The 230,111-nt window shown below is 42.5% G+C and overlaps 9 protein-coding genes across 44 annotated transcripts in view; 6 read left to right on the top strand and 3 right to left on the bottom strand.

Moving 5' to 3' along the window:
- Window positions 1-1,032: 1,032 nt before the first annotated feature.
- LOC113023581 (protein AF-17) lies at window positions 1,033-34,094 on the bottom strand. 2 transcript variants are annotated; one of them, XM_026169735.1, is made up of 20 exons: window positions 33,579-34,093; window positions 32,478-32,557; window positions 31,127-31,181; window positions 30,897-31,006; window positions 24,078-24,181; window positions 22,818-22,911; window positions 22,413-22,523; window positions 19,089-19,178; window positions 18,853-19,000; window positions 15,659-16,468; window positions 15,040-15,236; window positions 14,010-14,127; window positions 13,746-13,812; window positions 13,244-13,392; window positions 8,984-9,184; window positions 8,671-8,747; window positions 8,138-8,508; window positions 7,444-7,531; window positions 5,042-5,254; window positions 1,033-3,807 (listed from the first exon to the last, which is right to left on the bottom strand). In XM_026169735.1, exons 1-20 carry the CDS (start codon window positions 33,685-33,687, stop codon window positions 3,772-3,774), a joined length of 3,228 nt encoding a protein of 1,075 aa, XP_026025520.1. In that variant the 5' UTR covers window positions 33,688-34,093; the 3' UTR covers window positions 1,033-3,771. The 2 variants fall into 2 exon arrangements, with proteins under 2 accessions (XP_026025520.1, XP_026025521.1); XM_026169736.1 differs by lacking the exon at window positions 22,413-22,523 and having other exon boundaries at window positions 33,579-34,094.
- A 3,877-nt stretch (window positions 34,095-37,971) lies between these two features.
- On the bottom strand, window positions 37,972-120,618 carry LOC113023585 (zinc finger protein Aiolos-like). 3 transcript variants are annotated; one of them, XM_026169740.1, is made up of 9 exons: window positions 119,641-120,618; window positions 49,299-49,412; window positions 48,434-48,579; window positions 48,030-48,128; window positions 44,037-44,456; window positions 42,215-42,382; window positions 41,727-41,843; window positions 40,787-40,897; window positions 37,972-39,716 (listed from the first exon to the last, which is right to left on the bottom strand). In XM_026169740.1, exons 3-9 carry the CDS (start codon window positions 48,483-48,485, stop codon window positions 39,082-39,084), a joined length of 1,602 nt encoding a protein of 533 aa, XP_026025525.1. In that variant the 5' UTR covers window positions 48,486-48,579; window positions 49,299-49,412; window positions 119,641-120,618; the 3' UTR covers window positions 37,972-39,081. The 3 variants fall into 3 exon arrangements, with proteins under 3 accessions (XP_026025525.1, XP_026025526.1, XP_026025527.1); XM_026169741.1 differs by having other exon boundaries at window positions 49,299-49,373; XM_026169742.1 differs by lacking the exon at window positions 119,641-120,618 and having other exon boundaries at window positions 48,434-48,501; window positions 49,299-50,178.
- Window positions 53,119-69,501, top strand: LOC113023588 (insulin-like growth factor-binding protein 4). Its single transcript, XM_026169748.1, has 4 exons — window positions 53,119-54,515; window positions 62,608-62,771; window positions 64,226-64,351; window positions 65,517-69,501. The coding sequence occupies exons 1-4, from the start codon at window positions 54,158-54,160 to the stop codon at window positions 65,649-65,651; spliced, it is 783 nt and encodes a 260-aa protein (XP_026025533.1). The 5' UTR covers window positions 53,119-54,157; the 3' UTR covers window positions 65,652-69,501.
- On the top strand, window positions 74,192-88,150 carry LOC113023586 (SWI/SNF-related matrix-associated actin-dependent regulator of chromatin subfamily E member 1). 3 transcript variants are annotated; one of them, XM_026169745.1, is made up of 11 exons: window positions 74,198-74,557; window positions 75,230-75,280; window positions 75,469-75,512; window positions 77,404-77,502; window positions 78,285-78,365; window positions 78,684-78,815; window positions 79,020-79,191; window positions 83,562-83,734; window positions 83,832-83,933; window positions 85,736-85,997; window positions 86,955-88,150. In XM_026169745.1, the coding sequence occupies exons 2-11, from the start codon at window positions 75,274-75,276 to the stop codon at window positions 87,158-87,160; spliced, it is 1,278 nt and encodes a 425-aa protein (XP_026025530.1). In that variant the 5' UTR covers window positions 74,198-74,557; window positions 75,230-75,273; the 3' UTR covers window positions 87,161-88,150. The 3 variants fall into 3 exon arrangements, with proteins under 3 accessions (XP_026025531.1, XP_026025530.1, XP_026025529.1); XM_026169744.1 differs by having other exon boundaries at window positions 77,404-77,508; XM_026169746.1 differs by lacking the exon at window positions 78,684-78,815 and having other exon boundaries at window positions 74,192-74,557; window positions 77,404-77,508.
- On the top strand, window positions 91,054-94,915 carry ccr7 (chemokine (C-C motif) receptor 7). Its single transcript, XM_026169747.1, has 3 exons — window positions 91,054-91,285; window positions 92,935-92,984; window positions 93,211-94,915. The coding sequence occupies exons 1-3, from the start codon at window positions 91,132-91,134 to the stop codon at window positions 94,273-94,275; spliced, it is 1,269 nt and encodes a 422-aa protein (XP_026025532.1). The 5' UTR covers window positions 91,054-91,131; the 3' UTR covers window positions 94,276-94,915.
- Window positions 106,551-122,299, top strand: LOC113023582 (tensin-4). The gene is made up of 12 exons (XM_026169737.1): window positions 106,551-106,622; window positions 108,783-109,036; window positions 111,222-111,558; window positions 113,666-114,063; window positions 114,390-114,521; window positions 116,402-116,494; window positions 116,978-117,055; window positions 118,891-118,953; window positions 120,625-120,796; window positions 120,904-120,972; window positions 121,084-121,113; window positions 121,492-122,299. The coding sequence occupies exons 2-12, from the start codon at window positions 108,814-108,816 to the stop codon at window positions 121,622-121,624; spliced, it is 1,728 nt and encodes a 575-aa protein (XP_026025522.1). The 5' UTR covers window positions 106,551-106,622; window positions 108,783-108,813; the 3' UTR covers window positions 121,625-122,299.
- A 1,293-nt stretch (window positions 122,300-123,592) lies between these two features.
- krt222 (keratin 222) lies at window positions 123,593-152,750 on the bottom strand. Of its 2 annotated transcripts, XM_026169738.1 has the most exons (10): window positions 151,478-152,750; window positions 151,052-151,255; window positions 144,957-145,039; window positions 140,176-140,329; window positions 138,734-139,030; window positions 134,955-135,080; window positions 133,045-133,265; window positions 130,065-130,285; window positions 129,007-129,109; window positions 123,593-125,239 (listed from the first exon to the last, which is right to left on the bottom strand). In XM_026169738.1, exons 2-10 carry the CDS (start codon window positions 151,253-151,255, stop codon window positions 125,026-125,028), a joined length of 1,623 nt encoding a protein of 540 aa, XP_026025523.1. In that variant the 5' UTR covers window positions 151,478-152,750; the 3' UTR covers window positions 123,593-125,025. The 2 variants fall into 2 exon arrangements, with proteins under 2 accessions (XP_026025523.1, XP_026025524.1); XM_026169739.1 differs by lacking the exons at window positions 151,052-151,255; window positions 151,478-152,750 and adding an exon at window positions 145,943-146,060.
- Window positions 152,751-165,897: 13,147 nt separating this feature from the next.
- On the top strand, window positions 165,898-170,838 carry LOC113023580 (keratin, type I cytoskeletal 19-like). The gene is made up of 8 exons (XM_026169734.1): window positions 165,898-166,545; window positions 167,226-167,308; window positions 167,563-167,719; window positions 168,281-168,445; window positions 168,567-168,692; window positions 168,885-169,105; window positions 170,071-170,105; window positions 170,205-170,838. The coding sequence occupies exons 1-8, from the start codon at window positions 165,913-165,915 to the stop codon at window positions 170,309-170,311; spliced, it is 1,527 nt and encodes a 508-aa protein (XP_026025519.1). The 5' UTR covers window positions 165,898-165,912; the 3' UTR covers window positions 170,312-170,838.
- Window positions 170,839-175,672: 4,834 nt separating this feature from the next.
- Window positions 175,673-230,111, top strand: part of rims1b (regulating synaptic membrane exocytosis 1b) — an 83,450-nt gene continuing 29,011 nt past the window's right edge. For 8 of the 30 annotated variants that reach the window (XM_026169725.1, XM_026169726.1, XM_026169722.1 and 5 more), the window contains exons 1-19: window positions 175,674-176,095; window positions 199,110-199,323; window positions 202,138-202,149; window positions 202,607-202,627; window positions 212,917-213,218; window positions 213,669-214,585; window positions 219,196-219,236; window positions 219,404-219,514; window positions 219,629-219,728; window positions 221,193-221,316; window positions 221,416-221,472; window positions 221,727-221,773; window positions 221,860-221,984; window positions 222,071-222,201; window positions 222,346-222,517; window positions 224,125-224,278; window positions 224,455-224,511; window positions 226,996-227,149; window positions 229,744-229,860. In XM_026169725.1, the coding sequence (XP_026025510.1) occupies window positions 175,929-176,095; window positions 199,110-199,323; window positions 202,138-202,149; window positions 202,607-202,627; window positions 212,917-213,218; window positions 213,669-214,585; window positions 219,196-219,236; window positions 219,404-219,514; window positions 219,629-219,728; window positions 221,193-221,316; window positions 221,416-221,472; window positions 221,727-221,773; window positions 221,860-221,984; window positions 222,071-222,201; window positions 222,346-222,517; window positions 224,125-224,278; window positions 224,455-224,511; window positions 226,996-227,149; window positions 229,744-229,860 (3,023 nt within the window). In that variant the 5' untranslated portion in view covers window positions 175,674-175,928. Of the gene's footprint in view, window positions 176,096-199,109; window positions 199,324-202,137; window positions 202,150-202,606; window positions 202,628-209,985; window positions 211,857-212,916; window positions 213,219-213,668; window positions 214,586-219,195; window positions 219,237-219,403; window positions 219,515-219,628; window positions 219,729-221,192; window positions 221,317-221,415; window positions 221,473-221,726; window positions 221,774-221,859; window positions 221,985-222,070; window positions 222,202-222,345; window positions 222,518-224,124; window positions 224,279-224,454; window positions 224,512-226,995; window positions 227,150-229,743; window positions 229,861-230,111 lie in introns of those variants that run through there. The other 22 variants (XM_026169712.1, XM_026169713.1, XM_026169701.1 and 19 more) reach the window with 16 other exon arrangements.

The raw sequence follows: 230,111 nt of genomic DNA, 5'->3' as shown, positions 1-230,111 counted from the left end.
TAACTTTATATAATTGTTTTCACGGTCTGATAATAGCATCATGATGATGCAGTGCTTATGTTGGTGTGTATGTGCATGTTCTCCCTATAAATATGATACGTATTATGAGATTAATAAAGGATGAATCCTCACATAGACCCAATGAAAGGGGAAACATTTTCAGACTAAGAGTAATAAATAAATAAAATAAAAAAGTTTTAAAAGCCACGCAGAGGTCACCAGACTTACTTTCCAAACGTTGCCTGAGGTGAAAAAAAATTCAATATTTTTGAACAACGTAAACGTCATTAAATTGGAGCCTAAAATCACGTGGTGCTGATGAAACCACGCAAGGTTCGATTTCCGATCCCTTTTTATTTCTTGTTTGCTTTTCTGGTAAAACTTTACAGACTCGGTGTCCTTTCACAACGCCGACGATAAACAAACCTTCCCGTGAGGTCCGGTAGAGTCTCAGTGATGCTGGACATCACGACTGGTTCAGAAAGCAACAGCTTGGAGTCTTACTGGTTCAACAGATGACACCACATAAACCTGGGCCCTCATTTTACCACTGGTATTAATCAAATGGCCAACTGGGTGTAACCCCAAACTTCATACCAGGACTGCTGACCCCTTAAGAGTCAAACCCACATCCTTAGATCCTCATGCAGGGCCCTTCTGACTGCAAGCTTAGTCTAATTTTGCCATCAGGACTCATCGAACTGAGGACATGAGGCTCGCAGAAACCCTAAAATCCTTTAAAGCACGTCTTGAAAGTCATTTTAATTGTCTTCCCATTTTAACATGAATAAATCAGTTCATTTCTAATAAACCTCCAAAAAAGGTGAACTTTTCATAAACTTTACAGCACGTAAGATAGAAAGCATTTTTCTTCACTTTCTGTATTTCTCATAGTGGTGTAAAGTCAATGTGTTCACTTTACCTGAAGTCGATTCCTTTACGGTGAGTAAAATACACCCACAGTTACATCACTCGACATCCAAGAGAAAATGTCAAAGAACTCAGTAAAATACATTTATTGACAAAAAAAAGTTGTCTTAATCTGTCCTTTTAATTTTACACACAAAAATATCAAAATACTTTACAGGGATTTTAATCTGAATATCGTCAAATTTGCTTCAATCGATTCTCTCAAACAAATACACTGTACAATGACAACGTGCTTGTCCTTTTAAATTCAGTGCTCATTTCATTTCCTTTTTTTTTCTCTTCAGGGAACAATGCATTTAAAATTATGCATAGCTATTACTTGGTATTTAGCGATACATTTGAGAGACATCACTGCATTTCATGCAATTCATATCCCGATAGTTAACTTTGCCGTCCATCAGACGTCACTCGGAGCCAGGTGCTTAAATGTTGCAATACATAAAAGATACACAGTACGACATTCATAACATGAATTATCTTTACCCAAACTTCAAAGCTTAAAAGAATGAATGTGTTTTTACACAAACATATTAAAGTATACAACTCGGATCTCAAAAAAACAAACAAACAAACAAAAAAAACATTTTACAATTGGGCCAAAGCGCCCCAGTGCAACATGAGAAAGAAACTGTTTCAGAAATCCCTCGCGCCGCTCTGCAGGCGATCGTGTGGTCGCGCTGGTCATACTTGGTAAATTGCAGACCTCCCAGCAGGAGTCACGTTGGCTCATGTCTTTGTCAACATTCTCCTTCTGTCATTGCTACAGTATTTATCACCAACCATTGAGCTGCGTGAAGCTTCTGATGTCTACATGAGCTGCTAACAACATAAAATAAAATAAAATAAAAATAGATATCACATGTATGGGAGTTCATGTTCAAGACTCCAAACAGAGTGACAAATGAAGGAAGGAGGAAATTAAATAATCCCTTCATTTGAGGGCGAAAAAGGTGAAATGGTGACGAGCCTTTGTTAGTAAAACGTGTCCAAATTGTTGCCTTTTGTCTATTTTAATGCTGCGCAGAAAGAGGAAACGCAGATCGTTCAGTCATGCTACATTAGAGCATCATTTTGACACAGAAGGAATGAAAGCTAGAAGATGAAGTTTTAAAAGTCTTCTCAAAAAACATATCAAACGTCTAGTTTCTGCTCGTCTACACCACAGACGATAAACTGGTGCAGTTTTAATTGAAACTGCAACATATGTCATGTTTTTGATGCAACTATTTTGTGAGTTGTGAAAGAAAATGTAAAAAACCCAAAATGCCACAGCTGCCCCCGGTCGCCCTGCAGCCTCCCTGTTTCCTACATCGATTCTGTTTCTGCAGCACTTTCATTACGAGCAGTTCAAACTGCTGTGCAGATTCTCTACAAGTCCTTTTTCTCAGGTCTCTGAAGCACAAACAACTCAAAAACATTCCAACACAAAACGCACAATAGAAAATGCTTTGACACTTTAGTCACCACTATACGCTTCACACGTTTTTCCACTGTTGAAATTATCAGTCAGCTATCAAAAGTATATAAATGGGCTTAGGAAGAGTGCTTTCGTCGGACAACGCGACCCTCCGTGTACCCGCAATAAAAAAAAACACGTTATCAAAGAAAGACGAGAAGAGAGTGAGCCTTTGGGCTCGTGGTTTCCTCTGTAAATCTAACATCATTAAGGCATTATCTATCCAGTATTGCTAAAAGAACAGCTAGTTGGTGGACATGAAAGGAATATCTATGTATGACAGTAAAAGACCGACACTTCAGGACAGGAGTGCAAAATACTCAGAAAAATCAAAAACCTGTTAGTCCCTACCGACCTATGAAGTACCGAGCATCCTTTAGAAGGTACTGTGTTGATGGCTAATTTGCTCTGTTAGCTACTAACATGCAAAGTGCACACTTGTTTAGGAAAAAACTATTAATTTCTTACTTACAATTTCCAAATGTTTGGTTTCGTCCGCTTAATCTCGACAGCAACTAGAAGGATATAAAAGTCTTGAGAAACTCTGGTGGTGGTCTGGAACAAAACCCGGCGCTCGCCCGCAGACGATGGCGGCTTTCTGGACACGCAGGTGCTGTGTCATTTTTACATTTACATGAGTTAATACCTTAGAGCAAACACCAAGATATCTTTTTGGTGGGCATTTTATATCCAGTGAAGGCTATTGTGGTAATGAGTCTGCACAAAAGTCAACAATGAAAAATACAAAGTCTGAGGTAATAACTAGCTTAATGTCGAAATGCCACTAACCACACATCAAAAATGATTGTATGTTGATCCTTTACATAATAAGTGCCCGTGAGAGGCTTCACATATAGAAGATCTGGATGAAATTGAGTGGGGTGAACACAAAGGGAAGACACAATATCGAGGAAGACAGTTGAGGTTGCAGGAAGTGGCAGAAGTCCGCTTTTTTTTTTTTTTCTTGCTTTTTTTCCTCGCTGACGCACTGAATGGAAACTCTGGAGGGAATTCATGAACAGTCAGTGCTTGGGAGGTCAGAGAAGAGAGACTCAGACCTTCGGTTCATGAACTCTGCCTTCATCAGCAGCCCCATTGGTCTAGCTAACAAATTAGTGCAATTTAAGAAGAGACCACTGTATTCATGCTCTCTGAAAGCTGCCTACACACAAAAAAAACCCTATGAGAAGAACCTCTGATATCAAGAATTTCAAAACACGAAAAACTTCACCTTGACATTAAAGTCCATCCTGTTGTACATTCATAAAAGAGGGCTTAAGATAAAGACGACAGAGAAGGAGAAAGTCCTGGAAATTTGACCTCTTCAAGGCGGCACGTCATGCCTGATGTTTTCATCGGAGCTGCTCGCGTGTTGTGGAGAAACATCAGCCATTCTTGTCTCCACCTTTCTCTCCAGTAGCCTGAAAACACAGAGAGCAGAGGGTTTCCAGCACATCTTCACCTTCATCTGAAGTATAACAGGACGTCCAGATATGGGCGAAATAAATGTGGACTTGAGGCCACTACACCCCGAGCGCGTAGCTACATGAAATTCAGAGTTTTTCAGATGCGAGCTTGTTGCGTAAGCGCCTTCACACACTGAAAAGTCTGTATGAGGTTTCGTGGTTTGATCCAGGAGCTGAATCTGTATCACGGCTGCTTTCATATGTATTTCATGATGTCAGCGGGTCAGTTCGAGTTGGGATCACGTCTGAGGAGGCAGAGAAATGATTTCAGAGAGCCGACTGACCGGAGCAGCATGGAGCTGTGTGTTAAACTGTACTATTTAACCACACGTAGTAAAGTATATACAGCACCAGTGCACGTTTTGAGCTGCACTGCTAAATGGAGTGCTTTGATTGGTCAGATCTTTTTATTCACATATGAAAAATCGAGCTTTGATATGAATGCAGAAAATTTGTGAGTGTGAATGTAGGGTAGGAATAGGACAAATATTTGTAAAGACATAAAATATTCGCATGGATTTTAAGCGGATTTTAAGGACTTGTGGGACGTGTTACCGAGGTGGGTGGAACATTTTAGATTTCAGCTTCTCTTCATTAGCTCCAGAGCTGGATCTAAACGGCTCCATCTTATCTTAAAGACCTCGTGGTATCGTATCACCCCAACAGAGCACTTTGCCCTCAGACTGCAGCTTACGTGTAGCTCTTTCTAAAAGGAGGATCTGAGGTAGAGCCTTCAGCTTTCAGGCACTCTTCTGAGGAACCAGCTACCAGTTTCCTATGAAGCTTGAAAAGGAAAGCGACTGGACTTCTTCAAGTTCTGCTCCGTAAATTACCTAGATGACTGAGAACCTACACAGACACAGCTCCCAGTTTGGATTTAGGAGACAGGCACCCTGTCTACTTTTAAGACCAGGCTTGAACCTTTTTGATAAAGCAGATCGTTAGAGCTGCATCAGGTGACCCTGAACCTTCCCTTAGATATGCTACAATACGCTAAGGCTGCTGGAGGACTTTCCCACGATGCACTGAGTGTTTCTCCTCTTCTGCCCATGTGTTTATATGGCACTACTTCATGTCATTAACTTTTATCTACTCTCTTGCCAATGATTGATAAAAACTCTTGGAAGTGAGCTGTTGAGTTTCTTGGTTCCTGGAGTTTTTCAGGAGGACAATCACGAGTATTACTCACTCCGGGTTTGTGAAGCGTGTTCTCCTGCAGCCCGAAGAGCCCGCCTCCTTGGCCTCCCTGCAGGGGGGAGGCTGTAGCTGAGGACAGCAGGTTGGGTGACTGGGCAATCATGGGTGAGTTGGGGGTGGAGGCGAGAGCTCCTGTCAGCGTGAGGCGCTGCAGCTCCCGCTGACACTGCTGCTGCAACATCTGGCACACCAAGGCCTGCTGCTCCTGGAGGAAGATGAGAGGAGAGCGGCTTTAAGGGACGAGCAGAGAAAAGGCGCTGATGGGGGTTTGTGTGGGGGCTGACAGTGCTGGGAGTCTGTAAACGCCGAGCAGAAGCGGCAGACCGTCACCAGGGGGCAGTGTTGGACACAATGCTACTCTTGTTCACCTGTGTATTTGCCGGTCATGTAGCTCCTGCTGGGAATGACAGTGTGGACAAAGAGCGTCTCTATGTTCAAACTGACTGTTAAAAACAATGAAAACTGTCCCCTGGAGCCACTGCGTGTTTGTGATCTTTGATGGGGTTTTGCATCTTCTCCTCAATGACCTCCGCTGTTACTCCCTTTCCTGTTTGAGCCATCTGGCCTTCATCACCCTTGAGTTACATGCTTTTAGGCCTTGTAGAGGAGAGCCTCACAAGTGTTTTTCCTTTGAACTGCATTCAAGGATTTCCAGGAAATGCCAGTTTCTGTTTAAGTTTGGGGATATTTGTATAAAACAATCGTACTTTGAACAATCACGCTGCCATAACTGAGCAGCACTCCTCTGTCAGGTTTCCTGGCACCCTCATCTGCTCTGGGTTCTTTAAAGCAGCTTCCATCAAAAATAGCAGAACAGAGCACCCCGACACTTAGAAGAAGTGAAATGCTGAGGCATGTCTGGAAGAGTCCAGCTCAGGTGTCTGGGCGAGGATGCACCTGCGCTTGTCGAATTCAGGGTCAAGTAGTCTAAGCTAACTTAAGAGCAGTGGAGAGCACCCGGGGACAGGAGTGGCAGCGAGTGATTTTTACAGGGTTCCTGCCAGAAGGACAAACAGCTACAGAGGCGAGTGCACTGCCTCGCTCTGCTGTTACTGGATTGGCGTTAGTAACAGACTGATAACTGATAACACACCTTATCTCAGGGAAACCTGGAGCAGTTCACATTGACCGTACTTCATGTGTGTGAGTGGGAACTCTCACAAGTACGTTTATTTTCAAACTGCACGTGTTTTATTTTATTTTTTAAAAATTGGACGTAAAAACTGTAAACAAATGTTCAGTCGTTCTGTTTCACTGTCGCCTCGTCTAACAGAAAAGTGAAAGTATCCAGTTCCCCGCTGTCTTTAGTCTATTATATCAAAGTACTTATAGTTTACAGTCAAACAGGAAACCCACTGGTTCCTATATTTACAGTGCCTGACTGGTTTGCACCCCACCAAGCTTTCCTCACTTTGCATGTCAAATAAGGGCGGCTGGTTCACTTCGACACAAAACATTATTGTTGGTACAATCTCTTTCTTAACTAACATAATTGAATCGGTTAGTATCTCTATATGAGGTCTTGCTAATGGTTAATACCACAGTATTAATCTCCCAACTTCAAAATGTGTTACAGCAAGTTCCTGAGTTACAGACAGTAATAAATTCTTTGTAAAAAGTTAGTTTTTACTGAACAGGATTTCTGAATGAGTCTAAAAATAACGCGTGAGATTGCCCCTGATGTTAGCGCTTATTCAAATAGCCCTGATTTGCTCGGTGTTCCCGTCACGACCAAACATCAGAGAGCTGCTCCGTTTCTGAGGCGTGAGCGAGAAAATATTCTGTTCCTTTTCTGATCCTAAATCAATTTAAGCCCTCGGTTAAAAGCTTTTGCAGCACAGATTTTATCGCTGTGATGGTTCAGTGAGCTAATGAAAGTGTTTATTAATGAGTCGAACCAAGCAGCAAACACTGGAAAAACTGCAGTTCCTCTAATGGCCACTTGATTTCAGCTTACACTCCCAAGTAAATATGACCGACTTTACAGCATGCGAGTTTTTATTTAAGCATAAAGTTTGCATCTTTAGGGGAATGGCTGCTTTGACTGACAAATTGATGCAATTGGATGAAGCTGCAATAATCAGGCAAATAATATATCTTACTATGTGCTTATACGTACAAACAGACCATCCAAGAAATCTGTGGTTCAGTTTTCACCAGACGAATTCTAGCTTTACTTTGACATTTCTTTATACGTGCCATTTAATTATCAGGTACACGGGTCTGTGCCACGCGCCTCGCTAAACAAGCTTTAGCTGATATGCTTGTTTATCTGTTTCATGACATCATCACACCACGAGTCAGAAACATGTGGATAGAGAAAAATGTCAGAGAAGCTGTGAGAAAATGTAAAAATCAGAGAGAACGACAGAGCGACGAGGCGAGTGTCCTTACAGGTGTGAAGTTCTGCGAGGTGAGGAACTGCTGCAGCTGCTGCTGCTCGAGAAGAAGCTGCTTCTGCTGCTCTGACAGGAACGGCGACCTGAAACAGATGTTGACATGTGGAAGCACACCTGTCAGAGAGCGCCACCGAGTTTAAATGTTTCTCACAGATTTAGATTTTGGGGTCAGTGGGCAGGCACACATGTTCTCGCTAATCTATTAATAAACAGTGTTTATAATCTCCGACGGAGCAAAGACGTGATCATAAATAACTGACGAAACAAATATAGTGGGTCTTTCTTCCTGCCAATCAACTTCAGCTGGCGGTGGTTCTGCTGCAGCCTCGTCACGCTCGCTGTGGCGGCACATGAACCTGCTCCTCTCCACCTGCTGCAAACCTGGGGGTGGAGTGGTCGTCCATCTCACCACAGCTCCTCAGAGCAGGAGAAGAACCACCGACAGCTGCAGTCCATGACAGTCCGCTACGTCCTACTATGGGGAAGACAAGAACGTGGCCAGCTGGTGGCAGAAACACTAAAATTTAAAAATAGGAGTGAGGGGATTCTGCGCTTCAAAAGGATAGAAAAAGAAAAGAAAAAGAAATCACTGAATGCTAAAAAAATCTGAAACAACCAAAGTTAGTTAATTCATTTAGAGGCTCTTGTTTTCTTCTTCTGTGGTTTTTACAGACAGATTTTTTACGTACGGACTCGCACTCTTGGGAAGCTGAAAGCCTTGAGCCAGCGCCAGGGGGTTGAGGGGTGGAGGTTGGGGTCGCAGGGCCGGGAGCGCGGGCTGAGGAGCGTTCTGCACAGGCGACTGGATCACTCCGTTCAGACTGCCGAGCACGCCGTTCACGGCCAGCTGAGGACTTCCCGCGATAGACGCCATGAGTCCGCCCACCACGGGCAGTGCGGAGCCGCCGGCCTGAGCGATCGCCCCCAAACCGTCGTTCAACCCTCGATTCAAGCCGTTCAGCAGCGGCTGCCCGAAGGAGGCGGGGCTCTGCTGAGGAGGGGGGGTGCTCTGGAAGGAAAGAGACGAGCTGCTTCGGGACGGACTACCGGAGTGCAGCTCCTGGAACAAACACAAGAGAGCAAGCGAGCAGCTTTTTACTGAGTTTACCGTAAAATTGAGAAAATCTACAAAGAGGCTTAAAAAAGACAAATATACTTGCTAATGGTGCCTGACGGGATTGCACGGTGATTTTGAGACACGAAAGGAACTAAAGTTTCTCACCTCAGACGAGGTAACAAAGGAGGTGTCATTCAGGAAGCAGCTTTTGGGCAGGGGACTCTTATTGGTGCTCAGGGGGTCTAAGGAATGAGAGCCACAATCACAGGGTGAAAACTACCAGGTTTGCACTGAACACCATTTTCTGTACTATCAAAACTGTTCCTACGGTTAATTAACATCAATAAATCATCCGCGTGAGCGGGTGGGGCTGCAAAGGGAGGATGAAGGAATGCAGCTTAAAAAAATAAAAGAAGGCGATGGGATTTATGTGCCCTGAAGTTCGCTTATGAAAGTGGACAGAGGAGCTTAATCTGACCTTGGGTGGATGACAGGAAGTTGATCTGGGCGGACGTGTGCATGGAGCCCTGGGTGGAGTGAAGCTGTGGAGGGAAAGGCACGGCCAGCTCCGTGTTGAGCAGCTGCAGTCGCTCCTTCTTGGCCGTCAGGCTGAGGATCTGGTCCTGGAGCCGCTGGTTCTCCTGCTGCAGGGAGTGCAGCGACTGGAGCATCTCCATAACTGAGGGGACAAGAGGACACGCCACACTTCAGTCCAGTGTTTCCCACCATCTTCAAAGAGGCACACACTATTTTAAATTAATTATTAAATAATGGAGCTGGTGATGCTAGTCTGCATTCTGCGCTGCAGCCTCTGTGAGCTCAGTGCAGAATTTGGTTACGGTGGTCTTCCTGCTCAAAGATCTGCACAGTAAAAGAGGGACGACTGCCCTCAACAGGCACATTTTAAACTGAGAGTTTCTGGAGAGGCAGCTGAAACATATCAGACCCTCCCTGGCCTCTGTGATCACCTCCACTGATTCTCTCACTCTGTGGAAGATTTCTCTCTCTGCCATCTGGGGCTCCAGCAGGTGATCGCGCTCTTTTTTCTATTCAGCTATAATGCACCACGTGGGAAACGGCACCACAATACCACAACGCCCCAGCAGCGCATTTCACTATCAGAGTTCAGTATCGCCTCAACATAGCATCAATGTATGACTCACAAATGTCGTCAGATTCCCGGAGAGATGGCTGAAATTATCGGTCCGGATGTGAAAAACAATTGAGCAGGGACCAAGGACGCAAAAAAAGTCCCAGCACTTTATTTTATTTTTTTATTTACAATATAGTAACTCAGGCATAATGCAGCACACACTTACGTAGGTCAGATTGTGGGCGCTACAAAGGTTCCCCGCGCGAGTCTAAATCAGGCATCGCTCGTTTTCAACAGTCCAGCCTGAGGCTGAGCCTTCAGCTTCCAGGCCCCTCTCCTGAGGAACCAGCTCCCAGTTTGGGCTCTGGAGAATGACTCCCTCTCAACTTCAAACTTTTAGTTTTGATAGTTAGAGCTGCATCCAGTGAACCTGAACCATCCCTCAGTCGTGCTATTTTAGGCTCAGACTGCTGGAAGACTTCCCATGATGCACTGGGACTCCCACTTCTCTCTTTCGCTCGCTATTGCATGTCAGTGGGTTTTGAGTTCTCTCGCTTCCTGACCCCATTTTGTAAGTATTTCTGGGTTAGGAACTCCAGCTGTCATCATTACTGTAAGCATTATTACGATTACTGCCTGAGAAGTTTTAGGATTGGCTCGGGTTGGTTGTTTTATCATTTTTAGCGGGCGATGGGTGGATCGGCACGAAAGGGATCCAGGAATATCAGTTAAAATTGGACCTTTCACATCACAAACACAGATGAACACTGGAGGAGTTCTGCTCTCGGTATTATTATCATAATTATTGTATTTACTGTAACAACCAGCTGGTGGTGCTCAAACAAAAAATAAGTACTAGCATTGGATGTTTCCTGCCTCTCTGCTCTCCTCTCACCCCAGCCGGTGGGGGCAGATGGCCGCCCACCCAGAGACCGTTTCTGTCAGCAAGCGCTTGATCAGATTAAACTCGCTTTGCTGGAAGAGCTGCTCAATACAATCAAGGGCACAGAGCAGTTGATGGGCGTACAGTTTTCATGTATTGCGAACAGTTAAACTTGCACATCGACCCAAAGCAAACCTTCTGTTTTTGTGTAGTTAAACATCAACACGCCGATTTACTGGACGTACTGGGATAAACTAGTCACGGCTAAACGATCGGAGATATGTTTGACAAGAGTGGACCCAGCAACCTGCACTGTGCTTTTTTTTAAAGTCCTGCACTGTCTCACAGGTGTTTCCAATTATTCTGGCAGTTCGGGCCCCCGCTTGGGTTGAAGTCGGGCAGAGTTATGCTGGAAAATATTAGAGGTCACAAAACAAAGGCTGGGTCCTGAAACATGCCACATTTTGAGCCTTTTGCACTCAAGTTAAGTCACTTATTTTTATACAACACTTTGCTGTTTAAGTAGAAATGAGTGTGTTTATTTTGAGAGTATGTCACAAGTTACTAGTTAGGCTCAAAAAAAGAAACGCACACAGAAAAATCTGCAAAATAAATGTTACGCTTTCTCATGCAGATAAATATAATTAAGGTGAGGACTGTGGGGGTATTTCCTTTTAGAGAAATACACCTAGCTGAGCGCGATGAGACCAAAAAGAGAAGAGCAGCAACCATGGAAATAAAAAGCCGTGTGCATGCAAGCGTGAGCCAAAAGCACTGACAGTGCTGGGTGTAGGAAGAAAAAAAATGAGCAAATAATAGATTTGAAAGCAAGTGTCAGCTGATGATGTCCCTGGAGAAAAAGTGAGTCAGAGCAAAAGGCGGTGAGCAATCTGGTTCAGCGGAGAGACGAGCAGAAATACAACGGCAGAAACAAAGCAGCTGCTGGAGCAGCTTTCAGAACCGAGAGCACATCTGATCTCTTGCTGAGCTTTTTTTTGTCCTCACACAGGTACATTCATCATCTGACGACAGCACGAGGCACACACAGAGGCCGGCAGCGTCTACGTGTAAGGTTCCCAACATTTCTGGCTTAAAATGAAGTGAAAGGTTCAAGCAAAGAGTCCTTTCTGTTTCTCAGATCTGTTTTTGAAGGATTCTGAGAGGCTCAAAGATCTTAGCACTGAGCAAAGTAGTACTAAAACAACCCTGCAGTTCCTCTGATGGCCACTTGAGGCTCCTGTGTTAAAATGCCCAGTTTACATCTCACTGCAGGAAATGGTCTGTAGACATGGTCCATAACAGCTTCATGCTGGAAGAAACATTTTCTTAAGTCACCTGGTTTGATTTTTTTTAATTGATAAAGTTGGTGGCGTGGCTACTCTGACTGGCCAACAACCGATTCTTACAAATAATACGACTGGCCGTGCGGCTAACTGTACAGCACGCCACACGCCATGTTAACAGACCACTCAAAGAAGCACACGCCTCACAAGTCTGTGCTCCAGCCTGCTGAGTAAAGTTCGAATATTTTACGCACTCCTGCAGTTTATGAGGCAACTTGTACATATCACTCTGTTTATGTCCGTCCTTTATGCACAGAATACACTTGCTGGCCACTTCATTAGGTACACCAGTTCAGCAACTCGATGCATTAAGGTCAAGGCGAGCAGCTGAGGTTCAACCTGAGCATCAGCATGGGGAAGAAATGTGATTAAGGTGACTTTGTTGATACCAGGCAGGCTGGCCTGAGTATTTCAGACTGCTGATCTTCCCTCATAAGCATCTCCAGGGTTCACAAAGACTGATAAAGAAAAGGAAAATATCTGTCCAGCAGCTCCCTGGGAGAAAATGCTTTGTTTACACCAGAGGTCAAAGGAGAACGACCAGACTGCTTTGAGTTGACAGGAAGGCAACAGTAACTCAAATAACTCCTGGTTACAACCAAAGCATGCAGAAGAGCACCTCGGTTGCTCTTCTGCACCTCAGAAAATTAGAAAAACGATTCCTGCTCTGATGAGTCTCGATATTTGCTGTGAATTCAGACGGTAGTCTCAGACTTTGGCGTGAACAACATGAAAATAGGGATCTATCCATGGTTCAGTAACTGAGAACTGTTCTTGACCATGTCCATCCTTTTATGAGCACAGCGATCCCGGTACCGGTCCGTGAGTTGTTTCGTACCGCGCCGCGAGAGTTGAGGCTCGGGTGTGAAATTTACGGTTTTCGGGGTTTTTATCGTTAACTTGGTTTCCCCGGGTCTTTTCCCGTGTTGTAGTTGTGTGTCTTATTTTGAAAGAAATATTTACGTGTTACCATAGCGACCAGAGAGCATTAAGGGGCAGAGAGGAGGATGTTACTCTCAGTGTTGTTGGCGCATTTCAGGAGGACGCTGCTCATAAAGTTACACAGTGAATTCGTGTTTATTATTAGTTTTTTAGTATTTTTTATTTTGTTGTATTTCTCCGCGACACCTTAAAGGCCGGTCCGTGAAAATATTGTTGGACATTAAACCTTTGGGATGTGGTGGAAAGGCTGATTCTCATCATGGATGTGCAGCAACTGCATGAAGTTATCCTGTGAATATGGACCAAAATCTCTGTTTGCATGGCACCTCGCTGAATCTTTGCTACGAAACAAGTTCTGAAGGCAAAAAGGGGTCGAACACAGTACCAGCACAGTAACTGCAGGTCCATCAAGTATATTTGCCATTTCATTCATCTTATAAACACTTTTCAATATCTAGTCCCACTGGCCTTACTTACTGTTGACTCCCATCTCTCCGTTGCTGTGTTTCTCCAGCAGCAGATCAATGTGAGAGCTGGCTGGAGGGACGTTCTCAGGACGGGCTCTGACTCCGGCGCCCAGCCCGTCCCTCTGGTCGAACAGAAGAGGAAGACAGCTCATCGGAGACCTGGGCGTGGAAGAGGATAAAGTCAACAGGAAGTCAGAAGCGACACGTCACAGCTTCTGCAGCCAAGCTGGGAAACTACCAATCATCCTCTGTGGCTGTGGTTTGTGTTTTTATCCACATAGACGCTTTGATTGTTAACCAGCTGGTATTTTCCTGTTGCTGGTAATAAAAATGACAAAGGGAAAAATCAACCAAGTGATGATTTGAACAGATGAATGATGCGTCACCAGTGGTTTGTGCATCTCTACTTGCTGACTCATTTCAGTCAGTAAATCTGAAGTGTAAGAATGATGTATTGTTTTCAGGATTTGACACTAAAAAATAACAATAAAGACAAAAAAGCAAAGACTCACTGCGAGGAAAGACTCTCTCTCGGTGAGTTCCCCTGACATGGGAAGCGACAGTCATCGAGGTCAGACTCTGAGAAAAGGAACAGACATTAATTTCATGTGCGCTCACATTTACTGAAAGGCAGCGTCATCAAAGCGCCGTGTTTACTGCGCAACAACAGCACGTTTAATGTTGGATTTCTGAAAGAGGATTTGAGCCAGAGCAAGGTTTTTTTGTGAAGCTTATCTAAAGCCAACATTCGTTTCTCAAGAAGTGCTTCCTGTCACCTGGCAGTGAGGTCTGGGCTTGGCTCAGTAGTGGCGGCAGTGTCAGGGCTGTGGAGAGACAGCTGGTGAAAGGCTGAGTGGAGGTCAGGCTGTAGGAGGCGCTGGAACCTGGATTCACCTATAAGACAGCGAACGTCAACATCTGGCTGACAAAGAAAGCATGGAGATAATCACGAAAGGATTTTAGTTTAAAAAAAACAACTCAAAACTGATCTTATTGTGAAGAAAACATCCATCTACTGGAAACGTAACACACATCTATCAAAAATAACTCGAGAATGAATTGTGCTTCCAGATTCTTCATGACTTCCACATCTGTCCGCTCATGATTGTTTATGAACACACTCACTTTCTTTCAGCTTGTCCCAGCCGTCATAGGCTACAGGGTACCTGCACAGGTCAACCAGACACACTCGCATTCACACATACGTGCACATTAGAACCCAACATGCATGTCTCTGGACGCGAGGTGAAAGTATCCGCACCGCTGTGCATGATTACGCTGCTGCACTCAGTTTTGGTACAACACTCCACTTCTTTTCTTATAAAGCAGACACACCCTGTTCCACCCTGAACTGTGTATTTCAGTTCGAGCCAAGACAACTAAAAGAGAGACTTTGATGACAACTAAGGGAGTACAAGTGAAGACGTGTGGAAGGACTTTGGTGTCTGTCTGCAGCTGCTTTTGTCTCAGGATCATTCGGGGGCTCTTGCGGTCGGCTTTTGGTGCCGGGTGTCAGCTTTGACTCTGCAGCACCACCTCTCTTTACCCCAGTTGCACCCAGTGACTGTAATGAGTCATTGACCTGCACCCACAGAGATGCTGCAGTGGAGGCAGGCTGGCACCAGCTCTACAAGTAAAAACACCTGCTAGTCAGAGGCTAACTCCTCCGTTGCTGCTTACTGTAAATCGTGATTATGAATTTTCCTATAATCCTCAGGCCTGAAACTTCATGTGTCATTTAATTTTGTTGAAATGTTGTTTGCTGACACAGACGCAAACAGCACACGTCCTCTCTTTGTGACGTACCTGTGTGTTTGACACAGCGTTGACTGGTGGAAGAGACAGCGAGGAGTGGGATGGAAGGAGTCCTGAGGAGAGAGGGGTGCTACACATGCCCCCTCCCAGGGACAAGGAGGTGCTACACACCCCTCCACCCAGGGAAAGGGGGGTACTGCAGACACCCCCGCCCAGTGTGAGAGGGTCCTTGAGACTGGAGTAGATGCCTGAGAGACATAAAAGAAAGAAAGGAATAAGGTGTTTGTCGTTTTCATCTTAGAAGTCGTATGACTGCAGAAAGAGGAACACGTGAGCCAATCAAATGGAAAGTAGGGCAGGAAATGCACTACAGACACGTGCGGCGCACACAAAAACACCATGTAGGACAATATCACTGCCTCGCACAGATTACACAAACGTTCTGAAAGAGATTTAACAAATATTTTAAAAGTGGTGCCAAGAAACAGTCGACTTATTCCGTTCATTCTTAATTCCAGGAGTTTTTTTCGCTGCGCTTCTGATACAGAGATAAGCTGCTGCGTGCAATGGAAACGCACCAAAGTGCAAAGAGATAGCGCTTCAGTTTTTTTCCTTCACCACACACAGGAAGCTAGAGGGCTACCGCACACGCCCACTCGCTCAGACTCACCAGAGCCGAGCAGCGAGTTGCCGCGGCCTGTAGAAAAACTACCAGTGGAGGACGAGGAGGAGGAGAAAGAAGAGGAAGTGGAAGAGGTGGCGGTGGGAGGCAGCGTCGAGGAGAAGGTGGGGTGGGGGATGGAGGACGGGCTCGGATAGAGCGACGAGGTTAAGGCTAGGGGAGGCGGCGCTGTGTGGTGATGGTGGTGGTGGTGCTCCTCCTCCCCCCTCCTCTCTCGGTTCTTGCTCCCCCGTGGGCGCCCCGGGCCGTGGCGGCTCTTCTTGTTGCCACGGTGCCTCCTCTCTCGAGGCAGCGGCGGTGGAAGCGTGACTTTGTCCTCCGGGTCGGCCTCCTCCAGGATGGGCGGCGTGCTCAGCTGGGATGGCTTGCAGAGGGATTTGGAGGGTTTGTAGTCGCTCGACGAGGAGATCTTTCGGATCTTGCTGCTGCTGCCGAGCCCCGACGACGACGTGATGCGCATGATGGACCCGAAGGTGGAGATGGTGACTTTGTTCTCGAAAGGGCTGGAGTTGCCTTCTGGCCTGTCGTGACCTTGCGACCCTGCTAGCGGGCCCTCAGCGGGGGTCAGTGCTGGTGGCTTGTGGTATTTACAGTCCTCCTCCTCCTCTTCCTCCTCCTCGTCTTTTTCCTCTTCCTTTACATCCTCCTCCTCCTCCTCCTCCGCCTGGACTGCCGGTCTCCTGTGACGCTCCTTGCGCTCCTCTCCGCTGTGGTCGTCACCTCCTCGGTCATGTTCACGCTCCAGGCGGGAAGAAGATAAGAACTGATGAAACTCCTGAGCAGACGACAGGGAACCACCTGAAGGAGAAAAACAAAGAGTTAAAGTCAGACACAAACGGCCACACGACCTCCCTCCGTCTCCAGGGTTCAACAGAACCCAGTAAGAGAGGAGAAGCTAACTGGTCATGCACAGGGCAATGACGGTGCTGCCACCAATCCCAGTTAGAAGTTTACCTGTGAAACAAACTGGCTTAAGTGAAAGCTTCACTAATGACAGTGTTTTTTAGTACGAGGCCACTGAAAGAAAACCAACTGGTGCAGGACTCTACAGAGCGAGCGTTTCTCTCATATTCGAGACAGAAATGGATCCGTGCTGAACGTAAATTGAATTTAGGGGCATGTGTGTGGATGAAAAACCCAGCGAGCTTCTGTTTTTCTCAACAACACAACAGCAGCCAAGATGATGCAATCACCCCTGTTACAGTGGGGCAAAAAAGTATTTAGTCAGCCACCGATTGTGCAAGTTCCCCCACTTAAAATGATGACAGAGGTCAGTAATTTGCACCAGAGGTACACTTCAACTGTGAGAGACAGAATGTGAAAAAAAAATCCATGAATCCACATGGTAGGATTTGTAAAGAATTTATTCGTAAATCAGGGTGGAAAATAAGTATTTGGTCACCTCAAACAAGGAAAATCTCTGACTCTCACAGACCTGTAACGTCTTCTGTAAGAAGCTTTTCTGTCCCCCACTCGTTACCTGTATGAATGGCACCTGTTTGAACTCATCATCTGTATAAAAGACACCTGTCCACAGCCTCAAACAGTCAGACTCCAAACTCCGCCATGGCCAAGACCAAAGAGCTTTCGAAGGACACCAGGAAAAGTATTGTAGACCTGCACCAGACTGGGAAGAGTGAATCTACAATAGGCAAGCAGCTTGGTGTGAAAAAATCAACTGTGGGAGCAATCATCAGAAAATGGAAGACATACAAGACCACTGATAATCTCCCTCGATCTGGGGCTCCACGCAAGATCTCATCCCGTGGGGTCAAAATGATCATGAGAACGGTGAGCAAAGATCCCAGAACCACACGGGGGGACCTGGTGAATGACCTGCAGAGAGCTGGGACCAAAGTAACAAAGGTCACCATCAGTAACACACTACAACGGCAGGGAATCAAATCCCGCAGTGCCAGACGTGTTCCGCTGCTGAAGCCAGTGCATGTCCAGGCCCGTCTGAAGTTTGCCAGAGAGCACATGGATGATACAGCAGAGGATTGGGAGAATGTCATGTGGTCAGATGAAACCAAAGTAGAACTTTTTGGTATAAACTCAACTCGTCGTGTTTGGAGGAAGAAGAATACTGAGTTGCATCCCAAGAACACCATACCTACTGTGAAGCATGGGGGTGGAAACATCATGCTATGGGGCTGTTTTTCTGCCAAGGGGACAGGACGACTGATCCGTGTTAAGGACAGAATGAATGGGGCCATGTATCGTGAGATTTTGAGCCAAAACCTCCTTCCATCAGTGAGAACTTTGAAGATGAAACGAGGCTGGGTCTTCCAACATGACAATGATCCAAAACACACCGCCCGGGCAACAAAGGAGTGGCTCCGTAAGAAGCATTTGAAAGTCCTGGAGTGGCCTAGCCAGTCTCCAGACCTCAACCCCATAGAAAATCTGTGGCGGGAGTTGAAAGTCCGTGTTGCTCGGCGACAGCCCCAAAACATCACTGCTCTCGAGAAGATCTGCATGGAGGAATGGGTCAAAATACCAGCTACTGTGTGTGCAAACCTGGTAAAGACCTATAGTAAACGTTTGACCTCTGTTATTGCCAACAAAGGTTATGTTACAAAGTATTGAGTTGTATTTTTGTTATTGACCAAATACTTATTTTCCACCCTGATTTACCAATAAATTCTTTACAAATCCTACCATGTGGATTCATGGATTTTTCTTTCACATTCTGTCTCTCACAGTTGAAGTGTACCTCTGGTGCAAATTACTGACCTCTGTCATCATTTTAGGTGGGGGAACTTGCACAATCGGTGGCTGACTAAATACTTTTTTGCCCCACTGTACATCTTAAAGTGGAGCAGCAGCCTCTCCTCCCACAGAGGCAGCCAGCAGAAGTCCTGCATAACTCCACCTCATCCACAAGTTCCCAGCCGCTCTGTTCGTCCTACAGAACCACAGCACGGCTGGATGAAGATCAAACTAAAACTCTATTTGCTTTACGTTTGTTGGTCTGTATTTGCCGGGGACGATGTAGAGCAGGCAGGAAGACGACGTGGGGCACACTCAAACTTTTACTACAAATGATACTGTAATTATAAAATATCATTCGGCTAGTGTATACAAATAATTCAAACTGTGCTGTCGATGTACCGGGCTGCATGGGCATCGATCACATCTGAACTCGAGAAGAAATCGAGCGCTGACCCTTCATGTGGTACCTGTGTTGAATGGACTGGAGGAGCAGGACGATGAGGAGCAGCTCTTGCCGGTGCTTCCGGTCTTCTTGCTCCGATGACTGTGACCGTGCGAGCTCAGCTTCTTGGACTTTCCCTCGCCGTCCTTGCTGCTGTGGTGACTTGAGGAAATCTGTCCCAACACAGACGGGTCAAAACCATTAAAGCACTGACTGAGACATCGCAGCGTCTCTCAATCACTGTGTGGTGTCCTCGGATACCTTTTCTATGCCGCTGGATGTCACAGCGGAGCTCAGGTTGTCGCTCGACTTTTTGTGGCGCTCCTTTTGCCGAATCTTGTCTTTATGACTCTGAAAAAAACAACAACACACACATACAAATACACAAGCTTGAGCCTAGAATCAAGGCTGCAGAGTCAACACTGGCACATTACACAAACGCAGCGAGTGGAATATAAGCGAATCACATTTGCTACAGTCAACCAGCTTCAACAACAATGTCTGCAGGGATACGCTAACAGCACAGTCAAATCCGTTTGTGCATCACTGTAACTGCATTTGATGAAGATTATTCTGAATAAAAGCGTCTGGCTTTCTGTCACAGCAAAAACTACTGATTTATTTTTTTATATCAGAATATCCCAGACAGCCTTTTTTATCATATCAGACTAAAATCAATGATTACAAGCGAGCCTGCGATCAGTATGACTCAGTGCCACTAGCTAAATGATAAGAAATACTGGTCTCTTCTATCTGCTACTGGCTTAAAAGCAGGGTGTTAGATTCAGTTTCACAGTGGGTTATACTGAAAATGGCATCATGTAGCGCCAGACGTTGACTGAAAATATATGCTTCACACAGCCGTCTCACACGCGCTACTGTGTCAGTCTAAAACCTACAACCGAAAAAGTGCAAACAAGTGTATTCCTGCAAAATTCTGTTCATAGCAACAAGACAACCGCACAGCCAACTTTTAACAGCCTGAATCCGCCAGCTGCCGCCAACATCTACGCGACACTAGATCATATATTTAACCAGTCCAAGGTTGCCATAAAACTGAGCTTTCTGCAACAAAACCTGCTTTTACAGCTCAGCTGAGATTTGACTGGAAGAAACACGCTTTTCTTCTTCATCTCTTTTTCAGTTCAACAACTGCGTGAAGCGTCCGCTCCCTGACTGTGGAGCCATATCTCTGCCAGAACATCAAAACGATAACAACGATGACATTCTTTGAAGACCGGAATTGTCTGGTGGCGAAAAAATATGCGGGTCTCTTTTTACACTTGACAAAGAGCTGCTCAGCTGGAACCGTGTGCCGTCAGCACTATCTTTCCTGTCTGCTGAATTCTCTGCTAGCTAGTCTGTTAGCTTGCAGGGGCTTTGAAGGTGCACCTGTCTGCTTAGTTTTGCATGCGTGTGATGGGGTCACGTGCACGTGAGCACCGCACCTTCACAGAGTTAACTCGGCCCAGAGAGATCATGATGTTATTTCATGATATGTATTTTATAATATGGTTTTTTATGTCTTTATGACCAGAGGCAGGGTACGCCTAAATGCGTTAGCTTTTGTTTAGCCAGGCTGTACCTCCAGGTATCTCTCTGAGCTCATAGTTTGTATTCAGATTAGAGTTTGACGTCAAGGGGTCGAGCTTATCACTGCCTGAAATGATGACACCCGGAAATCGGGAGTGATGACTGAACGTTCCCCAGGAGCCAACAGATGGAAGCTGTGAGGTTGAAAGCGTAGGACAACTGGTGTGTCTGGTGTATGTCTGTGTGAGGCGTGCTTACACAGTGTAGCTCAGCTTGCTCACGCCCATGCAATAAAATCTAAATTAGCTCTCTGCTTATTTGATGATTTTATCAGGAAGAAAATGCATTAAAATTCATCCTTTTCTTCTTTGCCAATTCTGCTGTTATTCAATCGTTTCAAAATAAAAGAGTCTGTGTGCCAAGCTGGTCTGGATCAGACTGGCTGGTCTTATTAATCTGACGATGAATAGACAAAGTCTATTTTTAACTCTTACTTTTGGTTTTGTAGTGTACAGTTATCCACTAATATTAGCAAGCTGCAGACACAAACTGCGCAAATACATCCTGTTAATCCTGTTAATTAGTGCTACAAAATTATTAAATCCTAGCATTTCCCAGTTCCAAACAGTAAAACCTTATTATTTGTCTGATAATTCAATAAAATGCTCCAAAATGATTTCTTTCTAATCACAATCACAACAACATGTCACCTAAAGTCACTTCATATTGTAAAAAGACCCTATAGTAATACAGGGAATACCACAGCAATAGATGACCCCCTATGAGCAAGCACTTGGCAATAGTGGGGAGGAAAAACGCCCTTTCAACAGGAAGGAACATCTGGGTGACGTAAGCTCGGGGAAGGGCAGCCATCGACCAAACGATGCCAACAGAACAAAAATAGTCAGCAGGTGTCTAGTTAGCGGCTCTAGTTAGCTGAGGTGAGGCCTAGCTTGCAGCCAGCGCCTACATGGCGCCTGACTGGTTGTGCCACAATTTTCTCCAGCTAAACAAAAACAAAACTGAGGTAATAGTCTTTGGCGCCAAAGAAAAACGATTACAGGTCACCAGAGAACTTCAATCTATACATCTAAAAACCACAAACCAGGCGAGAAATTTGGGTGTAGTGACGGATGCAGACCTAAACTTAGAAAAACACATTAAGACAATAACAAAGTCAGCTTACTATCACCTCAAGAATATATCAAGGATAAAAGATCTGATGTCTCAACAGGACCTGGAAAAACTAGTCCATGCATTCATCTTTAGTAGGCTTGATTACTGTAACAGCATCTTTACAGGTCTGCCTAAAAAATCTGTCAGACATCTGCTGCTCGAGTCCTCACTAAGACCAAAAAAGTGGACCACATCAGTCCAGCTCTGAGGTCTTTACACTGGCTGCCTGTCCGTCAGAGGATAGACTTTAAAGTTCTGATGCTGGTCTATAAAGCTCTGAATGGTTTAGGACCAAAATACATCAATGACCTCCTGACCCAGTATGAACCATCCAGATCCCTCAGGTCATCTGGATCCGGTCTTTTATCAGTTCCCAGAGTCAGAACCAGACACGGAGAAGCAGCATTCAGCTTTTATGCTCCTTATATCTGGAACAAACTCCCAGAAAGCCTCAGATCAGCTGAAACACTCAGTTTATTTAAATCCAGGTTGAAGACTCACCTGTTCTCAGCTGCATTTGAGCTTAAATTTCAAAACTTACATTTAACTACTGATTTTATCTACTGTTCTGGTTTTATCTGTTTTGATTTTATATACTGTTGTTTGTTTGTTTGTTAATTAGTTAGTTTGTTTATTTGCTTGTTTTATTCAATTTTAAATCATGCTTTTTATTTGTTCTTGTTTCTAATGTCTCTGTAAAGCACTTTGAATCACCTTGTTGTTGAATTGTGCTATACAAATAAACTTGCCTTGCCTTGCCTTACATCTGACTGAGTCCCTTTTTTAACAGCCTCAAGTGGACATTAGAGGAACTGCAGCTTTTGGTAGTTTTCAGCTCTGGAGACTGCCTTCTGATCTGACCACAGCTGTGCTTACCTTCCTCTGTCTGTGGTGGTGGTGCTGTTTTTCCTGTGACGGAGAGCTGGAGCGCCCCCTGGAATGACTGAAGGAGCTACTTGTATTTTCACTAGAACGCAACTTCTTCTGCTGTAAAGTCCAAAAGAAGGAACAGCAAACAAAAAGTTAACAGCTGCTAATTTCAAAGCAACAGTTTGACATTTAAAAGGTTCTCTACAAGCACTTCCAATGACTTAACAGGAGGTTTATCTCCTGAATTATTTATTTTGGTTGGGCGTATTCCAAGAATCATTTAGCTGCCTTGAGCTGAGTTAGAGGAAAAAAACAGCCGGGCACAGAAGCCCTTATCAATCATGTTAGCTGTTAACTGTGCAGTGCAGTAAGAAAGGCTTTTCTGGGGTACAATGTCATTGTGTTCTTTACCATTTTGTTGTAGTGATGCTTGCAGTAGCCACAATACTTCACGTTATCAGCTTCTGGTCCTTCCTCCTCACACAGCAGACCAGCCATCTGAGCACTACAGCGCAGGGTGTCGGAGGGTCGGAAAGGAGATGAAACACGAGAGCCAAGTTAGCACACGTGCACGGACTGAGACGGCAACACCTGGCCGAGTCACCTGAGAGCTTCAGTCACCGATCGTCGCCAGATTGATCGAATGTCACATTAAAATCTGAGCCTGTCAGTGTCTCGGGATTTACTTCTAAATAAATCATCTTTCTCTTGTAGTAGGAAACAAAATAAAGGCAAAAAGCAAGATGAGCAGCATGAAAGGTAAAAGACTGTAAATGAAGAAAAACCAACTGTAGCCCAGAATGTCTGTGTGAGTAAACTAAGGCTGTAGCCAAATACACATAACATATGAGCACGTATTCAATCTTGGCAATTGGAGACGGAATTTCTTTTCTATTCTTGGCCTTATTTTCAAAAATGATATGACACAGGAAACAAGACAAACGTTAACCTGCTTCGATTAGCACACAAAGTAATCACCATTCATGATATCCAAGTTAGGGTGTGAGGCGGGGTCCCTGCGAACGGGTTGCTAACGCAGACAGACGACCATTCACACTCACGTCATTCCTATGGCCAATTTAGCGTCACCAGCTAATATGCATCTCTCTGGACTGTGGAAAGAAGCTTGAGTGCCCAAAAAGGCTAGGACCTCCTTGGTGTTTGCCAACCATCACAGTCCTGCCCACAATATTAATCATATGCTGAGCAAAAAAAAGTGCCACCAGTGGAGATGTGCCCTAAACTTGCATTCTTTCTAACGGGCAGCAGGGGGCGACCCTTCAGCCTGCAAAAAAAGAGTCCAGTGGTGCAAAGTCTATGAAGAGATTACTCGGTGGATCGCCTGATCTGTGACTTCAATAAAGACTTTACTGATGACTTTATGGTCTCACCTGATAGTTTTAGGTCGTATTGAAAATAACACAGTGCTGTTTTTTATGATTTCTTTTTTAAACTTCGTCATAGTTTTTTCAGGTTGTTTCTTTTCCAGGTTTAAACATGGTTAACGGGAACAGTCGGCTAACTAAAAATAACCCTTAATAAAAGTTTTTGCCCTTGAACTGCTTCTTATCACACTCGGTCCTCACGCACTGTTCATTCATGTTGATGTCCCCACACTTTCACATAGGCGCACACACACACACACACACACACACACAATTTAACACTGACCAGGTGACGTGGAACGCTTGTCTGCAGCCCTGTCTGTTGCAGGTCATGCAAGCGCCGCAGGCGGCCTTGCTCTCCCTCCCGTGGTCCTCGCAGATATAACAAGTCTGTTGAAAGAGCACAAACGGAGAGTACAGGAGATGCAGGGACTCAAACACATCAGTCATCATTATTATTATCAACAACAGGTGCCGGGATTGCTTTTCCATCTGTCGCACGAGCAAAGCAAGCCGTCCCGTCTGACGGCCATTAAAATGAACTATTGTGATTGCGGCGCAGCAGAGATGAAACACTCCTCGACTCGAGTCCAGCTGCAGCTGCAGTGCAGATGATTAGGAAGTTTTTCTTGTCAAGACAACAGATGAGGTTTTCAAACAGAGCACAGCTTCTACAGAGAAACTGTTGACCAGATGTTTGGGGATGTTGTAAAGAAAGTTGACACAGATCGGCCTGCAAACTGCTCTGAATCTGCTTCGAAACAGACGCTACGCTTGGAGTTTTCAGCCTCCCGTTAATCTTTTTCTTTGCACCAAAGTGAGGTGGTTTCTAACGAACTTCAGGGTGCCACGGAGCATACGCTGACACGACAAAAGACTCATATCAGCCCGTCTCCAAAAGACATGTAAGCATACACACTCGAGCCCCCGAAAGCAAACAATCGCATGCACGAACACACACGCCGCTTTTGTACTTCTTGTTCAGCTTTCCTCAGCGAGCAGGCCCGACTGGTGGGGGGTAGAAGAGGCCTAGCAACAGGTGCGGGACAAAGGAACAGCAGGCTCTTTACCTTTTCACTTCGGCCCTCTCTGTTTCACCTTTTTCTCTCCCTTTCTCCTTCTCTCCATATCCTACTCAGCTCTCTGTTTCCCTTCAGAGGATGTCTGCTGTGCAATGAAAGGCCGGAGACATAACTGCACCGGGCATGTAAAAGGAAGAGTGGCTTCTCGAGTTTTCAGTGTCCATTGTAACGTTGTCTAGGAATGCGGGCAGCAAAGTCTGAATGAATGGCCCTGACGGGGGAAGGCTGCATGCAATTTACTGTAGCTGACACAGTAATATGAAACCGGGCCCTCAAACACTCACACATGTACATTTATATGCAGGCATGCACACACACACACACAGAGCATCTAAACGACGCACAATGCAAGATGCTCAGTCCATGAATCAAATATTGATTTCTTTGTAATGTGCTTTGCTTTGAAAGGCTTGCTCTGCTGCACACACTGCAGATGTCTTCTGAACAGTTTTTGTAACTTTGAAAACAACTGCAGTGTTGTGCAATCAAACAACCAAGATGTGATACAAGTTCAGACTTTCATCTTTAATTCAAGGAAGTTAACAAAAGTATTGCATAAGCTCTTGAGGAATTGCATACATTTTTATTGACATTCATCAATTTTCAGAGGATCAAAATTAATTGGACAAATGACAAATTTACAAGTGTTGCAGCTGTTCATTGATCCAGCGAAACGTGGCTGCAAGTAAAGGAGGCCCTGAAAAATAAACCTATCTAAGAGGTAGCAAAAGCTTTAGGAGTGGTCAAAGCAACAATCTGGTGCTTTCTTATTAAAACAGGAATGCAATGGCCAGCTCAGCAACACCAAACAGCCTGAAAGACCACAGAAGACTAAAGTGGACAAGAAAAACTTCAGACCAAGTCAAGAGCAGGAAGGCCAGATTAAATTTCCCAGGAAACATCTGAAAGAGCCGGCACAGTTCTGGAAAAGTTCTTTGGACACATGAAACCAAGAAGAACTTGTACCAGAACGATGGGAGGAGAAAAGAACTCAGAAAGAGAGAAACAGCTCATGATCTGAAGCATATCACATCATCTGTCAAACACGATGGCGGCAGTGTTATGACACTGGCACGTACGGCTGCCAGTGGAACCGGGTCACGGGTGTTTATTAATGACGTGACTGCTGATAGAAGCAGCAGGGTGACGTGAAGCGTACAGGGCTGCACTCTCTGCTCAGAAAGCACTTTGCAAAGAAAGCAAAATGCAAAAGCAACTCAAGAAATGGGTCATTCTTTGATGGCCAAGTCAGCCACCTGATCTTAACCCAGCAGAGCAGCTTTCCATTTACTGAAGGTAAAACTGAAGCAGAGAGACCCACAAGCAAGCAGCAAGTGAAGGTGGCTGCAGTAAAGGCCTAGCAGAATACCTCAAGGATGTCCACGGATTACACACTTTCATCCAAGTGTAAAAAATTATGCAAAATATTTGCAACAGCCCTTAATGTGAAGATGAAGGTCTGCACTTTAATCACATACACCACTGTGGTGGTGCACAGGGCCAAAGATCCCTTCACTTTTACTTTTGTCTCAATTTTCCATTTGAAAATATAATTTAACTTCAAAGGCAAGTTTATTCTTTTTAATGAATCCACAAAGCCAGTGAGTAACTGGCTTCCTGTAATCCTGTAATATTCCTGTAATCCTCAATACGGACCAAAAGACCCGATTATGGTTTCTGCCAGTATCGGGAAGCCCTAATAAGAGAGTAAAGTTACCAGAGAGCTGATGCATGTTGAAGCTGTACACGCCTGAAACTAGTCTGTGGTTAAACTGTTTGTGTGCAAAGTAAAAAAGAAAGAAAAACATCATTAGCAGAAAATTTCAAAAGCTAGCGTGAGTCTATGTGTGACACGTCCTCTTATCTTTGAATCTTAACAGCCGATCTGCAGCATTCATTAATTATACATGAAGAACACAGAAAACAAACCTGAGCCGAGTAAAGCAAAACTACCATCACTCTTTCTGTGGTAAGAGATATTTAACAATATAAAACGATGCAAAAAGAAAACACTTTAAACATCCATCTTCATTCAACAAAGGATGAAGATGTCAAAAAGCACCACTGACACCAGGCTCCACCCTCCCTGCACTTTCTGTTCCCTTTTAGACTCATCTTCACTACCTTGCAGCTTCAGCGTTACACCCGCCCCCCTCTCAGTCACACACACTATCTTTAATTCCTCTCCTCTCCACTGCACACCTCCAACAGCTCCCTACAGTCATTACAGGTCACAGTGTCATCTGCAAACATTGTAGTTCACAGAGACAACACTCCTACAACAGACGACTGTTTGGGCTATTAATGTATCACTACTGAAACACTGTAACAACTGTGAGGCATGAAACAGCAGTGCAGAGTGACATCAGCACACAATCACAGTTTACATCTTTCACATACCGCAAAGAGCGATTTAACCCATTCATTAACTAATCAGCGGACAAACAGGCACAGATATCAGCTAAACAGGTACAACTACTTTGTATATAAATAAAACTGCTACTTTGTAACAGCCTGATTGTTTCTTTTTTACCTTTTTTAACTTCTAAATACTGAAAACAACTTCTAAGTATGTTTTCAAGCTTTTTTTAATGTGTGAAACAGTCAGCTAATAAGACTGATCAGATAAAGAAGCTCCTTTCACGAGCTTGTAATAAGCAGAGGAAACGTTTTGCCTTCAAAAGTATAAGACAAACTTTTATGTTTTCACTTTATATTTACTCTGCTATAATCTTGGAGTACTTAGTTGACTTAGATGCCAAAAGTATGAATGAAATGAAATGAAAATGTGCTGTCAGAATTAAAAATGGTGGCCTCACATTCAAAATGACCTTTCTGTGTGACTCAGCATCCGGCGCTGTCGCTGCTCGTCGTCTCTCAAACCCGGGCTTTAAATTTTAAATCTGTAAATGATTCGACTGCATTCTGTTTGTCTTTGCGTAACAGTTTTGAAAACAGGAGAGCGGCTCGGCAATCTAACACGTTTTTCATTTTCTATTTAAAATTATTAAATGTATTTTTTTTTTTTAAATCCTTGAATTAAAGCTTATTGAAGAATATTTTTTAATTATTCACATTTTTTTAATTGGTAAAAGTTCAAACCATGAGAAGCTTTTCGTGTTCTTTTTCTATCATCAGTCAAAACTCCAAGAGGAATAAATACTTTTTGATGTGAAAACCAGAAAAACTTTACTTTCACAAATCACTTCAGGGTATTTTTGAATCTTTGCACTTATGGTAAATGTGCTTTGCTGTTTACTAAACATGCCACATCTACTACAGCTCGAAATCTCCCACATTTCCCAGAAAGGCTTTCAGCAGCCTCCAGAGAACAGGCGTGACCTTGCCACGCTGAGCTCCGGGTTAGTACAGGACGTGTAGGTGGAGAGAAGAACGGGGATGTGAAGCAAAACTGGTTTTCCCGTTAAGGAGGAAAGCAGTCGTGCAGTCTCCCACGTGTCGTCTGCTGCATTGCATCATGACTCGTCGAACTTGGTGCTGAGGACGGAGATGACACTTTTTCTCTTTTCCCTCTGTGTGACTGCTCATTCTGAAAGTACTCTCTATGTTTTTGATGACTGCTGACACACCGTGTGACACATGTTGCATAACCTGTTTAGCAGCGTTTCATATATGTAAACACGGATGCAGCTTTCTGTGTATTTATACATTTTACTGTTGAGGATTTTCAGTATTACTGATTACTGGTGCTGACTTCTTCTACCTGTTTAAAGTGTTTGTTTATCAAACGCAGGTTTGTGGGGTCACCTTGTGCCAGTTTCAGGGGTGCGGTGCAGGTGTGCAGCTTTACACGTTATCATAGGTAAGAGGATGTGTTTACATTTTTCTCTGTGATCGGATGAGAAGCTGGAGACCCTAAATCAAACTGTATCAGAAAACCTTTTAAATCTTATTTTGGGTTATTGACAAACTTTTGTTTGTTTGTTTTAATTAAAATTTGCCTGGTGATACAGGTTTTAGATCCTGGTAACAATGGAAATTATTAGTTATTCTCTCCATTAATTTAGATTGGAGCTTTGGGGATTACAAATTACTTCATATGCAGAGGTAAAAAAAACCTCGTTTAAATCTTTAAATCAGCAAACACTTGCTGATGGGGCTCTGGGATTGCTTTGTATTAACCTCCTAAGACCTGAACTCTTTCATGGCATGCATTTGTAATTTCTCTTTGCTATTTGGGCTGATTGGGACCTGATTGATGTAAAAACAAAGAATTATCTTTTTACCTGATTTTACCCTACAAGAGCCTCATATCCACGTATGAGGACATTCGTTTTAAATTTTGTTAGAACAATGGCAGGAATAGCTCAGTAGGTAGGGTGGTTGCCCCATGATCGGAAGGTTGGGGGTTCGACTTCACTCAACGGCTACCCTGAGATACCCCTGAGCAAGGTATCGTCCCTACACACTGCTCCCCGGGCGCTGCACTGGTGGCTGCCCACTGCTTCACTGGGTGAATGGGTTAAATGCAGAGGAACTATTTCCCTATGGGGACTAACATGCACACTTTACTTTACACTTTTTTTTTTGGCAGTATAATGTCCTCGTAAGTGGATATCAGGCCTTTGTAGAGCAACATTTAGCATTGTGGTCTGGACAACCCAAAATGTGATGTCCACACACGTGGATGCCAGGTCCTAGGAGGTTAATGTTATGCATTTAACTATGACGTCTGGCCCTTTAGTTGCTTCCCCCGAGAGAAGCCCACCTTCACTGAGCAGCATCTTTTAGCCCCACTGTCATCTGCAGTCTTATTAACTGCTCATCTCGATCTAATCTGGATTAAAGTGGCTTGGATGTTTAAGTTGGACCCATATTTAAATGTGCCTTTCAGTCTCAGACTGAACCTGAAGCTGCGCTTGGTAAGACCCGGTTTTACTGGCAGGATCGGAAAGAAATGGGAGTGGCCCCCCCGGATGACCTTTTCTGTGACGTCTTCTACACCATTTTGGAAACCTTGGATCTGTCGTCTTCTATCAGGGCTGTTCAGACCCAATACAGAAGCTCCTACAGTTTCTAAGCATTTAGATAGTTTTGAACGCTGGGAAAGGTCATGAAGTGTTATTCTCTGCTGATCAAGAACTTGGCTCAGGAAGGTTTTCCAGATCTCAGGAAGAACATGGGAGATGATTTAAGCCTGACATGAGACAAGAGATTGTTAATATAAATATTATTAGCAAAATGAAAATGATCAAGGGATGGATGATGAGACTTTGTTGTTATTCTTAGCTTCTTAGATATTCTTATTTATACTTGGATAAAAAGATATACTGAACTGCTGGTGAACTATAAGAAGGAGAAATTCACTCTATGCCTCAAAGTCAGGTAATAAAATTATCGAGTTTTATTACCTGAAGAGTTCTGGACTAGATTATGTGAAATTAAGATATGCTAAGGATTCATAGGCAGTCCAAGACTATTTGTTTTAGGCGATGAGACAGACTTAGTGGGAGATGACAGAGAGATTAAGCATCTGGTCCAGACTAGCATCGTGGAAGTAGTAGAGGTGGCCAGAGCTGAAGCATTGGAAAAGATGTCAGAGAGGACTTAAAGATGAATAATTATTTTAGAAATGGAACGAATATATTGTTTCCTTTGGAGGACACTTGGTTTGGGGTCGTATGGTGTGAAGAGTTCTTTGTTACCTGTTTAGCTGCAGGTACAAACAACGTAAAAATCCGTGTGCTGAATGTGTTCGCAGCCATTTTTGAGTTATGAACAAGGAAACGATTTTACCGAAGGATTGAAATGTCACCACTTTATAAGAGCACAACAACAACAACACACCCTCACAAACAAACTAACAAACAAACAAACAAACAAATAAATAAACTCCAAAGTAAACCCTTAGTTCTACTTTCAGATTAGGCTTCAAACTTTCCTGTTTGATGAAGCTTATCTTTGGGGCTGGATCTGATCTCTCTGTGCTCCTCTTTTCTCTCGCGCCTCTAACTTCCTGTAGACTAGTCCAACTTTCCCGCTCAAACAGCGTGCATCCCTACCTTGTTGTATCTCTCGTGTGGGACATACTGCAGGATGATAGGCTCCATGGTGAGGACGTTGGCGAACTGCACCTCGGGGATGTAGAGTGCGCACACGACGTGGGCCCAGCCTGATTGGAGGAGAGATTGGCAGCGGATCAACGATATGACAAGACTCGGAATGACTCGAGTGGAAATGCGCACTCGGTTATGCCCTCGGGAAGAGTGAGCGGGAACATGATGATATTTACCTCCGCTGTCTGTCCTCTTGAGGGCGCCATCTTTGTGGGGACACAGCTCACACCTCTGAGGAGACACGGGAGAGAGCGGAGCTTGTTGGAGTGGATATCTGTCTGACCATGACTCCAAACGTTAGGGCAGATACAGGAAACAGTGGGTCAGTCTATTCGATGCAGTTCTAAGCTAACATAATATAGAGGAAGTAACAGTTCAGAGGCTTTATTTTGCGCCTATGACATCAGCTTTTCTGTATATCTCTGCCTCAGTTTATGGCTTTTATTGCGCTTCTTGTAATAAAATGTGTTGTCATCAAGCTTTTTAATTTATAGTTCACTTCATCTGTCGCTACTCAGCTCCACTCTGCAGGCAGCGCATGTGCACGTGAGCTGTAACCACCTCCACACACAGGAGGAGGACAGCTGATAGGTGGGCTCAAGGCTTTATTGTTGGGTCTTTACCTTTGAGTACTGAGCACCTTGAGGCGACCGCTGTTGTGATTTGCGCCATATAAATAAAACTGAATTGAATTGAAAAATTAAGAGTAACATGTTGTCGTGTCCTATGATTTTGCTCACTTTTTTAACAAGCCCTGCCCTTATTTGGTGTCTATATATATGTAAAGAAGGAATCAAACAGCTCTTGCTGTCCACAGACTGTAAAAAGGAGAATCAGGAGAATCCAGAGTCAGCTGATAATTGTGACACATCAAAGTTAAAATCCGTTTTAACTCTTGCAGATGCAAAGACAGTTTCTATTTTATCCTCTACGATCTTCTTCTTTCTCCCCTCGCCAGCCCATCTGGTCATGGCAGATGGCCCCGCCCCTCCCTGAGCCTGGTTCTGTTGGAGGTCTGTTCCTGTCAAAAGGGAGTTCTTCCTTCCCACCGTCGCCAAATGCTGCTCGTACGGGATCATCTGTTAGCTGTGGGGTTTTCGCTCTTATATTATACGGTTGTTACCGTGTAGTATAAAGAACCTTGCTGTGGGAAGTCTTGTGAGTTGATGTTATATGAAAAAAAATGAATTGAAATGAATAGACTAAAATCAGACTAGTCCAAAAAAACCATGAAGGGAGAAAAAGTCCTCACTGAAAGTTATTATTTAATAATAAACACAGTTTCAGTTAATGTGTACATTTCTTTTATGTTCGATTTTACTTAAGAAAGGTAGGAAAGCAATGTTTAAATCACGCCTGAGGCTGCTTCACACATAAACACAGAGGAATCCAGCTTATTCGTTTAACTCAGCTTTAGGGCATCAGTATGGGACAAGCTGGCTCAGTACACCTGAGGCAGACTGCTTGTAGGTGAAGGTGAAGCAGGAATGAATGAATAAATTGTGTCATTCGTGTTGGCGTACTCACCACACGTGCCGCCCGCTCCTGTGACTCACACTTCCGACAGAACCACGGGCCAGTTGGCACCTGCACGATGCCGTAGCATGCTGCGACAAACACACAAGCACGGGAGTGTCAAACTGGACCGGCACGACCCACGGTAACACACCTGTCTTTTAATGTAAACTACAGGTACAAATGAAAACATGCACATTTAATGAGTCATTCATTCATTCACAGGACAGATGTTGAACAGCCCGAGGGTCAACAATTTGTACCTTTAACAGTGTTTAAAAGTTTCACGTTTTCTGGAAATAATATTTCACTTTTTATGATTGAAACGACTTGCCAAGCTCTATAAATACTTTAATAAATACTAGTAAAGCTGGCAGTACCTGTCCAAGAATACTACTCAAGATAATACTGACTTGACACTTGGCACAGCCATCCTGCTTTAACAGATGAATAGAAAATGATTTCAAGCTGATTTTATGTTTTAACTTTTCTCTTTCTAAGTTTAACATCTCTCCCTGTCAGTGGTGAGAGGTGCTGCTGTCATCCTGATCGGATTAACCTTATAATCCTATTTCATTCCACTTTGACATAAAGCTTTAATTTGACTGGGACAGCCCTGAAATCAGCCTCCTGCATCAGCACCTCTCTGGATCAGAATCTTCTGCACTTTTTCAGTTTGGGCACAAATTTCTTTTTGTCTTTTTGGCACATTTGTGCACCAACACCGTCACAGCATCACTGAGATCAGAGGGCTGATCCTCACTCAGAGTAGCCATCCTGCGTGAGGTCCCACTTCAAATCGCTCGAATGCAACAAAGCAAGTGGACACGCGCTGCTGTCCGAACGAACACGGCCTCGCGAACGCGTCGCAGCGTGCCGCACGGTCCGCGACGCACGGACCTCGAGGCGCCATCCGGGCTCGGTGTCACGCCGCTCGGCCCTGCGCGATCAATCAAGTGTGCGGAGAGGAAGCAACAACAGCACGCTTACCTACCCGCCCCTCCCGCACGAACACAGAACACGCACGTAGGCAGGGAGGACCAACGCCTCCGGCCGCAAGCTAGAGCCGCTCCGGCTGCCCGGGAATCACACGCTAACAGCAGCTAATGTTACCTTGGTGAACGGCGACGCTGCAGCCGTGTCCATCACAGTACACCAGCGGATTCTCAGCCCAGCCTCGCTCGTCGGAACACACGCAGCAACCACCGACCATTTCCCGCATGCTGCTCCCATATGAAGAAATAGATTTCCCCTCCCGGCAACGGCTCAGACCCAGGCCAGGCCTGTCAGGCGGTCGTCCCGCATCTTAACGCCGCTCTAGGCATGGTCACGGGCCGCCCACGTCGTGCAGTTTTAGTGCAGCGGAGAGCCGAAATCTCTGCGTTTGTGGTGCTTCTAGTAGATTTTCCGTGATGTCCTCCCCGTCCCATACATAAGTGCGCATGCTCAGATCTTCGCCGGAGTAAAAGTCACAGCAAAGGTAGCAAGTTATTGTTGAGCAGGAAGCGCCTTTTCAGCGCGTGTTTTCAGGCAGTGACGACTCGATTTCCACGAACCCGGGGAGCAGACGCCCGCACGGCCTCCTGCCCCGGTCCACTGTGTTCTTTACACGAACCCCGCGCATCACGTCGGCCCAAACCGCTGTATGCGCCCGGCATCAACCGCGTCTCAACAGCGCCATCTGCAGGACATCTTGGGGGTGGCTAACAGCAGGAATTACAAGCTATTTCACCATCCGGCGTCCGGACCTAAAATAAATAATGAAACATTAATAATAAGATAACAAAAGATGCGAGATTCCCGTGTGACAGCGGCCAAAACAGGTCAACACAATATCATAAAATATTAAAAGACAAAAATGGTCATAATGGGAAAAAACACGCAAAAGAAAGGAGCTCAATTAAATAGAATAAAATATAAACTTTCATTAAAAAAAGGGGAGCTCAATAAGCGCAAACCTACATATAACAAAACAGAAGACAAAGTAAAAAGTCAAGTATAATACAAACAGGAGCTCAGTAAATAAATGTACCATTTGAAATTCATAATGTAATGACAACGTTTTATTTTTGCTCATTTGCTTTTTTAAAAATTATTATTTACTAAAAATGAGTACCAAAATAAATACATAAATAAATAATAACAATAATGGATAATGACAGTAATGACAATTTAATTACTAAATAAACCTGATTACATAGAAATAAAATAAAAAAAGACAGAGAGAGAAACACAAACCCAAATGTTTCATAAACAACGCTAATCACATCTCAGTTTGTAGCTCATCACAACTATTACACAAGTTTAACACTTTGACAGATAAGCATCTACTTTCTGTTATTGGTACCGACCCTGCTTTTCATACGTTCTCTCTCTGACTTCAAACAGCTTCTTTCAAATATTTTTCCATTTCTTTGTTCATTATCAGTTTAGTGCATCGACGAAATCATAAAGATTTAAAAACAGGCAGCATACAAACGGGATTTGCACAAACCTCACCTTCAAACCACCAGTGTGAACCATCAGCGATGTGTGAGGGCTAACACCCTCATTTCCAAGGTTTTACATATCAACACATAAAAAACCCCTCAGATGAACAGCAGCACAGCATATTATTACATGGTATTATTACACACAGCTCTCTGAATTTTAGTTATAAATTGAATTATGTAGACTGGGAAGACTGGCAGGTGTCATCTGCGAATAATGTTTCTCACTCTAGAACGATGGATTTCAATTTATTTGGAGATGGTCTTCGAACTCTTCCCAGACTGATGGATCATTGCTGATGTTTGTCCTCTTTGGCACTGAATTAACACACGGCTGAATGATCTAAAACATCTGCTTTAACACAGGTGTTCATACAAGCACCTGGGTGCTATTCTTAGTTTCCACAGAAATGTCATGTGTTGTTCTTTATCAGAAATGATATTTATCTAATTTTAAGACATGCTAAGGATGAGATTAGTTTTACGTCCTGATATGTAGGATTGGAGCTGAAAGAAGAAGAGGAGGCGTATTTGAAACTTTTACAAGCTCTAACTGGGCTGTTTATGAGTGTGACACCCTGGATTCAGAAAAAATAGTTTGAATCACAAAGACATAAAACACTTTTTCCTTCGGCGGAGCTCATTAGAGGTCACCATATATATCATCTATTCCCAGCATCCTCTTCTGTCATACCAACCCTTCACATGTCCTACATACATCTTCTCTGAGGTCTTTTTTTCCTCCTGCCTGACAGCTTCTACTTCAACATCCTTCATCCAATATATTCATCTCAGCCTTGCTTCCCTAACTTTATTTTCTATTTAAGAAATCTCTATGTGTTTTCCGGGTTTCCCTTAGAGATCCATCGATATCAGTGAATTGAAAATGGCAGCAGTCTCACCATTTGTGGAAAAACTGAAGAGTGTAGCTGAAATCACATTTTTTAAAGATTCGTGCTGTGTGTTCATAATGCTGTTGTGAATGGATGACTCAGGAGACTTTATTCAAAGAAAGAATAAAGACGGGTGGGTTTTTTCCATGCAGGTTGTTATGTAATAGCTTTTGCGGTCTAACCCAGTTGAGATCAAATTGGGCTGTTTTGTGGTCCATGAGCTAAAACGAGACGCATGACGCCCCCGATCTATGGGAGCAAAACTGAAAAGTACTAAACATGTGAAATTTAAATTTGAATCCAGTTTGTCCATCTGAAGCGCCCTGAGGTTTAATGACTCAAACTTTACTGGCTGTCTTTCCACTTACACTAACTCCTGTAATTCAGTCAGCAGATGTCACCAAAAACATCTCATTTTGACTGGTCTTGCGTCATGGATGCTTTATGACTCCTATCTCGTCTGGTTGAGTAATTCTGTCTTTAAGGTGAAAAGGGGACCTCACACACACACACACACACACACACACACACACACACACACACACACACGGGTAGAAGCTATCTCGACTTAAGCCCTATTCCCGTTTTCCCACGTTTCATTTTAGCTCAGACATGATTTTTCAGAAAACATTCATATCTTCCTAGATTGCCATAATCTGACATGTCTTTCAGCCACAATCTTACTCAACACCATCAAACAACTCGGAAGACATATGCTGTTAACTCAGTGTCTTATAATAGGAAAAAGAGAACCAGCGCAGTTGTACTTTTGAAATGGATGACTGGGCTTTTTATACTGACATATGGACACAAAGCTGTGATGACAGTTTGTCTCACAAGTGTCATTTCTCTTCAAACCCAAAGAGAGAAAAGGGAACTGGCGCTGATGGAGAGGACAGATAGCGAGGTGGCAGCTGGATGAAGCTAACACCCTCTGCTGATCTGAAGGCAGCAAGGCGTAGCCGAGTTCCTGCAGTAACATGTGGGGGCGAAGTGCATCCACATTTGCGCGCGCGCACACAGACACACACACAGCCCCTCCTGCACTCATATATTAAGTTAGCTAGTCAGAACTCATTTTGTGTGCTCACCAAAACTTCCCCAATACAAACAGGAAAGACAGATTTAGCTGTCAGAGGAGGCTCCTGAAGTTTGTCACAAAGAAATTCCCACAAATTTCACATACATTTGTTGCACCTTTGAGATCCCATATCAGGGAGCTTTACTGGCACACGTAATTGATTTCTCTCCTTGCTGTGGGTGAAGTGAAATATAAGTGGGAAGTGGGATTTTTTTTAAAATTTGCATATTCTCTCATTCTTTTCTGGCCCAAAAAATGTAAAATTAAACTATTGTTCACTTTGCTTGAAATCCCCTTCACCCTCTGTCCAACAAAACCACTTTCACATAGAAGCTACACGCACAGAAGACCACGTATGACACATTCGCCACATAGACGACATATATGTGAAGAGACATGTGACTCGTTTTTGTATTTTCTCAAGATGGAGTCAGATTAAATCCTGCGATGATCCCGTTACAAACACCACCATCTCCCCTCCATCCATGGATGGAGGGCCAAAACTGCCAAAATCAAAGATAATTAACAAAATAATTACAAACGGCGTCAAAACTTCAGTTAGAGGAGACGAGCAAAAGGGCGGCTTTGATGCATTTGTAGGTGTTTTTTTTTAAGCGAACATCTACATTTGCTTAAAAGTCCTGATGTCATGTTTGCTTCTTTACGCTATGTTTTGATCGTGGCTGATTCTGCATCAATGCACCAGAATCTCTTTAATACATTTAGTGAAATGAGCAAAGGGTTTACTTCCCAAATGATCCTAAACAATACAAGGAGCTGGATTAGCTCAGACCGTCAGTTCTCTAGCTGTTCCTAACTGCAGACTCTGGTGTAGCTCTGGCATCCATCGTGAAAGAAAATATAGAAATAAATGAGGACATAAACAGGAAGGCGAAAGAAAATATACAGAAATACTTTTAGAAATTATATTAAAAAAAACATTCAGAAGCAAATTAAAATAGAAATATTGGGTTGTGTTGTGCAGTCCCCAAAATAAGAAAGGCCTACATTTATTTTCAACACATTCACCACATTAATTGAGCCATTTACTTACATATGTATTTATTTTAACTTTGGCAGCTTCAGCCAGCCATACATTTCATCATTTTCAGAATCTGTCAACACGTACTGCATGGAACAAAGTGATCAGTCTCTTTTTCCCTCCTGATTTAATGGAACCTAGAAGATTTCATCTGCTGCCATACGCATTTTGAGGCCTTTAGCTTGACTTTATACTGAATTTTTATCCACCTTGTTCGATCTCCTTTACCTCTGTCCTCCATACATGTAGTGCAGTTTTGTACTTTCAAGGGTTAAATGTAATGATGGAACCTCTGTCTCACTGTACGGCCTTTTCTGCACAGTGTGAAGGGAACCGGTGCTGTATAAATCAAACAGAAGTGAGAAATGTAATTGAACACTGTGTGTTTTGTGTGACTAAAAGTCTTGTGAAAAACTGTGAAGCAACTTGTGGGGAGCGCTAAATGAGTACAATATCTGGAGTGAGAAGCAGAGTGATGTGTCCTTTGAAGCCGTGAACTACACTCAGAAAACCACAGCTGAGAAAAAAAGAGACATGTGACCTTCGAGATAATAGGATTTTTTTTTCTGCAGTCTTGAATTGCCAAGTGTTTGTCAGAGAAGCTAAAAGTCTTTCGGCGTGGTGCAGCTTGTGTGTGACGAAGGAAGAGCTGTCTTTTATTACTTACATCTTTACACTGATAAAAAACAAAAGCATTTACACAATAAATGTAATAAGTGCTCATATTTTTGGAACATTTGAATTAACATATGGAACTGAGGATTAGGATATACACAGCGGCTACAGCAGGGACCATTGAGTACAAATATATGCATGAAAAAGGAGGTAGAAGTGCTCCTGCATTAACATTTTACAGGCCATCTTTTCAGATGACTACAGTATGACTAAAAACACCCTGAAACCCGTTACACTCGTATAACGTCTCCCTCTCCAACACACACACCCACACACACACACACACACACACACACACACACACACACACACACACACACACACACACACACACACAGGCAGAAAGTGATAGCTACTTCATGAATTCATTTCTGACACTACTTATATGAGTTAATCTGCTGTTTTTCTCATGCAGTGCTGGTGTTGTGCCTGCAGTCTACTTCAACTCTAGGCGGTGCTCGCCACGGGCTATGTGGGAAGAAAACTCGTAACGGTCCCGACTGCGGTGGCCACACACGTTACACTCGAGCGGATCGCGGAAGCCGTGGCACCCCATGTGGATGGTGAACATGACATAGTCCAGGAAGATCACCCTGCAGTGGCCACAGGGGTACACGGCCCCGGGCACGGTCTCCCCGTCAGCTCGCATCACTCGCAAAGCCTCAAGAGGCGACAGGGGGATGGGCTGGGCGTGTGGGTGAGGCATGCCGTTCTGGGAATTCAGCCCCCCAAGCAGGTGGCCTAAGCTGTACATGACAGGCTGGGATATCTGGGTGTTGTCATTGTGGTAAGAGTCCATGCCAAGGGGAGGCTGGGAGGCGTGAGGGATTCCCAGGAGCGGCATGGCCATCTTGTGGCCATTGGTGAGGCCCATGGGAGTGATGTCGCCACGGGCTAACGAGATGGGGTAGGGCCTGTGGGAAGGCGGTTGGTCACCATTGGGGCCTGGGTGGATCGGTTGTTGCTGGTGATGGGCGTCTGGCCCCGGGGAGTCCGACGGAGGATCCTTGACATCAGTTCGGTGGACCAGATCCCTGTTAAAGCTCAGGTCCAGGCACACGCCGTTGTCGCCTAGACGACAAGAAAGAGCTCAGCACGAGGAGACTTTGCAAACCTCATCCAGCAGCACGGGCAGAGAAACAACACAGGAAGCAAGAAGCAGTTAAAACAGATGGAAAAGATTTAGACCCTTGCTGGGTTTCTCACTCCGCCGTGCAGTCCGAGGGCGGGAAAAAGCAAAAACCTGGAAAGCGCCAGGTCGACGGGACTAAAGCAGCTTTAAAGCCTGGCAGCATCCCGAGGCAGCAGTTAGGGACAGGGAGGAAGCATACGACGCAGATGAAGGCCTCTGTAGTGCAGCTGGTGTAATGACAGAGAGACACCTGCTCACGTTTCTCGCCTCGCGCCTTGTTTGCTCTCTGTGGTTACTTCTCTTTTTCCTCCTGTGGTTGTCATATTGAAAGATCTCACTTCATTTGTAAACCTGATGGAGATGTAGGAGGGTTTTTTTTTTTAATTGCCAAAACACTCATGCTTTTTGCGAGCAGCTCGAAGCTCGATTGCGAAACTACAACTCAGTGTTAGTCTTAACCAGAAAGGTGAGAGCAAGCTATTGAAAATCATTGTGCATGTGTGTGTATATATACGCCCATAAAGTTTGGGAAATCACTGTGGCAAGTCAGCCATTTACCGAAACTGATACTTCTGATAATTACCAGCTCAAATTATCTCAGATCGAATCAAAACACAAGCGGTTAGTAATGGAACTCAGAGGTTTCATGTGCATGACACTATTTTATTAACCGTGCAATAATTACCAATACCCACCGATGACACAATTCCTGCAGAGAATTTGGAGCAGTGGGGACCACTCTGTGGTGTGTGCAGGTATGAGGCAGGTGGTCTGCCCTGAAACCCCCTTTGGCGACAGATGAAGGCCAGCATAGACAGACAGACAAACAAGTAGCTCAGACAGACAACTTCAAATTCTGCATTGTGCAGCATAAAAGCGCAGCAAAAGGCAAAATGACAAACGATACGTATAAAAGCTGGAGCCACTAAATATTCCTTAAAGATATAAAAGCACATTTTTAAAGAGAAATCTGAGCGCTTTCATCGGCCTGAGGTGTTTATACCCTTACCTGTAAACTTCTGTGGCATTGAACTCTTCCGCTTGGCTACGTTGCTGGCGAGCCTGTCGAGCAGCAGCGCACGCTCAGTACCCATCTGAGTCCTGGATGTGTGACTGTCCTCTGCTTGGCAGCAGAAGAGCACAGAGAGAGAAAGAGAGAGAGATAAGGAAATGAAGACTCTCTTTTTGATCAGGCAGTGTCATGAGTGCACAGCTGTCCATCAGCCTTTGAAGTCACAGAGTTTTTTTTAAAAAAAGGAAGAAACTCAAAAAACACAGCAGCTGCGCAGAAGCGCAGTTACACCGGGAGGAACGAGATATTAATTTGAGAGCAGACGCTCCTTTGACCTCACTTCCTGGTTGCTTTTTTACTTCACCAGCACAGGAGAGGAGACCACAGGATGAGGATGTACTTCCTCACCACTACGGCACTATCAGGCATAAACTTACGACATTTGGTGACCACAGAAACAGAGCATTGTCTGTGTGTTGCAACCATGCTGTTGTCCTCTGAGTACATAAAGGCTTTTCTGTTTTTTTATTTGGAGGGAAGGGGGAGGTAAGGTGGTGTGCGTTTGTGTTCCTGCTTGTGTCGGGTGGCTGGGCTGAAGCATTTGCCCTACATTATTTAGCTTCCCCTTTGATGGCAGAGAGATGAGAAGCGGTCTTCTGCACGCTGAGCCTGTACGCCACAGCAGCCATAACCCGTTTAGCTGTAAGTGCGGGGTAGTAGCCATAAGCTTGTTATTTTTAATGGGGCTATAAAAACAGGATCTGTTAAGTGTGCACCTGCACGAGCGTGTGCATTTCTGCACGAGCTGCAGAAATGCATGCGTTCTTCATAACTTTAACACCTATATGTGCATGTGTGAACCGAGTGTCCCTCGGAGACATGTTGGAGTCTTCTTACAAGCGTGGTGGTGAGACAGTGTGTGCGCACCGCTGCTCACCTCTCTCGGCGGGACCTTTGCTCTGAATGTACACATGGCACCTCTCTCGGTGCTCCTCCAGCGAGCTGCGCTGCTTGTAGCTGCGACTGCAATGGTTGCACTTGAAGGGCTTCTCTACTGCGAGGCAGAGGTTTCAGTTAAACACTCAAACACATCAATGGCATGAAGCAAGCATTACTTCGTTAAGTACGCGGTTTCGTACAAAACTGATGATGGTGTGCATATTGGAGGCCGTGCAGGAGAAACACGTGAACTGAAAGTGAATGAGTAAGTTTCCAGAGGTGAATGAGTAAGCTAATCATATGTGATGTGTGTAACCATATGAGAATGCATGGCAAGGTGTTACTGGAAAAGCCATGTAGCCTCAGCAGACCTCAGATTCAAAAGGAGTAAAAAACCAACCAGCATGGTACTGTACGCAGGTGCATACAGTATCAGAGCTTATCAGTGTGAGTGTGTGTGTGTGTGTGTGTGTGGCTGCCTGGTACCAGAGTGGGTGCGCAGGTGCCCGCTCAGAGCGTCACGTCGCCGGCAGGCGTAGCTGCACATCGGGCATTTGAAAGGCTTCTCCCCGGAGTGCAGTTTGATGTGGCGAAGCAGGTTTCCCTTCTGGGTGAAGGAGGCCCCACACTGAGTGCAGTGGAATGGCCTCTCGCCTGAAAAAACACAGCGTTTGAAACAATCCTGCACATTCTCACACGACACCGGCTTCTTTAATCACACAACTTATTCTGATTTCGACCACCTGCCGCGAGGCTCCTGTAAGCAAAATAAAAAACCCCACTGTGGTATTCTTATGTTCTTGTTGGGTGGAAATTTTGCAATAGCTCAGATATTTGTTGGCTTCCATTTTTTTTGACTTTAGTTGTTTTCTTGTTCCTACGATGAATTGCAAAAAAACACAGAATCATTCACCATCTTTAAAAGGGGAAGAAAGTAACGTCCAAACCTAGAAAAGACTGTTCTCACGGACAACTCAGACCGCACAATTGCCAAGCAGATTGTGCATGACTTCCCATGTCAGAAACAAAGCCTCACGGGTGCCAAACGAAGACTAGCACTGCTCGGCTCTACTCAGTGAAATGCAGCTCTAATGTTTGTATGTTTTACAACAAAAGTCGCGATTAAATGTCACAGAGACACACGAGCCTTTCAAGTAAGCGAGTACTGCATCAGACGGTGGATCATGGTTGTTACAGGGAGTATGGTCGCCTCAGCGTCTTCACTTCTTAACCATCAGATTTCCTCGCGTCTAGCGGATTTTCCTCAATTTCTCTCCTCAGCTCGCCCACTGAGATCTAACAACAACTTGAAATTACAGTTTGTTCCACGCCCCCGCCCAAGGACACGAGGTGATCGAGCTTTTCGAGGCCACAGCAGGCGACCTGTGGAACGCTCTGCTTCACCTCTGAGGTTTTCCGATTCTGTCATCTCTTTTAAAAGTCAGCTAAAGTCACTTGAGCATTTAAGTAACGTGCTTGCCCCAGCTAAGGACATTTGCGCCTTTGAATCCATGTACTGCTCTAGACTCTGTTTTATTGGGGCAGTTGTGTGTGTTCTTAATCTATCTTCTTTTATCTGTGGGTAAAAAGTGCCATATAAATAAGTATAGCTTGCTTTCATGTTTAAGTACCCTATCTACTCCATCATAACCGTAAACCCAACACTATTTTTTTTTGCTAGAATATTCTTCTGACTAAGATTTGAGAGTTTCAGAAGCCTAAAATCACATAATCTCACAGCACAGGATTATAATAATTGTCTGTGATGACTTAAAGCTAAACTCTGCTTTGTTAGTCAGACTGATGGAAGACGGGACAAAAATAATCTTCGTGACTCATTTTGAAGACATTTAAAATGTAGCAACATGAGAATTTCTGACCTTCTTTCACGTTTTTGATATTTTTTGTGCGCCGCCGATAACTCGATATATCAGTTCTATGGATAAGCTGACAGAGTAATCCCATGAGTGGGATGAGTATTATTTTCCATACTATAACTCGGCTCTGAGCACGCTGGTTAGGTCATCACTTCAGAAAATCTGTCATTCATTTCAGGATTTTAGGGCAGAACGATAACTGCAGCTGCAGTCTGATGTGCTGACCTATCTGCTGCTGCGATCAAATCACACAGTTAGTGCATGCGTGGAATATATGAACAACAATAGAGGCTATTTCACAATCTGTCAGTTAGCACACGATTGTGTGTTCCTAATCGCTTTGACAGAGTCAATAAAAGGAGACCTCAGGGCCATCAACAGCGCGGCGATTGCACAACTGCGATCTTTGAGGTCAGCGTCCTTCTGCTTACCCGTGTGGCTGCGCTTGTGCACCAGTAGTACGTTAATGCTGATGCAGGACAAGCCGCAGATGTCACAGCTGAGCTTGCCTGTCGGTTGGATGCGAGGCGGCCCGGCTCCAGGTGCATAAGCGCCTTCCGCGTTGGCGGCAGACGCCGCTGCGCTGGCGTCGGGGAGGGCCGCGCTGTCGTAACGCGAGTAGTCCACCAGCGACAGGTCCTGCGGCTCACTCAGGCCATCTCCCTCTTCATCCCCTTCCATGTCCCTCTCCTCATCATTCTCTTCCTCTGTCCTCTCCCCATCAAAACCTTCCTCCATCCCGTCCTCACTGCCTCCCTCTGCTTCCTCTTTAGGCACAATCTCTTGGTCTTTTTCAGCCTTGAGAAGCTGCTCGTTATCTTCCATCTCCTCAGCCTCGGACTTTATCACACCTGAGCAAAGTGGAAGGAGGGGACAACCAAAATATGCATTTGGAGAGACATTTCACAGGAATGTGTAGAGCATTTTCCAACAAAGGAGCTAGATAAGCTGTGAGCAGAATGTGGAACACAGTCACGTCTTTACTTCCACATTTGTATTTAAGGTCGATAGCAAGATATTAGTACTAGCACATCTCCAAAGTGTGGGTAGCCTAATTTGGGCCGATGCATAGTGTCACAGAGAGATTCAGAAGATGTGTGCTTGAGATAAGGCAAAGGCATTTCCTCTACACAGCGGCTAGAACCAGGGCAGGAGAGAGAGAGAGTGAGTGAGCCGGCGCCTCAGACAGACAACACTAATTCCTCATCTGCCTTTGAAGAGTCATTTCAGACTGACTGTTCATCACGTTGGTCACAAAGGCTTAAAAGCATCCAAATTTAAGGGTTAAAAGGTGTTAAAGTGCACCTAAAGTCCTCTCGGTGTCCCCTCAGCCAGCCGAGCACCAATTACATCACCTATACAAGCAAGATTTTCCCGCTTTTGGTTTTTTTTTTCTGGTTTCTCAACCACACGCTCAGCTCAAACTACTTCTCCATGCAGGATTTAGCAATTTCATTTATTAACACCACATCTGCCTACACGCAGAGTCCTAAGGCCCAATGTACAGGACCTCTCACCTAGCCTCTTGCAAGCGTTAACCAGCCCCCCAGCTTATTCAGTTCCATCCAAAAACCACACTGTGGTCTTGGCGGTGACTGATGATGAGCTGAAGAGCAGCGCCTTGTATTGTGGAAAGCGCTCAGAGGTGCTATGGAAACTTTGCACACACAGAGCTCCGAGAGGCCCGATATAGAGTCCAGTGTCTCAAAGCAGTGAACCGCAGGCTGCGCATTAGACGCAGAGCAGGGCTTTAGGAAGTGCACCCAGTGGGGTAGATAGATGGGTGGCAGTCAGAAATAAAGAGGAGAGCTGTCTGTAACACCATGTTCTTTTTTTTTTTAAGTGAGAAATTAGAGAGTTAGGGCTGAATGACAAAGTCAAAACAATTCAACATTAAAAATATCGTGTGAAACAGAGTTGTCACAGTTTCTGCCCGCTTGATGACAAGAAGAGAGCTTTTAAAATGCAGCTTTTATCACAGAAGCACGAACGTGCAGTGAGAACTAAAACCAGACCATGTCTACCACACGCTGGAGACAGCCTCTCATACCTACATACAGTGTGTGTTCAGTCAGTTTTAATCAAAGGGTCTCTACATGAAAGATTAAAACTAAATTTAATTCTGTATTATCTGTCATCGGGCTCCTAGTAGAAATTTACAAGAAGAACAAGGTTTGAGTAATGATGCAGAAACAGAAGGAGCTTTTCTGGTCACTCTGCTGTGACCAGAAAAAAGAAAGAGAGAAGAGACTGCAGAGTGTGGACACGACACTGGCTGAGAAAATGGAGACAGAGTCCCTGCTGGTTCTCATCAGTGTTCCTGTGACCAATGTTCACCATGTACAAGGAGTTAAAAAGGTCTGATTTTAGACGTCTCAGACTGAGTTTAATGACACCAAATGCTGGAGATGAGTACAGATTTAGGCTTCTGTGAAATGACTTCATCTACTTCCAGACTCAGAGTGCAAACCTTTGGTTTTTGGTGCAGCCCTCAAGTTTTCCTGTAACACTGTGATGCAGCAGGAACAGGACTCGGACCCAGGGACGTTTCTGTGCAGTTTCATCATATATGTTGTAGACATTATCGCAGACTAATAAGTCCTACCATGTCTAACACGCTGAGGTGTTGGTCTATATAACCGACTTTGCAGTGAATGTTGTTTTGATGTTACAGCTAAATAGACAAAGCAAAGGCTCGATGCCTCTCTTTCACAGGCGTTCTGCTGAATCTGTTTTTACTTCTTGCATCACTGCTTTGTTTGGGGTCTAAACCTGCCCAATAAAAACAGACCCAGTAGTCTCGTAAGAACAGGTCTGATGAGCCAGGCCAAGCTTTGGGTCAGCTATAACAGGAAGGGTCTCTGGAGGGCTCCTGTCATACTGGGCTGTCTGAACCATCCACACCACAGGCAGATTGAGCTTTTGCTCGAAGGTTTCATCATCTCTTTCTCTCCTTTTCTGCATTCTGACTGCATTTTAGGAAGAATCCAGGATGGATGTTTCCATTTCATCCAATTACTTCTCTGGTTGGTGTCATATTAACTGCTGCCCAATAGGAACAGAAAGACTTCGGACACTCATCAACACTCATTTATTGACCGGAGCTCTGGGAGAACACGCAAACTCCACATAGCTACAGCCTCACAAGTCTGAACCCACTGTTCTTGTGAGGTGATGGTGCTAACCACTGAGGCATCATGCACCCATATACCATTGGTGTCAAGAAATGTCACCTCACTAACTGGTGAAAAACAACGTTTCCGAACATAAACCACCATCCACTGATCAGATACAGTATGAATGCATATTTGCAGGCCCCGCTCTCTTACTTTCTATATTGGCACGCGGTCAATGAAACTTTAATCAGCTAGATGACCTATCAAATCAATCAAGCACCTCTTCGTCACGTGCAACCTTGATGTAGTTCATGTCAAACCCTGGAAAATGAGAGACATGCAAATACCAGACACAGCTTGTTGCCGAGCTCTTCTCACAATGATTTGGTCCACAGAAAGCCCTCAGCTAGTACACAACAATATTTATTTGGCTTTATAGTATTCAGATAAGCATTTATGCATAAATTTGACAGCTACCGGCACGAACACTAGCTAATTAAACCCAGAAACCTCTGATGTAAAAGCAAAATAACAAATCTGCTTTCTTTGTGCAAGTTTTTGCAGAGACGAGCGTCACAACTGAAAGGTCGCGTGGGAAGTTTCATTTAAAACACAGTTAAAGATCTTTGCTGTTTCACCTGTTACACACATTCCAGTCACCTGCCACGAAACTGGCTGCGCATAAAAATGAAACTCGTCTTCACGTTTCCATCATTTTACGAGCGGGTTTGATAAAACATTTTGCGCTTGCAGCTGCGCTCCTCTTGTGAGCTCAGCGAAGCAGCAGTTCCCTGTCTTTCACTCCAAATGCCTGCTGGTTTGCTGATTCAAACGACAAAATTAAGCTGCAAATTATGCCGTTTGTTGCTTTCGGCGATAGCTAGCCTGTTAGCTCGCAGGTGCAGTGGAGGTGCATGGCCACAGCTACAAATAGGTGGATAAAAAATGATCAGGAACATAAAATAAGATACGGCCTGATTAAGATTTGCAAAGGGCCGGATTTGGCTCGATTTGGCCAAATGCTCTGGTTACAGGTGACCTTTCACATTTTAATCCCCCTCCTCTACTTTTTCTGCCACTCTAAATGGTTTCCTGTATTTCCTGTCCTCAACCAGTATAATCTATTTCATTGTATGAAAGTATTGTAGCACCATTCCTCAATTTTTTTCCTGAAACAGGCAAAAAACCCAGCAAAAGACGTGTAAAGAACAGCTGTAGCACCAATGCCACACACACACACATATATATATATATATATATATATTTGTGTGTGTTTGAGAGTGTGAGTGTGTGTGTGGGTACACATACGTGGATCTGCGACACCTTCAGCGGACTGAATTCCATTTTCACTAAATGAGCTGTCCTCCTTCTCTTCTTCCTCCTCCTGCGACTTCACATCTGCAACATCTGAGAAAGTAACATGTTGAGTGGATGTGTTAAAACTGAGCGACGCTTTTCTTCTTAATTAAAAAAGTGTTTTCCGTAGCAACAAATGAACATTAAAACTCCAGATTAACAGTAAATATGCAGGAAGTCTTGCTCATGACCCCGACACTATGACCTGCTTTCAGCTGCAGCGTGCACAAATCTCTCCACGTACGTGGTGGAGTTTTTAGGCACGACTTCAGCCAGGATGGTGGCCGCTGTGGAGGAATGCGTGCATCCTCATCATCGAAAGTTTCACATTAAAGACAAGGAATGCCTATACTCACCCATCCCGTCTGCCTCTGAGGATGTGAATTCAGGATGCTTTTCTGTGCTCATGATGAAGGAAAACGTTCTGTGAGGGGGGGGATTTACAGTATTCGGTTAATGAGAGTCTAACCAGATTCTCCCCTTTGGCGCTTTAAAACCAGGTCTGCCAATAAAGATAGAGAAAAGGCGGGTTTGTTTCTTACATTCATTGTGTCACATTTTATCTGACCGTTTGTGAGACAATTTTAACTTTTTCAGATGCTCTCGATGCTAATAAAAGAGCCCCCCCAACCTCCCCTTTACTATTTCTACAAGGCCTGTGAAGAAATAGAAGCAAGACTTGCATCTCTTTGTTCCTGTTGGTTGGACAGTGTAAAAAAAAGAAGAGTGGGTAAAAAAGCCCACGGTTGATTGCTCGACCCTGTCTCTACATTTAGCCTTATGAGAAAGAGATGATGTTCACTGCTCATGTATTTCCTGCTGGGTTTGTACACAGGAGCAGGCGTAAAAGAGCACACACAGACACTCCAGCACAGTTTCAAAATTATTTAAGAAAAATCCAGACGTGCACTTTTTAAAGAAGCCCCCTGTCAGTTTCCACCGAGTTAACAAAGTATTTCATTATATTTTATATTGTTTCAACTATTTATTCGCATCAGCTCTAATAAATAATAAAACACCACACCGTTGATAGGGTTTTCATGATTAACTGAAGCTCTTGCGTTAAAATACATCAATAGGAAACTTTCTCACATGGTCAAAATGAAATTGAGAAGCACATGTCTACATTGCTGCTGTTAATTCCAGGAGACGTCTTTGGTTTTGTTTTTTGCTGGAAGTTAACAGTAAGTCTGAGGAGTAATGATGAGAATAAGATCTTACCTGCTTCTTGCTCAGCACCACAGAGGAGAAGTGCACTCACAGGAGGAGATTCCACACTCCGCCGCTGGACTTTCTCTGAATATGGAATATAAGCAACGTCACAGCCGTGAATTCCTTAAAGGAACAGGAACGCATTTTCAGCAAGGTGGAGCAACAAAGACCAGAGCGTGTGAATCCAGCAGAGCAGCACCGACGGCGAGACTCAGAACAAGTCTGATGATGTTTAAATCTTCAAACATTCCTTCTCTGAACCTAAACACGCACAGCCAACAACATTTATGAGCGAAACAAAGAACCGATTCGGGGTTTGATGTTACTTCAGGGCGTCCACATGGCTCCAGACTTGGCTTTTAAGGAGATCTAACTCCATCTTGTGGCCAGATGTGAAAGCTACTTCAAAGTCCAACTCGTCTGAAGCTGAAACTTCATTTACTTTTCTTCCTTTTAAGAATTCCCCTCATTTCAGGCGAATAAACAGCTGATATCTGCCCTTTATGGTCCGTACCTGCAGAAGTCAGACACTGGCTGTGGAAAATCTTACATCATGGCTCTGCATCTGTATGCTGCAGCTGCTGAGTGTCCCTCTCTTTATTCCCATCTCTGACGCAGAGTTGGAAGAGAATTAGGAAAAAAGCTTTTAAATACTTGTATCCCAATATTGTCTACAGATGAGCTTTAACAGTCGGGCTTGTTATTATAGGAGAGTTTAAGCAGTCTTAAAAGTGCATATGCAGTATCACTGAAATCAGTACCTATTTTATGATACAGCATATGATCTGAGCACAGCATTCACTTGTTTACAGTGAGTGAAGTTATATTTGTGTGATTTTTATGCCTATAGTTGCTAAATCATCTACCATCCCCCTCACGGGAAAAACAAGCGACTCTAACGCGTGTAAATAAAGGCAAATAAAAGCTCATGCTCTCTCCTGCTGATAAAAACAAGTTAAAAAATCCCTGAACACATGCGCAGCAGATCTCCAGGTGCATGTTTAGTTTGAATGCACTTGTTGCTTGAATGAGCAGCAGTTCTCTAAAACCGCCGTTCGAGTCATACTTAGGTTTTTCTTTAAAGGGGACGAGTGACGCAAACGGAGACAAAAACATGGGGGACAAAAGCGCGTGCGTGTGTGTTTATGTGTAAGAGAGGCGGGGGGGGGGGGGGCGATACTGACGTATTTTCAGTGTTACGTCAACATTTTCACCGGATCCAGCTTTGACCACAACCTGTGGAGTTACCACAGGTAACAAAGGTCTTGTGGTACAGGAGCATGAAGTGACCCTCAGATATTTGTATCAGATTTAGTTTTTGGTTTCACCTTTAAAATTTACAAAATTTCAAGTGTGAGGTGAAATTTTAAGGGGGGAACAAATAATTCAGCTGAAACACTTTAAAAACTGCCAAAAACTATTTAATATAATCAAAACTTTTATGTCTTGTGACATTTGAATGTTTTATGTTCATCCCTAAGGCGGGTCTGTTACAAAAGATTATCCACTATCTAACTCCACAGACGCCTAATTAGTAACACGCAGTAATGAAGGAGGTTGGAGCGACCATATGAGCAAAGCTGGTTTTCAGTGACGGGAGGACGTACCAGCATGTAGTGCCTTTAAAGATCCGAACGTAGTCTGAAAACTGAGGCAGAAAGAGGGTCACTGATGAAAATGTTTGTCTTTCACTGCTTCTAAAATTGCTGATGTATGCTCCTCACTTTATTTATATACTTCTTATTTATTTAAATATGATGCTTTTAATGCGTCAGATGTGCCACAATTGTACGTTTTACTATTATCTGTGCATAACGAAGGGTCTCCACACAGTTTTTCCACAGTGTGCTTCAAAATCACAGGACCTATCACAGCCTCAGTGTTCTGGAGAGAGAAAAACATCTTTCTCATTTTAGTGAGGAACAACTGTTTCTGATTTCTCTTAGATCACATATCCTAAAAGCACAGGGTTGGGCTAAGGACTTCTACACTCACAGGTTTAAATATTTGATTGCAAAGAGCTCTGCTGGCAAAGACAGTATGCTTCAAATCAACATTTAAACAGCTTTTAGCTTCCTGTGGTCGTCCCTCCTCTTTGTAAAACTTGTGGACATGACTCAAACCTAAAGCAGTTTAATGTAGGTGAGAGAAAACGCACAGTTCTCCTTCCAGTTCTGCTCGTTTTCAGCTCCTTTCTCTCATTCTCCTTTAATAAGACAGCTTATTGGTTTCATCCTGCACCTTTGTGCAGTAAATATTCACTTCACTGAATCAACTTTGACTGTTTAAGCTTCATATTAGCACCAGACAAACAGAAATACCATATATCCTTATTTCTTTCACTGAAAGCACATAATAAAGGAAAGGTCAGTTTTCTCCTTTTATTTCTCCTTATGTGGCTTTAAAGTTGTGAAGATCTGCCAGGTTGTTCCATTTCGTAATTAAATCTATACCTTTCAGCTTTTATAGCCAATACTTTTGGAATTTGAGTATTGCACATGGTCTCTTTTTGATATTGAAAATATTCCAGGTGGCAAAGATTCTGCTTTTTTTGGGGGAAATCTTATGACATCTATTAGAAGCTGTTTATGTGCTTTTCATTTGTGAACTTCAACAGATCACAGCTTATTGTTAGAATGAACAGCAAGATAAAAAAATGTGATTTCCGCGAGGATATAAACGTTAACTTTTTTGTTGGGGGGAGGCGGCTTTGTTGTTCTTCTGCTTTTGTCTGCACCGTTTCTTTCAGGTTGTTTCACACTGTTGAAAGATTCCCATCCATCGTTTCCCGTCTACGTCTGCCCTCCTTTTCCTGTCATCTCTGGCAAAATAATATTTGTTTAAAACGAGCCTAAAATACCGGAAGAAGAATTTACATGTTCCGCTTGTCTGCCGGTCTGTTGCACTGCTTTTCAAGTTACAACAAAAACACAGCTCACACACAACTCATTAGCTCAGCCAGCATCTACAAAATTGCGTCAATAACCACATTTAACCTTTGACTAACCACCCTGCACCCCCCAAAACACAAACACAGTCAAACACCTCATAACTGACACATAATAACGTTCCTATTCTTGCTGTGAGTTCAGAGACTGTTGAGCAATTCCAGAAACTGCAGCTTGATTTTTCCGTCTCTGTAAAAAAAGAACATAAAAGTAAGCGGGTGGCTCGTCTTTTAAATCGAGGCTCAGTAAAAATTTCTAACCTTACCACGGAGCCCTAAAGCAGACTTGTATTGGAGTGTGTTTAAAGTGCTTTGTGGACGTTTCAGATCAGTACCACCGATGTCTCGTAACTAACAACGCTCGCTGCAGCACCCACCTGAGCGGTGCACGGCCTTGAGAGGCTTGGCTGCTGCCCACGGCCTGCCGGTGGCAACCAGCCACCAGCGTGTAGAAAAAAGCTGAAAGAACGCACACTCACAAAGGCGTTACAATGCATGCTGGGTTTCCATGGCAAAATGGAGGCAAAGAAACACAGGGGGAGAAAAAAGAAAAGCAATAAAAGCCATGATTGAAAACCTTTTGGGCTGGGCGGAGGGCACACATGCACAGGCAAACAAGACGCAAGGAGCACGCTGATTTACAGAGTCTGATCAGAAACACACACGTGTGCAATAAACTGCAGCATTGGTAGAACATATCGTGCGATCCCACTGGTGGGAGGCGTTTTTAGGATTGGTGGGGGGAGGGCAGCAGCTGGGAATGGGCAGGGGGGGTCTGTGTTTGACTGTCCATTTGCCTTTTTATAGCTGCCCACTCTAGTTAGGAAAAAGGGAGAGAGAGAGATCTAGGAGCAGAGATAATGAGGAGGTGGGTGGGTGGGCGGGGGGGTTGACGGCACAGCCTGGACTGACCACTGGATGCAGGCACAAACACACGGCGAGACCCTGTTGAGGCTGCAGAGGTTGTTTTCTGCTGTGCATTTGGGGTTGATTAAAGCAGAGCAGCATTGACACGTTGCTTCTTTTTTCCTGGACGTAAATGGTTTTATCTTTTAAAAAAAAGGGAAAAAAAATAAATCAATATTTGAGAGTGGCTGAGATAAGGGTGGGCTGCAGGGAGAGAGAACAGAGTGATATTCTCTGTGTGAACAAGTGAAAAGGCGATTGGGCTCTTTTTTCCCTCTCCTCTCAGGGCACTCAGGATTGAGAGAGGACAAGTAAATGAGGGAGAGTGTATATAAGTTTGTGTGCCTGAGTGCGAGAGGGAGACAGAGGGAGAGAGCTTTAGTCTGGCTTTTCTCTGCTCTGCCTTTCAGCTCCTCTCTCACTGTAGAAAGAGGCGTGTCCATGGGCCAGTATAAAGTCCAAGGAGAGCCACTCGTGTTGAGCCATTCTCAGGAGCGAGTCCTTTGCACTGCACACCAGCAAGAGGAGGAAACTGCAGCTGTTACCAAAAACACGGCCTTTCGCTGACTGGCTTTGCATTTGGACACTTGTAGACCAGATTTTTTGGTGTTTCGGCAGAGCGCGGGCGAGCATCGGGACTCGGACTCGAAGAGCAAGCCTCACCTGAACGTGCCGGTGGATATCCTTCCCGCTCGTTCCACCTTAACAAAAAAGAAACCCCCCCAAAAACCCCAAAACTTGTTCTCATCACCCACGAGCTGAGCGCATCAAGAGCAGGCTCCAATTTCTGCGGTGTGAAATTGAATCAGAGCAACGGAGAAGCAGTACAGCAGAGGCATTGTGTGCCTGCATTTGAAACACTAACCAGCTGAAAATATCAAAGACCTTCCAGGACAAAGTGTTCCTCTCAAACCTCTTCTCAAAGTGATTATAAGCTGCACCACATTCAGAAGAGGAGGCGGCCAAAGTGACCATACACAAGGGCAAAGGATTGCGTGCAGGTGCCGGGACTGCCATGGTGCGTGGAGGTGGCGTGGCAGTAGCTCCGTCCTGCTGGGGCCTGTGGGTGTTTGGCGCCCTGTCGTTGGCGGCACTGTGCTTGTCAGACCAGGCCATTCGCTGCCCCGTTTGCTCAGAGGAGCGCCTGGCCAGCTGCCGTCTGCCTGAAGGCTGCGAGGAAACGGTGCGGGAGCCCGGCTGCGGCTGCTGCCCCACCTGTGCCCTGCCTAAAGGAGCCCACTGTGGCGTTTACTCACCCCGATGTGGCACGGGCCTCCGCTGCTACCCGCCGAGGGGCGTGGAGAGGCCGCTGCACTCACTGATGCATGGCCAGGGGATCTGCACTGATGAGAGGGAGGTGGAGGAGAACTCAGGTGAGAGTGAAACCGGGCTCTTCTTCTTCTTGTTTAGTTACGCTCAAAGCGGCAAAGGTCTTTCTCTCATTTGGTGCCAAAAGTGATCTGTCCCAAGCTGAAGCGGCGTCTCTGCAGACCAGAATGTTTTCTCTCTGTGCTCCCCGGACCTTTTTTACCTGATCCGGGCAGAGTTGGGGGGGTGACAATGTGCTGCTTGTTTACCCTAATCTCAGCTAAGCCCTGAAGCAGAGCATGCACACGCACCGGATCCTGATGGGAGAGCGCACACAGTCCCGCCGCTGTCCTGCGGCCGCTCGCTGTGAAAGGGAGCCCTGCTGAAAGATGCGGAGCACCAGGGTGTGCGTGTGCTGCACGCTGCACAAAGTTTACTGAAGGCATCCTGCAAATTTTCTTCTTGTCAGCAGAACTCGCGTATGCCATGTTTAAGTGAGGTCCTGCAGGTGAAGTGCAGGCAGTGAAATGGACTGTGGTGATGCTGGAAATGTGAGAGTCTCCGTGTGTGTGTGTCCCAGTGAATCTGTGTGTGTTTGTAATGGGAGGAGGTAATAAAAGCTGCTGTATGAAATGACTGTAATGGAGTGTGGCCAGTCTGGAGCTATTAGAGCTCTCTGCAATCAGTAATTTACGTGGTGCTCTTTCATGGATACCCCTGGTCCTCCTCCTCCTCCCGCTGCTGCTGCAAATCTCTAACTCTTCTTCTTCTGCTGCTGATGTCTCTATCACACTCTTCTGGCCCAGCTCTCCTTTTCTGTTATTGCATTCCTCTTCCAAAGTCTGTTTCCACTTTCACACAGTGGGATGTCTAATGCTGGATCTGCATATCCAGTTCCAGTTCACTGCACTAACATCAGCTTCTTCCTAACTAGACTAACTGCTTGTCTCCACAAAGGGAGTGGTGCTGATTTCCATTAAATCATTTAAGACAACTGTTATAAGGTGGCGGCTCTTTTATTTGTTCCAGATTATCTGCTGCACACATGCTCCCAGACATTTTCTGGTAATAGTAGTAGGATAGTCTTCCAAAGACCTGGACGGGCTTTAGTCGGTGTAAAACTCGCAGGACGCTCATTGTCATTGCAGCATCTGTTTCTCCTGGCCCTGGGAGCACCCCACCTCCTCTCTTGCCCGAACGAGCCCTCGAGCGCATCGCCCACCGTGTCCAGCTCCTTCGTGAGGATGAGCTCATCGGCACTGTTGCTGCCAGAGCTGAAATTAGAGCCTTCTGCTCTCTGCGCAGGGCCAGCATAGGTTAGCCCGGCACATAGCGTGACTGAACGGAATCAGAAAGAAGAGGAAAGCTGTGTTGAGCTTGATATAAAAGGAGAGCTGTTTGGGTCCACACCCGTTTATCTTGCAGAATGTTCTCCCTGAATCTCTCCGATGCTGCATTGTCCAGTTAGCTGAGCTGTAGCACACGGAGGGGACTTGGCGGGTTGGAACATTTTGGAAAAGTTTTGTTTTGGGGGTTTTCTGTAATCCGAGCGCTGGGTATCGTTTGCCTCGATGCTCTTTCTCACCCCCGAGGTCTGTCATAACAAAGCAGGGAAGCTCTGCCCGATAAATCTCACTGTAAATCAATTCTGCTGGCAGCAGCTCAGATCTACTGTATGAGAATGTTTAATGTAAACCGTGGCAGACGGGAGACGATCAGAGAGGCACCGGGGAGAGGCAAAAAAGCTCTAGATTTCCTTTGTGGTGCATTCACCGTACTTATGCATTATTAAACAAGGGGGTGCATCTCCTGAATACATGTCTGACACTGCCCCACTCCTAGCAACAGTGAACATGCCAGATAAAAATAGAAAGAGGGATTGTAAAAACCTAGAGAATTCGCAATAAAAGGACCCTGGGATGCAGGCACATCCTAACAGCGTACTGAAGTGAATTTAGGGTGTTCACGCTGGTAGTCACAGCCCTGCAGCTGCTGGCTGGTGCTGCCTCGTGTTTAGGAAAAGTAACATATTAAATCAGGCTGTGAAGAATTATGAGCTATCTGCCCGTTTCTCTCTTCCTGAACTGAATTTCCATAGCAACAACAGGCAGTATCCTGCGCCGCATGTCAAAGTCTAAGGCAGCTTTAGTGCTTCTTAATATTCCTTTCTCAGGATCCGTCTCAATCTTAATACTTAGAATAAATCATCAAGCGTGTGCTGGCATCTGTTCCCGCATTCCTGCTGGGTCTGCCCCGGTGTCGGGTATTCAGACGCTTCCCTCTCGCAGTGAAACGGATATTATTTACAAACTGATACAGATGTCAGATATGAAAAGTCTTACACCTACAGGCACAGAGGGAGTTGCATGAATGAAGCAGTCGGCGGAGCCAGACTCTGTTCGACTATGTCCAATTTACTGTGACGCACGTAGGCCTTTATGAAAGCAGCATGCTAACCTAGATTTTTTCTCCCAGCACAATTTGGGAGCTCCGAACTGGTTATTAAAGATGTGCTTTCTCAAAGTTGTCTCGGCAGATGTCATTTCATATTTGCTTTCTTTGGGTCGTGCGGTGCATTTGTACAGCTGGGGCTCTTGTGCAGCCGTAAATGCGATTAGCTAATTGCTGTTCTCTGTGGGGCAGGGACCCCCCTCCAGAGTTGGAGCCGAGAGATACACAAACAACCCAACTCTGTCCCGGCCACAACACATCCTTAATCTGAGGCGAGTGAATCCTCACGGGCTGGGATTTAAGTCTGAGCCAGAAGTTCAGTAAGAAAAATACTTTAGCTCCATCTCCCGAGAACAAATGGACATTTTACCTCCTTCAAGGAGGACATGTGACTGGCTTGGTTTGCCTGTTTGTTAGCAGAACTGCTCGAAGAGTTATGGATGGATCTGCATGAACATTTTTGCCCCAGGTGGGGCTTGGCCCAGGTTAAATGGAGTCCCTGGGAGTCGATCCAGATTTGGATCCAGGAATTTTTGGAAAGATTTTCACCACTTCAAGGTAGAACAAAATTGGACATTTGGTTTTATAGCTTCATGAAAAAAAACACATATCAAACTGACACTGGGAATTATTGTCTTAAAGTTCTCAAGACAATATTACACTCTAATCTGGGCCCAGATGTTCTTCGGAATCCAGGAATTCAATAAATACACTAAATAAATCTTTAAATTTTAAATTTCAGTTGGCCTTGGTGTAGGTATGCACCGTTTGACTACATTTTCACCTCTTAACTTCCACTAGGTCACTTAGGAAGCACTGAGTTTAGGATTAAGGGCCCACATCCTGACCTGTAGATGTGAATCAAACTAAACGCCTCACCGGCAACAGTCTTGATATTAAGAGATTTTTAAAAAGTGCGATTCCTCAGCTGTAATCACCAAATGTTTGATTTCATTTCCTGTCTTCGCACAGGGGAGCGAATCACTCTGAATGTAAGAATATTTAGCTTACAATCAATCTAATGGAGTAACCCAGAATAGTTTGACCTAGTTCACTATAGATGCAGGGTTCCCTCTATTCACCACAAAGCACCATTAATGCATAAACTCAGCAAGGATTACTGCTCTCTGTGACAGAATTTACTCACAAATCTGTAAGCAAATGAATCTGCAACACAAACAGCAACACGATCTGGCTCCAGAGATATCTTACTGACAGATCCACATCGGCTGAGTTTATATAACAGACATGAATTCAGATTCAGGTTCTGTCTTCATCTCGATTAAAAACAGAATTCCTTCCTGAAAACACGAGAAACTTAGAGGGGGGGGGGGTGTGCCCCTGTTTCTGAAAAACAAGCTTCATTTTCATCGCCGAACAATGCTTTGATCCAAAAGTTTGACACAGGTTCAAGGATAATGTTTATCCTGATGATGATCCATCTGGAAAAGGTTCAGCCCTATCCTTTACCCATGTTTTTCTCTCTGATCCACACCTTTGTGTGTGTGTGTGTTTGTGTTACATCTGGCTTATAAGAGGTTTAGGCTGTAGAGTATTGGGCTGAAGGGGACCTATTATACTTTTCCTTGTTTTCTGTCATGTCTATATTGTTATAACGGAGGATTCTCACACTAAACACGGTTAAAGTTTCAAATAATGAGGTCAGCGTGTGTAAATGCAAACCATGTGGGTCAAAGCTCAGGCTTCATACTGCTCTAAACGCTCAGTTGCAGACAGTTTTTCTCGGATCGGTTTGCCGTCAGAGAGAGGGGATATCCTTACAAGGTAATCTCAGACGCAAACCTCTGGCTGTGAGAACAGAAGCTTCACGCCCCGCAGTTCAAATCTGTTGTCTGTGAGGGTCAGCCGATCAAGACATCTGCCATTAGGAGCCTAATCAGTGTGTTTGAGCCAGAAGATGAACTGAGGGCTGCATAAGTATACGATTTTGAATCATGAAAAGCTGCTTTGAACCTGTAAAGGAGCCTTATAGTTATAGTTTCTGAGTTCTGTTTCTAATCATGCACTTTTTTCTGCTAGTTCCTAAAGAGCAGCCAGTATATAATCAAGCAGGTATTTTTAATTTTACAGATTTATTGCTCCTGATTGGTTTCTAGAGACTGGGATGTCTGTTTTGACATCCGCTGAGCAGCAGCAGGCCGTGCAGTAGCAGCAGGTTTCTGCTTTTGTGATTTAGTGTTGATTTAACTTTCTTTCAACCTTTCCTTTGACAAATTACCCTATAGCACGGTCCAACATTTTCATTGGCCCCGACAGCAGCACTGGTGCTGCGTTAGATTCGAGCTGTTGATTAACAGATTCAAAGAAATCTTCTGCCTGGAAACCGAGCGTCTGATACTGATACTCTGGCAGTGTCCAGTGTTGACCAAAAAGAGCAGTCAGTTGGTAGTAAGCCTAGATGAGTTCAGTTTGCTGCCAGAATCGCTTGCAGGGAAGGGGGGGGGGAAAGCACATAAAAGTGTCACCAAACATTTGGGAAAAGAAGACTCCCCGAAGACCATTTGTTTCAAAAGACATTAGCTGTTGTCAGCGCAATATAAGCTATTCTATCAGGTGTCATTTTAAGTTTTATGTTCAAATCAAACTAATCCTCAATGTTTGGACATAAATAAAACAATGTGTCAGAACAGGAAAGGCCTGAGCCTGATGAGCTGTGGCTCTCGCTGTAACTCAACAGAAGAGAAGAACTTCAAAAAGTTCATTTAAGGAGGGGATCACTGCTTTTCTGGATCAGAAGAAGCCAGTTGAGCAGGTTCGTGTGCCTCCTGGATGACTCTTAGGTGATTTGGTTTGGGCATGTCCAACTGGGAGGAGGTCCTGGGGCCGACCCAGAACATGTTGGAAAGATGATGTCTCTCAGCTGGCTTGGGAATGCCTCAGTATGACACCCACAAGCCTGCAAGAGCTGTTTGGGAAGAGGATGGTTTGTGCATGTCTGCTTAGACTGCTACTCCCATTAACCAGACTTGCCAGAAAAGTGTCAGAAATGGACAGATGCATTTAAGAGCATTGTTAAATACATTACTAGAATCATGAGAGCCGCTAACATGTCAATGGTGTTTCTGTACCATTCAATATAGAGAGTGATGTAGATCATTTGTGGCTAACTTAAGCATTTCTGTGATTAATTTCACACAGTTGAAAAATATATTGTCCAAGTACGGATCCAGTCAAAAGTTTGGACACAATGTTTTTTCCAAGAGCTTATTTTTTTTGCAATAATCCAATAAGCCTAAGTAAAAATCCCATTGGCTTTTTGTTTCAGCCACCAGCACAATGTGAACCTCTGGGTTGGCCTACAAAAGAACAGCAACCGTGTGGCACTCTATAAGTAGCAAATACATTTTATAGCTGCTCCTCTTCAGGGTGTGTCCACCAAAACATCTCATTTGTGAATATGCTGTCCTCCAAAGTGATCTCCATGCGCTTTCAGAAAAGTGCTTGATATGATGTTTTCAGCTTTTCAAACCTTTCTAGCCTCACCTTAAACATATTCACAGCATCTGTATCCAGTAGAGCACGAATGAATAATCTGTAAAAGGCTGCATGTCGTAATGGACGATCTGAGATCTGAGATCCAAGTTAGGAGAAGTATAAACCAGTGGGAAGCACTCTGAGCATAACCAAATATTTATTTGGGGAGAACATTTGTCTTTGGGCTTCACAGCCTCAGCCTTAAAAGCCACTAACAGTGGAATCTGTAATCTGATGACCCCTTCGTGTCACTGCTCTACAGTCTGCAGAGAGAAGGCAAATATATAAACAGACACATGTGGCCTGGACTTGTTATGATGTGGATTAAATAACGTACTGAGACGAACTTGTGTAAAGTGGGGTTTTTCTTTTCAAGCGATGAATGATGCCCCTCGGCACGTCACGCTCACTATGACGAAGACGTTGGCAGCAACGCGAAGACAAATATTTATGTAAAAGCTAGGTTGAGCAAGCAATGCAGTTTATTGTGTAAGAGCTTTTGAGTTTGTCTGCTAAATACTCCGAGTCAGAAGCTGCGTTATCGTTCTGCTAACTTATCACAATGACTAGTTGACGATGACCTAAATCTGCTGATTAACAAACAGGTGAGGGTGTCTGTTTGAACTGATTACAGTCTCAGCTTTGGTTAATTAAAATGTACCTGGTCCCTGATTCTGAGTGCGATTGTCTGCTCACTCCAGCACTTCCTTTATCTCTGCTGTGCACCTGTGACTAACAATGCGCCGCAAATGTGTCAGTGCAGGCCTGACAATGCCCTGAAGGAATGATATTTAGATGCCAAGAGCTGGCGATCCAAATCCGATGAAACCACACAGAGAAGTGGCGACTTCCTCCATGGAAAAACAGAAGTGGTAGCAAACAGGACATGCCACCCCTGACCCACTTTGGCTCGCTCTACGTGGAGTCGGAAAAAGTCTGAACCGGCAAAAGAGGAGAAAGAACAACTAGGAAACAGATGAAACCCCGATGGCTCTTGTGGAAGAAAGTGCTGATGAGCAAGGTTTAACAGCAAAGAGACTAAAAATATAAACAGCTGAGATATACTTCCACCCCAGACAAACAAAGCAACATGACCTTTCGTGAGGTTTAGAGAAACACGGTCACCGATCAAGTTGTAAAACCCTCTAATCATCCCCAGGAAGTGGCCCGGGATCCTTAAAGGGGCATTCCAGGACATGTTTAAGAGTCTGAACTACAAAGGAAAGGTTTCTGTATTTGAGCCTTTATGCACCTATGCTGCATGTTGCACAAGATTAAGGAGGATACAAACCCTTGTTTCACTGTCTATGCCAGGAGCAGTTAGCTGGATGCCTGCCAGTGATCAGTGATATTAACCAGAGCTCAGATATGGTTCAGTGATCAGAGAAAGACCAGTTTAAAAATTGTAAAACTACACTTTGAAGTCCTTTGATTCCAGTGCCAATTTGTAAGAAAGCCATGGATTATGAGCACAAAGTCCAAAGCGCTGCCAAGCCTTAAACGCCACAGGTGAAAGGCAAGATGCATGAGAACCGAGACTTCGCATTTTATTCTTTACTTCGCCCTTCTCGTGCCCCCAAAAGCTTGTGACAGTGCAAATACTCTCAAACAACCTCCATCTGGTGCGGACTGCGGTTGTTGTGGAGAGGTGGAGAATGACGAGGCAGGGGGGCATTTCCTCAGGAAGCAGCTGGTTGCCTGCTGGGCTCATACTGCAGGATGATGGAGATGCAAAGGTGGCACAGACTCCCCCCTTCATACAAACAGGCAGGAACAAGGCTGCGTGTCCTTGTAGTTAACCTGGCCTCGTTTTTAGCCTACATTCACCACACTGTTGGCTGACCGAGGAGGACTATTAGAACAAAACAGTTAGATGCTTCACTTCACACTTTTATCATTTAAATGACAAATTATTAGCTTTCACTGCCATTCCTGAAGTAAACTTTCACTAAAATACATTTTGGACTGTTGGTAAGACAAAATAAGGTATTTGAAGTCATCAAGGAACGCACTATTTAACTTTCTGGAGCTCCTTCTGTACAGTTAGGTTCATGCCCCCATAAAGGAACTGCCAGTAAATAAGAAGACTTCTAGAAAAGTATTTTATAAACCTGCTGTGAATAGCATTTTTTTTAAAACACATTTATTTCAAGGATTCATAAACCGCTTGTTTGAATTTGAAGATCTAAAGTTTTACTTCTTGTTGTTTAGCTATGGACAGGCAGGAAGAGATGACTCCCGAACACCCGAACAACAGCAATATCCGGTGCAGTCCACAGGACAAGCGGTGCATACAGAAGACCCTGGCCCGGCACCCTCCAAAATCCACAAACCTGAGAAGCAACAACGCCAGAGAAGACGCCAAAGCGATCCTGGTGAGAGAAATGATCCTCGGGCATTTCTTACGTTTCACAGAAAAAACAAGAAACCCAGACGATGTCCGCTGCAGCGAAATGCATGAATCCAGCAGGTGTTTTACATTACGGCTTTACAGTTCCAGAGTCACAAGCGTGTAACAGGCAGGTTATAAATTGAACAAATTAGTTATTTACAGGCTGGAACATTTGGTCTTGTGAATGAAAGTACACGTGCATATTTTCATTAGCGTGCCATTAGCTGTTCAAACCTGGATCCTAATCCGTCACAGGCACGTTATTCAGCGCATTCATTTCGCACAGACATGTGGAACATCGACGCACAGAAATAACACATTTAGAGCTCGAGTTCACATTTCTCAGGGTCAGATGCTGGGTACAAACACACCGGCTTACTTAAAAGCTGCTTTTTCATAATCAGTGTCTTCTGTGCACTCAGATATAACGCTGTGCGACTTCAACCGCAAAAAAAACGACAACATTTTAATCCTATCCCCTTCAAGGGTTTCTCCGTGAACACTTTAATCAGGTACCATCTTTAAATTGCTCCCTGTGAAAGCCTGCTCTGACGACTTCCTGCGCTGGACCCCAGCCATGTTTTCTTAGTTTTCATTTTATTCTGGGAAAAGAGGAGGAAGAGGCAGGGCAGCCAGATCTGTCAGCAGGGTGGGTGGTTAGACTGTGCTGGTGTGGTCATTGCCACAGTTCGGATGAATACTCGGCACTGACAGTCTGACCCTGGGGAACAAACCAATGGTGCTCAACCCTCTGAATATTTAAGAAACACGCAGGCGTGCTCCTGATGGACCACCTTTGTGTTGGGACACCACTATTTGGATAAGTAATAGGTGGAGACCCATGATAATCTTTAACATGGGATTATTGATGCAGAATGGTAAATGGCCTGTATTTATATAGCACTTTACTAGTCCCTAAGGACCCCAAAGCGCTTTACACATCCAGTCATCCACGCATTCACCCACACATTCACACACTGGTGATGGCAGCTACATTGTAGCCACAGCCGCCCTGGGGCGCACTGACAGAGGCCGATGTTCTACGAAGAACTCGCAAATGAGCACGTTTAAGAGGTCAGAACGGGACATCCACAGGTCGTTCAAAACGTAGGAGTCGACCTTAACAGGATAGCTGCCAAATCAGGGTTTTAGCTTTTTATGGGCTGAGTCACAAACTGCAGTTTGTGAGTAATCAAAATGTTTTTCACTGTGTTCTGAAATCGTGTTTTTGGCATTACTCATCACTTTTCATTACTGACTAGAATGGTAACTTAAGATGGGTGACGCTTTATAAAAGTAAATCTAAACTTGCTCGAGATTTTTCCATGATTTTAATGAGCAAAGAGAATAATTTTCTTCCATTGTTTTAGTGCCTGTTTATTTGTGTGGTTGACAGCTGGTCTTTAAACGTCAAATCAAATCTTATTGCTCCTACAGGCCCCGTGTCGTGCCGAGCTCCAGAGAGCGTTGGACAGATTGGCATCGAATACTCGCACACACGATGACCTCTTCACGATCCCCATACCCAACTGTGACAAAAATGGAGATTTCCACCCTAAACAGGTCTGTACTTTCCAGCTTTCACTCAGCAGACCGCAATCTGACCATGTCAACTGGTGAACTGTGAATCTCAATCATGAAGCCGTTACCAATAAAAATGCCTATCTTTATAGTTCAAAGAGTTCCTTTCAAACTACATAAGCAATCTTCTCGCCAAGACACAAAACATGCCTGCAGCTGATGACATACAGTCTAAATCAACACAAAAGTGTCTCCAAGCAGACTGTCACGGTCATGCCAAGATCGTTATTGTTCTAAGCTCACATGGAAAGTGATTTACTCTCAGAAATCAAGACTGTGTGTAAAGCGGTTTCCCCTAAACTGTTGGACAGTAATCACTTTGTTGTTGCGATGGATGCAATTAGTTCTTGGATGAAGTTACCTGCTTTTTTTGGGGGGTTAGTTTATTTTTTTTTGCCTTTGAGAGATTGGGCAAGCGTGCAGATAAGAGTGAGGGAGAATGAGAGGAGATAGGGCTGCTCTTGAGCTCTTGATAGAGCTGCACATGCAATCAAAGCAGCAGACGCAGAGTCAGTGATAAAAGGCGAGCTCTGCTAAGGCACCCGTCATCAAAAGTCTGAGCTGTGCAGATTGTGTAACACGGCTAAAGTATCTCTCTCTGCTCAGATTCGCAGGCATCTGTTTACTGTTTAACTAAAACTGCGCTGTGATAAAACGTATTGGGAAGTAAAGCACAGGTCATTGGGGACAACTGGGAATCATTTCATGGCAGGGTTGCTCTGAGATTGTTAACTCGTCTGTGTTGGTGATGGGAAAAGTGCAAACGCACACAATAAATTTAGTATTACAGTAACTGTTGAAAGCTCAAAAAAGGAATGCTTTAGCTAAATAATTCAACTGTTTTAAACACTTCTCACACTCTGTTTGGATCCACTGGGTATAATTTCTGCAATGTGTGATTGTGTTTTTAGCAAAGTAAGCAGCATTATCTCAATCTGGAGCTGCGATATTACATTTCGGTACAGTGGGAATGTCTTTAAATATCACAACGAAGGTCTTTTCATTGATGAGTCTTGTTACACTCCTAGCAAGACTTGTAGAGTCCAAAAACAAAAATATGCAGGAACAGTTAGTCCAGAAAAACTCACAGTTAGTCTAGAAAAACTGTTACAGAACTAGAATAACGCCTTTGTCTTTATGCTTGCAGTGCCACCCTGCACGTGACGGCCAGCGGGGAAAATGCTGGTGTGTGGATCAGAAGACGGGCCTGAGGCTGCCGGGGCCGCTGGAACTGCGAGGGGATCTAGACTGCCACCAGTTAATTGCTAGCCTGAGGGACTGAAGACCAAGGGGGAAGCAGTGGGGGTGCAGGACCAGCTGAATTCTACTGGTGCTTATTAGTAGAACTATATGACTAAAGGACTTCATTCTTAAGCCTCACTCTACCTGAGGCCAACGGTACTTGAGCTTGTGCAACAAAAAGGAAACCATTGAATTGAGTTCTTTTGCTATCTTGTTTCTGTGTGTGCGGGTATGTGATACGAGTCTTTTGAGCACTTGTTCTGTTTTCTTTGTATCACGTGAACTTTAGGCCAATAGTCCTCAGACACATGTGCTTTAAAGTACCAGATGGCAGAAGAAAGGCACACATACACTTCCAGAAAACAGTTGTGGTTGTGATCTTTGAGAAAGAGAGAATGCAGAGCGTGTCATTTTCTCTGGTTTAGTGTAGCATTCTGGGAAAAAAAGCAGTCACTCCACCCAACAATCAAACCTGAGATTAAACATTTGGTTCATTCTTTCTGGAGCACTTATTCACCTGAATTTCTGGACAATCCGGAAAGATTCTCAAAAGACTGTGCACCAGCTTCTTGTTTTTTAAGTAACTTGTGACTCTTAGTCTGCTATTCTTTCTTTTGTAAACCCCACTCATCTAATAAGCAAGTGAAATCAAACCATAAAATGCGTTTGCTTGCGTTTGATAAACACAAAGTTTACTTCAGCCACGGCATCAGAGTAGCAATAACAGATGGGACGAGAACGAGAGAAAGAAACAGGGAAGAAAAGGAATGCATCAACCCCTGTCTCGAATTACCAAAATGATAAGCCATAGCTTTTCACACCACAAAGACCAAAGTGAAAAGTGAGATTAGTCTGCAAATCTGTATCTCACAGAGCCCAGAATAGTTTTGCTTCATCACCCCGTGGTTAACTCTGCACCCCCTCCCTCTTTGAGCTCTCTCTAGCATAAAGGACTGGCAGCGTAGCTGGGTTAGAAACTCTGTGCACTGCTGATAGGATAATCTTGTTTCTCCAGCTGGTGCTAAGATGCCAGTAGGACTCGTGTTTGTATGAATATGCTCCGATGTAGGGGATTTATCTCCAAACAGACTGCATGGCAGAACTTTCGGTGGTGCTACATATTGATTGTGCCAAAATACAAAAGAAAGAAAAAAAAAAGGAAAATGTTTCTGCACTTTTTGGGTATTGTTTCAGATTGGAGTGACGAGGGGAGCAATTAGCATCAGCAAATGTGAGGATCACCTTTGTTTGAAAAAGGCTTTTCCTGCAGGTTTTCAGTGTTATTGTCAAATGATAAAAAAAAAGAAAATCCCACGTTAGCTTTGCACTATCACTGCAGCTGCCTGGCTGAATGTTTCATTAGTCAGTTCTGTAAATATAGAAGCAGAGTGTAATAAAGTTTAATGATTAAACTCCTCGCAGCAAAGTAAACTTATAGCCAACATAAAATTGGGCTTGGATGACTGCGGCGAAGCAGTAAAGATAACGCAGCGATGATGTGGAAATAAAAATTCCTCAGCGTATCTGTTATCACGCATCTGTTGAGGATTACAATAATAATTAAAGGAGTTCATTATCAGTGCAAATGTCACGGTTTTCCATCATCGGCTGCATGGGCGACTTTGGTTGTTACTGACTCAAGAAAAGATTGTTGCTGCTGTCGTTGTTGTTGGTGTCCTGGCAGTTTGGGCCCAGGATTCACTAGAAAAGGTTCAAAAACCAAAGAACAGAACAGCATTAACATTAACCTAACAAAGCACTGGTGTGTGGCCTATAATTTTAAGATGTGTCGGAAACAAAAAGACACTTAATACAAAATTTTGGCTTTCTTTTTACTTTCTGTATGTCCACCAACTGATTTTACCTAAACAATATTTAAGTTTTAAATCACGGAGCGGTACGTTCAGCTCCAAACTGAATAATAAACGTGCCATGAAAATTCATTCATTTTTGCTTTTTACCTTTCCCACAGTGCATTGGGTTTTTACTTTATAAAAAGCAGGACAGATAAACAGAGACTGAGAAAAGAAAAATAATCTGAGCTTATCTCTCGTGCTTCCTGGGAAAGGTAGTAAAATATATAACCAGTGACAGCTGCTTTCAGCCCAGGTCCCTGTGGAAAACTGATATTCCCAATGTTAATGTGATCGTTTTCTCTTTATGCAACTCAGTCAAGAAATTGGATTTTATTGGACTTATTATGCTCATTGCCAACTCCATATCTTGATTCTTAGATTCTAGTAGAGCAGCTTCAAAACAGCTAAAATAGCTTAAAAGTAATGCTCATTTATCTTACACTGGGTCCTGGTGCTGCCTCCCTTTTTAGCTCCCTTTAAGCCAACTGTGCTGTCTGGCAAACAAACAATCAAGGGGTCTTCTGCCATAGACTGTATATTGAAGATAGATGCAATTTCTGAGTTTACGCTCATGTGGAAGAGTGCCTTAAACGTAAAGAACAGGCAGCAGAGGGCAGGCCTCTTAATTGTAAAAAGAAACCCAACTGTTTAAGTCTATGGGAAAATGGCCCTCAGCTCTCTGACTACTTCTGTATACATTATGATTTATATTCCATAAATTAAAGTTGCCATTAGTGTCCAGGATACCTTATGACTGAACCTTGTGACTAAATGAGTAAATGTGCTAGCGTGCACTGTCCAGGTTTTAAATCAGATCTGCTCCCATGTTCATGACATCTGGTTTGAAAACACTAAGACAGCGAGGTGAAGACCCTCATCACGATGGGTGTCCTCATCTTTTATATACAGTCTATACGTATAAAGCCAAGAGGGATGAGAAACAAACAAACAAACAAACAAACAAAAAATCCCAAATAACAGAGCATTTAGAGCACTCTGCACATTGGACAGTGTACCTGTACACTCACTGATCTTATCTGAAACATTATAACAGACAAATGAAGGAAAAACATATTTTTTCTTTTCTTTCTTTCTTTTTCTTTTTCAAATGGAAAACTGTCAAAAAGGTTTATTATGATTAAACCCTGTAATGTTTAATCATAATAAACAATTTGAGCAACAATGACCGAGCTCAGCATCTTTTCTTGTCTCTGTGTTAACCAAGTTTTGCTCTCATATAAAGCATGATGAAGTTTCCACACACAGGTTACAGGGTATAAAAGTAACAATAAAAATCCAAATAAATCAAGCTGCGATAATCTAATCACTGAAGCTAACGCTCAGTTTAAACATTTTTAGATACAGCGCATGTCATTGACGTGCAGTTTTAGTTGGTAGTAAAAACAGAAATGCATCCAAAGGTAGTTCAGGTAACCACAGATAGATAAGTAGAAGATGGTATGGGTGGAGAATAATTGCTGCGGCTTGAGAAAATCAAACCGAAGACTATGAGCACGTTAAAATAAAGACGCCAGTTCTCATTCAGTGAACTCACAAAGATTGTTCCAGCAAATCCTATCTTACAATTCATCGACTAATGAAGTGTTACTAAACACATTTGTCTGTTAAAACAGTCTTAATCCTTGTGAGAGATGGAAAATGGTTTTGGCTTTGACTGTGTAAAGGCCTTCTAACTACATAAATGGTGTATTTAAGCTATAGTAAGTTGCTTGTCCTCTGACTTTGCTGTACTGAACTGTAATTACATTTCTCGACAATAGACTGTTTGCATTTGATATTATCTGTTAATGTGTAGAACATATGAAGTAATGTTTGCATGCATACAAATGGACTGAGGTTGGAAACAGCTGAAGTCTTGTGTATGTTTCCAGAACAGGATTGTTATACTTAAACACTGAAGTGATCAAACAACTGAAATATAGAGTTTCAAATGAAATAATCAGCTACATTTTAAATGTTTTCCTGATGAAAATGTACACATTGTAATACAACGATTAAAATACATAGAAACTACAGTGTAGCTTGGTGTTATTAGTTGCAGCAGTGATATAAACCTGCATTCCTTCTGATGTCCAGCAGGTGGCGAGTCCCTTGGCTGCCAAAAGAAATAAGATTGTATTAACTGAGAATTTAAAAAATAAACTTTCCACTAAATTATTTTGTGACCTCAATAAACATTGTTTGGTTGATTTCAAGGTCTCAAATGCTAGTTTAACATAGAACAATGTTAACTTTTTAAAGTATTGTCACATTTAGAGTAAAACTGGACAAAAAGAAGGATGTGCTTTATGGTGTGACTATATCCTCTATTGTTTTAGTGAGGTGGTGCAGAAAAAAAACCATTTGGTGCCCACCCTAATCAGGTTTAATGTAGAGTGAAAGAAAACTAACCTGCATTACATTTGCAACCATTTTTTGTTACCTGGCTTTTCACATATCCAAGCATAAGAGATATTTCTGTTTATTAAGTCTGCAGATACAAATAAATGCATAGATTTGTCCTGTAAGGGTAACACAGATTCTTTACCTTACTATTTAGGACTAATTGTGTTTTTGTGTCTAGTCACCCACCAAAAAAACAAAAAAAATCTGCAATGGGTGACATCATTTATATACAGTCAATGTTTATAGCAGATATAGTTCCACTGATCATGGAAAACAGTCATCTGGTTGTCATAAAGTAGTGTTTTTGGTTTTTATCCCACTGGGAAATGTGATTTCTTGGAGTCCTCGCTTCCTGAGTACAAATGCAAAAAGTTCACTTGAGCATTTGTGGGATGTGTCTGACGCACAGAGGCCTCACACTTCGACCTTCAGGGCCCGAAGTACCGACTGCCAAATTCCTGGGGTCTGTCCATGCCTTGACAGGTCAGAGTTAAACTGAAGGCACAGTTGGATGTGTACAAAGGTAGCAAAACACTGTAGTATAAAAATGTCAGAGATATATTTTGGAGAATGGTGCATCAAATCTGAAATATGCTCTATTTAGTGTTATTATTATTTATCAATAAAGACTTGGTCTTATCATTTCTTACCAGTGTCCCAGTTTACAACAGTTAATTATAGTTCTTAGTCTTGAAGCGTTTTTTTCTTTTAAATATCTAAGTTGTTTGTATCCAATCTCAGATCTTTACTGACTCTTCTGTTAAACATGCTCTTGCAGTGAATCGTATGTGAAATATTTCTGTGATTGAATAACTAAATATGAGATCCATTTTTCTAGTGAATATAATTAACTCATGTTTAAATAAATAAATAAATATAGATTCCAGTGTTTGTCTGTCTCTGGCAACCATGTGTGACTATTTCACTGTGCTTACATGGGATTTGTCAGATGTGTCAGATAAGTGAAGGACAGCATTGCCCACCTTTGAGCACCAGATCATCATAAAGTTGTTCGACATACTCAGACTCAACAAACCCAGTGAACTTCTGTCCCGGGGCCAGTAAAAAGTATACTGGGCAGCTGGATGGATAATGAGTTGACGAATGCAATGAACTGAAGCAAACTATTCTTGGCAAGCAGTTTTTCACCACAGTCAGTATTTACTTTAACACTGTGAGGTCATCATAGGTGGGATATTTAACCCGATAAAATGTTATATTTCAAAGCTGTTAAGTACAGATGTAAGGATGACATAGAAGGGTTAAAGAGAGTGTATGAGGCAAGGAAAATAAAGACACTGTGCTTAGAGTCAATGAAAACAGCAGGAGGGCTGCATTGGTGCAGGACTCAGAGCAAATCTTTCACTTATATATGCAGTAAAAAGAATGTAGCGAGCAACACATCTGCTAATAAAACGTTTCAGCTCAGGTGGACTCAAACAGAGAGCAGCAGCGATGATGCTCAGGATCGCTTTGCTGTACCATAAAAGATAAAAGCACAATTGCACCTCCACTCACACATGGTGAAGCAGCCTGCAGAAGACGGAGACACTGTGGTCATAAAAGGATGGACACGGTCAGCAACGATACTCAGGCAGGCTCTGTAGGTTAAACAATGCTGAGTTAGTACTAAACAGCCCAAATATCCCCCAGCACCACCACTAGCGTGAACCGCTGATGCAAGGAAAGATGCATCCACTCCCCCGCTCATGCCAGTTACACCAAATTCTGACCATCCAAATGTCACAGCAGAAATTGAGACTCATCAAACCAGGTAACGCTTCTCCAATCTTCTCCAATTTTGGCGAGCCTGTGTGAACTGTAGCCTAGGTTTCCTGTTCTTAGCTGACAGCAGTGGCACCTGGTGTGGTGTTCTGCTGCTGTAGCCCATCTGCTTCGAGACTAAGGCTACGTTCACACTGCAGGCGAAAGTGCATCAAATCCAACTTTTTTGACCGTATGCGACCCATATCCCATCATGGTATGACAGTGTGAACGGCACAAATCCGATATTTCAAATCCTATGTGGTACTGAGCCCGATACATATCTGATGTTTTAGAAAACGACTGCTGTTTGAAAGGTCATGCCGCATTAAATCCGTCTTTTACGTCACTGACACAAGACAGACGCCAATTATCAGCGCCCGAGAAGACATCGTGAACGCTTCCTGGCCATCCAGTGTAGATGTCAGTGAAACTGTCGGGAAGACAACGTTGGAGAAACGTGAACATTTTATTTGTACTGTATAATCTGCAGATTCTGACAGAAATCTGCAGCTATCCTTTGAAGCACCGCTCCTCTAAAACAGCAATAAGGATCATTATTAGGACATTTGTTAATAACAAAATAACTTTTTAACTTAAAGCAAAATTGAGAAACGTAAAGTCTGAAACAAGTCTTTTAAGGCCATTAGTCAAACAATACTGTTTGCTCTGGGTCTAAACAGAGCGCGTTGTGTGCGTTTGCTGTCACGTTTTATTTGTAGTGTGAACAAGCAGACAAAAAAATCGGATGTGATCAAAAAATCAGAATTGAGCTTTAAGACCTGCAGTGTGAACGCAGCCTAAATGTATCTTTGGATAGGTTCTGCATATCTTGGTTTGCATACCTTGAGTTACTGTTGCCTTGCTATCAGGGCGAAGCTGTCTGGCTTTTCTCCTCTGACCTCTGGTATCAATGAGGGATTTTCAACCAGAGAACTGCTGCTGACTGGATATTTTCTCTTTTTTGGACAATTCTCTGCAAACCCTAGAGATGGTTGTGTGGGGAAATCCCAGCAGATCAGCAATTTCTGAAGTAATCAGAGCAGCCTGGCACAAACAACCATGGCAGTTTCAAAGCCGTTTAATTACATTTCTTCCCCATTCTCCTGCTCGGTTTTAGATTCAGCTGGTAGCCTTAACCTTGTCCACATGCCTAAATGCACCGAGTTGTTGCTATGTACATGCCTGATTAGATATTTATCACGATTAGTTATTTATATCACTTTAATGAGCAGCTGAAACAGTGTACTTAACTGAGTGTTACTCTGGGCTATTGTGACCAAACTAAGCAGGGTATAAGCCTCTGAATAAAACGTGACTACATAATGAGCTTTAGTGATCTGGTGAACAAAAATACATTTTTGAGAAAAAAAAAAGTATATCAAGTTGTTGCCTGGAGACCAAATGTAGAAAAGGAAATATTTAGAAGTTACGACAGAAAATATGTACAAGGAGAATTTATGTTCTCACATCTTAATCTGGCACTATATATTTCCCTCAGCCTACAGTGAAAGCTTTTTAAATTGACGCATTAATCATAAAACTCGATGCAGTTATGCAAGGAACCTCTGGAAGGTTACATCATGATAATGTGTGTTTAGCAGCTTCTAAAAATATCTCTGCCATCTAACACCAGAGTAAACTTTCACGTCTGCTTAGTTCCACTGCCTGAGTCTATTTTGGTTTATATGCCTAAGGACTGATTGTGCATTACCAGAGGAGCTTCATGGACTCATTTAAAGTGTCACATGGGATATTCTGCCTCTGGGCATCAACAATCCCACAGCTATACCTGGGAGGCCCTGCACAAATGTCCATGTAAAGCCTGCATTGTAACTGAACTTGCAGGAAGCATGTGACCTCCACCCTACCTCCAGATGCACTCTGTTGCAGGTGTGCAAGGTTAAACAAGGTCCTTGCCATGCCTCATTTGGAATCTGTTCTCTGTCTCATCTGTTCAGCTTTCTGGCCTTTTGTGACCTGGAGAGTCAAAGGAAGGTGAAGCACCAGATGAGCTCTGAATGCATATTGTGCAGGAGGCAGGTCATGCAGAAGTAAAATAACCTCTCAAGTGTACAGAGTAAACAGAAAGAAAGAGGGTCACAATGACCACAATCAATTAACAAATTCAAAACAAGAACTATTCAGGCTGAATGGGCCAAATCCCACGGGCTTTTCTTTGTTTTTTTTTAGGGAACTCACTATTAGAACTATTGACCTGGGCGGCTCTCAGACAATGTGAACAAGAATGCAAAGTATTTCAGTTCTAACAACATGGGAGCAGTGAATGGGGCAACCTTGAGTTTATCAAAAGCTCACAAGCCTGTGAAGCATCCATAATGCAGCTTATGGTATGGTGACATAAGAAATCATTCCTGATTTTCCCCTATATTGCAAGAAAAACGAGCTTACTGCCTTAAAATGGAAATAATATATGCTTTCCACAGGTGATGGCTGCAGAGCATCTGCACTGACCTGGCTGATTTTTGACATGATGCGTTTTGCAGTCAGGGGTGACAATGCAGGTCAGCTTTTCACAATCCGGGAGCAAACTGCATCATGCTACGACGTTGCACATCTGCAGCTTAAATCTAAAGCCACGCAGGGAAAATGTGAAATCCCACTCAGCAGCTCTGTTGTTGCCATATGGTCTTTTTTCCTTCTGAATGCTGGAGGAGAAACGTCTCTGCTGTCACTGCTGCAGCGGTGACAGCAGAGAGCGATGAGCATCAGCATCGAGCCGAGGCACAGCTGTAATAAGGAGAGGGTGGGGGTGCAGTTCTAGAAGATTCTGCAGGAATCATACGAGTGGACCCCATTTCACTGGTTTATTGTGGGAACTGTATTACTAAGCTAGGTGGTTAGCCTTCCCTGCCAAAGCCACAACCTGCACACAGTGGTGGGGACTAAAGGGTTTGGGGTGAGTTTTTTGCCCTTTAGTATTCATGCTTGCAGATTACGTGGGAATTTCAAATAACTGTAGACATGTCGGCTTTGCCTAACGCTGCATGCTAATAATAATCATAGGTGTCATTCTCATTCCTTTAGCTACCAGCTATTCAGCTAGTTAGACGTCAACCGGCTGGTTATTTAGAGCAAACGAACTTATCGGCCAAGCGAACTACAAGAAATGTCAGCTATCACAACGTTAGGAATTTGTCAGCCACATTTAAAGTCAGCTCACAACCGTAAATTAAACTTGAGGTTGACTTTTGGCGCAGACAGGCTAACCTAACAGCAAAAGATTTAGCTAGTTAGCGACTTGCTAGTTACGTTATAGGTCGTTTATAGGATGAGCATTGACGAGTCTAACGTCTGCGAACTACGCTCTTCACCCACCATCATCATATTCACACTTTCATAATCACATAGAGCGGTCATTGATGCTATTTACATTGTGACACAGTGAATTTGTCCCATAGATATTCCGCTTATTAAGTTAGCTTTGAGCTAACGTTGATGCTAGTGGACGTTAGCCTGCCTTGTTGCCTGAATCACCATCAGCATCTCTTTGTTTTACGCTATGTTTGAATCTCCCATTTAATCACTGGGGTATATAATGTTACCCTCCTCATAAATGTGTTTATTGCAGATCCAATGACTGGAACAGACTGATTCATCCTCCTCACTGCAGAAATGTCAAGTAAGACACTGGGAGTGTTTGAAACAGTTAATTATAGTCAGGCTCTTTGTAGGTGATGGTATCTAAATGCATCAGACCTGGTGTTTCAGTTTATCCATGCGAAGTGATATGACAAGAGTTGTGGAAGTTAGATTGGACAGGACTGATTCGCTTTTTTTTTATTTTTATTAATTTCTTTCCCGAAACAGAGAGACCATCCTATGCCCCTCCACCTCCCCCTGCCCCTACAACTGTAAGTATTCTCAAATATACATCCACACCCATGGGTTTTTATTTAAAACCTTTCATTCTGTTTCAGCCCCAACTCCAGCCACCCCCTGGGTTTTTTTTATGTCACACAAAATGGAGATTTTTATTTTGTTTTCAGGTACTGGAGGAAATCACAATCATTGATCAGAAATAAATGCAGTTTAAAAAATACTGGGAAAGACTTTCAAGTGGTATGTGGGATTTATAGCAGATTTGCATGTTTTGTCAGGGCCTTGTAGTCGCTCAGGTGCAGTGACAAATATAGAGCATATTTTATTTTTTTTAGACTTGGTCAAAAGAAAGCAATGCACGAAAAGTGGCACTGAAGAGTGAATGAAGAATAACTAAAACTAATAATTAATTAATAAAAAAGATTTAGTATCAGAGTACATCTTAAAGTAAAAGTACTCATTAAGTAGAATCGTATACATGATATTGATTGTATTGGATCATAATGACGGATTCACTGATATTCACACAGCGTCCTACACAAAACGTGTGTGAATCAGAAAGAGATGGCTGCATCTCTACTGAAATCCAAGGAGCCAAAGTGCAAATAGAGCTACATGAGTGTACAAACACCATCATGAACGATCATAAAATCTCATTTTAGCTTCGTTCATACATGTTGCATTCAAATAAAACATGTATTTGGCTTTCACATGATTGCCGTAACCTGTGTAGTTTCTGTGTACTTTGTGTGGGAGAACAGGGAAAGGTGGATCTAATGCTGAGAGGTAGTCAGAAATATCAAACTTACTCTTTGCTCCACATTTAGTTAGGATCCAGCTCACGCATATGCAATAAAATGATTGCATCCAAAATATAATTGCATTGAATAAGAAAGCAACATAGAGGAACACAGCATCAGCCCCAGACATCAGTTTTAGTTTTAATACCTCATTGAATATGTTTTAAGTTTTGATGAGGAGACACTTAAGCAGGGTCCTGATTGGGTCTTTTCAGTCACACAAATAAAACCAGAATATTAGTGCTAGGCTCATGTAGATTTCATGATGACATTTTTTTCCCCAAGATGTCCTCATGTGATACTTTTAGCAACAGTTCTACCAGATAAATGCAATTTAACATTTGCAGCGTTTGGCCTGTTTTATACAAAAAAATAATCTCATATAATAATAATAATAGGCTTACTGGCAAAAACAGTCTTAACACAGTTACTTAACTTTAAAAAATGTTTGTTTGTTTTTTTAAACAGATTTAACTCTAAATGAATTTTGCCCAGTTGCCCAACATGACTCTAAATTATGCTTCAGGAGTAAAAGATTTCTTTTGAGAGGACCTATCAGAGTCTTCTGCTCTGAATCCTTAATTTTTTATATTTTACTAGCCGTAATTTTCAGCCTGTTAGTGCTTGTTGTTAGACTAAAAAGCCACACATAGATCAAGGCAGATATGGAACGGCACCAGGCTCAACAGTGAAAGTCTGTTCCTGATTTTACTGTCGTTTGCACTACCGATACATCTCAAACAATATTATTTGAGATGTATCTGTTGTTAAAGTAGCATTAATCACTTTGGGAAGGGGATAAACTTTATTCCTACTAGGAATAAAAATAATTCAGGAGAGGCAAAATTATGGAGACCAGAGGGGAAGAAATCTCCTCCAGCAAATTACACCAAGGACCTTTAGTACAGTTTGTGCTTGATTTTGTTTAGTCACAGAATGATGTGCTGACACACCACTGCTGTATTTTCCTATAGCACCAGCATGAATTCAAGTTTCTTTATTTTTGCATTTTCCCAGCTTCTTTCATTGGTTTCTTTATTATTTTTTCGTTGTCTTGGGCTTTCCCCTCTTCTTCTTTTAGGTCATTTCTCATTCGTGTTTCTGTCTCATTTGTTTCCATCAGCAAATGCCCAACACCACCGGGTTTGTGGGGTACAACCCATACAGCCATCTGGCCTACAACAACTACAGACTGGGAGGGAGCCAAAGCAGCAACAGTCGGGTAACGGTATGAATATTAACATAGAAGAACAAAACAAATAAATAAAGGCAGTGACTGAAAGTATAAGGCAAACCAGAAAAGCTTGCTCTAGTGAAATGAAGACGCTGCAGATGAGGCCTTTGCAAGCTATAAGACTGACTTTTCTTTGTTTGGAGTAAATCAGGTTAGACATAACTTTGCTTTCCTACAGTAGAAACTCATTCCGGTACTGAGACCGAATCAGAAATGATGCATACCATCCCAAACTCCCTCTGCTGCCTCCTTCATACTGCAGACCTGCTAAGAGTCCATCTGTGTCTATTCAAATCCCACCTGCCTTTCAAAGTCTGCATTTCTGACAGCCATGTTAAGTAACCCATGCCATCATGTTGCCATGGCATTAAAGACTTTGCTGCTCGGCATGGCTCTGGCTGCTGAGCAGTAATTTAGTCGCTGCATGCAAGCTGTGGTTGGCTGCCTCTGATAATGGCATTATGTCTCGCACTGAGCAAATCTCAGCTTAAGTGAGATTTTTCTATTTGATTTTTTCCCCCCACAGTCTGCGTTGTTGCAGTGCACTCTGTGGGCTTTCTTCTTCTTGTTTATACCTCCAAACTGTCATCAATGCAATCGAGTTAAATGATAAGAAGCTCCTTTAATGGATCTTGTGTTTAAACCTGAACATAATCACCTGCTTGTAGCGTCACAAGCTTCAGCCTAGCTTAGCTATAGTGTTTCTGTGGATGCCTCGTCACTGCACAGCAGGCGTATCTCAAGGTGACTCTTTTTCCTTTCTTTACCAGAATTCCTCTGGAATAAATATCCCAAAGCCACCCAAGCCTCCCGATAAGCCACTGATGCCATATATGAGATACAGTCGCAAGGTAGGTACAGTGTTTAACTGCTCCCTTTTGCATCATCATGTGCTCAGCTGGAAGAGAGGGATGCTTTGATTTGAACATAGTTTGCATAGTAAGATGTACATTTTGTCTTGGTAGTTGTTTATCGAGGTAGGTGTGAAGCCAGATTAAGCCAGGAATTACTTAGAACTGTCTACATCACATAGTGGGATTTCTGAGCTTGGAAATGCAGCTTAAAGCACACGGCCTCCTCTGGTTTGTGACCTCTCTGCAAAGAGATAACCACCTATAGCCCCTCCAACCCAACCCAACCCCACACCCATGTCTGGTTCTCATCACCAGGTTTGGGATCAAGTAAAAGCCTCCAATCCTGATCTGAAGCTATGGGAAATTGGGAAGATAATCGGTGGCATGTGGAGGGACCTCACTGATGAGGAGAAACAGGATTATTTGAATGACTACGAAGCAGAGAAGGTTGGTTGTTTTACAAGGGGTGTTTATGGGGGTTTTCCTGATGGGTGACAGTAGATGTGTCCCCGCTAGCTGTGGGTCCCTCCAGTCATCATTCCTTCCTGAATAAACCTCTTTCCTCATCTTGTCCTAGATACAAGGGTCCACATTGTTGTGTCTGCTTGCCTTTTCTGTTTCCTTGTCATTCCTTCATCTTTTCCACTGTAGATTGAGTATAATGAGAGCATGAAGGCCTATCACAACTCGCCAGCCTACCTGGCCTATGTAAATGCAAAAAGCCGGGCCGAGGCAGCTCTGGAAGAGGAGAGTCGCCAGAGGCAGTCCAGGCTGGACAAGGATGAGCCTTACATGAGTATTCAGCCAGCAGAGGATCCAGATGGTAAGGCCCCCTGGGCTCTTTAGAGCACTGCCACAGAGTTGTAATTATTGTAGCACGACCACACAGCGTTGCGAGCGCGCACACCCAGAGAATGTGTTATCCCCCCCCCTCCTCCTATAGCGCTACAACCATTAACATCTTTGGTAATGGTACCTTTGAAACGCCATTTCTGCTTTCAAGCTTCCAGCCTGGGGCCAAAATTTGCCTTTGTTTTGCACACGTGTTTACATTTTGTAGGTATTTTTGGCAATGGTTAAGACATAATTGCAAAATTTACATTCTTTGCTCTGTTGTTATAAAGCCTGACTGATGCACGCACACACACACACACACACACACACACACACACACACACACACACACACACACACACACACACACCATGTTAGACAGAAGCCAGAAGAAAACGTTTGAGTTACACCCACCTCAAGGAAATGATGCTTGTCTGGGGTCTGGCTGAGTTACAGTAGACGATAATGATGCACAGGAAAACTACAGATAAAACCGTTGCTATTTAGAAACAGAAATGTCAAAGCTGGTATCCCAGTGGGCTTTGTTCTTAACAAACTGCACGTACAGCGACGATTAAATAAGATTTAGCTCTCCGGGTGGAGAGAACAGAGATCACTCTTTATTAAAGTCTTCGTGCACTTCTACTCTAAACATCAGTTTGTTGCATTGTTTATGAACATTAAAATGGGTATTTTTGAGGTGCTGTGGTTTGACTCTACTAGAAAATAACCTGAAACAGTGTTCGACGTGGAGACCTTACCTTTTGAGAAATATCCCACACATTAGTGAGACGTCATTTGTGATCATAGAGAAGCTTAATGCTCTCACACGGCATTCGGAGTGGTAATGGTTTCCTGTTTTTGTGTCTTGAGCACCTATGTGGCAAACGACATTCATTTCTGCTCTCTGGAAAGTTTCAAAAGGTGCACACAGAGGTGCACAGCACCAGCAACCTCAGGTGATACCCAGTGAGCAAGGGCGAAGCTTGCCACAACAAAGTCAAAGCAAGTCTGCTAAATGGAAAAATGGCGAAAACACAGGTGGATTGTTGTTAACGGGTAAGAGTAAATGGATGTCTTTTTAAACATGTATATGGAGTATAAAAATACACTGTTTCCAGCAGAATTGCACTGTATTTGTTTCTGTAATAAAGTTTAGTCCCTTTAAATAAGAAATTACCACAAGCAGTAGGTTCCTCAAACATCCCTGCAATAGTCCCTGCTCTTCTCTGAAGCCTCGGTGAACTCAACAGCACCAGGTCTCCACCTGCTGCAAGGCCTGGTTTGTGGGGCCATCGTTCTCGCAGCGGATTTCCAGAGCAGAACAAGAACGACTGCTTCAAGCTGCAGTTTAAGCTGTTGAAGCTGGAGTCTGTCCGACGGCAGGGGGAGGGATTTAAGATGCTTATATTAAGAGCCTTCAATAACTTCCAATGTATAATCATACATCACGTGAAAACTGTGACTTTATCATTGTCTCACATCGTTGTAGAGCAATTCTGGCAGAGTTTCTTTACAGCTTTGCTTCAGTTCATTCAAGTTTGTGGGCGCTGGTTAATGCACAGGATCATGATCAGGTTGAGGTCTGGACTTAGACTGGGACCACCACCATGCATCTTCATTCTATTTCAGTCATTCTCTCGCAGATTTGCTGCTGGACTAGGGATTTACTTCCTGTTTAGTGGCTGAAATCGGGCCAAGCTTTAGTTTGACTCAAGAATTTTTTGCGGTCTGGTCCTGTGGCTGTAAAAAAACAAGCCCAAATCATCAGCCCCCTACCATCGTGCTGACAGTATGAGGAGTTGTGGTGGTGCTGTGCAATCTGATCAAACGTCTCCACTTTGGTCTCATTATTATTATGTCTCGTGGTTTGTTCAGATGCAACTTTAGAAACTTAAGAGAACTCTACCAAACAAGCCATACTTGTTCCGTCCTCTTCTAATTGCACTACGATTATTATGATTAGATTCAAAGATTCAAGATTCAAAGCATTTATTGTCATATGTACAGAAGACATAGCACTTCTCTGTGCAGTGAAATTCTTCCTTCTTGCTGTCATAAAGACAAATGAGGATAAAAAAAAAAATGGAAGATAAATAAGTACAAAAATAAATAAGTGAAGACAAGTGAGGTTTGCAGATGTCGACGTAGATGGATGTACATGTACGTACGCTGATGATTGTTACTTTTATTATTACTACTACACACTTTAAATTTTCTCCTCCGCTCATAGTTCACAAGGTTTGTACCATAAATATGCTACTAATGCTGGATTAATTATTTATTTTTGCTAATCCGATGGTGTTGGAGCTGTGGTAGCAGATTGGTGGTCTTAACGTTGGCTGCTGAAACTATTTTTCATGCATTTTATTTTCTCTGTTGTAGACTTGATGTGGCAGTCATGTGACAACACACTATGTTTTAAACAGGGGAGTATTAAACATTAACGAGTTAAAAAACAAAGCAAAATAACAGATGTGAGATTATGTCGATTAGAGTTTCTGAATGTCGGTTTTGATTAGTTTTCGATTAATTGGCTAACTCTAGTCTGAACTTGGGGTGAAGTTGCTGGGAAGTCGACCCCTGGGAAGATCCTGAACACACCTGAATGCTCCAGACCAGCAAACTTCCAGTGGTGGTTACAGTCGATTACGATCAGTTCATCGGGTGCATGATTAGCAGAACCTGGCTACCACTTTATGCTCTTACTTTCTGTGGAAGGAGACGGTGGATTCCATAGAGTCCTGTAAAAACGCTGTTTCACTCGACCAAATTTCAAGTCCTGCTAAATGTATATGTCACTCTGTGCCAAGCTGTGTGACATATTACAGTTGATTGTTAACTACCCATCAATTCATGTTCTTTTCTTGGCTGCTGATCGAACCTACCATCACAGGGAATGAGACTGTCACAGCTGACAGGCTAAAAGGCAGGTTACACCCTGACTGCATTATTAATCCATTAGTGTTAACTATTTAACTTACTTAATAATTAGTTTAACTACTTAATATTTGTGGTGCTGACTAGCAAACCTTGACTGGTCATGCACGTCATCTCAAAACCTTTCTAGGAACAAGTCTTGCCAGTCAACAGACATTAATTTTAACACATTATTCAAAAATTAATTTAATTGTGTGCTTAGTGGGAAACAGTCAAATCTGATTAAAAAACACATTTTAAATGTCAGAAAACTTTTCAAAGCGTTTTCCACCTGGAGGTCTATGTACAACTCAACAGTTTGTGGTCTAATATAAATTTCCCCACACAACCACAGTTTGTTAATTGCTGAGCACTGAATACATAATTTACTTTATCAGTCAGCGTGAGCTTGTGAAAGCTTTGTGACATTTATGGTTAATTTCCACTCATCTGGGCCCATAAATCACTCGCCGTGCTCATATAGAGGAAATGTTTTGCATACAGCGCAGTCTTGGGATAGGTTTTAATTTCTAATGAAAATCTCTTAGGTGGCTTTAACAAAGCCGTGCACATGCACTGCTGCGCTTTGACATCTTAACCTGCACTTAAACATCTTATACACACTATTACACACTCACTACAATTACAGGACTCTACACACTGTCACTTCAACAAATGCCACTTAAATGCTCATTGCACAGTTTTGCACAAACTGTATATACCAGCTTGTCTTAAATTCTCTAAATATTTAATGCATTTTTCTTCATTATTATTATTATTATTGCTATTTTTCTGTTATTTTCTTCTTAATATAACTGCACACTTTCTATATGTTCATGTAAAGCTGAGGAGCACGAGCCAAAGATTTTCATTATGGGTAAATGTTGCTACACTGCTTATCTGTACATGACAATAAAACTTGAAATTGAGCAAATTCAAACGACGGTTCAAGTCAAAGCTGTAATCGGTGTCAAAGATGCTTTCAGGATTTCTGTGCATTTATTGGGAATACATTCCCAAATCAGTGGTAACAGGGTAATTTAGCATGAATATTTTCTTCAGGCTGTGTTTGTAGGTTTTTACCTTAATGCACAGTCGTCCTGTACTTACAAGACAACACAGAGAAACATTTACTGATGAATGTAAATTGCAGAGTACGGCTTAAAACATCTGTCCACATACTGTGGGTTATAATTGGCTGCCTGTGCCATTCACCTACTTTGCTTAGGGATGTGTTTGGACATAATGGCATATACTTAGCTCGAACTCTGTATAAATATTGAGCCATATCCTCCGTATGTTTACGCTGTCTTCATACATGTTTGCGTGATTCTGTTTGTATTGTTTACGCTGGTTTTTTGCTGAAGCCTCTTTTGCTTTGCTTTCTGAAAGGCCCATAAACGTGTACGGCAACAACTCAGATGAGTTTCTTGTCTTCAGATTACGACGACGGGTTTTCTATAAAGCACTTGGCCGCGGCTCGTTTCCAACGCAACCACCGTCTGATCAGCGAGATCCTCAGCGAGAGCGTCGTCCCAGACGTGCGATCCGTCGTCACGACCGCTCGCATGCAGGTCCTCAAACGGCAGGTCCAGTCCCTGATGGTTCATCAGGTAGGATCAAACTGGGATGTTTAAACGCTCACTGACGGCTCTGTTTTTATCAGCTCGTTAATTCCTAACTGTGGTGCCTGCGTGTCTCGTTTCCCAGAGAAAACTGGAGGCAGAGTTGCTTCAGATTGAAGACCGCCATCAGGACAAGAAGAGAAAATTCATCGACGCCACAGAGTCGTTCACAAACGAGCTCAAAAGGGTACGGCGTCTTTTACATTGAACTCTGTCATTGCCTACTTGCACGCAAGCTTCACTTTGCGTGACGTGTGCAGCTCTGGTTATGGGCCTTTCTCCATCTGCCACGCAGGCCCAAGCTGCAGCTAACTCCATCCACATGTTCTGGCAATCATATAGCTGTCATCATTCACAATTTGTAGCCTCCATTATAACTGTTATTTTGTGCAATGGGCTGCAGTTCCCGGTGTGGACAAAAGGTGGCGCCATTTATATTTTACAGAGCTTGTTAAAGACAGAACAAGTCTTTAAGTTGACAGACCTGCTGTAGGTGCTCCCTAGACAGCTGTGACATCACATTCAGCCTGCACAAACATGTTAACACCAGAGTTATACTGGTCATGTTTTCCAGTAACTTTTTGTTTCTGTTTTGTTCTTTCTTAGTGTGTTTAGAGCGAGTGTGTTTAGTTTTCACCAGTTTAAGCTTTACAAGTATTAGAATATAAAGGAGGTATGATAACAGGAATTCAGGATACAGATTACAGTACAAACACAACACTTTGTGAATACAGTCAACATCCTGAGTGTCAAAACATCTGCACCAAAGGCTCTGTGACCTGATCCGTGTACTTTCTAACAAGCTGTAATTTTATTTATCCTGCACAGACTTGTTAAAACCACAACCATCACAGGCTTATATTTTCCAGTGAGAACGAAACAGAAATAAAACCTTTTTTTTTTTTTAATTCCACAAGTTATGATTGAAGAAGTTCAAAATAAACAAAACACATTTTGTGTCGGCGGCTGACGTCCTAAAAGACTGAAACCAAGGAAAGTGCCTCAAGATTGTTTTTTTTAGTTTTTAAATACAGTGTTTCAGTTTTTGTCAAAGTGTAGTGATTATCTTTATTTCATTTTGCTCAAAAGCTTTCAGGTTTAGTTAACTAACCTTTCAACTCCCATTCTGAGTCATATTTAACCTTCCTGCACTATTTACTGAATCAACCAGTCTTTTCACTTGAATTTGAAGCAACTTGTACATCTTATATGATGTTTTTGAAGAAACAAATACAATTGACTAAAGAGATTTTGCAAAGTGATGCACAAAGCTAACCACATGAGCCGGACGTTTAACACAATGGTACAGGTGTTATATTTTATGCATGGTAGCGCAAAATTCGGGCGTCGCTAATCATGTTGATGAAGCACGTTCAGGGTGCGCAGGAAGCAATGGATGGAAACCGTCTGAGGGGTAGGGGGTGGGAAGAGGAGAAAGACACAAATCAGTAATTTCAGATGCAGTTTGAATAAAGGTCATAGAGTGTGTTTTTGTGCATGGCATGAAAGAAGTAGTGTTTAATGTGAGCCTTGTATGACTTGTGCTATGATTTATTCATGAAAGCAGCCACTTTTACATTCCTCATTTACTTGAGTCATACTACAGAAACATGTGAAACATGTTTAAAACTACGATTTACTGCATGCACTGTTCTGTTTCTCTGCTGCTTCTCTGCCACACATCATAAGTACATCACACTGAAAAGAGTGGTGGGTGGAGGACAGCCACATGAGGTTGGAAAGTCCTGATTTAAATACCCCGAAGAGCGTTGTAGAGAGTGTGTAATGAATGTCAAGTACTGTTGTTTTGCCTGTCTGTGTGAGAGAGAGTTCTGGCAGCGTTGTGTGGTTTATAGAAGAGATAAAACTGTTTTGATGCGTTTGTGGTTTCCAAAAAGAAAATTAGGTTTGTCTTTACAGTTCTGAGAAAACAGTCAGAGGTTTCAAAAATAACTTATTTATTCCACATTTGCTGTTTGTTGTTTTCAGTTGTGCTGCATGAAGGTGGAGGTGGACATGGAGAAGATTTCTGCAGAGATTGCTGCAGCAGAAGAAGCAGCCCGCAAACGGATGGCAGAACGTGAGAAGGATGCAGGAGATCGAGGTGCAAGAGAGGCCCCGACCTGTGTGCTGGCAGAGGAAGACAAACACATTTGTGCAACACATGGCAACAAGCCCCAGCAAAACTCTCTGAGCGAAGGCAGCAACAAGGAAGGCGAGGAGACCGAATCCAGCACTACAGACGCACCAGGTGAGCAACGCTGGACACTAGTCATGGCTTGTGTCCAACGCAACACTCTGAGCAGCTTAATCTGTGGTTTAATAGCCCGGTTTAATAACACGTTTATATTCTGTGTTTCATATATTTAGACTTTTTCAGACTTCTCAATCTTATTTTGAAAGCTCAGTCCTGTCCAGGGCAATGAGATATGCAGCCATCTATCCCTAAACTCATGTGGCTCTGTTTTGAACTGCAGCTAGTCGTTGTTCAAGTTGGTAGGTCAGTCCAACCAACACTGAGCTGCAGGGACCACCATCACCTCCTGCAGTCCACGATGGTGTAGCTCGAGTCTATCGTCAGTATGATATATTTACATGTATCCTTTATATATTGTCACAAAGTGTACATGCTAGTAAAAGCATGGGTCTGTCTGCTTTCATGGCTTACCTCTAGTAACTGAAGCCTGAAAATAAAAGCGGTGATGTAAATGCTGTGAGAGAGGGACAGCGTCCGTCATCATGCTGCAAAGTTTACAAGTGATGTCAGAGGCTTAAAGCAAGGCAAGCATGCATTTTGTGTGTGTTCAGACAGCTGTGCCCTTTGCTCATTCAGCTGCACCGTCTCTGTGTCAAGCAAACAAAAATCTGCTTTAAGGTTGTCAAACAGGTGTTTCACATTGACTTTTTTACCTTCACGAGTTTTTAACAAGCACTGCTGACGTCAGATCTCTCAGAGTTTCCTTTGGTTCCGCCTGGGTTCACTGTCTTGGTCTATTTTAGTAGCAAACAACAGTGTAACAGTTCCTTGATCAAGTTCTGCACCAACAGCTTCGCCCTTCCCGCTGCACCACTGAAAACTGCTACCTTCATTCATGAGCCTCCCTTCAATATGAAAATATGTGAACTGTGATTGGAAATGCCATCCCTGCCCCAGAAATGCTGGTTGGAAGATCGAATTAATAATAACAAATACATTTCTTTGATTCAGGGAAGCCAAAGACCTCAGAGGAACCTGAGGCCCACCCCGGCAGCGAAGAGGGGGCGTCAGAGGACAAAGAGAGCGTCCCAGAGGGAGCCATGGAGGAGGGAACCAGCGACAGCAACACGGGTTCAGAAACCACCTCCGCTCAAACGGAAGACGCCACGACTAGCGAGCCATCAGAGGGGCCCAGCAGGGCGCGAGCAGCCCACTGAGTCCGGCAGCGGGCTGCGTGTGAACTGTCAGGCTGTTGGCCGGGCTGCTGCACTCTGACGATTACAGATATTGCACAGTGTCATCTCAGTTGTCAAAGCATATGAAGAGCATTCAGATGGGCTCGATGTTTAACAAGCCTGAGGCCGAGTTCGAACACTAAGGCTCGCAGACACACTCTGAAAAAAAGAAAAGAAAAGAAAAAAACCTGCACTGGAAGCCGACAAAGCAATGATAAAATCAATGGCTGCTAAATGTGCCACAGAAGCCCATGTGAAAGCACTATGTATTCTCTCCACAGACTGCGTTGCCATTTGGAAGAACCCATACACGCCCTCTTCAGCACATACTGAAACATATCTTTAGCACTCTCTATGGCAGAATCCTGACTGTCGCAATTCGACCGTCACACGAAACAAACATTGCTCAGTGTTATATTGAACTTTGTATTGTTGTGTCATTGTTGCTTTTCTTGTTGTTTTTGCATGTTTTTTAAAATGAGTTGTAAAGAGTGGAGCCAAGTGACCATCTCCTCGGCAGGAGAATATTTGTTTACTCTCTGTATCAGTATTACAGTGGCAGTATTGTCTCAGGAGTTCGTAGTCATTTAGTAGTAGCTATTTTTGTTATTTATTATCAGCTTTTTTTAAATTATATTTGTGTATCGGTTGTCCTGGGGCCGGCCCAGTCCATCCGTGAGTATATCACATGATCATCAATGCTGTACAATGCTCAACTACCAGTGTTCTCAAGTTTGCTTGCTGTCAATCAAATCAAAAGCAGTATGCTTAGAACATTTGTGTGTTAAGATCATTATTGTGGTTTTCAACAGAAAGCCTTTAAATGTACCGTAATTGTGTACACAGTGTAACGAGGTTTGCTTAAACATGGATTTTCATAAAAAGCTTGAAGAACATTCATAAACATGCAGTCTTAAAATGAATTTCCTTTTGCATATTTATACCAATAAAACTTTTCTACCCTGAAGGAAACCGCTCGCTTCATTTTTACCCCTCGGCCACAAAAGGTTGTTGAGGCTTTGTCGTCTCCCTGCCGGGCAGGCGCATCCACACCCGAGGTTGTCAGGGATAACTCCAGAACGAAGCATAGTAGGACTTTAGATACCATGGGGGTATCTGCTAAAAATCTCAGACAATTTTGAATCTCAATGACCGTGGCCTAAAGGTCAGAGTTCAAGTTTTCTGAAAATCTTGTTAATGCAATGACTTGAGAACAAAGCAACAAATGTCTTGATGTTGAATCAACTTTTTGGGAAAGCAACACAGGATTTTGAAATTAATACCGTAGGTATATTTGCTAGAACAGCGGTCCCCAACCAGTCCGTGAGTGGTTCGGTGCCGGGCCATGAGAATTGAGGCTCGGGTGTGAAATTCATGGTTTTCAGGGTTTTTATCGTTAACGCGGTCTTTACCCGTGTTGTAGTTGGTTCTTATTTTGAAAGAAATATTTACGCGTTACCATAGCGACCAGAGAGGAGGATGTTACTCTCAATGTTGTTGGTTGTTTCAGGAGCACGCTGCTAATAAAGTTACACAATTACACAGTGAATTCACGTTTATTATTATATTTACAAAATACCACAGTTTTTGTCTCGGTCGTATCATTTTATTTTGTTGTATTTATCCGCGACACCTTAAAGGCCGGTCCGTGGCGCAAAAAAGACCGCTGTGCTGGAAGGCTGAGGATATCACTGGCTGCTGCTGGGATTTGTTATTATGCTTCAGTGAGGGTTGCATTGACAATCCAACACAACGGGCAGCACATTGAACACATTTTATAAGTGGTCAGAAACTTGTAAATAACTCATGAAAGAACAAAGTTACGTTGAAACCAAACACACCATTGTTTTTCTTGTGACATTACCAATAAGTTTGATGTGTCACATGGCCCTCTTCCTACTGAAAAAACAAAAGTTTTATCCAAGATGGCCGACTTCTAAATGGCCACCATGGTCACCACCCATCTTGAGGAGTTTGCCCCCTCACAGATACTAATGTGCCACAAACAGGACTTTAATATCACCAACCATTCCCATGTTATTACGGTGTATCCATATAAATGGCCCACCCTGTATATTTGGGCTTCAGCTGTATTGAGCTACTAAAACAGCCCAATTTAAAGCCTTCTCTGCTCATTTTCAGCTCCATATTTTTTATTTTCTTTTATACTCTGCTATCTCTTCAAAGTTAACAGTAATCCTTTCTCCTGTACTTAGTCTCTCCAGTATAAACGATTGGTTGACTGATTTAAGTGGCTTAAACCTGCATTCTTTCTGACGACCAGAAGGGGGAGGGGCTGCTGGGACTGTGGTGGCAAAAAAAAAAAAAAAAAGGGCATCAGGTTATACAGAAATTTATAGAAAAAGGGAACTTCTGTTTAAGAACTTTAGTTTTGTGTATTATTAAAAAGGTAATTCTGTCATTTCCATTTGTAATTAGAGTCAGAAAGGATATGCTCATTAGATAATGGCTAATGATTTGTCAATCACAAGTAGAGCAGATTGAGTAGAGAGAAAGTGGCAGCTTGTTGTGACAGACTGATTCAGCTCCACAGATACCAAAAAACATGCAATAAAATCTTTATAACATTATTTAACAGCAGAATTCTCCATATATAAACAAAGTCAATTCTTGTCTTTCATCATGTGCAGCCACTTCTTGTGCATTAATTACCTGTATGAAGGTGTGTGTGTTTGTTTCTGATTAAGTATTTTGATGTTTTTGTTTAGCTTTTTTAAACAAACACACCAGATATTTTTGAATTCATCTGCACGCTGCTTTTAAATGCCTTACTTAAAAGCTGTACTGTTTGATGACAGTACTGTAAAACATTCATGGTGCAGAAATAAGAGCTTCGCCATGGCTCACTGCACTTGCATATAGCATTTTCTCCTTTGCACAGTACAGGTAAGGGAAGTGGGTAACATGTGAAGGAATTGTTCTGATTTCCTCTTCCTGTTTTTCATAGCAGCAGTACCCATCATCCTGTTCATCTCCGATCCTGACACAGTAGGTGCTTCGAGTAATGCCACAGATCTGGCAGGAGATTTAAATCTTTGTGCAATGATTTGTAAGGTTTCAGCCTCATAAGATTGGAAACTAATCACCATCCGATTGACAGATCTGATGGTTTCAACGTGAAAGATGATACGGTGCATTGTAACATGCCACGTTTGTACTGTGGTTAGTACTGCCTCAAGTGAAAGCAACAAACCACAATACCGCAGAGAGACAGGTGTGCAGAAAGCTAGTGCAGATCTTGAGTTAAAAAAAAGCAGCTCTGTAGGGTTTCACCTCATGTCCAGCATTAGCCCTGAATGTCACAGTAACAGCAGCAAATGTCAATGAAAGCAAAACTATCTTTCAGTATGAACACAAAACATTCAGAGAATTCATCTGTTTCATTCAGCTCTAAGCAAATGCTGATTATTATCAGGTCAATACGTGTTAGCTCTCAGATTAGTATCTGCCGACTGCAATGTGTAGCTTTGAACTTCAGCCACCCCTTAGGCACAGAATCACTCAAGTTCCTCTGAACTAACATTTGAAATTTTCACAGTGCTTTACGCATCAACACCTACGACTTCTCAGTTAGATACAAGGAGCAAAGGGCTGTGCAAAGAAATGTCAATGTTTGCTAGTAGTGTTAACAAATAATTCAACGTGATCAAAACCACCAAACCTGTGCTTTCTTTTTATTCTATAGATCATGTGTAGTGTTACATGGTAGAGTGAAGATTTTGAAGAGGTTATAATCTCTTTATAATAATAATAAAGAGTTGTAGTAGGCAGGTAGGGGTGTGTGTGAGTGTGTGTGAGAGAGAGTTAGGGAGAGAGAAACAAAGAACACCAACTGGCACACACCATCGTAGCTTGAACTCCATCTATATTTCATATGATATCACTGCGCCATTAACTGAAGTTAACTTTTGTGACATGTGGTTTCACTTCACATGTGGTGGTTACCACGTGATGTGGTATCAGGAAAAAAAATTCAGAGACCTGTCAGTGAGAATGAAGGGAAAGCACCATCAAATAGACAGATCCGCGTGTGCAGCGGCTTCACCTACAGTGAACTACCGTCAGCCAACATGACTCCTCTCAGAGGTGAGTAGAGCTTAGAAACATAGTTAAAGGACGTTTGTGTGCGCTGTGATGAATGAATGAATAAATGCAGACAAAAAACAAAAAATACCAAAAAGATTGTGTTTCTTAAATCTCACGTTTTATATTTTAAAACTAATGATAGCTGCTGTGGCAGTTTCATCTACTATTGAACACTTAACATGGACTTGCATTTTTTTAGTGTGTTAAAGCTGCTTTTTTAAATACTAGAGACTTTGATTCAGCAACTTTACAACTACCTGCTTACTGGTGGTAAAATAAAATAATAATAATTGCCTTGCATGGTTTGTTCTAGTATATGTCTGTCGCAAGGTTAGATAAATCACAAGGTTGCATTTGGTGTAATAATCTGGGCAAAGTCGAGTGTAGATTCATCCGCTGCGACAGCCCCTTGGGAAATAAAGGAGCAGCTCAAAGTATCATTTTTGAAGAAGCCCAAATTACTAAAAATACACTAGTAGCATTTAAAAGAACTTACATCAACAATTAGGAAATAGAAGCAGATTTTATTGCGGTTGGTAACACTTGTCTTTAGTTTTAAATATTATCAACATATCAGTAATGTCACAATCTATTAAAAGTCTCATTTATCTTAACAGTTTCACTAATCAGATTTGTGAGTACCACAAATAACTTTCATAAGAAAAAAAAAAGAAGGAACGGAGTTTTCCCCGATGGCCACATGATCAAAAGCCCCGAAAACAGATTAGAAAAGATAAAAGATGTAGGCCAGAAGGGGGAAAACTTCTCAAACAGTCTATGATTGTTTGGCAGTAATAAAGAGTCGTTGCAGTCAAACAGTGAAAACAGTTATTGTCAAGTCTTTTACAAGCATAAAATCCCACACATGTAGACAATGTAACAATAATAGAAGAAGAAAAACAAAGAACCAGCTGTTCTCTTATTTACAGTTGGTCACCACAGCGGATGGATCTGCTGTGACAAAAATGTGACAAAGGATTTGTGTTTCTTCCCGAGCTTTCAAATGTTAACCAGTACTATACTAATAATACTTGACAATAAAGCCAAATATCAAATTTCACTCTGGGTTAAAAGCTGACAAATAAACACGAATTTCATGCGTGTTATAAAGGAAATCACCCTAATACCACCAATTAACTAACTTATTTTGGGTTTGATAGCTTGATTAGTTCAAAAGATGTGATCTGTACCACGCACGCATCTGCTGGATTTGTGTAACTCCAATGCAAACTGTTAGTCATGTGCAGAAATACACACACACATGCACATAGTGAAATTGTTAACGAACATATTTCCTTACAGACGGACAAAAATAATACAATCCAGAATAAGTAGACCATTTTTGAGGTGTCCAGGCCCAATACAATATTAAAAACTAATAACACCCTTCTTTGAATTTTGAAGTAGAAATTTAAAGGTCATTCAGCCCTCTATGGCTTGAGGACCAATTGATTTGGAAGTTGGGTATTATCTGCATAGAAATACATGTATATGGGTTTTCTACTAAACCTCCCTCGCACAGAAGCTGAGGAAGTCCAAAACTAACGTTTGAGCATCTTGAAAAGTCATCGTTTATATGAACACTAAGCTTGTCTCCACAGATCCTATTTCTAAAATAAATAAATAAATAATCTACATTTGTTTTTCAGCTCTCCAGAACTTTCTGCCGACTGTGCTGGTATGGTTAATGACCTCTAAGGTAAGAGAAACACCTCACTGAAGCTCTTCTTCCAGCTGTAAATATGTTTGGGATAAATAGTATTTACCGAACCTCAGTCTTCCCCTGTGGTACCAAGTGCTCCCCCTCCCCCCAGGAAGTGGTGGTGTAAAAGTACAATGTACCAAAGGCAGGTGGCAGGTGTAGTTTTGTCTGATCTGCTCTGTTATTTTACTTTTTTCATGTGTTTTTTGCTCTGTTTTTGCAGCCTTGCTTGTCCGACGATGGAAATTACACAACCACTACATTCACAGATTACAGCTTTTCCAGCTGGGATTATAGTGAGATTCCTGAACTCTGTAAGAAGCACTCCAATCGGCAGTTCCGCTTCGTGTTTATGCCCATCTTTTTCTCCATCATCTGCTTCCTGGGGCTGGCAGGAAACATGCTCATCATCCTCACTTATATCTACTTCAAGCGACTCAAGACCATGACCGATGTGTACCTGCTCAACTTGTCCTTTGCAGACCTGCTCTTAGCCCTGTCCCTCCCCTTTTGGGCAGCCAACTCCATGGTAGAATGGGTGCTGGGTCTAGGGCTGTGCAAAGCCATGTACACCATTTATAAGGTCAGCTTCTACAGCAGCATGTTGCTTCTGTCCCTCATCAGTGTCGACCGCTACTTTGCCATCTCCAAAGCAATCTCTGCTCACCGCCACCGCTCCCAGGCAGTGATTATCAGCAAGTTGTCATCAGCTTTGGTCTGGGTGTTGGCCCTGATCTTCTCTGTGCCAGAAATGGTGTACACCACCATCAATAACAACACCTGCACCCCTTTCTCCAGCAACTATGACCCACTTCGCATCACCGTCCAGGCAACTCAGATTGCTTTGGGTTTTGTCCTTCCTTTCTTGTTTATGACCTTCTGCTACAGCAGCATCCTCAGGACCCTTTACTATGCTCGTAGCTTTGAACGGAATAAGGCCATCAAGGTGATTCTCGCTGTGGTCGCTGTCTTCTTGGTCTTCCAGACGCCTTATAACGTGGTCCTGTTTTGGAACACAGTTCTTACAGCACGCGGAGTACCGATGGACTGCAAATACGAAATCAACCTCCTCTATGCCACTGACACGACCCAGAGTTTGGCCTTCCTGAGGTGCTGCCTGAACCCCTTTGTTTATGCCTTTATCGGTACAAAGTTTCGTTATGACCTCCTGAAACTACTGAAAGAGTTTGGCTGCATGAGCCAGGAGAGGTTCTTTAGGTATACCTGTGGGAGGAGGCGGAGCTCAGTGCCCACTGAAACTGAGACCACCACCACATTTTCTCCTTAAAACAGCGTCCGTGTGGAGGAGTCAGCACCTTCAGCCTAGTGTTACACACCTGCTTACAAAGAGCTATGGACAATATCAAAGCATATGTTTTTATATGTAGATAGCTTAACTGGGACTTTTGTGGAGGACTGCACAAATAAGCTGAACTAAATTTGGCTCAATCTTAATTTTATGTCGCTGCTTGAAAAAAAAGAAAGTCTGAATGACACAAATGGATTTCCAGATGTTTTTCTGCTCTCCTTGTTTTTGTATATTTGTTCTAAGGTAGAATATTTCAAGATGTTTGTGATCTTAAAGAAAAATGTCAACAGTATTAAACACCTTACCACACAGTGTTACAAAAACAGAAAAGTGCATTTTTAGTTAAAAATAGGTTTGATATACACAGAAGTTTGATCTACATAGATTCTTTTTCTTTTTATCACCTGAGTTTATTTCTGTCTGTATCTGTTAAACAACTTTCATGATCATTTTTGCATTTGCTACAATGTATATTATTTCTGTCTGTTTGTGCTTGTTATTCAAAGCAGGGTATATCAAATCAAACTAAAGCCAGCTGTGTACCTTTTATTTGTACTTTTCTCTGCCATTTGTAAATAGCCCAGATTATCAAAACAAGATTAAATATATTAAAACAAGATTTCAGGCGCACTTATTACATCAAAAATAGCAATGGCATATTCAGAGAAATTACAATTAAAAATGTGCACTTTGTCATACTTCATATGCTAGCTGCACAGGATCTGTTGTTCTTTTTTGTCCTGTATATAGTGTTCCAACACTGGAAGCTCACATTAATCATGGTAATCCCTGCGAGCTAAAAGCTCAGGCTTCAGACGTCTCAATCTTGGCACTCACCTGCTCTCCGATATCAGTTTGCAAGGGGCAGCCAATCAGAAAAAAGATGATGTCAAAGCATGATTCAGATAGCGTATGAAGGTCTAGGATAAACACATAATGCATAGAATAAATAAAGATTATTCTGAATTTTGAATCATGTAAAGTTACTCTAGTATCTACAGTTGTAAAATAATAAAAATATTAAGTTGGAGATTAGTTTGACTATTTCTTATGCAGGGCAGATAAAAAGACAAGTCAAAACAAGAAATACTTTATCACAAGAGTTGAGAAATGAATATGTTACATAAGCCAATCAAATTAAAACAAACACACAAAAGTGATGAGATCAATAAATTTAAATATGCCAAAACAAGAAGCTTAAATCCAATCTGACTGAAGGTACTGAGGTGTGAGATGTGCCGTATCTGTCCCTGTAGCACTAGAGCAGCAACTGATTTTGGACTAAAAGTCTAGTAAGTTGTGCAGAAGGTGGCGAGAATCCATTAACTAACCACATCCCTTCGACACAGCGACAATTGCTGCAGCTGCAATGATTTACTGCTTTAATTACAAATACAAAGTATTAAGTGTCACAGTTAGAATGCAAAAATAGATAAGGGAAGGATTCTTGCCAAATTTGGAAAGGATACAATTCATCACTCGTTTACTCAAAGTTCAGTTGAGGATAGAAAATAAAAACAAAAGAAACAAAAGAAAGACAAAACAGATGAGTCGACAAAGAGTAACACGGGGCTATTCATGTACACAGGGTTGATTAAAAAGATGCACAGCTGAAAGGAAAGAGAGACAACACTGACATTTAGGACAGCACTCACAACCACAAAGGAAGGAAAAACAAAGTCAAAATAGAGCAAGACAAAACAGAAGACTAACCTTCAAAATAAAACGGGGAAGTAACAAAAAGACCCACACCAGACGTGGTAACAGAGAGAGAGGAGAAGGCACTGACGAGACGAGACAAAGGAGGAACATAGTGGCAATTACTGAGGGAACTAAAACTACTATAACTAATAATAAAAACCAAGACATGAATCAAAACATCACATAACCGAAACTCATCAGCGGAATAACCATGAAGTATAAATTGGAATTAAAGAATCCGTAACGAGACGAAGAAATCGAAATCCACGACACTGAGTGTGATTACAAGGGTTTGTGGTTTACACAGATTTTCATCTGTTAGTGAGGTAGGTGGCTCTAACCCAGGGGTGGGCAACTCCAGGCCTCGAGGGCCGGTGTCCTGCAGGTTTTAGATCTCACCTTGGGTCAACACACCTGAATCACATGATTAGTTCGTTACCAGGCCTCTGGAGAACTTTGTTGAGGAGCTAATTTAACCATTTAAATCAGCTGTGTTGGTTCAAGGACACATCTAAAACCTGGAGTTGCCCACCCCTGGTTTAGTGCGTGACGCCACCAGGGGTGCCACTGGGGATCTGGGGCCCCATGGAAAAAACATATCACTTTGGGCCCCACCACTTTAACAAAGGAAACCACGGCAACATATAACACATTTTTATTTCAGGGAAGATTGATGAGATATATGCAAGTCATATTTTACATTTTCATATTTTTTTTATGATAATTGATAAATTAAATTTTAAATTTTACTTTTTCAGTGATTGGTGGCTTAAACCAAATACATATAAAATATATGTAAGTTTTTTGGGATGGAAGTGAATTTCAATACTCATCTATAAAATTGGGTAAAATAAATTTTTACTGCTTTAACATAAAACTTAAATAATCCTTCGATTATGAATTTTCAAACAAAATATAGTGAACTAAAATACGTCTCTGTCCTGAGAACTGGTGGAACTCAAATAGGTTTTAATTGTTTTCAGCTTCCTGAAAGCTCTCAGCACCTGCAACAGTCATAAGACAGTGTGGAAAATAAACGCAGAGTAACACACACTTCTCCAAAAACGTTCTATTTAAAGAGTGTGTAGAATGCAAATATTATTTCCCAAGAGGCCTCCTGCAGGTGAAAAAACTTCTTGATGTGAAATATCTCACCTGTTTCTTTAGATATCAGGGCCGGTTCAGTGTCAGGGGTATAAGGAGATGGGAGTGGGGCAGCTAAGCCTGAGCCACAGGTTTGATGTGTTTGGCCTGGCAGCAGGTCAGCAGGTAAAGTACAAAGAGTCTGCCTGCGCCGATTATATGTTAGCTAAAAAAACAAAAACACATGATTTTCTGTTAGAAATGAAATAAGTTCACTAATCCAAGGAAAGTCGAGCAGGTTGGGGAGGAGAGGATGTTGTCTAAGCTAACATCCATCATGGACAACACCTCCCACCCCCTGCATGAGACTGTACGAGCACTGAGCAGCTCGTTGGGGCTTTGGAGACTTGTGGGTGTTTTTGACCGTAACTCCCATCCTGCAACGTCATCCACGCCAAGCTATATGAAGGGGGATGAGTCTTAGTACACCTGGACAGAAGCGGCAGAATGCCAAACAGCCAACTGTCACACATCAGTGAAAGGGGACAAGGTGAGAGACACTGAGCGATCCAGAAACCACACACAGGCGTTAATAATCATTCCTCGGTAGATTTACCTACTGCAAAAACTGAAAGCTCTCTTAGTCATTTGAGCCTTTACAGTGAGTAAAGCTGTGCTTTTAAGACAGTCAAAAGCACCGTGCTGCAAAGGATTTATAACAAGCTATCAAATCCAGAATGATGTGGAGGTAAATATATAAATAATGCTCAACGAGTTTTGGGAACACCAAGATCAAGAAATGAATCAGCATTTTTATAACACTCTTTACAGACAACTTAAAGGCAGATTAACCCATTAATACACAGAGCACGTCCTTTAATAAGGAATGATGATACTGCAGTGGTTAGGTGTAATAAGGGTGGGCAGGAGTCAGAGTGCAGGAACATTTTGGAGCGGCCCAGAAGAAATCACCTCCTTCTGAATGTCAGCAAGACAAAAAAGATGCTGGTTGACTTCTGGATGAAAAACACTGCGACTACGCCCATCAGCATCAGGTCAAAGCAGCGGACACGCTGGAGGAGCAACAGTGACGCTGTGTACAAAAAGGGTATGAGCAGACTCCACTTGTAAGGAAGCTCAGATCCTTTAAGGTGTGCAGCGAGATGTTGGAGATCTTCTACTGTGGTAACGATAGTGCCAGAAACACCAGCAGGATCAACAAACTAATCAGTGAGGCTGGAAGCATCACTGGAGACTCCATGGGAGTCAGGCATCACTGAACAAACTGCTCTCCATCACAGTTTTCTATAAAGCTGTATAATAAATCTTCATTCTGTGAGGTGAACACACTCGTCAAGCATCAGATCCCAAAGAGATTTTTGTATTATACCTTCATGCAGCAGTTTTTCTTACAGTTATAGTGCACATATTATTTATTAACGCAATTTTAACTTCTTTCACATAAACAGGTCGATGGATAGATGCACCAAACCAGGAGCCAAGATTTCAGGGCACATCTGTACTCGTTTCTACACCAAATCATCTGTATAGCGTCTGATATGTCATCAGTGCTTCTTCAGATTGTGTTATCACAGAAAAGCACTATAGGCAGCCCATCTGCAGACCACTCATCATATTTGAAATCATTTTTCCAAATGTGTTAGCACTCCACCATCATTAAACTTCCCTCATCTCTTTAAGTGAGCTTTGAGTTTTCATTTAGAAGAAATTATTGGATTTCACGAGCCTTTTTTTTTTTTAGCTTGCTAGTTACCAAGTGTGCATGAGCCTAAATTGCCTAAAAAAAATAATATAGTCATTAATATTTTTTTCTGTAGTTGTACAGTGCAAAAATATATTGTACAGTTGTCGCAAAGCACACCAGTTGGGAACCACTGCCTTAAGCACGCACACAGATGTATTATGGTCGTGTAAAAGTGCTGCAGATAGCAAGTTGTAATTGTGCATTGTCAAAAATACTTACATTACTTTTTAACTCCCTCTCACCCCCAACATCTTCTGGATTAGCTTTTCTTTCTTGTGTCTGCTTCTGCACCCTTGAACTTTACACGTCTGCACCGCATGATCTCACACACACACACACACACACACACACACACACACACACACACACACACACACACACACACACACACACACACACACACACACACACAGCTTCAGCACATCCTCTACAGCCTCACGGCGCGTATAATTTAATGTGCACACATACAATCAGACAACACCAAGCACCACTCGGGTCTATGTATCGCGCTCTTATGGAACCACACCTTCTTGCATATGATGGATGTGTGATTTTTCTCCTTCGTTTAAGCGTCACACACAGCGTGCAACGTCAGCTACACACACACACAACCATGGGTACACTAAAGTGTGCTAGGTTAAAAGGTTAAAGATATTTAAGACCTGTCACAGCTATAGATAAGCAAGTTTCCTAATGTGTTCTCAGCCTGCTATAACTCTAAGCAAAGAGGAGTGGCAATTTTAATTCATAAAAGTGTTCAAGTTATAGATCCAGGGGATAGATTTCTAATAATTAAATGATTTATATGTAACAAAACGTTATGTATTGTCAGCTCAAATGTTGATGACCCCTCATTCTTCCACGCTTTTTTTTTTGTGGTGCACTCTCTGAACACCCTGCTCAGGTTGCTCACTTGTTCTTGGGGGCGACCTCAGCCGTGAACTAAATGAAGAAATGGACATGCTCAATACAGGAGGAACTCAGTGCAACTGACAGTCCACAAATGTAATTAATCAGTACATGAGCGATTACGGACTTGGCAACGCATGGCGTTCCCTTCAGGCCAACCGTAGGGACTTTCTTCTCACGTCCATCACTTCTACTCTTGTCTGGATTATTTCCTAGTTAGCAGCTCACTGCTGAGTGACATTTGAGACACTTAGATGTAGGGGGTGTCCAAATTCATAGGGTGCATCCTCCTGAGGACCTGGCCTTCACGGTCTACGTGGGCCGGGTAGGCCGGAAGTGTGAGGCTGTGAAATTGCATGTGACCAGCTTTATATCATATAACCCCCTATTGCGGGGCGTGGTCTGCGGTGCCGCTGCAGGGGAGGCGGACGCAACTAAACAGCATCCGCAATCATGCCTTGCCAGGATAAAACACTGAACTGGGTCCTGAGTTGATGTTGTTGTTGTGGTGTATGTGGTGGGCTGCAGCCCAGCGTGTGAACAGCAACCAGAAGAATAAAATGTGTGAAATCCTCAAAAGCATGAACGTGTGGTCATCGGGTCTGTCGTGGTTTTGCTACACTCGCTTAAAAATATGTTACAGTAGATCGAGAACTCAAGAAAACCATGAATCAACATATGGTAAATGGCCTGTGGTAAATGGCCTGTATTTATATAGCGCTTTACTAGTCCCTAAGGACCCCAAAGCGCTTTACATATCCAGTCATCCACCCATTCACACACACATTCACACACTGGTGATGGCAAGCTACATTGTAGCCACAGCCACCCTGGGGCGCACTGACAGAGGCGAGGCTGCCGGACACTGGCGCCACCGGGCCCTCTGACCACCACCAGTAGGCAACGGGTGAAGTGTCTTGCCCAAGGACACAACGACCGAGACTGTCCAAGCCGGGGCTCGAACCGGCAACCTTCCGATTACAAGGATATGAAGATGCTGCTGACGTGAAGCAGAGCAAAGCTACAGAGGTTTTATTAGAGACTGAGCTAAGCATTTTCCAATTTTTCATAAATGGTAAAAGCTGAAATTTCTTCAGTATTGAACAGCCGAAATTTGCCTTTCTTGTCAGAGATTCCCTCCTAAAAAACAGCGGCCGTACACAACGGTAGACTGGTGGGTAATAAGCCAGTGAAAAATGCAGAAAACAGAGATTTTTTGATGGGAAACTGGTCTTGAAGTACACTGAGAGACAGCACTGTGCAGGAAGTGGGATTTTATTGTGGTGGAAGCTAAACGGCAAAAGTAAGAGAAAAGTCATGACGATGTTTTTCAAATGTGAAGTGTAGGTTCATCTTCTTTTCCTGCTGGTTCAGTGAGTTTTGGTCGGAGTGATGAAACGTGCAGTTTAAGAATCTGTGAGATGTGAACAGCGCTTTGTGTTTCTGTTTGCAGAATCTATTTACCTGCCCTTTAATTGCTCGGTGGTTGTTAAAATAGTTTTGTGAGTTATAAGCTGAGATTCTGGCGTTTCTGGCAAAATACATTTATATTTAAACATCTTTCAGAATTTAATTAATTGATATCGGACTATTCAAATTAAAATCTATTTAAAATCGGGAAATCTATTTTTTTAAACCCACAGGATCTAACAGAGGTGGAGGATGGACTCAACCTGGGTGTCTATTGCCTTATGTAGTCTGGGAGTTGACTGAATGTCTGGCAGGTGTAGTTTTCCCTCTGTGGTTGGGTCGGGTGGGCTTTCCTTGGCTTGGCCCCAAGATGGTGCTGCAGCCATGTACCCTGGGCTAGAAGGGCCTGGGGCCCCCTGCCCTTGATGTATTTTAGGGAACAGGAGTGCCTACTGGGGTCAGTGGGGGGGCTGGCTCCAGGAATCAGGACACTTTGCCCTCTGGGCCTTTCCTCCCCATCCCTAATTGCTTCCCGCTCCATCACACCACCAAACATGCAGGGCCTTGGACACTCTCATTACCTACATTGTCATAACACATACACCTCTTCTGGGTGGGCACACTGAATGGCGTCTAGACAGGGGGTCTGTTCGTTCAGCCTCACCCCACCTGACCCCACTTCTCAATTTTAAATCGCATGTAGACATTGAGGGTTCTGTGGAGGGGTCGTGCTGACACCAGCTGCTATCTGGCAGAGGGTTGTCTGTGCCATGCCCCCCTTTTTAAATGCACTTTAGAACACCATGCATGGACACCACGTATGAACAGGCGGAGTGAAGCATGGGCTCTTTTTACAACCCTGTTCCTTGTTTGCCATCTGGGGCTGGAGGTTGAGAGGACGAACTGGTCGTCCGTTTAGGGTCTGTGATGGTGGACTCCTCTGCTGCTGCGGGGACTGAGCCGGTCGGCCTCCACCCCAGAGTGAAGCGGACCATCTCCTGGGTCTGGGGCCTAAATATAGAGTGTATATGGGGAGTGTGAGTGTGTTTACAGTGTCCATTTCTGTGTGTCTCCTTGTTTTGTGTGCGTGTGTGTTTATTCTCAGGTTTGCAAAGTTGAAACAGACTGATTCAGTCTTAGAGCAGCTGTGTCTGTGTTTTATTTCCATCTTGATGCACCTGATTGTCAGAGGTGTCAGACTTGGTGGTCCCAGCTTTTAAAGTAACCATTTCAAAGTAAGGTGATGAAGTTGATTGTATGGTTGTAATGATTTTGGTTGCGCAGCTTCTCCGACCACAGATAGATATAGACGTCTTTTGTTTATGAACTCTTTATAGCTCCCTTTCTTTCAACCAATCAGCATTTTTCACCGACACACTGCACACTGTTGTACACACTGTTGGTGATGTACAGTGGCAGAAATAATTAGTTGAACATCTGCTAAATGAGTAAATTTGCTCACAAAGAAATGGACCATCTCTAATTCTTTTATGTCGCTTTCATTTTAATAGAGAGACATAGAATATTGTCCAAAAATTCAGGAAACACAGTACATACAAGTTATAACTTGATTTGCATGTCGTTGAGTGAAGTAAGTATTTGATCCACCCCAAACAAAACCTGAAATCCTTGCTGTCAAACACAGTGGCAGCAACGGTGAGAGATTTTGGCCCACTCCTCCTTAAAGACATTCTCTAAATCTTTTAGGTTTCTTCACTGTCTGCATGATTTGAGTTTCTGCCCCCAGCACTTTCTCCCAAGGCTTCTCTGTGTCATTTAGATGTTCACAGACAAACTTAAGACAGGTCTGTACCTGCGCCTTCTTGAGCAGGGGAATTCAAGATTTTGGTGTTGTCTGGCGTGTTATCAGCGCTGTTCTGGGAAACTATCTTCCCACCTGCCTTCAGATGATTAATAAATTTAGTTTGGGGCTGATCCACCACCTTCCTCAGAATCATCGTCACGCAAAGAGGCGAGATATTGCGTGGGGCTCCAGACGGAGGGTGACTGACGGTAAATGATAAATTGACTGTTCTTATGCAGCACTTTTCTGCTCTACTTGAGCACTCTTTTCTACACATAAGTGCTTTCTATCCATCTACACATTCAGACTCCAATCAGTGCATCAGAGGAGCATGGGGTTCAGTATCTTGTCCAAAGACTGAAGCAACGGATCTCCACCTGCTGAGCTACAGCCACCCCACGAGTGGGTGAGGAGGGTCAATTTACATTTCATCCATTTCTAAATAATTACGCACTGCTGTCACCTTCTCTTGACAGCTCTTTGGTTTTGCCCATGGTGGCAGAAAGGTTGAAATGGAGTTGAGATCAGGAGTATCTGTAATTGATTGATGGATTGATTGATTTCTGTGAGCCACATAAACACATCTGTAGAACCCACACTTCTGGCTGGGTTTTAGGGTATCAAATACTTGTTTCTCTGAATGAAAGTTATTTCTCTATACTTCTATATCTATCTGTATATGTTATCAGCCAGCAGGCCACACAGCCATGCTCTACCTCAGGTCTTTTTCCTCTGTCAGTCAGCATGTTATCCTCAGTAGCCTTTTTTCCTTTATTGCTTTTATTGACAGCTTTTTGTCTACATCAGGTGCAGGAACAGCCTGCAGAGCAAGAGAAACCACACTTCTTACTCCTCTCAAAGGGAACAAGGTGGGATTTTACATCTTTTAGAAGCTTCTCAAACGTGATCCTGAGCAGAGATCTCATTCCAACTGATTTATTTATTCAATATCACTGGTTTATTTCCCAATTCTCTCACCCCCCAAAGAGATTGGGCACTAAGAGAAATCAGTCTGTAATCCTACAAAAAAAAAAACTGTGCAAAGAAAATGTTTTGTTCTTCTGCTTCTTTTATCTGGAAATGTGCAACCTAATCCCGGTCCAGATTGCAAATGCTTAAGTACTCCTTGTGATTTCAAAACTCGAACAGGTCTTGGTATCACTCATTTAAATGTCAGAAGTCTTCTTCCCAAAATTGATTTTGTGAAAATTTGGATGAAAGAGTTAGATACTGATATTCTTATATCATCAGAAACCTGGCTTACTAAATCAATTCAGTTCTTTCCCAACATCAGTCAGGATTCAGAAAACAACACAGCACAATAACTGCTGCTGTTTAAGTGGTTAATGACATCGCTGATTTAATGGACTGCAAAAAATCCTGTGCTGCTCTTTTTCTTGACTTGTTAAAGGCTTTTGATACAGTTGACCGTGCTATTTTATTACATAGACTAAACAATATTGGTCTATCTGTAAATGCTGTAAGTTGGTTTTCAAATTACTTGTCACCAAGAAAACAGTGTGTCCGGGTCTTCTTCCTCTTTTCTCCCAGTATCCAAAGGAGTTCCGCAGGGCTCCATATTAGGGCCATTGCTATTTTCTCTTTACATAAACAACCTTTGTGATAATTTCTCGAATGCAGCATTCCATCTTTATGCAGATTAAATACAATTATTTATTGTTCATCCCCTTCAGTAGCACAAATCCTGCAATTTCTGCAGTCTGCCTTTGATGTCGTTCAGTCCCATTTAACTCAAGTTGGTGTTAAATCCAGAGAAATCCAAGTTCATGTTATTCTCAAATGGCAAAGAGTTGTTAGCTACGTCTCCTAAGATTAAAACAATTCAAGGAACTGAAATTGAAATGGTCACATCTTACAAGTATCTAGGGATCATTATAGATCAGAATTTGTCATTAAACTAAGTTTCTTTTTTAGAAATCAATCCTGTTTCTCCCTCCAAGTGAGAAAACACTTGATTCATGCAACTTTTTTACCTTTATTGGATTATGATGACCTGCTTTTTATGAATGCACCTGCCCACTACCTAAAGACGTTGGATACTGTGTACCATTGTGCTTTACGTCTTATTACCGGCTATGGAAATCGTGTACATCATTGTTCTTTGTATGCTGCTGCTAAATGTCCATCTTTGCATATTCGTAGACTCTCCCATTGGTTGATCTTTATCTATAAACCTCTCCTTGGGCTGGTTCATCTTATTTATGTGTTTATATGTGTAAAAACCACAACCAATGCAGCCGTCGTTCTCACAATATCCTACAATTGATTGTCCCAGAAATCAGAACAGAATTGGGGAAAAAGGCTTTTACATACGCTGCCCCTGCTTCCTGGAATAATCTGCAGAAGGAACTGAAATGATCAGAATTGGGAGAGTTTAAGTCTGTCTTAAAGGAACGAGAGAACAACTCTTTTACTGAGTGTGATTGTTTTTAATGTACTCTTAATTTGATCTGTTATTGTATATTTTTCACATGTTGGTATGGGATATTGTATTTGTTTTAAATGTTATGTACTTATGTGGTACGTGTATTGTGACTTTTGTTACCATGATGCCAGGTCTCTCTTGGAAATGAGATTTTTAATCTCAATGAGATTTTTTACCTGGATAAATAAAGGACTAATAAAAAATATATATTTTGTTTTTACACAGGAGAGACCGCAACATGTTCACAGCTTTAATTCTACAAACAGAGGTTTAAACACAGGGATATCTTAAGGTTTGTTTTAGTAAAGAAAGAATAAAAGGAACTATGATTGAGCAGCATCCAAAGAACACACAAAGAACGGCTTTGTAGTGAACTGAAACTGTGTTAAAAACAATAAAACATGTCCACTCATTGTGCTTCTCTTGATATTTCATGCCCCCCTCACCACCACCACCACACACACACACTTATTTGCCTTCAGTGAACTCTGCTCTTGTTTCTAAGGCAACTTTTCATCCAGTCAACATTTGACCTACACCCAGAGCGTCTTTGTTCAGGTTTATGAGATTAGCAAACCATTGCATTCTGTTTTCATTTACACACTAATTTTTATCTTTATCAGTGTGTACTCACAGATAAAGGGGTGTGTTTAATGCAACACACATTCTGACTGTATTCATTTAATAGTTAAAGCAGTCTTGGGTAATAGTGGAGCAATATATTATTAACTATACACCAGCTGTTATAGGGGAAGAGCAGGGCACACCTGGGACAGGTCACCAGTCTGTTGCAGGGCTACATCAAGCCCTCACATGTAAAACTTTTGAAATGTCCATAACGTCCTTTGATCTGAACAATTTGTTAAGCTCTATATTAATGCTGGCATCTCCTCACCAAGAGTAACTCTGCATTTTATTGACAAAATTACAAAATTACAAAAAAAAAAAAAAAAAAAGACTCACTGAGTTTAATAGGGTGTCTGTTTCAAAGAAACACGAGTGAAAAAAAAATCCATCCATAAAAATTAGTGCTGGTATGACATCATCACCTGGAGCGGCAGGGAGTCGTGATCCTTGCTGCTGATAGGCTCACTGGGAAGAGGGTTGGGATTTGATTAATAAAAGCATCCAACACTTTGAGTGCAACACACTGCAGAGTCAGACGGTAAGCAGCATCACGGCAAGGATACTGATCAGAAGATAGCAAGGTAAGAGGACTTTTTTTGTTACTTGTAACAATAAACAGGATATCATCTGCAGCAAAGGTTTGCAACTAACAGCAGCAGGTCCTTATTTTAAGTTCCTTCCTGTTAATTACGAATGCAGACTTAAGTGTTTATTATAGCGCGACATGGCAGGGACACTAAAAGTTACATGAAACCAAATAATCGCAATATTATGCTCTTATTTTCTGAGATTTAAAAAAAACGTATCCAGCTGCTATATGAGCTGTAGTGTATTTCATGCACTGTTTCACAGACTAAGTTGGACCTTTGTGATGCTCAGTGTGTGTTCTTCATGAGCTGAAAATGTTGTTAATAATATGAATTTCCCTTGAAAAGAAATGGAAATTCTTTCCACAATGCACATCTCACTCCTTACAAGCTTTTCCTGTTTTAGGAAAACATTAGAGTTGCCATGGTAACAGCCACTCACCTGAGTGACTCACTGAGCACCACACCTTGTCTAAAGTTTAAAAGAGGGAGACAGATGAGCCAATCCTCCCACATATTAGTCAGTGCGCCCCAGGGCGGATGTGGCTACAATGTAGCTGCCATCACCAGTGTGTGAATGGGTGGATGACTGGATGTGTAAAGCGCTTTGGGGTCCTTAGGGACTAATACAAATACAGGCCATTTACCATATTACGCAGCCCTGCGTGAGCAGCTATTCATGCTGATGTCAGCAGTGAAACATGGCATTTACTCAGCTCGAGTCATTATTCACCACGTGCTGTTATAATAACGATTGAGAAACATGTTGCACTCTGTAAGAAGTACTGACTCATACTGGGTGCTGCACTCTAGGACGCACACTGTTTATTTTTTACAGCAACAACAACTTTTTCAGATTAGCCGTCACTGTAGTCCACGCTGATGTGGACAACCCGCCACAGCTGCCCAACAAATGTTCAGGTTTAGCTTTCTGCAGAGTTCCTGAAGCTGAAAGCAACTTAGGCTTCGAAGTCATTTTAAAGGAATTTAGGACCACAGCTGAAGATAAAGCAGTCACTCCAGGTTATTTAATTTTTCTGGTTCACTGGACCTCTAGCTCTCTGAAAGCCCAACAGTTTCTGAGCATTTTTGCCCTTATTGTAGGTTTATCCTCCTAAAGTGCTGCACCTCTATGGAAATCAAAGTGTCATTACTGGAAACACAGAGAAGTGTGGCATATAGCAGGCTCTTTATTGTTTTTTTCTTAACTTCTGCTAGGCTGGGAGGTCATTTGGCTAGACCCCAAATGACAAAACCATAAAACAAAACATCCCCAACAAACTGTACTAATGTATGCAGGCTAACTTGTTGGTTCTGGATAACATGTAGAAATTTACGAGTCCACCTTGAGTTGAATCCAGATCCAGCTTGAATTCGTGCCAAGTTTACATCACTTTCTGCACAACATGAACTATGCCTGGAACCAGTTTCAGCCATGCCTTGGTTAAATCCATGTTGCTGGTTTTGCACTTCTCCAAGTCATTCCTAGAAATCTCAAAATATGACTACTGTTGGCTCCATTTTCATTTTCCACTCGTCCAATTCGGGGTCCAAGAGTGCCCGAAGCTCATCTCAGCTGACGTGCGATCAATTATTTCTCAAAGGCTACACATAAGACTTGTTTTTAGAATACTGAATTCAATACTTTAAGACTTTAGGGTCCACGAGAACCCAGGTCTTTGTTTCATAAATGCCACCGGTATCAATAGCAGGATGGAAATCGTACTCCTCCCTCTGTTCTCAAACTGAGCAGTGTCTGTTGTGTCTGTTCCCACCTATTCTGCCTTTAGCCTTCAAAAGCTTCTGAGTCTGCACCAACACTCCCTTTTCAAAGGCCTTTTCAACTCCAGATGTCCTTATACACATTCACAGGGTCCTTTTTCTCCACCGTTTCCAGTCTTTCTGTATTGCTAATGTCAGCATAGGGCAACAAGTTGCACAGCTTTTGGAACCTTCTGTTAAAAATGCAATTGCTACTTTCTCCAAAAGCAACACTGAAAAACTCAGGATGGGTACCCATGTGTGGTACACAGTATCGGGGGGGAAAGACCTTTTGATGCGTCTGTTATACAAAAACAACAATGGCAAGGCTTTCATTTCATTCATGACAGAATAACCGATCTCTCTCCATTGTCTCTCTCTGGCCTTTGGCAGGCACGCACAGAAGACTCTGAGCTCCCCTAACATGATGCCTACAGTTAAAGGCTTGGCACACACGATACCCAGTCATGTTCTCAGAGTGGGCCAAACTATTTGCTTGGAACCGTCACAAGAGACAGTCACCCACCATGATGATCCTGATCTCGACATTTCTCTGGAAAATCTCAACCAGTTAATCTTGGAACTGGATCCCACATTTGAACCCATCGAATGCAGCAAAAGTCCCACATGTCTCAGCCCCCCTGCAGGTACAGTAAGACTGTAAACACTTCTCTTGCTCTACCCAATTCAACCTCACATCACTTTATTGCAGATGCATCAAACTCAAACGAGAGACAGTCAAAACTTGCTTGCTGTGTGGGAAACTGAACTTGAAAAATTGTGTGGTTAACGGGTACCATATAGCAACTTTATTGCTCTGAAATCAGTTACGTATAAAAGCCTAAAATTGCCAAGTGCAGTTTCACAGAAAATCTACATCTAATTGACCTCAAAGCCACTTCTCCGGTTTTTTCAAGCGATATAATATTCATTTTGAAACCATGCACCAGCAGAAATATAGCAGCACCCTGCGAAGGGTGGAGCTTACTGAGGTCACTAACACTAACCTGACTAGATTAAAACGCCATATTTGATTCAGGCCTTCACGATTCTGACAGTTATATATATATATGGCAGAATATAAGGACCAGTATGCTAGGTCCTCCTTAAGTTGACAGGGAAGAGATAAAAATGGCCTGTATTTATATAGCGCTTTACTAGTCCCTAAGGACCCCAAAGCGCTTTACATATCCAGTCATCCACCCATTCACACACACATTCACACACTGGTGATGGAGCTACATTGTAGCCACAGCCACCCTGGGGCGCACTGACAGAGGCGAGGCTGCCGGACACTGGCGCCACCGGGCCCTCTGACCACCACCAGTAGGCAACGGGTGAAGTGTCTTGCCCAAGGACACAACGACCGAGACTGTCCAAGCTGGGGCTCGAACCGGCAACCTTCCGATTACAAGGCGAACGCCCAACTCTTGAGCCACGATCGCCCCAGGGTTTAAAGAGGGTTTAAAGCTATTTCATTAGTCCAAACAGTAATAAGACAATTTCAAAGACACTTCAAACTCAGACACTTCATGCAGAGTGGTCATAAGCAAGATTAAATATTGCTTTGGCTGCATGTCTCTTAAAATCAGTTCAGCAACTTTTTCAAAGCTATTTTCTCTGCTGCTGTGGATTCAAGCGTGTAAAAACATTGCTTGTTGGTAAAGAAGTCATCAGTTTCTCATCTCTCTTAAAATTACTCCCCTTGACCCTGTTGGAACCTGGTTACAGGCAGTGTGCTGGGAAAACTTGTCATCATGTTTCACCCATTATGTTATCACACTTTCAGCAATAAACCAAAGCAACTTAATGTTGCCTACACATTTGGTACCTACATGTTAAATCTGCTTTCTGATCATTTACCTAAATATACTATTGTAGAAAAGTTAAATTTACTTACAATTTAGAGTGATATGTGGACCAGATATAACATGTACAAAGGGCCTGTTTAGCCCTTTGTTATGCTTCAGTCTAACTCTTGAAAGCTCCCAGCTTTCAGAGGTGTGACACAGAGCACAGTAAAATCATAGCCACCCTTGTAAACAAATAGTACAGATAGCCTTGGGCTCTGGAAATTTACCCACCCTTTCTGAGATAGTTTTAATATTTTTAATCATGTTGTAATTGCACCACTTTGTCTGTCCTGGGATTATTGCCCAGACTTGTACCACACCCTGCATGTGTTACAGCTACAGACTGAAAAGGCTCAGCGAGCAGTCACGCACCGGGGTGGAACAACGGTGCCTCATTCAGTCCTGCTTTCATCAGAAAGTGTGCGCAAGAGTCAAAGCATACATACATATGTGTAAAAATAAATGGGTTTCCTGTTTCTGATCTTTTCTTCAGAGAAGTTTGGTCGTGTGTTTATGAAACTGTCACGTGTTCTGAAAAGGTGAATAAGTTTAAAGGAAATCAAGCAGCAGTGTGGAGAAATATCTCCATATTCAGGCAGATTTCGCTCTTTCTGCATGAACATTAGTCATAATTATGCAACTCTGGTTGCAGAAGCCGCTCGTCTGGCATATACAGACACCACATGCTATGGCATTTTCTTAAGGGCGTAAATTGTGCCGATCACCACCTTGATCCTGACGAATCAAGAAGTGGCTGAGGCTCCTCTAGGCGATCTAATGTTCTAGCAACAGTACAAATGTGCAACTCAAAGAACACTCTGTGCAAGCAGGTACCTGCATGACAAAAATACCTGGCAACGGTGTCCTTACATACACACCAAGCCAGTTCTGCTGATATAAACCAAACCAACACTGTTTTTTCCTCACCAGAATAAACTCCCTCCCTCCCAATACTAACATCTCACCCTTCCACCCACAGATGCCTCTTGCTCAGATGAAGATTTCTCTGAAGTTGTGCTCATTCCTAGAGGCTGTTCAACCATTTCATCACCCACAGTGGTCCCCTCGGTGTCCCCGAGTATACCCATCCCCACACACAACGGCCTCAGATGCAGTCCCCAAGGGACGCTGGTTTTCTCCAGCTCCCCAACGTCCTCTCTGCCCCCGCTGCCATTTGGCAGCGCACCCAGGCGAAACCCCTCACCGAAGAATGACTTTTGCCAAGGATCACTGCGGCTGTCACACTCCAACAGAAACAGCACCGCCTCATTGCTCTCCACCTCGACCTGCTCGGACACCAGCTACATCCTTGGCAGGTAAAACTCAGTAAGACATCCCATCATGATACAAATGTCTTCCATTCTGTCCACTTCTCTGGTCTTGAAAACTGATCCACTTTAAACATGGTGAGTATTTTGAGGCGACACGAGCAGAGAAGGCCTGATCGACTTGGATGAGCAGTGCTCACATTGTGACTAAAAGCTGTTCCATTCTGTGTGTAGGCGAGGGTCACACACACACAAACACACACACACACAGATATTATTGCTTTCCCAAGCGTCTTACTCCAAACTTTAACCATCACAGGTAAGAGCCAAACTCCAACTCCAAGTCTCAAACTTCAAGCAGGCCTGAACGAGTTTTAACACAGTTTCACAGCATTATGCTCAATCCTTTCACAAGTGTTAGGGTTCATTTCTAAACACAAAGTCGAGATTCTCCTTATTTAAAGAAAGGGAAGGGGGGGGGGGGGGGGACATGCAGAAACTAACTGTACTTCCCAGTGAAATACACTAGTTTCACATTTTTACTGAATTTACTATGAAATCAGGACAATTTATGTCCATGTACTCCAAATTTCTGACATGAAACAATTTCTGACATGCATCTCTCCCCTGATCTAAAACAGGTCTTACAACTTATTGTGACTCATCTTTATTTATTTTTGGTTATTTCTGTCTTTTGATTTCCTGTGAGAAATGATTTCAATCACCCACTTGAGTTCTTATCACGAAACCTGCAACCCGCAGTCTACATTTTGAACAAGCACAATCACATAGTCCTCAAGTTTATCCTTACCGCTGTGCACTTTTATAATCAATGAGTGTTTAATGTGTACTTCACGAGTGTCTGTTTGTCATGTATTTATAGAGCAACTCAAAACTGTAGCTAGAAAAAAATAGGTCAGGTTGCACTAGGCCTAAAATACTGCACAACCTTATGTTCAATTTGTTCTATACCCGCAGCACCAGTTTACATCGCAACAGTCGTCTAAAGGTGCATTATAATTAGAGGTAAAGACTCCACGACAGTCTTCCATGAGGAAGAACTTAGTGACACTTTTAATAGGAAGACCTAGAAAAGACTTTTCATGGTTTTTCTTGGCTCAGTCTCCTGCTTTTATTTAGCAGGGCACTAAACACAAGCACAGTCTGCATATATCTAAGGCAAAAGACATTTAACACACAATTCTTTGCTTTTATTTTAGCTTTTACCATTTGATAACCAGTTACCCACTGTAATTTCTTTTGTTCTGAAATAGTTTGAAATATTAAGAAAATAACTTAATCTATCAACAGAAAAGAAGAAAACTGACTTGCATTTCCAAAAACATGTATTGTGTTAAAGAGCTGTTGACTGCATTTGAACTAAGCGGCGCTGTACTTTGGTTTAAAACCACTTTGTGCCTTAATGTAGTGCCGTAAAACCTACTCGGATCGACTGGTTTTCCATTATAATTTAGTACCTCCAAATGCGCGTGATCTTTGTCATGCCAACGTGTCCAAGCGTCCCACAACTTAATTAATACGCAGCACGAACGCTACAACAAAGGTGGACAAGAATAAACCTGCTGCTCGGTCTGTGGATTTTTGTCAGACTTGGGGATCACTGAGTTGTTTTTTGTTGCCATTTCCCAGTTGTCGGGTTTCAAAAATGCCAGTTTTGATTTCCGTGAACAAAACACTCTCATGACTCGTAGAGTGATGCTACTGACCAGCCAATTGGTGGCATGCAGTCGATGACGTCACATTTTAGTACCTGCTCGGATTGCTTGGAACCCCGGCCAAGCAGGTACTAAAAAAGTACCTGGTAACAGGTGAAAACTGTGCCTAGTCAAGCCCAGTAGGTAATAATGGAAAAGAGGCTTAAGTGACTAGAACCTCAATTTAACCATGCTAATCATTAAGAAGACCTTTTCATTCACAAAGTAAGGTAAGCCTCTCGAAGAGGTTTGCTTCTGCACAGGATAATTACAAAAACACTTTTAAATTCAAAAAACAAAAAACATGTTTTTTATTAAAGTCTTTGTTCCTTTAATTATAGTTATCCTTCTACAGGGAATTAAAATTTTAAAAAAATGTCTCACTGCAAAAGAACCTTGTGTTTCCAACGTTATTTTTCCTCCTTTTTCTTTCCTCATAGTAACCTCTCCTTAACCGGTGAAGATGCTGATTTTCCAGAGTCCATGCTACCCGGCTCCTTTAGTGACGATTCCAGAATGAAGCCATGTAATAACAGGCAAAGCCTGGAGAAGCCCTTGAAGACAAAGCGAGGACATTTACAGGAAGTGAACAGCAGAAGAGCACAGAACGGCCCAGTCTCAGGGTCACTGACCGATATTCCCGTACTGTTAGTTAACGGTGCACCTCAACAGGACCTGCACAGCCCTGAACCACAGATCGAGTTACTCCAGAGGAACCCTGTGTCAAAACCAACATATTCCAGTTCTCAAGCCCGTTTTAACGGCAGCCAGCCATCGATGAAATTTGTCATGGATACGTCAAAGTTTTGGTTCCGTCCACACATCAGCAGAGCAGAAGGTGAGACCCAAGCAAGCATCACACGAAGACCTTACAGTAAAAGCACTAAATTCACAGTGGATTTGTTTGAGGAGGTCTCAAAAGTAACAATTTCATTTCACAGTCCTGCTTAAAGTACAAAATGTTGATGCAATTCAGCATGAAAGCATTCACCACAAAGTTAAACACATTCAGTGCTTTTCCATCAATGGGAATCTTCTCGAAAGCTTTGTTCAAACTCTGAAACTGTGCCATCAAGCTAAAGTGATCCATAAGTGTTTTTCTTGAGTAATAAAACACACGTTGTTGCATTTTTCTGAGCATTTTTGATGTCTTATTTATTCTAGCTGAAGCTCTGGTAAAAGACAAGGAAGCAGGAACCTTTGTGGTGAGAGACAGCACCTCCTACAGAGGCAGTTTTGGTTTGGCCATGAAGATAGATCAAACGCCCACCAGCTTTACTGCTGCTGCCTATCCAGGTAAGCTCACTAGTAAGAGCAGTGGCCTGACCTCAGTTTCAAAAGCAGAAATCAGTCAGATCCAGGAAACAGAAGATCTTAAAGCCACAAAAAACACAACTGCACACACAAAGCATGAATACAGTGTAGCGTATTGCTGTTGTTGTTACTCATATATAACACAGACGGTGTATAAAGATCTCTAATTTTACATAAATGCTCTGGTCTATACCAGAGCCCTGCAGCGCATGCCTTACCCAACTCTGCTGACGACATCAAGCGATCTGTGGCGTGCTAGCACGCAGTGCTGTCATTTTTTCCTACCACAGTATACCTTGCATAAACACAAGAGAAAACCAGCTGTTTACGGCACTGTAAGCAGTCGGTGAGGGGAAAAAAGGACCTCACTCACGAAACAATTTTGAGGCTTGCCTCGTTTGTAGATTTGTACGTTTTCATCCCTTTCAGGAATGCGGGATATGTGAGCGTTGGTCAAGCTCTGAGACCACTTCACTGACAGGCTCCATCCATCGAATTAATCCCTACATCCCGGGCAATCTAGCAACATGTTTTTCCTATTTAGCATGGTTTTCTTTAGCAGAACATTATATAATAATGCCTCTTTTATTTAAACCAGCCACAAAAATGTAAGGCTATAAAATGGAACTAAAAGCACTAATTAACTCAGTGAGACCAAACAGTTTGCCTTAGCTAAGCTAAAGTTATAAATCCTTCACATACAGACATGTAAAGGCTGTCTGTTCTGCTCGCTTACAGCACCAATCTATCCTTAACTCTGGTCTCAGTGCAGTCCCTCAGTTTACCCTTTGTCATAAATGAATCATTTTAGCTCCTCTCCCTTTAAATGAACTTTCACCTGATTGGTTGCTCCGTACAAACAGAAGGTTCAAACAGCAGGTTCAAACAGCAGGTGGATGAATATCTGCTCTCAATGTGAGCTTTCCGCTCCCAGAGATTACCGAACAAAACTTCTGCTAGTTTAAGATGAGCATCCAACACTGTAATAGTATATTTGTCATTCTTTTCTGTTATAATTTCCATGCACATGACTGACAGCATCATGTGCATGCTGATAATCACCTAGCCTCCCAAAAAAGTGAGGAACAAAAGAAGAGAGTGCATGCCCTGAAACCTCGCAGCACTGCTCATGAGAACGGCCAATAAATTAAGCTGTAAAGCTCTGCGACTCTATTTTACCGACAGACCAGCACTAGTCAGTCCTTAGGGGGAAAAACATAGGACAGGACGACAACATCAGATCGTTGATGGCCTCATTTATGTGTTTATGGTGGCCTTGTAAGTCAGAATGAATTTTAAATTAAAGTAAATTAACTCCCTGATCACAGCAAATGACAGGAGACAACTACCTGAAAAACTCTACATTTATTAAATCTAATTTATCTGGGCTGTATGGAGGCAAAACACACTGAATGAATGGCAGCACTTTACTTATTACAGCAGCAACATAATGTTTTTTGAAAGCTTTATGTACCCTGCGTCTCTCACATTCAGAAATCACTGCCATCCAGCGCCATTAGTAACTAATGCCTCTCTTCCATCATTGTGGTCTCAGTGCTGTGCAGAGGCAGCTCTGCTTCAGCGCCTTTTAAGAACAAGCTCACATTTCGAAAGGTTTGGGAATCCTGTGCAGCAGCGCTACTGAAGCCGGGTGAAAGAATTTCGTAGGTTACATTTGCCAATCGCTGATGAACATCTTGCGGTGCCCTGCCACACAGCCACTGACGTCAACACGAGCAATTACGTGGTTCTGTGTCTTCTTTTTTGAAGAAACTGGTGGGAAAGGGTTATTCCAGTGCTTCTTTATCACATTGCCTTCATATATTGTTCATTCTCTGACATTTGTCCTTTTGTCAAAACAGGGGAAAGCAGCTCTGATCTTATCAGACACTTCCTCATTGAATCATCTGCCAAAGGCGTGCGCATTAAAGGCTCTTCTCAGGAACCCTACTTTGGTGAGTCGAGTTATCAGTTTCATACCCACCGAGAATTCACTCGTCTGTTTAAAAAGCGAGTGCTGCTCTGACTCAGAGATCTCTCGCCTCCTGGGATGTGGGTGGGCATGAGTGCCATGGATCTTACCCTTGAGCATTAGTACAAAGGGTGTGTATTCTCACACCCAAAGAACCTTTCTTATCAGTAGTGTGGGTCACTGGTTTGTAATCAGACACCCATGGCCATGTACTGATATGTCTGTCGCCACAGATATGTAACGTTACAGTAACGTTGTCACTGAAATATGGAAAAACAGTCATCATAGCAGCAGAAGGATTTATACTGTAGTGAGTCTCTGTGTCATAACAAAACTCTGTAGGTTGTCTTCAGACCTGGCAAAGTGTTGAGGATAAAGTTCAAATTTTATTGTTCTTGAAATAGCCAATCAGAAAGTTGCTTATCTGTACTCAGCTGGAGCTGTGATTTGCTTTGTGTCTTTGCAGGTAGTCTCTCTGCCCTGGTGTATCAGCACACCATTTCTGCGTACGCCTTACCCTGCAGATTATGCCTCTACTGCCACGGTAACTGAGCCTTTGTTATTACTGCACACACACACCAGGAGTAGGCAACTCCAGGCCTTGAGGGCCGGTGTCCTGCAGGTTTTAGATGTATCCTTGTTCCAACACAGCTGATTCAAATGACCTCCTCAACATGTCTTGACGTTCTCCAGAGGAATGGTAACGAACTAATCATTTGATTCAGGTGTGTTGACCCAGGGTGAGATCTAAAACCTGCAGGAGACCAGCACTTAACTTTTTTAGTGCTGAGACTTAATAAAGAATAAATAATAAAAGTAATCTTCATGTTTGAAAACTATCAGATTGCCTTAAACCTGCATCCTTTCCAAAGTTTGCAAACAATATTGGTTCATAAACATTAAAATAATGGAGTTTGACTTTTTGTTTTAAAGTGTATTTCTAAAGGGGCATTTAACATATTTCCTTCAATATAATGAATCGACTGCAAAGGACAACTGCTGGGCCCTGAGAGTGACAGATACCTGCTGTGTGCTGCAGAAAGAGACTATGTGAGAGAGACTGAACTATCTGGAGACAAAAGCAGCTGTAGACAACCATTCATACTATATAAAGATATTTTTGAATGAAGGCTTAATTTCAGTCATATTAGCTCGAGCTGAACTTAACAGTGATCGAGTCTGAGCTTTTAGGAAAGGGTTAAAAAGAACTGCTGGGAATTAAGCTTTTTAAGCCAAGGCCTGATCGCCTCTGTGCTTTAATCTGGACCTCAGGAAAGCCAGGAGTTTGTTCTGCAGACCTCAGTGACTTTGAAGAAGTGTACTGGTTCAAAAGATCAGAAAAGGTATGAAGCCGCTAATTCCTGCAATGCCTTAAAAACAAACAATAAAATCTTAAAGACAATTCAGAAACTGACTTAGTAACTGTGCTGCAGCGTTTTAGACCAGCTGCAGTCGGGCTCAACCTGTAGTTTCAGGTAATACTGAATAAAATATTTAGTTCATTTTGTAAATCATGATCATCATCAGTCACAAAGGAGGGTTCTCCAGGATATACTTATTGGCTAATAACCTGTCAATCACAAGATGCAAGTCAATGAGTGAGCAATGTCCTCAGTCAGCTCCAAGCCACACTTCTTATGTGGTGCTGACAACCAAAATTACCCTTTCGACCAATCAAAATGATGGACACAAACCAATGAGTGGCATCACTGAGGTCATGACCATCCCTTAGATATAGTCGATTGTGTTTTTCTGTCTGTGTCAAAGATATAACGAGGTAGGAAGGTGTCCTCACTCAGACGCTTGGCCTTTCTCACAGTAGGGCTACTTTCCAAACCAAATTCTAACAACTAAAACTATTTTGGAAAGAAGATAAAAGCCAAACTAAATGAGAATGTTTCTTCAAATTATGGATTGTCGGGTTATCTTTCTCACGTCAGAGACAAAAAGCAGGAACAGATCCTAACTGAGTGCGGCTCCAGCGACCACAAGCTGGCAACTGAAAAAAGGAAGAAACAGTAATGCAGGGAAACCAGGGGTGTTTCCAAGACTCTGCTAATGTACTGGCAATGAGCAGAAAACTGAAACATGACACTAAAACAGATCTTTACTTGAACAAGTTCTATTGTGCTTTAATGCCACATTAAAAAAAAAAAAAAAAAAGCAGAAATATTCCCAGCAGAAGAAGAACAGGGACAACTTGCTGCTCAGTATTGACAAACACGCCCCCAACATCAGGGACAGACACCACGAACACTGGAAAAAACATTAATGTTGAATCAACTGAAAGTGTCATTTCTAAGTCATTTGGTGTTACTGTTGTGCCAGTAAAGCCCCTCAAATTCAAATAAAAAACTCAAATCTTATCTGTCTACACAGACCTGAGATCAGCAGAGGAGAGAGCAAAAGAGAGAGCACCTTCAGAGGACGACAACAAAATAGGTGAGTCCATGTAACGCCCCAACAACTCTGTTTGGGCATTTTTAGATAAGTAGTATGGCCTGTACAGGACCTGGCCTGGTCCAGTGTCCAGGATTTGGGGAAGACTTCTTTGCCTTTGCCAAAATAAAGACAAACTGGACATTTTCTGTCAGATCACAATATTAAAGGTATTAAAAAGTGGACCTTTTCTAAGCAGCAAACACTGATGATAAGTTATGATTTAAGATATGATTAAATACATAATTTTGCACCAACACTCCAAAAACTAGGACGGGCTTAATTTAAAATTAAGCTAATGGAAACACAGGTTAGTGTGACCTAATATAGCGCAGCTGCAGGTTTCCTTCTGTTCGCCACAAAGCTGTACCTGTGCTTCAGCACAGCCAGGGTCAGAGTTAAACTCCAACAAATTAAACTCTAAAATAAGCAGTAACAGGAGTCTGACCAACAGAGTTATGATAGAGTTAAGAAGAGTTAAGAAACCAACAACAATTAACCCCCTTGCATTCAACCTTTTCCTGTCCTGCGGTTATAAACACTACTGTTCTGCTCTGCAGCCAAGCAGGAAATGCTGATATTACCGTGTCCCACCGACTTGTTATCTGAGGTTTGCTCACGAACATCGAAAGCCTGGTTTGAGGGTTTGCACATCGCTTTTATCTGCAGAATATAAAGTGTTGCTTTTACCTGCACCCCTGTTTTCATGTGCATTGACTTCCTGAGCAAACAGCGTGACTGACTGTCAGGCAGTTTGACTTGCCACAGCCGTGAAGCCTCTCACAGGTGGTAATAATACCTCTTCTCGGTAAAGAGCTACGGCGTTAGAGATGCTGCTGATTTCACGCCACAGCCACGTGTTGCTTCATCAGTGAGAGTTCAAAGACCGAACTTTTCTTTTAAAGTCTGAAAAACTCAGGATATTATTAAAAACACTTAGCGTCGTCCTGAAGGCTTTTCCACATTCCTCAAAGTCTCCTTTCACTAAGTGGGAGAAAAATGTTCAGGCTTTGAAACATTCCAGCTGTTTTGGCTCAAGTCCACTCAACCAGGCAGGCAGCCATCTTTGTTTCGACACAGATAAATGGAGGACAAAGTATCCCAAAATTTTATTTACTTCGGTGAAATACTGAGAGATTTCTCAACAGAAAAATAAATAAACGAAGTGAAAATATATAATCATCCAAAGCAACAAGACAAACTTTCATTTTACAGAAACTGGATCACAAGAATATTTTTATTACTTCAAAGCAAAAAGGAAGTAGGGACTGAAACACAAAATATTTTGTAAAAATGGTGCACAGTCCTGCAGCAGGAAGGTTCCTGGGTCAAACGTCCTGGTCAGTTTCCTTCTTTGTGGAGCTTACTCCTCTTCTGCATAAAAGTTATTTGATAAATCAAAACTTGTCATTATAGTGCAAATGAAATACAAAGAAACAAAAAACCTAAAACAACAACTGCAAAGATATCACAAAGAATCAACTAATAAAAGAAGAAGAAATAAATGATAGTACACATTGTTTTCTCGTCTCCTTTATTAACACACAAACATGGGGAGTCTGAGGACATTCCTCAGCGCTTCTTACTTTCTGACAACAAAGTCTCCCAGTGGCAGAATCGAAACAACCCCTCATCTCTGTGTTTAACAAGTGTGTTTGTTTGTCTTGTCAACAGCCTCCAACTTTGTCTACCTTAACGCCATCCCCACTGAGATGCTGACAGGCCCCTGTGCAGTGCAAAGGGCGGTGTCCTCAACACTCGAGAAGGCTCCGGGTTCCTTCACACCAACCATAGTCAACATGAAAGTGTCTCTGAAGGGTGTCACTCTCACAGACATCAACAGGAAGTAAGAAAACACATGAAATCAACGTGTTGCTGAGATTTTATGTGCTGCCGTGCTGTTTAGGTGTGGTCTGTGTGTGACACTGGGTCAAGACTCATCGTTTCTTGCAGGCTCTTCTTCAGGCGCCATTACCCTGCACACATGCTGAGCTACGGTGGTGAAGATCCAGACAATCGAGTGTGAGTATGCACGACATGAGCTGCGAGCGCAGACGTCAGAGATCATCTCCACTGGTGGTCATCAACGTGTTTCATTTCTAATCTGAACATTTGTCTGTCTTATACTCACAGGTGGACGAGAGGTTCAAGTTTTGGTGCAAGGTAATCTGAACTTCAAGTCTAAACAGGGGACCTGTTCTGTTCATTTACACATTTTAGCTGTATTAGTGTAGCTTTGCATCAGCAGCAGCTCAAAATAATCCTTCTTTATCTTACACTGTGTCTTGGTGCAGGAACTCAGCTCATCCTCTTTCTGAAATAAGGTGTTTCAGTCAGCTCCTCCCTTTTAAGCCAGCTTTTTTCTTATTGGCTGCCCCTCATAAATCAATTGTTTGAATAGGATGTGGGTGGGGCTTCTATGAATACTACTGAGAACAATATATTTGACAGTAAATAATGAAAAGCAGAAGAGGTCCCTTTGAAAAATATCTTCTTCTTGGGGTGCAGATTAATCTGACTCATGTTTCTTTGTGCCGACAGGTTGTTTGGCTTTGTGGCAAAGGGCATTGAAGCCGGTATGGAGAATGTTTGTCACGTATTTGCAGAATATGACACCCTGCAGCCCTGCAGCGAAGTCATCAAGGTGATTCAGGCAGCTGTATCCAAGCCATAAACATGCAAACCCAGAGACGGCGTGATACATCTTCAAGACTCCTGCTTACACTTTCTGTTTAACACTGTGCTCTTCTACAAATAACCTGTCCAGTATGGTGGTTACAGGAAGTGTCGCTACTGCTTTGGAGAAAACTGGACAAGTTTGTGTTTCTGCTGAATTGCAAGGAAAACCTGATTTAGGTTCCGGTGTTTGATCAGATAATAAAAATCATATTAAAAGATATATGAGTGATTATGGCAAAAATTAGGATATAGTGGACTGCACCTATAACATGATTGTAAATGAATGAGGCGCCATAGTTTGAATATCATCCAATCAGCTTGTAAAAGCAGTAAAACAAAGCCAACTATTTCTTTTAAGACTGCTGAGAGAACAGTTGTAGATGTGAGAAAGCGGCACGCTATGTCTTCATAAGAACAGGAGCCCTTTTCCCTGAGAGGTGAACGTGCATTATCTGATGCATTGAAATATAGTGATGTGGTAATTAAAAGTTTGAAGGTGAAAAGACTTGAAGAGAAACAAATGAACCCTGGTAGGTCAGTTCATTTCAAATTCTGCAGCTACCCCTGAATGTATTTATTACACTGCAATGCACTGTAAAAACTTTATTCTCTGTATATTCGTGGATTTTTATTTTTGTTTTTCATGATGGAAAATAAACATTTTTAACTATTCATATGTTAATAGTGTGTGTGAAAATAATAAAGAAGAAGAAGCTTTATTTTGGACGTGACAGAAAACACAACAGTCTGCACATATTTCTGTGTTTTATTTGAAATGATAAATCTTTAGATAAAAGCATAATGCTTCATTCAAATGAAGAGTGTGCTTCCTGAAGCAAAGCAAAACCAAGTACAGAACTGCATAGGTAATTTTTTTAAATATTCTCAACATATCTTAAGGGACCCAAATGCAAAGCTCAGCGGTCCGCTTCTTTTATATATATATTTATATTTATCTTTGGTGCCAACTCAAAAGATAGCATAAAAACTTGAGTCTAAGGTGCAACAGGACGTGTTACAGGACCGAGTGGAGCACTGAGAACACTCTGCAGTGGTAACTATTTACAAACACTGCCCTCCTCTGGTTAAGACGGGGAATCTAAATTCTCACTGCTGTTTGGTTCACAGTGAGTATCACACAATAACGCCATAGCAATATATATTATTGTATTCTTTTTAAATCCCCACACAGAGGATTAACCGCAATGACAAAAGACCCTCAGAGTAAAAGAAACTCTTCTTTCAGTGCTGTGAGTGTCTGCAGTGCAAAGCAGGAAGGGACTGTATGAAAATTAGCGGACACGGAGCAAGGCTTTACTTTAAAAGCAAAGTTTAAGACACTCATCTACATATTTGATGTTATATGTACCTGAAATCGTCAGAGATGGTTATAATGTGGAAATTGAAGTAAGTTGCACTGAAATGTGACCTGTTATTGTGCATGATCTGTAGTTGCGTGAACTTGTTTGAACTATCTGCTGCTGTTTTGAAAAAGAGATGTTACAGTCTTTTATTGGGATAAATAAAGGATGTCATTTAAAAATGTATATAGATCTATTAGATTAGTTAGAATGATTTTTCCATCAACCTTTTTTTTTCTTTTTACATTTTTTAATTAATTTTTAAAAATTAATCTGTGATCTGAGCAGGACTCCGCCTTTCAGGATGACCTCTTGAATCGTGGCACATTTGTCTATTTGCAAACAAGCTTTTTTAACCCCCCGTCTCAGTGCTGGAATCCCAAACATTCTGTTTCCATCTGTTCTGTTTCTCTTTCACCTCAGAGTCATCCTCACTACAGACTCCTCTCACCTGAAACCCAAAGGTGACCTGGTCTTTCTGTTTTTGCCCCCCCACAGTCTGGACCCGTCTGATATGTCCAACAATTGTTAAATCGGTTCTATTTGATGATCTCTTATTATTTTTTAAACTCATTTTTTAAATTCATCATTAGTATTTGTTATTAATTTTGATTTGTGGGTTTTTTATTCTTTTTATATTTTTCCTGTCGCTGTTTTATTCGCTACCTTTTGATTTCTCACCTGATCACCTGCACTTCCTGCTCAGTACTGCCTCTAACGCATCCATTTTTTTACACAGAATAACTGAAAAGCACTTTGAGGCTGCCCATAAAGAACTGGGCTGTTCATTTGGTCTTCCTTTGGGTCAACTTCTGTTTTTTTTCAAGTGTGCTGCACGGTCAAAGGTTACCTGATGGGACTGGATGTCCATCTACTAACCATCCAGTGTTAACGAATATCAGCTGGTTAATAGACGTAGGTTTAGCTCTCAGATGGCCCTCCTAAAAATCTGATTAGGCCACAGGTTAAACGAATTGGTACCTAATGCAGGAGAAACATTTGAAAGCCATCACAGTGATTCTTTCGTCCATCATGTGACTTTCAGTAGAAGTTTTCCTTCTCAGATTTTTTCTTTTGCACTTTGTAAACTCTATTTTAAAAGTGCTATTTAAATTACACTTTGATTGCATTTTTATTTCAGTCAGAATAATATCAGGCGGCTTCTTTGGTCAGTGTGTACGTTTTTTTGAAAAATGGTGCGAATTGCACTTTTTAACAGATAAAATTTTCTCCCAGTTCAGAAACCTCACGGTGGAAGGATTAAAGACTAACACTGTCTTCTAAATTAAATGCTAATGATCTGATGGGAAAATAACTTTCACGTGGTCACCGATGCACATATCAAAAGGGAAAATGGAAAATTTCCCAAATTCTTCCATCAATTTTCCAATTCTGATCTATTTATTGATGTTTTTACACATGTTTTGCTCTGCTCTGAGATGCAGACTGGAGTTGAACGATTCTGCGACATTGACAAATTTTATATGTCATTCCTACAAAAAAACAAATAAAAAACAAAACTTTGTAATTTTCATACAGCCCCTCACAGAAAATCTACCAAAACATGAAAACCCACTCTTAGGTAGTTCACAGCAGCTCTTAGTGCTGTGTCTCCATCCATCCAAGTCTACCTGTGCTCTCAGCTTCCTGTACCAGGTGCTAATCAGGGTTAAATGCTGTAGTTAAGCAGAGTCATTGTTATGATGTCTTTAATCCAGTGAAACCTAACTGAAACAAAGTGTTCAAAGACAGCTTTTCTTCATCTAAAATGATGACGCAGAAATATGTTTTACATATTAAATACTTATCCTCTGTGAAGTAATGACTGTAAGTCTTTCTGACACTATAAAAATGGTCACCACAAAAGCCTGATGGTTAATGATCGTCCTGTCAAAGATGAGATCTGATGGGAGCTCATCAGCTAAAATTCAGATTAAGCACGATGGTGACGGGTGGTAACGTGCCCACCGTCGTGGCACAAATGTTATTTCTGTTACCGCAAACCAGTGTCAGCTCGGGCCCAACGGTGACCGAGTTACTGCGTGATGGTCGGGATGCTGCGGGATCTCTTCATGATGAGACGCACCTCCACGTCGGGGAGGCTGTCCTGTTTAGTTTGGGCGCACCCCTCGTCCGCCGCGGCCATGTGCAGGTCGAAGCGCAGCGACACGGACTTCTTCCTCAGCTTGGGATTCCCCCTGAAGAAGGAGCCCTCCCACTGCTTTATCACCTTATCAATCTTCTCTGTCCTGGTGAGAGACGTTGGAGATGTTGGTAATAAACGGTGAATATGCAAACTGTAAACAGATTCTGTGAAAAACGTTATCGGGCTCTTTGCGTTTCTTTTGTTTGTACAATGACTCATCTTCTCTTTGAATTTGAAATTCTGTCTTTTCATCTAAGTGTCATTCATTCATTCTCATCCTTGCTGAGACAGATAGAGCCTGCAGGGGGCAGCGACGGAGAGCGCTGATGCTAAAATGTGCTGAGCTTGAATTGCCCTAGATGTAGCCTTTGATAAGACATGATGTGAAACATAAAGAAGATACGCCCTCACTCTGTATTTTAATCATGATATAACACATCATTTTGTATCCTCATCAAACTATTTCTGAAGGCTTTTGATATTCTGGGAGACAGTCAATCAGCTTTCCATTGATTTACAGTGACCCTTCATTTTTAAAGAGACAAGTAGACCCAAGCCGTGTCAGCAAACTGCTCTGAAACTGCACAACAGAGCCTCTGGATCCTCTCATGCTAAGGGTTATTTGGGGCTTCCTTTAATTTGTCTGCACATTCATAATGATACAACTGTCTGGGAGGGAGGGAGAGAGAGAGAGACCTTGCCTCAGCCCACTACTGCACTTTAAAGTGTGTCACAGCTGAAACGGGGTCAACTAACAGAGTGGTAGAAAACTGAAACACAGAGGTTGCACATTTATGTGTGTTTGTTTTGGTTTGTTTTTGTGTCAGATGGTTTCCAAAGTGGGTTCGATAGTTTCAGTTTCATCTTTAATATTTTAACATGTCAGTTTTATTTAGTTTTGATGGTTTAAGCGTTTCTGTCGTTTTAGCTTATTAAAATATGGGTTTTACGTTCGGGGGTAGACTCAAACAATTCAGAATGCATATTAATGCAAAAGTAAAGGGAAATTATTTGACATTGGTTTAAAATAATAACAGTTGATTCTGTTCTGGACATGTTGTTTCATGACACATCCAAGTGACTTTTCAGTCTCTGCTGACTGCAGGTTTCCTTATAAACAGAACATCTGCATAATGACTGAAACCAGCAACACTGTGAGGTCAGTTTCATGATCATTAATATGTAAATTGCCATGACCACTGATCAATGGTCATATGCACCATTCACCATTCACAGCATTGTAAGATGGTGAAAGATGTACCCTTAGGCCTCCTCCTCGATTTCCATGTAAATGTGTTCCTTGACTCCCCAGACAAACCAGCGTTCCTCCCACTGAAAACGCTACATCCAGATAAACAGATTTTTTTTTGGGACCTCCTCACCTGGATGATTGAGCATGCATCAAGACAAGTTTTCACAGGACTGCTTCCAAGTAACAGCCCATTACTGCTAATCAAATCCACTTGATTTAATCATCAGCACCTCTACAAACACAGTTGTGAGTGATGCCGTAAAAGCAGAGGCTTTGACAGTTTGATGGTCTGGAGCAATGATGTGTGTGTTAACATAATGACAAAGAAAGCCCACAATGATCTCAGACAAGCAATCGTTGGTGCCCATCATTCTGGGAAAAGTTATCACACCATTTCCAAACAATGTGAAATCCTTTGCTCTACTTTCACAAGTGGAAAACATTAACGTTGTCCGTTTTCCCAGGAGTGGACGCCGCAGCGAATCCACACCGAGGTCGGACGTGCAGTGCTCAGAGAAGCTGCAAAAAACACAAAAGCTCCAGTTTAGACCCCACAGGCCTCAGTTAGCAACTTGAATGTTAAGGTTCATGAGAGTTCAATTAGAAATAGACAAAACAAGTATGACTTGTTTGGATGGGTTGCCAGGAGAAAGCCTGATCTCTTTTAAAATCTGTAGATGTTCTGGATAAAGTGAAAAACAAATTTAGTGATGAGGGCTCGTCTTGATAAACAAAACAAAAACCAAACAAAAGAAACCAGCACATATAAAAAAAAAAAAAAAAATTCACTACACCTAGATCCCAGATATCCCATGCCGATCATATGTTTTTAATTGCTTCAGCCTGCCCACGGTTGCTTTTGCATCTGCATCCATCTCTCGTCTGTTGTGACTGATGCAGACTCTTTTATTCGCTGGGATCTCGCTGCTGCTTTTCCCACATCAGATGGAAATAATCACTCCTGATTGAAATGTAATATTTACTCTGCTTGCAGCTTTGTGTTTGATCTACACCTTTTCTTTTTTCCTAGCAGCCCCTTGCTTCACTGTTTGACCAGCTACTCCCTAATTGTGTCCTTGGCTGTCTGGTCTTATCAGGCAGTATGGAGCAGGTTTGTCAGAGCTTTTCTGCTGGGAACAAGTGTCTGCCTGGACTAGAAATGAGCTTCTATGTAAGGTCAAACAAATTAGCCATGCACTAAAAGGCAGTGTATAAGCAGGGTGAAAGACATCAGGTGATAGTTGTCTGTAGATCGTTCACTGTGATTGATTGATGGATTGTTAATCTAAAAATGTCTTGGCAATTATCTCCTAGTATACTAGTAATTTGAAGTCTGCAGTTACAGACGAAACACCAGTTTGCTCAGTAACTGCAGACAGACGCCTCACTCAGGGAGTAGCTCTGTGCACTGCTTTGAAGTTAAGAGCCGCACACTAGTGGATATTTCAGGCTCTGGTCACCTAGGTTACGCTAATGTATCAACAGCCCGTCATATATCAATCAGTCACTTTTCCTGATGTTGGTAGCTGTCGCCAGTAGTTATCTTACCCTTCATCACTTTCAGTCACTGAATGTCATTGACTTTCTCTGCTGTTGCCACATCACTGCGATCACTTCCTTTGCTCCTGACAAAGTTGATTAGTTTAAACAGACAGTTTTATTTAGTTCTTGTTCATTTTTCCATTTTTTGTGGGAATGTCTTTCAGCTCTTCATCACACAATGTTTCGAACATTTAACCAGCATGAAACTGGAATGTGACACAACAGTCAGCTGCTGACATCAGCCTAATCTTATTTGCCAATCAAATATGCACACATAAGTCAGCAGGGTGCATTCTTACTTGTTATCTTTAGAGAGGGAAGAAGGGCGAGGTTTAGTCTAATTAAAAAATAACAAGGTCAAACTATGCAAGAGGCCCTCCCAGCAATAGCACAACAAAATAATAAACACGGGTCGTCCATCTTTGATGTGGGCAAGCGCGGTCACCTGCAAAATGTAGAAAATAACAGGATCTTTGAAGCAAACAATAGCGCACTCAGGAGAAAGTGTGAGGACATGACCGATAGTTGCTGGGCTGGCAGAGCAACTGCGTCTCTTTGCATCTGCGGCTCTCTGAGGACATTATGCAAGTGTGTATGCGTGGCTGTGTCTCGGTCTGGTAATACCTGAAGCACGAACAAAGATTTCCACCCATGTCTCGTCCAACAATAACAGGTGTCACGCCCTGAAGCATGCATACCGGGCGAGTACCTCCACATCAAACACAGGCCATTAAAGGAGGAGAATTCCCATGCAACCCAGTGAGGAATTACTCATGGGAACTTGTGAGCTAAATGTTTTTGTTTCTCCTAACTCGTTCGATGTGTGAAGGTAATTCTTCTGTTCGCCTAGACGTCGCCGGGGAGTGGAGTATGATGACTGCATGCTTGTGAACTAATATAAAGACTCTAATTGAAATGTGTTAAAGCTTCAGGAGATTACATGAGTAAGATGTTTTTGCAATAGGGATTTATCTGTGTGATGTAATTAGCGGTTACTATTAGAAAATGCCTAGGTTTCACACTCAAGCAGAAGCACTGACTGCAGGCCAAGTGGGAGCACAGCGATCAATACTTACTCAATGGTGCCGTGACCCTCCGCGCTTTCTTGCACCACATTGCCTTGAAGGATCTCCTGAGTCTTCACAGTGGAGATTGGCAAGTCCTTATCTAGTTCTGGCTCTGCGAGAAGTCGTTAAAGATAAACCATAATAAGAAATGACTGCAACAAGTAGGCGTGTCACTACTTTTCCATCAATAAAGAGGAATGCACCGAAATGATGAGACGTCAGCTTTTTGGCCAAAAAATAAGATTACCGATGCGACCCAAAGACATTTACATATCATTTGTTCCCATGGAAATTACCTGAACCTCTCCTTTGAAGCTGAACATAACACCGGGCTCATGTTACACTCTATATTTGCCTGTTCTATATTTATACAGTAATCAAAATGTCCCGCAGTATATTTGCAGAGCTTTTTGCTATTTTTTCCCTGTACATTAGAGTCCATTGACATCTCTTGTAGTATTCCCCGTCTGCCTGCCTGGTGTCCTGTGTTTAAGTCCCTTTAAGGGTTTTGGCTCAATAAAAAGGAAAAATGGAGGAATGGCGGCTACATGGTGGCTATCTTTCTGTCAGTATGATGTGAGATGTCCCACTCAGTGCTGCACAGCTGATTTTTCTGATGAGGCCCATACACTGTATATAAAAGATGGACATAGCCACTGTGACGTTACCTGCCGGTTTTGGTGTTAGCATTTAAGCTACTGTGTTGGTTTCTGGAGCCAGAAGTCACCATAATTAAAAAGAAATGGGTTGGAGAGCTAAATTGTAACGCTATCGAGTTCTGTTAGCTTCATCAATTTTGCAGACAAAACACTTATTCCCACATAGCAAAGTTGGTATGGCCCGGATCTGGCCCACACAATATGCTTACACATTCTTTGCACATACCGCAAAGAATGATGGCCCTTTGGTGGCCCAGATCTGGTTTGCCAGAGGTGGCTCACACATGGGCCAGCACAAGGCCTAATGTGTCACATTGGCTCATTTAATTATGACACACTGTATGAGAGACACCTTAAATCAAAGAGGGACTGGTTTGCTCCGCACAGCGAGGTAAATGTGTGTCTTACCTGTGAGTATCACCAGGCTTCGCTGTCTGTACAGTATGCTTTTCTTCAGCCCATTTTCTGTTGGGAGGAGTGAAGGTATGTCAGGGAGGGGCTCTGACTTGGGTTCGTCTGGAGTAACGGCGAGGTCACTGAAACCATTTTCAAGTCCATTCTCCTTTGGCTCCACGACTGAAGACCTCCATGGCCGCAGAACCATCGGCTGTGCAGTACGACCCATGTATCTGCAGGCACATGAAGACGTAAAGATGTGTAATATATGTACGACTCGGACGGCGGGAGGGATCTGTGGCGGCACTATATCCCTTGAAGTCTGATTGTTTCCATGTTTGACACCAAGTTGTCATATCATGAGTTCACAGTTCTTTACTTTCGCTTCTCTGTAGAATGAAGGATACAGCACCTATGGTTGTAACCAGACTGCTGGTCGTTAGCTCTCCGCTCTGCGTTCATATCCACAGTAATGTAGAAGCCACGACTGCTAATACATGTTTATGCAGGCAGGAGGTCTGTCTCCAATTAAAGCCATTATAACTTCCTGAAGTTACTACTAATTTTCAAGTCGTTTGATACTTCCATACCACCCCAACTGCTTCTTAGTCATCTGCTTTCATCATGTCATTTTAATTCCCAGGAAATTCCCATCCTTTATGCTAATGTGAAACGAAAAGCAGATTAGCTGAAGACTGTGGGAGGGATAAACACAGAAAAGGCAACAAAAAAAAGGTATCAATTTAAACAAGTTTGGCCAACTGGAAACACATGAACAGGTTTAATAAAAAACAACTGAATGGAATTTTATTCACAACAAGGTGCTTTATACTGTAAAGAAACCCCACCAAACAATCCTCTAAGAGCAAGCACGTGGCAAACATAAAACCAGGCCTCAAACCAGCACCTCTCTTAGGGCTGTCAAAAAGGAAATCCTCAGATGTTAATCCGTACTAAAAATTGCTTTTAGATGTTCCAAAAAATTTGATTCTGTTCATCTGGACGTAGAGTTTTCAGTGGGAGAAACGTTTCGTCACTCATCCAAGTGACTTCTTCAGTCTCAGCCGACTGCAGGTTTCCCCAATCTTACAAATTGGAGGTTCATTTTCAACTATGCACACAATTTGGAAAACACGAAGCTCATGAAGTGTAACAGTAACATCACTCAAACCCCATTTCCCGGTCTCACTCAGATGTCATCGTTCTGCACACTTCGCTCACCTGCAGGAACACCGGACATCAAAATGTAACATCCTGGTTGCCAATTAGCCTCGCTCATGTTGCGCCTGTTTAAACTCCGCTGGAAGAACAATTCAGTGGGTGAAACGAGCACAAATGAAGAACGTAACGTCACACTTGGAAGGCGGATGATGAATATGAGAATCAAAAGAACTGGAAATTATAATAAGTCGTTTAAAAAATATATAGCCATTAAAACACGGTTTGATGTTTTTACCACACGAGCGTTTCTTTGATGTTCTATAAGACATAAGCATAGAACAGCAGTGTGTATTATTTTGGGGGGAGGATTCAGTTTGAATAGAGAGAGCGTTGTTTTGAGGCCTTTGATGTGTGGAGTTTTGACAAAGCAGTCTGTATTCAGAGTTTGGAGAAACTGAGCCACAGTTTCTAGAAATTTGGGAACTATTATCAGCAGAACTACCTTTTTCTGACATTACTGTTGGTAACGTTGCGCTATCATTTTAAAAGTTTGCTTTGTGTTTTGCATACTTGTGAATGTTGGCAGATGTTAGCATGCTAACAGTGAGTTGGACAGACCATCCAAAGTGTGTGCTCAGGTTGTGAGAGCAGTTGGAGCCAAATGATGCAGCACAGTGCAATGTGTCCTACAACCTCACTGACACACGAGCATGACTTCTGTTGTTGTTATTTAACAATTCATCTGCGATATTAACACAGTGTGGTGCAAAAGACAATGGTGATGTATTCTCTGGACTGAGCAGATGATCTAAAAGCATTGTGGCGCGACCTTTCAGAATCATCTTTTGTGCTTTTTATTCGGTAAATACCCATTTCACAAACCTCAGCGGTTTTATGTGCTGAAGCTTCAGTGAGACTTGTTTTTAATGCGTGCAGATGCTCTGCTCTCTCATTTTTTCTTGTTTTATTGTGTTTTATCCCACTCAATGCCGCCCTTCTCAAATATGACTAAACAATAGAAATTTCATATGCGTCCTGCCCGTCCTTGCATCATCGTCATTAATCTAAAGAGATGAGACAAATCAAAGGCAGCACTCCACTCTGCCCGTAACCTATGTGGCATAAAGTCAAAGTGATGTCTCCTAGCTATAAAACGTCAGCAGTGCGGTTGATGCAGCAAATGTGTTGAAGCATCTCAGAAGAGTCTAGCGTCCAAATGGAAGGAGATAATTAAAGGCCCCGTCAGGTGAGCTGAATATTCCCCTATAAAACAACTTGGCGCTTGCAGAAAAAGCCAGACAAAGACGCCTCTACTGTCTGGATTCTGTCAGCTCATGTAATTAAAGACAGCTGGATTTTCAGGCTATGAATCGGAGAGTTTGTCATCTTCATTTCAGTTTAACAGAAATGTTTATGTGCCACTATGTTGTATGGGCGGACAGCAGGGCCTGAGTACGTCTCAACTTGCAATTATTGTGGATTTTGAATTTGTATTCAGGTAAATTCAACATAATCCAAAAGATAAAGGTTAAGCTTTGAAAGTGTCAACTCATAAAAGCTTGACAGCTCAAGTTAAAGAAAACAAACAAGAAGTAATTTTGTTTACTTTGTGCATTACTTCTGACAATGACGCTTCTAACTTGCTCACGGCACTAAAGCGCGTGCCAAGTTTGTCAGACTCTGCTGCTTGATGCGCGATCTTTTTCTTTTTCTCAAGGAAGACATTTCATTAAACTGTAAAGACAAGGAAGAACTCTAAAACCACAAAATTCCAGCTCAAACAACCCTCCTGTCTTCTTTTAAGATTCCTCGCCCTTTGTCTCGCGCTCACCTTCCCTCCTCGCGCTCCAGCAGACGGCGATAAGTAGCAATCTCTCTCTCCAGCCTCATCTTAGTGTTGAGAAGCTGATTGTGGCGCTGACGCTGGGTGGCCAACCCGCTCCTCACCTGCTCGAGCTCGCTCTCCAGCCCAGCGATCACCTGGGAAAGATCCTGCAGCTGGCTGGAGTAGAGCCTCTGGGTGTGCTGGAGGGACGTTTCCAGGCCTTTCTCCTAGACGCCAGAGAATAAAGACCTGTTTGGATCATGACTTGATGGTCTTTGTTTTCTTAAAAAGGAATGCAGTGAATACAAAACGATATTAAATAAAACAATTTTACAAATTCACCTAAATATATCAAGACTTTTAAAACTTTAGTGTCAACAATGAATCGAAACGCTTTAGCGCTCAGAGCTCTCCAGATGGAGCGGTTAGACGACGGTAAACTCAGCGTTTTTAAATTTAAGGGGGATTCTGTGCAGCTTTTTAATTTATCATCAACCAGCAAAATTAAAGTCATGACTCTTTTCCCAGTCTTAATAATTAGGTGCTTCTAGAAAGCATTGTACATAGAAGAGGAAATGTTACGCTGCTCTGTGGGCATACGAAAGGTCACTTTGTTAACTAGTGTATCAAATTGACAAGGCTAAAAACTTAGTTAGGACTGGATCAGGTGACTAGCAGTTTAATCCTTGTTTTATGCTGTTCTTGTCTTTCTATGCTCCTCTCTTTGTCTCCTCACCTTCAAACTGTTCATAGCAGACTGCTCTTCCTCCCTAAGCCTCTGTCATGGTCCTGGGTCAGTGACCCAGCGCTTTAAGTTTATTATTATCATTTTCTAGTTTATTATCATGATTATTATTATTGTTTGAGTTCTACGTGTTATATTCGGTCTGCCTCTGAGTCTGAGTCTGTATCTCTGTCTGTCTATGGTGTCTCCCCGTCTGTTTGTGAATCTGTCTGTTCAGTTCAGCGTCTTGTCTGGTTCCATGTGTCTGAGTTTCCTGTTTTATTGTGAAGGTCCGTGTCTTATGTGAGTGTGCTGAGTTTACGTTTCCCTGTCTCGTCAGCTGTGATTTCTCCCAGGTGTGTTCCCCTCCTGTCTCTCATCCCTTGATTACTGCCGTCTGTGTATTTAAGCCCTGTGTTTCTCTGTGTTAGTATCGTACCTTCAACTAGCTGTGTGTTCTGCTTCCGTGTTTCTTTTCTAGTGTTTCAGTCCTCAGTTCCACTATTACGACCTTTATTTTCTTTTAGTGAGTTTAGTTTGTACGAGGTTTCTCCAAGCAATAAAGCTGCGCTTTAAGTCTCACTTCCGTGTCTGAGTTCTGCATTTTGGGTCCACCACTCCTGCTTGCCTGCCTGCCACACAGCCAACCATGACAGCCTCGTTCTATTGAAGGTTTCTTCCTGTTAAAAATGAGTTCTTCCTTCCCACCATTGCCAACCCACAGTTCACAGGGGTTTGTCTGATCTTTAGAGGGTTTTTTCTAATTCCGTGGGTTCATTCACATCCATAATGTAAAATTGTATTAAAGCAGCAGTTGGGAATTAAATAAACTGAACTGAAATTAAACTGAATGAGTTTTTTTTAATATTCATAACTTTCTTCTTTTTATTCCAGTTTTCATTCCTTAGATTTTCCATGAATTGCAGTTATGGAATCAGTTACACAATGTTTATGAAAGCAGCTCTGAAAATGAAGAAATAATAATAATAAAGTATCTGTGATTGAAAGATAGAAACCTTATGTATATCTTGGCACAGATGTATTAAAACTCCCTTTAGTTGCTAAATTGAAACATTACGCAAAAACAGTATTTTTTCTTGTTATTGTCGTCTTTTCACAGGCAGTCTGCCGTGTGGTGTTGAAGCAGTGTTAACAGTGTGAATGATAACTTTAGATATTTGTTTTTTCTTACCAAAGCATGTAGGGTCTCAATCTCCACTTGCAGCGAGTGCCACTGCTTCCTGGCCTCGGCTAGCTCGGCCCGTGCCTCCCTCAGGGCGGCGCCGCCGAGGCTCACCTGCGCCCACGCTGCCTCCTCCTGCACAACGAGAGGGGAGCCAGATGTTTAAAGAGGTGTGAATCCCAGCACCACCACCCTCTTCGCCAAACACTCACACAACTACCTAGTTTTCCCTTATAGAACACACTCAAGTGGTTTCATATTTGTGTTAATGTAAAGTAGCTGATGAGATGCAATTGTTGGGTTTAATATCTGTACTATGTAAACGAAACAGAGGCCTGTTCACACAATGACACACACACACACACACACACACACACACACACCTCATGAGTAAGTACTTTTTCCCACTGGCACCGTCAGACAACACAGAGGCGAAGCAGTCACAGGTGGTGCCTTTGGTGATGTGTGTTTCAGTGCAAGGTAAACAGACAGCGTGTACACACAGCTGTCCACACACTGTACAGCTGTGAGGCGTTTCACACCCTTCGTCCTCGCCCCTTTAAAACGCAGCAGAGCGGTGAAGCTGTCTCAGCACTTATGACAATATTTTGACAGATAAAACAAAGTTACGCAAGATACTTCCTGTATAATTTGTTACTTCACTGACTCCATTTATCAGTTGCAACAAATTTAAAAAAAGATCTTTAATCAAGGAGACATTCATTTAGGGCAATATTAGCTGAAATCAGCAGCTCATTGATGATAACACCGGCAAACAAGACCTGACCTGACAGTGGATTTAAAAGGGACTCCTTACATATGCTTGCATATACATAGATTTTTATTTGAAAGTTGAGCATACACTTGAAACGAGCTATATATGACACCTACATCATACACATATATCATCTATATCCAACAGAAGATAAGCACTAGAAGTAAAATCCAAACAAAAACTCTTACAGAAGAGGTTGTGTTGGTGTTGTGTTATATTACATAAGAACATATCAGTGAGTTATTAATGGGGCCGTTATATGTGGAGCATGTTGACGCTGAAATCTGTTCTTGGAGTTAAATTATTATGTGTATTATATCACTGGGTTAACATTATTGTTCTGGAACAGCTCATTCATGTGTGTGCTTTATATACTGTTGACATGTGTTTGGGTAAATATTTGCATTTGATCTGCTTTCGTATGCGGTACATTTTTTAAAATTCTACAGTTTTTTGTTCTTATTCCTGTTTTTGCTTTTCTTTTCATCCTGTTATGTTTTTAATTTGTGCATAATGCTGTTCGTTGCCTGGTCAGACTCACGCTTGCATACCGTGAAACATCAGTGCACCACATTCTCCTCACTTATACAGCACTATGGAAAGTCTTTTCATCTTCATTTCCAGTAGCAAGAAAACTGCAGAATATGACATCATCTTGACATTATTACAGTTATACAAAGCTTGAATTGCATCTGCTGCGATTCCAATCCAGGCTTTTAAGAAAATCTAAATATAAACTTTTGTTTGTTCAGAGACAACTCCAATTGGCGCCTTTAAGCTTAAAGAGCTTTACTGTCATTGAACGTGATGACAGAAGTCACGCATGGATGGAGGTTTGGATTCTTTAGTCTATTTTGCACTCAGACTTTGACGTTTCATAAGGTAAACATTGTAAAAGTTCCCGGGGACAACGAGGCTGCTCTGTATAATCTTACACGGTATCCAGACAGCTCCTCCTAAAATTAAACCTACATATTATTATATTATCTTTCTGTCTTGTGGAGCTCTTTATACTTTGTTTCAGCAACCAGATTACTGTCTCTGAAATAACCTATTACTGCTGCGCTTTTTATGTCATTTTTGGCACTTTGAACACCATAAAGTGATTGTCCAGTGTGCAGAAGCAAATGCTGATGTCTACTCAGCTAAAATCTCCAGAACCAGGCAGTTCACAATGTAGACACAGAGCGTAAACTCTGGTGTGTGCACTTAAGATCTAAAACAGATAATTATTCGGCAGAGGTGCAGAAATTAGGATAGATTATTTGCCAAATACATATTTGGCAAATAATCTATCCTAATTTCTAATATTTTTGCTTGCTTAGTTTAATTAGCAGGTAAAATACAAACAGAGGCTCCTAATGCTGTACAGGGAGTTGTGGTCCTGGGTAACGGACGGAGTGTCTTAAGTTTATAGATTTTGTATTTTTGTTTTATCTGAATGTCTGTGAAGGTTCTCAGTCATCCAGCTCATCGTGGTCAAAGGAGCTTGCAAAGAAAAGCGTCTGGACTTCTTTAAGTTGCTTGAAGACGTTTCACCTCTCATCCGAGAAGCTTCTTCAGTTCTAAGGTCAAATGGTGGGACTCCCCACCAGGTCAAATCTGGGACTCTCCACCATTTGACCTTAGAACTGAAGAAGCTTCTCGGATGAGAGGTGAAACATCTTCAAGCAACTTAAAGAAGTCCAGATGTTTTATCTGAATGTCTTCTGGCAATTCTTAGTCTTCCTTTGTTCCTTAGTTCCTGGTTATAATCTTTGGTTACTGTTCTTTATATATTTTTCAGTTTAGTTCCATTCTCAGTTTTTGGTAGTTTAGAGTTTAGTTTCACACTTTTGTGTAATTCCCCCGTATTGTGTTCATTTGTGTCTGTTTCCCCATTCAGTTTTATTTCACCTCCTTTTTTATTTTGATAAGTCATCTGTCCTTGTGCCTTGCATTCACTTTACTTCCCCTCGTCTCATCTTCCCCATTTGTTGTGCTTCCTACAGCTGTGTCCAATTCCCAATATCCCTCAGTGTGTGTACAAGCCCAGTCAGTCCTTTGTCGGTGCATTTGTTATTCCTTCCTGTCCTGTTTCCTGGTTGGTTTGTTTTTTCCTCCTTCTGGATTTAGTTACCTTTTGGACTTTGTTTTCCTTGAACTGTCTACACGTACTCATTAAAGGTATTCTTTGAGTTTTCCACCTGCCCGTGTGTTAGTCTGACTTCTGGAGTCCACATCCACACATAACAGGACAACAAGAAGCAGTTGTCCATGTATTGATAAATCAGTTAAAGTATATTAACTGCTCACGACCCCCACAAAACAATTCATTTTAGCTACGCAAACGTCCCTTGCCTTAATTCCTACAGATTAGAGGAAAAGAAGAACTCCTCTGAAACAAGCCAAACGCAGTCTTTGAATCTTTGAATGATTTTTTTATTGCCGTGTTGTCAGCTCTTGACTGCTGCATTGTGCTGCTGTTAGTGGGTCTGATGTAAACAGCAGAATTTAATAAAACCTGCCCTGATTTAGTGCCGTGGTCGCTCTCAGCCCTTGGTGAAGGCACTTTATTGTTGCTGTCAGACCAAAGTCATGGTGCTGTGGAATAATAAACAGCTTCTGGACTGTGTTTTTCCCAGAAAAGAGGCCAGCTGAGCTAAAATAAGAGTGGAAACGTCAAAACAAAACAAAGCTGCTATTACTAGACACAGGATGAGGATGCTTAGGTTGTATTTTGGGTTGTAAATATTTAATGAAGGTGAGGGATCATTCACACAGACCACCACTACTGTGTTTAGATGAAGAGAGAAAGGAGACAAACACACAATCTGCACACAAACAGGCCATATAGCAAGGAAGGAGAGGTTTCAAGCTTTTTATCCCAGTCAACAAATACCAGCGGGGCACATGCATCACCCTGCCTGTGGGACAGCCTGGAGTTGGTCCTGAGGGTGTGTCGGACCGGCACAGATCAGGACCATTGTCCTCAGAAAAGACAAGTGAAGATTGTGTAAGAGTGGATGCGTACCTCGCTGAGGGCTCCTCTGTGTGTTCTGGATGCTGCTGCTGCTCCAGCTCCAGCATGAGGAGGCCCGACCAAGCCGGGGGCTGGATTTGAGATGGCGCCCAGGCCGAGGTGTCTCTCCCCCGGGCTGGGGAGTCTGCTCTGTTCGCACTGCGCTCTGATTCGGTCGAGGAGCTGGGTGAGCTCCATCCCTGTGCCATCCTCCTCCTCCCTTCCTCCTGCTGCTGCTGCTGCTGCCGTGGCCGTCGCTAACAGAGCATCACAGGAGCTGGCCCGCTGCAGCTGCAGAGCCCGGGCTGCCTGCAAAACAGCCAACCAGGGGGAGGGAGAGAGAAAGGGAGCAGAGAGAGAGGGGAGGGTGAAGGATGGTAAAAAATACAGGCGAGACAAAAAGAGAGATGAGAGTTGGATTAAAATAAATTCTGAATGAAAAAGGTGAGTAAAATGCAAAGGAGAAAAAAGTGGGAACACATGTGGAGAGACAAGGAGAGGAAGAGTAAGCAGGGATCAATACCACATTTATGCATATGTGTGTGCATGAAAGGATCCTGAAAGTGAGGGAGGGGAGTATTAGTCAGCAGGAATGAGAAAATGAAGATAAGGAGGGAGGAAAGAAAAGATGGAGGAGGGACGGACGAGGTCACTGTGAGCTGTTTCTCACACAAGGAAAAAAAGTGCTCATGCACACCCAGTCATTACAGGACTATTATGTCGAGGTTGGAACAGATCACTTATAATTTACGTGTTATTATAACAAGTATTCCTATAATTAGAGATCTAAATAGGACTATTACACACATTTTATATATCATAACCACTTAAGGGTCATGTAGCGTTCACGAGAGGAGCACATCTGTGGAGGTCAGAGTGAAGGGACAAACAAAGACTGTGTGGAAATTGTTTTTCATCCTGTTTTTAATGTGAGAGATCGAGACAGCAGATGCAGTTAATAGACAGTCCCTTGAAAATGTGCCTCATCATGTACCTCTTTTCCACAGCCACTGACAATAAAGGCTTCAAAGGCCTTAAGTTTGTTACATGCCGATGGCAGCTTTTTGGCACCACAATGTTTTTGCAGTGGAAACGTGTGAAAACTGGTTATAGACTTGTAGGGGCTGGTTTCTGCTCTCTTTTCCAGCCACTACAAGATGACAGTTTGAATCCAGCACCAACGAGAAAATGTCAACTCATTCCTCCAAACATGCAGGTACTGTAATTTCCTGCCTCTTCGCTTCTTCTTCCTCTACTCTGTCTCAGAATTACTGAGTTTTGCAGCCTCCAGGGACCCTGAATGTTCTCGCTGAAGTTATAGGGGTGAGCTAGTTTCTACTTTGGAACACAGTTACTACTGTGCATGCAGATGGAAAAGCACGGGAGGACAGAAAAGAGAGCAAAGTTAAAAAGACAAATGAATGAGAAGGCAAGACAGAAGAACATTTAATGACCTCAAATTCCCGGTGCATCTCCTGCAGCTCTGTCATGGAGCGGTGAACCTCTGCATGCAGTATCATGCTGCTGTGATCTGCCGTCCTCTTGGTCTCCCTGAGCAGAGCCACCTCTTCCTCCAGACGCCTGGTGTTCCTCTCTTCGGTCTCGCACCTGCGAGGGGATATTGACACATATCGACCTAGTTTTATTATTTAAACAGTAAAATGCATGAACACACCAACCACCCGGCATCCATTCACATTGTTTTCTGGGGGAAAACTTGCATTTTTGAGGCCATTACAAAAATATGAATTCATCCTAATTTCAACCTTAACTAAATATGCCTGCTGAGCAATTTATGATTGATTAGAGGACCAGCTAACATCTAACTGGTGCAAAACCAGTCCAGGGTAGCATCTGCTTTAATCTGGTTCAGTTCAAACTGGAAGTTTAGCAGATCATGTGCAGCCAATGTTTAATAAAATGGAATAAGCTGATAAACACACCAGAATAAGATGAAAGACACCACATGAATTAAAATTAATGAATAATGATTCAAGTTAAATTCCAGGTTTTTGTTTGATTAGTTGTGATTTTTAGATAATCTTCTAATTTAAAACATTTGAAAGGTACTTTATAGATGACAAAAAGTCAAAAGCTTTTTGTGTTTTATTATAAATCACTGCTTGCAGCCTACCTGGAGTACCTTCAGGACTCACCACAGGATCACAGCTCACACTGTGGCAAGCATTTAAATTGAGGTTTGATCGCTACTGTGCATCAAATGTTTGACCTTTGTATTGAAATCTGTGTTGTAAGATTCAACCTTTGCTTTTCCAGTTAACTGCTTCAGAGAAGTGTAAACAGGTTAAAAATGTGTCATTTTTATTTCAACTTGTAAATCTGGTGAAAAACATCTTGATTAATCCTGGATTTGTGAGTGAAATGCTCATATGCACTGTTTGTGACATGCCAGGGTCCAAAGTGGCGCAGTGATAAACAATGCTCCCTCACAAGAGGAAGGATCTGGGTTTGAATCTGCCAGTAGTCTGGCAATTTTGCAGCGGAGGTATGTTCAAAGTCATGTTTTATTTATCGCTCCGGCTCGAGACCGAGCTAATTTAGCAACTGAAATGACTGAGTAGGGCAATTTGAAAGTAAACTAAGAAAACACCCCAGAAATTCTCATCATTGGTCCAGACAACATGGAGGAAGATCGCAGAGAAGGTTGATGTGACAGGCTGAGACAGAGACAGATGATCCCTAAAGAGACCAGGCAGGAAGAGGAAGAAGAGGGCGACGATGACAACACGACAAGCATTTTTGAGAAACATGTAAATAAGGTCACCCGATCCCTGGTACTACCACCTGAGGGTCGGTATAATCCACACTGAGTTTTAGCACTCAGCTTTTCCTCTTGGACAGATTATTGTAAAGCTCTTTTACAAGTTATTAATCAAAAATCGATCAATAGACTTCAAATCACTCAAAATGCAGCAGTAAGACTTTTTTCAGGAACTAATGAAAGTGTCTAAAAATATTGCACAGATTTTACTGACTCTACACTGGCTGTTCATTAGTTTTACAATTGTTTCCAAGATTTTGCTTCTTACTCTTAAAGCTCTTTGTGGCCTTGTTCCAGAATACACTGGAACCTTGTGCCAACCAGTGCATGGCCCGAGATCCTCAGGCAGGAACCAGTTAACTGCTCCCACCTCACACTTAAAGACAAAAGTAAATTCAATTCAATTTAATTCAACTTTAATTTTATAGCGTGAAATCAAATCTATCGCCACAAGGTGCGTTTGTAAGGTAAGGACCCGATGATAATAAAGAGAAAACCCAAACAATCAGACGACCTCCCGTGGTGACATACTTGGCGACAGTGGGAAGGAAAAACTCCCCTTTAAAAGAAAGAAACCTGTTAAATCCTCTGCCACAATTCATTTGGTTCGACGGAAAGAAAACTGGACAAAAGATGAAAATCAACAGGGAGCTAGTTCCACAGAAGGGCCCTGTGGCCCCTCCCTGAGCCTGGTTCTGTTGGAGGTTTCTTCCTGTTAAAAGTGAGTTTTTCCTTCCCACTGTCGTCAAAGTGCTTGCTCATAGGGGGTCATATGATTGTTGGATTTTTCTCTGTATGTATTATTGTAGGGGCTACCTTACAATATCAAGCGCCTTGAGGCGACTGTTGTTGTGATTTGGTGCTGTGTAAATAAAATTGAATTGAACTGAACTGAGAAAGGACCCAAGTGCAGGCACTGACAAATGACGTATTGCGAGTGAGCTTTAATTACAGTGGGGAAAACGAAACAAACAAAAGCTGAACATGGCAGCAACTAAACTGAAACAAAACCTAAACTGGGTGAAACTAAAGTGATACAAAGGAACAAAAGCCTGGGACTAGAAACTCGGGACATGAAACATAACAACCTGAGACATGGAGCCTGGAGCACAGAGAAATGCAACAGGTAATGCACAGAGAGGAAGACACAGGGCTTAAATACACAGGCAGGACAATGAGAGGATGGTGAACAGGTGGGAACACAGCTGGGACAAATCAGACATAATAAGACAAAGGAAGCAAAGCAGAATACACTAACATAAGACAAGGACTATCAAAGTAAAACAGGAAGCATGAGACATTCGCAGAGACGCAGACTCAGAGACACGGACTAGACACTGAGACATGACTGACATGATGCACTGTGGAACACAGGGAAGACACAGTGAGCGAAACTAGGAGATAGAACAACAAATATAGTATAAACACAAACCCAGCCATGAATAACAAATAATCAAGGAATATAACTTAATCAAACACAAAACACTGGGTCACAGACTCAATGCCATGACAAACTGTAGTTGCTTCCTTCAAGCTTTAAAGACTGAGTCACATCCTATCTACAGCTTTCAACTCAAATCAATTTACTTTTATTTATATAGCGCTAAATCACAACAACAGTTGCCTCAAGGTGTTTTATATTTCAAGGTAAAGACCCTGCAATAATACAAAGAAAACAGAGAAAACCCCAAAATTCATGTGACCCCCTATGAGCAAGCGTTTTGGCAGCAGTGGGGAGGAAAAACTCCCTTTTAAGAAACCTCCAGCAGAACTACGCTAAGGGAGGGGAGGGGTGGGTCATCTGCTGCAACCAGTTTTAAGCCTCATCTTAAAAGTAGAGATAGTGTCTCTCTCCTGAATCCAAAGTCTTATACTGTTTTCTTTGCCTTGGACAGATATTCTAAAAATTATTCAAAAAGGGGTTTTAATATGAAATCTTTATGATTTCATGTTAATCTTTATGAATATGAGATCTTTATGCCATAATTCAGAGTTCTTCAGAGTTCACTATCACAGAGACAGTATGTGAGCTTTAAACATCCTTCAAAGCATTAAGTTTGCCTGTCTGTTCTGTTATCAAACCACATACTTGAGGATATCTCTGAATCTTGCTCTAAGTCTTACAGCAATGGTTCACTGCACAACATCACAATGTAGTGGTTAAAAGTGGATAATTACAAATAAAATCAGACCACAAAACTTTCCATTACCCTAGCCACATCAAAGATCCAGTTCCTGGAATAAACTACAAAGAGCAGGAGAAAAATTCTCTGTAGGAAACATTTTCATTATTAAAAATATCAGAGCACATACAAACATATGGCTAACCCCACCCAGTCACTCGAAGGTCAAGTATTGACTAATGCAAACAGCAATTCTAAGAATAGCTAGTGAGTGTCTAACCAGGGGCTGGAGTCTCTGGTATCAGCTGGAAGTGATACCAGAGACTCGGTGCAATAGACTCAATACTTGAAATGTGCAATTCACTTGTATTTTTATTTTTATTCCTATTTATTCTATTTATCCCCTTCGTATATTTTATTTATATTGTCTCTGTATTTATATATATGTGTGTGTGCATAACTCTGTAACTTCTGTCGGTGCTGTGCTTTTTTGGAAATCGAATTTCCCAGAGGAACCCACCCGAGGGATTAATAAAGTTCTATCTTATCTTATCTCTTAAGTTTTTATTTCACCCCATGACTGTGAGTCATTGCGCTGCAGAAATGATAACTAAAAGAGAAAAGGACATAAAAAGACCTTGGAGTCATCCTAGTGCATCATAAACAGACAGATGGTCAGGAAACTCGTCAGGTGGAGGTATAAAAGGAAGAGACAGGTATTTCATCCACTGTCCTTTAGGGGTTAACATTCGACAGCAGGCGGGAGGTGTGTGAGGGAGGTAGAGGTGGTGCTGATGGTGGTGGTGGTGGTGGTGGTGTGTGTGGTGTGTGGTGTGTGTGTGTGTGTGTGTGTGTGTGTGTGTGTGTGTGTGTGTGTGTGTGTGTGTGGGGGGGGGGGGGTCTGTGTCACTCTGCATCAATACATAAGTGAAAGCGCCGACGCGGCACAAAGTCAGGCAGGTTGGCTCACAGGAGCGGGAACTGGCCTGAGTGCGATAAAAGGGGAGCTGGAAAAGCATTGCAGCAGGATGAAAACAGGAAGTCTTTTATTCTGAACTCAACAGCTTTGCCTCAAACACTGAAACATCTTTATTGGCTGGTGATGATTATCCCATATTAGCGCCTGTCATCTGGTAAAAACTACCAATGGTACACAAACAAAACCATGTCTTTTGCCCACTGTGGCCGATTACTTTGGACATACAATACATGCAATAGGTTTATGCAATATGAAATCATACCTAATGCTAATTAATAATCAGAAAATTGTATTGATTGAGGAAGAGGAGCACTGGAGCTTCCAGGAAAATTAAAGCCAAATACAGCTGACCTGGCCTGGATGGCAGCCGCTCTGGACTTCATGCTGTCAGACTCTAAAGCCAGCTGAGCATTCTCCATCAGTAGTTTACCGACCTGACAAAGCAAAAAACAAAAAAACAAATAAGATGTGATTAGATTTGGAGGTCAAGGCAAAATCTAACCGGTGATTCTATACATACAGTTTCCATGTTCTGGTGGCATGATCAAAGCTACAGCTCTCTAAGAAACAAATCATGAGATGAAAGTCACAAAACTTGGAAAAAGTGGGAGAGCAAGTCGCGGCAGTGGTTAGCACCGCTGACTTTTAGGAAGAAGGTTCTGGGTTTGAATCTCGTGATCTCTGGACTCTTTTGTGTGGAGTCTGGTTATTTTCCACATTATAAGGCGCACTTAAAATCCTAATTTTCTCAAAAATCGACAGTGCGTATTATAATCCGGTGCGCCTGATGTATGAATTCTGGTTGTGCTTACTGACCTTTTATGTGGTACACGGCGCTCAAAATCTGTCAACAATGTTTTAGTAGGACTTTTGTGAGCTATGAAGCCGCACTGCTTGATAGATTTTCTGAGCCTCACGGCTACTGTAGTCAGGAGCCTCGCGGAGTAATCTGGGTCCTAAACTCCTTCTACTTCTGTCCCAAGGTCAAACGAACACTGCGGCATCACTGGGAGTTAAAAACTGTCTAAATTATTTCATCTTTAATAAAATGATCAGCGTTACTGCTTTACTGGATGTAACAATTAAGTTTAACATCCAGGCATCCATGAAAACAGAATTTATTAAATTTAACGGAGTCAGAAGTTAGCAGGAAGTTAGCTCGCTAGTTTCCACCTACAGCTCTTCTATCATTTTCAACATAAATGAAGACAAAAAACTAAACAGCAGTGACTTTTTTAGGGTTGCTGAAGTTGGGCTAGCTGGTATGTAATGATGCGCTACGTGATCGCTAGCTACACAGCTATGTTAGCATAACAAACTGGAGGACGAATGCTAACCTTTTTTCCACTCTGTAAAAGTTAACGTGAGGGTTCCCGTTGGTTACGAACAAATGCAGTTGCATGGCAGAATGCTGTAAACGGACCAAACTTCAGGCAGGAGAACAACTGAGATAATCCATCCACAATAAGAGGTTAGTCATTAATATACTGCAGCAACATGGGAATAGAGCAGCTGCGAGAGAATTCAACATTAATGAATCAATGGTATGGAAGTACGGAGCCCTGCAAGGGACATGGGAGAGAAAAAAATTACGATGAACTTTTGCGAGATCTCGCAAAACTAACTCGGGATCTCGCAAAAGACAGATATCTCCGAAAATGTCAGAGCACTTTTGCAAATATGTGATGTCTGGAATTCAACTTTTGCGAGATCCCGAGTTACCGAGTTACCTTTGCGAGATCTCGCAAAAGTTCATCTTAATTTTTTTTTCTCCCATGTCCCTTGTGGGGCTCCGTATGGAAGTGGAGGAAGCAAGAAGAATGAGTTGAGTAAAATTTGACTCATCTGACTGTTTTGTTTCGCTTAATGCGCCTTATAATCCGGCCTGCCTGATGGTCCGGTATTCTCCTAAACCCTGTGTGGGCTTACAAGTACTCAGGCTTGCTAAACAGTCCAAAAACATGCATGTTAGGTTAAGAGGTGATTCTAAATTGGTCGTACATAAAGAATCTAAATGCATAAAATAAAGTGCAATATGACTTTGTGTGAAAATGTAAATGTGGCTTGTAATCTAAAGCACTTTGAGTGGTCAGTGAGATTAAAAAGGAGCTATAAAAATGCCCAACCCATGCTATAGACGCCTCATGCTTGTAATCCATCCTACTTTGCATGCCAAAATCCCCATATTATCAGACGCACACAGACTCTGAAGAGATACTGTTATGAATTAGGCCTATTCAGAAGAAAACAAAGCATTTGTACATCAAAGGTGATGCGATTGACTCGATTCAGCTCACGCCCTTCCTCTTTGTACTTTTTAAATATAAATTACTCTAATACCTCAAAATATAGCTTGTTGAATATAAACTTGATATATTTAATTTACAGGTAAAGCTAAACTCGATCCTTTGAGTGTTATTGCTCCTCATGTCACTTCTGCACTCAGAAAGCCAATCAGTGGTCCAGTTTGCACATCCTGTTTACATACTGTTCATGGGAGAGTTCATTTAGCATACACCTTCTGCAGGGATTTATATCAAATCCCACAATTTTTTATAATTTCTAATATTATTTTAATACAGCAAAGTAAAGTATAAAACATTGGATCCTTGTATTATATCAAACACAAATAAAAATCTTAACACGCCCTCATTCTCCTTTGTTTTCTTATGAGTACAAAACTTTTGAAAGAAGACACACCCTTGCTGAAAGAAAGCCAAAGATAACATCGACTATTCCACCATTTTTTTTTTTTTTACCATAAGCACCATTACAAGCTTCACTCATTATATGGATAGAACATTACAATCCCAGCTTCAGACTCCCGGTGAGGATGTGAGTCAGGAGACTGACAACATCATGGAGTAATGTCTGCCCCGTCTCCTGTGATGTAACTAAACTGAGCACTTCTTAAGAAGATAAATAGAGAACTAATCCCTAACATTTATATGGAAGCACTCCCTGGATCCTCAGACAATGAAGTTGGCTGAGTTTGTCTGTGGTAGTCATGGGAACATGTGAACAACTAATTAGTGTCTGTCAGTGACACCTACTTATGCACGGTGTAAAGAAAGTGACAGTAAATCCAGGGAGCAGCTCAAAACCATCAGTTGAGTCATGGGAGATCACTGCTGTTAGTCGTCGACTCAGCGCTTCCGCATTCTTTCTGTGGCAGCCATCAATCGTGGGTCTCTGTGGCAGCGTAATGATACGGGCACAAGACATATCTTTCTATATCTGTGGCGAGCCCTCTCACAGTACGCAAAACATCTTCGATTAGTCTCGTTGATACCAAGGCTGTTACAATGATAACTAATGTTAAAGGTAAAAAACTTGGGCGTGTGGTTCGACATGGTGCTCTCTTTCAGGTCTCATGTAACAGAGACAACAAAGTCCACCTTTTATCATTTAAGAAACATAATCAGACAAGTTTTGTCAAGCGACACTGCAGAGGTTCTTGTCCATGCATTTGTGTCTTCGCGTATTTATTATTGTAATGCTCTCCTTTCTGGGCTACCAAAGAAAAGTTTTAGAGGTTTACAGATGGTTCAAAATGCAGCTGCTCGCATTTTAACTAAAACTGGGAAATCTGAGCACATTACCCCTGTACTGAGATCTCTTCATTGGCTACCTTGACAGGTTCAAGCAGATTTTAAGGTCCTGCTGCTCACCTACAAGGCTTCAAATGCACCTTCATACCTCTCTGACCTTGAAGACCCACTTGTTCACCCTGTCCTACATGTCAAAATTCCATGCCTTTTAGTTTTTAAATAATAATAATAATAATAATAATAATAATAATAATAATAATAATAATAATAATAATAATAATAAACTAAGTCTAAAAGCATTTTACCTACCTGAAATGATTATTAGCTAAAAAAAAATGTTATGTATTATGTGAGTACAAGAAAATAATTATTAGAATATAATGTGTTAAATTGGCTTAGATGAGAGGGTCCAGCAATAGATCAGAGGAAGAGGGAAGCATTTGTTTGTGTGTTTTAGTTTGGTTTAGCTGTAGGCTTGAGAGTGTGTGTAATTGTGTAGAGGGAAAGGAATTTATGGAGACTGGGGGTCAGCCTGTCATAAAAGGAGACAGGAAGCTACAGTTGGGGGTTGCTGATGCTGATGCTTGTACCTTTAATAAAAACTCATAATTGTTATAACTTAGAAGCAGGTTTGCAGGAGACTCTCCACATGCTTATCTGTAAATGTAAGACAACAAGAGGCCAATGGCCCAGTGGATGCAGAGTCGGGGTCTCAGTGTTTGTAATATGTTAACTCTGTTTTGTATGTTGTGTAGAGGAATTTAGTGTAGCTTGGGTGAGGCGATTACTTTTATGACCGGCAGGAAGTCATGTACACAGAGACACACACACAGTGCTTTGACTGTTATGACGCACCCACACCTATATGCACACTCACTCACGTGCACTCACACTTACACACAGGTACGCGCACACACACTCACTCACGTGCACGTGCATACACACACAAACACAGAGTTTGCAGCACACCGTGGGGGTTTTATGATGGGGTCACTTCTATAAAGCTGACTGTAACAAACAAAGGAGTGGAAGATTTGCAGAGGGACACCGGCCTTGCGCGCCTCCCCTTCTCTTGCTTAACTGAAGATGAATGAAGATGAATAAAGGTTTTGTGAAAATGACTACTGAGTCCGGTGCCGTCTCTGGATGCCTCGAGGAATAAAAAAGAACTGATTTCGTAACAGTTTCAAAACTAATAAACCAGAAGCTTTATATCTACATGACATACAAGTCTTTAGTATTTGGCTTTTAGTATTGGACAATTGCAATGATTTGTTTTATTACATAATAAAGCAAAATCACATTTAGGAGGGGCCATAGGAGTCCAGTCAATGTGGATTGGGCTCTTGTTGAGGACTGAAACTGGCTTTGGGTAGGTGGAACGTCACCTGTCTGGTGGGGAAGGAGTGTGAGGTAGTTCTAGAGGCAGAGGGATACTGGGTATGGCTAAGTATAGTTAGACTCATCTCAGTGCACAACTTGGAACCAGTTAGTTGGAGCGGTTGGACTGACACTGAGAGGTGGCAGGCAGGGGTGGGTATATTTTTATCCCCTCGGTTCAGTGCCTGTAATTTGCAGTGATTATAAGCTGAACAGCATCTCAATGTACCCAGTAGGGTCCCTGAGTGGAGTCCTGGAAGATGCCCCATCTGCCCTACTCAGGGACCCCTGTGCTCACGAGGGCAATGACATTGTGACCTGGAGTTATGTGACTGGGAGGAACACCATGCTCGCACATAAGGGTGCCCATAAGTGCACAGGGTACCAGGACACCCTAGGCCTCAGGTTGATGATTGGTTTTGTAATCATATCATCAGCTCAGCTGCTTGCTGAGGAGCACTGAAACTGAGAGGAGATCGAACCCCCGCCCCCCAAAAACATGTCGGCTGCAGCCCTGATGCACAACTTTCTCTATTTTGAAGTTAGCGTTACGCTTGTTCAAGTTTTTGTTCCATGCAAACGTCAATAGCATTAAGCAACACTAGCTAACCTTGACTTGTGAGCTACTAACCCCAAAATGCTGTCTCGAGTTGCTCCTGGAAGCGAATTGACTATATTATATTATAACTACCGGTATATTATAACATTGGACTGAGTTTGGCAGATGAAATAAAAAGTAAAAATCTTGCTGTGTGTTTATGAGCTATTTGAAACTGTTAACTACATTCTATAATAACCAAATCATGTTTTATGTGTCAGTGAAATGAGTGCACACACACAGTGACAGCTAACTTTGAATATAGCAGTGCAACAGCAGCAGCCTTCCTTCTTTGGACATGCCTGTTCTCCAGTGACTTCATGTCATATGCCATGACACGATTAATCGACGAGCAGCATTGTCTAGTTGACTAGCTTTTCACTTTAGCCTTTAGTAACTCATCTGATTCCTGTGGCCTGATATTTGTGATAAATTAACTTGTAGTTGTCAAATTATTTTATCAGCCGTGAATGAACTGTTGCCACATTCATGCAGCGTAGCAAAGTTACATCTAGCTTTCACATATTTAATTAAAAATGATCAACAACAGATTAAATTTGCGGTCCTTGTATGCAGTCCTAACAGGAACTTCAGAAATAAAAGGCAGTTCATTTTACAAACTGTGTGATGGTCTTAAAAACAAGGTGCCATTAACCACCTATCCTATCCTTTAACTAAACATGTGTTCGAGGCTGTTCACAGGATGCTGCATCCAGCTGTCATCGACACTACACTACACTGGACAATAGGCTGTGTTTTTACTGCACTCATTGTTTGATTATACACACCCACTCCTCTCCTGTGGCTGCAAGATGGCCTTGAGCTGATTATTATAAAGCCTGAGTAGAAATAATACTGCAGCACCACAATTATGTCAAACAGCTGTGAAATTTACATAACTCTTTATACCATCTGACCTGGGCACGGAGCTCCTTGACGGTCTGTTCCTGTTTGGACCAGTCCTGGGAACGCGCGGTGTTCCTGACCCCCCAGCTGGCTATCTGAGCCTCCAGCCGCTGGTTTTCTTCCTGCAGCCGGTTCACCTGCTCCAAGAAGCTCTTCAAGCGAGCATTCAGGCCCCACATTGTGTGACTGGAGTCCTGCAGCGAGTCCATGGACATCTGAGAGAGAGCGAATGTTTACAGTCACACGCAGTTGCTGAGCCTGTGAAATTTTCATACAGTCAAATGACGCAGCTGGTGGTGCCTGTGATGGCCAAACCTTTCAGGCAGTACGTGACTGACAGGCGCGTGTTCACAAGAGCTTACAACTTTCTCTGCAGTGTGAAACCCACACGCTGCCAAAGGCGTTTACAAGGTAAATGTTTACCTAGTGATACTCACCTGCAGCAACGTGGCCTTCCCTGAATGAAGCACAGTATATGTAAGTCACTCTGTTTGCCCGGTCACACAGTCCACCACTCCTCACAGCTTAGCTGCATTCCTCCACAGCGAGCTGGAGAGCACTTCCCACTGTGTCCCAGGTCATCGGCAGCAGGCCCCCGAGACAGAGCAGACAGGCTGGCCTGCCGGTATCAGCGTTCGCTTGTCTTCAGGGTCAGTCACGGCAGGGACGTTCCTCCCTGTCCCACCTCGGCCCCTCCCAGGCAGCATGTGGTCACCCGCTGGACACTGGACACAGTGCTTGCATCACCAACGCTCTGGGGTCCCTTTGTACTCTCTGATCCAGGATTACTGATCTGCTTTCAAACAGGCAGCAACACAAGCTGCGGAGGGAATGTTCAGGGAGACACAGTGACAGGACCTGAGTGTGTGTGTGTGTTTGTGTGAATGGTCCTGTAATGAGAAGTTACATTCACTGTAATGAATGTGAAGCCCGTGTCCCTGAACACTCTCTCACTCTTTGTGCAGACTTGCTCAATGACAGCCTTGGTTGGATGTGTTTGTGCTGTCTGGGCCAAAGGTTTTCTCTTCCAAATATTATTATGTGGTTTTTTTATATTCCCTTGGTTACAAGGACTGCAGATACGCTTTCTTAACTACTGTTTAAGCAGTTACTTGATGTCATCTGGAGTTTGTAGCTTTCTGTTGCTTTCAGCGGACAGACTCTGCGGCATCATCTTAGACTTCAATAATATCATGGAAATGGCTAATGTGTTATGATAAGAGAGGTATGTTTTTTTAAGGTGGGGTGTGGTTCAAACACTCTCTCCTCTCAATGTTTAAGAGGATAAACCCAGTAAAAACAACTGGGTGGGCCACTGTAACAGCTAGAAAAGAAAAAAAAACTAAAAACAAGGCTCGACGGAGGATTCAAAAGTGCATGTTAGAAGTGGATGGTGGGCGGGTCTAATGTCTGTAAGACAAAATCAAAATCAGCTGAACTCACATGAACTCACAAGCAGAATGACAGAGCTTCACTGCCATGAACAGATCCCTAAAGATCAAACTGAGGTGTTTTTTTCCACCCTGTTGCACATGAATTCATAACTGAAACTTGGCTTGTTTACCTGCGAATCTTTGGGTCAACTCTCTTTAAAGCCACAGCAGCCACCCAGGTTACTGCAGCTTTCAGCACTGCCTTTGGCATCAAAATTCTAAGCATAGTATTAAAGATGAACGTTGCTTTCAGCTCTGAAAAATTAACTTTGAACGTGCCCCGGGGGACAGCAATAAGGGTGACATTTAACTTACTTTAAATAAATAATTTTAAATAAATAAACACTGTAAAATTTGTATATGTACATGCATTCCTACCCCCCCCCCCCCCCCCCCCCCCCCTTGAATGTCTCCCTAATTCTGAGGTCTCAAGGATCACAAGTTTGCAGAGACAGAGCAGGAGATGTAAGAAAAGTGCATGAAATTAAACGACCTTGTGTTTTATTTCTTGGGCTCTATTTTTGGGACTTTTAGAGAAGAGCAGGGTTTTTTCCCTTTTCTGTCACTTACTCGTATCACTTTAAGGTCTGCTACATTAAAAATGGCTCACAAAGATGAATCAATTTTTAAGAAGATGAACGTTTCACTATACCTGGACGCCTTTTTTTGTTTTCAAAGAGCCTTGTTTGCGGATTTGCAAATACTTGAGCTGTCTGGATTTGCTTGCCAGGCAAAACAAGCATGTTTTGCTAAGAGAAAGGATGTGGGGGTACTATTACACACATCTGAGCTTCTTTGTGTTGCTGCAACCTAATATTGTCTCTGTCTAGACTTTCATTCTTTATCTCTGACTTTGGCTTCACTGATGGTTGTGGGTGTTGCGGTTATCTATCAGCGTGGCCAGAAAAGACAGGAAATGGGTTCATGTACAGAGAACAAAAAATCAGATATAAAGAGTGAAAGAGCAAGAGAAGGAGAATAAGTCTGTAACAGGACATGAGCTGTGTAGATTTTAATAATTAAACGCACACACACAAAGCACACTGTCTAACTAAACAATGCCAGACTTGTATGCCAGGACACTTACTGTCATTGCACTCCCACACCCTGTCAGTAAGATGGATTGGCAGGAGAGCAGCAACGATGATAGTCAGTTGAAATCCGGGAAACAAAAAAGCAAAAAATTTCCATGATTTAAAAAAAATGCTCTTAGGGCGTAGCAGGTGGCTCTGCTTTGGGTGTCTGTGACAGATGATTTTTGCTGCAAGCGTGACGGGGGAATGCCATCGAGCCTGTTTCTGGATGCCGTGTTGCTCCCTCAGACATCCAAGATGTGTTTTTTTATTGCACTGCATTTAACTGATGGGTTTAAGCAGGTGTTAACTTGTTACACAAATTTAAGGAGAAAAGGTGGAGGCGTTAGAGGTGGACACTGCCCAAAAAGAGAGTGAAAAACAAAACAAATCCACCCTGGATTATGAGTTTACCACCAAACAGTCTCACGAACATGAACTTTGCCTCTTCGCATTCCTCGACCTCTGTTTCCTTCGAGGGAGGAGGGGCGGCAACAGCTCTTTGATCCTTCTTCATGTGATCCCTCATTTTCATGAGCCTTTTGCTAAACGTGTCTGACAGAAAAAACAGAAAAAACCTGTTATAAACACACAATACCTTTCATCCTTTGTTTCGTAATTACTGCTTAAAACCAACTCAGTGCCAACAGTTTTTGTTCATACACGGTATCACCACAACAGTCACTTCAGATCTGATTTAGAGACTATTGTGGGCTAAGTCCAAAACTACAGAAAGGATTAACTTCGCATAAACTCCACCAGACTCTGCTGTAGGGGTTATGTTCAGCTAAAGCGTGTGTCATGTGCTTTTACTTGTGGTATAAAGTACACAACAGTTATACTTTAACCTGTGTTGGCTTTTATTTATACCTCTAACCCGCTCGCTCAGGCACCATAAAGTATGTTTCTACTCAAATCACTATTATCAATCATTGTGCTGTTTAAAGCTTTACTAAGAAATGTTTTTATTTCCACAATGCCAAATGACTAATGTAAAGGACAACACAACAGGAGACCAGGTCGTCCTCACCTCTGCAGAAAGTTTTGACATCTTTCAGGTAATTGTGTTTGTATTTTCCCTCTAAGCAGCAGCCAGCACTTTTAGGACACTATTCGAATCCTTTTAACCTCGATGGTGGAGCGCTAGGGATATATTGCTGCATTCAGTTACTGTCCATGGGCATCATTAGCACGCACTTAGCTGCTAGTGAGTGCTAATTAACAGACTAATAAAAACTGGAATTTCACTCACTAAAACTGAAGCACAAACATGTTGAACAGACAAACTGTGCTATTCTTCAGATAATTCCACTAAAAACCTCCAAAAGTTGATTCTGTTCATCTGGACGCAGCGTTTTGTGGGAGAAACGTTTCGTCACTCATCCAGGTGACTTCTTCAGTCTCAGCTGACTGCAGGTTTCCGATCTTATAAACAGTACATTTGCATAATGACTGAAACCAGCCCACCGAAGGAACAATGGGCTGGGAGGTCAGTTCCTTAATCATAATTATGCAAATTCTCATGACGATTGATCAACTACCACTGATCAACAGCCATGAGTACCATTCACAGAGAGTTGGGGAATGGCTGTAATCACAGCATTGTAAGATGGTGACAGATGTACCCTTAGGCCCCCTCCTCAATTCAGAGATGGTCTTTCCCATTTCACGTAAATGCCCTCCTTGACTCCGCCCTCAAACCAGCGTTCCTCCCTGTCCAGGATGTTACATCCTCATCACTGAAAGAGTGTCCACTGGCCTGTAGGTGTAAATAGACTGCAGAGTCCTGGCCTGACGAGGTGGCTCTTCTGTGTTGTGCCATCCGCTTCGCCGGAGGTTGTTTGGTTTCCCCGATGTATAAATCCTGCCAATCCTCCTGCACTTAACAGCGTACACTATGATACTCTGTTTGTGTCGGGGGACATAAGAGAGTCCACCTTGGGCTGGACCAATTTTTGGCGCAGTGTGTTTTGGGGTTTAAAAGCCACAGAGACCCGGTGTTTAGAAAAAATGGGTCTCAACTGCTCCGATACTCCTGACACATCACTACAGGTTTTTGCTTGGGCAGCGGTTGTCCTTCTCTCCTGCATCAGCTGGAGCTTTCTTTAGGCTTTGACAAAAGTCCAGCTGGGATAACCACATTTACTCAGGGCCTTCTTGATGTGCTGTTCTTCTGCCTCCTTGGCAGATGTCCCCCCATTACTGATGGGGGAGATCTAGACACAGTGTAAGAAGGCTAACCTGCCACTTTTCATATCCTCTCTGGTGAATTTGATGTGTCAGTCCACCGAATTAATGTGATCTGTGAAATGTGGTACGTCCTGAGATTTGATTTTCACCCAGGTGTCATCCACATACCTGAACCAGTGACTTGGTGGTGTTCCAGGGTAGGATAGCAAAGCCCTCTTTTCCACTTCTTCCATGTACAAAATGGCCACGATGGGTGAAACTGGGGAGCCCACGGCACACCCATGTTTCTGCCTGTAGAACTGACCCTTGAAGTAGGTGGAATGAAGACACAGTTCCAAAAGCAAACACACTTCGATGGTGAGAGTGGTCCTGTTGCTGAGGTTGGTCATCCTGTAATCTCTTACATTCAAGTTTGTCCTTTAACCAGCGCTCACATTGCCCTGAGCGCTGTCACTTAAATCAAATGAGCCACACTTCAGTATTTTTCCACCCCCTCATGGAATCTGTGACATCACAAATACCCCTGATTGATCGTTTGCTATGATCGGCCTGGAGCAGCACCATCACTGTGCCACATCAGTAATCTTTATGGTTTGGTTCGGCCTTTCAGTTCTACACGAGTAATCTGTAGATATTAAAGCATTGATAGTGGTGCCAGCTTCCTGCTTACAGTTTGGATAAGGAGCCTTCCTGTCTCAGCTTGTCATTTGCACATTGTGAAACTAATGGTTTTTGCCAGTTTGACGTGGAACAATCTGACTCAGATACCTCATGAATTCATGGGAATGCAGACTAAGAGCAGGTTTTTGTTATGTTTGATCCCAGTAATTTACAACTAACACGTTATGCAAAAAGAGCTTTTAATCATCTGTAATTGAGTGGTGTGGTTTCTTCACGCGTTCCAGCACTCACACAGTGTCAGAAGCAGAACGAGCACAAGTTAAGCCCTTCACACCTTAGACATAAACGCGGATCAAACCACTGGAAGCACTGGAAACAATGTGGTAACGACCAGAAATGCATCATGCCATACATTTCACGGCTGCTAAGCCAACAAATGTAACATGCACAAGTTCATAACAGTGAGGATGATTGAAGGGAACAGCTTGATCGTTTTGTCACGCACTGGGCAAAGTGGCTCCTCCCAACAGAGCAGGAAAGTGAGCAGAACATCTTTAATCAGTCGTTTGTCGTTAACAGATATTGTCAATGTCACAGCAGTCTCATTCTTACACATCACATTAATGAGACGTGAGGAATCAAGACATGAAACAAGCGTCTCCGAGCACAAGGAATAAATTGAGTGGAAACAACCTGAAGGGACAAAGTATTAAATTCTTTAAATATTTGTATAATATAGATTTTTAAACGGGCCTGAAAAACAATTATCTTCATCGCACTTTGTTTGACATTCATAAAGCACCCCAGGGTTACAGTGTGTTTGCTTCTCACAAAACAATTAGACTAGGCGTGCCACTGTTGTCTGTCATTTATGGTTGCGTAGAAAAAAAGGTTGGGCAAATATCTCAAACGTCTCGAACAAGTCAGAGCTGGGAGCTCAAAGGAGTTCCCGGCAGGCTGTGGGGTCAGAGAGTATGCTGGATGGCAGGTACCTGTCAAACTGCAGAGGCTTTCTCACTTCACTCAAGTTCGGCTTTGGCATGTTTATGTATGTGTTTAGTTGAGTGAACGGGGTCTAGTATACTGAGTATATTTCAGCTGTTTAGCCCGGGACACAGGGGCGCGTTTAAATATATATTTTACTCATATTTAGCCACTTCTTTTCTCCTTGTGATTTGACCACTAGAGGGAAGGATTTGACAAACTGGAAAAAGCACAAAAACACTGACAACAATGATAATGATTTTAATATCATGAGGGGGGAAACTGAATGACTGAGGCCTGAAAAATATATTTTATGTAGTTCCACTTGACTTTATCACCCACTTGAGAGACCAGTGATAAGACTTAGACTACAGTAAGATTAGCTGTAATTTACCATCAACCATTAATTTAATCTCATCTGTTTAATTTCTAACCCTCATGAAAAAAACTCTTACATCTACCTTCAGTTTAAGACCTAAATATAGCTAAATCCTTCAATAAATGGTTATTTAGTGACCATTAGGACAGCCAACAAGCTGTAAACACTGCACATATTAGCTTATTATAAAAGCAGCTGTCTCCTGTGTGGACAGCAATTAGCTGTGTAAGGTTTCTGGTCTTAGAACCTGCAGTTTTATTTGTCTTTGAAAACGAGGAGTTGTGCTCATTTTATAAAACGTTCATGCTTTTTCATCAGTACTCTGTTCCTCCTACATTCTGGTTATACCCTCTGTTAATATTTAGTGTGTATTTGTTCCTTCAGTGGTCTAAAGTGCTTGGAAATAAAAGCTGGATTTCTTTAAGTTGTTTGAAGATGCTTCACCTCTCATCCAAGAAGCTTCTTCAGTTAAGAACTGATTAATTTCACAATGTGCAAATGACTTGCTGAGACAGGAAGGCTCCTTATCCAAACTGTAAGCAGGAAGTTGGCACCACTATCAATGCTTTAATATCTATAGATTACTCGTGTAGAGCTGAAAGGCCGAACCAAACCATAAAGAATACTGATGTGGCGTATATCACAGTGATGGTGACGCTGCTCCAGGCCCCTCATTGCAACCGATCAATCGGGGGTATTTGTGATGTCACAGATTCTGTGGAGGTAAAAAAAAAAAAGAGAAAATACTGAAGTGTGGCTCATTTGATTTAAGCTCACATCGCAGGGGATCAGGGGTCCGTGAACTGGTCAAACTTGAATTTATGAGACTGGGGTTCAAGTCCACCGTGATGCTCTGAGTTCATGCGGACTTAGTTTTATAGTTACTTGATTTGTTTTTTTATTTAATTATGTCCACACCTTTGTTAGGTTCATGCAAAAAAAAGTTCTTGATTTGAGTAAAAGTCAACAGATGTGCAGTTGCTCTGATGGTCTAATATTGTTCTAATCTTGAGGCTATCTCCTGCACCACCAAGAGCACCCTGACGGGAAACATCTGCACCTGGTATGAAACAGCACCAAGCAGGACAGAGTGGGGCGAATGCATCATTCGCTCTGAGCTTCCTGACCTTCAGCTCTGAACTGAAGAAGCTTCTAGGATGAGAGGTGAAACGTCTTCAAGCAACTTAAGGAAGTCCAGACGCTTTTCTTTCCAAGCTCTTTAGACTACGATGACCTGGATGACTGAGAACCTTCACAGACTTGTTGCTTCAGTGTTTCCCCGTGTGCTGATTTCTGTTTATTTTGGTAGTCTTATGATAACCCGTGTTTTGCATTTATGTGTGTCTTCCCTTTGTCCTTTATCACATCGTCTGTTATCCTTCCTTGCGTGAGTGTTTCTGCCAGAATTCTGTTGGTTGTTTGTTTTGGACTTTTTGTGAAGAAGGTGCCAGATGTTATCATTTCTGTCTATTTTACCCGCCTGAATCTAACCTGCCTAGAGCACCAAGACTGACATTAAAACAGCAAATAATTACATGTCAAATTAACCTCCTAGGACTTGGCGTCCACATATGTGGGCATCAGATTTTGGGTTGTTTAGACCAAAATGCTAAATTTGCTCTACAAGGGTCTGATATCCACTAACAAGGACATTATACTGCCACTGTTCTATTGAAATTTAACATGAATGTCCTCGATCTAATTTTTCTCAGAAACAAAATAAAGGTAAAAAAACAAAAACAGGTAATTCTTTGTTTTTACATTCATCAGGCCCTAATCTGCCCAAATAGCAAAGAGAAATTAAAAATGCCATGAAAGAGTTCGGGTCTTAGGAGGTCAAACCAGTGAGCTGAAAACGCACAGAAAAGGGAAGCTAATGCAGAGGTAGCTTAAACCTGCGTTCTTTCTGTTTGTCTGCTCTCGCTGCAAAAACATCTTTGCTCACCTGATCTATGATGTAAACATTTACTAAGGAGGTTGTGCTTTAAGTCACTACTTTAAATTCTTATTTATTAATACAACATGATTTACATTTTTATCATTATCCTCCCTTTTGCAGTAAATTAGACGATAAAGCAGGGCAAATAAAGTTTTATGGACAGAGTTAAATCTGACAGTTTAATAAAGTTAGAATAAACATATGTACCGTTTCATGTTCACCTTCTGCTTCAGCAGCATCTGCTGCTTTTCAGTTTTGCTACAAGATGACAGACGCCAGGACGCTTAACTCGAGCCTTCAGAGTCACAGCGTGTGGCTGAAAGCTGCTTCATCAGAGGTGAACTCCAGATCACAGCGATAACTGTTAAACCTGCATTTTTACAAGCGACCATTTTCACATTACACGCATTCACTCGATTCTTACTTTAAGCTCTTGTGTGTCTAACTCCAGTCGTGTTAGTCCAGAGCTAAACTTCCTTGTCATTTTAACCCGACATTTAATCTTGTTTGTTTAGGCATCGAGTAGGAGTGTATACTTGCACGCAATTATACCTTCTAAAACCTTCTGAGAGAACCATATCTGGATTTCATCTGTGTTTTCTTTTTTCCTTGCAACGAATTTGCCTGCAAGGAATTCTTGTCAGTAATTCATTGAAAACCCGGAATAATGTGAATTATTTCAGAGTGAAATACTTTTCCTGATCACACTGAAAGGTAAGGGACACTGAACAGGACCTACCCCTGCATTTATTAACAGTAAAACATCTGCCAATTGCCTCTAGTTGAAGTAATTGGACATAATTTAAATGAAGCATTGATGTGTTTGGATACATGTCTGTATAAGAACAAACAGGCTTCATGGGAATTGGAGCCTATTCACAAGTTTTAAAAGAAGGCTCTTGGCAACTGCTGTGAAAATGAAAATAAAATGTGTTTATAGCTTCTGCTTATCCAGGAGTTTACCACCATTACTGCCAAGATCAACACCTACCCGTACTGTTCAACATTTTTTGTGCAACAGATAAGCAATGCAATCATATCAATCAGAATGGAACATTCCTACTCTCAGTTGTTTAAAATCCATGAGGCCACAGACCTGTGCTTCCTTCAGGATAGAAATGTTTCTTCAGATGTTCAGGTTTTTTTCCTTCAGGCTGCCACACATCATGTCTAATAAAGAAGAAAACAGTATTCTAACTTTGCACATTTTATTCTGGTGTTAACAGCTGATCTTGGTAAAAGTATGATTTGTGGACTGTTGGTTTATTAGCACTCAAGGAAAACATGGATCCAGCAGCGAGCTGTAAGTTTACAGCGGACCAAACCTGAAGCTGAACATGGCTGATTTTATTTAACTAAGCTTAAGATGATCTTTTGTTTATTGTCCACAGATGCACATTGAACCCAGTCTACAGTCTGTTAGATGATGTCTGCAACACCATCCATGTTAGTGTTTTGGTCGCTGCTGCGTTTGCTTTTCTTTGCCTTTTTCTGGGCAATTCAGAACCACCAGTGAACCTAAGTCCACTAACTGCATGTGGCAGGAAGCCAGAGTGCTTAAAGAAAGAGTGGCAACCACTGCAGACACACACGTCTGCTAATCCGAACTAAAGAACAAATAACTAACTTCTACAAATACTAGAAATCACTCAATGAAATAGAAATCGTGCATCTTTGATAGTTTCTACAATAGAATACAATAGATAGATGGAATAGCCTTTTATTGTCATTGTGCATGTACAACAGTGTTAGGGGTTCCGAAAGAGACTCAGGCGCAGGCCAGGGTTTCCCTTTAAGCGAAGAACAGTGCGTTTATTCACAGTGAACACAATCACCAAGTGGCTATGTACAATGTGCAGGGGAAACGGGTCCGGGTCGCCAGGGTCCGTGGGAAACAGGGTTAGGGGAAAAGGTGCTCCACACTTTCTGTACAAAAGCTCCTCCTCAGTCACTCCTCTCAGAATCCGGTTCCAAAAACGATCTAAACACAAAAGGTCGGGTTAGCGGGATAATAACAAAGGGCTTTCAAGATACAGGTTGGCAGATACACAAGTTTGACTGACGCTGATAGTTCAACGATCCAGCGAAGACTAGTGCAGACTCGCCATCTAAGTAGTGCAGTAATCAGCTGGGATCAGCGGCCGGTGTGGTGATGAGCAGGTGTGTGGGCCAGCAGCGGGAGCCCGCAGTGAGCATCGCCGTGGCGAGAGAGAGAGAGAGAGAGAGTGAGAGAGAGAGGGCGAGAGAGCAAACAAACCACAAACATATTGCCCAATAGAGGATTGACCAGCAGGGCACAGGGACCATGACAAACAGAATTATGGGTGATAATAACATTATGGGTGACAGCAGAAATAAATAAGAAACGGAAGAAATATATACAAAACATGAGAAAGACACACATTAAAGAACAAAGTGCTTGGAAGTAGTGCACAGAAAAGACTTAGATTGGTGGGTGGGTGGACACCGGTGGGGTGTGTCGGTGTTTGTTAACAGTCTGAATGGCCCAGGGGAAGAAGCTGTTTCTGAGTCTAGAGGTGTGGGATGTGATTGACCTGAGGCGCCAGTCAGAAGGCAGCGGGTCAAAGTGCTTGTGGACAGGGTGCGTGCGAGGGGTCACCTGTGATGGCCCAGGTTTTTCTGAGACAGGAGGTTCTGGTGATGGCCTCCAGGGGTGGCAGAGGGCAGCCAGTTATGTTTTGGGTGGTGTTAATTACTATGTGCAGATTCCTGTTCTCAGTCGTGGCCTCTACGTACCAAACATCCAGACAGTAAGAGAGCATGCTCTCCACTGAGGAGCGGTAGAAGGCCAGCAGCAGCTTCTGCACACGGAGGAAGTGCAGCCACTGCTGGGCTTTCTTTACCAGGGAGATGGTGTTGTGGGTCCAGGTGAGATCAGCGGCGATGTGGGTGCCCAAAAACCTGAAGGTGGAGACAGATTCACCCTGTTCTACATTTGTGATGATGAGTGGAGTGGACCTGTCTGTGCCTCTTGAAGTCCATTATGACACAGCACATCAACCATTTGTCAGTTAACTGAATTAAATGTTCATAAATGCACCAACAGCACAAACAGAGTCAACTGTTCCACTTCAGTGACTCCAATTAGCTGAGGTGAGTCCAAGAAGACAGCTAACAACTATAGATGGAAACAACCTGTCAGTCAAAGCAGGCACTCCCTTCATGGCATTGAAATGGATCACTTATAATAACGGTCACCCAGTATGAAGGACTCAGGAAGGAAGTTTTGCAAACACATGATTCATCTTCTAAATTGTAGGAAAAGTTTCTTCTCTTCTGGTTTGTATGAGCGCTCATATGAACCTAAAAAGCTGCTCATCCAACTTTTAGCAAACGCAACCCAAGTGCTCACCTACAAAAGCTTGTGCAACAGCAGCAGCCTGAGAGAACAACACTCCAGAGAAAATGACTTTTTCAGAACTGGCTACATCTACCAAAGATGTATCATATTTAATTCATTAATTTCTTGGTAACACTGACGTCACACTGCGTTTGTTGGATGTGTCAGTGTTTTTTGATAGAAAAGGGGAGGTACCAGACCTAACTCCAGTTCTATGAGTGCGTTTAAGGTGCCCCCAAAGAAAGAGTGCCACCAGAGCCGATCTAGGAGAGCCGTTCCACTTCATGGTAACCTCACTGTGCAGAAGACAACTGCAGTTCAGCTGTGTGTGCAGGAGGGGGAGTGTGTAATTAATGAATTAATTAATTAAATTGTAAAATCTTTATCTATATCTGCTTCCAGACAGAAAAAAGCACCCTTTTTTTGCAAGTACAGCACAAAAAATGTCAGAATTTAAATAAAATAACATGAGGATCTCATCTGGACAACCAACTGCTCCAAGTTGGTCAAGAAGGTGCCTCTTCTTCCTGAGGACTCTGAGGAAGAACCACCAGTCCTCAGACATCCTGGTGAACTTCTACCGCTGCACCATCGAGAGCATCCTGAACAACTGTATAACAGTCTGGTACGGGAGCTGCTCTGCCTCAGCCCGAATAAACTGCACTACTGTAAATGCTATATAGACAGTCGTCCTGTACTATACAATAATTATAGTTTTACAACTGTTTATAACTTGTATAGTTTCATATTTATATCCTGATCATAGCTTGTACACTCACTACAGCCTGTACATACTTATAGTTATAGCATATTCATAACATACCTCCATGTACATTGTAACATACCCATAATAGACCCATATTTTGTATTGTATCTATATATCTATGTTATTGCTAAAGCACTTTCTGGATGGATGCGAACTGCATTTTGTTGCCTTGTACTTTTGATATGTGCAATGACAATAAAGTTGAATTCTGATTCTGATTCTTTTCTCCATAAAACACAACCTTTGTATGTTGATTGGTTGGTCCAGGATTTATGACAGGACACATTTTATTGTAAGAGATAATTACATGTTAGACATACAGCACACTGGAGACTTCCACGTGTACATAAGAAACAGCTGGTTGTAGGGAGGGAAAATGATGCAATCCAGTAACTGCTGCTTGTTTCCTGACATCAAAATGGCTCGTGGCGTGGTGACATGCCTGAGACTCACATAAAGACACTTTACTACTACTAAAACATCTATACTGCACCAACCAGGTGTTTTAAAAGTGTGATCAAAAGTAGTAGAAACTTGAGCTTCAGCTCTGTAGGCTAGAGGTGTAAATACTGGCCCAGTATCACAGATACCAAGTACCAGTAGTGATACAACAAACTTAATGAGGTGAATGCATCATTGTTGTGCTATATAAATACATTCATCTTAACAGTTAACACAGAATGGTTATTATATCCAGGCATTTACATTTTTTCACTTCCAATAAAATAATTTAACATGTTTCAAAAGGATGATTACATTATTTCAATCTTTGAATGTACTCTATTGGTAACCAGTCAGCTGAAGTAACAGCTATCGTGACCAAAAACACTTTGAAAATTACTAATGCTGTTGAGCCCACATGAGTCATAACTGAAACATGACTTTCACCACCATAAACTACCTGGGTTTTCTCTACCAGGAGCCTCGGTGTCTGTGCCGGGGATCTGGGTCTCTTTGAGCGTTTTTTTTATTTTTTTTATTTTGCAGCTTGTTGTTGCCTTTTTCAGTTTTTGATCCATTTGTACAAACTGTTTTGCAACAGCAGAGAATTCCCTTCTTACACACATATTGCAGTTTGCTGTGTGTTCACTGACAGCTGTAAAATGTTCCTGCAGGATGCTCCTCTCTGCAGCCCGCATGTGTCTTTGCACAAGGTGTCACATGACAGAACGAGGGGGAGAATTGTATGTGCATGAGAGGAGCTGTGTTTGCACAGACACGTCTACTTTGTGATGAAAGGGGAGCAACATACTGAACCTAAGGAGTGAAAAACTGAAACTGAAGTATGCCATCCACATCTATATGATGCCAGTAGCAACGTTGCATTAATACTATCTATGTTTGGATCAGTCCGCCCACTCCTACCACAGGCCCCCATTCATATGCATTCCCAAGAGAACTGTATCAGAAGTTTTCTGGTTTCACCCTGGTTGCGAGTCTATGGCCACCCCTTGGCTCCGCCTCTGTTCAGAGAATGAAACCTCTTATCCCTGGGTTTTACCACTTCTTTTGCCTCATATGGAAGTTACTTTTTAGATTAATATATATAAAATATATCATTTTGAGAGACTCCTTTTATTCTTGTGGTAAGTTTGTAGGTCTGTCACTCTGTAACACCTACTGTAAGAAGCAGTTACTAACTAACAGCCGTACAGGCGATACATTCGAGCCTAATCTTAGCTGCATTTGCATTTATGGCTTAACTACCATACAGTACTGGCAAATGTTTCAGATGTGTCCGAGCAGAATCACCATGAGTCACCCTGAGTAAATTCAGAATGCGGCCCATAGAAAAAACCGCAGATGTGGCATAGACAGATGTGAGCAGACGCTAACGTCTGGTCTCTGTTAGCCACAGACCACCTTTAAAGGGAAAGAGTCTGCATTTCACCCGACCCATAGAAGGTGGACCTGCGCCTGACTTTGGGCATCCTGTCTACAGCCTGTGTCAACAGGTCAAAATGCCAACTGTGAGACACATTAGGGTGACACGTTCATCTCTGTAAGGATATTATTTTTGGTCTTTGTTATGAGCGAATTATTCTATAAAGATCATTCCCACATACTTCTACCAAAAGAGAAATTCATCTTTCATTTCCTCCTCAGATTAAGAGGCTTAATTGAAAATGACGAACGGCACGAACAATGGCCAACACCCTCTTGAACAAAATATTCAGTGGCGGCCGTTACAGCGAATACCAAAAAGACCCACCACGCCTGGTCACACCTGCAGTGACGAGCAGTATACCTGTTTGGCAGCTCCCTCCTCTCATTGCCCTATAAAACCTTCCTCCGGGCTCCGTCAGCACCACCTCTTGCGTACCACTCGTGGAGACTTAGCGATCGCCGCACCTGAGAACAGAGACCGACTCATCATGACCTCCATCCGCCACGGATTATCCGCTCTTTCCCTCTCCTCCGCGCCCAGCCTGCGAAGCTCTCGGGGTACAATGAGCGTCTATGGCGGGGCAGGTGGTAGAAACGTCCGGGTGTCTTACGCCTCCAACGGCCTCGGCTCCGGCTTTGACTTGTCACAGACGCTCTCAGGTGACAGCGGCAGCTTCTCCGTATCAGGCAACGAGAAGGTGACTATGCAGAACCTCAACGACCGGCTGGCTTCCTACCTGGAAAAGGTGCGCTCTCTGGAGACTTCCAACGCGCAGCTGGAGCGTCAAATCCGCGAGTGGTACGAGAAGCAGACCCCCACTGTCAGGGACTACAGCAAGTATGAGAAAATCATCGAAGACCTGCGCAAAAAGGTGAGCTCTCCCCTTCAGTAAATGTTTAACTAAAGAAAACAATTTCAAAACTTCAAAAAATGAAGCTGAACTCTTCTTTCCAACCCTTAAACTTTTTTTTTTTATCTCCCACATCTGTTGTTGATAAGCTCTGAATGTTGCCGAACTAAGTTCCCTTCGTTTCTTAGTATTTTTTTAACCCTTTCTGCATTAGGTGATGATGGAAATGCCGTTATTTGTTTGAAGAAAAACATAAAAATCAAACACAAATTATCGTTTCAACATATGTCGCCTGTTTTTCAAAGGAAGTCACCTGCTTCTTTTAAACACAATAAGGCTACTCTGCAACATTATCAATAACATATGGCATGCTGACACACCAGCAGCATCATTCAGTTGTCTGTCCGTGGAATGTGGATCAGATCAAAAAAAACTACACAAAATGACAAACTGGACTTTGTTACTCAACAGGATGTAGAAACCCTGCCAAGAGTGATGCTCAGACGCACTTGATGAACAAAATAGTTCTTTGATCCTGTTAAAGCATTTACTCTGGAATGAATAAATAAAGTTATTCTGTGTAATAACCCAACCTTGCCAGCCTACATTCTGGACAATGAGTCACTAACACGCCTTTGTGGTAGTATTATATTCGGATTAGAAACCACTCACGCTATTTCTGCTTTGTTTACTTTTCCTAGATCGGCTTGGCCACACAGGACAACGCCAGGCTGATGCTGCAGATTGATAACGCCAGGCTGGCTGCAGAGGACTTCAGAATCAAGTGAGTGGGAACATTTGCCGATGTCTGTGTGGTGGAAAAATAATTAGCTGACTGCTATTTATTCAGACGTGACTTCACCCGTTCTTGCTCTCTCTTGATATTATCACTGACCCGTAACCTTCAACAACAAAAGGAAAAAGTGGTTTAACTGGCCCAGCTGGTTTTTGAGCTAACGCTACATCGTCTGTATTTGTTTTTGTTTTAACATCAATCGAGCAGCTACAGCAATATAAGCAATATTTTATCCCCAACAGGTTTGAGAATGAGCTGGCGGTGCGCATGTCGGTGGAGTCGGACATCGCAGGGCTGCGAAGGGTTCTGGATGACCTCACCATGAGCAGGTCTGATCTGGAGATGCAGGTGGAGGGTTTGAAGGAGGAGCTGGTCTACCTGAAGAAGAACCACGAGGAGGTGAGCGGCCTGCTGTCACTGACATCAGAGTGGCAGAACAAAAAACAGACATGTGATGCACTTTGAAAGTCTCAGGGCTGCACATCCAGAAAACAGAGTGCAGAACAAAAGCATGAAAGTAGTTTTTGATGAGTCAGTTCACCAGCAATTTGGCATCATTTGCCTACTCAAACAGCCGTTAATCCCGAATTTGTTTAGATCATTTTAATGTGACTTCAGAGCCTCAGGCTGATAAAAAAAGATAAGACTTTTCACATGACAGTCCAGGTCTGCTTAGATGACAAAAGTCTCATAAATGTCCACCTGCATAAAAAAACACATTCAAAGAAAAATGCTTTGGCCACACAGAACAACAGTGGGATACAGTGAAAACACAGCGAGTCAGCAGCACACAGAGTCATGAACTGAATCAGTGTGAGGCTACATGAATGCAGTGTTTATAAATTTTGGTACTTTCTGTAACAGTCTGGTTTTAACTGGCTCTTCACCTTAGGACCCAAACTGTTTTTTTCCTCTCTTAGCATTTCATGCTCTTACCTGTTACTGTTGTCATGGTTTCAGGAGCTCGCAGCCCTGCGTGGACAGGTTTCTGGCAGCTCTGTGAATGTGGAGGTGGACGCCAAGCCTCAGGAAGACCTGAACAAGGTCTTGGATGAGATCAGAGCTCAGTATGAGGGCATCAATGAAAAGAACCGCCGTGAGATGGAGGCCTGGTATAAGGTCAAGGTGAGGAGAAGAGGCTGCACTTTGAACTGAATCATCTCATGACTGCACTAAAATAAATGTGATCACCCGATGGCTTGAATATCTTTGTGACCATTATTGTGTCCATTTTGATACCTTTTAGTTTGATGAGCTGAACAAGCAGGTGGCTTCCAGCACAGAGACCCTCCAGTCCTCAAAGACTGAGATCAACGATCTCAAGAGGACCCTGCAGGCCCTGCAGATCGAGCTACAGTCCCAGATCAGCCTGGTAAGGAAGGCTCTACATACCAGCAACACATTTGCAGCATTTTCCTGAACACACCACAAACCGCAGTTAGTCAACCTGCCAGTCACCATTTTTTATGCCTTATGCGACTCAAGTGGAAATACGAGTTTCAAAACAAGCAATTAGCACTCGGCACACACTCCTTTATCCTCGTGTGTTTACTCTCCCATGAAGAAATCTGCCTTGGAGGGTCAACTGTCAGAGACAGAGTCCCGCTACAGCCTGCAGCTTACCCGGCTCCAGGCTATGGTGGACGGCTTGGAGAAGGAGCTCAGCGAGGTGAGGGTGGACATCGAGAGGCAGTCCATGGAGTACCAGCTGCTGCTCGACATCAAGACCAGGCTGGAGATGGAGATTGCAGAGTACAGAAGGTTGCTGGATGGAGAGGATATACAGTAAGTTACTTATAAATAAACATCTATCACTGTAAATAACTACTTTTGCAGTAAAGCAGAGGTTTAAACTGGTGCCAGTGGCTGTATTAATGTGCTAGTGCTCTGGCATCAATGCATTTAAAGTCAGCCAAAGCTGACGAGAGGAGCAGGAGTTGCAGCTAATCCAAAAAAAATTGAATAAAAATTTTGTAATCAGTAAAGACGTGGTTTGGCGACCAGTAGAATAGTTCCTGGGTTTTTCCAATGTTAGCTGCATAGGCGAAGACCACTCTCACTAACTTCTGATGCACTCCCATTCATTTTGTTCTGTAAGCAGGCCTGAAATATAATACGAACCGCACAGTTCAAGAGTTACTCCTTGTCAGCTTTCAAAGGTTAAAGGGTTGGATGAAGAAATGGTGGTAAAAACGCTTCCTGCCAGAAGAAGGAAACATGAGTAAAACTAATGTGTCATAATCTTAAAGCTGTGGGCATTAAAAAAAAGACCCAACAACATAATTTTGTGTTATAGTTTGTTTTATTAAAGCAAACCAAAGTTTTGGGAATGCCAAGCATCCTTAAAACATTAAAATGTTTCAAAAGCACAAACAGGAAAGGCAGGTTCACTTCAGTATCCCGAGTATCCTCAGAAAGCAAGAGGATACAGCACTCTGTGGCCAAATAAAGCAAACTTTAACCCTTAATAACATCAAACCAGCTGAGCTATACAAATTCCCTCTCCATATAGATGTCATAAAAGAGGAAATTGACTGTAAAGACTTTTATTTTTTATCTTATTTTATTATATACCAGGCTGTAAACATGTTCATTTGTGCTGTAAAGCTGGAAACTTTAACGTGGGAGTTTGTGGACACTGACTCGCATTTGGAAAGTTTTAAAAGTTCCTGCACCCAAAAGTTCATCATTTAGTACTTTTTTCCTTAAACTTGTAGCAATCCAAAATTAACTTTTTTGCTTTCGTGCAGGAAAACCGTTAAGGTCGTCGAGGTCAAAGAAGAACGTAAGTTTACGTCACTGCTGCTTTTATTTATCTCAGTGTTGTTGCCTGGTAAAATGACACATACTACAGGTTTAAATTATGTTCCTATTCGCTCCGCAGGTAAACCAGTCAGAACCCAGAGGAAAAAGGTGGTGATTGAGGAGATCGTTGATGGGAAAGTGGTGTCCCGCTCAGAAGATGTAGACACAGAGGTCATCAGCAAGTAGACAGACTCTCAGCAGATCTGTGCCAAAAAAACAACCAATAGGTGCCCTTCCTGTCCTCAGATGTCTACTAAAGCTATTCAGGAAGAGAATTTGTAAATATTTCTCTCCTAAATCTTTTTTTTTTTTTTTGGGATTGCTATTTGGGTTTTATTTTTCTCAGAAAATATTTATTCTGATTTAATGTTTCAGAAAACAACAAAGCTATTAAAATTGGAATAAAAAGTTTCTAAAAACCAGCAACACGGAGTCTACTCCTGCAGTGCCTCACTCATACATTAGGTGGCACTGTCAAGCAGATTAGTGAAAAAGCGTTTGTGCAAAGTCAATTTGAATATTAAGGTACATTTTCAATGTTGTATGAATAGAAATGGCATTTTATGTAGCAAATCTTACATTAACAGTGCTGAAGGTGTTACATGATGCTTTTAATAAGGGAGCCAATATCCTTGAAATGCTTAGACCACTGTGCTGTGCTACTCCACAGAAGGAGAGCAGACCTCGCTTCCCATAAACATTTGTGTCTCTGAGCTCTTTGTGTCCTTGTTTTCATTTCCTCAAATGAACAAACATCTGCCTTCCTTTTCGTGTCATTTTCTAACCTAAACACAAGAAACGCGCACAAAGCTTTCAGCTCTTCCTTTGTGCAAAAAGAACATGCACATGCCTCATAATTAAACTTAATGTGACACACTGCAGTTTTGGTGCTACTTTTAGGGACTGTACAAAAACAACTAGCAGGTGACAATATTTTCTTTGCTTACATAGTATTCTTAGAGCAGGTATATCTTTCATGTAACCAACGCCAGGCTAAGCGATGTAGTTATTAATTATCACACACACACACACACACACACACACACACACACACACACACACACACACACACACACACACACACACACACACACACACACACACACACACACTTTGATTGTTTGGAGGCAAATGCATCAACGTATTCTTAATTATAGACCATAATTAAAATGAAAATTATGTTTTGTGGGCAATTCCTGTCTGTAAGTATTAAATATAAACATATGTCTACAGATTTACAATAAATTAATAACTAACGCCGCTAATCACTCCTACCCTTATCCATGGCATACATCGAATGAGCTACACTGTGCTGCAAACATGGTGAGTATTCAGGATCAGCTCTTAACATTTAACATTCGTACGAGATTGATGTTACTTTAGCTTTATCATATTTATCATACGATTATTAATAATCACTTAATACAGACTATGTGTAATTACACACAAACATATTTTAAATTCTAATGTTTTTCTTTGCTTTGTTGTCCATAAACCTGAAATCAGCGCTGAGCTGAGGAAGAGTTCCTTACTCTCACTTTAAGTGACCAGAAACATGGTGACAATCTGAAGATTGACTGCTGCAAGTCTTTTTGTGGTCTTCACCTGTTAGTTTGAGAAACCACTTGTGTGAGAGGTGAAACGGCTTCACAGACTTAAAACAAAAAGTCCAGTTGCCTTTTATTTTCAAGCTCTTACAGTTACCACGACTGATGAAAACCTGCACAGACATAAACATCATGTAGTGACTTACGAAGTGATTCACTCCTCTCTGCTCATGCAGTGTATGTCAGTGTCCACTAGATATCAGTATGCTCACAAAGATCGTCTGTTCCTGTTTCTGCAAAGTCTTTGACAAGTGGAGGTGATGCTTGTTTGTGCCCTCACCATGTGACAGCTGGGACAGGCTTCATACTCGGGTCATGTCTATTTTTAGATTCAATAAAAAAACAAAAACAAAAACAAAAAAAAACAATTTAAAATTAATATTGGCTGACACAAAGATATATTTGAAGACACACAGAAGTAGAATGACACAGTTTTCAGTGGGAACAGACCAGTACATCTCTTATATGTGTCATGTGAGACTGTTATGAAGAGGGGGGTGGGCTAATTCCATTTAAGCAAAAGTTTTAGCATCAAAATTTTGTATTTTTAAATTATGAATATGTACTATAGGAAGATATATGTATTAAATGTAGATCACTTTGAGATGGTGTTAACTACTTATATTCTGTTGAGTAGCTTTATCTGCATTAGCACAGTAACATATATTACAGAGTACAAAGGATAGCACTAGTACTAGTATTTTCGTGTCAGATGAAAATACTAGTACTAGTGCTACATGTTCTCATCCAGTGTGGTTAATCTAGCGCATGTTTTTGGCGAGAGGGCATCACTACTCGGCGCCCAGAGGACCCGGTTTTTCCACTTCCTGGTAGAAGCTTCCTGAGTGAAAAGTTTGAGGTGTAGTTTCATCTCCTGTAACATGAGGCTGCAATATGATAAAAACAAACTCCGGATTATGTGTGCATGATGTTATATTTACTCCTGTGTGATTGTCAGAGTTCGTTAAATAAAAACAGTAAAGGTCGCTTAAAGCTCTGCTTCCTCCTGCAGACTTTCACACTCTGCAGCAGACTGTAGCACGACTGTGCCACTCAGGGCTGGGGTCCCTAGTCACGACCTAAATGATGGCAAAATCTTGCACCACGGAAAGCTGACGTCACCGCGGTACAGTCACCGCTCCGGTGACGTCACGTGACGGAGGCCGGGCGGCAGCATAAACAAAAGCCGAGAGTTTAATGCCATCTGCTGGACGGACACAGCCTGTCACCCAGCATCATTACGTCATCCGGGAGAAACCGGTACCAGCTGCGGATCGAAGTAACCTGGGAGCCCGGACCTGAATGCAAAATGAGCCAGGAAGCGAAAGAGCAGGACAGACAGTGAGATTAATAATGGACAGAAGCTGCCAGCATCTCACTCTCTGATATCATACAAACAGATCTCTGAAGTTTACACTTAATACCTGGAATCCACAGGTTTTTCTTATTGTGAAAAACACAAAAAGACACGAAACCTAAAAATGTTTCTGAAAGACTTTCTAAAAATCTGTGTATTCATTCAAAAAATATTGTACAGATTACTGAGAAACCCAAATATTCATTATTTTCTGCCTTATTTTGGACCAAACTTCCCTCCAGACTACAATAAATGTCATGTGGTGTCCAGTCATGTTTCGCTCTCTGTAAAGAACCGTTTAAAATAATATTATTCTCAGAGCAAACCAAGCTGGCTAATTAAACACAGAAGTGGCTGACACATAAATGAAGTATGATGAGCATACTTTATGGAAATAGTAAAGTTAGAGTTTTTAATGAGGCACAGAACTCTGATAATCTTGTATTTATTAATTATTAGTTAAATCTGGTAAAACACATATCACATTTTTAATTGCTTTTTTCACTTTTTAAAAGTTATTTAAAACTAGTCCAACTATGAAAATTAAAATGCAAAAGTTTTATTTATTGTAAATAATATTTCTAAACATGAATCTAAGTCAAATTAAACAAAACGTTTAAGGAAAACATGGAAAACATGTTCTGTTTTAATCTTTAGTTGTTTGGTCAAAATATTAAATATAATAAACTTGTATTACCTGTCCTGTATTTGTTCCATAACATCAAATACACATTTTTGTCAAAGACTCCACATGTAATCATAATAAAAACAAAATAACTAATAAAAACCGATACTATAATACTAATATAAAACTGAAATGAATTCAATTAGAATTTCTATCCTGAAAAGCAAAAAAATATGAAAAAATATTTAAAAACTAAATGAAAATTAATCTTTTGGTCTGGACAGAGTGTTTTATTTTGGAAACTGGCCACGTCCTCTGTGCTGTTCCTGTGTGTGACTTCCAACATGCTCTGTGTAGCCTGATGCAATTCACCCTTGTGGATGTGAGACAGCAAATCCCAGACAAGCCCCTAATTTGTAATTCGCAGAATTTAACTACAATTTTCCCCACTAGGGGGCAGTGTTTTGACAGTGGGATTATTGAATTGTTTTTGGATATGTCCTGCTGTATATTAATTGCTTTTATTGATTTTATTGATTTTATTGATTTGGCTGGTTAAATAAAGGTTATTCTGACTCACTGCACCATCTTGTGGTATGAAGCGGTGTTATATGAAGGTATAATCTAGCCGTAGTGTGGTGGTTAACACATTTGCATAACAAGCAGAAGATCTCTTTTTTAGTTCTGGGAGATAACGCAGCTGACTTTGGGGTTGTGCTGGTATGGCATCTGCACCAAAACAAACAAACAAACAAACAAACAAACAAACAAACAAACATGTGGTTCTTGTTTGATTCCTCATCTGACCCTAGTTTGACTTTGGTTATTATCTCTTTAACACAACACTCAGATATTTTGAACATGAAGTTGTCCAAAATGTTTTTGTTTTTCTGTACATTCAGTAAATAACTAGATGAGTTTAATTTTTTTAAAAATTATTTTAAGCACACACCTTTAACAAGGAAGGATGCAATGAAAGAAACTACAATATTAAAACCGACTGAACACCAATCAGCCTGGCAGTTAGTCAACATTTACTTATATATAACGAACAAAGATGGGGGAAATAAACAAAAGGGAAATAAATGGATGCGTCTAAGGCTAAAATGACCCAGAGAAACCACTTTTCTTTCAAGAATAACACAAAACCATGAGCTACATAATGTTAGAGGAAAGGTGGGTCAAATGGAAATGTCAGAGACCCCTGCCCAGCTTCCATTGCCCTAAAGTAAAGCGCGTGAAGTACGGAGGTCAGTCTAAAGTCTGTATCAGGACACACGATTCAAATGACGTCAAAGAATGGTTAGATCAGGTTTTGTGCAGCAGCTGCTTGTGCTCGCTTGTGCTTGGTGCAATCTCAGGTCCGAATACGGGAGAATAAGCTCGTTACCTGCTCTCGTGGTTTGGAGCGTTTCAAAAATACAGCATAAACACGACGTGGAATCGCTCAGGTGTGGAAACTGCTCACAGAGAACTGAGCAGCTGTCCGTGGTGCTGAAAGTGATCGTGCATTAAACCGGCGGTGATTTATTCGAGTTGACGAAATACAAAAGCATTGAAAGGGGACCGGAAGCAGCCGGTAGTGTCAGACACCGACACGCTTTGTGCTCCCTGAACTTTGTGTGGGTTTGAGATGCGCGTGCCCGAGCGACGCCTGGGATGGTTAAGGACCCCATTCTCACATGAGTAAGCGCGCCTCTGCAAAAACGGGAGATGACGGTGGGCTGCATTCCCATTGACTGAGAGAGAGAGAGAGAGAGAGAGAGAGCACGGACTCCGCCTATACCAACCCCACATCCAGCTCCAGTCCGACGACGGCGGAGGCTCCACAGATCAGCCGAGCGAAGAAGAACCACGGCCCCCTCCTCAGCTCGACTCAATTCCCGGCGTGAAAAAACGGAGATGGGCTCCGTGTGAATCCGGGCGGTGGAGGGGAGAGGAGGGCAGGCGGGGGGGGGGGGGGAACGACGACGAGAGCGTGGTGGGGGCAGAAACACCCATAAAGAGGACAAACAAAAGCACAGCCGAGGGTGCCTCCAACCATGAGCGGCGCGCACTACTCGCCGGAGCTGCGGCTGCCGCTACCGCGTTCACTACGCCCGCCGACCATGTCGTGAGGTGTGGCTCGGGAACACTCCGGGAAACCTGTCAGCCGAAACGACACGCCGAGGAGAAGGAGGAGGAGGTGGTGGTGGGGTGGTGCTGGTCGAAAAGATGTCCGCCTCGGTGGGGCCCCAGGGCGGCCCTCGCCCACCCACCGTGCCGCCGTCCATGCCAGATCTGCCGGACCTTAGCCACCTCACCGAGGAGGAAAGGAAGATAATCATGGCAGTGATGGCTCGGCAAAAGGAGGAAGAGGAGAAAGAACAAGCCATGCTAAAGTAAGGGCAACATTTTCTTCCTCCTCTGTGGAAGTTCTAAGGCACAGAAAGCTGCTCTTGTAGCCGAGCTCTCCATTATAACCATCACATCCAGTAACCACCAGCCTCTGCGATTCCGTCATTTTGCACTTGTGGAGGTGTTGATGTGTTCCCAAACATGCAGCCACCGATATAACAGCACCCAGGGCTCGGGAGGTGTTTCCGAAAAGAATCGTGGTTGCATTAGAAGACCGGATGCTGCTGAAAACAATCGATACATTTAAAACAATTTACGGCCACAGTGAGTGGAGACGGCCCGGGTCAAACAGGTGTAGAAAGGGGCTGTGGTGAGGGTGGGGTGTGACAGTGCTGATGGGGAGAGAGGTAGGGGAGGAGGGGATGAATCATAGCATTATCCAGCCCTCACCCACTCGTTTTCATCAATGGGGACTGCACCCCATCCTTCGGTTTACACATCCAGCGCCGCTCAGATTTCCCTTTTTACGCACGCGTGCAGGCTGGAGTGTGAGCTTTATCGCTGTAGGTTTCTGCGGACAGTGTGTGTGTGTGTGTGTGTGTGTGTGTGTGTGTGTGTGTGTGTGTGTGTGTGTGATATCCTTTACAATAACAGCAGAAACAATGACATTATAGCTCACTAGCTCACAGGCCTGGAGCGAACCAAGCCGCTTTCATAAGCCCAGCAGAGGGCCGGTGGTGAGGCGGCGTGTAAGACTGTGCTCCCCTCGGCGGAGAGGAGAAGATGGGGTGTGGTTGGCATTCTTAGCAGGCCACAACCAGATAACATACAGATTAGGAAAGACAGAATTGTAACAACATAATAATGATATTGGACGTTTGTAAACCCTCTGCTTGTCGATCGAGCAGGCTGTCAGAGAAAACTGAGAGAAGAATAAGAACAGAGAGTGCTGGTCTGGGGGATGCTTGGCTGTACAGAAGCTTTATGGGAAAATGACAGAAGGGGACCACTTCAAACTGAACAAACCCACTATGAGATGATAGGGAGACGTTATAGAGGGTTGGGTGTACTCCAGCTGCCTTTTACAAAAGCTGGGTTGCATTGCAGTTTGATGCATCGGGGGGCGGGGGTTGAACACAAGCAATCTTTAAGACACTGTGAGTCAGGGCTGTATGTGATAACTTGCTCCTGAAACATGCGAGGACCCTTATTCTGCTGTCTTTTAGCTTCTCTGTCCTTCTCTGATTCTAATGACTGTTTTCATTTCCTCACTGAAGGGAAACAGAGTGAGGGCCAGCGTTGGGCCCCTTGAGAGGAAGTGATGTATTTAATGTTCCATGAGGCACAGGCAGCAGGTTCAGTCAATAATGGCTTCATCATCTGGCTAATCATTAACCGGACCAGAACACCATGGCCAAAGGAGTAATGTGATTTTAGAGAAATGTGCAGGCATTAGCTACTGAGGCACTCTTTGATATTTACCACTATATGGTGTAAGATTATTATGCACAGTATAGAAGCCAGACACAGGACTGAACTAATATTTTATTGAGCAGAAACGTACTCAAACCGGGTTTCATTTCATCATTAAACCCAGCGGTTCGTTGTCAAAGTCCTTCTAGAAGCACGTTTCGCCACTTGGGGATCTTTGGCCAGGTATTTTGAAGTCCCTGTTTAAATAAACTTTAATTGTTCAGCTCTTTAATTAAACTGTAAATCAATCTTTTGCATACCTGCTGGGGTACGCAAATTGATGGCAGTGTAGTTTGATCATGCTTGAATGGAAGAGCTGTACACATAGAAACAGAAGCTGAATTATATAGAACAGAAGAAATCAGGAAAAATGAAGAGACAAGCATATGTTTTACAAGCAGGACAACAATAAAAACAAGGGACACACAAGTATGTAAGTTTGAGCTTTCCAGCTGAACAGTAGGCGATGACCATCTTCATGCACGCTCACACAAATGGGGTCAAGAGATTTAGGATAGTCACAGCTGAATGAGAATCCAGGATTAAGTCCATACTTCAGTGCAGAGAGTTACTAGAATTGGACTTTTGTTTTAGAGGAAAAAAAAGTTTTCTTGTCACAATATGTTTTGAATTATGAGTTAACAAGCAGCACGGTGGCACGGTGGTTAGCACTGTTGCCTCACAGCAAGAAGGTCCTGAGTTCAATTCCACCATCAGGCCGGGGTCTTTCTGTGTGGAGTTTGCATGTTCTCCCCGTGTTTGCGTGGGCTCTCTCCGGGTACTCCGGCTTCCTCCCACCGTCCAAAGACATGCAGCTTGTGGGGATAGGTTAATTGGATAATCCAAATTGCCACTAGGTGTGAATGTGAGTGTGAATGGTTGTCTGTCCCTATGTGTTAGCTCTGTGACAGACTGGTGACCTGTCCAGGGTGTACCCCGTCTTTTGCCCTATGACAGCTGGGATAGGCTCCAGCGACCCTGAAAAGGATAAGCGGAAGCGAATGGATGGATGGAGTTAACAAGCAAGATGTGCATGCAGCAAATGTTCCCCAACTGTGCTCATCTGCAATCTGAAGCAACCAATTCAATAGCAGTCAGTGCGTTAGGACGAAAATCTAAGGTTAAAAATTATCATCTGGATTACTGGGCAACTTGAATCTTCTCATTTTGAACGTATAATGGCGCTACTGGAAGGTAAAGTTCGTTATAGGCAGTGTTGGTCAAGTTACTTGAAAAAAGTAATCAGTAACTAATTACTGATTACTTCCCAAAAAAGTAATCCTGTTACTTTACTGATTACTTATTTTCAAAAGTAATTAATTACTTAGTTACTTAGTTACGTAGTTACTTGTTAAAAACACGATTTACAACCTGAAGAGGTGATAAAGCGATAGATCTTTCAGCCCAATTCTACTTTTTCTACATAATCCATCATACAAAATGTAATCAAATGGAAAAGTCTCTTTTTAAAACTTGTTTTATTAGTTTTAATCTTTTAACTTTATGCATCAAGCAAAAATTTAATTATATGCAACATTCTCTGACTGGAAGAAATTAGTTTAACATTTAAACCTATTTTCTGCACATTCCAGCACATAAAATAAAATATTTTTTGTGTTTACACTCAGTCTTTCAAATAGATGCAAGTAAAACACAGCAGAAAATAAATAAAGTCAAAGACTCAGCGGTGCTGTTGCTCTATTTTCACCTGTAAAGCAGGACTGGGGTAGGCGGAGGTTTACCCTGGTGCAGGTGTGCCGCGGTCAGTGGAAGAATCCGCGAGTTTCTCTGTGAATTTCCCATTACGTCGTAGCTACTCAGTGCTTGTTCGGAGGTTTAGGGGTTTTTTTCGCTGTAAAAAGAAGTTTTCTTCCCACGCACAGCGGACACTAATGTTTTTGTCACTTTTTATGGAATCAAACTCAAAGTAAGGTTAGTACTTCCACGCTTATACTCTCTCCCACACTCGATATATGATCCATTGTTGATCTGCACGCAGCTGTTGTCACGAACGTCGCACTTGCTTACGTCACTGTCATGAGACACTCGCAAAAAAATCACGGTTTTAGTAATGAAGTAACGCATCTGTTTCTACATCTAACCAAGAGCCTTTAGTTCTACCCTCATAGCTGCAAACTAATCAGAATGAAAATGAAAGTAAAACGCTCCCAGCAGGAGGCAAACTGCAGCCTTCTGACTCCAGCCTCCTCATGCAGCCACTGTCGCTCTATATAATGTGACTGTTGTCTCTCAGTGTTCACCGCAGTTATAGCCAGTGTGTCAAGACTGCCGTCCAAGGAGGTTTTGTGTGTAATGGTGAGGAACGGTGTAGCGACATCACCCATTGGTTTCAGGATATTTTGCAGCTTCAATATTAGTGTTTTGGCTACAGAAAATGCTAATGTTGCTAGAAGTGACCATATTTGGATTAGAGGGTGGAGTTTCAAGTTTTCAGCTAACACTAGCAAACTTGGTAGCAAACGTAGCAAGCTGCACAGGTGCTATTGCACAGAAAGTAACAGAGAAATAAAATACTGCAATTTCACTCTAGTTAGCAGAGGTGACGCCTGGCAGATGCCTGTGTCTGGACGCCTGCCAATGAAAGTGGCAAAGCTTCACACTCCAGTATCCAAACAGATGAATTATTGAAAAAATAATTGTCTCTCAGATTCAAGTGGCCATGAGAGGAAGTGCAGCTTTGGCACTTCCGTGTTGGCTTCATTTTTCTACTTGGATGTGACTAGTACCTGATAGAGTGACAGCACGTAATGTCTGGGGATGAAAACATGTTGCTGTCTGTGAATGAAGCAGAAATCAGTGAGTATAAAGGAGACGTAGCTACCCAACAGGGCACTAAATTGAAAAGTTTTTTGCTTTTTTGTAATTTAAGGATTTAAGACCTTGATAAATTTTTATTTGTGTGCTTCTACACTGTCTATTGAACGTGTAGGGTTTATTCCTCATGCATTCATGTCCAGAGATGTTTTCCAACACCAGTGAGAGCCTACAGCCAAAAGGACATTCAGTACCTTAGTACATCAAGACCATTCCACCTGGCCAGCACTGCCTGAGAGTCAAGCAGCTGGCAGCGATAAGGTTATACTGATATGGGACTTTATCTGTCACGAGTTTAACCTCCAGCATGAAAGAAACATCGCAGAGCCAGATCACCTGCTTCTGAGCTCACAGGCGGTGAGAAGTCAGCACCTGGGTTTTCCTTCACTAATTCACAGCTACAACAAACGCTTTGTCCTCCTCTAATGCATTGTAGACTTCAGAAACTCCCTCCATTGACTTGGCTAAATCTCCATTGACTTCCTAATCCAGAGGAAGGTTGGTACAGGGGAGCCGTCGTGCAAAAGGGGAAGGATCAAAATGCAGTATGCAGCAGTGACCATAATCTCAGGAACAAATAATTCTAAGCACAACAGGAAATCTTTTTTCTGCTCAATGTTCCATCCACCCCTGGGAGCTTTGAGGTTCCCAAAACGTAAATATAGAAATAATGTTTAAAATATTGATGTGCTCAGAGCAGAGTTTGTAGACAGGGTGGATGCACAGCACAGGGGTGGTAGGCGATGTTAATGGAGGCCTCCGCTTATGTTGATCTTAAGGGAAAGAAGTAAAAGCACCATCAGCAGTCGTACCCATTGAATCAATGAGCATGCACATCTGCGTTGGTTTTGTTTTCAGGACTTTAAACTTTTTTCTGATCTGTACAAGGTGCAGATTGTTCCTTGAAACCAGATGGGCAGCAGAAGAAATAAGGACTTGGGGGACAGAAGGAGGGAGAGGAGGGAGGATTTAGAGGTTTTAAGGATTAGAGTGGTGGAAGAGAAGGAAAGGGCGAGACTGAAAGAATGGGAAGTTTCACACACACACACACACACACACACACACACACACACACACACACACACACACACACACACACACACACAGAGCTAATCTCCCTTTACCAGAGCTCCCCAATGCTGTAAGGCTGCAGGGTGCATGGAGAGGGCAGCGGCGCCCTCCGCCCTGTGTGCCATCTGATGTGGCTGCTGCTGTCCAAGAGGTCAGCTACAGCTGGGAGACAAGGTCAAAAACAGGCTGGGTCTTTGGTTCTAGCATCTGTTCTAATGTGTGGAGTCTGGTTTCTACTTTATTGAACTGATTGTTTTCCTCTTATTTAATATTTACATAAACAGTGAGAGATAGATTGTGATGTTACAGGGTGAGAGGTCGAGACCAGAGAAGTCCTGCCTGACTCTGTCGTAGTTCTTTCAAAATAGACCACTCCCCTTTCTGCAAGTTCCTGTATGTAAACAATCTTACAGGTAACCAGTATTTACACGTAAAAACCTCACAGAGTTACTACAACTATAGAACTTTTAAAATATGAAAAAACAAGCTCCTGGTAAATATTATGATCCAATGCCGTTTACTTTCTGTGACTTAGCTGTCCACCCACTTATCCGGTAGACTGGCGAAACTCAATGTGATGCTGTTTCTGTGTTTAAAAGCTGAAAAAATGAAAAGGACAATTAAAATAAAATGAAGAGAAGAAACTGCGTTTACGCTGAAGTTTGCATGGGGACTGACCAGCACGAGGGACATGAGACAGGCAATCAGGGCAAGGGAGCCAATTACAAAAGGAAGAAGTAACCCTGTTTCAACCTGTGAAAGAAACCCTGCTTTTATTGTAAAATAGGAAATAAACAAAAGACAACTAACAACAGATTCAAGAATCACACTTAGATAACCATGAATACAAGCGCATGGATGAGACAGAGGCAGAAAGAGGGAATCACTGGGGAGACTGTACCACTACATCTACTGCTAAAATGATCACGATGTGAACCAAACACAACATCACAAAAGTGAATTTCATCCTCAGAGAACACTTAACGTAATAACAACAAACAAAAACTTGACAAATATAACAAGAAATAAAAAAAAACAGTCTACTAGAATATTAAAGAAATCAACAGAAGAAACTAAAAGTTCACCAAACAGAAAATTGAATCTTCAAACAGATATGAGCCAGACAGAAACTAAAACTCAAATATATGTTAACTAAGAACTCAAAAAACACACAAACCCCGGGGCCGTGACAGCAGCGGCTACAATTATGTCACCTTACCAAATAATGTCTCCAGAGTAAAGAAAAAAACTTGTTGTCTTTCAGCTGAAATTAAAAGCAACATTTTCAGATCAGACTGAAGAGTTTCAAGGTTTCTGGGAGAAAAATGCTAATGCTGAATTATGGATCAGGTCTGGAAATAGCACACACTTGGAAGTGGTTCCTGAAATATTTAAGTATTCAGTTCACTGGCTGCTGTTGATGCTGTGAACCTTTTTTGTTTCTTGTTAACCTGATTCATTTTTGTCCTGAAGTTAAATTGCACTAATTACAGTGTGTAGTGTTTGCACTTTGTCCCGGCGCACAGACAAACTGTGAGCACGGATACTTGAATGCACACAGGGAAGCATGTGTGCCCATTTTTTCCTATTTTACACTGGTAAACACTCGCACTCATGCAAGATTGTACGCTCAAAATCGGCACCCACCCACCTCCACATGATGCACACGTTCTGACAGCATGTGTACCGCTGTCCTTATAACGAGAAGCGAAACACAAACAGCCACAAACCCAGATGGCTTGCAGAAGGAAAGGACACTCTAACAAAGACAGCACGCCTGCGTTACTGTACAGTTTGTCCTGTTGCTTTGCAGCGAGCGTTCGCTCGCTTTCCAGACAGCTGGAGCAAGTGTGAGTCCATGTGCTTCTGTGTGTGTTTGAGTTTCCTGGATTGGATCGTCACACTTTGCTCTTAATTAAAAGAACTTCGAGGCAGTCGGGTGTGTCTGCAACACCTGGAGGGAATAGAAGCCCGGCGTGTGTTTGTGTGCATGGTTCTGAGCTTCCGTCCGTCATCTTTTTACTTAATTTTCATTTAATTTGCAAGAGAAAAAAAAGAGCGTAGTGCACCTGTGTGTATGCATGTGTGTGTCCAATGCAGTAAATATGGGCCAGAATCTAGGTTTGAAAGCCAGAGAATGTATGTGGACGGGCCTGTTCACACATTTTCTGCATACTATTTCTCGGGCTTTTCTGCAGCATTCATTCAATTGAAAGCTTTCTGTCACCAGAAACAATGCTCACCAAACACAGTGACGGATTCTTACAACTCCCGATGACATTCAGTGACAGTTTTTGTTTAACGCTCACTTCTGCCATGTGCACATTGTTTTCTTTTTCTTTTGCCATTATCAGATATTCTCTGATTATTACTTTCAGGAGAAATAATGTGGTTATGGTTAAAAACAACAACAACTAAAGTTTGGGGAAGGTTGTTTGGTTGTAAAAAGGGTTAAAAACATTGGAATCTGAACTTCAGCCAGATTTGTTACAGCCTCTTTTCCACCTTTTTAACGCTTGTATTGGTTATACTTTAAAATCCGTATTAGTCAAGAATAATCATAATTTTTGTGATACTGAGTTATTTGAACTGCTGGTTCCCCCATGAAACTATGTGAAGGAGTGTCAGTTTTAAACCCTCTGTGTATGCAGATATTTACATTTCTTTTTTTTCCAAAAATATCCATCCGTCTTAGGGCAACAGGCAGGGTACACCCTGGACAGGTCGCCAGTCTGTCACAGGGCTGACACATAGACAAGGGCAATTTAGAGTCACCAATTAACTTATCCCCACTAACTGCATGTCTTTGGACTGTGAGAGGAAGCTGGAGCACCCGGAGAGAACCCACGCTGTGAGGCAACAGTGCTAAGCACCGTGCCACCATGCCGTCCATGCATTTTGTTAAACAATTAAAACTAAAGACTGTATAATGCAAACACTGATCTTAAAATTGATGGAGTCAACCACTGTCGTGCCGTGCGACAGGTGGCATAAAAGCACCTTTAGGCTCCACCCCCACTGTGTCCCTGAATCAGACATATGGAATCAAACAGATAATTAACAACAAAGGGAAAGTGATGCTTTTTCTACGAGTATAGTATAGTCAGTGACCTAGGTGGTCATGAATTTAAATAATGTAGACTACATAAGCACAAGATGTTACCACTGTGATATCAGCCTTTACTTTGTGAAATCCTGTTATCAATTGTTGTTGTTTTCTTCTTTATGTACTAAAATCTGTAATCACACGATGAGGAAACTACACACTCCCACTGTAGTGAGTTTTCAATCTTAAGGCAAAACTTGAACCTAGTGATTAAGACCATAAAGTCTTCGTTCCTTTTCAGATCTCTTAGTTATGTCCATCTTTTATGTACAGCCTATGGATTCAGCACAAAAAGCTGAAAGCAAATGTTTCATCTAAACAGATGCAGAACAAAGTCAGCCTAAAGTTGGAGTCATGTTTCCATAATTGTGAGTACTCTCAGCATCAACAGTATTTGACTTTACTCTGTTCTGCTCTCAATAATAGAGTGTATGTAAATGATGTGACAACTAAGTTATGAACTAGGCCAAAAAACACAGCATCTGTGGAATGGTTTTCCCAGTTTGGCTTGTAAAAGATTAGATTAGATTTTCTTTCCCCACCTGATCAGTCCAAGCTTTTCTCATCAGTCACAAAGGCTCATGTGGCCTCATAAGAGCAGTGAGGGTTCAAAACCTGCTGGTAGAGCAGGGCGATATGGCCAAAAATATTTATCACGATATATATTTGAAAATTTGCGATAACGATATAACCGACGATATAATTGATGCGAGACAAAATACAACTCCACAACATTACTAGCGCAAAAAGACAACCTTCCATTTATTTTCACTTAAACAAGAAGCTGGTTTTTATGTACATTAAAGCTTTATAAAAATGTAACAGTGCAAATGCAAATTCCTTGCTGAAAGTTTAACCAAAAGGCATTTCCAGTAGAAATGGGCTGACATATCCTGAGCATAACCATGTATAATATCCACTGAAGTTAAAAAGAGGTGCTTTGCAACATTAAACTGCAGTGTGCAGTACGCATTTTTCGGACCATAAGGTGCACGGGATTATAAGGCACATTAAGCGAAACAAAGCAGTCAGATAAATCAAACTTTATTAAACTCATTCTTCTTGCTTCCTCCACTTCTGTACCATTGATTCATTAATGTTGAATTCTCTGGCAGCTGCTCTATTCCCATGTTGTTGCAGTATATTAATGACTAACCTCGTATTGTGGATGGATTATCTCAGTTGTTCTCCTGACTGAAGTTTGGTCCGTTTACAGCATCCTGCCATGCGATTGCATTTGTCTCTAACCATGAAGAACCTTCACGTTAACTTTTATAAGTGGAAAAGTGTTAGTGTTCGTCCTCCAGCTTCACTGTTTATGTTATGCTAACATAGCTGTATCGCTAGCGATCACGTAGCACATCATTATATACCAGCTAGCCCAACTTCAGTAACCCTACAAACGTCACTGCTGTTTAGTTTCCTGTCTTCATTTATGTTGGAAGTGATAGCAGAGCTGTACGTTTGATTTTTTTCAGAAATCTCTCGGTCAGAACATGCAATATCATGCTTAGGTAACTAGCGAAACTAGTGAGCTAACTTCCGCTAGCTTCCTGCTAACTTCTAACTCCGTTAAATGTAATAACTTTTGTTTTCATGGATGCCTGGAAGTTAAACTTTATAGTTACACCTGGTAAAGCAGCAATGCTGATCGTTTTATTAAAGATGAAAGAATTTAGACAGTTTTTAACTCTTAAGTGATGCTGCAGTGTTGTTTGACCTGAAGAATACGGAGTTTAGGACCCAGATTATTCCCAAATTTAAGAGCATCTTAGTCCGACAAATATGACAATGACAACGGCCGCTTGCATGTTCTGCAAAAAAATGTGCTTTGTTGTGTATCTGACGGACAAACACCAAACCAGTTCCACATCACGGAAGTTGCACCATTTTTACAAACCAATTCTGGTTCATCTGTTTCACTCAACAATCAGCCATGTGCGTATGAAAACAAAGGCACTGCGCATGCGCGTTTTACTCCCATTCTATCGCGATATTTCATTTTCCTATCGTTGCCTAACATTATACCGGTATTACCGTGAACGGTATAATATGGCCCAGCCCTACCTGCTGGTAATCTTTTTGAGAAGAGCGGAGACATTTACACGGTATCGGTATATTAACAACATTATCGTGCTAATAAATAGTAATGATTAAATAAACACTGCTTAGCTTAGGAGTAAATCTAAAAAGGTTTCTGCCTCACTTGACTATTTTTGTGCACTTTGGGAAACAGCCGCGTGTCTGTGTGTTGATACAGCTGCACACACTTGATATCTGGTTAATCATTAGCTACAGCATCAGAGACACAGGGAACAAAATGTGGCAGAGAAGGAGGTGCAGCCTTATCAGACTCACAGAGGAAGGGAGGAGGTGGAGGCTCGCGGTGTCTGGCTGAGTGTGCTGAGAGTGAGCGACCTGAGTGAGTATCCCCCGTTAGTGCTCCCAGACCTCAGCAGCATTAAAGTTTAATGAGAATGCATTCTGCTTGGGCTGACCAGACTCTCTACATTGCTCTCCCTTCATCTCTGTCTGTGTTTGTGGTCAAATGAAGCCAAGGGAGTGTATCCTGAGCGGCCACACACACAGCAGGCTACGGGATCAGCACATAAACGACCTCCGCACGCTGACTTAAACAGCACGCCAAGCAACAGAGCCAACGTCTGCAAACATGCTACATCGCGAACAGCTGACCACACCTGTGAACTTGATGTTCCCCATATTTCCCTAGTGAGGAGCAACTTTGCGTGTTTAGGGCAACCGTGGTTCAGGGGTTGGGAAGCTCGTCTGTAACCGGAAGGTTGCCGGTTCGATCCCCCAGCTCTCTCTGTCCTGGTCGTTGTGTCCTTGGGCAAGACACTTTACCCTACCGCCTACTGGTGCTGGAGGTGCCGATGGCGCGATATGGCAGCCTCGCTTCTGTCAGTCTGCCCCAGGGCAGCTGTGGCTACAACTGTGGTTTGCCTGCACCAGTGTGTGAATGTGAGAGGCCGGTCTGTTCAAATGTTGTCAGCCATAAACTGGTCCGTGGCGCAAAAAAATGCTGGGGACTGCTGATCTAGTGCTTGGAAGGTTTGAATCCTAGCTGCTCCAGTCTGCAGGCCAAAGTATACTTTGAGCATGCTAAAACCCAGGATGTCAACATGGTTATTTCTCCTTTAACACAGGAGTCTAAGGGGATTGCCTCACTTTCGTATCTAGCTTTAAGCAGCTACATGTGGAACTGTATGTTTTACCATTTTGCCTGGACACTTTGCTTCAACGTAGAATGGATAACATCATGGGAGTTTTACAGGCCATGGTTAATGCTGCTGCTTAAGTTGGTTAAGTCCAGGAGTTGTGCAGATGTGTATTTTTTTCCATTTGTGGCTTATTGTGTGTGGAGGTTGGGAGAGCAGGATGAATAGAAGAAAATAACAAAGGAGGTGGCGTGCAACGGAGAGGAGACTGCTGGGATACAGTGAGGGGATTAGAGGTCGCCTGTAATTACTCCACAACTACTCCCCCAACTAGAGCTATGGCTTACACATCAACCAGCAGGCTGAGTGAGGTCAGAGGCTTTGTGATTTACATATGTGTGCATGGCTCAGTATTCAACAATCAGGAGGACAACACAAAGTGAACTGCATATAGACAGCGATGTGGAAGAGACCACTGTGATCGCTTTCAGAGCGGAATCCCATACAGCACAAACGAGATGAGACAGTGAGGTATAGGAGGAAAAGAAATAAAGGAAATGGAGGAAGATGGATGTTAGAGGGATATAAATGGAAAAGAGAAAATATAAATGCATGTAGAGGAGGAAAGAGAGACGCTCAGGAGTCCATGCCAAAAAAGCACTCTCCTCCTTAAATATGGCTAAAACACTCACAACATCAATAAAAGAGCTATCAACATCTAAGCACTATCTCTGGGAGGGGCTGCTGTAGTTTGATCCTGAAGGCTGAAGCCAGGCTGAAGCTGTGTAGCAGGAGGCCTGTGTAATTATGGCGCAGTAAGAACAGCAACGTGCTAGTTACACAAGACTGAACCTCCAGCGAACAATACAACATCAGGTCTGTTCTTTTACCCTCTTCACACCCATCAGTGACAGGGCAGTGCTGCTTCTTCAGTGCAGAGCTGTTAGGGCACTTCAGAAGAAGAAGATAAACACGGTTGTGCTTATTGGTTGAAGCAGCGGTGCCCAACCTTTTTTGCGCCACGGACCGGTTTAATGTCCGACAATATTTTTGTCGGACTGGCCTTTAAGGTCGTGGATAAAACTAACAAAACAAAAAATATACAACAACATACAACAAATAATGATACAACCAAGGAAAAAAAACTGTGGTATTTTGAAAATAATAAACGCAACAGGATGATTCACTAACTGCCGAGCGTCCATTTTTCATAATTTATCCTAAAACTAATTCAATACTAGGTGTCAAATTTAACACTGAAGGAAAAATTCTTGTATATTTAACATTTCTGAATCTTACCTTGTAGTTGTTCTGAGGGAACATGTACATGTGTGTATATATATATATATATATATATATATATATATATATATATATATATATATATATATATATATATATATATACATATATATGTATATATATATGTATATATATATATATATATATATATATATATGTATATATGTATATATATATATGTATATATATATATATATATATATATATATGTATGTATATATATATATATGTATGTGTGTGTGTGTGTGTATGTATGTATGTATGTATGTATGTATATATATATATATATATATATATATTAGGGGTGCAACGATACTCGTATCGATATTGAACCGTTCGATACAGTGCTTTCGGTTCGGTACGCATATGTATCGAACAATACAAAATTTATTTTATCAACTTTCCCTCTGACGATGCTGTCTGTGTTGAGAGCTCAGTGGATCTACGTTCGACTACTCCGCCTAGGCTGCACTGTCGAGCGCAGATCCACTGAGCGCAGTGCAAGCTAGCAAGACAGAAGCTAAGCTCCTTGGAACATGGCAATTTGAACCTCCCCCACCCTCGTTCAGATCTGGCCTTTGGAACTATTTTGGTCTTAATGTGAAGTATGACCCTGAAGGTAAGCCCGTCATGGACTAAAGTAAAACAGTATGTCGGATGTGCCACGCAATGCTCAATTGCATTGGTGGGAACTAGTGTGTTAGCGCAGTTTGCTCTTAAGTTGTTGACGCCGTCCAGCCCCTCGTTAACGGAGATTTGCCGTGTTGTGGCGTTACGTCATATCAGATTAACGCTGACAGCACTAGTGGGAACGCAACGAATATGACTGCACATTTACTCCGACATCATCCTAGTGCAAAGACAAGTGGAAGCAGACAAAAACAACAAGCACGCATGCTACAAACTTTACCCGAGTCATTTAGACAGCCGTTAGCACAGGATTCTCCTTATGGGGACCTGATATGTTTAATATGCTGCTGAGAATATACCCCAGAAGAAGCGTATAGTATAGCTTTTATTTTGGAAAGAGCCATTTCTCTGTAATAAACTCTCTTTTCCAAAGATGAGTGATTTCTCGATCAGGTAGTTTTTTACTACTTTGTTGTTTCAGCAACATTAAATTTAAAAACTGTACTTTTGAGTTAAAATATCTATTTATAATTTTAATAAATGACATTAAAAAAGCATGAACATTTTTTTGTATCGAAAAAATATCGAACCGTGACACCAAAGTATCGAATCAAACCGAACCGTGAATTTTGTGTATCGTTGCATCCCTAATAAATATATATATATATTTGGGACTGAAAGGATTGGTGTGGTGAAAAATGAAAGGTTCTCTCCACCCTGAAACTGAGTTTCCCTTTACAGAAGCCAGATTTTGTTTTTTGAACTGCAGCTCTTAAATTGTGTACTAACCCAGCAGGTTGGTGTAAATATAACAGCCTGAGAGGATGTGACTGTATGCATGAAAGCTGGGAATCAAACTCCATCAAGCCAGGCAGGATCAACCAGACTGCTTAAGAAATGTCTGCCCTATAGAGGTACACAGCAGCCATCTGGGTGTTTTTTTTCTGCTATGACGTTTGTACTATTTTATAGCCTTTTGAGAGTTGATGGAGGCAAGTATGTAAAAGTCGTCATAGAGAACATCATGGCAGGCAAACAAGAAAGCAAAGAAGATGTTTGCATTGGGTTAGCAGCCATCTCTTGCTCTTCTCTTTTGGTTCTTTATTTTTTTTTAGGTTATTTCTAACACATTTTCTATCGGTTATTTCAAGTCAGTAGTAGCAGTAGTAGTAGTATTTGTAAGCAGAGTCTTCTTGCTTTTATAGATTGCAGTTGCCTGAGAGGATCTGTCTATTCTTTTTCTGTCTCCCCCCTCTTCTTCCTCCCCTTCCTCTTTCCATCATCCTGTCTCCATCCTCTTTCCATCATCTACTCCTCAAGTGGTATTTATAGAGTGGCTCCGGATGCATCAGCTTCTCTCCTTCGCTGGTCTCTGGCCCACGCTTGTTTCTGTCTTGGCTCTTTTTGTTCATCCTTTGCTTTTTCACTTGTTCTCTCTCCCCCTCCTCCTCCTCCTCCTCCTCCTCCTCCCTGTAGACAGTTTGTCGATCCATGTCTTTCTGAGATGGGATTCTGTGTGTTACACACTCCTCACCTTTTCTTCCTGCCATCCTGTTTCTTTTCTTTTTATCTCACAGTCTCTTCTCCCTTTCTGGGTCTGCTTGCTTTCATTTACCTCCTCTGATTACTCTGTCGCCATCCCCGAGCTCCCTCCTCTCTTTGCTTCCTCACAGCATGTGTCAACATGTCTGTTGTCTTCCCTGGTCTCCAGCTCCAGCAGCAGAAGAAACATTTTTCGCTTCAACGCCCTCTGTTGTGCTTGGATTATTGATCCAGTGAACTAAAAAAACTGCCATATCTCTGAAAAGTCCCAGTCAGTGTTCAATCCTGTCTGCTTCTTCTGTTGTCCACCTTAGGAATAAGAAAATAAGAAGCCTTCGATAGCTATTGATATTTGAATCGCAGTCGATTGGGGAGTGGTGTCTTTTTCAAAGTCCTTCCAAATGCAAGAATGCAAGCGCCATCTTTCCTGTATCTATGCATCTATCTAAAACAGGGGTGGGCAATCTCAGTCCACGAGGGCCGGTGTCCCTGCAGGTTTTAGATGTGTCCTCGAACCAACACGGCTGATTTAAATGGCTAAATTAGCTCCTCAACATGTCCTGAAGTTCTCCAGAGGCCTGGTAACGAACTAATCATGTGATTCAGGTGTGTTGACCCAAGGTGAGATCTAAAACCTGCAGGGACACCGGCCCTCGTGGACTGAGATTGCCCACCCCTGATCTAAAACAATGGCAAGACAATCATAACTTTAATCTATTGCATGCTTAGAATATAAGTAAATTAATAAAACAAAAATAAACAGAAACACTTCCAAGGATGGGCACCGTTGCACTTTGGGTAGAACCATAGATAGTAAAAAGCATGGATGTAGCTTCCCATTATGAAGCCTTGAGACGAGTGTTTTTGCCATCACTGTGTTGCTGTTTTGAACTCATATATTACAGTTGAGCAGTGGATGACTCTCATTGTCTAACGACTTATCAATCACAAATCTTTAGCTGGCCCATCATGGATGATCCTCTTTTCTACAACTTAGGTTGACTAAAATGTATAAATAGACTTAATGTTTTATTCAATATGAACTGAAACACGTGATTGAGTCCATATACTCATGTTGTTTTACAGAGGCTGTTTCAGGGCTGTTTTGTCACGGCCCTGAATTGTATAAGAGAAAGAGGATGGTGGAAGTTTCATAACATCACAGCATCATTAATGGATCAGCTGACTGCTGATGACCTGTTGAAGTGTTTAATCAATATGGACACATTTGCTTTTCATCACTGTATCAGGTTTGTCTGATAATCTCAGACGAATATGAACTTAAAATTGATCTTTGCGTGAATTAGATTCAGCATACAGCAAGCAATGTAATATTCTCCAAGTTTGAACTCTACTTGCATCCAAATAACTTTTGTATGTCTGAATTATTTAAGGTGCTATCAATGATCTGGAAGCTAACTAGCACTACCAGCTTACTGCTAGCTTTCATATGTAGTAGGTGAGGGTTTGTAGGATTTTGTCATGTATGTACGTGGTACCTTTAAAAGTTACTTCTAAAGATGTACTAGAAAAGAACAATTCACAGGATTTAGCTTTAGCTTAGCAGCAGTCTTTATGCTGGCTGGTAAAATCCAGGGTATTGAGAACTACACCATGGGTCATGAAAGGGGCGGGGGAAAATAAAACCAAACGCTTCCTGCTGACCTTTACTGAGAGTTGAAGCACACACGGCCTTCTTTCCAGTTTCTTGAACGTCCTCCTGCAGAGAGTCTTCTGCAAGGCGTCACTGGAAATCAGCTGATGGGACAGAAATAGAACTGCCCTACACACACAAACACACGCCAACAGACACATACGCACAAAACAGAGCTTTCCCCTCCCCATCCTTGGGCCATGTATTCATAGCGGCGCTAATTAACAACTCAACACCAGTGACTGGTGAGGAGAGCAGAGACAGAGGAGGGAGAGATGCAGAGGGAACAAGAGGAGGAGGAGGAAGAGGAGGGAGGGAGTTCTTGGACTTGCTGAATAGTTTATGCGAGGCCTGAGGCGAAGGCTAACCCGTGCATGTGTATACGTGGGGTTTCTGTCTGTGTCATTGTTTATATTTGTGCATGTGTGCTCATTTGCACACACGTGTTTTGACAAGGCCACGGCTAACCCGCATCTGGCTCTCTGTCCCTGCCGGCCCCCCGGTGATCACCGAGGGAGACGAGGCAGCCACCGATCAGCTGGTTCACACCACTGTGGCCCCTGTGGTCACTGTCTGCCACGGCCACATGCTACCAGCATGTAAAGGTGACTTTTTTCCATAATGTAATAATTTCATCACCGTATGAAGGCAATGTCATCTCGTAAAACTTTGGTCCTGATCAGACGCATTGTCTCTCTGCACTGAGTGGCTATAAATAGGGCAGCTATGAAAGTGATCCTATTTATAGTCTTAGTGTTGTGGAGTTAGAGAGACCCTGCTGGCAGACACTGAGACATGTGAGATGGGAGATTCTCCATGTAGTTAAAAAAGATTTCCCATGTTTTATATAAGAAATTGATCTTATTCTTTAAGTGATCTGTTCCAGAGGTATACAGCTTCTCACTTCCGAGAGCATCAGTCCAATTATCAGTGGGAGGCCTCACTTCCATTTCATTGCTTTTGGCGGTGTCTAGTAGGATTTCTGTGATTCTAATAGAATGACTGTGTGCGTGATTAGATTGTGAGAGGTTGCCTAAAAGGCCTTGATGACTCTTAGGCTTCAAAAGTTCTCTTATTTTCACGGGGAGTCTGCAACCGTCTGGCTAGCTACTGCTTCTAGAAATCCCATAAAGTTTGCTGAGAGGAGAAGTTCCACATTTAGCTTTTGATGGATGTTGAATGGCGCTTCCAGATTAACCTACAGTGTCTCACATGACAGGTTTCTTTATGCATTCTGATTGGTGGAGGAGTTGTGAAGCATGTACCAGTTCTCTTCAGGAGATTGAGTCATGGTGAAGGATTTTTCTGAAGGTGATCATTTAGAGATGCTTGTCCTTTGTCTTTGACATGTGTTGAGACCCAGAGCTACTTCAGGTGGTAAACCTATCAATTTTGCAGGCAAAGGTATAGCTAAACTCTTATTTCGAATGTTTTTAGCAGATGGTTTTAGTTGTGTTTTACGGTGACCACTGATAAGAATGTTGCCTGGCCTTGTATGGTTATCAGACAAAAGTATCCTGTGAGAAAGACTAACTTTCTTTATCATTGTTAACAGTTTTTAGTTGCTTGTTTGTCACTTCCCTTTCACATCCCATTGGAGGTGATGCATAGCTGCAGTTCTTAGTACTACTGACACCTGGCCTGTTACAACTGTGGTTTTTCAGGCTTCGGTTACAGCTGGGACATTCATGGAGAGTTTCACCCTTTTTGGAGATGAATGGGTTGAAATGAATATAACTTATACACTGCTTAAAAATGTAGTGTATACAATACACAGTATCTGTTGGTCTTTAGGGATATCGGCCTGTCAAGCCATGATGTATCAATGTGTGAATCAATTGCACCCTGCTTTTGTTGCAAATGAAAGCGACAACAGGTGCACCAAACAGGCAACATTGAGACACCCCCAAAACAAGGGGATGGTTTTGCAGAAGGTGACCATTGCTCTCTTTATTCCTTCTGACGGATTTTTCTCGAGCGATGATTTCGAGAGCTCCTGTAATTTTTCTGAGGTGGTGTTGCAACATTATTTGTTAAATGCTAAGAAATGTGACCAGCAGTTGGTACTGTTGAAGAGTTCTTATTGAGTCATGGAGCTTTTTTCTCAGTAGCCATGATTTGTCTTATTAGGTGAAAACGTATGTCCTTCATCGAGCCGCACTGTGCTTGTGTCCAAGCAGTCTTGTATTTTTAATATTCGCTCTCCCTTTTACCTCTGCTTTGGTCTCAGTAGCATTTCTCTTAACAGCTAAGATCAAAGTTAACCCTATAATCGTGTAGTTCTAGTGATAACCACATGACTTAATATCTAACCTTTCTGAAACAGCAGCAGAACACACGGAGTCAAAAACAAAGCTAAAAAGAAGCCAAAAAGAAGTGGTATTGAGACTGGTTCTCTTCTGGTTGATGGTCATTTGGGCCAAAGCTGGACTCACCTACTGCAATGGTAAGTGTTGTGCGGACCAAAGGTAAGCTAAGTTAAGATAGCCACACTTACCGTGAGTCAAGACCAACAATCAAAGCTCAAATTTATCATCGTTTTCTCACAAAAAAAAGTCTGATATCCCAGAACAACAGTGTGTGATCTTTATTAATATATTTGTTATTGAAAGAGAGTTTGGGTAACTGAAGTTAAGTGTGCAATGATGTCCTACATTCAGCAGCTGTTAAAGTTGGTGCAGCAGAGAAATTTAGGAAGAATCCAAATATTACAAATCATTTTTGTTACCAGTGGAAAAGTGACTCTGAAAGCTCCTCTGAAATACTTTGGTTCTCCTTCACAACCTGTGTTCCCAGCCATGGTGGCTGACCCCCGGGTACGCAGCAGGCACAGGCATGTAATCAATGAACACACAGCAGAGTGAACACAAAGAGCATGTCCTCACCTGAGAGGACGTCTCTTCCTGTGTCTTTCCGTAGTGATTATGTTTTTATCGGTGTGGTTAGGGTGACTCATGTATCTGAAGCTAAGTCAAGGTTAAGCTTATGCATTGGTGGAAAGTGTGTGAGTCAGGGGAGATGGATCTGGCAACACACACTCACGAACACAGACTGTATATAAAAGATGTCACTATGATGTCACCCATTGGTTAGCGTAGTTCCAAGCCGAGAGTTTTCAGCATCATCCAGTGTGGCTGTTTTTGTTTATTGAGACAAAGAGATGGATCCGACCTTGACCCCAGGCAGCACGTTCTCACTCCCGAGGTGTAATATTTTAAGCTAGGTGACAAATCGTCAACATGTTACGCTTCCGGGCACCCAGCACGTTCCTAAATGACCAGATCGGAAAAATGAGGGAACATGAGAACCATTTGGAATCAATCCACACATGTTTGTTCATTTTCCTCAAATTGCTTTGGAAAACACTATTTCATGTCATTAAAGTGCTGGTTAAGGTTAGGGCTGGAATACATGGCTGGAATGTGTTTTACCGCGGGAGGTCACAGAGATGGGATGTCCCTAACATAGTCATCTCAGGCACAAAGAAGCGCCACCCACCTTCTGCTCAAACCTTCTGTTTGTAAGAGGCAGCCAATCAGAAAACATCTGGATTGAAATGAAGGGGAACTTCAACAGCTTGTTCAACCAGATAAACCAAGCCCGAATATAAAATACATAAAGATTATTTCCTATATAAATCATGCAAAGCTACTTTAATAGAGTCTAAAGGTAAATATATGGAGCTGAGCAGAGTAGGTCCCCATTCATTAATTCAGATTAAAATCCACAATAGTTGCAGTTTGTTAGCTAATAGTAGCACGTGCAATCAGAAAACGGTCACTGATGTGGATAAACTTGGAGACAAGGGGGACGAGAGCCTCCTCAGCTGAGCTCATGATTTAGGCTGAGAGCACAGATTTATTTATATATCATGAGCCGCGTCGTGCATCTTTAACGGTGCACGTCTGCTGAATGTGTGGAAACGATAGAAAAAGGCTGATGAAACTGTATCTCTAAGAACAGAACGGCTGGTGCACCGACACCCGCTGACACCCAGCGCTTGATGCTGCTGCGTTACCATGACAACCTGCTGCGTACCCTCTGTTTCTGACAGCTGTTCCCATTGCGCCCATGCTTTGCTCAGCCCCTGGACTCACGTCGGCAGGATGGATAGCTTCTTGGGGTCAGGGGTCATGTTTATGACTTTGCTGCCGTGGAATAGTCATGTTGGTTTTTCATCTGAAATACAGCTTAGGGTTTAATTTTGGAAAATGTCCATTCAACCATAAATTAAAGCTTAAATTGAAGCATTTTTAAGTAAAATACATGAGCATATGAGTATTTTTGCAGACATGCGCAGACACTTTCTATTGGAAGCATGTGATGTTTGTATCCGTCCTCCTCTCATTATCTATTGAACCTTCAAGGCTTCATCCTGTTTTCCTCAGTCACACACAGCCAATAATGGTGATGGATTAAGAGCTCAGGATCATTGTCATCATGCACTCTGAGAAAATAAAGTAACTTATTAAGAGCTGAGCCCTTAACTTAGAGGCTAATTTTATATTCTTTTATAGGATTTATAATTTCAGATTAAACATAACATACCTAAATGATTATCTAACGAATAATTTAACCAATTGATTTGTCATCTAACCTCAACATTAATGAATAAAAGCAGATTTCATTCAGCCCTCCTGTGCCTGTTTCAGCCATTTCTCGTGTGAGCTGATTGGCCGAGATGTGTCCCAGACCGCCGGACTCCTCCCCGCTCCAACTGTGCATGGTGGCAGTCTGCTGCAGCAGCACTGTGAGCCACAGACAAGCAGAAAGTCTTCAGTGAAGAAAATCACGGCCGCGGCTTTGACAGTTTCTATTCGACATTCTGTTTTTCTTTATTTGAGGACGACTAGAAATTTTTCTGAAATTGTTTACCATTTCATCCGGATATAGTGCCTTTTACTTAAGACTGACACAGACCTTTTTAGAGAAAGAAGAATCGTGTTGAGGCACAGCAACATTCTTGGACTTTGATTGGGTCATGCTGGAGGATAGTTATCTCTTTGATTATTTGTACCATGAAAAGCTGTTGACAACAGATCAGGTGTTATGTTTTCAACCCGTTTCCTGCCCAGCAGCTGACATACAGAAAGCGATGTCTGCTTACAATAGACCCAGGTAACCAGTCTACACTAAGTGTATTTGAAGGTCTTTTAAATGTATTTATTATTAAGTTACCTCGAGATCTGGGTGCTTGTGATGGGTGCTGTTTCTAAGCTCACAGCTCTGTTACCTCAGCACTGTTTCGCACACATACTTTGGTTACAGTTGAAGTTTTGTACCACAGGATAAGAAGCTGTCTGGAGACCCAGCTGAATGATATCGAAACCACCACAACAGCAGTTTGCCCTGTGACCCAGCCAATGGGAAAACAGAAGATGAGCAGGGGCGGGGCTTGCTGGTTAGCATGGACTAAACTGTCAGATTATTGAAATTATTGATGTTTTTCTCTTAAAGTTGTGGCTGAGTGGGCTGTCCAAGTAATGCCTGTGTGGAAAACACAAATCAGTGGGGAGCGCTCAGCGCCCTGATGACCAGCAGGTTTTCCACTTATCCCGCTTTATTTGTGGGTTTCATTCATTTGTCATTTTCAACTTTGTCAAGTGTGCAGAAGTGTGAATTTCACAGTTTTTGACAAATAGCTCAGCTAAAACGTCGGTGTGTTGCGAGAGCCCTGAATAAAGTTTGTTTGGTTACACAAATTGGCTGCAAATGTGTGAATGAAGCCATCTCCTTCCTGTCTTAAATCTCTTACTAAGCGAGGTAATTAAAGTCCCTGTCTGGGTCCCATATATGCGAGCCATGCTATGCTAATTCAGTATTCCTTTGACACTTCTGTGGAGACAACATTGTGGGTGTTTTCACATGGCCTGATTTGCAATTCACACTCGGGTTATTTCCATCACTGGCATCCTGGGAAGCAGGGAGGGAGGAAGTCTGTGAGCCACAGAGCGCAAAACTGAGCTGAAGTTTCACTTAATTGGGTGTATGATATTTTTTTTTCTTAAAGGGACCTTTCAAGTGGAGCTCTAATTGCCACTTATTTTCCTTTAACTGAAACATCACTTTCTTTTTCTGAACGATTTATTTATTCTAAGAATTATTCAGTTATTCAGACATCCTTCAACATCTTCTGGTTTGGTGTATGGATAATTAGACATCGAGATCTCTGTGAAGAGAGCTGGTGAGTTAAGAAGTTTAACAAACTAAAGTTCATGATGTACCACTAATGGGCAATCTTCCACTTCTGTCTTCTCTCCTTTCAGAACACTGCACAAGCAGTTTGAGAGCTACAAACAAGAAGTGCGTCGCATCGGGGCCGAGACGCGGCGCCAGCAGACCCAGCAGAAGGACGACGCGCCCACCTGCGGCATCTGCCGCAAGACTAAGTTTGCAGATGGCTGCGGCCACCTCTGCTCCTACTGCCAGATCAAATTCTGCGCTCGCTGTGGAGGGCGGGTCTCTCTGCGCTCCAATAATGTGAGAAGCCTCTGAATGTTTTCCTTCGTCCTCTCGTACTCACCTCATTCCTGCTGTATACGATACACGATCGCTCCTTCTGCTTCTGTGTGTTTGTCACGTCTGCTTTTTTTGTTTCCTTGTCACACTTTGGTGAGAACAAAGTGTATTGGAAGAATGGCTTGGCACGAGACATAGGTGCCAAGCCAATCTTCCAAAACAGGAGCCGATGGGAATATTAGGTTTGCAAGTATTGAGTGAAACCAACAGTAAAGCAAAATGTTGGGCACAATCACACTAAATTCTAGGCTAAAGTATAAATTTTTAAGATAAAATTTAGTCTGTGTAGTCGTGCATGTCAGTACCAAAGATATATATATATCTTTGTGCCCTGGTTCTGGTGGTGCCACGTGAAGAGTCAACTGATAAACAGCTTGTCTGGGTAATATCGTTTGTCTAAAAAAGAAATAAAATGCCAAACTAAAGCCAGCAATGCACTAAATGCACTGACCTGCACCAAGCCTGGGCTACAAGCTAAAAAGCAGCTTATTATAATTAAAGACACAGACTGTATCACCACGTTATCTCCATTCATGGGATTCATGTTGAATCAGTGTGCCTTCCAGCCATAAACTAAGCATGTTTGTGCTATTTTAAGACCCGGCCCCTCTTCCATCCAAGCTTTCTCTGGGCTCTCCTCCAACCCAAGAGAGAGGCCCACCTTCTGGTTATCTTACCTGACCATGAGCCCTCCACCCTTGGCCTGCTGGTTCCCAATCTGTTCAGTATCCGCCCATCCCAGCTGGGCCTGGACTCCCACTGGCACCACACGTATGTAGAACTCAAAAGGCCAGTCAAAAAAGGGGCTAAAGATAGTATCCCTGCTGGTACAGCCATTAATATTACTCTAACAGCAGGCACACTGCTTCACGGAAGTAAAGAGAGGAGGCTAGTATCATTTATAAATACAACAAATACGAACTTATTTGGACTTCATATAAAACCAGACAATGTGGTCTTCTCGAAGAACTTCATGGTTATACATTTAATTTAATAGAAATTTTACAAGTGAAATTTCAAGGTGCAAAATCTTTTAAATATTATTTTAGGTGTAACTTCATGTCTTTACTGCTTTGATCTTCTTGCTGGAGATTTTTGTTCATTTGTTTGTTTCTGTATTTGTGCTACTTTTACATAATGAATCAATTAATCTATAAACCTGCCTAATTAACTGGGGTTAGAAGACATCAAACACAAAATCTGCTCATTTACAGTTCATTAATAGATATTTTTAGAACATAATTTTTCCCCTTTATTTTTCTGGTCCGTCTCTCCTAAAGCTGATACGCCATTTTTCAAGATTCTTTCTAAGATTTGTTTTCTATTTATTTTAAACTAAAAGTTTCTGCATTCACAAGACAATTTCATTAATAAGTCCTTACAAGGAATACGCAACATGCAAGTCGTGCTCCACTTCTTCTCTCTATTTGTGTATGTGCATTAGCGAGCGTGTGTGTGTTTGTGTTATGTGGGAGTGATGTGTCAGAAGTGACGCTCTCATGGTCTCGGCAGTGCTTGCCTCTGTCCCGGCCCGTTTGTCCAGTCATGCAAAATAACAGCATTAGGAAAGTGTGAGATTTGTTGCATCACATAAAATTTTCTCCTGCCTACAGACTGCTCATTTACTCCACATGAGCAGAACACTTTATTTTCCTCCAGGCAGAAGTTTGTACCTCAAAATTACATTTAGTGCTCTATAAATATACTGTATGCACTTCATCACGTGCATTTTAATGAATGCACTACATACACTTTAAAAGTGAGCTGGCTAGAAACCGGCTTTTTGTCATTAAAAAAATACCACAGTACAAAGACGAGTACTAAATGTAATTTTAGAACATTGCCGTAAAAATACTCCATAAACCATTTTAAAGTCAACATGAAGTAAATATCAAAAACCTGTTTTCTGGGGGATAATTTTAAAACTGTACTACAAAAACTGTCTGGGTAAAATATCACGCTGTACACGACATCAGTATGTTGCACTTTCCTGGACATAATTTCACAGCCTCAAAGCTAGAGACTCTTTTGACAAAAGGACAAGGATCCATTCTCAGCCATACAGGGGCTCTGCAAAACTATAAAAACAAAATAATTAGGGAGAAATTATCAGGAAACAAACGTTTACTTGTTCATAAGCAGCTTAGTGTAATAATTAATTAATTCTGATTGAAAGAGCTGTGTAGTGCTGCCCTGTGCCCTGCAGAAGGCATCACAGCGACACACAAACCACAAAGCTTAGCCTCTACGTGACGCTGGGCGCTTACTCTATTAGTTTAATGAGCAAAATATTTTGGATTTAAAGGACCTGAGATTGTTTGCAGTGCATAAATCCAGAAAATGGGTTAAAAGGGAAGACGTGTCCAAAAAACCAAAACAGTTCTCTGTGTTGCTTTTAGTGTAGGAGGCATGGCGCATCCTGATCCTGTCGCAGGTCACGAGCAAGCACGTTGCATGCCGCCGCAGCCTAACGTGTCAGCAATCACATACATGTGCGTGCTGTTGTCTCCGCTGCCCTCAGACTCTGATTATGAAGTATGTGAAATAACTCTGCAGAATGTAACTAACAGATGTTTGCACCACATCCTCTTTCTCCTTTTTCTCCTCATGCATTTGCCCTTCTCTTCTCACAATCTGTCCGCTCTTCCACGTCCCAACTTCACCTCCTCTACTTCTCCGTTCATTTTATCATTTATTTCTCTCCTTTCCTACTCCGACCCACCCCTTCCTCACTTTTCTTGATTCTCCCTGCTACCTGGACTGCATGCCACAAAGGAGGACAAAGTGGTTAGCATCCTTTTTTCTTTTGTTTTTTTCTGCTTTCTCTATGTGCTGTGAACGTGACGTCTGTACTACTCGAAGGTAAAGGAAGGAAATGCTGGCTGCGTTTAGATCTGGAGCTGATTTCTATCCTGGAAATATGATGCAAAACCAAATAAGTTCAGTTTCTTACACATTGGTGTCATCTGTCATTTAAAAAACAAGAAAACAGCAGTATCAGATGCAAGAGAGCAAGCTATTGGGTTGGAACGTAGCCAGTATTTGCACAAATCCGCTTGTGGATTACTGACTTAACTGAACAAAGGGAGTCTCTGAAAGTTCATATAGTTTGGTTATTTCTCTGAGCCTTTACTGTACCATCCAGGGTGGAGACACCTGGAACTGTTGTCTCCTCAGCGGTTACTCTCTCCGTATAAATCCTGACTAACTCTGTTTCCATTGTCTGTCTCCTCCCCCTGCAAAGTGTCTCATAGTGAAGGACAGGGTAAGACTTGCTGGACAATCCATGGATTTTGCTGCATGGGTCACAACTATTGTCCCCTCCTCCCACACACGGGTCTGTGCTCATTCGCAGTTTCAGAAGAGGATTTCAGACCCGCCATCGGTTTTAAGAGTTCCTAGAGGAGCTGGCTGGTGACCCCGTATTAGCACTCTAATTCTGAGAATGAACGCAGACCCTGAAAAGTAACTGACAGGCAGAGCGAGCATGAGCCATGACATAGGCTGTCTGCAGGGGCGTCTGAGCCATCCTGAGCCATCCTGAGCCATCCTGACCCCTCTTCCTATGGCTGTAGGCATGGCTGTGCTGTGAAGGGGAGGAATAAATATTTAGATAAAACAAAAAGGGGGTCTGGGAGATTGGCATTTCAACTGGCATGCATATAAGAATGCGAGAAAGACCTTTTATCTGCATAATGAATGCACACTCATGCCTGTGCATGCTTTCCCTGCCTGTGTGTTTGAGACCAGACCAGCCTTGCCATGGGGAGACGGGAAGGGCCCAGGTATATTTATATATTTATATGTATGTGTATGTTCCAGTTTGTCCTCTTACCACTTCCTGTTAATGCTTGGTCACTGCAAACTGCTGCCAAAGTGTTGTTACTGCCGAGAAATTCAGAAAGTCAAAGCCAGTGAGTTTCAGTTTTTTGATGTTGCACCTTCCTCATATAGAACTGAAGAGGATTCATTGTTTTACAGTTTAAAGCCTGAATAGAAATCAAGAGAGGTGACCCCAACAGCTGCGGAAATAGGACTATAAATCATAAATCTTATGGCGCTTAAAAATGGCCAGTCTTCTCGAGCACCTCTGGGCTGTAGACGTGCAGCAGAAACAGCCATCTGTCTGCAGGACATGATACACGATACCTATGATTTTTATAGTCTGAAACTTGAAATAAAAAGGCAGGATGACTTAGTTTTAAACAGTCCCCAGGTTGATACGGAAACCACAGCGAGCTCTGCAGTGTGATAAGAAGCTGGTGTGTGTTTCATGGCCCTCTCTTTGAAGCTGCCCTGCTTTTGCTGGTGCTATAGCTTGTTAATGGCTGAGTGTTTGTTTGTGTGTGTTTAATGTCAGCTCCAGATGGCTTCCAGAAACTGAACTAACTGCTGACAATCTGTCTGCTTTGTAGAGGCGCACTGCCTCCCAGTGGAGAACAGACAGGCTCCTAACACAGACACCTGACATCTTCCAGTGCCAATGAAAAATGCATTTCGAGCCACGTTAAGGCTTTTCCAAACTATTATATGCACTCTTCATTGTTCGTTTTTCTCTGATCTGGTTGCAGCTGTTGTGTGCGTACATATTTGTAAGCATTCAGTGAGTTCGTGACCTGCGAGCTACTATTAACACATTCAAACTCCTACACACCGATACTACCAGTGCTAAATCTTTGTCTCTCAGTGCGTCGTGCTCACACTGCTTTTTACCAGAAGGGCGGAAGCACTGCATAATCTCCATCATGTTTCTCAGTATAGGCGACTAACCTGCTGCTCTCTCTGCACACTTCACTCCTCTCCTCTCATACACGACTCAATCTGCAGCCTGTGTAACACGCGCGCTTTCTCCCTGCTTTAATTGTCTCAGTTTATGCCTTTTCTCTTTTCCTGCTGATACACCGACACAAATCTGTACACCCTTTTTTTTAGATATAAAACAGTTTATCAGGCAGGAAGGTTTGACACACATCCTGGATTTGAAAGCTGATGGCTATGTCCATCATGCACACTGTGCAGCTCTAATGACTTCCTTGACTGGATACGTCAGTGTCAACAATCTGAAAACGCGCCTTTAATGCTTAAAGTGATTTGTTTCAGCTCCTATTATTATCATCCTCGCTGGAAAGTGAAGGCCCACGTAAACAATTCAAAGAGTTTCTTGGACACACTTTGTGTGGCTGCTTCTACTGCTGAGTTCAAAGAGTCCAACTGGGCAAGAAACAAGAGCAATCAGCAAGCAGTCAGATTTTAAACAAACCTCAGGGTTAAAAGAGGACCTCTTGTTCTTTTCCTATTTTCTGCTCCTATTAAACATGGTTGGGTTTCACGCAGTGAGGTCGCTCCTCATAAATCAAGCACAGAGATATAAGATCTTCAACCAACAGAGAAATCGAGTTAACTTTGCTGGACTTTACTGTGAGAAAAATAGCAGATCAAACAGAGTTTAATCAGAAGAATGATGTGAAAATCAGATAAACGACTGACAGGAGCCAGAAAAAAGTAAACATTTTGCTACATTTCATATCCAAAATGTGAAATCCAAATCTCTCTCTCCTCTATGTTTGCTTAATTAAGATCTCAGAATGGCTCCAACATGAAAAAGTTTTTTTCTACTCTTCTGGATGTGTGACATCAGCGATAGCAGGTCTCCTTATATGGTCATCTGAAGGGACCGGTGGGGTTGTGTATTAATGCTGTGCAGAACTTTGTAGATCCATTGTGTACATGTTGTAGTTGTGTTGTTGGTGGACCTCTAACTTAGCCTGTGCTGTGGAGAAGACAACATAAATGCACACAAAGAACTTGTGAAGTGAAGTGAAACCAACTGCCAACTGCAGCCATTACCTGTGGGCTTTTTGGAGGATTTTTGGTTCTTATGTTGTTTTGTTGATTTCCCCCCCTCTCTTACATACGTAGAGCATCATCGCCATTAATGTCAGGCTCTGTGTTGATGGGGGTTTTTTCAAGGAAGACACACAAGGACTTCTGTGTTGGCTACGTACCCATAATCTTTCCCTTTACTTAAACAAAGTTGTATATAAGCTGATTACAAATGCAGAACATTAGTTCAGCTGTGGCTGTGAGCACAGGAACCCGCTGGTCTTTAGTTTGCAAGATCCAACCAATCAGTAGAAAGTTGCCTTAAACTGGAATTGAAGGGCTGCACCGAGGCCAAGTATGAGACAAACAAGGATTGTTCTTAACTGTAAATCAAGCAAAGCTAGTGCGGTAGAAGAATAAACATATGCACTGGAAATGAGGACAACAGGAATGCTTGGTGAGCACATGCAAGGTTTTTTGGTCACTCCAATAACAATGTCAGCCATAGAAAATATTCCCGTTGTTACACTACTGGTTTGCATCACTGTCTTCTCTAATGCAATTAAAAAATGCACTTTGTCCACAGACACTGCTGCGTTTAGTGCACAAAACACTTTCATCTTTTTCATTTAAAATGTTGTTAAACTGGTGAGAAATGTATGTTGGGTTTTTTTCCCAAACGTGCGTGAGAGGAAATGTGACCACATTGTGTAATTTTGCTTAATCTTATGTGGTTTTAAAAGCTCTTTTTAGCGTGGTGATGTAGAGCGTGGTGAGAAAGGCATTTCAAGATCGGAAGTGGAAAACTGGTGTGGATTTACAGCCACGCCACCTTTGCTTTTTCCTTCAGTCTTCCTCACCACAGAGTGGGTCTGGCCTGCTTACAGACTTGATCTACAGCCTTATTAGTGGAAATGGAGCATTATGTCTTCGCCGGTCATCGTTCTTCTCACCATTCACGATTTACCATTCCCCGTGAATGATGGCAGTTTACACTCAGCACCGCCTCGTATGTCATCCTGTCGAGGCATGTGTTTGTGTTGAAGGCGGGGTCGCTGCGCACACTGAAAGCCCACTGCGTCTCCCCACTGATCTGCCATCCCCAAGGCTCCCATCTATTCTGCCCATTTAAGGAAAGCTGATGTTCGCGCAGTTCAGGCCTAAATGAATGCTGTTCTCGTCAAATGCTGCTGCCGCCGCCGCCGCCGGCCAAGCTGCTGCAGCGATGCACGCCTTTCCCGTTTTGTCAGCAGATGGGCGTCCCAGACGCCGGGGGTGGGAAAAGAAGAGGGTGGGGGTGGAGAATTAGAGACATAAGAGTGACAGGTGTGCCGTGTCTTCATTTGTCAAGTCAGCCAGGTGTGTCAGCCAGGCGAGAAAGTGAGGAGAGATTAGAAAGAAAAGAAAGAACATGGAAAGAGAAAAGCCAAGAGAAAGGGAAAGAGGGGAAATTAAACCAACAGAGAGGAAAGACGAGAAAGGTGGAGGAGGGAAGAAAGATTTATTGATAAGAAATAAGGAATGGAAATTGGAAAGGAAAAGAAAAATGCAAAAGAAGAGGGGAGAAAGAGGAATGAGGGGAGAAACCAATGAGAGGAGAGAAGGGCTGAGGAATAATAGGAAAGAGGAAACAGAAGTCAAAGCTTTGAGAAGAGAGGGAAGGAAAACAGAGGGCTGGGTGGAGGTATGAAGGGTAAAATACAAAAGACATTTGTAGAAAGAAAATAAGGAAAAAATTGGGATACACATCAAGAAAAGGAAATATGAAAGGGGAGGATAAAAACTAAGAACAAGGAAACCAGGAAAAGGGAATAAAAATGGAAATAAAAAGAGCAGAACCAATGAAGCCAAGAAAGGTTAGAATGGGAAAGAGATCAAATTCAATGAATAGCAAGGAAAGAAATAGAAAAAGAGAAACATGAGTGTTGTAAATAAGGAGGCAAAAGAAAGAAAGGATAAAACAAATGTGATGGAAAGCCGAACTAAAGGTTAAAAGAGGAAAGAAACAGAAGAAATGAACAGGAGAGATGAGACCATGTTCACGTTCTTTTGAATCCTGCCAAAGCTGCAGTCAGGTTATCTGTCAGGTGACAATTTTATCTTTTTAATTTTTGTTGTTATTGCCTTTTAGCACTAAACACACACACACACACACACACACACACACACACACACACACACACACACACACACACACACACACACACACACACACACACACACACACTGCTTTGTAGCCCTTTCCCTCACTGGCTTGTCTGTGATTTGGTTACCATGGAGAAGCACATTTTTAGGCAGAAGGAGGTTGACATTATTACACGACAGAAACAACAACACTGCCTACACACACACACACACACACACACGCACACACACACACACACCTCGCCTACAGGCAGTCGCCCACGCCACACTCTTCCAGGCATGAAGGTTTGAGAAGCGTCCTACATACAAGTCCTGTAATGCACATCTGCACAGACACGTCCTCACTCCGCGGCATCCAGTCAAGCTGCGACATGAACCCGTGGTGACACCAGAGTGGGCTGCGTATGGACGGAGAGAGCTGATTGGAGGGTCTCACATCATGCTGTGTCTCTCTCACGCACACTCATTATCGGGTGTATGTATATATCTATGCAATGACACACCAGCATATACACACTGACACACTAATTCCCCTTACGACATGCTTCAGGCTATCTAGGAACACAGAGTGCAATCACTCCAGTAAAGGATTAAATGTATTACATCCCCTTTGTGTGTGTTTGTGTGTGTGTTTGTTTGTGCGTGTGTTCCTATAAATTCTTTATTGTTTACTACCCTCCCCCATCCATGGTGCAAGGTTTGAAGCATACACAGAGGTGTGCTTTGATAAATGTCTCTCTCTGGATCCAGAGCACACTGACACACGTCTTCTGTATGATGATCTAATTTCAGGATAAAGCTTGGGGATGAAAGTGGCAACAACTTGCGAAGCAACGCACACTGCAGATGGTGCTGAATGAAGCTCAATAAGTGCTGAAAATGCTCTGTCCTGATTGGGGTTGGGTGGTATCTATTTTTTTTATGCCTTCATGATTTACTGAAATTTTACTGTGGTATGCATTAGGTTATAAAATAATAATGTGTTTTCAAAAAAGAAAAATGAAATCAAAAATAAAAGCAAGACTGTATACTTCCACTGAGGATAAAAAACCAACTCTCTCCACAACAGGACGAACTGAGTCTCTCAATCCAGGGACATTTTTATCTGTGTTTGTCGTTTGTGATGTTAACAGTAACAGTTTTTGCTGTGTCAGACTTTACAATGATGTTTGTGGCTTTTTGCGCTTAGTAGTCATGATGTAGAATGAATGGAGGAAGTGGAGGGGGCTGAGAACACAGCCGTGTAGTGCATCCATCTCAATGTTAGTCGACTCTTATGAGCTGGAGAAGGCCTAGCCCATTATTGTTAGGGCAGTCCTGGTCTGCATTACTGATGTAGAAGCTCCAACTGTCAAGGGAGACAGAACGATGGAGGCAGGATGTGAGAGCCATGATAGGGGGTCCAATAAAAGTCTATATTCTGTCTTCACCTGTTTGACTGTCTAGCGTGCACGTTGAAGTCTTCAGGTGATCGGATGTCAAGGCTGGGGTCCATGCACAGAAACCTTGTCATGGATCATCCTGTCAAGGGGGGCCTGAGGCCAGAACATGGGAGTGGACCCAAATGCAGACACCAAACGGAAAAGCCATAAGATATTAGTAAACTTTATTGCGAACACAGAGATTAGAAATGACACGACGAGGGTACGTAGTGCAGAGTCTCTGACATGGAGGCACTGGGAAAGAGGGCGTCTGTAGTTCTGAGAATGAGGAGTTAATGCAAGGAGGAGAGAGGAATATTGATTCTGCGGGCTTACTTACAGGTGGATGTCGTGAGGCTCTGGGTAAGGCAACCAAGTGAGCGTCCGAGAACTAACTGCCGCAGGAATGAGGACACATTCAATCTCTTATATTTAGTGATGCAACGTGGAGCAAGTTCACGGGAAAGCGATTTCAGAGGAATGTCATAGCGGTGAGCCATACCTTTTGTTTTGGCTCATACCTGGGAGCAGGCATTAGATCTTAATCGTTCTGTGTAGCGGCACTGACGATCCTCTCTGGTCCAAGTCCAGATGCATTGGACTTGGACCAGATTAAACCGCGAGGTCAGTCTCGACTTATGGGAACAGGAGAGGTCAGTAACCTAGGGAGGCTTCAAAGGGCAAAAGACCAGTTGCAGATGAGGTAAGTGAGTTCTGTGCGTACTCTACTCAAGGAAGATGTGAAGACCAGGTTGCTGGGTTTTGTGTAGTGATGCAGCAGAGAGCTGATTCCAGAGCCTCTCGGTTTGGCCATTGGACTGAGGATGGTACTCAGAAAATGGAGGCTGACCATGGCAGTGCAGAGCAGAAAGCTTTCCAAACCTGTGAATCTTCATAGGAATGCTGTGGAGTCTAAAAAACATGATCAACAGGAAGCTTGGCAGTCTCTTAGGCAAAAGGCAGTTTATCTAGAGCAATCAAATGAGCTGATTTGGAAAATCTGTCTATTATGGAACAAATAACTGTTTTCCAGGAAGATGCAGGTAAACTGGTGACAAAATCTAGTGGAATGGATGACCATGATCTGTGAGAGGGTATCAGTGGTTGGAGCAATCATAACAATCATTGTCTTCATGCATGCTCAATCATCCAGGTAAGGAAATCTCAAAAGGTTGATTCTGTTCATCTGGACATTTTCAGTTGGAGAAACGTTTCGTCACTCATCCAAGTGACTTCTTCAGTCTCAGCTGACTGCAGGTTTCCCCAACAGGGGGAACTGGCAGGACAAGGCATCAGGCTTGATATTCCTGGAACCTGGACAATATGAGACTGAGAAATTAAAGTGACCAAAGAGCAGAGACTAACGGGCTTGGCAGATGTTAAGTCTTTTAGCAGTTCTTAGATAGGTTACATTTTTGTGGTCTGGCCAAACAGTGAAAGGTTGCTCAGTTCCTTCAAGCAGGTCCCGCCATTCTTCTAGAGCCAATTGACTGCTAACAGCTCCTGGTCACCCACATTATAATTTCACATCATAGGAGTAAGGCAATGCAAGAAGGCACAGGGTTAGAGCTTACCTTGGGGCCCCGAATGTTGACAGTATGACCCCCAACTCCAGAATCTGATCTACCGCTTTACTGAATGGCTGTGAGGTGTCAGGGTAGACTGAAATGGGCGCAAAGGTGAACAACTGTTTTAGCGTAACAAAAGGTGGAGGTGAGGTGAGTTAGCGGTGCGCTACCTGGCTGTAATTCAGAATGAAATATTGGTAGAAATTGGGAATACCAAGGAACCAAGGCGGGGTGTAGAGACTCTTCAAGGAGACCAGGGTCCAGGTAATTGAGCTGCAGGAGAGTGAAGCAGGGACTTGACAAGGAAATTGGAGACACAAGGAAATTACAGAGCATGAACACAAAAACAAGAAACAATGAGGCGTGGTTACCACCATGAGGTAGCTGACGAACTGGCCGGAGAATAGATGGCTGCGCTGGTCTTAAATATAGCCTCGCTGGTGAGTAGGGCAGGTGAGGAACCAGGGCTGCGCCCAGACAAACAGGACGGCAATGTGAAAATACCAGATCCACTCATTCGGATCCTGACACATCCATGGCTTTTGGTTTTTATTTTTTTAAGATGGACCAACATCGTTTTTGCATTTTTTGATGAAGTCACTGATGTTTCTATTCAGAGACGTAAACATCTACCAGAACGGTCCTGCAGGTTGGCATTGGATTTTTTAGAAACCATCAGTTGTTTTGTTTAACTTTTGTTCAAAACTTCTAACACAGTGAAATGATCCAGCTCCCCAGACGGGGACGATCTTACCCGGCATGTGCAGAGTAAGTTTAAGCACTTCAGCTCATTTCTGGTTGAAAAAAGTAAAGATTACAGTTGGCGCCTTACCAAAAAAAGCTGGGATGTAGGTGATCTGAAGAAAGATTGCCACAGTGCCATCACAATTAAAAGTTGGTTTAACATTTGGTATCAAAATAATAAGATTTGGCCATTTGGCAGATGTTTGTTGGGTTAAATGTTACACATCATGCACATTAAGGAGGGGAGGCATGGTGCACTATAGGTTAAAAGCTATGAATTGTGAGCTGGCATTGTCAGCTGATGATGAGTTGTATAAGGGTGATGGGATTACTGGGCACTGCTAATCTGATGCCCCTCCGCTGAGGTGGAGAAAGACACAGAGAGAAAGAGACTGTAGTGTGTTGCTGGGCGGCTGCCCGACAGCTGTGGGCCGTGCGGGCAGCTGATTTACTTTAGATTAGTCTGGACATGCGCCAACTAGGATTCAATCAGGCCATGATGAATGTGCTTTGGCTCACTGAGAGCTAACTGCTAAACTGACTGCTAACAGCACACCTCACTGCCTGTCAAGGAGGGGTAACATTTTGGGGCTTTCCAAAGGTCCCAGAGGTGTTTTGTTTTCACTTTGTGCCAAGGCTCTGCGACGTAATACAAAGGACCACTGTGTTTCCTCTCTGCGGTGGATTTATTCTTCGCAAAATAAACCGGCGGGATTATAAATACGGAGGGAGATAAATCCTGTTTTTTTTCGTGCTGTTGAAGTGAGGTGATATTCTGTAGCCATGGCTACATGTGAGTATTTGATGTTGTCTGTGGGTTTGATTTAGATGATAAAGACTGGGATTTAATCATTTTTATCTTAAATCGGTGTAATCGTCACTCTTAATTTGTAGCTGGTTTTAACAGTTGTAAGAATGATTGATGGCCTCATGGAGCAAAAATGTTTGAACTTTCATGTGACACAGTTAGAAATCACAGTTCTATGTGCTCTGTATCTCTATTATTGTCTGGCCTTATAACTCCTATATTAGATCTTTTGTTATATTATCTTCTTCAATCCAGAAAAATATGCATCTTAATAAAGAAGAACGCTGCAGTACCCATGAAGGTGTAACAGTTCTGTAGATGAGATCATGATGTCCACGTGGAGCCGCTGAAGCCCGCTTAGTCTGTTTTTTTCCCCCTTTCAGTTCTTGCTTTTAAATTAATCAGCAAACTGAGGTATGCTTCTAAATTCAAATCATAAAAATATTATCGATAAAATTAGAGCTGTTTTAGAGGAAAGCATGATCTTTTACGGGACCGTCTGACCACAGCCTCCAACAAGCTGTGTTTACAGAAAATAGATCAAACAGCAGAGTTTATCACATCATGGTGCTCTTTAATATTTTATTTGTTTTTGCAAAGGATGGAAAGAAGCAAGTATGGGACTGGCATTTTTTTATATTAGAGTTGGGTGTTTGTTGATACACAAGCAAGACTCTTAATGTCTATGAAAAACGGATTCTGCTCCAGCAAAGTTAAAAGCACATTAAAGTTCACCTGCGTTGTACAGATGTTTTAATGCTGCAGATTTGGCCTCCTGACATCAAGCAGGTCACCCACAACCCATCTGGAGTTAGGGGTAGGGTTTGGATAAAGTTAGAATCCACCTATTTTTATGGAATTATGGAAAGTTAGATGCTAAGAAAGTTTCTGAAAATGTACCTTTTAAGCATGTTGCCCATCCGTCAAACTAAAAAAAAAAACCATTTCAGTGCTAAGCCCAGATGTGTTGCTGGTGACCTGGTGGATGTTCAGAGGTGACTTGAAATGAGTTTGCCAAAATCTTCTTCCCTTTCGACCTTTCCAGGTAATGTGGGTATGCAACCAGTGCCGTAAGCAACAGGAGATTCTCACCAAATCAGGAGAATGGTTTTCGGGGTCAGGGGTGCGGCCCGGGAGCCTGGGCACCTCTTTAAACAATCCAGCCACGGGAGGTGAGGCCCAACGGGACAGGAAGCTACTCCGCTCCAGGTCCCAAGCCCCACCGTCCAGCACCAACGCCAACACAGGGCCACCAGACGGGACACATCCGCCCGGCGGTGTCACTGCTCTCAAGGGTGCTGACACCATGCCTGGCTCTCGCTCTCAAAGTGAACCCCCAAGAGAAAAGTGAGATTCCTCTTTATTTACAACCTTTGCCTCTTTTCATTTTTAACATAGGAATTGGTGAAAGCTAGCAGTACTGCAGGATTCAGTTTTCATGGTATATTAATTTGCTGAAGCCCTTGTTGTGTTTTTTAATCCGCTATGTAGCTCTGAGTCTGCAGTAGCTTAACCAGAGAAGAAGGTAGGTCACAGGCAGGTCTTGAGAGGTCTTTGACTCAATCCCTTTGTTTTAATTCTTTGGGTGTGTTAGGTAAGAATTCATAGCTGTCTCATCCTGGTTAGTAGTTTTTTAATCTGTTGATAGCCCTTCGTGACTGAACTAAGAAGATTTTGAAAATAAAAAAAGAAAGAATATATAAAAAGCACAAAATATTTCTGTCAAAAAGCATGCAAAGAATGCTCCTGTGTTTGTATTTGCTTTTATAAAATAACCTAATTTCTTTTCTCATTTAGGAAAAGGCCAGTTTCTTTCCATGAGCAAAACGGTAAGGGAGGCATGGGACGTGGTTCTGCCCGGAGACCAGCAGACAAGTTGCATTCACAGTCATCTCTGGACGAGCGGATGGGTCCCGGAGACAGAGGAGAGAGACGGTTAGGAGATGGAAGGCGGCTGGAAAAGATCCACTCTCAGGACTACGAGGACGGGGATGAAAACCTGGGTCGTTCAGAAACACACCGCAGGCGTCCAGAGGATGAGGAGAAGAGGGAACGGCAGCGGCGCGAGGAGGAGTTTCAGAACCGCTATCGCAGTGACCCCAACTTGGCAAGATACCCAGTCAAACCACAGAAGGAGGAGCAGGAGATGCGCATGCACGCCAAGGTGTCGAAGGTGCGGCATGAGCGACGACACAGTGATCTTGCAATAAATGAGGTCGGACTGGGGCCTGGTGAAGGGGGTGGGGGTGGAGGCAGCACAGGAGAGGTGCCGGAAAACCGTCTTGCCAGGAGGGGTGGAGGTGGGGAAGGAGACCGCAAGGCCCTCATGGAGAATCACAGGGCCTACTCCGCAGATAGGACCGTGGGGGTTGTAGGTGGGGCTCCCCCTGCCAGTGGAGGGGGAAGATCAGGGTCCCAACTTGGGGGACCTGTGCCTTCAGACTGGGGTCCAAACAACAGTCGCCTGGAGCATGGACCCCAAGACGGAACGCGGACATCAAGAGAGAAGGGTGGGGTGGATAACCTGCTGAGGAAGGACTCTCAGGGCTCGGACCAGTCGGAGTCTTTGCGGCCACCCCCTCCACAGTCATACAAGGGCAAGCGCGGAGTCAACAAGAGGCAGATGTCCATCAGCAGCTCAGAGGAGGAGGGCGGCTCCACGCCCGAGTACACCAGCTGTGAGGACGTGGACATGGAAAGTGTCAGCGAGAAAGGTCAGTCAGGCAGATGTGCTTACTAAGCTGAACCTCTCCTTACACCGTTAGCCACCATCCATTTCTGTACATTAGAAACTTTTCCTTACTTGTTGAGGCTTCTTTTTCACTCACGAGTCTTCTCATTATATTTTGCTAATGATCTCTGGCTGGTCTTATCTAGACCACACGTTCATACTTTGTTTCCTCATGTAGTCCTCATTCTGTGTAAATGAAACACACAGGACTTTAATGTGGTCTCTCCTGTATTGTCATCATTGTCAAGAACCATGCCGACACTGTGTGCCCGGCGTGCTCTGAGCAAGATTAGAGTCACAGCAGATCTGATGACTAATTGAAATCTGATCTGCTGCTAATACTCTGGGGGACAGACAGATCAATAGACCGGACAAGAGATCTGCCACAGTTTTTAACCACTGTTGATCAGATATAAGGGAAAATAAAAACATAATCTCACACTTCATAGATATATTTCCACTGCATTCTGCATTGGTAGTGGAATTACAAACAATGTGAGAAAAGCCAGATATATTTTGACCCCCAAGATTACTCTAAAACCAACACTTTCTAGTTTTGGACTGTGAAACTATATGATAAGCGATAGGATAAAGTGCCCACCCAGCATGCAGTGCATTACTATCCCTGTGTGTCATCTACACCTCTGTGCTGTGGCTAAACCCTGCTGCTCTCAGGACAGCTCTCATTTATTTGGAGAGTCCCTGTGATTTAGGCCAGCAGATTTGTGGAATTAGGTCAGTGGCTCGCTGGCTATGTAATGCTTTGCTAACAGCCAGCTGCAACAGCCAACCATGTCCCACCGACTAAATTCAAGCCTGGTTGCAGTTGCACGCTACACGATTTCTGCTATCTTCTTGGCACTTATGGATTTCCCCGCACTAACAGAAATCAAGGGCTGTGCTAAAATAACCCACGCAAGAGTGTTTGGGTTCAGGAGGCAGAGTTACTGCATCAGCTTATCTCTCACTGGTCAGTCCCAGAAGGATGGTGTTCCAGATGTTTTAATCCAGCTTACTATAACTCAGGGACTGGTAATGTGTAGATGGTGTGGATTGGGATTATTAGCTGTTTTAAACACTCTTTAGCTAGCTGGGCCTCAAAACAGGATGTATCCTTTTACGCTCACCATCTCTGGCAATAAGAAAAAGTCACAGGATAATATGTAGCATGCGTTGTGCGATGGAAGGCATTGCATTGTCAGATTAATGCTGGTGTCATCTTAAATTAGACATGGCCAGAGATCTTTTTGGTTTAAGAAATTAGGTGTCATTACATGGATCTGAGATGTAACTAAAAAGTTCTACAGACTGCATCAAATCCCACCAATCAGCACTCATCTTCAAGCTCCTCTTGAAGGCACTTATTTGTCAGCTATTTAGAAGCATTATCACGGAAGCACGAAGGCTCTGCTTCCAAGACATAGATTAACCCATGTGCGTAAACTTTTTTCAGTGGAGGTCTCTTTTGAATGTTCCTCTAAATCTCACATGACTGGAGTCACCAGTCATTTCAATAAAACCGACACGTTCCCAATCCAGGGCTCGTGTCTTACTGTGTGTGTGTGTCTCTCTCTCTCTCTCTCACTCTCTTTCTATATATATATATATATATATATATATATATATATATATATATATATATATATATATATATATATATATATATATATATATATATATATATATATATATATATGTTTAGTGTAGTCATTTAGGTTGAGCTGAATTGTTTTATTATTATTATTGTATGTCCTTTACCTTACAATATATAGTGGTAACTCTTGTGATCTGGAGATATCTTAAAAAAACAGGGTCCATCCATTCATTTTATTCATTGTTCATGCAATACATGGCCACTAATGCAGTCTAACATGCATGTCAAGAGAACTTGAAAGCAAATGATGCAAAAAGGCTGAGCAGCAGGTTTGATTCAAGAGCATTCTTCCAGTTAAGTGACCGTGCTGTAGCACCACTGTGCCACCCTGGCTCTAATATGTTTCTCCTTATTTTCTGTCATATATACACAGTTACTAAGTCATATGGTGTAGTTTAAAGCCGTATTTGAACTTTGCCCTCAAAAGCTCAGGTGACATTCTGTTATTTTACTTATGCAAAAATATAATGAATGAAACATTTGTTAAATTTTTGCAAAAAGTGATAAAAAAGATAAGATGGGTTTGTGTATCACCATTAGGATCCACGTATAAATATGATGATAATAAAATTCAATTCAACTCTGATGTTGAAGCACTCTATTAACAAATTACCACAGCATTGCTGGTATTAAACCTTTTATGTGTGGTCAAGCCCTATGAGCCAAACGCTCATGTTTCAGAGAGTTATATCAGTTATTGGCTGTATGATGATCCTTAATATGCTCGTCTCAGCCACACAGCTCCGTCTGTGAGTATAGACGTGACACCCGGGCATAAAGCTGCCTCAAAGACAGAAGAGCTAAAAGCTTTTTTCAGACAGTGGCTGCATGAAGGCCCAGTAAAGTATAGGATGCTGTGGCTTTGAGGCTGATATGTTTTCTCTAACTGGCTCAGAGAAAATGACAATGTGAAAGTCCACACAACAGGAAACTAAAACAGACAAATACCAAAGAACGCTGATGTGGATTGGAAGGACTAGGGAGAGAGCTGCTGAAGAAGGGTCAGGTGATAGCGTGGATGCTCACGTGCTCCTCTTAAACAGATGATTTTTCCATATCAGTCAGTTACCAATGAGAGTAAGCCAGGACTGCCTTCAGGACAGTAAGAGGGACTTGGTCAATCTTCAGTTGAGCGGAGCCTCTTTCACTTACATGCTGTGTTTGTCTTAAACAATGATACCTACAAAGAGCTGTTAATAAAGAGCTATCTGCCCAGCTTGCTCATCCACTAAACGGTGGCATCAGCATTTTTCCTCTCGAGTGTTCCAGTTAGCATCACTAAAGTTGCTCAAGTCATTCAGACTTTTTTTTCCTGATTTCTCCATCAACCATGATTGTATAGGCTTCATTTGGTTTCTACTCTTTCCACCAAAAAGTTCTTTTCTCTCCCCCCTGCAGGCATTTTGCAAAAAAACATCACGTGAATTATTCTGCCTGCCCACGTACCTCAAACTGAAGTTACTCAAAGGATTTTAAAATCGCCATCAGATGTTTTCTTGCTGTTGGGCAGCACTAAACTGTGCTGCCCATTTCCAGCTCCATATTTGTATTCTTAAAATCTAGAGTAGCTTTGCATTATTCATGGTTCAGAATAATCCTCATCTATCTTATACTGGGGTGTGGTGCAGCTACTTAGGTCATCCTCTGTTGGAACACAGGGTTTTAGCTCCTCCCTTTTTAAATCGACAACCACAGTAGACAACATCTGAGCACAGTTTAGTCACAGCTAGCAGGTCCCAAGGACCCAAACACAGATCCAGAAGACAGGCTGTTGTAGCTGTTTGCAAAGTCCAAAAAACACATGGGAGCGTAAAGCAAAACTAAATCCACATGGACTCAAAGGGAGGACGCACACAGGGAATGATCACAGGCTAAATAATTTTGATGTTTCGTCTGATGCTTAAGCCCCGAGGCCTGTGTCAAGGACAGGGGGCGTGCCCAAATAAAGCCCATCCCAACACCTGTATTGTTTTCTTCAGAAACCACATGACCAAAGATAAACGAGGAACCCTTTCTCTGAAATGACGTGACTGCTTCATGTCATTTGAACCGGATTTGAGCGGTTGAAAAGATGCGGGAATTTTTTTGTGGTCTGAGGTGATTCTGATGATCATCAGCAGTCTGCAACGAGATTATGGAGCACATCGAATGACCAGCAGATGTCACTAGTTCAAAATGAGCTGTTAAACAGGGTTTTGTGTGATCTGCCTTCTGGTGAAGCAATTGGCTGGAAAGATCCGACACGTTCACAGGCCTTCATCACACCATCACTACGGCGTTAAGAGACGCTAAGAAAAGGGAAAACAGCACTATTTCAAGTCATGAGGGTAATTATTAAGGAAGTTGACACAGCAGGGCGATGAGACACAGCTGAAGACAATCAAGACAATGCCTGAGGAAGTAAACTAATCACAAGACGCCAGAGACAGATGACTGTTAAAATAAAACAGGAAGCAACTCAGCAGATAATCACCAACAGAAACACTTGACAAGATACAGGATGACATAGAGAAGGCAAGCCTACTAAATCAAAATGTAATAAAAATTCAATAAAAAATATAACTAACAGAAACTAAATACTAAAATATAAGAGCTTTGGAGCTTCAACAGGGAGTCTAAAGTATTGTTAAGTAAGAGAATTCAGATCATTTTAGTAAATTAAGTTACATTTTTATAGATGGCGAAATGGAATTTTTAGCTTTTTAAAATTAAACCTACCTCAAAGAAAGCCTTTGGCAGGCCCTGGCATATAAAACAGAAATGGGATGATAAACCCATTAGTTATGTTGTTTGAATTAAAGCAGATCGCAGTCTTTAATGGCATCACTGAGTCATCTTTCTAAGAGTTTTTTGTAGCTTGGAATCAACCTGCACAATTACATTTAACATAATTTAGACAAATGACTAATTCCTCCCTCTCGAACTCTTTCTCCCTGCAGGTGACTGGGACTGTCATCCTCTAGATCCTGCAGTTTGGCATGTAAGTTTCACCAGTCAGGTTGTTCCTGAAGCTCTGCCCTGATCCCTTTCCTCACATATAGCTGCACTTATATTAAGTCTAATGTTGCATGGGACCCATGACCAAATTACCAGTATTTACAGTTGATAATGTGCTTTGTAAACATCCTCATGTCTTTGTCCCTTTAGCATCCAGTTTCGTGGCAGCCATCCAAAGAGGGTGACCACCTGATTGGGCGGATCACTCTGAGCAAGAGGTCAGCCATGCCCCGTGAGGCAGGCTCTCTCCTGGGACTAAAAGTAAGCAGGGATTCATTCACATTAAGATCTGTCCTCACTGAGACAACAGGCAGTGTTGGAGAGGACGGAGTGACATCTGATCTTATCGTACGTCTGTCTCATCTTTGTGTGCAGGTGGTAGGAGGGAAGATGACGGAGACAGGGAGACTTGGGGCCTTCATCACCAAAGTTAAAAAAGGGAGTCTGGCAGATGTCGTGGGACACCTACGTGCAGGTACAAAAAATAGAACATGTTGTTCCTTTGCAGGAGCTGCAGAACTGCAGATAGTATTGCTTTCATCTAGGAATGCATGTGAGATCAACCTTTGCATAGACATCAGTATGTACCTGTCATCTTTGCAGGCATGAGTAGTGTGCTTGTCATTGAAATTGTTAAATGCTAAAATGCTAAACATTTGTAGCAGCTTGTGGTGGCCTACAGAATAGTAATAATACTGGTGTTTTTATTGGTGTAATGTCTGTGGGAGCTGCCACTTGAACTCAAGCAATCAACCAGCCTGCTTGTGCTGCATTCACATTATACCAGACCTTTACTGGAGTGCTATTTTGAGGAGTTTGGTTTTGCCAGTTTTACACTGATAAATAATTTTCAAAGCATTTTAAAAAAGGAAAAAAAAGGAATGTGGGCAAAAGTAAGCAACCGCAGTCAGCTGTTGGGATTAAAGTGATATTAGAGCATATATAAGGAAGCACAGAATGTATAAACAGGCAATGTGTACAGTTCTGCAGTAAAGCAGTCATCATTCATGCTACATTTTGCTTATCTGACCACGCTGTGTCATGATTTGAATAATAATGGAGTAATGTATGGAGTGCTGAGGTCACGGGACTACTTCTGGCTGTAAATTTTGACTGTACAGCGACTCAGCTGCTGCTGAAAGTATTAACCCAGGGCCTTATTTATGCTTGAACATAGTGTTAAAATCACTCCTGAGAGGGAAAAAACATTTGAGGAGGTTCTGAGAGCTCCGTTTTCAATTTACAGGTCGGAAATCATCGTAACTCACCTAAAATGCTTTGTCACTGTGGGTTTAGTCAGGAAAAAAAGAAGGAGCCAACAAGAAAACCCAGGCAGCAGTGACCTTTATGGTGGGCTAAATAGTGGGTTGGCATACCAAACCAAACATGTAAAAATGGGCAGATAAAAAGACAGAAATGTGCCTCATCAAGTGCAAAAAAGTCCTTCCAGTCTCTGAAAACTCTCAGAAGTGTTTTTTTTTTGTCTAATTTGACAACTTGGATCTTTTCATGATAATTCATGAAAGATGCAAGCGGCAATAAGTCACATTAATGTGCTGGACAACCACTTATTTTAAGTCTGGAGATTGATGAGATAAAATTGTTTCCACACTAAAGTCACATTAAATTAAATTATTTTCTCCATTAAAGTCAGAAACGAGGATGAAACAGGTTGTGGTTAATCGTGTGATTGACAAGTTTTAAGTGTCCACCCCTCGGTCATCCAGCGTCAGACAAGCTTGAAGTTTCACAAAAGGACTTTTCTTACCAAAGGGTGATGTTATGGTGACAATGTCCATTTTCTGAATACAGCCTTTGACCGATCATCGTCGGGTTTTTGTGTGGAGCACCCAGCAGAAAAGTTGCGCTGCACTTAACTGCACACTGAGGACATTTGATTTTTCAGTTTGACTTTAAGAAGCATTAATCTTGTTTTCAGGTGATGAGGTGTTGCAGTGGAACCGGAAGTCGTTGCCAGGAGCAACCAAGAAAGAAGTGTACAACATCATTCTCGAGTCCAAGGCTGAGCCTCAAGTGGAGATTGTTGTTTCGAGACCTATAGGGTGCGTTTGTTGTTACTAATGTGTACTGGTCATTGTTAAAGTACCACGGCTTTGATTTTCCTTCTGACGGACTTTTGATGTGTCTCCTTTATCTAAAAGCTCTGTGAACCGAATTATGTCCAAACACCTCTTGAGAAAAGTGTATAGAGCACATCAGTAAGTAGAGTGGAGCCCCTTCCCAATGTATCTTCCCTGAAATCCTTCAGATCCAAGAAAGACATCCCCTTTTTTCCACCTGTTCTTCAGTCCTTGGCCACCTGCTGTTTTCCCCACACTGTTAATATGACTGACTGGTTTTGTTCTTCTTCTACTGTGTTAGAAACTGTTGTTGTTTAGAGATATATGCCAGCTGAATGACATATAGTAAGGGAAGATTTGTATACACTCTGTGACTCTTCTGCTTTTTACAGAGACATCCCAAGAATCCCAGAGTCCTCCCACCCTCCTCTAGAATCTAGTAAGTTTTTATATCACCAGCTTAACAGGCTTTATATTTTAAAATGTGCTTTCAGTTAATGTTTTTTCCTATTATTCATTCTGTTGATCCCTCAGCAGGCTCCAGCTCCTTTGAGTCCCAGAAGATGGACCGTCCATCTATATCCGTGATGTCCCCTACTAGTCCCAGCACTCTCAGAGACCTTCCTCTGGTTCTGCCTGGACAGCTCTCTGTGAGTATCAGGAACAAACACAATGAGGTTCATCTGACTGGATATAGATTGAAAAGGATGCTAACTGCCTTTATGCATTGTTATAGGTGAAGCTGTGGTACGACAAAGTGGGCCATCAGCTGATTGTCAACGTCCTTCAAGCCATAGACCTGCCACCCCGACCAGACGGACGACCTCGAAACCCCTACGTCAAGATGTACTTCCTGCCTGATAGGAGGTCAGCTCATTGTGTTCATTTTTACTTATTGAGCATCTCACGGGTATTTCTTCATCTATAGTTTTTATTTTGAACAATAAAAAAAAACCATACTGTTCTCCTTCTTGCACACTGAATGAATCCATGATTTCTTCTCTCTTCCAGTGATAAGAGTAAACGACGGACTAAAACGGTGAAAAAGAGCGCTGAGCCCAAGTGGAACCAGACCTTTATTTATTCCCACGTTCATCGGCGAGACTTCAGAGAGCGCATGCTGGAGATCACAGTGTGGGACCAGCCTCGAGTCCAGGAGGAGGAGAGTGAATTCCTGGGCGAGGTGCGTGACAGCCACTGTCCAATCAAAGCCATTTTATTGGTTGAACTGTAAAACATGTAATAGACACATCAAATTCCCTAAATCCACATTTTAACCTTAGTAGAAGAAACATATGTAAATGGTAAATGGCCTGTGTTTGTATAGCGTATTTTTTACATTTTCAAAATTAAAAAAATAAGGTGGAGATCAACTGAGAAGACCAGTTGCTAGATTTGCTGCACTTTAGGAACAGGGATGTTGTCCCATTATTGTCCGATAGAAGACTCCAGCTGGTTAACAGTCCTGGTTCTTCTTTGTGGAACCTTTGGTTTCATGATGCTCCAGATGTTTTTAGTTAGTCTGAACCTCAGGTAGGCCTAATCACTACACAAACTCTTCTACTACATGTATCTGCGGTATCTATGCTGTTGGAATCGATACAGTTTGGCATCATCTAGATGCAAAATGGAAGGTCTTCCCTGAATGTCAGTGTAGATGTCATATAAAGAAAAGCATACATTGCTCTAAAACGTGTAGATACTGTTGAGCATTGACAGTGTTTGAACTCTTCTTTAGTCCAGAGGATGTGGTGCACGTGTTTTAAATCCTGTCCTGTCTGGCAGCTTTTGGAATCAGAATGCAGAAGGACACGATGAACCTCTGTACTTCTATAAGATGCACGTTTATACCCAGTCATGTTACTGAGCTGTTACCATTTAACCTAATTAGTTGCAAACTGTTCCTGCCCTCACATTTCTAGCCTTTTGTTCCCTCATCCCAACTTTTGTCTTGCTGCCATCAAATTCAAAATGAACTAATATGCTATCAAATTGTTATTTATCTTGTAATGCCTCCCAGTCCAGCTCTTCAGTTCGAAGCAATGTTTTAGCCCCTCCCCTCTTAAGCTCCTCCTCTCTTGGCTCTTAAGTAGACTTTCCTCTCATTGGCTGCCTCTCATAAATAGATGGTTGAAACAGCAGGCCAGAGCTGTTTTGGAGAAGAAATGAGAGATATCTGGTCTGACTGACTTCATTCAGACAAGTATTGATCATTTACATCAATAGTTCCAGATAATATAATTAAATAAATAATTCTGCCAGCTCCCAAATGTTTCCCAATATCCCATAACTGGAAATCTTGGGATTTTTACTATGTTTTAAATTAAAGACACTTCTGATTACAGATGAAGATGATAGCAAGCAACCATAATTTATCCATAAAGGATTTTTTACTTACAGGAGTCACAAAACAGCAATACAAACTTAAAGAAAACAGTAGATAAAAGAATATAAACTTCAAAAGAACTGTTACTCTAAAAGCAATAAGAAAGTGAAAACAGTTTTTATAGTTTTTAAATGGTTTTTAAAAATTAAATGGTGCAAACATGTTTCTCAAATACCGGTCTGCGGAGAGAATGACAGGGGGAACTGTGAGAAACACCCATCACCCAAAATTTGCTAAGTCTGCCTAACATAGGATTTAACTTGTTGTATATTTACTGAATATGATTGCCTAAAGTTTCATTCTCTGAGTGGATGAAACTGATTTTCTTTTAAATGTCTTCACACGGGTGAAGATTTCTACTTTCCATTTTTCTCATGTGCCACCTCCCTTTCTGTCCCCCTCAGATCCTCATAGAGTTGGAGACGGCCTTGCTAGACGACATTCCTCACTGGTATAAGCTCCAGACACATGACGTGTCCTCTATACCTCTGCCACAGCCCTCTCCATACCTCCCACGGAGACACGTCCATGGAGACAGCCCCAGCAGGAAACTACAGAGTATGTGTGTTCATTTATTTGCAGGCTGTGTGTCCTTTAACCAACAGTGTTTGAGCGTGGTGGCTAACATTTCCTGTTCTGAGCCTTCTCCAGTGTCCCTCTCAGCGTGGGAGAATCTCTCAACCTTACCCTGTCTTGTGTGTGGGTGTTTTGCGTGTGCGTTTGTATGTGTGCAGGGTCTCATCGCATCATTGATACAGAGTTTGATGATGGTTTGATAGTAGTGACTAAAGGTGGGTGGGGGTCATGGTTATTGAGCGTTTCCTCGTAGTAGCCTGTAGGTGCCCAGCACTGCGTGAGAGAGCATCCTTGTGCATCCTCCCTTCATGTCCTGTGGAAACCTTTTGGGTCTGCTTCTATAAATTTCTAAAAATTTAACCTAAATTAAAATAATTAATTCAAGCTGAATCAGCAAAAACACCCGAAAGTATTTTGCAAATCATCACATTTCTTACTGGGGTGCAGATTCTGAATTTTTGCGTGAGGCTGCATGAGCATTTTCTCCTCTTTTGCTGGGTCTTAGAAACACCGACGCACTGAGTGCATGCTGCACTGCAGAGCTGCAGTAGTTCACTGCCATTCCACTACGTCTCCTGCAATCCTGCATGCTTCTATTCCTGCTCCTTACTTCACTGAAAGCACACTGAACACAGACAATAGAAGACATTTTAGCTACAGCTGCTTTGCTGGCTGCCTGTTTCTGCCCTCGCTTCAGTTCCAGTGTGCATTGATTTAGACATTAATGCAATTTTATTTAATTTTTTTGGTAGCCTTTAAAATGCCACAAGTATGATCAGGATACTATTTGAACATTACTATGATTTTATTTTATTTTATTTTCCTTGTTATTTTGTTTTGCCTCAAATAACAGAGCTCTGTACTACAATACCCACAATTCTTAGCCACAGCTTAAATCGTGCACCACAGGTGATGAATTCATTCACTCAACTATTCATTCATTGGCAAAAAAAAGTGTTAATTTTAGTTGCAGTGCAAGTGTATACCTAACTGCATCTTGAGAGTCAGTTTTTATACATAGGTTGTTGTTTTTTTGTACTTATCCAACCAGCGATGCTTCCTGTGTATTCTTAGAAGCTCCCCAACTGGCTGCTACCTTTAATGATCCATACAAGTCATGATTGAGACCTTCGCCTCACTTCACTTTGCACAGTTCTGTTTCACATCCTGTCGTTCATATTTAAAGCTAGAGTTGGCAGACGTCTAGAAAGACCAAACCCCGCCCCCAAAAAACACCGAGCCAATGTCTCGGTGTCTCTGCAGAACACAAGTGGGTGTTCATCAGCCATTAGAGGAGGACGAGCAAAGTGACCACTGGCCTCTGCGCTCTACACTCCTGTCCCAGAATCTTGTCAGATTGCTGTATACCATTTCCAGTAATTCCCACGTGCGGTTAAATCAAAGTAAAGTTTGCAGTTTTACATCTTTGCATTGGTGGCCAAGAGTATTTTCTGTATCGTTAACCATTAATGAAACTTTTAAATCGTAGCATGTCACATGTTCCCAAATGTGAAGAGGTCAGAAGCCATACACCCCCCTCCTTTCACCCTATGTTAGCTTGAACTGGCCCCAACCCTTCTGTGGTATAAGAAAATGAACGAATGGGTGAAGAGATCACACTAAATTGGGAGCAATGTCTTGGCATGCCACTCAACCATTCCATATAAAGTTAGGTTAGGGTTAGAAGCAACGTCAAGGATTTCTGCCAGCCTAGTTAAGGGATGGCGTCACCGTTTTTTGACTCCTTAATGAAATGTCCTGCAGCCCCCTCTCTCCTATAACTGTCCTAACTCCACCCCATCAGACATATATAGGCTATACATCAGCTCCAGCAGCCAGAAGGCCATCCATGCTACGTCCACAACCAACTACATCAAGACCATCACAGAAAATTTAACTTAGCATCTTACCAATCCAGGGAGCAATGAGAGGTGCTGAATATAGTTTGTCATTCGCTCCTGAGATGAGATGTGTTTTAGTGCATTAAATGTCCCTTTTTTGGGCTGCTTTGCAATGTACGTAGTTGCTGTCGGTGGAATAGCCACTTTTAATTCAGGAATATCTGCCACTTAGTAAAGGGAAGTTCCCATGAATTTGTAGAAGGGCCAATTAGAGTAGCTTCTCTTTGACCTGTGATTGGCCAGAGTCTCCCATCACAAAGCCAGGAGGAGGTGGAGAAGTGTAGGTTTCTCTCACACAACAGGAGATGTTTTTTTCCTGTAAGACTCAAACATTACTGCCGATCTCAGCTTTAAATGAGGCTAATGCTCTGTTACTGCATTTTTTTCTGTATCATGTGACTTACTATAGCTTTGTAGGCTTGTAACTGTAAATGTCTGATCTGTCATCTCATCAGCCACTTCATGGGATTAAAACAAGCTGAGCTCAGGTCTGACAGACACATTTGCAGAAACAGTCACATGACCAGCTACACTGCGTTTGCAAGCTGCTTATTTGCCTGTAAAACATCCAGATGTGATGTTTTACAGTCTGTAGGTGAATGGCACCTGTAACGGTAGCGAGTAGTATTGACTCATTACAACTGGTGCACCCTTACCTAAGGACACAACTAATGCCTGGATGTGTGTGAGTGTTTGTATCCCTCCTGTGTGTATGTTATATCTGTGAATCTTGAAACATGTATTTTGCTTGTTTTGCACGTGTTTGTGTGTCCACACTGGATCTGTGTGCGGGTGCAGGCGCAGAGCGTAACTCCAGGGAGAGAGAGCGGGGCAGCACGTTGGCTGTGCCCGAGCAGCAGCGACCCGTCCAGCACCGCTCGCGCTCGGTGTCGCCTCACAGAGAGGACACGTGCAGAGCTCGGTCTCGGCCTGCACACGTGCCCATGCAAAGGTGAGTTACACCGGGGAGTTTTACCTGCTGAACTCTGAGTGATGATTTGGCAGGTGGGGGAACCCTAAAGAAAAGCTTGACGTTGCTTGTTAATTTGTGGACTGCAGCTGCGAGGATTACTGCTCGACAAGTCCGCTGCTGCATTGTTCTGGTCACGGCAGATGGCTGCCCTCTTTTGAGCCTCTTTCTGTTGGTTTCTTCCTGTTAAAAGGGAGTTTTTCCTTCCTACTGTCGCTGCTCACAGGGTGTCGTCTGATTGTTGGTGCTTTCTCTCTGTTATTGTAGGGTTTCTATCTTATTCTCTAAAGCACTTTTAGCCAACTGTTTGTGTTATTTGGTGAGGATAAATACAAAATAAAACCAGTACCGGTACCAAATAAAAGAAGATTTATTCATAACACACAGGAAAGAGCCCTGGGAAAGTGTTAATGATAAAAGTTAATGAGTTAATGATAACAACGATTAAAAAAAATAACGATAAAAACCCTGAAAACCATAAATTTCACACACGAGCCTTAACTCTCATGGCCCGGTACCGGGATGGGGGACCGCTGCACTAAACCATCTGAGATGTGACGTTACCAGATTCCCTGCTGGTTCTTTTAGTTACTAAATGAACATATAATAAAATATAAAATGCTTATATAGTATTTTATTGTCACTATTTGAATTTAAGCAGAAATTAAGAAAAAAAATTGATTTAAAAAACCAAAATGAAGCTCAGGGCTCAGCCTGAGCATGGCTGCTGTGTGTAACAAATGATTTAACAGTAAAACTGTAAACAGTACAGCTGTGTAACGCAGGCAGGACAGGGCCCAAAATGCAGACTCACGGAGACGGGACCTCCAAAATACAGCTTTATTTACTGGGAGAAAAAGCGACACAAAACTAAAAAGTGAAACCTAAACACACGGGGAACACTGCTGACACGAATTAACGTGACGCCACAGGGGAAGCAGAACTAGACACACCGAACATGGAAGCCGGAGACCTTCACAATAAAACAGGAAACGGAGGAACATGACACAGAAATGGAGGAAAGGCAAAGAGGGAGACAAGAGAGACATGGCAGACTGGGGAAACATGGATAAACATGGGCAGGGGGGGACATAGAATGAAACAAGGGAAACAAGACGCAAGAACTCACACAACATATATACACACAGACACACAGAGAGAGACACAGAGGGCAAAACAGAGATGCTAAAAAGAACAACCTAGGCACCGCAGATTAAACTCAAGACTAGCAACGTGGACTTAACCATGAACCATAATAGAAAATGACTTGAAAATACAAGAACACAACACACTGGGTCAAATGACCCAGGCACACGACAGACTCTGTGTGTCACAGCTGGCCAGATGTAAAGAGTAGATCGTATTCACCATTCTGACAGATCCCATCCCAGTTTGGGGAATATTTAATGAATTTACTTCTTTGGAGACCCACATATGGATGCTTTTGATGATGCTGTCTATATATTTCAATAATTGGAACAGCTGGAAGAGACAAACCACCTCAGCTCTTGTTAACATTTCATTAACCCAGGGAGAAGCTGGCAGTGCAGCAGAAGTTCAAATCTAAAATGTTTGATTGAGTGCCGGGTCTCCACAACATGGGTCACATTTCATGGGTGGTTGATCTGGAGATTTTTTCTGCTTTTTTCCCACAATAATAAAAGTTGTACATCAGTGTCTAATCACACTGTCTTTGAACTTGGGTAATGTATCCTCTCTCCAGGAAAACGTCCAGGAAAACACATAAAACTAAAACTATAAAGCAGCAGAGAGCTAAATATAACCAATGCAGAATACGGAAGCATAAAACAATAATCAACAAAAATAATAAAAAATGTAAAACTACAAAACCCCAAAACATGCCAAACTCAAACCTCTGGGTCCAAGACTCAGGGACCTTAACTGATACGCTAAACAAATCTGTAAACCAGAAAACACCACAACAGAGCACAGCTGACAGAAAATCATTAGCTGTGTAAATTCCTGAGTTAATGTATTTATTTCCCTTTGCACGCTCAGGCTGCAGCTCATCTCAAATGTCAAATCGACATCTTAGAGCTCTGAAACTTCAAACTTTTAGCTATTCGGTGCGCTCAGCTCTGATACTGTCCCGAAGCCAAACGAAGAGTGACAAATCACTTGTGTGTGAAAGGATCTTTACTCATTGAATTTTTGGTGATAAATAACCAACAAATGGACTGATTGACTTTGTAATGTGCCCTAATCGCTCTTCTAGCTTGTGTTCAGCACAGCAGTTGCCATGGTGATCTAGCCAGGTTAAAAGGCATCCACCTTCCTGGTACTGAAAACTCTGACTTTAGGCTCAACATGCCCGAACAACACATTAATCTTGCTTTGCAGTGCAGGCAGCATTTACCTAGAACGTTTCAATCTCACTTCTTACCCCTGCTCATCGTGTCTCTACATCAAATCTTCAGTCAGATCTCAGTAAAGCGAGAATAAACATGATAAAGTCACAACTTTACAGTTATTTCATTTTATCGTATTTTCTTTCTTTTAATGACTGCACTCATTTTCACATTACATATAGAAATGACATGTTTTCTCATCATCAGGAGTTTGGATGAGATCCACCAGAACCGCCACCACTCCCACTCCCCCTCCCATTACCACGAGCCCCACTTGGAGCACCAACGCTCAGGTGACTCGGACTACGAGTACTCTGAGGACAGGTAACCTGCTGTTGGAATCTCCTGGGATCTTCAGGATGAGGGGCGGGGCAGTGAAAATCTCTTCCAGTTGACTTTTTTACTTGTAATAAAAGAAAGATTGACATGTGTCAGATCAATGGTTGATTCTCTAACAGCGAAACTGGCCATCATCAAACATGAACTTCTGGGGCTTTGACACAATTATATATATTTCTCAAAGGCTGAATATTGTTTTTGTTTATGTGTGTGTAATGTGATCTTGCCAAACTATT

Source organism: Astatotilapia calliptera, chromosome 6, assembly GCF_900246225.1.
Source record: "Astatotilapia calliptera chromosome 6, fAstCal1.2, whole genome shotgun sequence".
In the NCBI taxonomy this organism is placed as follows: domain Eukaryota; kingdom Metazoa; phylum Chordata; class Actinopteri; order Cichliformes; family Cichlidae; genus Astatotilapia; species Astatotilapia calliptera.
The sequence above is the reverse complement of the archived record's forward strand: the minus strand, read 5'-3'. Positions and strand labels throughout refer to the sequence as shown.

What these genes read in the sequence shown, in the direction of transcription:
- LOC113023581 (XM_026169735.1), bottom strand. Translation starts at nt 33,687, where the DNA reads ATGCGGGAAATGGTCGGTGGTTGCTGCGTGTGTTCCGACGAGCGAGGC. An exon ending in CTCCAGTCCATTCAACACAG is followed by an intron (nt 16,469 to 18,852) that starts GTACCACATGAA and finishes TTTCTCCTTCAG; the next exon opens with GTGGTTCCCTGTCGTCTGCT. An exon ending in CGGAGAGATGGGAGTCAACA is followed by an intron (nt 9,185 to 13,243) that starts GTAAGTAAGGCC and finishes TTGTCCCCTCAG; the next exon opens with TTATGGAGATGCTCCAGTCG.
- LOC113023582 (XM_026169737.1), top strand. Translation starts at nt 108,814, where the DNA reads ATGATGCCTACAGTTAAAGGCTTGGCACACACGATACCCAGTCATGTT. An exon ending in ATGTCTCAGCCCCCCTGCAG is followed by an intron (nt 109,037 to 111,221) that starts GTACAGTAAGAC and finishes TTCCACCCACAG; the next exon opens with ATGCCTCTTGCTCAGATGAA. An exon ending in ACCAGCTACATCCTTGGCAG is followed by an intron (nt 111,559 to 113,665) that starts GTAAAACTCAGT and finishes CTTTCCTCATAG; the next exon opens with TAACCTCTCCTTAACCGGTG.
- ccr7 (XM_026169747.1), top strand. Translation starts at nt 91,132, where the DNA reads ATGTGGTGGTTACCACGTGATGTGGTATCAGGAAAAAAAATTCAGAGA. An exon ending in CAACATGACTCCTCTCAGAG is followed by an intron (nt 91,286 to 92,934) that starts GTGAGTAGAGCT and finishes TTTGTTTTTCAG; the next exon opens with CTCTCCAGAACTTTCTGCCG. An exon ending in TATGGTTAATGACCTCTAAG is followed by an intron (nt 92,985 to 93,210) that starts GTAAGAGAAACA and finishes CTGTTTTTGCAG; the next exon opens with CCTTGCTTGTCCGACGATGG.
- krt222 (XM_026169738.1), bottom strand. Translation starts at nt 151,255, where the DNA reads ATGTCCATGGACTCGCTGCAGGACTCCAGTCACACAATGTGGGGCCTG. An exon ending in TTGAGACCCTACATGCTTTG is followed by an intron (nt 133,266 to 134,954) that starts GTAAGAAAAAAC and finishes TCTGGCGTCTAG; the next exon opens with GAGAAAGGCCTGGAAACGTC. An exon ending in GAGGGTCACGGCACCATTGA is followed by an intron (nt 125,240 to 129,006) that starts GTAAGTATTGAT and finishes GTCTCTCACCAG; the next exon opens with GACAGAGAAGATTGATAAGG.
- LOC113023586 (XM_026169744.1), top strand. An exon ending in AGTCCCTGATGGTTCATCAG is followed by an intron (nt 83,735 to 83,831) that starts GTAGGATCAAAC and finishes CTCGTTTCCCAG; the next exon opens with AGAAAACTGGAGGCAGAGTT. An exon ending in CAGCACTACAGACGCACCAG is followed by an intron (nt 85,998 to 86,954) that starts GTGAGCAACGCT and finishes TCTTTGATTCAG; the next exon opens with GGAAGCCAAAGACCTCAGAG.
- LOC113023580 (XM_026169734.1), top strand. Translation starts at nt 165,913, where the DNA reads ATGACGAACGGCACGAACAATGGCCAACACCCTCTTGAACAAAATATT. An exon ending in TCGAAGACCTGCGCAAAAAG is followed by an intron (nt 166,546 to 167,225) that starts GTGAGCTCTCCC and finishes TACTTTTCCTAG; the next exon opens with ATCGGCTTGGCCACACAGGA. An exon ending in AGGCCTGGTATAAGGTCAAG is followed by an intron (nt 168,446 to 168,566) that starts GTGAGGAGAAGA and finishes GATACCTTTTAG; the next exon opens with TTTGATGAGCTGAACAAGCA.
- LOC113023585 (XM_026169740.1), bottom strand. Translation starts at nt 48,485, where the DNA reads ATGAGCACAGAAAAGCATCCTGAATTCACATCCTCAGAGGCAGACGGG. An exon ending in TGAAGGTGTCGCAGATCCAC is followed by an intron (nt 44,457 to 48,029) that starts GTATGTGTACCC and finishes CACTTTGCTCAG; the next exon opens with GTGTGATAAAGTCCGAGGCT. An exon ending in GCACAAGCGCAGCCACACGG is followed by an intron (nt 42,383 to 44,036) that starts GTAAGCAGAAGG and finishes GTGTTTTTTCAG; the next exon opens with GCGAGAGGCCATTCCACTGC.
- LOC113023588 (XM_026169748.1), top strand. Translation starts at nt 54,158, where the DNA reads ATGGTGCGTGGAGGTGGCGTGGCAGTAGCTCCGTCCTGCTGGGGCCTG. An exon ending in GGAGGTGGAGGAGAACTCAG is followed by an intron (nt 54,516 to 62,607) that starts GTGAGAGTGAAA and finishes CTTGTTGTTTAG; the next exon opens with CTATGGACAGGCAGGAAGAG. An exon ending in AAGACGCCAAAGCGATCCTG is followed by an intron (nt 62,772 to 64,225) that starts GTGAGAGAAATG and finishes TTGCTCCTACAG; the next exon opens with GCCCCGTGTCGTGCCGAGCT.